This window comes from Grammomys surdaster, unplaced genomic scaffold (genome assembly GCF_004785775.1).
Source record: "Grammomys surdaster isolate TR1022 unplaced genomic scaffold, NIH_TR_1.0 126278, whole genome shotgun sequence".
In the NCBI taxonomy this organism is placed as follows: Eukaryota; Metazoa; Chordata; class Mammalia; order Rodentia; family Muridae; genus Grammomys; species Grammomys surdaster.
Window position 1 is genome coordinate 7190082 of NW_021621078.1, and position 233666 is coordinate 7423747.

Genomic DNA, 233666 nt, shown 5'->3' on the forward strand with positions numbered 1-233666 from the left:
CTCTCTCTCTCTCTCTCTCTCTCTCTCTCTCTCTCTCTCTCTCTCTCTCTCTCTCTCTCTCTCTCTCTTTCCAAGACAGGGTTTCTCTGCATAGCTCTGGATGTCCTGGAACTCACTCTGTAGACCAGGCTGGCCTCGAACTCAGAAATCCGCCTGCCTCTGCCTCCCAAGTGCTGGGATTAAAGGCATGCACCACCACCGCCCAGCTTCCCTTAGCTCTCAAATTGATGGGATACACTAGAAAGTAGCACATCCTGTTACCGAGCTGCTGCCTTCAGGACCTACAATACCAATGCCTACCAAAGACCTAAGTCATTACACAGGAGGTACTGCATGTATGTGTGCCTGTGTGTATGTGTGCCTGTGTGTATGTGTGCCTGTGTGTGTATGTGTGCCTGTGTGTGTGTGTGCCTGTGTGTGTATGTGTGCCTGTGTGTATGTGTGCCTGTGTGTATGTGTGCCTTCGTGTGTGTGTGCCTGTGTGTGTGTGTGCCTGTGTGTGCCTGTGTGTGTGCCTGTGGACCGTGTGTCTGTTGCCTGAGGAGGTGGAAAGAACATGAAGTCCTTCTGGAAGTACAGATTTCTGAGCTGTTAGGTGTGTGCTGGGAACTGAATCTGTGTCCTCTACAAGAGAAGCAAGTGACGTTAACCACTTAGCCACCTCTCCAACCCTGAATAACATTTTGAATATATTAAGCAATTTCTCTTGGGAGAATCTTTTTGTAAGATGTTTCTGTCCTTCCTCGCTTATCTACGGCATTTTCTGATTGGGTTAATGGAAAGCAGAAGAGCTAATTGCTAGGCAGGAGTGGTAGAAGAGACTTGTAGGGAGGGAGAGAGGAACTCTGGGAAGGACTCAGATGTGGGGGGGGATTCGCCCACCAGACATGGGAGAAGGAACGAAGTGTGAAGACTGAAGGAAAAGTAAAGAGACAGAGAGGCAGAACGTAGATTAGTATAAACAGGTTAATTGGCGCCTCAGAGAAAAACGTTATAAATGGTGTCCAACGTGAGGGCACATATATCCAAGCTTAGAGCCTGAGAAAAGTTCCGGATGGAAGGCGGTAGAAATCCAAACTTCGGCACTGGGCAAGCCAAGCAGCAAAGCAGTGGAAGCGCCTTGGCAAGGAGGGGGAACAGATATGGCTTCCTACTGACCCAGTCTCGCAGGCCGGAGGTGTGGCTCCTTTAAGATGCCCCGCTGAGCAGCAGGTGAGCGTCCAAAGCAGGGGTAGGTGGCAAAAACTGCGGAGACTGGAGATACTCGAATAGCCTCTGCAGCAGGGAACAAGCACTTCCTGGACAAGGGGCAGAGCCACAGCGTCTCTGGCAGGCTTGTAAATGCTCCCTTGTGAACGCCCCTTCCTGTCAGTCGAGGCAGTAGGGCTGGCCCTTTAAGGCTTGGCTCACATGGTCAGAGAATGGCTGCAGGCATGCAGAAAGTCAGGTCCAGACCAAGAAAACCTTTGAACAGGTACAGTATTCTTGAAAATGTGCGTAGGTGCTGAAGAAAGAAAAGAAACTGGGTATAGGCAATCGTAGAAAGGAGTAATTAGTTTAAAAATAAAAAGTCAAGTCTCTAAAGGAAGGAGAAGCAACAATAGAAATGTTTTGAAAGGTGCATAGATGATAGGCAAACTACATATACAGTCATAGAACTGCTGGGGTGAAGTATAAAAAGCGAAGTCTACAAAGGAAGAGAGAAAGAGAAACAAGTAAAAGTGTTCTATAAATGCATATAAAGTCTTCAAAGACAGGAGAGCAAAAGGGAAATAAAGATGTGTTATAAATGTATATAAAAGCAAAGTCTCTGAAGGAAGGAGTTAGATTAAAAAGAATATTTTCTGTGTTAAAAAATGGAAAACACGGGCTGGAAAGATAGCTCGTCGGTTAAGAGAACTGGCTACCCTTCTAGAGGTCCTGAGTTCAGCTCCTAGCACCCACATGGTGGCTCACAACCATCAACAGTGGAATCTGATGCCCTCTTCTGGTGTGTTTGAAGACAGCAGCAGTGTACTTAAATATATAAAATAAATTTTTAAAAACCGGAATACACAACGACAGAGGGCACTTGGATTCCACATAATTTTGTTTTGATTATAAGCATACAAATAATTGTATTCAGTAATGATCAGTTGTTTATAACCTCTCTAAGAAAAATCAGAATAAGGCAGACTTAGATAAGGGAAGAACTTAGTAATAGATTTCTAGATTAAAGGCCATAGAACAGAAATCATAGCCTTTAAATCAGAATAAGGGCTGGAGAGATGGCTCAGCAGCGGTTAAGAGCACTGACTGCTCTTCCAAAAGTCCTGAGTTCAATTCCCAGCAACCACATGGTGGCTCACAACCGTCTGTAATGGGATCTGACACCATCTTCTGGTGTATCTGAAGACACCTACAGTATATACATCTTTTAGAAAGTCAGATAAATCCGATCTAAAGTATATTGCGCCACCTCGTGACAAGATTGCAGAATGACAACCCATAGAGATGCAATATTCTGAATTAGGAGCAATGTCATCCAATAGCTTATGTTTCATTTTATAGTTTGAAAATTCAAAATATGTATATGTGTTAATACATCATACAATTGATTTCTATTCAAGATTTCAAGAGACTTTTGCTTTAAGCTCTAAAAAAGGATGATTCTGGGACTGCATTTTTTGGAGTTGGTGGCTACCTTGGAGATGCCTTTGCAGATTGAAGCTGATGATACCTGACATGTGTATCCATTAGAGTACAACAGTTTTTTAGACATTATGGCATAGGACATGTTACAGATATAGCTTACAATCCTACAGGTGAAACAACTGTAAAAAGATCTAACTACAGCTTGAAGGAGATGCTTACAGAACAGGATCGGGATACAAGCTCTTCTAGAGATAGATTAAATAATACTTTTTTTTTTTTTTAAGGTTTTTCAAGATAGGCTTCTCTGTGTAGCCCTGGCTGTCCTGGAACTCAATCTGTAGACCAGGCTGGCCTTGAACTCAGAAATCCACCTGCCTCTGCCTCCCAAGTGCTGGGATTAAAGGTATGTGCCACCACCGCCCGGCTAAATAATACTTTGTTGATTCAAAATTTATGTCAATGAGACGGGTAGCACAGCTGTTGGAAAACCACTGGATTTTAGAAAGGACTGCTGAGTTAAATTAGCCTATGTATGTGATAACCTCAGACTGGAAGTTAGGAAGTATGTTTCCTGAGGGAGTGCTAATGTCTTTGTTTCAAAAGAAAATGAAAAGCTGCAGATCGCTTCAAAATGAATAAAGATCAGATTAGACTGGGGAAGACCTCCGGAAAATCTTAACTGCAAACACGAAGAAACCCTATCGAAGAACAAAACAAGGGATGTGGATGCTGACCCCTCTGCATGGGGACAGCTCTGAGACTGCTGAGACATGATAGTCTGTACAGAGCCAGTAAATCTTGGCTACAGAGTCCTCAGGACTTATTACATCCTTCTATATGGCATGGATGGAGATTTATATTAAAGTGTGGTTTTACAGTACAAACTTACAAAGTTTGATGCCTTTCACCTGCTCAAAGAACAGAGAACCATCTTTAGCTGACTTGTGCATACAGAACATTCCATTAACATGTATTAATGCAGAAATGTATATTACCTTTAAAAGTTTGTGCTTTCAGGGCAAAAGAACCAGACACTAATGAAGCCCAGGTAATCCAGCCTCACATACTACCTCAATAGCTGTTTTCTCAAAAATCCACATCCAGGAAAACTTCAAAATGGCTAAGATGGTCCAGCCTCACACACTGTTCCAGCCAGACCTTCAGTTGAGCCCTGCATGTCTCCATCACACAGAGACTGGACAGCAAATGATACAGCTAGCTTTTCCAGGACTTGGGCATTATCCCAATTTTCATAGGGTTCCCAAAAGATGCCAGAGGCCCCAGACAGCAGTGAACAGGCTTACAAGAGTGATGCCCCTATTCCTAAGATGTGGGCCGGGTGGTGGCTTGGGGTTGCTGGTTGGTGGTGGATGCCATCATTTAGGGAGATTGGTTGTAAGTTAATGGTCTTGGTTAGGGAAGAAACCATGTAAAGGTCTCTTTCAGGGATCTCTTTCTTTTTCTTTCCTCTATCCTTTCTCTCCTATCCAGTGTTGGGGAGAGAGGGGATGAAAAGGAAAAGAGGAGCCAGGTGGTGGTGGTGCACACCTTTAATCCCAGCACTTGGGAGGCAGAGGCAGGTGGATTTCTGAGTTCGAGGCCATCCTGGTCTACAGAGCAAGTTCCACGACAGCCAGGGCTACACAGAGAAAGTCTGTCTCAAATAAATAAATAAATAAATAAATAAATAAATAAATAAATGAAAAAAGAAAAAGAGGAATGATGTAATGAAAGGGTAGATTACTGCATCTACTTTCAGACTGAAAAGTAACTACTAGTCTCAAGTAGTTTACATTGGTATGGATTTTTGTATGATAGAAAATTAAGGTTATTTTTGCTATAACATATTGTATATGTTTCCAGTTGTTTAAGGTATGTAACTATCTAAAAATGTAAAGCTCTAGTCCTTTTGAATGCTGCTACTACCAACTGTTTAGGATAATTAAGAAATGCGAGATAGTAGTCAGTCAATCAAACTTGTGGTCATGTTAGGTACTAGTTTAGTTTATTACAAAAATAAGCTTTTATTAAGCCTATTGTAGATGTTTTCAAAGTTAACTAGTAAAAAGCTAGAAACAAGCAATGTTTGCTTATTCAGATATACTTTAGATAGATGCTCTTCAAACACTTCAGATATCTACAGAATATGGCATTTAAGATGTTTTAGTAACATAAGGCTTTTCACCACAGTGAGACACATTAGCCCCTAGCAACACTCTTAAAGGATGGGCATCGAAAAACCTCCATTTGAAACTTTCTTCAAACATGACAGTTAGCCACCAAACAAAAAATTGCCCTTACCTCAACTGTTGACAGCATGCTGTCCAAACTGGACAAGCAGAACATGAAGTCAACTGCTGTACTCTGCCAAGACAGGGTAGGCTAGTCATTCACTATTCCTGTTTCACAGATAAATCTGTCAGGTATTCTGAGATTGTAGGCCAAAGATAGATGCTCCAGCATTACAGAGGAACCTTGGGTGACTGTCCTAGCAGCCAGCAATTTCTGTTATTCCTAGTTTTGGAAGCTGCTCACTCCACACTTCCTGTTTACTCAGGTAATATGTATCTTTCTCAGGTCTCTGAGGGACTGAAGAATATAATAAATATGGTCTCACATTAAGCTTAAGTTGTTTAGGATTTTTTTTTCTTTTTTTCTTTTTGGTTTTTCGAGACAGGGTTTCTCTGTGTAGCCTTGGCTGTCCTGGAACTCACTCTGTAGACCAGGCTGGCCTCGAACTCAGAAATCTGCCTGCCTCTGCCTCCCTAGTGCTGGGATTAAAGGCGTGTGCCACCACTGCCCGGCTTGTTTTGGATTTAAATGTAATTCTCACCTGATATTTTTAGTAATTGTTCTTATTGTATGTAGTTTATTGATGTTAGAGAAAGACCCTTTTATTGGACTAAAAGGAGATGTTGGTTAATCTTTCTGTAAGATGACTCTGTCCTTTCTTACCTAAGGCATTTTCTGATTGGTTTAATAAAGAGCTGAACAGCTAATAGCTAGGGGGTAAGGGACAGGCGGGACTTCCAGGGAGAGAAAGGAACTCTGGGAAGGAGTCAGATGCAGGGTCATTTGACAGCCAGACACAGGAATGAGTGCTGCAGGAATGAGTGCTGGGCTGAGGGAGAGGTGACAAGCCACATGGCAGAACGTAGACTAGTATGAATGGTTAATTAAGTCATAGGAGCTAGGAGGAAACAAGCCAGCCAAGGCCAAGCTTCGTAATTAATAACAGATCTTTGTCTATTCAGGAGCTGGCACTCCTAAGAGTCACGATATAAATTTCCATATAGTGTTTTAGAACAAAGCATGCTGGACGTAACACTGACGCTTTGAGGAATGGACTCAGCTTTGTTGAATGTGGCTAAAGCTACAATCTCAAAACAACTGTATGAGTGACCCAGCAGCGAGTGACAGGATCACCCTCCCTTCTGTGAAAGAACAACGCAGAGGGCTGGGAAGCACCCACCCTCTTAGAACAAACTATGAAGAACATTCTGTGTAACTACAAAGGACCATGTAAGTAGATGTGACTGAACCCAGTCATTGAACTTCCAGAAAACCAAGGATGCTAGAGGAAGCTGAAGCGCCCTTCTGTCTCTAGCACACCTGTGGTGGTTTGAATAGGAATGGCCCCATGTGTTTAAAAGCTCGGCCCATAGAGAGTAACACTATTAGGAGGTGTTGAAGCCGTGTTGGAGGAAGTCTGCCACTGTGGAGGCAGGCTTTGAGGTCTCACACTATCAAGGTAGCTGAAGTGGGGTATTCTTGTCTCCTGCAGCCTGCATACGGATCATGATGTAGAACTCTCAGCTCCTTCTCCAGCACCTGTCTGCCTTCATGCAACTATGCTAATAACAGACTAAACCTCTTAACTGTAAGGGAGCCCTAATGAAATGTTTTCCAAGAGACGCTGTGGTCATGGTGTTTCTTCACAATAATAGAAACCCTAAGACAACTCCATATGAGGAAAACACTCAACACTTTTGACGGTTTTGTGGTGCTGGGGGCTGAAGCCAAAGCCATGATCATTAGTGTTGGGCATCTACTCTTCCATTGCCAGCCCTCAGCAACACTGACTCCTGGGAACCAAGCACTATGATAGGCTATGAAAATGTAAGAAACTGAAAAATGACTCATGTTGTTGGAGTTGTTACAGTTGAGCTAAACACAGACATTGTATGTGAGCAGCACAGGACGCTGATGGCCCACACCTTTAGTCCCAGTGCTTGGGAGGAAGAGGCAGGTGGCTATCTTTGAGTTCGAAGCCAGCCTGGTCTACAGAGCAAGTTCCAGACATCCAGAGCTACACAGAGGAACTCCATCTTGTGGGGCTGGGAGTACCACTTGAAGGAGCACCATGAAGGTAAATAGGATTTGGGATTTGAGAACATCTCTGAGTCCAAGCTAAGGATGTGTGAGTGTGTGGACAGGGAGCTGGACCATGAGCAAAGCGGACAGACTGGCTGGAGGGAACGAGCGATCATCCTAGCCCACTCTCTTTACCGAGTGAGTGGTGGCAGAGCCTCTGTAGCTCCTACCCCATCAGGGCCTCTTCCACGCTTTTTCCAGGTACCCCGTCTCCACAGGAAGTTCCCTGAGCTAGACATGGCTGTATGAACACTGAGACTGTAAAGGAACCCAACATTCAACATAGTAAGACAAACATCTGACGGTTTATTTTATTGTCAAAAGCATACACCCTCCACCTTGCTGTTAACCTTGCATATGCCGAAGCTGGATCCCCCAGAGGTGTGAGCTTCCCTCAGCTCTACACTGATATATGTCTACATCTACGGCAGCAACTATGAGGTTGAGTTTGAGTCTACAGCAAAGTATCATATAGGCAATAATAAAATTTGTCTGTTAGGTATTTAGTAGACAGGGGTCTTGATAAGTTGCCCAAGCTGACCTTGAACTCCTGGGTTCAAGGAATTCCACAGCTTCAGAAGTACTGGAATAATGAGTACAGGCCACAGTACTTGAAACTTCACCTACAGCTCCCAATCCTAGTGCACACACACACACACACACACACACACACACACACACTCACTCTGGGGACACATAGCATGAACACACAGCAATGTACCATCTCTGCTGTTGTCCTTATCCTGTAACTTTCCCCGAGCATGTGCTACTTCTATTAGAAAGGAGAAATTAGGGCTGGAGAGATGGCTCAGAGGTTAAGAGCACTGACTGCTCTTCCAGAGCTCCTGAGTTCAATTCCCAGCAACCACATGGTGGCTCACAACCATCTGTAATGGAATCTGATGCCCTCTTCTGGTGTGTCTGAAGACGCGACAATGTACTCATATACATAAAATAAATATTTTTTTTTTAAAAAAAGGAGAAACTAATGGAACATCTACACCAGCATTCTCAGCATTCTAACAATTGGCTGTCAAATGTTTACAGCGTTCCCTGTCACACTGTTGTCTTACACTCACAGAGACCCACTTCCAGGCAAGTCTGGTGTCTGTTCACAATGTGCTTCCTTTATATTCCATATATATGATTTTCTTCATGTTCCCTCACAGTAGTGTCATACTCTTGAGATTCCACAGCATATCCACCATGTATGTAACAGTTTACGTGACTACTAACGGACAGTTGAGACACACACCTTCTATTCCTTAAAAACACAAAAACTCACTTTTGTGAAAAATATTCCAAGATTACTTTCTTCAAAGATCACCAAGCCAAACATTTGGCCATACTTTTATTTACTACATATACTATAAACATATACAATACATGCTACAAAAAAAATTTCTTAAAATTTAACTGTCAAGAAAGTGTATAGTGTTATAATACAATGGCACATGTTCATATTTTATTTCAAATTGGTTTGCTTATCACCCATCTCAAACCATTAATAGTGAAATGTTACTTGTGGAAAATTAAAGTTATCTATTTGCACTATTAATAAACAATTCCAACAAATTAATAAGAATTAACCATGTCAAATATTAGTATCCAAAAATGGGCTCTTACAGAAGTGATTATATAAAACATAGCAGCCAATTTCAGTTAACTTTGCTCTGTGACAATGTACATATGCATTTGACTAGGATTATAGCACTTGCTATTTTTGGAAGATATTTGTAAGAAGTCCTTTGATCTCTTGAGGTCCAGTAACTGCTACACCCAGCCAAATCCAACCAAACAGTTCACATAATGGCTCTGAACAACTAATCACTGAGGAGTTCTTAAGATTCATGTAGAGCTGCATATCCCATTACCACCACACATAATGAAGAAACAATACAAGCCAGCATCAAAGGCAAAGGCAAAAGAAAATATCAACATTCAAACCAGTTGTGACAATGATTTTCTACAAATGTTTTAAGATGCCATAATTTCAGGAACAGATTTTTTTTTAATTTATTTTTGGTTTTTGAAACAAGGTCTCACTTTGTAGCTCTGACTGTCCTAGAAGTAGCTCTGTTAGACCAGGCTGGTCTTGAATTCAGAGATCCACCTGCCTTTGTCTCCGAAGGGCTGGGACTAAAGGCATTCACCATCACACCTGGCTTAGGAAAACAGGATTTAATGTGCACATTTGGATTTTCAGAATCTATGCTAACTGAAAACTGAAACAAGTAGTGAGGTGGATTATGTCCTGTGCTACAAATCTGTCCATTCAGTATCACTGAGCACCTATTAGGAGCTTAGCACTGGGCCAACATCTCTAAAGTTGAATATTACTATTTTTATCAAGCTAGAGTGAGGTAAAGAATGTATTAAATTAGCATCAACGCATTAAGTCTGCTTGTGGTAATGTATGCAATCCTATGCCAACCAGTGTCCCTGGGCCATGTAACAAGCTTCTGCACCCTGCTCATTCTTTCATATGAAATTTTTACACACACGTGCTAAGCAAAGTGCTAGTCACTGCAATTACATGATTTGGTGTACGTTCAATGAATGCAAATTCATCATAGTAATCTATACAGGACAACTAAGAAGGAACATTATTTTTCTAAAATGAGGTTCAAAGCAAAGTGTAAGGTATTTCTATTGGTCACCTACACCAGAGACCAGCAAGTGCCTTTATTACCTCAAAGTCTCATGTTACAGTCTAAAGAAACCCTATAATTTGTGGCCACAGAGGCCTAGTCTCTGGAGCATCTGACCCCATATAAATCATTCTATACTTTAAAGGGCTTGTAAACTAAATCTGGACAAAGGAGAACCCAAATGAAGGCAATTTATAATGTAATATTTTTCAAGAACTATTTTGGCCATGTAAAATGATACATAAGTAATTTACAACTGGAACAATTTTCAAAGTACCAATCCTACCCCAGATGTGTAGAATTCTAACCTGCCTTTTATACAATTTGCACATGATGCATAGGGCAAAGTTTGGCCCTTGATACCTTCTATAGGATACAGTAAGTGATTGGTCCTTTCACTCCAAGTAGAATCTGAGAACTCTAAGCATCCCATTAGGAAACTAGCAATCAGAGAAAATGGCCCTGCCAGATCTGTCCCATCAGTAAGGAGAGTCTTAGCTGTGGTAGCAGTGTGAACCTATGATGCCCCCTTGGGAGAAGGCAGAGAGCTGAGAGTTTATCCACTGAGTGAATCCAATACTGGCTTAAAGCTATGCACTGAATAAAGTGCTCTGCACATCCTGCTTCTCATCTGGAATGAAGATATACACTATCCTAAGAATCAAGCCACTTATAGGTACAGGGGAGGAGAGTAACAAGGAAAGAATCCAGAAAAAAATCCAAGGAAGACAAATGCCTCTAGTAGTGTTCTCAGAATCCTCAGGATTTGAAATGTCAGAATGAGTCATACAATGGTCATGGTCCATAAACACAAATGCAATCCCACTGGGTAAGTGTCACACAGTGCATGATTACTTCATGGGAGGCGGGGTTGGGGGGGGGAACAGTCTGCTGCCATTTGACAGTATGGATTCAGAATGAAAACAGAACCTCTGAAGAAATCAGGGTCAGCAGTGTGTAGCATTCTTTTCCTGCCCATCAGCTTTCCACAGGTTGATCTGTTCTGCCCAAGAAAAAGGAGGCAATGTATTTACGTTTTCTCACACAGGCAGGGCCACTACCACCTAAAACTGCCAACTTAGAAGCTAACCACACAAGCCCTCTGGTTTCGTACCCTGAATATGGTAAATACAAGTGACAATGGAGTAATTCAGTCTTAAAAAAGATCACAGGTAACAGAATGCTTATAGAAACTAGACTGCTTTTGACACCTGTAAGAAACTGTATAGATGGCAATTGGGGGGAAAACAGACTGTTCCCATCTGTCAGCAAACTGTTGAACTATACTCAGCTGAAGTCCTCCTCGGGATTCTGTTGATCCAGCAGACGGACATGTGTGAATGGGAAGTGACCTCGTTTGCCATTACACTCCCCTTCCCACTGACCACTCACATTAATCTTCGTAACCTTTACCAGCTCACCGACCTGCAGGACGAGAATAAGGAGAGCACTTTATTTCCAGTTAAGAAAGCAAGGTGAAAATCTCCATTCTCTGTTAGGCATACCCTGCCCACGTGATTGCTCTAGGGCTGATGTTACAGAAATGGCTACTCACTACCTCCCCAGCCCCAGCCACCAGACTGGTTAACTTGTGGTTAATGCAGGCAAAAAGAAGGAGTGGTGTTAGCAATGAAGAAAGACACTAAGAATACAGAAAGTAAAAAGGACCCTAGAAGGTGTCACTCTGCAAACCTCAGAATGTCTAGATGAGCTAATGATGTCTTCTCTGCTCTAGCCTCAACAGCCCCGCCCACTCCACAACATCTGGCTTATGGGTTAAAGCCTAGCCCTCCTCGGCAGCTGTGGTGCATGCCTGGCCCTATCCTAGGGCAACTTTCTGTCACATATGCTGTGGCTGCCACTGCTTGCACAGGAGAAGGCAACTACAGCAAGCATGCTGCATTCGGACCAAGCATCTAAGAGAAGGTATAGGCCAGAACTTCAAATCCTCCCAGCTCCCCACAAATGTTACCTTTCATATCTAGCAGCTGACTTGCTGTTCCTTAACTGGCACATATTTATTACCCAATTGGAGACAAAGGAAAAAAAATCCACTAACTACTATAGCTATTCTCTTACTCTCTTATTCTCTTGCCTCTAGCTTCTATCCCCTCGCCCCTCCTCCCTTTCCTTCCCCCTCTCTCCATGTGGTCATGGCCGGTCTCTACTCCTCTGCCTCTCTGCTCTCCCCCCCCCCGCCATTTTCTCTCCCCACCTTTGCCCTCTGCCCTGAATAACACCCCCCTCATGGAACTACTATAGCTATTACTAGCCAACTATATCACTAGCCAACTATATCACTAGCCAACTATATCACTGCTTCCACTTATAAAATGTCCCTTGTGAAATCAAATATAAAGTTTTAACAAGATATACCTCTGTCCTGCCACAAACCTAAGACACGGTTGGTGTGACAAATGAATTCATTGAGGCAAAAGACTGAACAAAAATTCAAAACACCGGATTTCTGAGTTCAAGGCCAGCCTGGTCTATAGAGTGAGTTCCAGGATAGTCAGGGCTACACAGAAAAACCCTGTCTCGAAAAACCAAAATTAATAATAATAATAATAAATTCAAAACACAACAAAAGACCCTGAATAAAAAGCAAGATGACTGGAGGAGAAATGGCTCAGTGGTTAAGAGCACTGACTAGTCTTCTAGGGGTCTTGAGTTCAATTCCCAGCAGTCGCATAGTGGCTTACAACCATCTGTAATGGGATCTAATACCCTCTTCTGGTTTATCTCAAGACAGCTATAGTGTATTCACATATATTAAATAAATTAATTAATTTTAAAAAAAAGAGAGAAGTTACTCCAAGGGGCTGGAAAGATGGCTCAGTGGTTAAGAGCACTGACTGCTCTTCCAGAGATCCTGAGTTCAAATCCCAGCAACCACATGGTGGCTCACAACCATCTGTAATGGGATCCAATGCCCTCTTCTGGTGTGATAGCTACAGTGATAGCTACAGTGTACTCATAAATTTAAAAAACAAAAAACAAACAAACAAACAAAAAGCAAAGCAAGATGACCACTCCTTGCTTGTCTCTTGAGTTTTACACAGAACAGTTCATGTATTTTGAATGTATTTGGGTATTCTATAGCTCTTAATTTCTAATTCTCACAATAAATCTCCAGGATAACAATTTTGATTTTATAGAAAAAGTGGAGGATTAGGACAATTATGATATTCACACAGCTAATGATTTGAACTCAGAATTACCTGACACCAAAATTCACGGTGCCATTAGATGGGGAACTTTGAAGCTCAGCTGTAGGAGGCTTCAGGAACTCTCAAGAATCTCTCTAGTACGGGCAGTGGTGGCGCACGCCTTTAATCCTAGCACTTGGGAGGCAGAAGCAGGCGGATTTCTGAGTTTGAGGCTAACTTGGTCTACAGAGTGAGTTCCAGGACAGCCAGGGCTACACAGAGAAACCCTGTCTCAAAACAATAAAAAAAAAAAAAAGAACCTGCTTTTAAAAGAAAAAAAAAAAAGGAGAAAAAAATGAATCTTTCTAGTAGCCACTGGCCAATGCCAACTCATGTGAAGGTCCAGGGTCTCCTATAGAACCAGTCTGATCTCACTAACAGGCAGAATTCTCACTTACTGGTCTGTCTGTAATTTCCCCAAAGAAAAACTGGAACCACAAAGGACTGATGTGACTGTTTAGATAACAGGACAACAGAGCAGACCAGAGGGGAGTGATGGAAATAAGGGGTAAGATACAGAGGAGGAAAAGTCAGCAGCTCCAACTGCCAGTGCCATGAGGGCCAGGGCCATCTAGGCAAAGGCAGGAGGACTGCAGACTACCACCACATGCAGCCAAGCCTGTACCCTCCAGTGTACATCAGGGTGCAGCTCATCCTCACATCCAAGGCTGCCGACTCTGGCCACCACAGATTGTTATATATATAGTCCTCAAGGACCCAAGACATCAAAGTGAAAGTAACCTAAAGCTGGGGTGTAGCCCCATATGCCATGCACATAGCATATACACAGCCCTCGACAAAGGACACAGGCAGCACTCTCAAGAGCCGGAAATACTTGACACCTTGAATTTCGTGATTATCATACACATTCCATACCTGTAAAATGCACTGAACTGCATGTGTAAGTTTTGTATGTTAACAAATGAACTCTACACATCAGTAAAAAGGGGGAGGGCTGTCAGTTAAAATATTACTTAGCTCTTCCTAGGTCTTACATCACCCCACCTGTCATCAGGCCTTTTCTCCTTTAAAGAAAATGAGGGTTCCTGTAAGGCCAGAAGCTACTAGAATAGAATTGTGTACCATACAGCAAACCTTTGGACAAATCAAAGACACTTTTTCTCTCCCTTAATTCTTGTGTGTGTGTGGTTTTGTTTTACTTTATTTTGAGGCAGGGTCTCCTTACTATGTAGTCCTGGCTAGCCTCAATTTCTGCGTCTGCCACCGAAATACTGGGATGAAAGGTGTTTATTGCTAAACCTGGCCTTAGAGCCACATCTTTAAGATATAGATTCTCAAGGTAGTGCCATACACCTTTAATTTCAGCGAGTCAGTGGCAGGTAGATTTGAGTTTGAAGTCAGGCAGGTCTACAGAGCGAGTTCTAGAAAGGCCAGGGCTATAGAGAGAGAAACTCTTAATATATACATACATATATGGGGGGGGGCAGACAGACAGACAGATTCTCCTGGTTCTATGCTACAAAGGAGACTCAAGAAGACAGTATCTTAATCTTAAATATAAAATTTGCTTTTTTTTTTTTTTGGTTTTTCGAGACAGGGTTTCTCTGTATAGTCCTGGCTGTCCTGGAACTCACCCTGTAGACCAGGCTAGCCTCGAACTCAGAAATCCGCCTGCTTCTGCCTCCCAAGTGCTAGGATTAAAGGCGTGCGCCACCACCGCCCGGCTCTTAAAATTTGCCTTTTAAACACATAAGTTCTTAGTAGAGAGATCAAACCATCAGGAGCTAAAAGGAAAAGATGAAATGATTGTACTTTTTAAATGGACCTATGAGGACATGTAAGCAGTCAGCTGGGCTAATAAAAACCTCCTAAGGTGGCCTTCAACTACAGACTCTTCAAAAGACATTAAAATTAATAACCCTTTGTGCTTCATGGGGTCGTCCTCTTGAAATGTTCAAAGTACTTGGGGGCTTTTCAGGTCAAGGACAAAAGCCAAAGAGAATATTACTAACCTTGAAAGAGCAGAGAGCTGTCACTGAAGCCCCATGAGACAGGTTCCCAACAGTTTGGGGGAAAGGAGCATCAAGAACAGTTCTTGCTGTTTCAGAAAGCCAGAAGTATGCATGTCCTTCTTCCTGTTAGACATCAACTCACTAAAGCATGGTTTTAAAGGTCAAACACTTAGCACTTCCTTTATTCTAGCTTTCTGACAGTGATGTCAGCTGATTATACAGCTGAGGATGAACCGGCACACCTGTCAACACTGGGATTACACATGTGTAGCACCTTATCCCCTTTGTACTAGTTTATTTTTGTCTGTTTGAAACTGGCTACTATGTAGCCCTGGCTGGTTGGCCTGGAATTCACTACATAAGGCTGCCCTCCAACTCAGAGATCCTTCTGGCTCTGCTCCTCACAAGTGCTGGGATAAAGGCCTGTGCTATAAAGCCAGCAGAACAAAAATATCTGTCCTAGAAGTGCTAAAAAGTTTTTGTTTTACTTTCTTGAGGTTTGCCTCACTATTGATTCTCAGAGGGTCTGGTGCTTGCTTTATTGACCAGGTAAAATTTGCAAATTAGCCTCCTCTATCTGCCTACTGGGTGCTGGAATTATGGATATATGCCACAACATATAGTAAAAAGACAAGGCTTGGTTCTCTGTGTAGTCCTGGCTGTCCTGGAACTCACCCTGTAGACCAGGCTGGGCTTGAACTCAGAAATCCACCTGCCTCTGCCTCCCAAGTGTTGGGATTAAAGGCGTGCGCCACCACCGCCCAGCTTTTTCTTTCTTTTCTTTTTTTTTTCAGGCTGGTCTTAAACTCAAGATATTTTCCTGCCTCTGCCTCCCCACTCTGAAGTGAAGGGATTAAAGGCATGCACCATGCCTGCTCAAGTGTTACAATCTCAAATACCTTTGTATCTTTCCTTTGAATATAGAGATTACAACAGTTATAACACTATTCATTTCCATATTTTTTTTATTAATTATTAATTATTTTGGGGTTTTTGACACAGGGTTTCTCTGTATAGTCCTGGCTGTCCTAGAACTTGATTTGTAGACCACTCTGGCTTTGAATTCTTGCACATCAGCCTACCTGTGCCACCTGAGTGCTGGGATAAAGGCATGTACCACCATGCTCTGCTCAATTTATTTTTATGTGCATTGGTGTTTTGCCTGCATGTGTGTCTGTGTGAGGGTGTTGGACGCCCTGGAACTAGAGTTATAGACAGTTGTGAGCTGCCATGTGGGTGCTGGAAATTGAACCTTGGTCCAATGCTCTTAACTGCTGAGCCATCTCTCTGACCGTCATTTCAAATTTTAAATGAGTTTAAGTAGACAAAAAGAAATCAGTTGGAGTACATGGTACAACATTTTAAGATTCTTATGAATTTTAAGAATTCTGAATGTTGAGAGAAGAGTCCTTGAGGCCAGGCTGGGCTACAGTGAGATCCTATTTTCTACATTAACCATAAAAATAAATAAGAAAGAAAAAAAGACCTTGAAATCTACTATCAAGACTCTCAAGAACTCTTAGTTGAAGATGACATTTATCTAACTTCTAATCATCCTGCTTCTACCTCCCAAGTACTAGGATAACGGGTGTTCACCACCAGAAGCTTGAACATTTTTTTCCTGAGATAGGAAAAAAATTTTCCTTGCTATATAGTCCTGGCTGATCTGGTACTACTAGCTATGTAAACTGGCCTTGACCTCACAGTAATCCTCCTCGGTTTCACAAGCACTGACTTTATAGGTCAACTTAGCTTTCTTCTTTGTTTCTTCCTTCCTCTAGGGAAGAAAGGGTAAAGATGAAGAAGCTTGAAACAAGGTCTTGCTGTGTAACCTAGACTGGCTTCTGGTGTTGAAGCTTCCCTAGTGTTATAGGCTCCTTTTTTGTTTTTTGTTTTTTTTTTTGTTTTTGTTTTTCGAGACAGAGTTTCTCTGTATAGCCCTAGCTGTCCTGGAACTCACTCTGTAGACCAGGCTGGCCTTAAACTCAGAAATCCACCTGCCTCTGCCTCCCAAGTGCTGGGACTAAAGGCGTGTGCCACCACTGCCTGGTGGCTCCAACATTATTTTCCCATTGTTTGTTGTTCCATCTGGTCCTCATCCTCCCAAAAGATCCTGCAACATCCTCAGGAGTAAGCCTGAGCATGAAGCACCGAGCAATCTATAAAGGGGACTAAATAGGGTTATTGGCTCCCAGGAAACTAAGTCAACTGGTATGTTTTCTGGCTCTGTACAGCTGCCAAAGTCAACTGTGACCCTAGTGAAGACATTATCAAACCTAGAATGATCCAGGGACAAAATACCCAGCTATCCTCCCCAGGAAGTTTTAGCAATAATGAAAGCGAAACTGGAACCTAGATTGCATTAAATTCTGAAATTCACCAAGTAGGAGGCAATCAGGGAGCTATGTAAGCGCCTTTGTGGGCATATCCCCAGGTGACTGCTTTTCTAGGTTTTGTCCCTATTACTTAACAGGAAGGACAGCAACTATGTCAGCTTCCCTTCTGATCCAGATCTGCAGGACTCCAGTGAGCTCAGTGCAGAAAGTGCACACCTGCATAGGCACAGAAAGCCAGGGAAAAGGAACAAGTGACAGGAAACAATGGCCTAGTGTGTGTGTCTGGGAGCCCAGCGGTTCACAGCAGGTGTTTTCCTGTCCGTAGTTTTGGTGTATCTTTTAAAATAAGCTTGTCATATTTACCATTTGTACATATATGGATGTACACCATAGCACCAACATGTAGTAGAGTCTGGTTTCTTCCTACTATGGGTTTCCAGGATGGAACTCAGATCTCTAGGCTTTGATGGCAAGCATCCTTACCTGCATCATCTCATGATGCAGCAATATTTTTGAGACAGTGTTTCTCACTGAACCCAGAGGTACTGATTTTGCATGTCCAGTGAACTCCAGGAATTCTGTGTCTGCATTATCTGGTGCTGGAATTACAGGCACATGCTGTTGCTCCTCCCTTTCTATGTGGGTGCCAGGGATCCAAACTCAGATAAAGTCTTTGGGTGGCAAGACAACTGAGCCATTTCCCCAGGCCTATCCAAATATTTTTTTTAACATAACAAAGGAAAAAAATTTCAAAATTTGCCTGGAGATAAAGTTCAAGAAACTGTAGCATTCTACCCCCGGAATCAGCAAACTACTGCTTCTAAATCAAATCTAGTTTGCTGTTTTGCAAAGAGTTTACTTGTAACTATGTGTCTACGTGTCTGCTACAGAGGTTAGAGGACCACTTTGTGGAGTCAGTCTTCTCCATCCTGTTCTGCAGGGGTTTGAGGGCTACAGTCTCTACTCATAAGCACCCGCTCTGCCACTGTAACCAAAGGCAGTTATAAACAGGACAGCAAATGGACCCTGCCTGGTGTTCCAATAAAGCTACTAGTGAGCTAACAAGATGATAAGAGAACTTGTTTCAAAACCTTTAAGACTTGAGTTCAATTCCCAAAAGCCAAATAAATGTCAAAGGAGAGGTTAGTTTGGTGGTATACACCTTTAATCCTGGGAGGCTGAGGCTGAAAGACTGAGGCAAGTCTCAGATACAAGTGTAAAGTCCTGCTTCAAAAAGAAAAGGCTAGGGGCTGGAGAGATGGCTCAGTGGTTAAGAGCACTGGCTGCTCTTCCGGAGATCCTGAGTTCAATTCCCAGCAACCACAAGACGGCTCACAACCAACTATAATGGAATCTGAAGCCCTCTGATGTGTCTAAAGACAGCTACAGTGTACTCATATACATTAAAAACAAACAAAAAAACACAGCTGGGAGCCAGGCATGGTGATATATACCTTTAATCCCAAAACGTGGGCAGCAGAGATAGGTAGATCTCTTGGAATTTAAAACCAGGGCTATACAGTGAGACCCTGTCTCAAAAACAAACAAATCCCCCACTCTCTCAAAGAAAAGCTCGGGCTGGAGAGATGGCTCAGTGGTTAAGAGCACTGACTGCACTTCCAGAGGTCCTGAGTTCAAATCCCAGCAACCACATGGTGGCTCACAACCATCTGTAATGAGATCTGATGCCCTCTTCTGGTGTGTCTGAAGACAGCGACAGTGTATTCATATATAATAAATAAATAAATCTTAAAAAAAAAAAAAAAGCTCAACAAATGGAATTTCCAGGGGAAGGGGAGAGGGTAGTACAATGGTAGAGCACTTGTGTAAGTTCCACAAGAGACTTGAATTTTAATCCTTATACTGTGAAAATTTTCTTTTTCTAAAAATTAATACTTGAGACCTAAAGTCTTCAAAGTATGTCAGAAGCATAGCACAACTCACAGAGAAGTGCCAGTAAGTATTTTAAGATGCTGAGAGAAACACAGTGATACTTGATCTGTATTGAGTTAGTAGGCTTGAGGAAGTTCAGTTTTGACATTAGGTCACATTATAAATGCTTGAAAGATGTCATGTTTATAAAGTTGGGTTGTGGAAGTTTGTAATGATAAAATAAATCACTTGGGAGATGGAGGCTGGAGGATCAGGATCAAGACCATTTCCATAGAATGGGCTACATAAGATCTAGTCTGAAAAATACCACGGTCTGGACAGATGGCTCAATGGGTAAAGGCACTTGTCACCAACCCAATGAGTTTAGTCCCTGACACTCACATGGTAGGAGAGAACTGACTCCCACAGCTGTCCTCTAGACCTACACATATAAAGTCATTACATGTATGTGCTCCCAAAAATAAGTACATAATCTTTTAAATATATAATAAAATAGAAGCAAGGGTGGACATAGGATGTGAATATAAGCACAGTACAAAAATGCCATACAGACCTCGGTTATTTCATATGAGTCTATAACTCACAAATACAAATGAAAGTGAGAAATGAGAGTGCAATGTCGACATGACCTCAAGGTCTGAAAAATAGGAGATGTCTAACCGATGAACCCATCTCATTAGACAAGTATGACAGTTATTTAATGCTGAACTAAAAATATTTACTTTTAATTACATTTATTGTTTTTAAAAACAGCCATTAAGTTATTAGGATACAATACTTAAGACTGAATCCAAGCACAGTGACAGAAGTTTGTAATCTCAGCATTTGAGGGCTACATATACACCTCAGTGGTACATTCCCTGCTTAGATCCTAAATTAACAAGAAAACAAGAAAAAAGAACCTGAATTAAAAAACAAAACAAGAGCCAGGCAGTGGTGGCACATGCCTTTAATCCCAGCACTTGGGAGGCAGAGGCAGGTGGATTTCTGAGTTCGAGACGAGCCTGGTCTACAGAGTGAGTTTCAGGACAGCCAGGGCTACACAGAGAAACTCTGTTTCCAAAACAAAACAAAACAAAACAAAACAAACAAACAAGAAAAATATCAAAAAGGTATTTGAGAGCTAAGGAGGAAGATACTGTTCAAAGCCAGCTGATGGCAAGATCAGGCTATGATTTATTAAAATCTCATCTCAAAAGAGTGGATTTGTTATTTCCAAAGTTTTGGGGGGAAGGTGTGCGGGGAGGGGGGGGAAATAGGGATTAAAACTAGGTCCTGGTGCATACTATACAAGTGTTCTACCATTGAGCCCCAGACCCCACTCCCACCCAAGGACATTCTTTCCAGGGCTCCAAATAACAATGTTCAAAGTCCAGAAGAGGAGGGTGAGAAGAAAATGAAGCACCTGTCTCCATGACCAGAAGCCTATTGCTAGAGTTTCAGAAAAACACAAATCAGAGATATACCAAAGGCCTGTTCTTCATAATCTCAAATATCACAGGGATGAACAAGTCAAAAGGCAACCATCAATTTGGGCCCAATCAGAGATGCAGAGTTAGGCCAACAGTCACACTGCGATACACTCTTTATGTTTCTCATCTGTCCTATGAAAAGCAGGTTCACACTGACCATGGTGCCCTAAGGGGGCAATAGTAGTGAGGAATCTCTACAAGTCAAAGGCAGGCTTGGTCTATATAACAAACCACCGACCAGCCAGAGGCACACAGTAAAACCTTCCCTTCTAAAAGGTCTTCAATATGAAACTAGCCAAGTCTTATCTATTAGGCTAAATCAGAAAATGCAGACTACCAAATTAATACATTTGAAGAAAACACCATTGTTCTGGATACTCTACAGAACCATAAAATGAGCTTTAGTATCTACACTTAAAAGTTGAGATTTATCTAATAGAATGTTACCACATTCTATTTGGTAAATGCATGCCTCTACTCCCAGGACCAGTATGAGGCCAGCCTGGGCTATATACCAAGATTTTGTCTTAAAAAGCAGGGATGGCTAAGTATGGCAGCACACACATTTAATCCCCAAATTTGGAAGCAAAGACTTGTATTCTATTTCAGAGAGAGCAGGTTAACCATTTTAAAGCACTGATGCCTCTAACTACAGAGACATCCTTAAAAATAATCTCTCTTTGGGCTAGATGGCTCAGCAGCTACAAGTATGTGCTGCTCTTGCAGAAAGGACCCAGATTCAGTTCCCAGGACCCACAACCATCCGTAACGCCAGTTCTGACCTGATATATACAAACAGGTAAAACAGGTCAAATACAATACAGGTCAAATAAAGTAAGTAAGTCTTCAAAAAAAAAAAAAAAAAAAAAAAGCTGGCCAAGAAGTACAAAGCTCAAGTAGAATTGACACACGCAATCCTCTTGCCTGTGTGTGCAGTGACCTGTTCCAGGAATACTGTCTCACACTCCAGCCTGTTGTTAATAGGGTCTGCAGTCAATGTCAAGAGTCCACCCACAATGTACACAGCACAGTTAAGAGCATCATCCCTCACCCCACATCAGCCTGAAAACTTGCTTTCTTCATCTGCAAAGCAGTGTGAGTTAGATAACACAGTCCATTTCTCAAAGCCAAGACATGATACGAAGCTTCAGCAGGGTTTTGATACCTGTAATCCTAACACTGGAGGATGTCTGCAGGCGTATCAAGAATGTGAAGCCAGCCTGGGCTACACAGTGAGCTTCAGGCCATACTAGACTAGAATGAGTTCCCATATCAACAAACAAAGCAAAACACTTTAAACATACAATTTTTCGGGGGCTGGAGAGATGGCTCAGCGGTTAAGAGCACTGACTGCTCTTCCAGAGGTCCTGAGTTCAAATCCCAGCAACCACATGGTGGCTCACAACCATCCATAATGAGATTGGATGCCCTCTTCTGGTGTGTCCGAAGGCAGTGACAGTGTAACATTGTACTCATAAATAAAATAAATAAATAAATAAATCTTTAAAAAAAAAAAAAAAAAAAAAACATACAATTTTTCAAGCTGGATGTGGTGGCACATTCCTTTATACCCTGTACCTTCTCTGTGAGCTAAAGTCCTGCATAGTGAGTTCAGGACAGCCAAAGCTACATAGTTAGACCTTACCTTAAAAACTCTAAACAAACACATAAGTAATGCAGTTTTCAGTCAAACCTATGAAACTCAATTAACTCAACTAGACTAGAAATGAAAAGAAAAATTTCAGGATTGGTGAGATTGCTCAGTGGTTGAGAATACTATCTGCTCTCCCAGAGTTTTACCAGTCTGTAACTGCAGTTGTAGGGCATCCAATATCCTCTTCTGCCCACTGTGCACATGTGGCACATAGACATATATGCAGGCAAAACACCCATCACACAAAATAAAAATAAACTTAAAAAAAATTCAACTGCATTAGGATCAGAGTCTGGCTCATTGTATGGACTACCACTCTCACATCCAGGCACTTCCTTCCTCTACTGTAGGAGTCCAGCCCAAAGGACAAACAAGGGCCAAGTCACAGGAGCACTGTCTCCTCTCTGCCACTGTGTGCACATAACCTCAGGCTGTGGTTATGAGAACTGGCTACTACCTGTACCCAAGACAGTCTGTTGGGAGGCTCTGAAGAACACGGGAACAGGTAACCTCTGCATCAGCTTCTGTCCTAATGACTTACTCTAACACAGAGAGAGAGGAAAGAAAGAGAGTAAGAGGTAAGAAGACTGAGTGCTGAAGAGGAACAAAGGGACACCTGTAATGAATGCCAGGTCGTGACAAAGTGGGCTTCCACAGATGACTGAGGTAAAGATAATCCTTGTAAAGAACTGGCTTCTACTCTGTCAAACACAGTAAGCAACAAAGAGAAGTAAATCTATTTTTAATAACTCACCCTCTTAGTTATGGCTCGATTCACATCTGTACACTGTGTATGTGTGTGTGTGTCCTACACCAGGGACCATGGCCTGGTGAAGGCTAGCATTCAGCTTTTTCTGATTCTTGCCAAACATAATCAATAGTAAGGAATCTACTATCCACTAAAATAAAAACAGTTTTTGACTGAACATGGTGGCACACACCTTTAATCCCAGCACTCAGGAAGCAGAAGTAGGCAGATCTCTGAGTTTTAGGCCAGCTTGATCTACAAAGTGAATTCCAGGACAGCCAGAGCTACATAGAGACACCTAGTCTCAAAAAAAAAAAGAAAAAAAAAAAAGAAAAAAAAAAACAGAAAGAAAAGAAATACTATGGAAAAACCCCACTTAAGTATATTGCTACATCCCACTCATTACATTCTAATCTGGGTGAACCCATTTTGTTTTAGACAGTGACAAACACCAAGAAAGAAGTTAGGAAAATAGAGGAGAAAAATTAAAGTTAATTCCTATTCAGGTGGTTATTAGTCAAGGTTTAGTAGATAAATCAGAACATTCAGTTATACAGTTTTAAATTTACTCATTGCAAAATAGGTTTTCTCTAAAAAAGAGAAAACCCATATAAAATGCCAAAGTCAGTACTTTAATGGTTTGACATCTACAACATCACAAAGCTGGCGCTGTATCAGCATTCCTACAAAGCTGGAAGAGGTCTGAAAGGGAGACCCTGTAGCAGATCTCGTCTTTCTACATTTTGCACATTATGTACCTCCAAAGCCAAGGCTGTCTTGTCGTAGGCATTAGGGACTCGCTTCTGGATAACCCTGGCATAAATGGGCCCATTCTGGAGGTTAGGGAGCGGAGTGTTGACGCTGGGTTGGGCATAGGGCCCAGGCTCCGGCCCACCCAGTGGCTGTGGGTGGGAACCCTCCTGGTTACCTCCAATCAGAGCCGATACTGAGGCGGAGGCAGGTCTATACTTCTCCACGTAAGGGACAGGAATCATCCCCCTCTTTCCTTCGCTGTCCTCTGCATTCCACCACTGCTCTTCAGGCTTATCCCGGATTCTCAGGATGTCTCCTTTCTTAAAGGGAAGATCTTCTTCATCATTCCCATTAAAGTCAAAGAGGGCCCGCACATACTCTGCCTCCTCCTGCCTGAGAATCACTCCACTACCCTGCCTTGATCTGGAAACTGGTTCTATCAATGTTGTAGTGTCCAAATAGTGTATTTTGTAGAATTCCAGTAAAGCAGGCAATGAATCAAACTCTTGATCTCCTATTCGGAGCCTGGAGGGACTCACTCCTGGAAAAAACAGAGCAGAGTGTCATTTGAAGTAACTGACATTGAAAGACTTTATGCATCTCTTGTACATATTTAGTCATATCCGACCACAAAAAAAAGTACACTGAAAAAACAAAACTTTCTTCACAGTCCAAATGGGTACCCTTCAAAATTCAGCATCCTCGTCTTAGCACTCAACTGGCTCACAGCCACTTGTTACTCCAGTCCAAGGGAACCAATGCCCATTCCTCACCTCCTCTGACCCACATGATGCACAGACATCCATACAGACAAAACACCTTTACACAAAAAATAAAATGAGCACCCTCTAGAAAGCAAGATGCCCATCACCATGGGGAGGAGATATGAAAGGCCATGACAGACCAGGCCACTTTGCTTGCAAAGAGTGCAACACAGGCACTTCTTTACTCTTCTACACTGTGTACTACCCCAGAAATAAAGTAACCAGATACAACCCGATGGCCTCAGAAAACACAGCAAGCTCCCCAACCCCTACCCCCTGGTTATTGTCTGTTATTGTTACTGTCTGTGTAGCCTTGGCTGGTCTGGAACTCACTTTGTAGACCAGGCCCACACAGATCAGAGATCCACCTGTTGCTGCCTCTCAAGTACTGGGATTAAAGGCATGTGGGCCTGGCCTCAAGCTCTCCTTTTCTCTAGGTCCCTCCTGCTGCAGCAAGAGATAAGAAAAACCTGAAAGATACTCTAAGGACATAGATTACCACCACTAAAATGTACAACTCAGAAGATGCCATCAGATTCCATGATTTGAATTAGACGGCTTTGTGTGCTGTCATGTGGGTGCAAGGAACTGAACCCATGTCCTCTGCAGGAACAGCAAGCGCTCCTGCACAGTCATTTCCAAAAACCCAAAGATGTAATTACTGTTATGAATGTGTGTCTACGTGGGGGCATGTGCATGTGCATGCAGGTGCCCACAGAGTTCAGAGTTGCAGGATTATAAACCTAGGGTCACCACTGCTGGCTACATTTTTTTTTAAATTGTTATGTGTGCATGATGTATGCATGTAACTGGGGTCAACTTGGCAGAGTCAGCTCTTGCTTTCACATTTTATGTGAGCACCAGAGGTCAAACTCAAGTTGCCAGGCTTGTGGGGCAAGCACTTTGCCCACTGAACCAACCCATCAGCCCAATGGCTGTTTTGTTTTTATTTTTTAAAAATCTTATTTATATTGCTGTTCTGTCTCTATGTATGTCTGTGTGAGGATGCTGTATCCCCTAGCATTGGAAATTATAGTTGTGAACTGCCCTATGAGTACTGGGAATTGAACCTAGGTCCTTTGGAAGAACACCCAGAGCTCTTAACCATGGAGCCATCTCTCCAGCCCTGCAATGGCTGTTTTCTGAAAAGTGGTTTGTAGTGTAGCCAGAGAAGGCTTCAGTCTGATATTCCACTTTGGCCTCCCAGCTACTGGGATTTTTAGTGTACATCACAGTATTTGGGATAAGACTTTTAAAAAAAAGATTTATTTTTATGTATGGGTACACTATTGCTCTCTTCAGACACACCAGAATTGGGCATCAGACTCATTATAAATGGTTGTGAGCCACCAAGTGGTTGCTGGGAATTGAACTCAGGACCTCTGGAAGAGCAGTTAGTGCTCTTAACCACTGAGCCATCTCTCCAGCCCAGGGTGAGAATTCTAACACCAATGCCACCCAATACAGCTTTTCACAAAGAACTGTTCCTATTCCAGTCTGTCCCCACTAATCTAATTCATGATGTTCCAGATGAAGACAGCAACTGTGAAAGTCAGTGTGAGCTAAGTAATCTGGTCAGCACTGCCTGCTCAAGAAAGCTCCAAAGGCAATGTACAGACACACTGCAACGGCAAAGCATCTGCTGCTAAAAAATGGCCCTACATTATGGAGGGCCTTGCTAAGATTTAGCCATCCACAGACCAAGGTGCACTTGCCAAAATGGCTTCTACCTGTTGCCCAGCTGAACCTGTGGCTGACAAAGTGTGCATAAAGTGTCACTTTTCTTGTTGGGGAGCACACACTCCTGTTTTGTTGAGACAGCCTTACTATGTAGTCCAGGCTGGCCTTAAATTCACATGGAATCTTCTGCCTCGGTTTCCTGAGTACTGGATTAGAAACATGAGCTGTCTTCAGATTAACTTTTTTTTTTTTTACATTTTTTTAATTTTTATTTTATTTATTATATGTAAGTACACTGTAGCTGTCTTCAGACACCCCACAAGAGGGCATCAGATATCATTACAGATGGTTGTTAGCCACCATGTGGTTGCTGGGATTTGAACTCATGACCTCTGGAAGAGCAGTCAGTGCTCTTAACCACTGAGCCATCTCACCAGCCCCCAGATTAACTTTTAAAATACTGTTTTGAGACAGGGTCTATGTAGCCTTGACTGGCCTGAAACTTACTATGTGATCAGGGTAACTTCAATGTCATAGAGATCCAATTGTTCCTGCCACCCAGGTACTGGGACTGAAGGCATGTGCCAAGCCTACCCTATTTACTATATTTATTATTATTTATGTCTGTGGAGGTCAGAGGACACCTCACAGAAGTTGATTTTTCCCTTCTACCTCACTGAGGCAAAGTCTCTTATTTTTGCTGTGCCTCATGCCCCAGGCTATCTGGCTCCTGAGTCCCAGGAGCCTCTCTATCTCTACCTTAAGGTCACTTAAGCACACTAGGATTGCAGGCATGAGCTGTCACGTCTGGCTTTGTTACATGGGTTTCAGAGATTTAACTCAGGTCACCAGGCTTGCCTGGCAAGCTCTTACCCACTGAGCTACCTCACTGGCCCTACATATTATTAACTGTTTTCTGAAATTAAATGTATGTGGATCTGTGTTTCTGTTTGTGTTAATAAGAGGGCAATTTTAAGAAGTGGAGTCTCTTCTCCCACAGTGTAGGTCCCAGGGATCAAACTCAGGTCATCAGGCTTGGTGGCAAAAGCTTTTATTTACCTGCTGAGTCATCTATCAGCCCCACATATGATTGCTTTTTAAGACTATTTACGCCGGGCGGTAGTGGCGCACACCTTTAATCCCAGCACTTGGGAGGCAGAGGCAGGCGGATTTCTGAGTTTGAGAGTTCGAGGCTAGCCTGGTCTACAGAGTGAGTTCCAGGACAGCCAGGGCTACACAGAGAAACTCTGTCTCGAAAAACCAAAAAAAAAAAAAAAAAGAAAAAAAAAGACTATTTATTTACTTATTTATTATTTATTTGTGTGGGGAGGAGGTAGAGGTGTCAGTAATGGTATGCACTGTGTTTGTGAGTTAAATGAGAGGAGAGTGCACAGCATTTAGCCTAGTATGTGGCTTGTTATAACCACCTCAGCATAGATTCAAGAAAACAGAGGGACCGATAACTCAAAGCCTGGGGGTGCAGAGGTCCTGAGGCTGGGGCTCATTGTGAGTGAGAGGTCAAAAGTGGTCAGATCCCCTCCTGCTGGAATTACGGGTGGTCGTAAGCCCTCTGCTGTGGCTGCTGAGAACAGAACTCAGGTCCTCTAGAAGAGCAGGAAAGAATCTCATCTGCAGAGGCATGTCTCTGACCCCTACGTTGACTATTCTTAATCAACATAAATGTCTAACTTTGAAATTAGAAGTGGTAAAATGAAATTCTACACCCAGCTTTTAGCAACTTACAAAGAAAATGTGAACACTGTGGTGAGCAAGAAACAAAGCAGCATGTCTTAGACATCTTTCCACATGGCTTTTATTGCAATGGGAGATGTGTTCCTATAAAAACTAACAGCAGCAACAAAGCAAAACCAGTAACAGCAAACTGCCGAGATATAGCAAATCACAAGGAGATAGTTCTGACGAGGCATGAGCATTTCCAAAGTGCCTGTGCTCTAAGAAGGAAGGCAACTTCTCCCTACCACCCCCCCACACACACCCTCACCCACTGCTGGGATGTGCTTCTGAGAGGCAGGGAGGGCAGGGCCTGGAAGACCCAAACATACTACTAAGGCAAACACCTTTGAAAGGTGAGTACAACAAAAATTTTTATTTTTATTTATTTATTGATTTTTTTTGAGACCAATTTTCTTTTTTTTTCATTCATGCCAGTTTTATTTAACAGGTTGGAGAGGATGGTAGAAGGTAATAAAGGAATAATACCTTTCAGAATCTATGTATTAAAACTTGTTTCACTTACTGTAGTTTGTTACACTCTACTTGGTTGATGTCCCTACAGTCCTGCTCTGAGGTACAGGGAGGAGTGGATCTGGGGGAAGAGATTGAGGAGAGGGGAAATGCAGTCCAGATCTAATGTATGAGAGAATAAATAAAAAAAATAATAAACTAATATTTTTGAAAGCTGTTCCTTCATGTAATGCTACCACCCTGCCCTTTTCTCTGTGTAACACTGGCTGTCCTGGAACTCACTCTGTAGACCAAGCTAGCCTCGAACTCAGAAATCCATCTGCTTCCCTAGTGCTGGGATTAAAGGTGTGTGCCACCACCACCACCCAACATAACAAAAAAAATTTTTTGTTTTTGTTTTTGTTTTTTCAAGCCAGGGTTCCTCTTGTAGCCCTGGCTGTCCTGGAACTCATTCTGTAGACCAGGCTGGCCTCAAACTCAGAAATCCACCTACCTCTGCCTCCCAAGTGCTGGGATCAAAGGTATGCGCCACCACCGCCCGGCAACAAAAATTTTAAGACAGTTTCAAAAGCTGCTCTAGCACACAAGACAGACATGGACAGGAAAGACAGCTCAGCAGATAAGCATGCTTGATGCTGTTGCAGAGGATTGGGTTCCCAGCAACTGTAATTTTGGTTTCAGGAGACCCAACAGCCTCTTCTGGCCTCCAAGAGCACCAGGCACAAAAGTAGTGCATATACATACATATATAGGCAAAGCATATAAATATTTTGTTTGTTTGTTTGCTTTTGTTATTTCAAGACAGGGTTTTTTTTTTTGTGTAGGTCCAGCAGTCCTGGACTCACTCTGCAAAGCAGGCTGACCTTAAACACGGAGATCCTCCTGCCTCTGCCTCCCCAATGCTGGGATTAAAGGCATGGGTCACCACGCCTGGCAAAAATCATATGTTTTTTTAAACCAAAGGTAAGTTGTGTCTTGTTCCAGTGCTGCTAATGCTGCAAGGTATAAACCAGGCTCACTGGCCTTTCCTTTTGCCTTGGCAATTCCAACTATCAAAACACAAGCAAAGCAGCAAACAAAACCTCTGATACACTTTCCCTGTAAATCATTCTTAGTTGGTGCTAACATTACAATAAAGGAGGAATGCCTGGTCTGATGACTGTGGGCAGTCAGATATATGGGGCAGGAAAACCTCACTGATTCAAACTCCAGAAGGCACGGGAAAAGAATGTCCATAAGTCACAGATAAGACCAGATCTCACCACAGCTATGCATTTGGGTTCCTTTCCCCTCTCCTAACCACAAACAGCCAAAGGCAGGAAGCAGAAGGAAGGGAAAGGAAGGAGATACTTGGTCAGTCTAGAGGACAGAACTAACTACAAAATTCACAGCTGTCTGGAACTGGGAAAGTCTCACTTCCTCTACATCAAACCTGGGAGAGATTTTGAATGTGCAGCTTGAGTCCTGTGACTGAACCCAGGCCCTCACACATGCCAGGCAAGTTTCATTTTGAGACAGATTCTTATTAAACTGCCCAGACTAGCCTTGAATTTAACTCTGTAGCCTAGACAAGTGATCCTCAATGTGTGATCCTCCTGCCTTAGCCTATCAATGAGCTTGAATTATATATATGTTTATATCACTAGGCCCAGTTTGAATGTCCAGTTATGAATTAACATATCAAAAAATAAATATTAGCCAGGTGTGGTGGTAAATGCCTATAATTACAAAACTTAGGAAGCAGAAACAGAACAAACGTGCTTATTTCCTGGTCACCCTGGTCTACAAACTAAGTTCCAGACCAGCCAAAACTATATAATGAAACCAAAAACTAAATAATTAAGTAAAAGCATAAATAAATAAGTAGATAATTGGGATTAGTTTAAGTAGGTAGTAGGTACTTCTCTACTATTTGCAAAACCAATGACTTTTAAGCTGTTCAGGCCTCAGGCAACATCAGTTTTTACAGTATCATTCCCCAAAGAATTCATAACACCTGAGGGCCCTGTGCTAAAACAGGCCTGGTTACTTCTGGCAAAATCATCAGCACCGGCTGCTCACCATCACCTCTTCCAAAATCTCACCAGCACTTCCTCTGCCCCTCATTACCAATCCTTTCTTCCTCCTCCATTACCTACGGCATTTACAGAAGCTGCATAAATAGATAAATACCCACTACCTGTCCAATACAAAGGAGTAAAGGTTGTGCCCTTCCATCCAAGAAGGGATTCGAAGACTAAGGAAGCCTGGCTGGTAATGTGTGCCTATACACCCCAGTACAAGGATCTGAATTTACATTTCAGCATCCGCAATGAAAAGCCAAGTTTGGTGACATGCTCCCGTAAACTTAACACTGGGAGGCTAACACTGAAGGATCCCAGGGGGCTAATGGCCAGCCAGTCTAGTCATTTGATAAGATCCAGGTATGGTAACAGATCATTTCTCAGAAAAATAAATGGCAAGCAATAGAGGAAGGTGCCTAACCTAACCTCACCTCTAGCCTTCACATCCAGGGATACACAAATACATACACACTGCAGACCTAACTCCCAAAAAATTTTCAATTGACCCAAAAATCTTCAAACTATACTTTTTGCCAAAGATACTACAGTATCTCAGTAATCCTAGAAAGCACTGTAGTCTGACAAACTCAGAATTCTCTCCAGGAAATTTGCAATTCACGGGAGTGTAGTAAAGCCGTGGCAAGTCCTATAGTTAATAAACCTATTTGACCTTAACATGGGACTGTTTTATTTTCCAAAAAGCTTCTCAGTAACTACTAAAGAACTTCTCTGGAGAGCAGCTGGGAGATGGCTCAGCAGTTAAAAACACATGCTGCTTTTGCAGAGGACCTGGGTTCAGTTCTCAGCACTCACAAATAGTAGTACACAACCAATCCAATTCCAGAGAGTCTAATGCCCTCTTCTGGTCTCAATAGGCACTGCATGTACATTATACATTTATACACTTGTAGGCAAAATAACCATATACATAAAATTAAAGAAAATCTTTTTAAAAAGAAAAATCAAGAAAGAACTTCCCTGGAACCATTACATTAGAGGGATACCCTGCTCATCCATCTCCAAAATGAGGTAAGATGGTCATACCCAGGACCTCATGCATGTTAAGCCAACACTGTATCAGTAACCTACATCCCCAGCCCAAGGAAAGGTCGGAGGCTCCCTCACCCACCTACCACGCAACAGGCGGAAAACTTCAGTTGCCCAGTAATAGTAATGGAAACACTGTAGACCCAAGGTTCTCAACCTCAAGCCCTCTACCCCTTTCTACCTAGCATTACTCCCAAAGAGGTCATGTGTTTACCAACCATACTGTGCATGCCAGAGAACCTTTCACAGCTGAGATGTTTTCCATCTCACTGGAATTATCTTCTAATATCATTATAGTCTTAAGATTAAATTTATAATCCGGGCCTTTATGCAATATGCTTGCCACATTCAAGTGTCTTACATATCGCATATGAATCCATTTACTCATTACAATAGCCCACCCAATGAAGTATTGCTATTTTCTGACTTTCACAAATGAAGAAATTGTAGCAAAGAAAAGTTTAAAAACCAAAAGTTGCCCAAAGTTATACAAGTAAGAAGTAGCAGGTGGGGCTATAGAGATGGGTCAGCAGTCAGGAGCAGTGGCTGTAACTCCAGTACCAAGGATCCAACACCCTGACACAAACAAACATGCAGGCAAACCACCAATGCAAATAACAAAAATAATTTCCCACATCTTTAATCCTAGCACTCTGGAGGCAGAGACAGGTGGTTCTGTTTGAGGCCAGCCTGAGCTACATGAGTTCTAGGACACCCAGAACTATAGTGAGACCCTGTCTCTAAATTATATATGTGTATTCTCTCTTCTCCCCTCCCCCCCTCTCCTCCACTCCCTCCTCCTTTCCTTTCCTCCTTCCTTCTCTCCCCATTCAAGTTTGGGTTTTGGCCTCCAATTCTCTGCCCAGCCAGGGATGATCTTGCTTTGTCTCCACCTCCTAAATGCTGAGATTACAGGCCTGTGTCACTAAACCTAATCTGTGTGACCTGGGGATTGAAACCAGGGCCTTCATTCTTGCTAGAATGAAAATTCTATCTATTGATAGAAGCTGGGCAGACCGTCACTTTGTCATTCAATTAAGAGGATTCTATCATTCAAAGGTCTAGTCCTCTATTAGTTCAAGTAGAAGAAACAAGTGGATCAATTGTTCCAAGTCTTTCCAAGAGGCTCACTTTGAAACCCAACCTTACAGAACAGGACCAGTACACTCGAACAAACTTCCCCCCTATAGATCTGGGGCACAGTAAAGATGCCCCCAGGCTAACACAGCATAGGAGATCTGTGGGAGCTAAACATGATAGGTTCAAATAGGGTCATTGAGCTGGGCCTAACGGCTCATGCCTGTAATCCCAACAGGAAGGCAAAGGCAGAATGATCTTCACAAGTCAGAAATTAGCCTGGTCTACACAGTGAGTCTCATGTTAGGGCTACAAAAAAAATCCCCTATCACAAATAAAAAAGGTTACTGGGATAAGGTGACAATCCCTGGCCTATCTTACCCACATGCCTCTTACAGTGTGTGCGCACAAGTGTAATGAGTTCTAGGCCAGCCAGAACTATAGCTGTGCATGGATGATGTGGGCATGTGGAGGTCAGGACAACCCTCAGCCTCAGGTGTTTCTTCTCTTATACTACCCTGGGATCCAAGGATCAAACTCAGATTCTCAAGTTTGCAAGGCATGTGCTTTTACCTATTGAGCCATGCTGGTGGCTCTTATAGCACTTGGGAGGTAGAAGTAAAAGACTTTTTCTGAGTTCAATGCCAGCCTAGTTTATAGAGTTACAGGGCAGCTAGGGTTGCAGAGTGAGACCCTGTCTCAAAACGAAAGAATGGAGTTCCTATGTGCACTGCAGAGACCCCAGAGCAAACAAAGACTTTCAAACTATACAGACGGTCAGTCTCAGTCACACACTCAATGTTACAAGTTACTGGATTTCTAGTTCCTCTCCCCCCACCCCATGAAAATATCTTAATAAATGGAGATTGCAGTATTTCACTCATTGGATTGTTTTACTGATGGTGAATTATATAAGGCACACAACATATTTAGCAAAGCATCTAGCACACAATAACCAATCACTAAGTGTTAACTATTAAAATTATATATGCCTCTCTAAAACTCAAGTAACTCCTGTGTGGCTTCAAAAGAAAACCAGCTTAATGGGGAGAAGAACAGCGATTAAGTAACCATCATAAAGACAGCAAGTGAACTGATTGTCCTACAGAGAAAATGGGGAACATGACAGAACAAATTGCCACGAAGCCAATGAATGAACTTTCCACATCTATCCCACAAACTGGCAATCTTCTCCTCTCCGAGGCCAACCACCTATTTTGAAAAGGTGGAGCTACTGAGATATAAAACCACACTGCCCAGGTACAGAGAAATATCAAACTAACAAGCTGCCTGATGCTATTCCCACATTTTCTAAAAAACACACACAGAGAAAGCTGAGGACTGAATCCCTCACCCCCAACTACTGGAAATTAAACCTAGCCTGCCCAAATGCCAGGCAAATAAACTACCACTGAACTATATCCCCAGTCACACCCCACTAACGTAACTTTTTATTTGGAGGCAGAGTCTTGCTAAGTTTCGCAGGATGGCCTGGAACTTGTAAAATCTTCTTGCCTCAGCCTCCTAGGTGCTGGGATTAGAAGCATGAACTATGAAATCTGATGAGAATTGAATTTCAATGATAACATTTCATCTTACTACTGCCCTTACACAAAACAACAGAATATTTTACAGATAGTACAAAAATAGAATTTACTTTGTTTAGGGCAATTGTGTTGCATTAATATTCCTATCTGATTTTATATTATTAGACCAACAAGACATAAAGTTCTAAATTTGTTAACTAAAAAAGACCTCAATATTCAAAATTTCCCTTTATGTGCTAACACAAAGAACCACCTCCTCATTTCTGGCCAAAGGGAGTAAGTCTAAATTAGAGCTATCCTAAAAAGGCAGGTCTGCTACAAGGATAACCAGGGAGTCTCCATTCATGAGACTAGCTCAGCTCCTGGAGGAAAAAGTTTGCACTTCAAACATCTAGAAAGCAAGAAGCTGGTGCTGTTACACACAGAGACAACAGTAATCTCAGAATCACTGTGCATTTCACATACTTCAAGGACTAAGTGCATGAATTTCCTTAACACTGCCAAGACAACTGCAATAATGCAGCTAAGACAGTTATAACTCAGTGGTCCTTGACGAGGAAAACACGGTGGGATAATTATTCTTGGTGTATCTGCCAGCCAGGTCTGTTCTCATATCCTGGAGAGTTTGACCATAGCACCAACTTAGAAAGAAAAAACCCAGAAATTCCTGTCTGACACTGTTTAAGCCCAGAGAAAATGAAACTCCATTCACTTCCAAAGTTGTTCTAACTGGCTTATGCCTGGTTTATTTTCTAAAGAGGAAAAAAAAATCTTTCTCCACTAATCACTTTGAAACTAGAAACTCTAGTTGCAGCGGGCAGTCTTTTGGACACTTAAAACCTCTTGGACACAACTTGCCAGCTAGGCTTCAATTACGCTGGGCTGGTCACAGAAAGCTTTTTTCTATTACCAAGTCACTTAGTTCACCACCTTCCACAAGGGAAGAGCACGGTAAAAAGATTTTTGGAAAAATGCCCAAGAAAGGAAAAAGCTGACCGGCTTCCTGAGGGTGTCTCCATCTCTCCCAGCCAGCCAGTACGTGGTGACTTCCTACCGAAGGCCACCAGGGGAGTATGGCAAAACCCAGCTCTAGCACTGCAGGAAACGTTTCAAGCCTAAAAGCCACTTGTAGGATTAGCAGATCCATTCTGGGCACCTCTGCCAAATGATGTCCCCGTAACATTCCCATTAACTCTTTGTCCCCAAATTGCCTGGCCCTGCCCTGCCCTTGGGCCTGACCCTGGCGCCCAGCCCCACCCCGGGGCCGCAGCAGTTCCCCTTCCCCGGCTCCCAAGGCACACCCAGAGGCCTCGGTGAGCAGCTCCTCCTCCCCCACAATCCCGCCCGTCGGTGGAACCAGCCTGGTCAGAAGGCAGCTCCCCCGCCAGGTTCACTCCAGCCCTCTCTGCCCACGTCCCTCCTGCAGCAGACCAGGGTTCTAGGGCCCTCACCCCCGCCCGGGCCTCCCGCCCGTCTGTCCCTCACCCGGCGGAGGCTGAGCGGGCGACGGAGGCACTGGAGGGCGCGGGCCGCTGCTGTTGATGATGTAGTGGGAGACACGCGAGTTTTCGGAGACGCTGAGCACATAGTCCCCGGGGCTGGTGCTCGAGTCCCGCACCAGGAACACCCCGTGCCGCTGGCCCTGCAATAGCGCCACCGCCTCCTGCCGGCTCAAGCGGCCCCAGTACCAGCTACTCCGCTCCTCCGAGTCGAAGTTGCCCGCCATGGCCGCCTCCGCGCCTTCACGCTGGGCCGTCGCCGGCACGCGCGCCCCTCCAGCCCTGGCGCCCGCCGCCCAGCGGACCGGCTCCGGTGTCAGCCTCCCAGCAGCGCCCGAAATGGCGGCGGCGGCCGCGGGCCTTCCCCACCGGAAATGACGCGCTCTCTACCCGAGGGAGGCTGCCGGGAAGGGGACCGCCGCCCGCCATTGGGAGAAGGGAAACGGAGTCCTTGGGGCCCTCAGTGCGCATGCGGCCTCATGGGCGTCGCCGCCCGTCCAGACCCCAACAGCCGAGGGTGGGGAGGCGGAGTCCAGGTCTAAGGGGCGGAGCCTCAATCTGCAAACTGACTGATCCCGAGTTTGACAGATTGGTAGGGGCGGTCTTTCTCCCAGGACCTACAGGTACCAACTCCAATAAAAGGACTTAAGTAAAAAAGATGATGTGGCCCCAGGATGATAGTCGCCCTCAAAGCTCCCTGACAAGCTGGTCTTTCCCGGTGTTTCTTTCGGTTTCCCCGGAGGTCAGCTGAACTTGTTATCTAGGAGCAGCCATAGATTGCCTTGCAGGTGCAGTGCTGACCCAGACTGGCCTTGAGTCACAGAATTCACAGACCTGTGGGAGGGACCAGCAAACAATTAATGTCTGCTGTGATGGGAAAAAGGGACACAGGGAAATCAACTAAGTAGTCCTAGAGGGATCCAAGGGCTGGGTAAAGTGACTCATGACAGTAATCCTAACCCTTAGGAAGTTGAGACAGGAGGATCACTGTGAGTCTGAGGCCCTATATTATTAAAACCAAAACAAATAAGAAAAAGGGGTCCACAGATGAGATGGCGTAGATTGAATGGTTGGGTGTTGAATGGAAGTGAGGAAAGGTACTTATAGCAAAGAAAACAAAATACCTACCCAGGCCAAAAAAAAATGGAGTTCTCCCTGTTGAGGCTCCCATGTCAACCAACCAGATTCTTTTAAACTCTCAGTTGTAGCCAGAGGTATCTCCTACTTTCACTTCCTTCATGATCATCATCATCTCTCTCAAAAAAATTTTGTTTTTTTTTTTTTTTGGTGGGGGGGGGGGGTTGAGACAGGGTTTCTCTTTATAGGCCAGGCTGTCCTGGAACTCACTCTGTAGACCAGGCTGGCCTCGAACTCAGAAATCCGCCTGCCTCTGCCTCCCAAGTGCTGGGATTAAAGGCGTGCGCCACCACTGCCTAGCTACTACTACTCCTCTGTTTGTATATAGTGAGACCATGTCTCAAAACAAAACTAAAGGAGAGCTGGCTCAGGGGTTAAGAGCACTGACTGCTGTTCTAAAGGTCTTGTGTTCAATTCCCAGCAACCACATGGTGGCTCACAACCATTTGTAATGAGATCTGATGCCCTCTTCTGGTATATCTGAAGACAGCTCAAATAAATAAATAAAAATAAAAATCTTTTTTAAAAAATGTTTAAAAAAAAACAAAAAACCAAAACAAACAAAAAAAACCCCTAAAGTTATCCTTGGCCTAGTCAATAGCTCAGGCCTTCTAGAGCTTTCACCCATAGCCTGGACCGGCTCTGGGAGAGACAGCAGGGAAAAGGGCACCTTCCCTGTTATCTATCAGTGACTCACCTTGATCTAGCTTAGTCACCAGGAGCCAGCAGCAGGGGCCATTCACTGTAAATTCTGGCCCTTTGGGGAAAATGACTATCCTTTCTCCCTGTTCAGGACAGCTGAGCTTCAAGGCAAGACCTTACCCAGAAACTCTTTGGGAAACTCCAAACCCAGTTCCTAGGATAAGTGAAAAGGAAAGAGATTTGTTTGTTTGTTTAGACAAGGTCCCACTATGCAGCTCTGGATGGCTTAGATCTTGCTGTGTATGTCAGCCTGGCCTTAAACTGGCAGAGACCTGCCTGCCTTTGCCATTCCAGGAAGGAATATTTATTCATTTACTATCGTATAATCTTATGTATCTCAGGCTGGCCTCCAATTCACTACGTAGCTGTGGACAACCATGAGCTTCTGATCCTCCGACTTCCACTTGCAGAGTGCGGGGATTGCAGGTGTGCACCCCTATGCCAGGATCTTCTTTGTTTTACATATTCTTTTATATTTTTTTACATTTATTTACTTATGTTATTTGCTTGTGTGTGGCCTGGATGTGAAGGTCAGAGGACAGTTTGAGGGAATTGGTTCTTTCCTTCTGCCATGTAGGTACTGGAGTTCAAAACTCTGGACCTCAGGCTTGGCAACAAATTTCTTTACCTGCTGAACCATCTCACCAGCCTTCCCCCTCCTCGTTATTTATTTTACTTTTATTCTTATTTTTAGACGGAGGCTCACCTGTTTTGGCCTGGAATTCACTATATAGACCAGATTGGCTACCCTCAAAGTCATGGAGATCCACCTGCTTCTGCCTCTCAAGTAGAATTAATCGTCTTAAAGGTGTGTACCACCACACCTGGCCTTCATTCTTCTTTTTTTTTTTTTCGAGACAGGGTTTCTCTGTGTAGCTCTGGCTGTCCTGGAACTCACTCTGTAGACCAGGCTGGCCTCGAACTCAGAAATCTGCCTGCCTCTGCCTCCCAAGTGCTGGGATCAAAGGTGTGCGCCACCACCGCCCGGCTCATTCTTCTTTTAAAATACTCATTTCAGGGGCTGGAGAGATAGATGGTCCAACAGTTAAGAACAGTTGCTGCTCTTGTAGAGGAGCCAGATTTGATTCTAAGCACCCACACGACGACAACTCATAGCCATCTGTACCTCCATTTCCAGGGTGTTTAGCACCCTCCTCTAGACTCCCACAGGTACAAAGACATTCATGCAGGCAGAGCACAAATATATATTGCATAAAATTTAAAAATAAATTTCTAGACAGGGTTTCTCTGTGCAACCCTGGACCTCACTCTGTAAACCAAACTGGCCTCAAAATCAAAGATCTGCCTGCCTCTGCCTCCCCAGTGCTAGATTGAAGCATATTCCATCATCACCACCCTGTGGAATTAAATATTTTTAATTGACAAAAACAATTAAACTTTCTCCTAAACCAAGTGTGTCTGTACATCTCTGTATCCTTGGCACTCATAGAACAGATGCAGGAGAATCATAGCAAGTTTGAGGACAGTCTGGTCAACATAGTGAGTTCCAAGCTAGCCAGGCCTAACTAGTAAGATTCTGTCTGTAAAACAAACATTAAGCTGGGCGGTGGTGGCGCACGCCTTTAATCCCAGCACTTGGGAGGCAGAGATAGGCGGATTTCTGAGTTCGAGGCCAGCCTGGTCTACAGAGTGAGTTCCAGGACAGCCAGGGCTACACAGAGAAACTCTTGTCTTGAAAAACAAAAACAAAAACAAAACAAAAAAACCATTAAAAAAATTATTACTGGACTGCAGAGATGGCTTAGCATTTAAGAGCAGTTACTCTTACAGAAAATCTGTGTTTTCCATTCCCAACACCCACATAGCAGCTCACAACCATCCAACCATCAGGAACTACTACAGTTCCTGGTGATCCAATGTCCTCTTCTGACCTCTGCAGGCATCAAGCTTACATGTGGTATGCATACACACTTGATGACAAATGCTCAAACACCAGTTGGCGAGATGGCTCAGTGGTTAAGAGCACAGACGGACTGCTCTTCCAGAGGTCCTGAGTTCAATCACCAGCAACCACATGGTGGCTCACAACCATCTATAATGGGATCTGATGCCCTCTTCTGGTGTCTCTGAAGAGAGCAATGGTGTATTCATATAATAAATCTTTAAACAAAAACAAAAACGCTCAAACACATATATTAACTGAGTTGCAAAATAATCATTCAAACTCGATCAGTGGAGGAGACCTGGCTGCTCACATGTGACCTTCCTTGATCCAAAGAATCTGTAACTCCAACAAGGAGTTCTCCAGCAAGGAGAATTTAGCACTCTCACTTGACTGTCTTTCCTCCTGTTCTTTTGTTCCTAAGGAGCCAAAGGATTGCAGTTACAATGGTAGGTTTTGCTCCTTGATAAGCCTGACACATTCCCCACAAAGGAACCGACCTCCTCAGGAAGGACTCCTGGTGTGAGTTGGGACAGGGAATGGTCAGCCTGGAAGGGTGAGAAGGAGGCAGCTCATTGAGAGGCACAGGTGTTTGCAAAGGAGGAGAGAAACGGAATCCAAGAGCAAAGTGCACTCAAGCCTTAGAGTCTCTGCCAAAAGAAAGCCAGCCCTTTTTGTAGTGCCAGAGAAGCAAGAGGGAGACAGGACAGTCTGCTTACCTGTGTGTTCTGTGTTTCCTAAAGTCACCAGGGCTGCCTCATAAGCTACATAATGCCCAACTAGAAATGCTCTGCCAATTGCAGTGCTAATTAAAGGGGTTTGGGTAATAGAGAGCAAGTGGAACCAAGACAGGACAACAGATAGTTATGGCTAAAAATAAAGTATTAACTCTCAGGGTCAGGAGAAAATGTGTGTATACTTTCAAATTCAAGTTCTTACTGGGCGGGGCTGGAGAGATGACTCAGCGGTTAAAAGCACTGACTGCTCTTCCAGAGGTCCAGAGTTCAATTCCCAGCAACCACATGGTGGCTCACAGCCATCTGTAATGAGATCTAATGGTGTGCCAGCAACAGCGTACTCATGTAAATAAATAAATAAATACATAAATAAATCTTAAAAAAAATAAAGCACTCTAAAGTAAGCTGTGCATAGTGGCTTTAATCCCAGTACTCAGGAGACAGAGGCAAGTAGATCTTTGTAAGTTTGAGGCCAGCCTGGACTGTACATTGTGTTTCAGGACAGCCAGGGCTATGTAGAACTTCTGAACCAGGAAAAAGTTTGATGTCCCATCCACCAAGTTGGTCTTCATGTTTTACAATGATTTCTCTTTAATTACCTTCTCTCTCCTTTCTGTTTTTTGTCCCCGGGTCTGGGGATCAAACCCAGGGCTTTGTGCATGCTGGGTAGTTTTTTACATCCAAGTTACATCTCAAGACCACCCTTCTCTTTTTTCAGACGAGGTCTCACTATGTAGCCTGGGTTTGACCTTAAATTGGAGATCCTCTGCCTCATCTTCCTGCGTGCTGGGATTGCAGGTATGAGCTACCATACTCCACACTCCCCTTAAAAGTAAAAAAATAAACACGGGGGCAGAGAGATTACTCAGTGGTTAAGAGCACTTGTTGCTCAGACAACGGACCAAGGTTCGATTCCCAGCACCTACAAGATGGTTCACAACCATCCATAACTCCAGCTCCATGAGATCCAATTCCCTCTTAGGATCTCTGCAAGCACCAAGCACCTCCTTAGTACACAAATAAACATACTTGCAGCCAGGCAGTAGTGGCACACACCTTTAATTTCAGCACTTGGGGGGCAGAGGCAGGTGGATTTCTGAGTTCAAGGCCAGCCTGGTCTACAGAGTGAGTTCCAGGACAGCCAGGGCTACACAGAGAAACCCTGTCTCGAAAAACAAAAAAAAACAAACAAAAACAAAAACAAAAAAAAGATTTTTATTTTATGTGTATCAGTGTTTTGCCCGTCTGTATGTATATGCACCTGGTGCGTATTTTGTGTCTGTAGAGGGAGTTACAGAATATTGTGAGCCTTCACGCTGGTGCTTGTAACTACTGAACCATCCATCTTTCCAGACGTTATCTTTATAATTTTTAATTATGTGTATGTGTGTGTGAGTATGCATACATGTTCAATGTGTTAGATATCAAGGCGCTAGCATTACAGACTGCTGTGACAAGCTGTTGTGAGCTGTCTGATATGGGATGCTGGGAACTGAGATGGTGTCTGATCTCAACTGCTAAACAATCTCTCCTGCCCCACGGAACACTGTTTGTTTGTTTGTTTGTTTGTGAGACAAGTTCTCTCTACATACACCGAGCTTGGCTGTCCTGGAACTCATTATGTAGATCAGGCTGGCCTTAAATTCACAGAGATCCACCTGTCTCTGTTCCACAGTGCTGAGATTAAAGGCATGGGCCATAATGTCTGGCTTCCCATGGAGCACTCTTAAAAATCTATGACAGTAAGATTAGGAGACAGACACTAGATAATAGCTCTGGGAACACAAGAGGAGGCACTACGAGGGGCATGTAGGGGCTAGGAAGAGAGAGGGTTAGCCCTCCTGGAAAGGTCAGTCACTTACTCTCAGTGGTGACCTGGCTGTTCCCTGTTGAGGTCATTCGCTTTGCGGCAATGTCTTGGCACATTGCCTCTACCTTCTAGGAAAGTTACACAGGTGTCTTTTAGGGCTGGAAAAAGAAGGTGCTGTTGTCTTCTTGGGGTTGAGAGGAGAGGCAATCACACGCATGTCCTGTCCCACATGCGTTCTGTCCCACTCACCCTTCCTCACCAGGTTTCCTCCTACTGCACACAGCACAAGCCTCGGCGCTCTCACTCCCGACTCTCTTGGGACCACATTTGTCCAGATATCAGGGTCATTCCACCCTCCTTCCTCCTTTCCTTTCTCTTCTCATTTTGTCTACTGTTGTGTCCCCCCCCCAACACACACACTCCTGACACTGTCTTTTGATTTGTTTTTAAAAGACAGAATCTTCCTTTGCTACCCCAGTTGGCCCAGAACTTACAATGTAGGCCAGGCTGACTTTGAGGTTATAATAATCCTCCTGTCTCTACCTCCCATATTCTGAGATTATAAGCATGTGCCACCACGACTGGCCTAGGTTTAGAGTTTTATGAAGTGTGATTTTGCTGGTTATAGTCCAGGCTGTCCTTGAACTCACCATCTTCCTGCTTTTGCTTCTCAAGCTCAGGATTTACAATTCTATGTTACCAAGCTGGATACAGAGTTTCATTCTATGTTGCCTTCTCAGCAAGGCCTTCTCTGACCAGTTGATTGTAATTAAATCCCAGACTACACACCTGACATATATCCTCCACACTTCTCTGTTTTTTATAGATTTTCCTAAGACTTCCTCCTTATGACTTTAAAAAGAAATTTTGACAGGATCTCACTGTCTTGGAACTTGCTATATAAACCAGGCTTGCCTCTGCTTCCAGAGTTCTGAGTGGAATTACCATAGAGGGCCACCACACCTGGCCATGATTTGTTTGTGGTGTGTTTTCTTTCTTTCTCTCTCTCTCTCTCTCTCTCTCTCTCTCTCTCTCTCTCTCTCTCTCTCTCTCTCTCTCTCTCCTGTAAGTCCCATGAGAACAAGGATTTAGATCTTTGCTTTTTATATTTATTAATTATCAATTTACTTATTTATTGGTTTTTTGAGACAGAGTTTCTGTGTGTAGCCCTGGCTGTCTTGAAACTCACTCTCAAAGTCACAGAGATCCATTTGCCTTTACCGCCTGGCTACTTTTTATTTTATTTTCTTAGATTTATTTATATTTTATGTGTATGAATATTTTGCCTGCATGTATGTAGGTTTACCACATGTGTGTCTGGTGTCTGCGCAACTCTTAAGGATTCAGTTTCCCTAGATCTAAAATTACAGACTGTTGTGAACCACTGTGTGGATGCCGAGAATCCAACCTGGTTGTCTGCAAGAGTAACAAGTATCCATTTTTTAGTGTGGAGAGGTTGGAGACAGGGTTTCTCTGTGTAGCCCTGGCTATCCTGGAACTCACCATGCAGACCAGACTCACAGAGTGTTGGGATTAAAGGCAGGTGCCACCATGCCTGACTGTAACAAGTGTTCTTAAGCACTGAGTCAATCTGGAATCTTTCTTTTTTGCTTTCTTTTCCTTTTTTAGATTTTTGAGACAGAGTCTCTCCATGTAGCCCTGTTTGTCCTGGAACTCACTACATAGACCTGGCTAGCTTCAAACTCAGAGATCCTTCTGGCTCTACCTCCCAAGAGCTGGGATATAAGGTGTGCACCAACACACCCAGCTCCCCTGGATCTTTTCTACTGTTGCTGTCTCCCTACTGCCCAGGCAGCATCCAGGAATGAAGGGGTGAATGGGGTGTGGTGCAAGCTTCTGTCCGTAGTCAGAGTCAGCTTCCTAGGATCAGCAGATAGCTGCTGGCTGGCACTAGCTTTCCTCAGGATGAACACTGGTCACAAATCATTCTTTTAGCTCTCAAAATTTTAGCCAAGCTTGGTGGCTCACACTTGTAATCTCAGCACTTGGGAGGTGAATTCAAGACCAGTCTAAACTTGAAGTCAGCCTAGGCTACACCTCCCTCCCCACCACAACTGGGGGGGCGGGAGAGCAAGAAAATCCAACATGTATGATGGCACACATACCTGTAACCACAACCATAACACTTGGAAAATACAAAGTTTGAGGTCTGCTTGGACAGTAAGACATCATCTCAAATGAAAGAGATCAAAATCAGTCATTTTCATTAATCAGTTATATACAGGGCATCCCTCACACACCTTCCAATTTGCTACAGATATATAATTATCAGTCTCTTGGAGCCATGGTTACTATTGATAGAACTGATAGGTTATTTTGGTGCCTTCATTAAACTGGGCAGTAAGTACCTCTAACTGCTGAACCATCTCATTGGCCCCCACTGTGGTCTTTTTTTCTAGAGAAAAAGTATTGGGGAAGGTATTAAATGTATATCTGCTCTGCTCACAAGACGACATCAAGGTCTGACAGTCGTACGGTATGGGTACTACATTCTCTGAGAACTTCCACCCTATATGGCTCTAATGAACAGCTCTAAGCCTTTCTTTTTTGTTTTTGTTTGAGACAGGGTTTCTCTGTATAGCCCTGGTTGTCTTGGATCTCACTCTGTAGACCAGGCTGGCCTCAAACTCAGAAATCCACCTGCCTCTGCCTCCCAAGTGCTGGGATTAAAGGAGTGTGCCACCACAGCTCAGCAAAGCCTTTCTTTTTCTTGACTCTTGGTCCTGCATGTACATTTCATCAGCCATGATGAACCTCCTTCTTGTCATGCTTCTTAGTGGCTGGCTGCCTAGCTGTGACCAGGTGGCAGCTTGCAATATCCAACCTCTCCTTCTGCAGAGAGGAAACAGATTCTTTGAGGGGGTCACCTCTTCCTCACTTGTGGTCATTGCTCTTGGGTGTGTATCACACTTTCCTTCTGGTTGCAGGGCAGACATGGGACCTAGAGCTAGCCAATTATCATCTTCTTCTAACTAAGATGACTAGGGAGCGGAGCATCCCACTCACTCTAGTGAAACCATCTTCAAGACTTTCAAATCATTAGGGCAGAAACAGTTCCTTTCTGTCCCTGATAGAATAAAAGCCTGGAACTGCTGGCAGCTGTTGTTCTCACAAATGTGTCTGTGGCAGGGGTGGGGTGATTCCTTCAGTGGCACCAAGATTAAGCCTAGAACCAATCCTAGACGTGTTCCTAAGAATGTCTTTTGAGCACCTAGAAGTAGATCTCCCCATGACAATAAAATGACCGTTGTTGACAAGTGACTTTTTCTACCCAAGCCACTCTGGACTGGATTCGTTGTTCCCAGAACTGGAACCAAGCCTCTGAGCTACCACAAATACCAGCTTCTTCATGAGGTGCGGATTCCTCCTCACCAGAGTCTGCTTTGCATCAGTGTGGGCTCTTGGATTATATTTATATTGCCCATGCTAGGTCTCCTTGGTCCAGCGGTGCTGCCAGTCCAGATGTTTGCCCAAATCCAGAGCCCTGGGCCAGGCTAAGCAGCCTTTGGAGGACAGTATGTAGTACAACTATTGGCCCATTTATTTATTTATAATAGGGTCTCTCTATATATAGCCATGGAACTTGACTTGTAGACCAGGCTGGCCTAGAACTCAGAAATCCAATCCTCCTGTCCCTGCCTCCTAAGCAGTAAGGCTCTCAATACCACAACCAACTTGGTTTCTCTCTATTGCTCCTGAGTAGGTCTGTCTTTCTTCTGTAGTATCAAATCTCAGGCAACCTTCTAAGCCCCTTTTCCCCACTCACAGGGAGACTGTGTTGGCAAATACATATTGCTTTATTTAGTGTTTCTCTGGATTGCAGAAGTGTCAGCAGTGGGCTGAGAGCCCCAGAGAGCACAGAGGGAGCTGGGCAAACCCAAGGACCTCTGGGGTGGAGAGAAGCAGCAGAAAGAGGTGATGCCCCTGCAGTTCCTCCAAGGCCAGCAGCCCTGTCCCCATGCTCCCAGGTCACAGAGGCACCCAGGGCCAATAAAGACCCTACCATTCTTAAACTGGGTCGAAAGTATGTGTGTGTAAGGAGGGTGTCGTCCTAAGGCATAGACCCAGGCAGATGATTCCCTCCCACCTGGTGGCTCCCAAGAGTGGTTAGTGATTGCTGGTCAGAGAGCCAGGTGTATACGTAAGACACGACCCTTGCTTTCTGGGCCTCCCTGTCCCTGGGAAAGGCAGTGAGCTATGCTGAGGGCAGGCTTCACTTTAGGATTTGCTCCATTCTTCTCCATGTGCCTGTCTCCAGCTCTGTCATTCTCGGGGCCTGGACCAGGCAATTTCTCTGAAGTCTTCCAAACTCTTAAGACTTTTCCCCAAACTTTAGGGTGCCCTCAGACTGGGGTGAAAATATTAAAAAATCTTTTTTTTTTTTTAATGCTGGGGATTAAGCCCAGGGTCTCACACATGCTTAGCACCAGTTCTACCACTAGGCTATATACCCCAGCCCCTAAAAGGACATTCTTAAGGCAGGAATATGGGGTAGGCAAAGGTGGCCTCAGTCTCTTGGTAGAGGTCATAGTGGGCTGCAAAAGGTACAGGTGGATGGACAGACAGACAAGGTGCCAAAGGAATGAGGAGAGGCTTGGCCAGAGAAGAGGGCCTCACGGCACAGCCACTCAGTCTTTCAGCTACATCCCTGGCCCTGTTTGAGTCAGGGAAAACACATCCAGTGTGTTTAGGGTAGGAAAATGGCTTTTTTATAAAAATAGTCTCCTATAAAGCATCAAAAAAATCTCAGAGAAAACCTCAGTTAAAATTCCCTTCTCTTAGATATTTGGCATCAGCAGAGGGCTGGCCTGGCCTGCTCAGGGCTCTGCTTTTTTATTGCTGTGGCCCGGCCTGGCCCACTCCTGGGGTAGCTCCCTGGCTCCTGATCACCTCAAGAGAAAGCGAGCAGGAGACAGGAGTTTGCAGGTGGGCTTTGAGGACGTCCCTGGATCCCTGTCTGGAAGCTTGAGTCTTTGGTAACTGGGAGGAGAGGAGGGGACTAAGCAAAGCATCGGGAGTCAGGAGGGTCCACCGGTGCCTTAATCACCGAGAATTCAGCCGTGGGGCCACCTATGGGGAGAAGCCCAGGAGTGAGTGGAGGAGCTGCCGGGGCTTACAGCCTCAGGTTAGACAGTCCCCTAGTAGTCCTACGGGAGCCTTGGTCCTGAAGACTTTTCTGTTCCTATAGCAATACCTGCTTGCCAGAGTGGACCTCCCATCTGCACAGCACCTGTCCTTACAGTCCTCTCCGTACTTTCCCACTGCCCTCCTTGTTATGACCCTTTTATGGCCACCACAGGGGCTCTAGCAACTCCCCTCTCCGGCCTTCCTGGGCATGCAACAGGAAAAAGGGGACACATAGTCCAAAGACGGCTTGGTCCTTAGACCCAGGACAGCAGGTCCCACTCACCACAGCCAGGTGGCCATTCTTAGCCTTGGTAATGAGAAGCTCTGAGCCAGATGTGAAGTCAATGATGCCATCCCTGCCTGGACCCCCTGCAAACGTGATGCTGGAGGCAAGGAAGCACATGAAGACTTGTTCACAGAGATGGACCCTCCCTAGGGTGGTCCTGTCCCCATGTCCTCGAGTCACCCCCCCCCACCCCCACCCCGCATGCTTCACCTGCCCTGGTTGATATTGATATTGTTCACACGGTCAGCACTGAGGGCCGTCTTGGTTAGTGTCTCGATCACATGATCACTCTGTAGCACCACATCTCCCTGGGGAGCACAACGCACGGATGAGTCAAGCCTTGTTTAGGTCTAGAGGACCCCCTCTGCCTCCCAAGCCCTAAAGGGGTACCTTCTGCTTGTTGTCTTCACGCTGCACATGAAGCACAAAGAGGCTATCACTCAGGCTACTGACAGAGATTCCTGAGAGGGGAGAACAGAGGTCAGGGCATGGTGGTCAGAGCAGGCCTCCTTCCCACCCGTGCAGGCCTCTGCGCTGGCTAACCCGTTAGGTTGGCATAATCAATCCTCTGCTTGACTTTGGCATCCTCCACGATGACCACGGCACTGGGAGTGAGCAGCAGCTGCCGCGAGCGAGGCTTGTAGCCCTTCCGGTCGTATTTTACCACAGGCACTGCATACTAGAGACACAGAACAGTGTGAGGGGCAGGGTCGGGGTTAATGGGTTGCAGGGACAACTTCCTTGCCCACTGATAAGGCCATGACCCACTTTTTCTAGCTCTGGGGCAGAGAACTGTGTGTTGTTTTGGAGGCAGGGGTGGGAGGGTGGGATAGGTTAGAGTTGCAGCAGGTTCTTACCTGGATGGGTTCAGAGCCCAAGGCCTGAAGTACTCTGGGGCTGATCTCCTCTGTACCTGTAACCGAGATAGGGGAAAAGGAAGTCAGGTAAGGCCAGCAGGGGACAAGATGGTGCTGGAGGGCTCAAGGGCTGGAGAGTGGGGGCTCACCAAGCCGTGTGCTAATGAAGAGTCTGGGGACGCTCTGGGGGTAATTGTCCTTCTTGCCCTTGAAAATTTCACTAGCCACCGCCTTTTGCTGCAGCTGAAGAGACAAAAAGAATAGTGTCAAAGGACTTGGGACAACCTGGAGGTCAGTCCTAGCAGCTCCCTCATCAGCTCTCAAGTGCCCTGTCACCAAAACTCCCCGTCAGCTTCTCACTTCCTGGTCCATCGTTCCCACTAAACAAGGCAGAGAACTCTTCAGAGGAGTCATGACAGACCATCGAGTTCCAGGTCTGACTTTGGAAATGATTTCTACCAGGCCCCCAAGCCCCTCGAGATCCAGCTCCAGCTTAGGACCGTGTAGATGGCTGACTGCCTTGTCGGGTTACCTAAGGTCCTCCTTACCCAACACTATGTCAGTAAATACAAGGCTCATCAACGGCTGACACTAATCACCGAGTGTGAAGCTGGACCAATCAAGGCTCTGCAGCTTTTACCAACCAAAGCAAACTGGTCTACAACACGACTTCTATTTGCTTCCTCTGACTTACTGAAGCCTCTACTTCCTATATGAAATCCAATGAAGGCCTGGCCTTCTTGTGAGGCTACAGCGTTGATCAGGCAAAATGCCTGCCGCTCCCAGGGCCCCTATGGCCAAATACTTGCGGCCGCGTTCTCCACACCTGCTGCTTCCACTCAGGGCTGATACTCCGGCAGTATTTCCACACCATGTTCTTCATGCATAGCTCCCGTAGCAGCTCTGAGGCCTATGTGAAGGGCAGGGTCAGAACACCTTTCCAGCCTGCCCTTCCCACTAAAGACCCTCAACAGGCCCCTTAAGCCAGACAGTCCTGTGGAGTGTTTTCTCTCCAGGAAACTCATTTTCATAGCCCATCTCTACTTCCTCTCCCCTCTGAGCCTTCCCTGGCTGGCTCTCCTGTCACAGGATAAGAAGATTTCTGTGCTAAGTGCTTTGATATCCCTAATGCAGCAGGGAGGGCCCACAGACCTCTCTCAGGGCAGGTGGGGGCGTGGGCCAGGAGGTGTCCAGAACATTCCGGGGTAGTTGCCGCCTCAGGTTAAGCAAAAATGATGTGCGCACGTGGTCCAGGAAGAAGGCATTCTCAGGGCACCGGGGTGCATGGCGCAAAATGAAGCCACGGATGAGTCTAGGGGTGGAGGGGTGGGGTGAGAAACCTGACAGAACATCCCCATACTCACTTTGATCTGTAGCTCCTACCCACTGGCACCCCAGCACTCACCGACGAATGGTCTGGGCTGCCCACTTCCTCTTGGCTGCCTTCCTCCGGCCCAGTGTACCACGCCACCATGACTGCATACAGATGGCTGTGGATACCACAGATAGCTGACCTTTATCTTCTCACTGTGGTGGCCCATCCCACCGCTAGACCCTGCCCCTCCAAAAGACCCCTGCACCCGCAAACCTGATCGCTTCACCCGGAGAAATTTCTGCCGCCAATGAAAGCCCCTCCAGGCTGCCTGGATCTTGGTGGCTACGGTTGGGGGAGAAAATGAACTGTCAGAGCTTAGAGCCCTAGTTGAGGGCCTGGCATGGTCAGTGGTACGAGTCAGGAACACCCATGTAAAGGGCTGTGCAAGGCGAATCAATGAGAGACAGCAGGGGAGTGTGGGGATGGGTTTGGCATCTGTGTCCAGAGGCAACTGGGGTGGCTGGTGACTTTTGCTAGGGGTGACAAAAGGGGAAAGAGACCTGAGTGTGGCTGGGCAGGTTTCCTGGAGAGAAAGCCCAAAAGCAGCGGTTTCTATTCACCAGGAGCCCTGTGGGACAGCAAAGGTGAGTCTCTCTCACCTAGACTCTGCCGTCGGACTTCCAGGGAGTCCTCTGTGGCAAACAAGGTCTTGGGGAATCGGATGAAGATCTTAGTCCTGGGAGGACAGCAGTGATCAGCCTCTGGACGTCACCTCCTTCATCCTCCAGGCCCCAGAAACAGGCCCCACTTACCTGCCCATTTTGTATTCTTCTGGCTTGTAGCCAAGGTGTCTGACCAACACAGCCACCCCATCCTGGGGCCGTCCTGCCCATATGGGCCATGTCTCTGGGCACAGTGACTTGTACCTAGGAATGGAGGGGAATTTTCTGGGAGTCTACAGGTGCTCCCATGGACCAGTACATGGTACAGATCCCTGAGGGTCCCCATTTCAGAGATGGAGGACTTAAGTATTCCCATCTGCCTGTGGCAGAGATGGGATTCATATTCTGGTTGGCTCAGGTCCTGTCCTCTAAATAGCTACATAGCCACAACATCCTCTCTGAGCTCTGGTCACCACCATCTCTGATGGCAGCCTGCCAATGTACCCCTCCTGTGTCTCTTACCAGGGGCTTCAGGGAGAGTGGAGCTGTGTACATTACTTATATTGTCTTTTCCAAGACTAACATTAGACCTGTAGCATAAAAACATTTCTGGCCTGGGTCTCACAGCAGCTGAGGGTGTCTGCACCCTCATATCTAAACTAGAGCTATAAATGTCCCTCTTCCCAGGAGGGAACTCACCCTCCCAGTTCATCCATTCACTGGCAGGCTGACCACACCCACCTCTGCAGAAAAGCCTCATATTTTCGACGATAGGCAAAGCCGGCTCTGCGCACCCGCAGATTCTCCATCAGTCCCAGGTACTTCACCTGGTGTCGAATGAGCACCTCGTCAAAGCGACCTGAGGAGAAACAAAGTAACAAAGCGACCTGAAAGTAACAAGGTGGTTCTCAGGCTCTCCTTGAGAGGAAGTAACCCCATCCCAGAGGCGCAGTTCACAGCTCTTGGAAGACCTACCGGGCTGCTTGGCATCGTTTGGCTTGATGCACCGGATATAGGCAGGCTCTTTAGACCTCAGGATCTCCACTAGCTGCAGGAGGCTCATCTTGAACTGGGTGGCCACCTGATGAGCCAAAGGAATATAGGAGGTTGTCTGGGGCTGAGCCGAGGCCACTGAAACCTGCATGTCCCCTCCGTCCCCTGCTTCCTCCCATCACCCTTGCCTCATAACAGAAGGGGCTGGAGTTCACCCTACTTCCTTTCAGCCAGTTAGAGACCTCAGCTTAGAAATCCAGCTCTTGGGCTGGAGAGATGGCTCAGCGGTTAAGAGCACTGACTGCTCTTCCAGAGGTCCTGAGTTCAATTCTCAGCAAACACATGGTGGCTCACAACCATCTGTAATGGGATCTGAGGCCCTCTTCTGAAGATAGCTACAGTGTACTCATATGCATAGGATAAATAAATCTTAGAAAGAAAGAAAGAAAGAAAGAAAGAAAGAAAGAAAGAAAGAAAGAAAGAGAAATCCAGCTCCCCTCCTCAGGTCCTGGTGACATCACACCTCATCTTCTTCCCCCCACTTCTTTTTCCTGGTGCAGAGGAAGAAAGTCAGGGCCTCGTGCTCATTAGGAGAACATCTCATCTCTGAGAAACCTCCAATCTCCTCCTTATTTTCGAATCAACTGATCAGTCTAAGGAAAAGTGCACTGGGGAAGATCTTCTGGAAACGACCCTACATTGAGATTTTGAGTGTCAGTAGGAGATAGCAGGAGAGAAAGAAAGGCAGGCTAGGCAGATGAATGGCTAAGCAAAGGCTTGACACACAGGGAGCTACAACCCTGCAAAGATTTAAGGCAGGCACAGGCAGTGTATCAGAGCAGGGTTACACTGGAGAGACTAGATTTTATCTTTAGGAAAACAGAGAGCCCATTCGGAGTTTAGAGTGAGGGAGTGGCAGTGAGATACATCTGTTAGATTATTTCTATAGCATTTATGTGGAAGATGGATTGGGAGGGGCTGGAGTGGGCCAGGAAACCTGGGAAGAGGTTGGCTGGCTCATAGGTGCAATAACAGGGACTGACTTGGAGCAGTGGTTACAGGGACAAAGGAGTTAAGAAGTACTCAGGCATAGAAACAGGCATCACCCAGAGTTTGAATGAGAGTGGGAAAAGTCATCGGACTGCAGGACTGGGTAGAAAGTGATCCCTGTCCTGAGTCAGGAAGAGAAGAACATGGCTGGGGGGTGGAGGGAGGCGATGTCACTGGATATGGAAATCAAGGCATGCTACAGAGTATGGGAGGGGAAGGTGTGGAGGTGTCCTGAGTGGGGAGACACTGGCTGGGAAGAGGAAGAGGCTCAGGCAGGAGGTGGGGAGGACAGGGTCAGTAGAGCAGAAGCAAGGTCTTGGGTGGGTACCACAATGTCTCTCTAATCCATCTGGAAGTACTCTGGTCTTCTCTCCTTCCTGACCTGAAGCTATCGGGCACCACTGGCCAGATGTGCCTTCTCTAGCCTCTCCTCCACTGTGCTGTTCAGTCCAGCTGTCTAGCTTGGCTTGGCCTCTGTGTGTATGTGCTGACCTCCTGCTGCCTACAGCACCCCCTACAGGTCCACTCGATAAGCACGCACTCATCCTCTTACCTCAAATGCTGCCTCTGCCTTGGAGCCTTCCCAGACCTCTCCGCCCCCCTCAGGCAGTTTGCTTCCTCTTAGTGGTTCCCAAGGCACCCATGCATGGACCCCCTCCAGGGCAGGGACTTTTCCAGCACTTTCATTCAGCTTCTGGTCCTAACCACAGCCGGCTGGGAGGACACCTATTTGTTTCTGATTCCTCAGAGCTGAGAGCTGTCTGCTGCCTAAGCGGATCCACACAAGCACCCACACAGACAGGGGTGCCATGGGTACCCCTCTAGAGAGAAGCAGGGAGGCACACACTGGTCTACATTTGGGGAAAGGTGGCTCATGGATAAAAACAGTTCCTGACAAGCCTGCCTAAGGCTTATGGGCTGGAAAGAGAACTGACTCCAATAAACTGTCTTCTGACCTTGATGCACACCCCGGCACATGTACGCACACACATACATACTCAAATAAATAAATGTAATAAATTGGAAAAAAGGGGGCTGGGGAGTTGGCTCAGTGGTTAAGAGCACTGACTGCTCTTCCAAACGTCCTCAATTCAATTCCCAGCAACCACATGGTGGCTCACAACCACCTGTAATGGGATCTGATGTCCTCTTCTGTCTGATGCTCTTCTGTCATGGAGGCATGCACGCAAACAGAGCACTCATATACATTAGTAAATAAATAAATACATTGGAAAAAAGAACTAGGTAAAGATGGCCCTGAGAGCAGCTTCCCACAGACATCGATGGCAGCGCACACAGGTATTAACACACTCATAGGTGCAGTGCCATGTAAGCTCTGTTCTGTACCAGTTATACACACCCGCCTCCAATGTCATAGCCTCCATACCGTCTCTGGCCGCTTCTTGTCACTTAGTTCATTCTTGTCAAAGCACTGGGCCATGATGGGGTTCGTTGAGCTGCACATGGTCTGTGAGGCAGAAGAGGGATCAGGAGATGCATACAGAGCTGTGGTACTCAACCCACCCCAGTTCGTCTGTCTCCCTCACCTCCTTCAGGTTCCTGAAGAGAAGGTCGTTGTTTTTATCCAGAAACCCTGGAAGGGGAGAACAGATGGAAGGTGAGGGAATGTCCCCTCCCTCCCCTACAGGACCCAGCATCAGGATCCTTACCAGTCACGCTGTAGGTCACCTCTCCAGCATAATGCAGAAGGCGGAACTCCCCTCGGTCTAGGGATTTCCTGGTCTTCTGGTCAGCAAGCTTGTGCCTGAGGGGCGACAAGAACAGGAAACTACAGATTTCTGACCTGGGGCATGCCCATGGTGGTTGAAGAGGCTTCAAGAGTCATCCAGGAAGGAGCCAGTAGGCCCTTGGGCTATCCCACAGATTTGCACACTGAGTGGCAGACTGTGCATGCCTGCTGCAGGGGTTCACAGAGGCTCAGAACAGTAGACAAACTTGCCTAGCAATGCACAACTTTGGGAGCCACGAGTAGGAACTTGAGCTCAGGCCTGCCAAGCACCACAGGCATAGGGCCCGCCTTTCATGGCCAGTGCTCAGCTGTTTAGAGGGTGGTAAAGCTGCCCTCTCCATTTTCAGAATGGAAACTGTCCCAAGAGATCACTTACACTGTAAACACACTTGTACCCTTTAGCCCACCTCTTACTTTTAAGAACCACTCTGAGCCTGTAACCAGAAATACGAGCAAAGATGCACGGCACAAAGGTGAGTTTGGTAGCCTTGTTCTTCCAGCAGAAACCCTGGAGGGTTGGCTGCGAGGGAGCTCACTGGGAGGATGCCTGCCTAGCATGTGAAGTCCTACACTCCATATTCAATACCGCAAACAGAAAAAAAAAAAAAAATCAAAACCCTGGAGAGGCTCCTTGGGAGCCCTCAAGGCAGGCAAGCTCTGAGGTCCCCAAGGGTTGTAGTGTTTCAAAGAAATATTTTGAAGAAATTCTTCTGCTTGATGATACGGGAAAAAAAAAACCCATAAGATTATCCTGAGCTTTATACACAGTAAATTCTTGACTTTGGAAAAAAAAATGTATAGGAAAGGCAGGAAGGAAATGCCTGGAATTGTTACCAAGAATGACCGCTGGGTAACAGGGTCACAAGAAGCTTTGCACGCATTCCTCTCTCTAATGAGCAGTATTATTTTTATAATCAAAAGTGAATTTTATTGTTTGGTATGACTGCACATGCCTTCAACCCTGGCACTCAGGCAGAGGACCTTAGGATCAGGAGTTCAAGGCCATCCTTTTCTACATAGTGAGTTCAAGGCTAGCCCAGGCAACATGAGACCCTGTCTCAAAAAACCAAAACCACCCAGGCATGGTTTCAAACACCTTTAATCCCAGCACTTGGGAAACAGAGGCAGGTGGATCTCTGAGTTCAAGGCCAGCTAGACTACAAACCAAGTTCTAGGACAGCCAGGCTATACAGAGAAACTCTTTCTCAAAAAAATTAAAAATTAAATTAAAAAAAAAAAACATGGGGGGAGAAAGAGAAGAAGACAGGGAGAGGGACAAGACACAAATATCAGATATGATAACGCAGGCCTTTAGGTTCAGGATTCCAAAGACAGAAGCCGGTGATCTCTAAGTTCCAGGTCACCTAGGGCTACGGTGATATCTTGTCTTAAAACAAACAATATGCCTCCCCCTCAAAAAAATATTTTTTCTCCAATGTTCTGTCTGCTTCCTTCTTTCTTTTTTTTTCTTTTGGATGGGAGCTCACAAAACGGCAGCTCACCGCCCTCCCTCCCCCGCCTTCACTTCTTGAGTGTATAAACCATCTAGCATAACCAGAACCAGTTTTGTTTCATGCTTGGTTTTCTGTATTGATAAGCAAACAGTCCTCAAGGCTTTTGAGTCCAAAAGCCCTGGGACATTGTCCCAAGTTCTATAATCTAAATATATTATATTATTATTACCATATGAGTGGATTTTTCTGAGTGTTGGTTAGATGAAGCACAAGAAAGGAGCCTTGGTACTGTAGGCTAGGAGATGAGGTGCATGCACCCAGTCCGTGTGCTAAGCTTCCCCATTTTAGGTTAATCCTTTTTGGTTTTTTTGTTTTCTTGAATTTGATCTATAGCTAAGATGGCTATAAACTACTGGTCCTACAGCCTCAGCCTTCTAAGGGTAGGAAATCCCTTGCACAAAAAGCAATTCACAGATAAGGAAGCTTAAAAACAAACAAACAAACAAACAAACAACAAGTTTCATTCTGAAAAAAAGACTGAGGAGGAAGGGCCAACAGTGGCTTTCTATAACTCTCACCATCACCACTTTCTCTGGTGACTAACTTGTGGCTGGTGGTTTGTTTGGTTTTGGGTGCTGGGGATCTAAAACGAGTGCTGTGCATGCTGGGCAAGCCTTCTGCCACTACCACACAGCTAAGCCTTCAACCATGGCGTTACTAATGTGGCGGGACCCCCCACCGCCCACAACCTCAGCAGCCCACTCACGTCAGGAAGTGAGGGTGGTGCTTGACAGTGTCCTCCAGCTTCTCCAGGAAGGTCAGGTCTGTGGCCTCCCCAGGGCGTAGACACTCTTCATCCTGCAGGGCAGCACACAAGGTGAGGGATTCACTGGAAAGCGGGTGGTGGGTATAGGGGCCACCATGTGGGAAGCCACAGGCACAGGAGAAGGGGGTAGAGTTTAGGGAGTGCTGACAGGGAGCCTGCAGACTGGGCCAGCACCTCAGCCTACCCTACACAACCCCACACTCTGACCCCGTGGACACAAGTAAGGAAGGAGGCTTCCCAACTGTCTCCAGCATGAAGCTTCAAGAGCAGAGGACACACACCAAGATGGAGATGATGCCCTTGAACTTCTCCTCCACCAGGTCACAGATGATCTTGTTGTTGAAGTACTGGACAGGTTCCCACTACACAGAATGAGAAGGGCATCCATTAGAGGGTTCTGAATCTTCTCCCGGGAGCCCCAGTGCCTTGCTTCCCATAACACGCAGGGCACCCCAGGCACACACGTACCGCGATGCCCTCAGCCTCGTATTCCTCCTGCTCGGACTTGAGAGTCAGCTCAATGAAGAGCTGCTGCAGCTTCTCGTTGCAGTAGTTGATGCAAAACTGCTCGAAGCTGAGGGACAGTGGGAGAACCCATAGTAGTAAGGATGGGGGTGTTGGGGACAGGACAGGACAATCAGGGCAAAGAGATGCAAAGCAGGGTCACAGCCGGGGGTGGAGAGGAGGCAGGGGTCAGAGGAGAAGGGCAGAAGACATCAGCTGGCAGACTGGCAGGGGTAAAAGCACAGGACTGACCTGTTATGCTGAAACACTTCGAAGCCATAAATGTCCAGGAGCCCAAGAACTGTGGTGCTTCGCCAGCTGGGGCTCTCAGCGTCCTAGGGCCAGCCAGTCAGCAAAGAGCATGGGTCCCCAGGGTCTGCCCCAACTCCCTGCCACAGGCCTCCCTGACCACCCGCCCTGTCTTCTCTGGAAATAGCATGGACTGAACGCTTACCTTAGAGGCCAGTGACCTATTGATCTTTCTGACCAGCCAGGTGAAAGTACGGCTATATACAGCCTTGGCAAGAGCGTCCCTTGCGTATGCGGCCTGTTCAAGGTTCAGTGGGCTCAGGAGCTGCCACAGAGGAAAATAGAGAAGATGAACGCCACAGACATCCTTCCGTCCAACCTTCCCTCCGACTCAGGCATCAGACAGGACACGTTCTCACCACCCTGCCTCCCAAGCTTCATTAAGCAGAAGAGTTGTGGTACTTTTTGGGACAGTAGGGGTAAGCTGGTGTAACAGCCCCATTCTCGGAGGTGGGAGCCTTGGCCAGCTCACTGTACCTCTCTGGGCCATATGCCTTATGCCCCTCTAGCACACTGAGGGCCCCAGTAGACAAGCAGAGTGGAACAATAAGCTGGGGCTCCCTAGGACTGCGCACACCTCTTGTTCTAGCGGCCAGTCTGAGTCTCACCTCTTCCCCCTTGGCGATGATCTTCCTGTGGATCAGGGCTTCCCTAAGAGTTGTACCTTCCACACCAAGGAGCTGTCAAGGGTGGGGTGGACATAGTGAGGGGCTGGGTCCTCTCACCTCAGCGCCCGCTCCTTTGCCCTCGGCCCGCCACACTCACCCTGGTCAGATACTTGAGCTGGTTCTCAGTAGTAACCTGGGCATTGCTGTCCTCATCAGCAGCAAAGTGGATGTTGCCCAGATGCAGGACGCTGGCCACGATACTTAGCAAGTCCTGAGATGGCAGCAGGGGGCACGCCGTGGTTATGGGGTGGGGCAGGTCAGAGCAACTGGGAGATGCTCAAATAGGGAAGGGGATGGTTGGTAAGACCCTCAGGAGCAGAAGGGGGCTCGAGGAGAAAAGGGGTCCAAAAGAAGTGAGTACATTTGGGGTATGAGGGGAGGAGGGTTCACAGAGAGTCCTAACCTCCACTTCATCCTCAGTGAAGTCAATGACCGACAGCGCCTTCCTCACAACCTTCCAGTCACTCTTGTCGTTGATGGAGGAGACCTTGGCACACTGGCCCTGGAGAAAGAGCACAGCTGGGCTGCTGCCCCTGGCACTGTGCCCCCTGGGTGGCATCAACCCTGCTCACACCAACCACTCACCTTCACCAGGTACAAGTAGCTCTGGGGGTTCCTTTCCAAGCCCAGACGCCGAAGCGTCTCCTCCTCACCCCCCTCCAGTAGCTGGTAAAAGACGTGGAAGTTCCGTTCTCCATGATTCTGGTGTACCACTCGGGACTTCTCCAGGAGGTAACTGAGAATGTGGCCTCCCACAGGAGCGCCCTGTGGGTAGAGTGGAGACCAGGGACGGTCAGCGGGACCAGGGGAAAGAAGCTGCCTTCCTTTCTCCCCTGTAGTAAACCTGGGCTCTAATTCTCACTTTGCCACTGGCTAAGTGGGCTCAGGCAGCCGCTCTGCTCTCACCTTGTTAATCTAAGAAATAGAGACATAGCTCAGTGGTTGAGAGAGCTGCCCTCACCTCAGTGAGTACACACACGTGGTACACACGCACACTGAAAAAACAGAAGAGGGCGATTCAGCTCCAGTCACTTCTGGAGCCAGGCAGTGCGGATTTAACAAGCCTGATGGCGCACTCCAGCTCTTTCCTCTCCCACACTAACTCCGGCTCATGGCCTCTCATCTTGGTCGGTAGCAACTCTGTCCTGCACGTTATTCAAAAGGGAAGTTTGTAATCCTTGGAAGCCTCCCCCCCACCCCCCACTTACTACTGCCTGAATCCAAACAAACAGCCAATTCTGCTGCTTTAACCTTGAAAACACCCAGAACCCAACCTCTGCTCATCACCTCTGTGTCTACCCTGACCTGAGAGGCTGCCATCTGTCAGCTACATTACATCAGCCTCCTAACCGGTTCCCCTGCTTGGCTGGGTTCCTCTGTCATCTACTCCAACAAAGGCCAGAATGACCTTTTCAGTAGGAAAGTTACATCACGACACGACTGTTCAAAACCCTCTGATAATTCCTTTTCACTTGGCTAAAAAAACAAAACAAAAAAAAAAAAAACCTCTTGCTGGGCTCTGAGGATAGCTCCCAGTGTAGCTGGCGTTCTTAACATGACTTAAGGTCCTTGGTTTAATTTCCACACCAAGGTAAAAAACAACAACAACAAAAATCTTCGCAAAGGCCTAAAAGGCCCTTGGTGTATCTGGCTTCCCGCTCCTGTTTTCCTGGCACCTTGCTTTCTCCTCCAGCTTCTGGCTTGACTGTAGTCTTTAAACACACCAAGGGCTCGGCCTCTGCAAGGCCTCAGTCCTCATATCTGCCTGGCCTCCTTCCCCCAGGCATCTGCTACGCCTGCTCCCCAGTCCACCAAGCCATTACTGAAATGCCATCTCCCAGTGAGACCTTCCCTAGTTGCTTCGCAGACACAGCCGTGGTGATATGCTCCCGTAATCTCAGCTACTCAAGAAGAAGAGGCAGGACAGTCAGGAGTTTAAAGGCAATCTGAACTACAAACTGAGACTATCTCATTAAAAAAGAAGTCATTACCTTATTTTATTTTCTGCTAAAGCCTGCATTAGTATGCTTCTGTAATAATTCACCTATCACTCCAGGAGGCAAGATCTGTTTGATTTCACTGCTCCAAGGGCAGCACCAGAAGAGTGCCTGGCACATAGTAGGCACTCAACAAATATTGAACCTACTGAATGGCTAACCTATCCCCTCCTTATCTTCAATATACCCACAGGTACCTTGAAGTCAAACTGCACATCCATGTACTTCCCAAACCGGCTGGAGTTATCGTTGCGGAGAGTCTTGGCATTCCCAAAGGCCTAGGAGGGGATAAGAATGTGAGGGAAGCCTGGCATTTTCTTGTCCAACCCTCTCCTCAGATGCTGCTGTCCCCTCACCTCCAGCACGGGGTTGCTCTGTAATAGCCTGTCTCGCACTGCGCCACCCCGTTCAGGGGCTGGGCAGGTCTCTGCATAGAACTGGAGCAGTCTCTTGGTGGCCTCCGTCTTGCCTGCCCCACTCTCTCCAGAAATCATCACTGCCTGGTCCCGACGCTCCGTACGAAGTGCCCGGTATACAGTGTCAGCCACTGCAAACCTGGGGCAGAGGTTTGTCAGGGAGTTCCCAGGGTGGGAGAAACCCACCCATACCTGATGGGACCACTCTTGTAAAATGTGGGGGTTATAACCTGGAAGACGTAGAAGGGGATGGACAGGTGGGAGTCCTCACAGAGTACACCCACCCAGTTGAGGATCACTCCACGTGGGGTGCCAGCCAGGTGGAAGCTGGGCACTTGTATGAGGCGGGGAGTCCTCACAGGTGGGCCATGTTAAGATAGTTAAAGGACTACTTCATGAGTGAGCACTGAGCTCAGGAGCTGAGGGTCCTGGTTGGTGAACAGAATTCAGACTCAACTTATGAGAACTGAGGTGACCCTAGGGTGAATCATTATGGAATTCCTCACAGTAGCGTCCAGTGAGTCAGTCAGCCAGGGGTCAGGGAATCATTTCAGAGTGGGGTTTGGATGGGGTCATCTTGCATAGGGTGGGTAGGCTAGGTCACTCCTGGAAAGACAAGGGAATCACTTACAGATGAGGTGGCACTTCATAGAAACTGACGCCACGGTAGCGTTCCATATGCTGCCGGCTGTAGATCTGTAGGTCTCTGTAGGGGTTGACAGAGACCAGGACAGGGCCGATGTAGGTCTAGGGGGGACAGAGGAGAAGGGTCAGAGGCTTTTCCTGAAGGTTCCTGATGCTAACTTCCCCTAGGTCTGTGGGCCCAGCGTTGCTCATGGTTCTCACATAAATGAGGTTCTCTCGGAATCGCCGCCGGAGGTTCTCAATGAAGGCAGCCTCACTGGTGAAGTTCTCCAGCAGAACAAAGTCTTGCACCCCAACCCGGTCTCGGGCAGTCAAGGCGCTCTCCATGGTCACTCGGACCCCGTCACTGCCCAGGGCCTGTGGGGAACCAGCCACAAGACACTGTCAGAGTCTGCAGGTTACAGCCTTGTCTCCTACCCCACCTGCAGGATGCAGAAGGCAGGAGCACTTGGACACAGGCTACAGAACATGTTCGGGACATATGGCTGGGTCATAGGATGCTGGAATGCAGAAGAGAGATCACATGGGACACATGGACGTGCACACAGCCCACAGGAGTACCAGGGGCCCAGGGGACACTGAACAAGTGCATGGAATCCAGGGAGGCATAGTTTTGAGTGGAGAAAGGTGGGTCATGAGAAGGAGCTCCTAGGAAGGCAGAAAGAATGCCATGTTGACCTTGGACAAATCTCCTCCTTTCTGAGGACTGCTTCCTCTTCAGAGAAGAGGAATGAGTTAGCTCAGGTGACCTCAAATCCCTCAGCTACGTGTTACAGGTGCTTTGGAGGACAAATGGTTCAGAGTGAATTCTGCAGACAGGGAGGGGCGATTTCTCCTCCTCTCATCCACCCCAAATTCCCAGAAGTAGAAGTTGTTTAGGGATCAGGCAAGAGCTCACATCCCAGGAGAGTGTTTCCCCATGGGCCACCACCTCAGCTGGACTTGCTGCCCACCCCACAAGGGGTGGCCTGCCTCCCTCAACTGGAGCCACTCCCTCCACTCCAGCTGCTAGGCTCCCCCCTCACAATTCCTCCAAGGTTGAGAAGCTTCTGGAGGTGGAGGGTTCTCCCAGGGGAAACCCAGCTGCCACCCGAGGGTGGGGCAGGTACAGACTTAGCTAGACCCTCAAGCTGTGTCCAAAGCAGAGCTTTCCTTTCAAAGAGGACCTGCAGGATCTAGAAAATGTTAGGGGATCAAGGAAGAGGAAGATATTGGGAGCCGCTGTAAATTCCAGGGAGGTCACCAAGTCTCCCCTGACCCTGGTTGCTGACCCTAGTTGCCCAGGAGTTCTCTGCTTCTCCGTCACCCCTAAGAGCCTGGGGCCTATCTCCCTCAGACCTGCCCACCGCTGACCCACCCAGCCCAAAGCTGCTGCCAAATACCGCCGCAGCCACCGCCCCCTGGTCCTCAGGTGGGAGGGGTCTGGCCCTGGGTTCGAGCGTTCTGCAGCCCTCTCCGCCTCGGCCTCCTGTCCTAGCAACTTTCAGGGACATCTTCCACCGAAATTCCCGGGCCGCGCCTGCTTCAAGGCTGGCCCAGGAGCGCCGCAGGCCACCGAGAGATACCCCGGACCCCCAACCTGCCCGCGCCCATGCTCACCGACGCTCGGTAGCGCATCCTGCCGAACCCGGCGCCCCGCTCCACTGCCCGTGCTCTTGGTCGGTGCTCGGCCGCGGCGTCACCGAGGGAGGGGCCAGCCCGCCCCCCGCACCGCCCCTTGCAGGCCCCTTGGCTCAGGGGGCTCGGAGTCCCGACCCCTGGGTCCCTCTGCAGCCGGCCTGGCCGGGCTGGGTGGGAGGGGGGCTAGGGACCAAAGAGGGGGCGCGCGAGGGGCGGGGCCTCCTGCGTGCCGCGGGCTCCGCCTGAGTCAGGTTTTCCAGGAGGAACGTCGTTAGTTCCAGGGTGGGGCCCGGAACCCGCGCGGCAGCCGCGTCTACACAGCTCCGGAACTCACTTCCGGGCTCGTGTCTATAACGCGGGGCCGGACACCCCGTGCGAGACGAGGGCTGAAGACCGTGGGTCACCGGCGAAGCAGGATTTCCCTCCCCACCCCCAACCTCGAGTCCCGGGAAAGTTAAAAATAGAACGAAATGTCCAAATACGGCCGGCGCCCCGGGACAGGCGGAGCCTCTGTACGGGACACTGTCCACCCCCATACACACTCCCGAAGGACTGGCTCCATTCTTTAAATCCCTAGAAAAGAAGTTGTTTGAGACAAGGTCTCATTACGGAGCTCAATCTGGCCTGGAACTCAAGATCCTCCTGCCTCAGCCTCCTGAGTGCTGAGATTACAAACCTGTGACAAGGGTGCCCGGGGAGAAAAATCTCTTGAAAGATCTCTTCCCCAGCAAAGAAACAAGTCCTAGGGTCAGAATTGGCAGCAGAGTTCCCATTTTTTGCCCAGCATGGCCCCTAAAGAAGTCTGTTTCCCGAGTGGGCAGCACCCTTCCGACTTTCCTACATGTGCAACCAATAACCTGACTTTCCAGCCTGAACATCCTCCGGACTCAGTGCCCTGCCCCATGGGCTCCTCTCCTCTCTCCCTTCCTTTCTGGTCCCTCTGGATCCTCGCTTTTCCCTGAACCCAGGCCATCTGCTGTCTTCCCTATCCAGGTCCCAGCAGCAGCACCCTCGCTGGTTCTCTGACGACAAACCTTTTTAGGCCCGAGAAGAGTGTGTGAGAGGAGCGGAGTGGACTCTGGTTCAGTTGCCACCACTTGTGGCATGTGGATCTAAGGCAAAACAAAACAAACAAAAAACAACCTGGCCTTTTCTTACTAGTAGGATGACCATGAGCAAGTGCCTTTAAAATGAGGCTAATACTTGCCAGAAATGAAGCACCGACCAAGCCCTCAACACCACTACCCTCTTCCTCTTTCTTGAAGCCACACTCATTACACACACACACACACACACACACACACGCTTCAGGACTTGGGGGAGAGTCCACTCTTCTTGTCTAGTGGGGAAAGTGCTCACCCCTATATCTGACACTTGCAAAGGGTTCTCAAGTGCCTTATCTTTCTAGTCCTCACCCTTTGTAAAGAACCTGAAGCATATACCGAGGGTGTAGACTTGGTCTAGGGAAGAAAGGGGGAGTTAGGACCCAAAGCACCAAAGCGCTCCACCCCTTGGACCCGGACTCTCTGGGGAGGAGGTGAGCCTGCGACAGGTGCTGCCTGCAGCCTCGAGGGGGAAGGATGGTTCATTACTTCGTGAACAACAGCCTGAGCCACAACCCGGAGGTGGGGGTGGCGTGAGGCGCCAGCTGGGGAATGAAACCCTTTGGAGCGGGCCTGGGGAATGGGTGCTGCAGGTGGAAGATGGGTGAAAGACAGGGCAAGGGGAGTGCCCTCTACGATGCCCCCCAGGTTTAAAAGCATAGAGAGGATACGACCTTCAGCCCACCCCAGAGCATTAGATCTGGGGCGGGAGAGCTTGGAGTCCCCAGCAGTAGCTGGGCTCGCTTCCCTCCCCCTGCCGCGGCCTCATTGAGCTCCCGCTCTGGCCAGTGGAGTCTGGGTGGGAGGAGCGCGTTGGAAGGGGAGGGGCTTCGAGGCCGCAGTACCCGCCCCGCCCCGCCCCACCGCGTCAAGAGGCTGGAATGAGGGGAATCCGCATGTGGAGGGGTCCGGCGGACTTCACCCATCCCGAGCGGCGCAGCCGCATTCCTAGGATGCCCGCTGGCGCCCCCGCAGCCACCGCCCCGCATCGGAAGGAGGGCGTGTCGCTGCCGCCCTGCGGGCCTGAGGCCAGACACAGTCCGGGCAACTACTCCAAGCCTGCACCACCTCTCTGGTCAGGGGCGTGAGTCCAGAGAGGGGAAGTAAAGTAGGGAACCAAGGGTGTGAGGGACACCGCCATGCCAGGCGCTTCCTGCGTTCTTAGCTTATGTCACTCCTGTCAGTGCAGGACGCACACCATGAGTTCTGTTGTTATTCTATTTCAGAAGGGGGAACTGAGAGTAGGTAGGTGAGACGATTTCTAAACTTGTATGAGAAATGGGACTGGAACCCAGGACCCCTAATACTACTAAGGTAGTGCTGCCCTGATCTCTCCCAATAGTTAACAGGACTGCATTGACAGTTTTCCTCAGTGACCTAGGACAGGAATCTTGACTACTGATGTTTACGGGTGGCAACTGGGAAACACCTGATGGCCCTGGGCTTAAGGTTGGCTTCAGACTGGAGTGAGTAGTGACCCAAGACTTAATTCCTAAAAGCACCTCTGGGGCTTCTCCTACCTGGGCAGATAATGTGTGCTGGAACTATGGGGAAGGGGGCTGACAGCAGAACTGGTTCATCCAGTGGCCCTTACCCAGTGTTTTTGAGCCTGACCTCTGGTGGAGTGAAGGGCCAGAGGAACTGCTCTGACTTTCACTGAGGCAAACAGAGAAAGCACAACTGCAGCCTGCCTGGTAGGTCAGTGCAGGCCCAAAGCAGACAGACACTCTTGTTTTGTCTCATTGTGTAACCCAGGCTGACCTGGGACTCAGCAGCCTCTTGCCTCAGCTTCCCTAGTGCTGAGATTACAAAAGTACGCTATCATGCTTGGCTTAATTTAGATTATCAAATCCATTTTAGGTCTGGGCCCAGGCTGCCCCATCAGAGACTGTTAGAGGCTTCAGAGACTCTCTCTCTCTGTGTGTGTGTGTGTTACTCACAGTGCCTAATTAAGGACTCTGGCTCCAGAACTATGGATCTTTGATCTGCCAGAATTCTTTACCCGAGAGTCCAGCAAAAATAGATAAAGCACTTTGCCCCTAAATGAGTTTTCACATTCACTGTCCTTCCCCGGAGAGGGGGCAGCATCTCTAGCTGGTAATCATGACCTGGCTGGCATTCAAGGCTGGTCCTCTTGCCCTTACACCAACCAGATCACCAATCACCATCTGCTAAAACCTCATTCCTGCTTCTCCATCCTGCTCCTCTTCTGGACCAAAGTTACAGTCTTCTTCTGTCCTCCTGTCTGCCATTTACAAATGCAAATCTCACAGTTACCATCTCAAGTTAATGGAGAAGAGGCTTAGAAAGCACAGCTCCCCCGTGCAAAGCTCGCCCTTCATACTCACTGCTTCTGTCGAGCACCAGAGAATGGACTCAGTTTACTGCACTGCTTCTCTATTAATCTGTAACTGAACAGGTAATCCTTTCCAGTCCCTTCTTTCTTCACGACCACACAAAGCCAGGAGGTGCTGGTGTACCCCTCCTGACAACCACGAGAGACTACATGTTCTGTGGCTTTGCACCTGCAGCTTCCTTAGCCCAGCTCTCTCGGCCTACCCACCTCACTTAGTCATCCCCGAAGAATCAACTCAGGAACCACCTTCGCCATAGCTCCTTCTTAATTTTCCCTAATACACAGCCTCCTCCTTACTAAATTAATACTAGTTGTCTGCTTCCTTGTCAGACTGCCGGGAGACTGCTCTGATCTGCAAGCACTCAGCTAGGCACTCAATAACCCATTGGTGGGCGCTTACATGAATGAATGAATCTCAGAGGCCGGGAGTATGAGCAAGAGCCTGGCTTATGCTGTAATTGAATAAAACTGTAGTCCAGTCATTCATTCTCCCATTCATCTCTGAGCCTGGCACCCGCCGAATTTTCACAAACGGCTCGCAGGGATCACCAGAGCGCCAGGGCTCCGGGGGCGAAGGACGGGAAGGGGCGGGGCTCGACCTGTTTCTCCGGAACCCAGAGCTGGGAGGGCCTGCGGGAGTGGCCCGGAGGGAGCACAGAGTGCGGGGCTCCCGCGCCCGCCCCCAAGAGACTGAGTCCCAGTGCCTCCCGGTCCTGAGACCCTTGCACTACTCGAGCTGAGCGAATCCTGTCCCAGCAATACCCAGCTAGAGAGAGCAGGACCACAGCTCTGGCAGCTAGCTGAAGACGCACAAACGCCTACCCCTCCAGCCATCTGGGACTCTGTGGGTTCGTCCCATCCCTGTGTACCCACCGGCTTGGTTCTTCGGGTGATCGGGCGGGGGCTGGGCTGGACGGCGTGGCCACCTCCGGAGTCCGCAGCCCGGGTACGCTCTCCCCGCCCAGGGCCCGCTAGGGGCCGGGCCGCCGCCTATCGTCATCCCCCGCAAGGCCCAGGCTCTGGCGCGCGCGCGCCCTTGGGCCCCGCCCCGTGCTGGTGGCCCTCCCCAGGGCCCAGGCCAGCGCCCGCCAAGGCTTGGTGCTGCACTTCTCTATTAACTCGCAGGACAAGACGCGTCACAGTTATACTCGGGCGCGCGCACACGCACACATTCCTCCAGTAGAAGACCCAACTCACGCTGTAGTACTTGGTGGGTGGGAACACCAGATGCGATTCTCGGTCTTTAAGTAAACCAGACCCTCACCTCACCATACTGCCTTTAGTGGCTAGGCCAGTCCTCTCCCATTTCTAATTTTCTCTCTTCTTTCACCCACCTTTTCGTTCCATACTGCGAGCAATCCCAGTTTTGCGTGCCCGGCGGGTAAAGGGAAGGAATTTATTGTACTGTACGTCCACAACTTTTACACGTACTAGTCTTTTGGTGTCAGAGCACTGTCATCTTGCTATGTCCAGTTTTCCAGCTAAGTCCATTTAGGTTGAGGAAGCTGGCAAAGGAGTTAAAATCCAAACCTCCGATTTTTAGGAATCCTTTCTAGTAGCTCACAATCCCTTACCCCTTCTTTCCACGTACTTCTTGTCTTAATGGTTTCTGCCTCCATCGAAGATCAGAAGCTCCTCAATGCTCATGTCTTTCCAGTGGGGTGTACAGAAGGGGTCGCCCAGCCCAGGAGAGACCCTACCACCACCATTCCTACCAGCCCACAGTATCATCATAGCTTACGAGTTTGCATGGCCTGTGTGGATGGACCACACGGATGATCTCTCCCGTTGGTATCAGTTCTACTTGTAGAGCCATTCCGCTGTGTGGAGAGCCGGCCTGCAGAACTCAAAAACTGCTCAGCAGCCCACTGGCTCTGGCGGCTCCACTGTCTCACGCTGGGAAGGCCAGTTGGTTCTGTTTCAACTCCAGCCCCTGGGGATGTGGCTGGTCCAGCTTCTCAGGACACAGCTGGAGCAGTCCAGGTCTGATTGGGAGGTCTCTTGGCCAGAGGGTTGGGGCAGGAAGAGGAGGGGCTGAAGGATGGAGGAAATGCCTGTTGTCTCAGGTAACCAGAGGAGCTGATGCATCCACCCATGAGGGACCCTGGGCTCCAGGTCAAAGGTTAGGAGACAATCCCCCACCCCCTTTCCAGCAACTCCCTGGCAGGGCCTCTCAAGCTGCCCCCTCTCAGCTCAATTAGCCAAATAATCATCCCCTAACCAGAGGCACATCTTTCCACAAACCAAGAGGATCCTTTATGCAGCGGTGACCCTCTTGAGGATCCTGAAATTTGGCTGCCTCTAAAGGTAGTGGACCTTATACCTTTTTTTAAAAAGTGTTTGACTATGTATTTTGTCCCTGCTAGTCTTGAACTTCTGGACTCAAGTGATCCTCCTCCTGCATCATCCTCGTGCTGGTAGAATAGGTATGTGTTGACCACTTGACTACGTCATTTTTTTTTTTTTTTTGAGGCTAAGGCTGGGCATGTGGGCATGCTGGGCTGTTTGGAACAGCAGGAGGCCTCCACCCTACCCACTTTCAGAGCCTCAAGGTAAGTTCCTGGGTCCCCTGGGTATGTACCCCCTGTTTATTTTCAACTGCACCTCCCCTTGCCCCCACCCAGTGTTCCTGTTTTTCTGTCTTTATTGTTGCTAAATCACAGCTGACATTTTCCTGGCCTGGAACTGAGGTCTGGGTCTCCAGTCATTCCTTATAGGAAATGAGAACGAACAGGGAAGTCAGGGGGAAACAGACTTTTCCAGAAGGAGAAGCTGGCATGGGCGGGGCAGAGGCACCCTGGGCCTGCCCTGACACTGATGGCTGGGCACCGTCCCTTTTCTCCCTCAGCTTCCTCCGCCCAGGAAAGGCCTAGAAAGCTTCCTTCCTCTGGGAAGCACATCTATCCAGGGCAGGCTCATCCTAGTGGCCACACAATGGCTCTTATCAGTCTCGGAGCCAGGCACGGAGACCCAGCACACACCAAGTCTCGCATATTTCCTGTTTCCACCCAACGGGTCAGGGGTGGGCCCAGAACAGCCATATCCTGACTGGGGCCTAAGAGGGAGAGCAATCCCCTTCCTTTTTCCGCCTCTCAATCACAGCTGAACTCACCCTTCCCAGTTCAGGAGGGATCCTGCACCAGAACACCAGCCACAGTGGTGTTTCTAAGGGTGTAGGAAGGGTAGAAGTGAGTTTGTGGAGAAGTACCGGGGGCCCTGGCCCCTAGAGCCAGCCCCAGGGCTTCATGAATCAGAATAGCAATGCTGGTAGTGTTTTTGGGTCTTAGCAATAGCTCTCTTAGTGACTTGTCAACAGGTATCATTTGCATTTTCTAGATAACTGAGACCCCTGTGGCTAAGGTAGGATAGGATGGGTCACAGATGCAAGCCCAGTCTCCAGGCCCCATTCCTATATTCTGATCCTTATGCCCATCAAAGGAGTCACACAGGAACATAAAAGCCATATTTATAATTATCTTCCAATATAACAACACACAGAGAACAGACAGCCACAGCCCACTAGAAGCCTGGGGAGTTATTCTTAACACCCGGTGGCTCCCAGGATAGAATACAGAGCCTGGAGCAATTGGAATGACTCTTGGGTCACAGGATGGATGTGAGAATTACAGGGCAAGACTCCCTGAGGTGTCTTCTCCTGGGAGAAGAGGCATTGAGTCACTGTTGGCAGAGGGTAATTGTCAGGAATAAGGACAGGCAGCTTCTTCCTGCCACTAGGTCCTTCAGAATGTCTTGAACCTAGCTTCTCGCTGCTTCCCATTTCTAGGTCCCAGCAGGGCCCAGAGGGAGGAGCAGTGCTTTGCCAATGAAGATGAGCTTGATCTGAAGACCACCCTAGAGGACAGTGGCTATGGCTCCTCCACAACCTGTCAACTCTCTGTAAAGGGCAGGTGGGGACATGGAGCTGCGCTCACCCGCAGAAGCTAACCTTAGGCCCTAGAACCTCCTGATCAGAGTCCACTTTCCACAGTAGAGATGGGCATTACTATCTCCTTTTATCATAGTGCTTCCGCTCAAAGCAGGATCTCAGAGCCTTTGCTCATCCCTGTGGGGACAAACGGTGAAATGCCAAGACTTTTGGAACCCAGTGCTGTTCATGCCACCCAATTGACAGGGCCTGTACAAATGTGAACATCCCTCCTCCCAGGGCAGCCCGAGGCCGGGGATGGTGTGATAGGAATGCAGGCCTGAGCCAGATAGGGCATGTGCCTGGCATGACTGCTTGGATGTGAGAGGGAGTGTTTATGAAAGGGAGAAAAAAGAAATAGCATGCAAGCTAGTGGAAGCAAGCAAGTCTATATGCAGTGGACTGTCTCCAAGTCTTCACCATTGACACACTACTCTGTTTCAATCACATCTCTGTAACAAAAAGCTGTATTAAAGGGCCAGTTCATCTGGCCTGGAGCGAGCAGAGGAATCTGGCTGAGCTCCCCTGGGAGGTGGGGAGCTGGAGGATACTCAGCTGCCTCCTCAGGGGCTGGGCCAGACTGCTGGCAGTGCTGTGCCAGAGCTGGCTTCCAGCTCTAGCCTCCGCCCTGGATTCATTCACTCCCATCTGGGCTCAGATCTGTGGTTCAGGCTCACACAGTGTGTCCTCTCTCAAAAAGAAGCGAAACGGGATCTGCAGGGGTAAAACAGGTAGCAGAAGAGGTGAACAAAGTTCTTATCTACTTACCTAATGCCCCACTCACACCCAACAGATAGAGCTCTACAGGCATAGCATGCCTCCCAGACCCTTCAAAGTAACCTTCCCCTTCTCCCAACAGCAGCCCCTTACCTTGAAGGGTTGACTTATACCCACTACAGAGTGCAGGTTGTTACTATAGTAACAGAGAAGAAACTGATCCTCAGAGTCAGGGATAGCACTGATGTTGATATACACCTGGGGCAACAGGAATGGGGTCAGTTCCTGGGCCCAGGGCCCTCCCCAGGATAGTGGTAAATTATCCAAACACTTTCTTCCTTCCAGAAGACAAGAATGTTTAGGCAATTCTGCATGTCGGAGATGTACCTGGTTTGGGTTGTTACCACAGGAGACTTGGTTGTCGCCGACCCAGACATAGGATACATAGTCATTAATGTGGCGCATCCCCACCTGTGAGTGGGATCAGGCAGGCAGTCAGTGGTTGAGGAGGGTATGAGAGCTACAGAAAAATCCTAAGGAGAAGATGGTCTCACTGCCAGGGCTGGTCTTAACACTAAGTCTTCTCTTTCCTGACGGGCCCTAAATTGGACAGGGTCCCTGGGGTGAACAAGGGTAAGTTCTTCAGTTTTCCCTGATCAGCTCCTGTGAGCCCCAGTGATGGACAAACCAGGGGTGATGGACTCCCTGCCTTGCCTGCCGAATCACCTTGTATAGTCCGATCCAATCCCAGGGGCTGCTGACGAACTCTGGGGTGGAGGTGTAGCTGATCAGCATGTCGTTCTCTGTGGTCCACAGGTACTCAGGCATCATGGTGATCGGTGGGGCAGACATCAGTGGGCTCAGCTGCACACAGGGGTGGGTGGTAGGCTGGAATCCTTAAGGCAACTGTTCCTTACTGTGTTCTGCTAGCATGGTAGGGGCAACAGGGACACCCAGAGCAGTGGGCATAGAACTTTGCTAGGCTACTCTAGCTGACCCTAGCTGGCCAATAGGAAAGGGAAAGGGCCAAAGGCTTGTCATGGGGAAAGCTTGTCCTGCCAGGGGAATGGGGTCTAGAACCAGGTAAACAGCACAGAGTCGAGAACTGAGGGTGTGCATGCATATGGGAAAAGGGATTTGGTTTAAAAAAGAGGTCTGGGGACTGGAGAGATGGTTAAGAGTACTAGCTGCTCTTCCAGAGGTCCTGAGTTCAATTCCCAGCAACTACATGGTGGCTCCCAACCATCTGTAATGAGATCTGATGCCCTCTTCTGGTGTGTCTGAAGACAGCTACGGTGCACTCACAAACATAAAGTAAATAAATACATCTTTAAAAAAGAAAAAGAGAAAGAAAGAAAGAAAGAAAGAAAGGACGAACAAACTGATGGTCACTCTCTTCCGAAGTTTCTGCCTCAAAGGCCCCAATTCAGTTTGGTGGAGAAAAGCTCTGGTGAGAACAGCTGTACAACTGTGGAAGGGCCAGCACTGGAGCTGAGAGGAGAGGCACTTTAGTGTGGCCAACAGTGCAGTTATTAGGTGGTAAGCTATAAAGGATGGGCAGAGTTCCCTCTGCAACTCGATCTAGATACAATTAGGACAAATAAAAGGAGTTCTACTTCACACAGGAGGTAATAAGTATGATGGAACTCATTAACCTCCAGGGAGAAGACCAGGAGGAAACAGAAGCCTATTCACAAAGGACCTCCACACAGGAAGAGCCATCAACAGCTCCTCAGAAGCACTGGGATACCTGACCTGGGAGGAAAGACAATCATGTCCTCCTACAGGTGTCCCCTGGAGACTGCCTGACTTTACAACCAGCCCAGAGGGCTTCGTAGTGTGGCCAGCACAGCTATCCCTCTGCCAGGTTTTGGGAAGCCCAGAAGTTCACCTCCAAGTGGAAAGTGCCAGTGACAGGCTTATGGTCACTGATGCTGTATGTCATGTGACTGATGTAGTTCTTCAGCGTCAGCAAGAAGCAGGACGTTTGTAGACTGGAGGCCAGGGGGCTGGCTTGGGACGGCTGCCGCTTCAACCTCCACATGATGCGGTCAGTCCACGCAGGCTTACGTTTTTTCTCACTTAGGGTAGGGAAAAGAATGGGAAGAAAAGGAGTTGGCACGAGAGCAGGAATGTGCCCCCATGTGTCTACTTCAGGGTCTACCAGCACATGAAGACTTCTGCATACTGGCAGGTGAGTGTATCCAACAGAAGCAGCAGGAATCAACCACAGACCCTCTGCTAAGCCCATGTTTATGAACTAAGCTGTGATTTAAGAATATTACAGCTGGTAGTGGTGGCGCACACCAGTAGGATTTGCTGAAGGAGGCAGAGGCAGAAGGATCATGAGTTCAAGGCCAGCCTGGGCTACACATTTTGCCAGGCGGTGGTGGCGCACACCTTTAATCCCAGCACTTGGGAGGCAGAGGCAGGCGGATTTCTGAGTTCGAGGCCAGCCTGGTCTACAGAGTGACTTCCAGGACAGCCTGGGCTATACAGAGAAACCCTGTCTCGAAAAACCAAAAAAAAAAAAAAAAAAAAAAGAATTTTACATTCAGGGCCTTTTTTAAAAAAAAAAAAAAAACAGTAAAGAACCTAGGTTGGGTTTTGAAGATGTAGACTCAGACTTGAATTTGGGGAAAGCTTGCCACAGGCCTGTGGTTAGTAGGGTTACCACTCACCCTTTACAGGAGGGAGACTGAGCCTTAGCATGGGGGTAATTTCCCAAAGCCACAGAGTTACTAAGTGTGCAGCCAGGACTCAAGGCCAAGCCAGCAGCATGACCGCAGAGCATGTGCGCTTAACCATCACACTGACCCTCTTAGGCTCCGGCTTCCTTGGCTTCCTCGGCTGCAAAATGGAGATGAGAACGGTTGTTATCTTGCAGGGTTGCTAAGACAACCAGATGAGCTGAACTGCCTCTAGGTCTGGGACAGGCCTCTGCCTGAAACAAGCTGCCTGTAGAGAACTCGGTCAGTGTGGTTAGACAGGGTTGCCTGCAGTCCAGCCTGGCCTCAAACTCTCCGTATACAGGAGGATGACTGAACTTGTCGTCCGGCTGCCTGCCTTCATCAGTGTACAGGTGTGTGCTACCATGCTCAGTTAGTGTGCTGGCAATCCACCAGGCAAGCACTCTACTGCTTGTGCTATACCCAACTCTCACTGATTATTTGTTCTCGAGTCATCAGAAAGAGCTTGCCATGTAAGCAAGAGGGTCTGAATGAAAACCCTTGTAAAATTCAAAACTAAGCAAGCACAGTGCTAAGGAGGGTGGAAGCAGGCAGACCCCCGGGGGAGGCCAGATCACGGGCCAGCCAGCATAACTGGTGAGCTCCAGATTAGAAAGTGATCCTGTTTCAAAAAGTGAGGTGGGAGCCAGGGGTGGTAGTGCATGCCTTTACTCCTAGCACCGAGGAGGCAGAGGCCAGCCTGGTCTACACAGAGAGTCCTAAGACAACCAGGGCTATGTATGAAAACCTACCTCCACCCGACCTCTCCAAAAAAAGAGATGAGAAGTAAAGGCTTTTGCCACCAAGCTTGACAACCCAAGCTCAACATCCAGAAGGCGAAAGTGAGAACCAGTTCTCAGAAGCCATTCTTTGATTACAAATGTGCCATTGCAAATGCATCCCCACACACACCAAAAATGTAAAACATGTTTAAATTTTTTTTTTTTTTTGGTTTTTCGAGACAGGGTTTCTCTGTGTAGCCCTGGCTGTCCTGGAACTCACTCTGTAGACCAGGCTGGCCTCGAACTCAGAAATCTGCCTGCCTCTGCCTCCCAAGTGCTGGGATTAAAGGTATGTGCCACCACTGCCCGGCTAAATTTTTTTAAAAAAGGAAAAACAATCAAAGACACTAGACACTAACATCTGGCCTATACACATTCATATTCATTCATTCAGATTCTCTTCCCCGTTCCAAAAAGAAAAAAAAAAAAAGTCAGGCATGGTGGCTCATGCCTATAATCCCAGCACTTAGCTGGCTAAGGCAGAAGGATCACTTTGACTTTGAGGTCAACCTGGGCTCTACAGAGTTCCAGCCAGTGACTACAGAGTGAGTTCCTATCTCAAGGAGGGAGGGGGCACTGGCACTTTATAGCTCAGCAGTAAAGAGCACTGGCTGCTCTTTCAGAGGACCTGGGTTCAATTCCCAGCAATCATGGATGTTAACAAGTATCTGTAACTCCAATTCTAGGGGATCTGATTCCCTCTTTTGATGTCTGTGGACAGTAGGCATGCATGTGGTGCACAGACTCAGGCAGGCAAAACACATAAAATGAAAAAATTAATAAATTAAAATTGTAAAAAGCTGTGGAAGATGACATTGATGCTGGCCTCTGGTATCCACAGACACATGCACAGGCAATGGATGGGCAAGTGTGTCTACATACATGTAAACATACATACATGTACACACATGCACAAACCCCAAACAAAAAAGTAAACAACAACAACAAATAAACCCAAAATAGAAAAAAAAATGATTTCTAGTTAGATATGGTGGTACACACCTTTAATCTCAGCACTACAGAGGCAAAGGCAGGTGGATCTCTGTGAGTTCAAAACTAACCTGGTCTAGAGAGCAAGTTCTAAGACAGCCAGGACTATACAGAGGAACCCTGTCTCAAACAACCCAACAACAACAACAAAACAACCAACAAAAACAGTGTCCAGCCGGGCAGTGGTGGCGCACGCTTTTAATCCCAGCACTTGGGAGGCAGAGGAGGGGGGATTTCTGAGTTCGAGGCCGGCCTGGTCTACAGAGTGAGTTCCAGGACAGCCAGGGCTACACAGAGAAACCGTCTTGGGGCGGGGGTGGGGGGGAAACAGCGTCCAGTCATAATGTAGTATTCTATGTCCAATCATTCTGACAGTTCCATCTCCCACTTCTTCAGTCCTATTTGACTAGAGCCTTCCAGTGCACTGTCGGTGTTTAAGCAGCAGCCCACCTTTCACTAATGAGGATGACACCATGGCAAACCCAGACTCTAGAAGCAAGAGGCTAGCTGGAGGAAGGTTCTGGTCTGGTAATGCCAGAGCTGTGCCCTCAGGCAAATGACCTCACCTCTCTACAGCTCAGTTTCTTGAACTTTCAGATGGGGTGATAACAGCACTTATTTCACTTCAAAGGGGCTGAGGTGTTGAGGAGTGGCTAAAAAGTGGAAACTCTGGCTAAACCACCTTCTGCTTGTCAGCTCCCAAAGTGTTTCCAGATGTTTACCTTTCTGGGGTTTTTGTTGTTTGTTCAGAGACAGGGTCTTACTCTGTGGCCCTTGCACAACTGGGAACTCATTATGTAGACCACGATGGCCTGGAACTCATAGATCCACCTGCCTCTGCCTCCCCAGTGTTGGCATTACTAGGACACTGCCTAGTCACTGTGTCCTTGGTCATCATGAGCACGACATGTCCAGGAAGGCTTACAATTTGACAAGAGCTGCATAAATGTACTTCTTCAAAGCCCAGGCTCTCCCCAATTCTCTGAGATGGTTAAGAACCCAGACCTTCTGTCAGGTTAGTGTCTGTCTCCTTCTTCCTCAGTACTTCTCAGCCAGCCCTTCTTCATATCTTTTCTATAGCATCTGCATTGTTCATCTTTTCCAACAAGGCTTACCATATGTCAACTAAGAATGACTAACAAGCAGGGTCTGTAGGTGGGTATGGAAGTGCACCTTTAATCCTGGCAGAGGCAGGTAAATCTCTGTGAGTTCAGGGCCAGACTGGTCTAATATAGCAAGTTACAGGCCAGCAGGAGCTATACAGTGAGCCTCTCATCTCAAAACAGAACAAAAACAAAAACCAAGCAAACCAAAGGGAGTCAAGGAGACTCTTCTTGCAGCGCTGGATGGAACCCTAGGATATGTGGTAGGTGACTATCATTGGGCTATACCTCCAGTTCCTTGACTTGGTTGTTTGGCAAACAAGACAGAAACAAAATGCAAATTAAATATGTTCAAATATTATTGTATCTATTCTTCAAGTTCTACATTTCCTGTAATTTAAAAGTGGATCCCTGGGGTACTATGCACTGTGACACCTGTCTTATTGACTGCTCCAAGCTTTCCAATGGTGCTGTCTTTCATCTTTTAAAACAGATTTATTCATTTTTATTTTATGTATATGGGTGTCGCCTGCATGTAAGTTTATGTACCATGTGCACACAGGGCCCAAAGAAGCCAAGGACGTCAGATCCTCTCTAACTGGAGTGACAGATGGTCATGCGCTGCTGTGTGGGTGCTGGGAACCGAACCTGGGTCCCCTGCAGATGGAACAAGTGCTGTAACCCTCTGAGCAGTCTCTCCAGCCCCATGGTCCTGTCTTACAAGCCACATTTTTTCTAAAGCTGAGACAGGCTACTGTTGTGGGGGAAGCTGGGTGGCCCATGGCTTGTGCTTTCAGTGCTTCCCTCTGCCCCTCACCTCTGTGAACCTGCTAGCTCCCTTCAGAGCAGCCAGAGCTGTCTATAGTATACATCAGCCTCACAAAGGTCATCTGGGTGAATGCTCTCAATATAACTGTTTCTCAAGTGAATGAACACTCCTTCACTTTCAGAAAACTAAAGCCAAAATCTCTGCAAGATTCTCTAGATTCTAAAACAAACAAAAACCAGACCAAACCAAACCAAACCAAACCAACCAATCAACCAACCAACTAACCAACCAATTAAAACCCCACAGAGAGCCAATCTGGTGAGCCTAGAGGAGCTGTAGCACATGATCCTCTGAGCTCAGTGTCTGTGTATGAGAGAACTTTTCACTTCAGTTCCCTATGGACAGCTTTTAAGTGCCTCACTGACCTCTGGAGCATGGTTAACTGGTCAGGCACTTAATGTGTCTGTGACACAAGTCTTGATTGGCTTTGATCCTAATATCCTCTGCTCGATCTGCCCAGTCTGCATCCATAATGGTTACTGTAACAACACCAGGTGCAATCCCTGACTCTAACAGGATTTCCCGCCCTGCCCTCAGCCCCTTCACCCTCCCCTGTAATGGAGCTGACCTAGGTTCTCATTACATCTTGGCTCAGGGACACTGCATGGCTAATGAAAGCTGCATTCTGAGCTCTACACACAAATCATCTACAGTCACTTTGTATAACTAGACATAAATCACCTACAGTCACTTAGGACAGCTACACAGGCTAGGGTCTTGTTCCCCCAAGTACTACTCATCAGTGCTGCTGAAGGACTAGAAAGCCTGCCCTTCCTGTCTCCCAACATTGCTGCCTCCTTCAGTGTGCACTCCTAAGGTGTACAGCTGAAGCAGGAGACTTGCCTGTGTGGGACTCTGGGTTCAAACCCTGCAAAAACAAACAAGCAACAAACCTCTCCTTGACAAGTCTAATTGACACCTCCCTCCTGTTTCTGGCTGTCAGTGTCCTTTGGCACTTCACTGAGTTCTGGAAAGGTACTGGCTAACTCCCTGTCATTGGTGGATCCCTTTGCTAGTCTGGCTTGAATACTGTTCTTGGGCTCCCAATTAAAACACAGCTAGTCACTGTGCTTGTACCTGGGATGAACATAAACTAGATCCACGTTCTGTGCTCTGGGTATCAAGAGACCAACTGTGGCTCACTACAGGTTTATTTTATTTTGCAGTATTAGGTATCCAACCTAATACCTTACACATAATGGCTCTACCAGCGAAGTACATAGATCTCCTAGTTTTTGAGACAGGCAACAAGCCAGGAAGTAAGAAGCTTTGTGATTCAGGAAGAATCTTAATCCCAGTTCAACTGCAGAGCTATGTTTTCAGTGGCTCTAGAGCCCAAACACAGAGGGATGTCTAGGCAGGAATAGTGGATGGCATGATTGAAATACTCCTGTTTATGGCCAGAGTATAGATTCTCAGCACTCATTTTAAAGTATATGCCTGTAAGCCCAGGGATGGGTGGGGGGAGACAGCTGAATCCCTGCAACTCATTAGTCAGCAAGACGATGGCCAGACAAATGGTGACTGCCAGATTCAGTGAGAGACCCTACCAAAAAAAAAGAAAGAAAGAAAGAAAGAAAGAAAGAAAGAAAGAAAGAAGGAAAGAAAGAGAAGAGAAAAGAAAGAAAGAAAGCCTGGTGTGGTGGCACACACACCTTTAATCCCAGCACTCAGGAGGCAGAGACAGGCAGATCTGAGTTCCAGACCAGCCTGGTCTACTGGATGAGTTCCAGGACAGCCAGGGCTACACACAGAGTCCCTCTCTTGGAAAAACAAAACAAAACAAAACAAAACAAAACAGGGTTTCTCTGTATAGCCCTTGGAACTCTGTAGTCCAGGCTGGCCTCAAACTCAAGTGATTTGTCTGCTTCTGCCTCCTGAGTGCTTGGATTAAAGGCATGGGATACCACTGGATGGCTAGCCCTCTTTTTAAATACAGAGTTAGTAACAGCACTGTCTGCCTACGGAATGTATGTGCAGAATTAAATGGTGCAAACCTTTCTGCACAATGCCTGGCACATGGTAAGAGCTCAGTGTCAGTCATAATGAGCTAGTATATAACAATAAAGATCTCCATCTTCCTTAGTGGTGTTTTGTTTGTCTTGATGATCTCCTTTTGCTCCTGCTGGAAAGACTGGCTATGAATATTTGTGTGTGAGTGGAGGCAGGCTCTGCTGAAGCAACCCAGGGCTTTATACATGCTAGGCAGGCATTATCCCAGAGCGGCAGACCTTGCACTATGCTTAGATGAAGTGCTATGGATGAAAAGCACTGCCATGTCCAGAGACACATATCTGAGCCCAGCTCACCCATAAGCTAAGCTCCCTGGGGCCCTGCACTTACCACCTATGAGCCTATCTACCCTGTCAGGCCTCATCAACTCCAGCCCAGACCTAGCTGCTGGCCAGGACTTAGAGTCTACTGGTAGTCTCTATCCTATGCCCAAAGGGAATTGCATCCTACTTGCTTAGGGTTGAACCAGGGCCTTGCATGTGCTAGTCAACCAAGTTACACCTTCAGTGCACACTGAGGTCTAGAGGTTAGGCCCGCCAAGGCTCCAGACAGTTATTGAGGCCTCCAAGATTCCATGTTACTGCTCAAGTTCACTGAACGGCTGTAGAGAGCAGCGTCTCCCTGCAGCTACAGTCACGTCAGCCAGCCAGAGCTCGTTCTCTTACCTAGTTTCCAGTATACTCTGTTTTCAGGCTGCTCTCCGTCTCCAGAGTGCGTTGCCTTTGCTTGTGTAGCCTTCCCTAGCCATGGGCTCATCCCTGTCTTTCTCCACATTCCTGGAACGGTGTACCCTCTCCCCATCTCATTAGTAAGGACATTTAGGCTTTGTCAAACCATTTCCACACACGAAATGTTATATACTAGCTCTAGACTACATAGCTATCTTTTGCCCTGGCTTGCTGTGGAGATACCTATTTCCCCTTTTACATGGGTCTAGGTCACCATGCTGGTGTCTCCCCACCTAATAATATTAGCTAAGCTCCCTAAACTTGTTGGGAACTTGCTGTCAGAGTTGTTCTTGCTCTCCAGTTAAGCCTCAGGTTTTGTAGTCACCTGGCCCTTTCTCAGCTTGTAGTTCTTCAGTAAGACTACCACCCCACCTGAAGAGATCAATTCAAATAATAACCACAAATATCATCCATGCTTGCTGGGTACCTGGTCCTGGGCTAAGCATCTGTAAGATTTCAGCCAACTCTGAGTTGTGGATACTGATCACCCCCTTTTTGTGAAGACCAGCAGCAGAGCTAGCCCACCTTACAGTGTGAGGGCCGTCTGTGTGCAGCCGCTGTACTGTTCTCCGGGAACTTCATTTTTTCCTTTCTTTCTTTCCTTTGGGTGGATGTTGCTTTTTTTTAAAACAAAACAAAACAAAACAAAACAAAACAAAACAAAAAAACAGGGTCTCATGTAGCCCTGGTTGGCTTTGAACTTGCTGTGTAGTGAAGGGTGGCTTAGCCTGCACCTCTCCAGCGCAAGGATTCCAGCTGTGGAAAACCACATGTAGTTTCCCAGTATTTCTTACTTCCTCACACAGTAGTTGACTCACTCTGAGTTTAGGGCAGGGGAACTTTGTAACTATCTTAGGTAACCTTTTGGTACCCCTGTATGAGGTCTAGAATGTCTTGAGAAGTAGCAGCAAGGATTCCCAGAATGCTTTGGTGCCTTCCCTCCTAAGTCAGGGCTGCCCCTGCCCTTTCCTATACCTTCTCTTTCAATAACCTTTTCCCCTATACTCCATTCTTGCTGATATCAACCTTCCCTCCCGCTCTCAGATCAGTTTGGGAAGCTCCCACAGCCAATGCCTAAGAAAGGGCCAGCAGGTTCCACTCCAGAGAGGTGATGGCTGGATCCTCTACATTTCTACTCTGTGGCATGCCCTAACCTCCACCCTGCTACTAGGGCTGGCTGGTATAGTAAGACTTCCAGAGCCTCCTAGGCACCGATGTCCTCCTCACCTGGTGTCATAGTTGTTGGAGTGCTTGTCAAACTTGTAGGTGGGTGGGAAGAGCAGTGGGCCTTCCTGGAACTCCCGGAGCAGCTGGTCATGTTTCTTGGCAATGAAGAGCTGTAGATACAAACATAGTCCCCATCTCCTCAGTCCTGACTCAGTAGGTCAGCCCACCCTCTTTACTGACATTGCTCCAGCAGTCCCCACATCTTCTGAAATTGGGACTGTATAGGACCAGGGGAACCACTTGCCTGCCATTTTCTCTGCTATCTTTCCTCTGTAGAGAAGAGGGTTTAAGTTCCCACTGTCTGAAGGTTATTAGGAAGCTTGTGTCAGAGGACACAGGAAAGCCAAAGCCCTCAAAGGGGTGGCATATTCTCCTCCAAGAGGTAAGCAGACTTGGGACAGGAGAGGCAACAGGGATACAAGTATGCTGATGTGTGTGATTATGCCAGGGCAGGCCAAAGCTCATCTGGATCCCCCTCCCTGCCTTTTTTTAGGAGGATGCTAGGATTTCACACTATAGCTTAGACTTGGCTGAAACTAATGTAGCCGAGGTGGCATCAAAATCGAAACAATATTCCTGCCTCAGTCTCCCGAGTGCAAAGACCACAGTTGTGACCAGGTATGCACAGCCTGGCTCCCTGTTCTTGACTGTGCAAATAGTTTCTCTAGGTGAAGATCAGCACTAACAATATGGATGCCCCATCTCCTCATGCAAAACCTGGCTAGATGCTTCTTCCCACCCGTGGACAAAGGGTCCAGAGATCCCAGACACTCTGTGCACTGTTGCTCTCTGAACATTTCACAGACTTCCATAATAGATTCAGGTTACACACACACACACACACACACACTCTCTCTCTCTCTCTCTCTCTCTCTCTCTCTCTCTCTCTCTCTCTCTCTCTCTTTCTCACATACTTTCTCTCTGTCTCTCCCCCTCTCCCCCTCTCTCTCTCTCTTTCATACCCCAGACCTCTGCTCACTTAATACCTGATCTTTCTCCCACAGCTCTCTGTAGTACTTCCTTGTTATACACTCCTGAACAAAGAGCAACCCAAAGTCCTCAATTCGAAAGTTCATGTCTCCAAACCACAGAATGAGGCTTCAGGAAAAAAAAAGGAGGGTAGCCTGAGGGTTTGTGATGAGGTCATTGAAGAGGCACAGGCCTGTTGAGCACAAGAGCTGCTGAGGAGGAAAAAGCTGGGGAGGGGGGGAATGTGAGAAGCTAGACTCTAGGACTCTAGGAGAACAGCAGATGAAGGCCAGGGCACGCTTAGGTCCAATAGGATAGTCCTTGGCTTCAATGCTATTGTTAAAGAACTTTCTCAGATGAGCACGTGGCAAATATAGGAAAAGCTTTAGCCTTCTGCTCCCAAGCTGGCCACCAGGACAAGCTAATAAACAGCCCTGGGGTGAACTCAGGAACCACAAGGGTCTTGACCTGGGATGTTTACAATTGTCCAGGGTTTCTAGGAAGGACAGAGAGGCCAGAGGAAGGTAGACATGAGGTAGGCAAAGCTGGGTGGTATAGCAGATGGGACATCAGGAAAGGGGCTGGGAGATGGAGCACTACTGACTGGCAGGGGAGTAGACTCAGTCAGTGTTAGCCTGGGCTGGCATGGGGGAGGGCAGGGATGACAGTTTGTAGCTTCAGGCTCACTCATGGTCCAGGATGTTGGGGACATCACATCCCTCAAAAGTCAGACTCTCCAAGATTCGGTCAAAGTGCTCCAGACGCTGGTCATTGTTGTACATGTGGGGAGGCAGGTGGCAGTTGACGATGCTGACATAGTAACCATAGAGCCTCAGGCAGACGTTGACTCCCCCTTTGTTCCCCTGGTAGGAAAGGTGGGAAGAAGGGTGGGGAGAGACTCTGGATTGTATACACACCCCCTTTTCCCCATTCTGGGTCTGAGGAGAGGCAGGCTTACCTCCCCCAGGATCTCAGCCATAGACACACAGCTTCCCTGCTAATTCTTCCATGCACAAAGCTCAATACCCAAATCTAGGATCTCAGGAATATCCAGGCCCTGCTGAGATGGCAGGGTATGGGGTGCGTTATGGGGGTGGGTGTGCAGGGTCCTAGGCTACACAGAATATGCAGACTCAGTTAACTTCCTCTGTTTTGCTTAGCCCGTTGTTATCACAAGTCTCAGACGAGAGCTCCGTCCTTACCCAGTACCCGTAGAGGCCAGTAGGGGTGGATTTTGTAGAGATGATCTGGATGTAGGGCAAATGTTGATACTTGGCAAAGACCAGTAAGAGAAGCCCCTGCATACGGACTTGAGAGATCTGCATGGGGTGGGGGGCAAAGGTCATTTATTAAACTTCCAAGGCCAATTGCATCCCTGCTAAGCCCAGCTAGGGACTTTTAAGAGTCTAGAACCACATGCAGAGCCCTGTCCAAAAGTCTATGGAGCCTAGTTTGAGTCTAAATTTCAGCCTTTTCCTTTTTTACTCTGAATTACAAACAGTGCATTCTGAGGCTGCAGCTTCAGTTTCTGCTTATGGTCCTGGGATGGAGGAAAGGGAGAGGCTTCAGGGTAGCTCCCCACTAGAAAGGCGCCCCTCTCCCAGCCAGCCTACGGCCATGGAGCTGCTCCTCTCACTCACGCTGCCCTAAGAGCCCTGTAGACTTCCACATCTTTTAGCGTCCCTTCTCATCAATGAAGCAGGAACACTGTGACAGATAGACTGTGAAGGTTTTATTTTTTGGTTCAGTGTATATCTGTGTGCAGGTGAGCATTGTGGAGGTTACTGGGTGTCCTGTTCTATCAACTTCCACCTTATTCCTTTGGAACAGGGTCCCTCCCTGACTCTGGAGCTGCTGACCAGCAAGCCTCGTGATCCTCCTCTCTCTACCCCTCCATAGTGCTTTTAATGTGGGTGCTGGGATCTGAACTCCTGGAAAGGCTATTGCAATAAGTGTCCTAACCCACTGAGCCATCTCTCCACCCTACTCGTCCTTTTGATACAGGGTCTTGCTAGGTGTCCCAGGTAGGTTTTTTTCGAGACAGGGTTTCTCTGTGTAGTTCTGGCTGTCCTGGAACTCACTCGGTAGACCAGGCTGGCCTCGAACTCAGAAATCCACCTGCCTCTGCCTCCCAAGTGCTGGGATTAAAGGCGTGCGCCACCACCGCCCAGCCCAGGTAGATCTTTAACTGCCAATCCCCCTGCCTCAGCCTCTTGAGTGCTGGAAATAAAGGTATGTGCTCCCATATCCACTTTGGCTTAGGGACTTTTCAACATAAGCAAGAACAAGAGATAGTTTTAGGTGTTGCTCTGAACCTTAAGTTGACTGATAGCAACTCAAATACAAGAATTCATTAACTCTACACTTACTGCACTTATTCCTAATGCTGAGGACCAATTTCAGAGCTCTATGCATGCTGGATAAGAATCTGAACACTTTCCTACACATGTTCTAGCCCAGTGAAAATGATGTGTGTGTTATAACTAGAAAGTTAGACATGGTGGCATACGCCTGTAATCCCAGCACTCAGGAGGTAGAGGCAGGAGGATAAGGAGTTTAAGGCCTTAAAAACAGGAAGACACGGGGCTGGTGAGATGGCTCAGTGGTTAAGAGCACTGACTGCTCTTCCAGAGGTCATGAGTTCAAATCCCAGCAACCACATGGTGGCTAACAACCATCTGTAATGATATCTGATGCCCTCTTGTGGGGTGTCTGAAGACAGCTACAGTGTACTTACATATAATAAATAAATAAAAATTTAAAAAAAAAAAAAAAACAGGAAGACACAGCTGCTAAAACTAACTAACTTCAGTCTCTGTGGCTGAATGCTCATGAAGGCAATACACATGGCATGGAAGTAAGTCCTGAGGACACAGGCTGGGGACACCCACGGAACGGCTTCAGCTTCCCCCGCTGCCAGGGATCACTGGTCCTAGCTTGCTGATGCTGGGTTGAGATTCCAGGAGGCAGGGGAACTAGGAAGACTGTTTTGGAGTTGCCAAAATGCTTACTACTAGTGGATGCAGAAGTGTGGTGGGAAAAGGCCCTCCTAATGACCCTCTTTCTCAGGGCTGGACTGCCACCACTCCAGTAGCTGTTTCCGGAGCATGAGGTGCAAAGGCCAAGAAGGAAATCTCCGGGCGGGGAGCTGTACTGGTGCCTTCCAGGAATTATGAAACCTGATCCCCCTAGTCAAAAAGCAGCCCCAGCACTGTGAAAGAGTCAAAATAGGGAGATCCCCAAAATCAGTACTGAACAAGGGAGGTACTGGAGCCTGAGTCCTCTGGGGTTGCTACACATGTATCTACTAGTCTACTCTCTACCCTAAGTCTTCTTAATTTTTGTTTTGTTTTTGTAACATGACTTGAAGCTATGTAGGCCTAGCATAAGTACTCTACTATTGATCTATAGTTTTCTATTTTTCCCATTCACAACTATCTATGACAACAGAAACCTGGGCAGGGCTATATTATGAGAGACCAAATCCTAGGGTCAGGACAGAAACCAAGATACAGATAAGATTCAGGAGTAGAGTTACATTTAATCCTAACTAACACTGACAAAGCAGGTTTGGGCTTTGGCATAGAGACCAGTCCACTTGGTGAGAGAGCAGCAGGAAGCAGGGGGAAGAGGACAGGGATTATGAGACTGGGAGAATGGGTGGGGTTGTGAGGAAAAGTTAGAGCCTTGCAGGGAAAGTTCCAATGCGAAGAAACTAAACTGAAGGCACTATAAGGACTGGCAGGAGGTCACTAGACGTTGGAGCACCAAAAGGGTCCTGTGAACTCTCAACAGCTGGTAAATCCCACAAGGAACTGGCTATAAACAGGCTCTCCCATCCATTCTGGCTAAGGGAAGGAGAGATAGACGCTTTGTGTATCTAGACCTTCGGCTCTAAACTTTAGGATGCCACAGGAGTGGAATGGGTTTTGCCCCTGACACAAGTTGAGCTACGCTGGCAGGGTGGCTCCATTCCACCTGACCAATCCCTTGCCAATTGATCAAGGAACAAGGAGTCATGAAGTCTTGGGAAGGAATGAGTTTTGAGACAGGTGGTTCTTCCCTCCATGAAGAAATAGCTCCACATCTTCTAGAAGAGGCTTCCCAGTTTGTTCTGGGGCTGACATTGCCTAGCCTTAGGAGAACTAAGCCTTGCATTTCTCCTTCTCAGAGCTGCACAGCTCTTGCTTCAGTATCCCTGGACAAACTAGGTAACTGCATTAGCACTGAAGAATAAAACCCATCCTAGAAAAGGAACAAGAATTCTGGTATTTCCAAGAAGCTGTGAACTAGGTACTCTGATTAGGAGTTGGTTCATTCATTGTGGGTACAGGGCAGAAATAAAACCCAAGGACCTAAAACCTTCCTGTCATTCTCCTATGGTCTAAAGAGTCCCTGAAGTATACTGGTCCCTCAGACGAAGAACCACTTTGCACTACACCTGTCTTCCTCTCTCCCAACTTCTGAGCCCATCAGAACTTGATATTCATGTTCCCTGTTATATCAGCAGGTTAGCTTTGGAATTACCTGTCAGTCTTAACATACACTAGCATAGCAATAAAATATGATAGTTTAGAACACAAGTCAGAGGTTTGAAAGATCTAGATTCAGATCTCGAAGTTATCTGTAAAGTATTTCTGTCTAAGAGTTAAGATTGTAAAATAGCACACACCAAGAGCTTATTTACAATGCTTAACACTAAGTGAGCACTCAGTAAATTGTATGTAGCAAGTACTACACTCAAGAGATTTCATGCTGGGCAGTCTAGATGGGAGGGTAGGACATGAGGAGTAAGCACTGAGGTATTAATAAGCCCTAATGCATTTCCACTAGGAATTCTCCCAGAGTGATAAATATCTAGGTGTGAAACTAACCCCTGGACTCAGAGCTCAGACCTAGGTACACTGGGACAGCATGAGGCAGGCAGGAGTTCCAGGGAGCCAAGTGTAGTGTGAGGTTTAAACCTTTTGATGAATGGGAAAGAACATGAAAAGCCGAGTGGAGGAAAAAGGAACACATCAGACAAACAATTAGCTGAAGGGGAGAAAGGGAAACATATCAGACAAGCAATCAGAGTCAGCACAGGGAGGTCACACACTTCTTACGCTGCCCATAAACTTAGCTTACCTTGACGAAGTTCAGTGGGGAAAGCATATCCATGAAGAAACTGCTCCATGGGTCTTCAAAAGCAGTGTCAGAAAGAAGGCTTATGATTCCAGAATTCATCTCCTGCAAACTGACCATTCCAAGCCAGAGGCTCACCCCTGGCCTGGAGGATATCACCTCTCCCACAGATATCATCAGACTTTCAGGCCTGGGTTCTGAAGTCAAAAGGTCTCCCTTCCCTACCTGTGTGGCTGCTGATCTCCAATCCATGGCCATTGCTAACTCAGGACAAGAAGCACAAGATAGGACCCAATGAGGATAAAACCTCCTCACCTTCCGACTCCAAAATGAGTGAGGACACATTACATCAGTCCTCTACAGGGGTAGGGGGTGAAGGGGCCCTTCAGACACCTACCCAATGATATATATGTCCAGATTCAGGTCTTGGTTGTTCAGTTGAAGTAGGTCACTGAGGTCCTCGGCGGGGGCTGCAGAGGCCACATTCCATGTTACAACATGTATGCTGTGGAAAGGAGGTTAAGTCACGGAGAATGAAGGCCAAGATTTTTCCAGATAATGGGCAGAGACCTAGGCATGTTCAAGGCTCGCACTGCAATAACCATAAGAACTGTGTCAGCATGTTTGTTTGTTGTTTTTGAGGCTGTGTCTCCCTATTCGGCCCTGGCTGGCCTCAAACTCCTTATATAGATCAGCCTTCTTCTGCCTCCTAAATTCTGAGACTAAAGTTGTGCAGCACGATGCCCAGCTTGTTTCTGCATCTTGTGGTAGGAGAAGAGGAAAAGGAGTAGTGGACTACACAGCTTTCACCTTCCCTTTTATGCCCCGAAAGCAGGAATCTCTTCCCTTGAACTGGCTCTTCTAGGCAAGTCTACAGTTGCCCATATCTGGCACAGAGCTGCCAAAGGGAGCACAAAAGCCGTTGGCCAGAAGGAAGGAATGATGAGTTTGACAGACAGAAACCTATTAGTCCACTAGCCCCTCCAGCTACATACACCTCACTCATCCTCTATGGCTCAGTCAGCAACTTTGTACCCCAACTCCTCAACCTATGGGCTCCCAAGAGCACCAAGAAGGAATTAGAGGTTGACTGTACATGACCACATGCTTCAGAGCTATGAGAACAGAAAGAACAAAGCTGACAGCATATTCCCTTCCTCACTCCTACCTTGCAGAACCTTGGAGCACAACAAATTCTGTCAAGGCCTTCATGGAGCCTAGGTACACGTTTCTGAGTAACAGGTTACTTAGTATCTGTCTCAAGAGTCTACTCTATTGGGAAAAGTCATCAGTTGGAGTATAACATTCCAGTCGTTTCTCTCTACAAGTCTCAATATCAGGAGAAATAATTAGCAGCTCTTAAACACAATGGCATTCATCAGAAGTTCAGAAAAGCAAAGACTTATAGAGGCCTTGAGTGAGGGTGTTGCTATAGCAACACTCCAAGAAGCCTAGACTGTCTCCAGGACAGAACAAGCTAGAGCTCAGATTGGACAGAGATGAAACCTTTGAGTTCCAAGAATACTGAGGAACTGTAGTACAAGATCCTTAAAATCCACCCAGAAAGGGGAGGGCAGGCTGCTCTAAAACTTCTCCACCACATCCTGTTCATAGAGGTACATATTCTTAAAGCATGGCTTGTAAACAAAATAAAAAAAAATTCTTGGCTAGCTTAAAGCAGCTCCCTGCCTCTCCCTATGAATATAAACAAAATAATTCAAAAACTGCCTTCTCAAACCCTCTGAGAGACTGTTATTTTGTCTGTTTACAGTCTCCCCCTGCTGTCCAGCAGAGGATTAAGGCAGGTAACCCTTTTACTCAATGGCTCCTTGTATCCCCAGGAACTCACTCTAAGTGGATAAAGAATAAAACTCGGGATTTGTCATCCCAATTCTCAGTTTTGATGATTAGTAACAAATCCATGCACCGTGATTTATGCTCAATTGGACGATTAGCCGTGTTCCTCGTGATTAAAGAGCAAGCATGAGACCAGGCTTCACCTCACTAAAGGATCTTATCTAAATCTGATTTCAGACTTCTAGAGATCACAGCCGGATCAAGAAGATCCCATGATGTACTGCTGAAAAATAGGAACAAAACTTCTAATCTACAGCTGAAGGGGAGAATGTTGGTCCTTAGCGGTCTGTGTGCTCCAAAAACCAAGTGGACACTTGCTTGGGGAGCATCTGCAGTGACCAACTAGGCAGTCCAAGTTTAGAGCGTGCATCAGTCCTAACCTAGCCCATTCAATACTGACTTGACAAAATTTGGGTATCTAAACTAGGGCAGCCTTGATCCCACTGTGGTTTTGAAACCTAGCGCCACAAATCAGACTGGGCTGAAGACAGCTAACCGCCAGGAACCGACCGGTCTGCACCTGCGTCCTCACCTGAGTGCAAAGCTTTTCGGTGCGCTCGGCCTCCTTGGACTCACAGCCGACATTATTCCCTCCCGGTGACCTGGTAGGTTCCTGTCTCCGCGCTGCAGCTAGTACGAGCCGGAACAGCCCCTGGTCTCCGGTCTCAGCAGCACTGCTCCCTTCAGATTGTTTTTCTTCCGGATTCTGACTGCGCTTCGGCTTCCGTAGGAGGTGGATCCAGAGTGTCTAGGGGTTTGGGGTGCGGTTGGGGAACAGGGGCGGGAGCCTACAGCAGAGCGACCCGCCCAGAGGCGGAGCAGAGACAGGCTCAGAGAGGCGGGTCCTACGTGTCGTCCACCCCCGACGCCACACCGCCCGCACCGACGTGCGAGTGGGCGGCGGCGCGGCCGCCCTGGCCCCGCACTCCCAGCTTGCTTTGCGCGAGGGCGCGGGCGTGAGGAGCGTAGAGGGCGGAAGTTGCCGTGGCTCGTGAAATCGGTCTGGTTCGCTATCGTCCCGCAGCGTACGGTCTTCGCTGCCGCCTACCCACCCTCAGAAACCGGGAGGGGACCGGACGGGGAAGCTCACTGTGGTCTGTTCGGCCTCCCTCCCCCACACTACAAGTAATTTCTCATGTTCCTTGGCGCCCTCATAGGGGTCACAGAGCACTTCCATTCTTTTAAGTGACTTGGTGGTCGTCATTTGAGGGTTTTTGTTTTTTTTTTTTGAGACAGTCTTGCTATTAAGTCCTGGGACTTGTTATACAGACCAAGCAGATTCTCCCACCTCAGCCAAGATTACACTACCACGCCCAACTCAAAACTAGTTTTGCTGAATACAAAGCAAAACAATTTAGGATTCCAGAGAGCCACCAGTGAATGAAAAACAAGTCGTTGCTATTTGGTGTATATTCGTGATGATTATTTTCTTTGCCAGACACTTCGATTTATTATTTCCTTTAGATCGTTGGGTCTTAATTTTTGAGGGCGGAGGGATAGTGCATGGGATTGTTTTTATAGTTATGACTTCCCCAGGGAAATGGAATTTTAACAACATGAAATTCACACGCTTGAAAGCTAAATTAGTGCCGGGCAGTGGTGGCGCACGCCTGTAATCCCAGCACTTGGGAGGCAGAGGCAGTCGGATTTCTGAGTTCGAGGCCAGCCTGGTCTACAGAGTGAGTTCCAGGCCAGGGCTATACAGAGAAACCCTGTCTCGAAAAACCAAAAAAAGAAAAAAAAAAAGAAAAGAAAGGAAAATTGAAAGAGCGAGAGGGCTCAGAGGTTAAAAGACACAGACAACTGACCTTGGGATGGGGTTGGTTCCCATCACCCACATGGTGGCTCATAACCATTCTAATTCCAGTTGTAAGGGATCTGGGGCCCTTTCCCCTCTCTGGGCACTAAGCATGGCAGTGGCACACATTAATCTTACCCATTTGCAGTGAAATTAACAAACCTGGTCTAATATTTTCTTTAGGCCAAGCTGGCCTCAAACACAAAAAGATCCACCTGCCTTGCAAGTGCTGGGATGAAAACCCTGTGGCACTATGCTTTTAAACAAGATTTTTATTTTAGTTGTATGTGTGTTTGTGTGCATGTGTGTGGTGTCTGTGGGGACTTGAAGCATCAGATTCCCCTGGAGCTGGAGTTCTAGGCAGTTGTAAGCTGTGATGTAGGTACTAGGAATTGAACTCAGGTCCTCTAAGAGAACAGTTCATAACTGCTGAGCCATCTCTCTTGCCCCCAAAGTGTAATTTTTTTCTTCTTTATTTCTAAAGCCCAGGCATACTTTCCCCAATGCTTTGCGTTTTTTCATTCTTTATACCCAACCTTGTCACCATGTGCCTGCTCGAAAGGGAGAGCTCTCTTCTAGGCAGTTGCCAAGATTTACAGCTTGCTTGCCCTGCTGTTTTTCTCCATGACTTGAAAAATTAAGAAAAAAAAATTAAGAATAATAAATAAATGTATTGCTTAGTAGAGTAAAAGAGAGACAAAAGCAAAAATAAATGGCTATTGAGATATGCACTGCTGCATAAGAAAACTGAATTGACAAGGGACTATTTTTTTTTTTTTTTTTTTTTTGGTTTTTGAGACAGGGTTTCTCTGTGTATCCCTGGCTGTCCTGGAACTCACTCTGTAGACCAGGCTGGCCTCGACCTCAGAAATCCACCTGCCTCTGCCTCTGAAGTGCTGGGATTAAAGGCGTGTGCCACCACCGCCTGGCTGACAAAGGACTATTTTAATGTGACTTTTTTTTTCATGCCTGTTAGGTAAATACTACCACTGAGCTATACTATACCCCCAGCCCGAATCCATACTGTAAGTGACTTTTTGGGACAAGGAATACTTTATTTACATAAAATGTCAGAAACACCACTGTATCTTTTTATAATCCTTTCCTGTAAATAAACTGGGGAGACATCAGTAGGAGCTTTAAGGACATCTAAGTTGAAAAATGGACATAGGAACACCACCAATAAGCTAGACTCCAAAAAACTCTGTCTAGGATTTTATTAGACTGCTTTTTTCCCCAATATACCTGTATTGGAAGATTGAGACAAAAAGGCACAAACTCACATTAAATAAACAGGTAATCTAATCAGTTCTATAAAGTGTAGTCTGTAAAAGAAGTAGCACTAAGAACCAACCCAAGAAAGTCAGAGGTCCAGCAGGGACTGTGAAAGGAGAATGTGGAAGGACACAAACATGCCCACAACACTGGCCCTGACCTGTCCCTCCCCAGCATCCCGAGAAGGCTGGGGCCCAACAGGCCTTGTGCAGAGACACTGCTGCTCCCACTGGGAGTAAAGCAGACCCTGGAAATGTGGGCACAGCAGTCAGTCTGAAGAGGCATGACACACGGGGTCATCACCAGACGTGAGCCTTTCATCACCAGCCCTGAGTGCTGGTCACTCTTGGGGATGGGTAAAGGACAGGGATATTTAAAAGCCAACACTTGCCCAGCAGCAACACCACCCATGGGGATGAAACAGACAGGGACAGCCCTCCTTTTGTGTTTATGTGGGCAGGAGCCCTAACTCCCAGGCTAGTCTCAGGAAATTCTCGTTCTGGTCATTTGGATACTTTCAAATGTGGGCAAGAGCAGGGGCGCAAGGCAGGTAAGAGCAGGCCGGGACTGAGGGCAATGTGACTGATATGTATGGATCTCCTCAAGTGCTGAAGGAGACAAACATCTTTTTACCCCCACACCACATAAACTATCTGCATAGAATATCAATTCCGCTCAAGATAACTCAGATCTGGACTTCAACCTAGTTACCGAAGAAGGAAAATCTTTAAGCACAAATATGATTTGACAGGTAATACAGAGCTTATATGAGTACATTTATGTTTTTCTCCATTAGGAATGCCTCTTCTCCAACTTTCTCAAGCTAATAGCAGCTGATATGCTAATCACCAACCAAGATGCCCCAAGTGCATTCCTAAAGACTCCACAAGGTGAGGGGACTAATGCAGAGGAAGGTTTCCATAACAAGACATCTCCTGGTCTCAAAGGAACCTCAAGGATGGTCAGAGACAATCATGCTGAGGGGCCCAAATCTGTCCAGCCTTACTCCAGGAGGGCTACAGGGACGCATCCAGTCAGGATGTCATAGGTGCAGTCCCTGAGACACTGCCTTATTGCGCTTAGAACTAGAGTAAGGCAAACACTGACAAAAAACAAGAACAATCCATCCTATTCCTCACTCCCCTAGCAGAGTTTGGTCTCTAACAGGTACCCTGGGTATCATAGGCTTGGATCACTACACACTGGGCTGGCTGACTGAACAAGGCTTGGGAAATGTCAGGTGACACAACTATATCATACTCTACCACCAGAAAGGCCTACTCAGTTTCAGCCAATCTAGAAAAACTAGGAAGTGCTCTGCAGCTTCTTCCCCTGGAGCCCGGGCTTCACCAGCCTACTGTGGTTAAGTGTTCTAGGCTACAGTCACTGCTTGCCTTTGATTGTCCAGGATAGAACCCAGTATGGGGCAGGATGAGCTGAGTTCTTGATCTGCAAATTCCTGTCCAGTGATTAGAAACAGGAAGGTACATGTGTTGCTATGGATAAAAGCTTTCTGCATGCTTGTTTTATGCAGCATGAAAAGACCAGGACTCTTGCATCCTGACCAGCCTCAAAGAGGACGGGGTCTAAGAAAGCAGAGAGTATTATTGCTGAGTGGCAGCACCAGCCCAAAAGGGAAGAGGAGCACGGACATACAGCGCTCCTTGGGGGTCTGATCGGTGTCTACAGGCCACACTGGATTGTTCTCCAGCTGGGCAGTGGTGGGTTCTTGTAGGCTCTGCAAAGAGATCCAGACAGAGTGGACAACAGGAGGGCTGAGAAGCCAAGATTTCTAAGAATATTAACCAGAGATGCAATGACTCGAGTAGGGCTTATTTATTATTTGCTAAATTTTCTGAGACTGGCTGGGCCTTGGGTGCCTTCTTGGTGCTTAGAGCACGCGAACAAGAGGTTACTAGGAGCAGAGGTCAGGGTTCTGAAGCCACATTCCTATCGTGAGGAGCTGGGGGTAGGTGTCTCTGTATTTTTAACTCCTCCTCTCTCCCCAAGTGAATATTCAACATTGCCAAAGATTTGCCCAGGAAGCAAAATAGCTCAGTTTATCCCAAGGCTGAAATAAGTGAGCTTAAATAATCACATCACAAAAGGCAGCTCATTTGAAAGACTGAGAACGTCACTTGGAAATAAAGGGGGAGGCCATACAGAAATGGGTCAGAGCACAATGGAGAGAGGGTGAGCTGTAAATACAGCAGCGTACACCATATATCTTAGAGGATCAGGCTCCCGCACACACAGGCTTTATAATACCAGACGGTCTATTTGTTCACAATGTTAAAGGGCATCTAGAAATAGCTATAGTAAGGGATTGAAAGTTGCCTGAAGAATGAGCACAGAAAGGCTGTGTCCGAAGACGGCCTGCCTCGCAGGAGGGTGGAGCTGCTGGGCCTTCCTGTTGACCACTGTCTTGCAAAACTAGAAAAGAAATAGAAATTATTAAGGAAGCAACAAGGAAAAACAGAAGCACACAGTAAATCATGACAAATGGAGAAATTCCAGGAGGAAGGGTGCCAATTGGTGGGGTCCTTGGAGAGAGGGTAACAAGGTTCTGGCACTAACTACAAAACTGGCATCTGTTCAATCGTCCCCTTCCACCTCCCAGAGCTGTTTAACGTGGGTTGGGCTGGGGATAGAGTGCTTGCCCAGCTAGCACGGACACAGCCCTGGGCTTGACCCAGCACTGGAAGAAAAAGAACCATGGGAAAGCCAGAGAACAAAAAGGTCCTAGGTTTCCTTAGCCTCTTGGTGCTAGAAGTGCTCTTTGAGCAAATAATTTCCTCACAGTGTAATTGGGGACAGAGTCAGGTGTCTCATTCTGTGCTGCAGAATGAGTCTTCAAGGAAACAGGTACACTTTGTATATTGTATACAAGTACATATTTAAGAAGAGCCAGCTTTGGGCTCTAACAGAAGGACAGGCCTTGGGGAAGAATGACAGGTAAAACAAGGGACACCCCATCCCTATGACCTGGGTAAAAAGTCATCCAGCTCCTGAACTAAACAACAGCCACAATTCCTTTCTGTGGAAACCCAGAAGTCCCCTCGTTAGCACGGCAGTGACTGCCACTCCTAGAGTGCAGGGTGAGGAATGAAGATGTTCTCACTCCACAGGGCCCAAGCCCAGTGAGGATAACTGGGTACGTACAGTGCAGAAGGGGTGGTAGCGCTAGTCATCTGCCGTCATTCCTTTCACGGGGTCCTTTTGTCTCATCTGCAACAGAAAAAGCAGAAGGAAATTGAGAGGTTTGGTTGCTGATGAACTCCACCATGAATGCACTTGTCTTCTCCATCCTGCCAACAGGGCAGAATATTTGTGTGTGCGCACCAAGCAAAACTAATAAGTTTGAATAAATAATATCCCACACCATACCATTTATAATCTCTCACAGGTCCTACCATCCACTACAACTTAAAATTTATCAATGCTAAACCCAAGCCTATTTTCTCTCTGTTTTTATTTACTTTTGTTTTAATTTCTACTTCATTTATTTATTTTCAAAGTTCAAGGACAATTTTATTGGAGTTTAAGAGAAAAGTACAGCCTGGATGAACTTAAGATCCTAGCAGGCCAGGTAGAGATGAAAATAAAAAAACCACAACTTTTAAGTTAGGCACAACATAAAAATAGACTGCTTATTTTTATTATTTTTAGAATAAATTTTATTTTATATGTATGAATGTTTTGCTTGCTTGTATGTTTATACACAATGTGTGTACTTGGTAACCATAGAGCCAGAAGAAATATTGTTACAGATGGTCCTGAGCTTCTGTGATGGGAATCGAACCTGGGTCCTAAACCCCTGAGCTACCTCCATGGTTTCTGAACTGCTTATTAAGACAGGAAAATACACTGTCGAGAGTGGAAGTGGGCTAATGGGCTGAGGATTTGGCCTCAGAGCCTGTACTTTGTGTGTAAGTGGGGGTGGGGAGTGGAGCATGTACATGTCCTAGTATACACGTTGAGGTCAGAGGGTAACTTTCAGGAGTGAGTTTTTTTCCTTTCATTTCTATTTGGATTCTAGGGATTGACCTCAGTCACCAGCCCCCCTATCTCTGTTTCTATTTCTGGCTTAGTTAAAGAGTATTTATTGCTCTTGGCAAAGGACCTAGGTTCAACTCCCAACAACCACATGGCAACTTAAAACTCTGTATGCTTGTGGTGCACACACATACATGCAGGTAAAACTCTCAAGAGACATAAAATTATTGTCAATCTAAAAAAAACCCTTTTTTTAAAAAAAGATACAACTTCCTATCAAAGAATGTGGCTACTTCCCTTCCTGTCAAGGGACAAGGGCCGCTACTGAAATAATTCACTGTTTCATTGTTTTAAGCTTATAGTAAAATGTCCTAAGAATGTTTATTTCCTGTCTCTTGAGTCCTATATGATATGAAGGGGTTTGTTTTGTTCTGTTTTGTTTTTTGAGACAGGCTGTCACTGTGTAACCCTGGCAGATCTAGAAGTCCCTATGTAAAACCCCTGATGGTGCACGCCTACAATCCTTACACCATAGGGGATCTGAAGCCTGGAGACCCTGCTGTGTGTGTGTGGGGGGGGGCTTACATGACTGGAGACTTGGGTCTTTTCAAACTTGCGATGATTCTCATGACCCTGTCTCCCAGCTCAGTTTTTCTATTATTTTCCTTCATTTTCCCAAATGTCAGGGTTGCAGGCATGTCCTTCAGTGTTTGACAATTAAATATCACATAGTCCTGAGAAATTATATTGTACTTAAAAAACAAAGCTATGACTATATTTTATATCAGAGTGTATGTTCTCTTTTGTCTGTCCCAGCAACTGAACTCAGTACAGAATGGCTTCTCCTATTGGCCTAACCCTCGAAACACAAGTCCACCATAACTCAAAACTATGAACTCCAGATATAGTATCTGTTAAATACTTCATTATAGAGAGACTTGTGTAATCTGGGTAGCCTGTCCAGACTTCAAAACCTAAACTAAACTCTAATAGAGATCTAGCAGTCAGAAAGTCTTCCATTTTCAGAGGTGAGAAATAACTTTCTCACCGGTGCCGTACCCATGCTGTGCCCATGCCGTGCCCATGCCGTGCCCGTGCTCACGGAGATCATCTACCAGCGGCCTCCCAGCGGCATGAGCCGGGGATCAGGCAGCTCTCAGCTAACCACACAGGGCCAGCTGCAAAAGGAACAGGTGGGAGGGGCCAGACCCCCAAAGTAAGAAAATACTACAGGATCTTCTTCCTTTTGTTTGTTTGTCTGTCTGTCTGTCTGTCTGTCTGTCTGTCTGTCTGACAGGGTCTCTCTGTATACCCCTGGCTGTTTTGATCCTTGATTTGTAGACCAGATTGGCCCTGAACTCAGAGATCAGTCTGCCTCCGCCTTCTGAGTGCTGGGGTTAAAGGTGTGTGCCACCATGCCTGGCTGATACTACAGAATCTTAATCAGAAAAACAAAATAAAAATCTTTTGGGTTAGGAATGTATCTTGGCCGGGGATGCACACAGCCCTGGATTTGGTCCTCATCAGTGCAGAGAGTGTAATTCTAGCACTTTACTCAGAAGGCAAAGGCTTGAAAACTCAAAGTGATCTTTGGCTACAGAGTTTAAGGTTAGACTGGACTACAGACTTTGTCTTTTTTTAAAACAGAAAAAAACTAAAATGTTTTTTAAAAGCTTTGTATGTATGGTATTTAAAAACTCAGTCTTGTGCCTGCTAGACACTTAAGTGCTTTACCACCAAGCCATATCTCAGCCCAATGACTATATTTTTAGACAAGAGAGAAAAACAAGCAAGGGCTCGAATTAGCACATGAAGGCCTGCACAGTTGCTAGAGGTTAAAACATACTCCACAATGACATGGATTTGGTTCTTGCTCTTCCATTAAAAGTTTTTTTTTTTTTTTGGATTCAGAATATATATTTTTTAATTTCTTTTTTTTTTCTGAACATGAAATGCTTTTTAATAGCATGTTTTACAAGGGGAGGGGGTAAGAGGGGCCAGGTGGTGGAAAAGTACAGAATCTTCTTGGCCTGTGCCTTGAAACATGTCATGGTCTATACGGTACATTGCCTTGAATTATGATCTACCTGCTGTTCTTCAGAAGATATGGTATACTGCTTGAGTTATGGTCTCCCTGCTACCATTAAAAGTTTTAAAATTCTAATTACACTCACCCCTGGTGGGCAGGGAGCATCTGCCTAAGCTACTGGCACAACCCTTTACATACTGGAGGGTAATTTCAAGCAGGAATGGGCACATATCAAAAGCAAAGCCCTATGTCTAAGGACTACCAAGTCTGGACCATGAGGAAGGCAGATCCCTAAGATATCCCCAGAACTACAGTACTGCTTTATTTATGTATCTACTTATTTATCTATTTATTTATTGGTGCTGTGCTTGAACGAAGAACCTTTCTCACCCATGCTAACAGCTCCAGAGAACAGAAGGAACTGTAAATGCTTCCACGAAACCCAATTACTTTACACTGGCCACTGCTGGGCCGAGGGTGACTGAGAGTTCCTGTCAAACCCCGATCACAATTCTCCTATGTTCCATCTGCTAACTTTTGCAGGGAGCAGGGGAGGATCAGGACTAGTATGACCGGAAGATTCAAGCCTCTTTCTCACACAGACAGAAACAGCAATGTGACTTAGGCCTACAACTTCCTGAGGATTCTTCCTAAAGAATCAGGGGCTGAGCTCCAAATCCTGCCATTTGCCTGTTATAGGTGGCTGAATGAATAACCAAAACATCCACCTTCAGCAGGAACTAACTTGCACACCACTTACCAGTGAGTCAGCCCAGGAAGAATGTCATCCCAGAAGGTAGAAACAGTTCCCTGGGAGGCTCTGGAAGGAAGAAGGGCTCTGCGCCCAGGTTCTGCCCTAGCCTAGCACTGAAGTACAAACATTTGTGTGGTGTGCACCATGGTACTTGAGGTAGGGCCCCAAGAGAGCCCTGCTGGAGAGCACGTCCTCTGCTGGACATTCAGGCATGCCTTAAAAAGATAAAGAGCTTCCTATCTTAGGAAGGCAGAAGGACCCCCATAGGCATGTAGAACAGAGTGACACTAGTGATCAAGAGCTGTGGCCCTAAGGCAGACAGCACTGGGCTCTTACAATGACTGTCACCTGCAGGCTGCAATGCAACCATGCTGAGCCTTGTCTGTCTCAGCTGAGGATGCCTCTCTGTGAGACAGCATACGAAAAAGAGCAAAGAGGGGGCCTGGTGGTGTTCACTGAGCATCCCCTAAATGGGTCTCTGGGGAAAGACTTTATTTATTCCTTATTAAGTAAAACAAGCGTGCTGGGTCTTCAGGCTCTCTCCTCCTGGGATCAATGACAAGCTCAAAACCAAAATACCTAAACAAAAATAAAACAAAAACCAAAAAAGATCCTCTCACCTGCAAAAATAGCTTGAGACAACCACACAGAGCAGCAGGCTTGTGCATGTGCTGCGGCTGTCCTCTCTAGGTAATGTGGGTGGTATTGGTAGATCAGCTGAACATGCCTGGCCCCATGGTCACCTCAAGTTCCAAAGCCTAGCACCATCCCCCACCCTGACTGAAGAGTCACTGCAGCGGGTGTATTACTCACTTGGCATCAGGTACAGACTACCATATTTGTCTCTGTGCCTGTGCCAAGACCTCAGGCACACTGTATTCCCAAGCACAGACTGTTCTCCTTATAGTTCCCATACTGCCTGGCAGTAACCTTATCCATAACAGAGCCAGGCTTGTTCTTAGAACAACAGACTGATGGTGCCCTTAGATGTGTCCGAGTCCCAGTCACCTTGACAGTCACACACCTTGAGTCCCCCGGCACCCGGCTCACCTCGTCCAGCTGTCTCTTCGTCTCTTCTTCCATCCTCCGAATGTCATCCATAGTCAGATCAACCCACTTATCGAGCCAACAGAACAGCTGCCTGTGAAAGTTTGTAAACAGACGCTTCTCTTGCTGTAAGGAGGAGGGAAGCACGTCAGAGAGTGGAGAGGGCAAGCCCCTCTGTATTCCTCCCTAGTATCCACAGTTTACTGGGGTGGAGGGAGGAGTAATATCTGGCAGCCTCATCTGGATCAGATCCAGGTCAGTGACCATTGCCTTCCTGTTTCTGGCAGTTAAGTGTTCCAGTAAGGATGGCCATCCACCTTACAGGTGAGCCCTTTGTCCCAAATACTACCAAGACAGGCTGCTCATGGGATCAGGACAAGCAAGGCCCCTAACAACTGCCTCATTTTCTACAGTCTCTAGTGCCTAATGCCGGGTCATGACTAGCCAACAGCTATAAAATGTGGCCCAGAAGTGTGTGAGAATTAAGAGGCTTAAGTCTGTCCCTTCTGTGACCCGGGACACTGGGGAGTGTGGCTCACAGTGCCTCTTGCCTTCTGGCTTGAAAAGGGAAACATGTTTTATAAGTTCAAGCACAGCAAAGCCTTTCTGTTTGTCTTCTTTCACCTGCATTTCTTTCCTGTCAAATGTGCTGCCCTGCTGGGCGGTGGTGGTGCACGCCTTTAATCCCAGCACTTGGGAGGCAGAGGCAGGTGGATTTCTGAGTTTGAGGCCAGCCTGGTCTACAGAGTGAGTTCCAGGACAGCCAGGACTACAGAGAGAAACCCTGTCTCAAAAACAAACAAACAAACAAACAAACAAAAACAAAAACAAAACACCCCAAAACCAAAAACCAACCAAACGAACAAAAAAATGTGCTCCCAATAGAGAGACAACATTAAAATGTAGAACACCATGTACAAGGGAGGGGCTAACAAAGCGAACCCACGACTCCAATGCTAGCAACCGAGGAGCAGGTCAGTTACTGCTTCCACTGGTCTCAGAACACAGACACATGGAAAGGCCTCAGCCTGCACACTTACCTTATGTATAAAGTTTTCCACTTTGTTCTGCAAGCCCCACCACTTGAACTTGACAGTAACCAGTTTGTATGCACACATATATGGGCAGTCTTTCTGATTGACAAGTTCTTGCTGCAGTAGAAAAATACCCAGAAGCAGGTTGGTAACTAAAAGAAAGACCTCAGGTGGTCCGAATCCCACTCATACCCTCCGCCAAGAGGAGAGGCCCACCCACAATATGCCTGGCCCCCTGGTGGTAAGGGTGTGAATTGTACCTTCCAATTCGGGCCCAGTGGTCCTCGTCCTGTTTTGATAGATTTAAATTTTGCTGGGTCTTCCTCTGCCTTGTAATCCTGAGAATAGTGGGGAAAAGGGTTGGAAGAGAGAAAGGGAGGAGAAAAGGGAGGTGAGGACTAAGAAATGGCAAAGTTTTCACAAGAGGGCATTTCATACTGGTTCTTTCTTGTTTGTGTGCTGTTAAACAGGGTCTTTCTATGTAACCTTGGCTGGCCTGTACCAGCTCACTATGTAGACCAAGCTGCCTATGCTACCATGCCCAGCTATAGTAGTTCTTGAAGTTGCTGGTGTGGAGTATGGGAAAATGTTATAGACAAGATGAAAACTGCCTGCTGGATAGGATCTTGTTTTGTTTCCCAAGACATACAGATGTGGTGTATATAGACCTGACCATTTTGGAACTCATTTTGTAGACCAGGCTGGCCTCAAACTCTGCCTGCCTCTGCCTCCTGCATACTGCGGATTAAAGGTATGCATCACCCCTACACTGGCTGTGTTAAATAGTTTCATGTTAACTTGACACAAGCTAAAAATCATTGGAGAGGAGAGAACCTCAATTAAGAAAATGTTTCCAGGGTTAGAGAGATGGCTTAGTGGTTAAGAGTACTGAATACTTTTCCAGAGGTCCTGAGTTCAATTCCCAGCAACCACATGGTGGCTCAAAACCACCTGAAATGGATCTGATGCCCTCTTCTGGTGTGTCTGAAGACAGTGACAGTGTATTCATACACACACACACACACACACACACACAAATAAATAAGCCTATACGGCAATTTCTTAATTAGTGATTGGTAGGGAAGGGCCCAGTGCATTGTGGGTGGTGTTATCCCTAGACTGGTGGTCCTGGGTTCTATAAGAAAGCAGGCTGAGCAAACCAACCAGCATTCTCCATAGCCTCTGTATCCTTCCTGCCTCCATATTCCTGCTCTGCTTCCTTTGATGATGAACTGTGATGTGGAAGCATAAACAAAATAAACCCTTTCCTCTGCTTTGGTGATGGTATTTCATCACAGCAAAAGAAACCCTAAGACAAGTTGGGTACCAGGATAGTGGGATATTGTTGTGAGAGACCTGACCATGTGTTTTGGGAAGGGACTAGAAAAGCCACTGAAGGTTGAGATTTCAGTAGGCTGTTCTGCAAGAGCTTGGAGGATAAAAATGTTTAAGCCAAGGCAGAAAATAGAGACCTGGCTTGTGAATTTCAGAGAGAAGTTTAAAGACTCTATTGGGCCATTTGTTATTTTTAATTAAGATGCTATGAGAAGGTCAGCTGGGGCTGAAGAATCAGCTGTGATTAACAAAAGACCAGAACCACTGAAGTGAAACTTTGCTTTACTTGGATATAACTGATGTTGGGAGGCTGTAGCTGAGGAATTAGCACTGATTAAGAAGAGACCAGTATCAGTGAGGTGAGATCTTCTGGAAGTGTTTCATAAGAGTCAGTACACAGAAGCTACGTTCCAGACATGGACAAGGTCATTCTTTGTACTGACAATCAAACTTGGTAGTGTAAGAATCACCTAGGTGGTAATGGTTCTGAAGGCATGAAGGGGAGAGTAGCTGAGGCTTGACACTGAGAGGCCAGGACAGGCTGGCTATTCGTGAAGGTGCAGCCTCAGTGGCAGCTGTATGCAAAGGACTGATGGGGTCATTAAGAAAGCGGAGGCTCTGCAACATGAAGACAGCCTAGGAGAGGCTGCTGGTCAAAGTGTAGCCCAGTCGCAGTAGAGACTCCAGCAATCTGGAGATGCCAGTATCATGGGATGACCACCAGCAGCAGGAGCAGCAGCAGGACCAGCAGCAGCAGGAGCAGCAGTGGAGTGGAGTCAACCAGAGCCTAAGGGTACACGCTGTGTGTGCCGGAGAGTGCGGAGATGGAGAAATGGCCCAAGCCCTTTGGAGGAGCCCAGGTCCTAAGTGGACCCCAGACATTGGACACTGTGGATACAGTTGGGAGTTTGATTTTGCTTTGATCTAATGGTAACTGTGCCCTGGTTCTTTCCTTTTGAAGTAAGAAAGTATTTAATTAAATTAATTTTGATTTTTACAGAAACCCAAGTTGAGAGATTTCAACTTTAAAAAGAGATTTTGGATTTTTAAAGAGACTGAATATTTTAAAGGGACATTTTAATGTGTTTAAATTTGTATACTGTGCAACTTTTTTTTTTTTTTTTTTTTTGGTTTTTCGAGACAGGGTTTCTCTGTATAGCCCTGGCTGTCCTGGAACTCACTCTGTAGACCAGGCTGGCCTCGAACTCAGAAATCCGCCTGCCTCTGCCTCCCAAGTGCTGGGATTAAAGGCGTGCGCCACCAACGCCCGGCTACTGTGCAACTTTTAAAGTCATTTATGTTTCTAATGTGAAGTCTTGAGGATGAATACAAAAGGAAAGGTTGTAGCTTAGTGGTAAAGTGTTTGTGTATTAAGATGACAAGGGGTCACTAGTGCAGGACAGTTTTATATTAGCTTGATACAAGCTAAAGTCATCTAAGAGGAGAGAACCTCAATTAAAAGAAATGCCTCCATAAGATTGGGCTGTAGGTGATCCTGTAGGACATTTTCTTAATTAGTGACTGGTGGGAGAAGGCCTAGCTCACTGTGGGTGGTGCCATTTCTGGGAGGGTAGTCCTGGGTTCCATAAGAAAGCAGACTGAGCAAGCCACAGGAGCAAGGCAGTGAGCAGCACCCTCCATGGCCTCCAGGTTCCTGCCCTGTGTGAGTCCTTCCTGTCTTCCTTCAGTCATGGAATATGATGTGGAAGTGTAAGTCAGATAAACCCTTTTCTCCTTGCATGATCATTTCGATAGTGACCCTACGATAAACTGTTTGCACTTCCCTCAGAGGAGGGACTGTGCGATTTTCTCTGCCAGGCTTTGTTTGGAATTTTGTGAGTATCACAGTGTCAGCAGACTTTGAACTTGCCTCAGACTTCTAAGTACTGGGATTAGCAGCATGAGCCCCCATATCTTGTGATTTTTCTTTTTACACATGTCAGGTAGCTGGGCACAACTACCTGAAACATGTCTGTATTCCCAGCACCTGGGATGTGGGGACAGGAGGACCAGAAGTTGAAGGGCAGCCATGACGACAAAGAAAATTCAAGGCAAGTCTGGACTACACAAGATAATGTTTCAAATAAAAAATCGAATAAGTGCCAGGCGGTGGTGGTGCACGCCTTTAATCCCAGCATTTGCGAGGCAGAAGCAGGCGGATTTCTGAGTTCGAGGCCAGCCTGGTCTATAGAGTGAGCTCCAGGACAGCCAGGACTACATAGAGAAACCCTGTTTCCAAACCCCCCCACAAAGAAAAAATCGAATAAGTAAATCTCTTCAGATGACTTTAATACATAGCCAGAACTGAGAATAACTGGTCATCATTCTGAAAATTTCCTAGCTTAAGCTCCTGGTTTAAACAGAATCAGCATCGAAGCTGACACTCCTTTAAGAAGCCCACACCTCCACTCAGGCATACATGACTTTCTTCTCAAGTGCTTTTCTCTTAGTCCCTGTAGTTAAAATCTATATTAAAACCTCTTTTAATAAACTCTGTTTCATAAAACAAAAATTTTTAAAAATAGTCTTGAGCTGGAGTGGCAGGTGAAGGTGCTTGCTGGTCAAGCCTGGTGGTCTCGGCTCATCCTGGGAACCCACTAAGAAAGGAAAGCTCTGACTTCACAAGCTGCCTGACTTCCACACTCCTGCTGTGGTGGTGTGTGGATGCCAGTATTCCATAACACATACAATAATTGAGCAATAAGGAAATAAATGACAAATTTAAAAAATAAAAATAATAATTACTGAAAGTGTTCAATGTTAATAACCTCTTAGGTATTACTGGGCAGGCATCATCTATCTACCTACCTATCTAGCTTGGATTTATTTTTGCTGTTTTGTTCTTTCAAGACAGGGTTTCTCTGTGAAGCCCTGGCTATTCTGCAGCTCACTGGGTAGAGCAGGCTGGCCTCACCCTCAGAGATCCACCTGCCTCTGCCTCCCGAGTGCTGGGACTAACGGCCTGCGCCAGCACACCTGGCCTACATTATTATTTTCTATCCATCCCACCACTCCTACAGCAGAGGTGAAGAGCTACTCAAAGACCCATAGTGCTTGCTACTCTTCTGCTTGTGAAATATATTCACAAATTCAGTTTGAGAAACTCACCTGGCTGTATATTTATGATGTATTCACTTTGCTATGTATATTATATTCAATAAAAAGGGTTGTTTGGTTTTTTGAAAAGTCTTACTTTAACCCCAAGCTGGCCTTGAACATAATCATTTCGTTTCATATCTGTGGATGACGGAATTCCAAATGTGTACCACCACACTGAGTGTGCATCTCTTTGGGAATGCACCAATAAAAATATCTCAGTCATAGCTGGAGAAACGGCTCAGTGAATAGAAGTTTTTGCCAAGCAAGCCTGATAACCTGAGTCTAATCCCTAGAACCCACGGTGGAGAAAGAGAATCAACTCAAATCGCTCTCCTCTGACTTCACATGTGTGCATCATACAAATAATAATAGTAATAATAGTAATAATAATAAAATAATTCAAAGCCAGTGGGACAGCTCAGCAGTTAAAGGCCATGCCACATGAGCCTGGGGACCTGAATTCGAGTCCACAGTGGGGGAGGGAAGAAGTGGCTCCATCCAGTTGTCATCTGACGGCCCCATCATGGTGTGTGTGCACGCCAAGAGTGTATGCAAGTGTGTGCAGCATGAGTGTGCAGGTCAGGAGACAACATGGAGTCACTACTCTCCTTCACCACATGGGTAAAAGGATCAAACTCAGGTTGTCAGGCTTGGTGGCATGTGCTTTAATCACTGAGCCCATCTTGCTGACCCAAGAAAATTGAAAAAAAAAAACAAACTAAACCACATAACTATACTATGAGTTTTACCTACATGCATGTATGTGTGCCATGTGCACCCAGGCCCTCCGCAAGAGCACTAGGTGTATATAACCCCTTAGTCATCTCTTCAGCCCCACAGACCAGGGAACTCTTAACATTTACTTTAGAAATAGCCATGTCAGAAAACTCAGTGAGACAAACTTAGTGAGTCTCTTAGTGAGAGAAACTTTAGTGAGTCTTAAAAAATAAAACTGTTAGCTGGAGCTGGACAGTGGTGGTGCATGCCTTTAATCCCAAGACTCAGGAAGCAGAGGGAAGTGGATCTGTATGAGCTTGGGGCCAGCCTGATCTACAGAGTGAGTTCCAGGACAGCCAGGGCTCCACAGTAAAACTGTCTCAAAGAACTAAAAATAAATGAATACATACATACACACACACACACACACACACACACACACACTCACACACACACACACACACACACACATATATACATACATACATGCATATAAATGTTACCAGGTATGGTGGTGCACAACTTTAATCTTAACACTTGGGAGGAAGAGGCAAGTTGATCTCTGTGTGCCAAGACAACAGTGAGATACTGTCTCAAAAAAGGTGGGGGGAAGGGGGAATGCTGGGCATGTAGTTCAAAGGCAGAGTAGGTCTCTGGCATATAGGAGGCCCCAGGCTTAACTGCTAGTACCATTAAAACAGTAACAATAAGACAGGTGATACACACCACAAAGGACTTCTTTTGAGCCGAGCTGGGTAATGCTCCCAGTCTCCAACATTTACAAGTCACTTCTGCACCCCACATCTTTTAAGGAGTTCCTACCTTGCTAAGTACTTGGCTTCGATCAGCGATGTCTATATATATAGCTTCCACATGTTTCCATGCCTCAGGCTCCAGTTTATGCACCTGTAATAAAATGGGAGACTACTTGTTACATGTGTGCAGTTTTGCTAATGACAAGTGTCCTTTACCAGAAAAGGAGATTGGTGGGATATTCCTACTAGTAAAGAATTATACAATAGTTATACATCCACAATCTGAAACTCCCTGAGTGAGCTGCCATGATACCACAAGGGGAAAATTCCATACCTGGTCTCATATGATGGGTTACAGTTTAACATAGGCAGGCTAAAAATGCCATCCATGTAAAAAAATGCCTTCAAGCTGTGTATAGAAAGTACATAAGCCGGGCAGTGGTGGCGCACCCCTTTAGTCCCAGCACTAGGGAGGCAGAGGCAGGCAGATTTCTGAGTTCAAGGCCAGCCTGGTCTACAGAGTGAAATCCAGGACAGCCAGGGCTACACAGAGAAACCCTGTCTCAAAAAACCAAAAAACCAAAAAAAAAAAAAAAAAGTACATAAAACATGAATTTCTTGTTTGTATTTGGGTTCTTTCCTCAATATATTTTGTGATTTGCACACATTCCTATGCAAATATTCCTATTCCAACATTTCTAATGTCTGAAATATTTCTGGCCCCAAGAATTTCAGCCAAAGACTACTTCACAGTTGGGGTACAGTTATTCAAAGGTGCTGGAGATTGGACAGAAACAGGATCTGTCCTTAGACTAAGTTAACTTCAGCAGGCATTGCCTAGCACCTGCCCCCCCCACTGAGGACTAATTACCTGTGGACCTGCTGCCTTTCTACACAGTCAGTGTACAAAACGCTAGGCTGAGTAAAACCTCCTCTGGCTCATCTCTCAAGCCTGACTCTGACTCCAGGTACAGAAGATATGGTCTGTGTGTAGATTTTCCTTTAATGTCAACAGTAGTGTGTGTGTATAGACACACACACACATGCGCACGCGCACAGAGTTCATATCTTGCTCTTTTCAGGTTTATTTAATTTTTATGTATGTGTGTCTGCAATGTGAGTGTGTATGGAAGCCATCAGAGGCCAGAAGGTGTTTGATCCCTTCACTGAGATATAGGTGCTTGTAAGGCACCCAGTGTGGGTACACGGAACTGAACTCAGGTCCTGTAGAAGAGTGGAAGAGCTCTTAACTGCTGAGCCCCATATCTTGTCTTTCCTTTCTTCTTCTCAGACAAGGTCTCATTGTGAGCCCTGGGAAGCCTGGAACTCATTATGTAGACCAGGTTAGCCTCAAGTGTTCTGCCTGGGGCCTGGGTATTTGCCACCATGCCCAGCTCTATCTTTTATAATTTCTTCTTCAAATTTTTGGACATATTCGCCAACCTCTTTTTTTTTTTTTTTTTTTTTTTGGTTTTTTTTCGAGACAGGGTTTCTCTGTATAGCCCGGGCTGTCCTGGAACTCACTCTGTAGACCAGGCTGGCCTCGAACTCAGAAATCCGCCTGCCTCTGCCTCCCGAGTGCTGGGATTAAAGGCGTGCGCCACCACCGCCCGGCTCGCCAACCTCTTTAACCACCCTTCACACCCTACTTTGAGATTATTTCTTCTTTCCTTAGTCAGTTCAGATTGTACTGCCCAATTAATCTTGGAGGTGGGACCTGCCCTAGTGTATGGTCAACCTACCAGGGGTTACATCTTTAAAGAAAATGGACTCTCGATAGCTCTTTTTGGCTATCAACTTGACTACATCTGGAATTAACTAAAACCCAAATGGCTGGGTACACATGTGTGGGATATGTCTTAAATTACATCATTTGAAGTGGGAAGATCCACCTTGAATGTGGGCCTTATTATGGTGGCAGCCTACCTATCAGTGGACTGAACAACCACTGGATTCTTGGACTCTGTATTGTGACGGCCATTGTTGGACTAGCTGGATCACTGCCTGTAAGCCACTCTAACAAATCTCTTCCCCCTCCTCTCTAGATTCATTATATTAGTTCTGTTCCTCTAGAGAACCCTGACAAACATGCTCTCCTTCTTTCAGTAGCAATCAAATGTCAATCGCTCTTCAGTTAGTGGAGGGATGTTTTTGTTTGGTTTTCAAGACATGAGACCAGGCAGCCCTCAAATTCAGAGATTGGATTGCTTCTGCTTCCTGTGTGCTGGAATTAGAGGTGTGCAGCATCAAGTCTGGCTGGAGCTTTCATCGGTGTGTGCATACTATCAAGCTGATGTGGGTTCTGATGGGCATCTCCCCTGATGGGTCTGGCAAGCACTGACATGGCCAACTGAGCGCTTTCGGCTCTAACGATCCTTCTGCAAGATCGCTGAGCCTCGGTGGGATGTGATGCAAAGGTCCCAGTCAGGGCTGAGCACCTCAGTCTTATTCTCCTCCATACAGAGACTAGTTGTGAGCCTGTGTGAATGGCAGCTGTGACAGGAGAAGCGTCTCTGAGAGAGCCGAAAGATGCTGACCTGTGGGTATAGCAGTAAGTTGTAGGACTCATTTCCTACCATGTTCATTTAGCAGAGTAATAGAACTAGGTTGTCCCAGGGCCTGTGGCCTGTGCAGCCACCGATCTAGCCCTTTAATATCCTGCTTTTACACTGAACAATGCATGAAGGATTGTTTCTATCAGCTCCCTCTGTTTTGTTTGGAAAGTGTCTCCTTCTGTAGCCCCGGCTGCCCTGGAACTCATGATCTGGATCACACTAGCTCCAAACTCACAGAGATCCACTTGCCCCTGTCTTTCTTCAGAGTATAGAACTGATTAACGGTGTGCATCACCACACCAGCTCCTCAGCTTGGTTTTTTTTTTTTTTTTTTTTTTTTTTGGTTTTTCGCAACAGGGTTTCTCTGTGTAGTTCTGGCTGTCCTGGAACTCACTCTGTAGACCAGGCTGGCCTCGAACTCAGAAATCCACCTGTCTCTGCCTCCCAAATGCTGGGATTAAAGGTGTGCGCCACCACCGCCCGGCCTCCCTCAGCTTTTTAATGGCTGCATAGTATGCCACTGTTTGATTGCACAATTTGTCAGTGTCCCACTGACTGGGTCTATGTTGTTGGGAATTGTGCTGCATCTCCTTGTATGTGTTGTTTCACACATGAAAGAACAGTCTTGAACATGCATAGGTATGGTTAAGGGAACATGAGCATATTTTTAATTTGGAGAATTACTGCAACTATAATGTTTTAAAGACATCATTTTTGAGTATCCAAAACTACATTTTAGACCAATCCCTGCTCTACAAGAAAGCCTAGCAAAAAATCTTAGAGATAACATTTTGCAAATCAACGACAGGAAACTACATTGTAGGACAGACTAGGGAAGCCTTCCTAGCCAGGCAGAAGAGAAGCAGAGAGGACCCTGTGCAGGGAGGTAGAGGCTATAGGTAGAGCCCAGAGAGAACTGCCAAGGGCCTAGAGCCCTGGGCTCTTGTGAGGTGATACTTACATTCTCCTGGGTGCCAAGATCTGGCTTGTGCCAGGTTTCAATTTTAATCAGAAAGTCTTCTTTCATGTACTCATTCTAGAAGAGGGAAAACATAGCTCAGTAACTGACGAGGTCAGAACTGGAGAGTTACCACCTCCCATTACTGGGGATCATAAAGTCCTGGAGTTATGAGACTCCAGCCGGCTTGATAATAACAGCTGCCCCGCCTGCGTGGCCACAGTGCTAGGCCTGCTTCATGCATACACCCACCCTTAGTTTAACAGAGGAAGAAAAGCCAAGTTCAAAAAATTTAGGTGACTTGGCCAGCACCACAGAGGCATCTCACAGCTAGGCCAAACCTCACATTTGTCGGAGTTTAGAATTTAATATTTAACCAGTTTTCCATACTATCCTATGCACAGGATGCAAATGTAATCAACAGCCCACAAAGTCTCCCGGCTGAGGAAAGGTGGTAAAGTCTTTGAGCTGCCCTTTCCCTGCAATCAATCTGCTGCTGAGGCTTCCCACTAATTCTGTCTCCCTCCCTTGGTGCGTTTGAAAAATTATAGTACCTGTTTAAAAACTGTAGTAAAAAGAGCTACGCAAAGGAGGAAGAGGGTCCATGGCTGCCTCAGCAGCATCAGTTCTGCGGAAGGGACAAGCATTGAGGGGTTATGCTGAAGAGCAAGGGCTTGTGGGGCAGGGGGCGACTCCAGAGGAGGAGGCTTGTTGCCAACGGTCAGTGCTCACTGAGGTCAACAGATGCCCAAATGGGAGAGAGATGTTACATTCAGGCTGGCTGAACTGAAACTTCTGTATAGTCCTGGGTAGGCATGGCCCGAGGAAACAAAGGAGAACCTCAAACCATTCTGTACCTCTGAGACCCAGATCTTACCTGGGAAAGCCACTAGTCAATACAGCTTGAAGCCAACAAGTAAGAACCTCATTAGGACTGAAACACTTGAGCCTCAACAGCCCCAACACCCCAGGGGAACAAGAAAAGAGTCAGAACGTCGAGTGCAGGTTCACTTTTATTTCTCCTTTTCTGATAAATCATCTGTAACTCCAATCTTTGTACCTCCACCCCTGCCAAAAATACTTACTGTAATAACTGCTCCAAGGCAAGGACATGGAAAAAAGAAAGAGAGGAGATTAATACATATATAAACGGACTATGAAGAGCAAAAACTCCCCACTCCCCCATGGCTTCCTCCTCAGGAGAGCCAACTCCCCTTTCCTCAAGTTCACTCCAAATCTTCAGGCACCACATCTGGGAGGAATTAAAATGGCGACCATATGGGCCTCTTAGGATTCTCTGAACAAGGGAAAGGATGGTCTCTTATCAGCTGAGGCCCTGAGGCCCAATCAATCTCCCTTGAGAGAACTACTGGGTGAGGAAGCGGGGCATCCCCTCAGGGGCACTGGTCAGGGTCCTCTGAGCCAGGCTGTCTTTCTGATGGAGACAGTCTTCCTCGCACTGTAACCAAACCTGGCATGCTCTACACGGCTGCCACCGTAATGGGATCCCTCGGAAAGCACAGGTCAATTATTCATCAGAGAAAATGACTGCAGCTTCCATGTCACTGGGGAGGAGCCCAGCTCTCCTCCTGACGACAGCTCAGTTCATTCTGTACCCTTCCCTTGTGCTATCCCCATTTCTGATAATGCATACTGCCGTGTTTGGAGCATATGGACAGCCAAACTCCATCACTCCAAAATCCAAATAAAACCAACAAAAAAAAAGAAAGCTAACCCTACTCCTGCTACAGCAATGGGAAGCTGCTGGTGACATAAGTGCACAAACAGGCAAAACGATTGCCAGTCCTTTTTCCCCAAGCCCAGCTGAAGACACCGGGAGCAGCAGACTGGGATTAAACAGGCAACTCCCTTATTAGTATTTGAGAACGCCACGTTGGCACAGGAGAAATGACGGGTAAAATATCCATCCAAAGATGCCAGGCTGGCAGAGACCCTGCCACGCTGTCATGGAGACAGCAGCTTCAGGAAGGCCTGGCCGTTAAGCTCCTCCAGCCAGCCACCATCCTCGGACCCCATGTCCTCTAAGACACTGTCTCCTAGTGTGGCCACTATAGGACACAAGATCTGCTCCCTCCTCTGCGCTGCCGTCTGCATCTTCACACTGTTAACTCTGTTTGCCTTCAATCCCCACGGTGGGAGATTCCCAAGGAAACAAATGTCCCATCGGTAAACAGGAGTATCTGACCTATTATTTTGTATTTCACTATAACTTCAGAGTTTGACATTTGAGGTTTTACATGTTAGTATGTGAGCTACTGAGAAACAGATCCACTGAATTCTAAAAACACTGGGTCTCTGAACCCATGAGGGTGAGGACCCTGCTCTTGGCCTTCAGTGTTGACTCTGGTGACTAACTTCCTTTAAATTTTCTCCAACCCTCCACTCCCTTCCAAACATCTCTGTATCCATAGCAACCACACAGGGCTTTCCTAACAAGACTAATAATGTACTTTATCTTAGAAAGAGATTTTGATGGGCTGGTGAGATGGCTCAGCAGTTAAGAGCACTTGACTGGTCTTCCAAAGGTCATGAGTTCAAATCCCAGCAACCACATGGTGGCTCACAACCATCTGTAATGAGATCTGATGCCCTCTTCTGGTGTGTCTGAAGACAGCTACAGTGTATTTACATAAAAATAAATAAATTTAAAAAAGAATAAAATAAAGAGAATCCATTATCTTTAAAAAAAAAAAAAAAAAAAGAAAGAGATTTTGAGACGGGGTCTTGCTACATACCCCAGGCTAGCCTTGAAATTGTGATCCTCCTGCCTCAGCTTCCTAAATGCTACGTTATAAGCATTTACCACCATGTCCAGTCTCTTATAGTAGGTTAAAACCCTGACTTAGTGGTACTGTCCCAGCTGAGGATTAAGGTTTGAGGGAGGAGACAAGGAGCCAGATATTTCTCCTCTTCCCATTTTCATTTATCAGCCTGCCCTGTCAGCTTCAGGAGAGAAGAGACAGAAATAAAGTAAGAGAACAGAAAAACTCCATGATGAACAGAGCTTCCAAAATCTGTTCAGCTGCTCCCAGAATAAAGCGGGAGCCTTCCAAAGGCAGGAGTGGGAGACTCCACACACCTTACCCACCTCTCCTCAGCCTTAGATGGACTTAGGTCACACTGAAATGCTACCAGCACTGGTGACCTCTGTCCATCGACCTCCAGGAAGGGTCAGCAAGAAGCCTTCCTCATCTGTGCGTTCTCTCTTATGTACAAGAGGAGGTAAAGGGTGAGGAGGCCCAGGATCCAACATGGTCCTCTGTAGGAGTAGATTCCACTCGGAAGTTGGCAGCGACTAAGAAGGTAGCCTTCCCTCCCCCACCCACTGTCACCTCCTCTTTATGAAGGATTCATAAATTTTCTTTTCTTTTTTTTTTGTCAAGACCAAAAAAAAAAAAAAAAAAAAAAGAACTGATGTGTGAACTAACATTTACTGTATAGAAAACTGCAATGCCAACTGCAGCACATCCTCCGAAGAGTTACACAGCAGGCAGTGGCATCCCTCAGTTGGCATGAGTGGTGCATCCAGAAAGCCATGCTAAGCTTGCCTCAAGCTGACTAAGGTTCTTACAGCTCATGTTCAACATGACTCTTGGGCATGGAGGAATGCCACCTTTGTCCCTAAACCAGACACACCCTGCCACACTCCGCAGTCTCTTTTCCTCCTTTATTTGCAGTGCTAGAGAGCAAACCCAGGGCCTTGGGCTAGGTAAGTGCTTTATCACTCAACTACAGGGGAGGAATGGGGGGTGGGTGGGTTGGGAGGGGTTGTGGTTTAGACAGGGTCTTTCTACATAGACCAGGCTGGTCTTAAACACAACAGAAATCCAGCTGCCTGCTTCTCAGGATCTAGGACTGCAGGAGTGTGCCACCACACTGGGCTCTTGCACATGGCTTTTCAAAATATGAAAACAAGCTCAGAATGGCACTGCAGGTCTATGATATTAGCACTTAAAAGGTTAGCCAGGAGGATCGGGAGTTCAGGCCCAGTTCTAAGTCATAAGGCCAGCCTGGGCTACAGACACACACACAGCAGTTAACAGCTTCCTGTCCAGTGTATAGGGAGTAGTAAAATTTGCATTTTCAGTTACAGCAATAAAACTCTCCATAGCCTAGGTCCCATCATTGTGTATCTCCTGATACACGGTCCTTGAACCTGTATAGGGCCATGGAAGACTAGGGAGAGCAATGACTTCGGTCATTCCCAAAGTCCACAAGATAAGGACACACTTGGGTCACATAAGGATCACATGCCTATCAAATACAATCTAGGGAATGAACAGAAAACATCCAGTGGCTAGGTACAGGTGAGCAGAGGCAGGCGGGACTAGACTGTGCCAACAAATGAAGGCTAGCAGGAATGAAGGCTCGCAGGAAGAGTGAACACCGACCTTGGAGGCGGGTTCAGTGGCCATCTAGGGCTTCCTCACAGTGAATCACTACCAGCACAGTCCTAAGAGATGTATTCCGAAGCTAGGGACCGTGGCTCTCACCTATAGCCTCACAAGAGGGTTGCTACAAGTTTAAGGCCAACTGGGGCTATACAGGGACTTCTAGGCTGCTGGGTTACAGGCTGAGACCCTTCCTGTGAAGGAAGGAGAGAGAGGGAGACAGGGGCCTGTTTCTAGATAGTCCCTCAGACCTCAGAATCTTGAAAAGCTGAGTTCTGCTCCTCAGAAAGAATCCCAGAATATGTTGTAAAAGAGAAAGTACATCGACAGAGGCTCCAATCTGTTTTCCTTTCTGAAACGCCAGACCAATGATGATTCAACCCCGATTATAGACCTCTGAAGAGTGACAACCCAACTGCAGGATCTACCCACGCACAGGACACTTTGGGAACTTCTGAGCCTTTTGTCAGTGAAGAATGGGCTCACTTCCTCTTTTCCTCCACAACCTTGGCAATTTTCTTCCTAACGTTCCCATGCCCAGGCCTGGTTCTTTTTCAGGCCGGGCATCACTCCACAGGTACTTTCTTTCCTATGAGCCTACCTTCTCCAGAGTACCTGGGTATTAACTACTTTTTAAGCCAAACATAAATACATCACATAAAAATCAGAAATTTAAGTATCTAATAAGGGGGTGGTTTTAAAAAGTGACCCAATGGGCAGTGGTGGTGCACGCCTTTAATCCCAGCACTTGGGAGGCAGAGGCAGGCGGATTTCTGAGTTCGAGGCCAGCCTGGTCTACAGAGTGAGTTTCAGGACAGTCAGGGCTACACAGAGAAACCCTGTCTCGAAAAACCAAAAGAAAAGGAAGTGACCCAGAATAGTTACCCCACAGAACATCTGTGGATGTTCAAGTTCTTTATATAAAATATCTGTATATTACCAATGCATATCCTCTTAGATACTGTACATCTCTGAATTATAATACCTAACAATATAAACGGTTATACTCTATTGTTCAGACTTGTTTTGTTTTGAAGTTGAATTTTTATTTTTATCTTTTTAAGACAGGGTCTCATTATGTAGCCCTAGCTAGGCTTGAACTCCCTATGTAAACCAGGGTAGCTTCAAACATACAAAGATCCACCTGCCTTCCTCTTACAAGTGCTGGGATTAAACATATATACCACCAAGTCCAGTGGTCTCCCACATATTTTTGATCTGAGTTTATAAAGTCCATGGATGCGGAGCCCACAGATACTGTTGGCCAGCTATACATTCACATGGCGGGGTCTTATGCTGCTGCTGTAGATATGAAGAAGCAACAGGGGTGATGGAGAGAGGGCCCGATGGCTAGGAGCGTTCACTGCTCTGCTACTGCAGAGGAGCAAGATTGGGTCCCAACATCCACCAAGCAGTTCATAGCCTTTTGTGACTCCAGTTTAGGGGATGCGATGCCTCCCTTAGCCTCTGTCGGCACCAGAAGTACACAGGCTACAAATACACACATGGAGGCAAAGCAATATGCACATTAAAAAATCTAAAATAGTTTTTCAAAAATAACAATTCCAGTCAGCAAGTGGAACTTTCTTTGCCATCAAGCCTGATGGCTTAAGTTTGTCCCCCTGGATCTGCAGAGTGAAAGGAAGGAACGGGCTTACAAAATTGTCCATTAACTTCCACATATACACTATCACATGTGTGTGTGCTCCTGTGTGTAAGAGAGATAGATTAAACAGAACTTTAAAAAATTTAGAGAGAAATGTAATTTAAAAAATGTAATTAGTAGTCAGCTACATGAGACCCTATCAAAAAAATAGTAATTATCTAAAAATTGTGTGTCTGGAGATTTTATATGTATATATTAACTATAAACTCATATAACATAAAAAAAAAAGAAAAGCTAGAAAAACCCCTGCAGTGTTAGTAGTGATTATCCAGAGATGAAAGAATCATGAGTAATTTTTTCCCCGTTTTTATTTATTTTCCAAAATACATGCAGTAAGCATTACTTTTGTAATCATTAAAAATAATCAAAATTGTCAAACTCACCCCCAGTAAGAGAAGCTGTTCTGTGCTGCCTCTGGCTCTGACTGTCAGCGTGGCTAAGCTGTATGGATAACACTGACATGCCCCACGCCTGAAGGAGCCCCCTCCTCCTTCCTCTGGCTTACTCTGAAAAGGTACAGTGGACACAAAGCCCTGACCCCTCCCTCCAGCCTCACTGCCCACTTGTGCCCACCTTGGGCAGCCCCACACTCACCGGTTCTGCAGTAAGGGTAGGCATTCCAAGCTTTCTCATGTATATTCAGGGCGCCTTCTGGGGCCAGCATTCGAACAAACGTGGGTACTTTGCTGTGGTGAAAAGAGCTGATGAGCGAACAAAGGAGCAGGAGCAAGGAAAGAAGAGCCGCAGAGCAGCCTCCTGCCCACAGCTCCTGCTCCCAGGGTCACAAGCTGACAAGCAACTTTCCATGAGATATGCAGGCAACTGCCAGAGCCTGACACCTCAGCTTGACTGGCTACACATAACACATATCATCAAAACCTGCCCTGCCACTCACCATGAGCAAGACAGCTCATGAGATCCTGGGCTAGCCACTGCCAGTCCACATTCGCATTATAGTCTGCCAGAGCCCAGTGGGCACAAGGCAAGCAGCATAGCCGATGTTCCACTACACTTGGGATCGCAGGTCTACAGCCAGTGCGACCAGCTGACTGATTCAGAAGGTGGGTTCCAAGGGCCAGGCAGATGGTTCAGTCAGTAAAGTAGTTCTCTTAGTTTGGAGCCACAGTACCCACATAAAAAGCTAGGTGTAACAGTGCAGGTAACCTCAGTGTTTGGGGGTGGGAACAGAGACAGGATTTCTCAAGATCAGTGGCCAGCCACTTAGTTCAGTTAGAGATCCTGGCTCAAAAAATAAGTTTCGGCTGGGAGTGGAGGCACACTCCTTTAATCACAGCACTCAGGAGGCAGAGGCAGGAGGATCTCTGTGAGTTTGAGGCCAACTTGGTCTACACAGTGAGTTTGAGGCCAGCCAGGGCTATATCTTTTTCTCTTCTCTGCCACAGAGTTTCATGTATCCCCACACTGGTCTTAAGCTTCTGAGCCTTCTGCCTCTACTTCTCAATGTTAGGATTATGGGCATATACCACCACACTTGGTTATGTGATCAAACCCAGGGACTTGAACGTGCCAGGCAAACATTCTGTCAACTAAGTTACATATACAGCCCTTCTTTAAATACAAACAAACAAAAAGTCTCACTCACTCCATAGCCCAAGTAGGCAGGTTGGTTTTTGTCAACATGACACAAAACTAGACATATCTGGGAAAGAGGAATCTCGATTAACAAAATACTTCCATAAAATTGGCCTGCAGGGCATTTTTCTTGATTGATAGTTGATGTGGGAGGGCCCAGTTCAAAGTGGGTGGTACCACCCCAGGTCAGATGGTCTTGGATGGTATAAGAAAGCAGTTTGAGCAAGCCATGGGAGGCAAGCCAGTAAACCTCATTCTTCCATGGCCTCTGCTTCAGCTGCTTCCTCCTGGTACTTGCCTGGTACTCTCTTGATTGATGACAGATTATAATCTATGAAGTGAAACAAGCCCTTTCCTTTCCTCCCCAAATTGCTTTTGGTGGTAGTGTTTAGTACAGAAATACAAAACAAATCGCACCTAGGACTTAGGCTACCCTTGAACACAATATTTAGCCAAGGCTGGCCTCAAACTTAGATGTTATTGTCTTAACCTTCAAAGTGCTGGAATTACAGGTGTGTACAATCATACCTGGATAACATTTTCTTCTACTCATTTTTTTCCATTGGTTTTAAAGATTTATTATTTTTATGTATATGAGTACTTTGCCTATATGTACTTCTGTGCTCCATGTGTACCTGCCCAGGCCATAAGAGGGCTTCTGATCCCCTACGACTAGTTACAGATGGTTGTGAGTCACCACTTGGGTACTAGGAACCGAACCCAAGTCCTCTCCAAGAGCAGCCAGTATTCTTAGCCACTGAACCATCTCCTTAGCCCTTCTATTCAGTTTTCATTTCATGTTACAGAATGATATGGATAGTTAGTCAGCTCGAGTGTAGGTGTGTGTGTGTGTGTGTGTGTACTCACATGCATGCGAGGTACTGCTGGGATCAGAGTCTCATACATGACAGTCTTTGCTTACCTGAGCACTGAGCTACATCACAGTCCATCTTGCTTAGCTTTTAGATGGTAGCTTACATTATCTTCCATAGGCTCTAGCCTACTGAAGCCCCTTTAGTGCCTCAGGTCTAGGAAAGAGCTAATCCCCAGCAAACTACCCCTGCGCCCCCAGAGCAAGCCTGAGAGTCTTCATACACTGAGACACATTCATCCTGGTGATGCTTCTGTGTGCCAGGCACAGGATACCCAGGAACCAAAGGGTCCAGAGACAGACAACTAATGACAGTCCTGAAGGAATATGTTCTATTAGGGTGATCACAGGGCTCTCAGAGGAGGAGCACAGCAGAAACACAATTGGGGAGGCTCATGACTTAAGGCAAACTCCTCAGGGCAGTCAGAGCTACATGAACATGGGCAGTGGGTATGCAGGATACCATGAAACAGGCTGGAAGTAGGGCAGAAAAGGCTGGGAGAGTGAGGTTAGTACAGGGTAAGGCTGGGAGAGAGCGTGGTTAGTGCAAGGTACCAGGCAGAACACAGGGACGGAGTCACAAAAGAGCCTGTAAATTAAGTGAGGCAGTCGTACTTCATCCCAAGGACAAAGGGAAGCTTCACAGTTTACAGCTTTCAAGAAGACTGCACAGAGCCTACAACAAAGTGCTTATCATACAGAGAAATGGAAGACAAGAGAAGAGCGGGACGCTGCTGCAGCAATCCAGAGCAGGGAATGAAAGACACTGCGGACTGTGGGAGCCATCATTCCCTCCTTCCCAGAAAGGCTTTTGTCCTCATGAGGACCACCAGGACCATACCCCCTTTCAGTGTGTTCTGGAGTTAACAGTGGTAGCAACTCGGTGTCTACACTTTCTTGCATAGAAGAGGCAGGGAAGGGTGCACACTCCTCACACACATACACGTTCTCTCCGCCACTCGGTTCACTGAGTCCAGTGAGCAGACGGTGAGCTGCTCTTTGTCCTGCCAGGCCTGCGAGCCCGTAAAGCAGCAACTACAGGAAACCCAGGATTTCAACATATGAAAATGAATCTGATTCACTTCCACTCAGTGACTAGGAATCAAAATGCAGATTCTTTTTTCTTTTTCTTTTTGGTTTTCTGAGGGTTTCTCTGTCCTGGAACTCACTCTGTAGACCAGGTTGGCCTCAAACTCAGAGATAAGCCTGCCTTTGCCTCCCAAGTTCTGGGATCAAAGCTGTGCGCCATCTCCACCCATCAAGTACTTCCTTTTTTTAAAAAAAAAAAAAATCTGACTTTTAATTATATGTATGCATAGGTGCAGGTGCCTATGGTGGCCAGAAGACACTGACTTATTTGGAGCAGTCTGGTTGACTTCGATTCAAGCTGGTAAATGCTTACTGCTGGTTTGAGGGTCCTTCGGGCCAGTTCATGGTTCACTGTAAAATCATTTTGACTTTGGATTCAGAAAATGTGTCTGGTTTATTATAAGTTCTAGTACACAAATGATTTCCAAAGCTATTTGAAAATATTGGACAAAAAAAATCCTTTTACTAATTTTAAAAAGGGGGTTGGCTAGAGAGGTGGCTCAGAAGTTAAGAGCAATTGCTGCTTTTCCAGAAGCCCCAAATTCAAGAGCACACACAGGCGCACGCGCACACACACGCACACACACACACACAAATTGATATAACTTTTAAACATCTGATTCTACAAAATCTGGATTTAAATACTGACCTAACAACTACACTTTTTACTACATTTACTACACTTATAGCTGTAAGTGTATCCAAAGATGGTCTGCATCTGGAAATTACTAGCAAATGCATCTCAAGAAAGGACTGCTGAAATAGCTTAGAGCATGTGTACAACACATGAGCACACATGTTTTTTCTTTTTCTCCCCTCCCCCCCTTTTTGTTGTTGTCTGATTGGTTTTTTGAGACAGAGGTTTTCTATTTGGCCCTGGCTGTCCTGAAACTTGCTCTGTAGACCTGGCTGGCCTTGAACTCACAAAGGTCCACTTGCCTTTGCCTCCCCAGTGCTGGGATCAAAGGCAGAGCATGTTACATTCTTAATTACTTTACTTGTTCATTGAGAAGTTTTTTGATTGTTTTGTGGGGTTTTGTTTGTTTCTTTGCTTGCTTTTAAGATTTTTTTCCGAGAGAGGGTTTCTCTGTGTGGCCCTAGCTGTCCTGGAACTCACTCTGTAGACCAGGCTGGCCTTGAACTCAGAAATTCACCTGCCTCTGCCTCCCAAGTGCTGGGATTAAAGGTGTACACCACCACTGCCCAGCTTGAGATGTTTTGTAGCTTAGACTGACTTGGAATTTGTTACATAGTCTGAACCGGCTTCAAACTTACCATCCTCCTGCCCCAACTTCCTAAGTGTTAAGACTTTGGGCAAGCATCACCATACCGGGTCTTTATACATAACTTTGAAAGAATAAGGCAGGAAGGCAGGGGAGGGAGTCCAAGGGCCTGACCATAAGCCTAGCCTAAGTGAGGCTCTGAATTGAATCCTCAGCAAACCACCAGGCAGGAAGTGCTGTGAAAGGCAGTTATGAAGGGACCTAACTATAGAGGAAGACCAGTATATATAGATGTATGGTCAACACAAGAATAAAGGAAATGGGTGTGTGCTTAGACTCACACTCCACACACTCCTACACTCGGTACAATGAAGAGCCCCAACACACCAATAGCTCAAACAGCAAACAGCTTCTATGGACAGGGAGCACGGTAGGGTAAGTGGAGCTACTTTATTTTTTACTAACAACAACAAAATAATCCTTGAATAAACAAAGAAATACCACCCACACCCAACTGACAAGTGGAGTGACACAGGCTGTCAGCCTATAACCTGGAGACACTCCCAGTTATCCAGTGCCACCACTTCCAAAGCAGGCCACATTGCTGCCGGCCACCAGTCACATACCTCTGTAAGTGGTAGATCTTGTGTGTGTATTGGCCTTTCTCGCCATCGTCCTTCTCGTAGGGCTCGTTCACCAGGACCTCCACACCTTCCCCACCACCAGTTTCATTTTTACTGGCTTCAGCCACAGAATACAGCTGCCCCACTTGATACTACAGAACCAAAGAGACAAGCATTATTTACAACAGTTACACTTGGCCCAACTGCAACGATCTCTACCTGTGGACGTACAGTAGATTTTGTCAAAAACCTTCCCAAAGCAATAAAGAACTCTGCTCTGTGGCATCTCCTACTTATTTTTATTTACTTTCTTTCTTTCACTTTTTCCCCCAGTACTAAGGATTGAACCCAGGGCCTTAAGTTAAGCATGCTAGGCTGCTAGGTAAATGCTCAACCACTAAGCTAGATTCTTAGCCCCCCTTCTCCCCCTGCATCAAATTCCCAAATAGCTGGAATTGCAGGCTCTTTTTAATATCAGAAATACTTAATTTTATCCTCCCATTTTTATAAAGCCATGAGTTTAAAAAGAGCAGAGACTATACTTAATCTCACAGTATCATCCAGAAAGCATTACATAGTCCAGGATCTCTTCTGGCCTGGACCCAGCTCTAGTATCAGACCCCAAAACAGGATCTCAGTTACTAAAAATCTACCTCACAGACCCTAAGGCTAAGCATGGCATACTTGGAGCGGCAGCACTCGGAACACTGGGGTAGGAGGATCGCCATGAGTATGAGGCCAGCTTAAGCTACAATGAGCTCTAGGGTATCTTTGGCTACAGCCTGAGATCCTGTGTTTAAAAAAACAAAACAAGCCAGACAGTAGTGGTGCAGACCTTTAATCCCACCACTCAGGAGGCAGAAGCAGATGGATCTCTTAGTTTGAGACCAGCCTGGTCTACAGAGCAAGTTCCAGGACAGCCAGAGCTACACAGAGAAATCCTGGGGTGGGACGGGGGACAAACAAACAAACAAACCCTACAAGCAACAACAAACATGTAAAAGACCCAAAACCAAAAATTCAACTTTCTGTCAAAGAAAGCTATCCAGTGCTGTGTATCCCACAACTGCAGGCAAAACATTGGTTCAGCCCACTTGCAGTCTCTCCTGTATGGCTTCTCCTTACCCTGCAGGGACCTCAAGACTCTCCAGATCCTTCCCATTCCTGGTGGGCTGAAGCCATATTCCTGCTCCCTGCCTTACGATCCCTTCACCAGACTGTGCTGGCTGCATGCCCCTCTGCCTTGGCAGGTGCTGGATGGCAAAAGCCTGGTTTTCCTTTATTCGGGTCACATGCCACCCTATCAAGTCACTGGCCTCCTCTGACCCTTTCAGGACAGCTTGGTGTAGAACTGATGACTTAAAGACAATGTCCAGGACTAGCCCTGATCCCACCCCCATTTCTAAGAGAAGTTATCTGGAAAAGAAAAACATGCCAAAGAATCTGAGCATGGTGGCCTATAATCTTGGCACTCAGGAGGCAGAGCAGATGGATCTCTGGGAGTTCAAGGCCAGTCTGGTCAACATAACAATTTCTAGGACAGTCAGGGTTCATGTTTCAAAAACAATACAAAAGGCAAGAAAAAGAACAGTGACAGAACAGGAAATTATATCTATTCCAAAATGCATTTTCCTCATGGCACCCAGAACCAAGAAGGCCGAGGAAAAGACAGACAAGATCTCAATTACCAAACCTGCTGGGGTGGACATAAAGCTTCCCTGGCCTTCTACACCCTCCTTTGAATTCCTAATACCCCCAAGGGTAAGACTAGGGGTGTTCCCTCTGAGATTGAAATCACCTAGCTGTATCTCTGGCATCTGCTCCAAGGCATAGTGCTGTCACAACATGCAGAGCTGTCACACCTGGAAGCCTTCTCCATCTCAGCCCCCTACATACTCCAAGAAAACTTCCGGGAGACATGTAAAGGGTAAAGCAGTGGACTGGTACAGCTCTCTGCTTACCACAAAGCCTAAAGCCCAAATTTCCAAAGCAAAAGTCCAGTACAGAATGCCAAAGAAAGATAAGTGATCAAGGCTCAGTTAATCTCAAAGAGAAACATTTGAGAGGGTAAGACAAGTTACCTCGATCTTGTTAATTTTGAGCAATACCCGTACTTCTGTGGTGCCTCACGGATGCCCACACTGCCCCTTGTGCCCTTCCAGCCCAACACCTGCTAAGGCACACTTGAAACCCATATCAAATGGGTCAGGGTTTGGCTGACCTAGGGCTTCCTCCACATGAAGCAGCAGGACCTCTGCTTTGGAAGAGTCATAAGGACATTGAACAACTGACTCAGCAAATCCTAAAGGGCAAGCTAAGGAGAGGGCCTGTGGGCCAGACTAGCTGTGGCTTGCTATTAGTACTCTTTGGAGAGGGGCCCTGGGGCCAGGAAAGACCATGGTCCTCAGGGATTCCCTTCCAAGGCAGGAGATCAGAGGGCGGGCTCTAAGAGGATCAGTCTACCGTGCTGGCCTCTTCCCCTTTAATCTCTCTTGATATTCTGATCCCTTAATCCCAATCAGACAAGTGAGGCAGTTTTGTTAATCCAAAGAGGTAAAGAAGACAGATCTGCACAAAGTCCAAGTGAGGGATACTTCATGTCAGAGGGCTTTGGAACAGCCATTCTGCATTCTGGGAATGCTGCCAGATTCAAGATTGGGTCGCGGTTAAGGTGGGGGTCAGACCACAAAATCAGATAGAGCCCCAAAGAGACCTGGGTTCCAGCCTCCATAGGCTGAGAACAATGTTACCTTGCCCTTGAGAGATGTCTCCTTGTCTAGTCCCCATAGACTAAGTCACTCAGTGACACAAAGCAGAGACTCTACCACTTGGATAACTGAGTAGGAACCTGGGGTGATGAAATGTACAGCAGAAACACTGAATGACATACAAGAAGAAAATGCGATACAGTTGGGCACCAATGGCCCACACAGATGGCTGTAATCCCAGCACACAGGAGGCTAAGCCAAGAGGACTGCCATGAATTAGTTTAAGGCCACTGTGGGCCACATACTGAGTATCAGGCTAGCCAAGGATATACAGTAAGACTCTGTCTCAAAAACAAGAAAAAAACCAGTGCTCTGTTGACCCACCCATACAGCCCTGTCAGGTCAGGTGGCATTGGAGGAAGGATGCCCTGAGCCTGCCCTCTCCACAGGAGGTAGGCCAGGAACCACTGGTGGACACACCCATGTCAAACAGCCAGGGCTTTCTTGCTCTGCTGCAGGATGCCTGGAAACCCAAGGTAGTGTTACACTAAAGACTCTGGCCAAAAAGCTAATTCTGCCCCAAAATATCGATTCAGGCATCAGGATGATTATAGACCCGTGGCCTTCTCCTTTCCTTTCTCCTCTCCAAATCAGAAGCTCCTAGGGAGCCAAGTCCTGGTCTCCAATCCAGGACCTGAATCTACCAGTCACATGACCCTGGCCTGCTCTCGTGGGAGCCACTGGTGAGTCAGAAAGGGGTAATTGGCAGAGACTCTAGAAGGGGGCTGCTCTTTACTTTATTCTTCACTCCCCACATTCTAGAATTTTCTGATTATCCGGAACTATCTGCTACCGATGGAGCGACGTCCCCCAAGCAGCCCTGCTGCTTTCCTGTCAGTGCTGTCTTGCTGAGTCCAGGCCGGCTGAGCAACACCACAGACAGCTGAATCTGAACCAGCGCACGCTTCCCAGGCTCCTGCTGGTCCTAGCCTCTGACTGCACTGCCCGGCTCACCACTTCCTCCATGCTGCAAAACCACCACAAGCTAAAACTGCCAGCTGTGATGTCCTCAAGGTGGGCATTTCTCTTTTCTTCCAACCGTGGGCGCACCCACCATGAGAGGCCAGGACAGCACAGACCATCCTGGGCCCCCCATTCCGCAGCACTCTTACAGTCTCAGAGTGGTCGATCACAGACTCATCTGATCCACTATAGCTGAAATCCTACATAAAGACAATCTCACATCCCCGAGGGACTCTTTTCCCCTTTCTTTTCTTTTTGTTTTTCTTTTTTGCTTGTTTGTTTGTTTCTTATTTGCTTGTTTTTGTTTTTCTAGATAGGGTTTCTCTGTATAGCCCTGGCTGTCCTGGAACTCACTCTGTAGACCAGGCTGGCTTCGAACTCAGAAATCTGCCTACCTCTGCCTCCCAAGTGCTGGGATCAAAGGTGTGCACCACCACTGCTCAGCTTGTTTTTCTTTTTTTTCTTTTTTTCTTGCCCTGGCTGTCCTGGAACTCACTCTGTAGACCAGGCTGGCCTCGAATTCAGAAATCCACCTGCCTCTGCCTCCCAAGTGTTGGGATTAAAGGTGTGTGCCACCACTGCCCGGTTTAGCTTGTTTTTCAAGACAAGGTTTCTTTGTGTAAACCAGGCTGGCCTTGAACTCACAGAGACCCCGCCTGCCTCTGCCTCTAGGGCAGGGGGTCTAAAGGTGTGCGCCACCACCACCACCACCACGCCAAGCTTCTTTATCGTTTCTTTTGAGACAGGTTACTCCTCTGACGGCCTGGCTGTCCAGACTCATTTTGTAGCTCAGCTTTGATAGTCCTGCCTCAGACCCCCAAGTGTCAGGATTAAGTCCCAAGAGTCTTTTTTTTAAATTAATTCTATTATAAAATCTCACAAAAATATTGTAAGATATTTTATTACATATCTTACTGTATGCCCGAGCTGTCCTCAGACTCTTTGATTTACTATTCTGGCGCCACTGGTACCTGATGTCTCTTGGATCTTTACTTCTGACTACTCAGACCACGTTCCAGCTCACATCTGCCCCTCCCAGCTCTCCACAGCTCTCACCAAGTACACAGTCCCCCAATACAGACAAGTATCTCAGAGACCAATGCAGGCACATCATTCTTGGGGGTGACTTGTCTCATCTAAAGAATGCTCCTGCCAGGCAGTGGTGGCACATGCCTTTAATCCCGGCACTTGGGAGGCAGAGGCAGGCAGATTTCTGAGTTCGAGGCCAGCCTGGTCTACAGAGTGAGTTCCAGGACAGCCAGGGCTATACAGAGAAACCCTGTCTCGAAAAACAACAACAACAGCAAAAAGAATGCTCCCACAGGGCTGGAGAGATGCTTCAGTGGTTAAGTGTCCTTGCTGACCTTTAGAGGCACTTACAGTGGGTAACTCACAACTACCTGTGACTCTAACTCCTGGGCTTTCATCTGACCTCTGTAGGTACCCCACACATATAGCATACAGATACAAAAAGAGGAGAGGCAGAAGCAGGCAGATCTCTTAAGTTTGAGGCCAGCCAGGGCTATACAGAGAAACCTGGGGAATGGGAGAGAGGGAGGTTCTGGGCTCTGCTGGCCTGTTTTCATTTCTCAGAGAGCCAGCTTCCCCTGTGTAGCACAGGATTCCCACTGGTCCTACAAGATAAAGAAATGGAACCACAACTGGGGGTTCAGGCTGGTCTTTATTTTGCTGGAAGCTGGGGTGGAGCTGTGGATTCAGAGCAAAGTCATGAATAAGCTTAGCCAGGAAGGGAAAATAGAGGAAGTTCAGAAAAAAGGGTGGGACAAGGGCAGTTCTGTGGCCGTTTTCTCTATCCAAGAGACAGCTCTGAGTCAGCACGGCCTATGAACCTTCTTGTGGCAACCACTGCTGCCAGCTCCACACGCTAGGCTGTCAGACCTAGGAACCATAAAAGGATGGAAGGCAAGGCAAGCCAGTTTGTCAGCCCCTGTCCTCCGTAAAAGGAGGGCTCTGTGCCTTGGTCTTTCCAGCAGCCATCTAGCATGGCTGGGGACTCAGAGATTTCTGGCCTTGCTGGTTTGCTTCATAGCTAGAAAGTGTCACTAACCAGAGAGCACTGTCCCCAGCCTGATCATGGAGACCCCACATATGCACGCACGCACGCACAGCAGCCCATCAGTAACATGCCCCTAGACAGTGCAGTCATCCAGTAGGGGAATAGCTGCTTTAGTCTGCCCAAAGCTATCAGCAAGTCAACAGCTTGAAACTGATTGTACCCAGGTATCCAGATTCAGCAGAGAGTAGCACAGGAATACTTGAACCAAATCTTGGCTATCTCTGTATTAGAACAAAAACTGAAAGCAACACAAAAGTATGGCCACTCCCAGCCTAACTAAGCTGATGTCCACATGTACTCACGAACAAGTATGGGTGAGATGAGAAAAAAAAGGGACTTACCTCATCTACAGACACAGGCAGGATGACCCGACTACAAGAGAGGAAAAAGAGAGTATCAGCTCCAGGCTCTGAAGCATCACCTCAGCACAGCTGCCCACAGATGTCTTGTCACATCTGACCCTTTACTCACTGACAAAAACCCAGCAGGCTAGGGTCCCCCATGGCCTTCTGGAATCCCATTTAGAACCCTGTGATTCAGCGCAAACCTCAATTCCCATCACCTACTTCGCAGGCCACTCAGTCACATCTTTCTCTCCCCTTACCTTCAAACATCTCTTCCCTGGTAAGACCTGCTAATGTGTCTAGCAACACAGAGAAGCTAACAGAAACGGCTCATCACGATAAAGATTAAGATCTGAAGAATATAGCCCTGAGGATATGCATCAGTGAGCCCAACTTCCCAGCACCAGCCCTCATGGTCAAAGGCTATGAAGGGGCCTAGTCCTCAGAGGCTTAAGCGTCACAACCCCTGCTCTCCAAAGAATGTTACAGTACAGGCTCCCTCATGCAGCAATACAAGATGACATCCAGACCCACCCTCCAGGAGCTATCCAAAAGCACTCCAACCCCTCACTTTCTCTCTACCTCCATTCTGACCACCTCCAAATTGTTGGAGGTGCTGATGGAGAAACTGTGGCCAGCAAAGTCCTCAAGAGGGTCACAGAACTCCAGAGAAATGAGTGGGCTAGAGGCACGTCTCCAAGTGGCTTGCTTTCACAGCGGACCCGTGAGTGACCCCCAGTGCAGTGCTTTTGAGGTCATAGAACTGAAAAGAAAGGCCTTGACTGGACTCAAAAGCTAAGCCACTCAGCACAGAGGAGGCAGGGGCAGGTAGTCTGTCAGTTTGAGGTCAGCCTGGTCTATGTAGCAAGTTCCAGGCAAACCAGAGTTACCATGTTTCTTTAAAAACAAAAATCAAAAAACAAAAAAGTGGAGACAGGCAGTGGGGCATGACTTTAATCCCAGCACTCAGGAGGCAGAGGCAAGCAGATCTCTGAGTTTGAGGCCAGCCTGATCTACAGAGTGAGTTCCCTAGGTCAGCCAGGGCTACACAGAGAGACCCTGTTTCAAAGAAATGAAATAAAATAAAATAAAATAAAATAAATAAATAAGCAAGAGGCAAAGCTGAGATCCCCAGTTCTCAGAGCCTTGCTGGAACCCGCTGGGCCCCCTGAACCTTGTATGCTTGCTTAGGGAAGCATGAACATATCATCTTCCTATGCAGAGGTTCAAGAATGTCTTCTTGCTCCAGGCTGCATAACAGCTTGCTATTCCCTAGTCCCACAAAGTTCTCCCAGGCAGCAAGAAAACACACAAACACACAGTGAGGCCTGAGGAAAACTTCAGAGTAAAAGCCAGGCATCAAGCAGAAAAAGCAGCAGGAAAATAAATAAACAAACAAACAAACAAACAAACAAAATGGGTTCCAAGTCTGTACTGCCTGCTAATTTCCTTCCTCCAGAAAGACTCGAATAATATAAATCCTCCCATTAGAAGAAAGCAACTGTGCATAGAAGTACTTCCAACTTAGAGGGCAGAATTTCTGCACCCTCAGAAGAAACTTCCTAGAAAACAATACGCCTTTTATCTTCAAGAACACAGCAAAAATCACATCAAAGAATTTGCAGAACTCAAATCGGGGAAAATCCTGTTAGAGGAAGTGTCAGAAAAAGCAACAGAGACAACAACCTTGAGGTCCAAGCCGCCCCTCAGAACAGACTAGTTACAGTCCAGCGCCTTCAAGGATGCTCTGAGCCTGGTTCCATCTGCACACCCAGACATTTCTCCCTTGCTCTCTCGTAACAAAACCACCTCAGCAGCTACAGGGGACAATTTAAAAAGATAGGGCCATGGAGGCCCAGCTGAGCCGAGACTGGAGCCATGCTCACCATGGCATGACCTTCACTTGTGTCGGTCTTGGAGCTGCAGGGCTCCAAGCACAGCCAAGTATCCTGATGCCCCCTCCTGCCCAGTTTCTTATCCTGTCCCCTACCCATGGCTGCACACACAGGGACCCATCACACAGAAATACAGATCATCGGCACCCTTGGCCCCTTCCCTGGCAGGCTTCAAGTGGGGAGAACAAAGAATGGGAAAGGAACGCCTGCCTCCCAAACTCACTTGCCTCTTCAAAAGGCCCTTCTTTCCCCAGCTTGACCTTTACAAAACTACACATTACTACAGACTGTGGGATTCTTGTGGGATTTTATTTTTTAATCTGTAAAGTGAGAAGAGCTTGGACACTATGGATTAAAATGCAAAGTGCACCATGTTCTCCTTGGAGAACACTGGCACCCAAGTGTTCTTGCTTTTCACCACATAAAGCTCTGAGCTCTGGCTGGATTAACATCAGACTGGGTATTAAGAGAGGCGATGGAGCCTCCAAATTAATGTTCTCAAGAGTCAAGGTAGGATGACACCTGGCTCTCTTTTGTCATTCAAACTACACTATGTCTTCAATATCTTAAACACTTCCATGGAGAAAACCCTGTGGGGAGAGACAAAGTGCCTTCACTGAGAGACAGAGTCCTCTGCACACTTACTTGGTCACTAAGGCTTTCCCAAGTTTCTCTTTACTTTGACATCTCCCATTTCTTCTGCAGCTTAGGACCCAATGTTGCCCTCTTGCCCTCACCGCTAGGGAAGCTTAGGGGCACCATAAACTCTATACACATCCAATTTCTCCTGGAGAGCAGAAAGCCCTGGGATGTTCACTTGGAACCATGATCCTCAGGACTCAGGAGTGGGTCATACTGTCTGGAAGACAGCAATCCAAAGAGCCCTGTCAGCCAAGCCCTTGGGTTTCAGGAGCAAACATCAATCTCTCTGCAAGCCGTGTCCATCTCCGTATCAACAGCTGCACACGCCCCAAAACATTTGTGGGACTTCCTCAATTCCTCCAAACAATGTCCTTATCTCTTTGCACCAACACCTAGCATCCTGTAGGATTGGATATCCCTTCTTGGACCTCAAGCCTCCATTAGCAGGCACATTCATTCTTAAATTATCTTCCTGGATGGTCCTGGGCTCTGCTAACTTCCTGCCCTTCTCTATCACCCACACTCCTTCACACCACTTCAGAACCTGCCCTGTATTTTCTAGACTCTTCATTCAAGGGTTGCCAAGTCCTAAGCAGGCATGCTGAGCTTCTTGCAAAAGCCTCCTCGGGTACCATGCCACTCCAGCCCTGTTATCTAGTCCCCTATGCTTCTCCCATCTCATCACCCAAGCGTGGCTTTGAAGTCCTTTTTTTCTGCAACCAATTATTACAATCCCTCTTCCTCTGCTGCCTCAGGCAGCCACTGTCCATGCCCCAGGTTCCGCCTCAACACTCCTCCCCACCACCTCAACTCCATTCCAAGAGCTATCTTATCTGATCTTCCCTGCCCCTTGGTACACCTCAGTCTCAAACCCCTCCCCACCGTCAGCCAACTCACCGGCGCTGCCTGCCCTTGTCCCACTGCTCCTTGGTCCCTTACACAACTCCTCAGTCCTTCAGGCAGTTCTGCCTGCCCCTTCATCTCTCGGCGCCCACCATAGGGCCACACCACATCCAGCACTCTCCATTCCCCGGGCCCCTCCTCATGCCTCCTCTGGCTCTCCCTATCCCCTTGACCCCTCCTCAGGCCCTGACCGCCCCGCACCGGTTCTCGGCCTCCTCTCTGGCCTATTCGATCCCACCTCAGGTGCTGTCTGTCACCCTCTGGCCCCTCCGGCTCCACCTCAGGCCCCGTCCAGCCCCCACTGTCCTCTCCGCCCCTGCTAGGCGGCCCAACAGCCCCATCCGGTGTTCTCCATCCCCCGGCAGGCGATCTGCCTTCGCGGCCGTCATCCCGACCCTCCCTTCCGCCTCGCTTCCGCACAGCCGACCCGACACTCACTACTCCTTGAGCAGCACCATGTCGCTTCGCGGCTCGGCGGCTGCCAGCTGCCAGCCCGGCCTCCCGCCCGCTTCCCGGTGGCCGCTCTCCCGGTGGCCCGGCCCGGCCCCGCTGCCTGTGCGCCTTCGTCGTGGTCTGCTCTGTCCCCGCTGCTCTCGCTGCGGTCGCCGCGCGGGCTTCTGCCGCCCTGCCCTGGCCTCGCCACCTCCCGCGCCTCTGCCGACGCCGCCCGGAGCTCCGGTTCCGCAGCGCCACGCGGGGGCGGGGCGTCTCTGCGGCAACCAAAGCGTCAGACGCAGCAGTGCGCGTTGACCTCACGCGGGGCGGGACCTTCCCGGGTCCGCCCCTCCATCCTTAAATGGGCCGTGGCTCCGGATCCAAGTCGGCGTCTGGGCCCAAGTCTGGTTTGGTAGTCAGGAAGTAAAGAGACATGTTTGGTATGAATGCTCTTCTGCATCAGGAGCTGCTTTGCCTATATGCTTGGACTTCGATGGTGGGTGTACTGAGAGCCAAGGGTGTCAAAAATAAAATGAGGGAGTTGGAGATTTAATTCAACCAGGAAGCACTTGACTAATTTGGATTCACCAAGAAACCAAAACCAAACAAGTGTGTATATACTTTCTCTAAATACTTGACTTCACAACTCCACCAGAAAGATATTGTTGCCGGGCGGTGGTGGCACACGCCTTTAATCCCAGCACTTGGGAGGCAGAGACAGGCGGATTTCTGAGTTTGAGGCCAGCCTGGTCTACAGAGTGAGTTCCTGTCTCGAAAAACCAAAAAAAACAAAAAAACAAAAAAGATATTGTTACTGTCCTCGTTTACAGGCAAGAAGGTTGCAGAAGTTAGATTTGCTCATCACAGTTTTTTCATGATGTAGCTGAGATTTGATTTTTTTTTCTTTTCTTTTATTTTATTTATTTATTTTTTTTTTTGAGAGGATCTCATTATGTAGCTCTGGTTTTCCTGGAACTTGTGCTGTAGACCAGGTTGGCTTCGAACTCTCAAAGATCCACTTGCCTCTGGCTCATGAGTGCTGGGTATAGTTGAGATTCTAACTTAAAATCTCATTGTCTCCTCATCCATCCAATAAACATTGGCTGTGGGTCTGCTGTGTACCAGACCCTGTGCTGTCCTGGATAGAGAAAACAAGACTGGCACTATCTTGCCCTTAGGGAGATGGTGAGCAAATGGAGGGGAGGCAGGTGATAGCTGAGGATAGCAGGCAATTGGAAGGAAAGGGGCTGCCAGTGCTGATGGTACAGGCCTGTGATCCTAGCTGTCCAGGAGCTGAGGCAGGAGGATGCGAAATTTAAAGCCTGCCTGAAAAGCTTAATAAGTCACTGTCTCATAAAAGGTGAGGAGAGGGCTGGGATACAGCTCCTAGAGTACTTGCCTCATATGCAGGAGGCCCTAGGTTCAATCCCAGACCCACAGAAAAAGAAGAAAAAGGAACCTTGGCAGCAGGCTGGGCTGGGCTGGGCTGGGCTGGGCTGGGCTGGGCAGGGCTGGGCTGGGCCGGGCCGGGCTGGGGGGGCTGGGGTGAAAGCTGTGTTTGATGGGATCACACTGGAAGGCACCTGGTGTATGTGAGGAGTCCTTTGAGGGAAGGCATCCCACAGATCTGCAAGATGCTGGAGAGGAACACGCACAGCAGAGAGGACACAGATAATAAAGGCTGTATGTAGTCAGGAACAGGCTGCAGTCAGGGACTTGTCCTAGTGTGGTTTTCTGTTGCTGTGATAAAGACCATGACCAAAGGTAATTTGGGGGAAAAGGGTTTATTGTGACTTTGAGATTAGAGTCCATTAACAAGGGAAAACAGGGCAGGTACGTAAAGGCAGGAACTGAAGCAGAGGCTATGGAGGAGTACTGCTGAACTGGCTTGCTCAGCCTGCTTCCTTGTAAAACCCAGGACATCCTGGCCATGCATTGTACCTGCCAGGGTGAGCTGAGCCCTCCCACAGCAATCATTAATCTAGAAAATGCCCCCACAGGCTTGCCTACAGGCAAATCTGATGATAACGGTTTGTTTGTTTGTTTGTTTGTTTGTTTGCTTGTTTGTTTTGTTTTGTTTTCTCAACTGAGAGGCTCTTAAAGCTGAAGAAACAACTGAGGAGCATCTGACAAGCAGAAGTAACTGGAGCACTGAGTCTGGAGGTTGAAGAGCTGGGAAGGGATAGGTTCCTGGTGGCTGCCGATAATGTGGGCTGCAGGCCAGGGGAGGGCATTCGAGGGTTTCTAGAGTGGTTTGAGATGCAGGGGATGGTTTCTCCCAGAATGTTGAGGGCAGGGAGGGAAGAAGAGAGGGCTGGATGGGGCCAATCCTAGGCAGAGACACTAGTGAGGAGACAATGGCAAAAATACAGGGAGCATTTAGGATAGGGGAAAAAAAAAACAAAAGAAAACAAGACTTGTTGACCAATTAGCCAAGAGGGCAACAGAGTGAGAGCAAGGGAGGAATGAGAAAAGCAGTCTTGGGGGCCTGAGTTAACAGCACTCTGGCACAGGAAGGGGCTGGCAACCCTGTGGTACTTATTCACCAAGAACAGGAACCTGAAGGCTATCTGGATACAATGTGAGAGAACTACCTGAGATAGTGGCTCAGAAAGGACCATACTGTCTGTCACCCAGCTGTGACCAGTGATCAGGGCTGCTCTAAGTGGTGTATCTGTTGGCCACTCATTCATCAAACTCTAGGAGAGCAAGGAGAACTACAAAAACCCAAGGCAAAGACTGAAAGACAGGCAAGCTCAAAGAAGTGGCTTGGCCACGGGTACCCTGGCCCTCCAGCACAGGGCTTCCTCTCCTCCATGGTATCAATGGATGGTTCTCTAGAAAATGCTGGCTCTCTCCAGGAAGTAACCAGATCCCGCCCTCCTGGGAACTTGCAGGCTAGTTTGGGAGACTACATTTATTTATTCACTCAATAAATATTGACTGAGCACCTGGCCCTGTCCTGGGTCCTTTTCTAGACAATTAAAGCACAAGGGATGACCAAGCAAACAAGCTCCCTCCCTTGCTGAATGGAGGAAAACTCAATATAAACTTACAGAAGTGGCTTTTGGCCAGGCAGTGGTGGCGCACGCCTGTAATCCCAGCACTTGGGAGGCAGAGGCAGGCGGATTTCTGAGTTCGAGGCCAGCCTAGTCTACCTAGTGAGTTCCAGGACAGCCAGGGCTACACAGAGAAACGCTGTCTCAAAAACAAAAAAACAAAAAACAGAAGTGGCTTTTGAAGAGACCAGTGTGATTCAGAAGTTGAACTGGGTGAATGACCCCGGGGGCAACATTAACAGTGGTATTTGGACAAAGGAATTGCTAGTTAGTGGATGAAGGCAAAAGCAAGAGATGGGAGGGCTGTGCTGGACACTGGGGGAACTAAAAACACAAAACATCAAGGCTAGAGATGTAGTTCCCCTAGCAAAATGCTTGCCCAGGACTTAGCAGAATGCTTGCTCAGCACTTGCGAAGTCCTGAGTTCAACTCCCAGTACCACATAAATCAGGCCTGATAGCTCATGCCTGTAATCCCAAAACTTCTGAGATAGAGGCAGGAAGGGCTGGAGAGATGGCTTAGCTCTGTTAAGAGTCCATGTCACTCTTTCAGAAGACTAGAGCACCCATGTCATGCAGCCAGCAACCACCCGTAACTACAGCCTCATGGGGGATCTGACGCCTCTGGCCTGCTGCTGCTGCTGCTGCTCCTGCACTTACATGCAAAAAGCCACACACAGAAACAGACACATGCATGTAATTTTAAAATAATTTTAAAAATCTTAAAAAAAACATAAAAGCCACATGTGGGACACACAGCTTTGGTCATGTCACTCAGGAGACAGGCAGAGACAGGCAAATTGCTATGAGACAGAGCCCAGCCTGTTCAACATAGAAAGTCCTAGGACAACCAGGGCTAAATAGAAAAAAATCTGTCTTCAATAAACAACAAACACACAAATACCACACACACACACAACCCCTTTCACACGCACAACCATCAGAAAGTGTTAGGGTCAGCTCTCCCACTACTGGCACTCACAGGTTATCAACTTAGTCTGTGACAGAGGTAACCATGGATGACAGGAGAATCAGTGCTGGTTAAGATTCAAGGAAGTAGCCAGACAGTGGTGGCTGGTGTACGCCTTTAAGCTCAGCCCTTGGGAGGCAGAGGCAGGCAGATCTTTGAGTTCAAGTCCAGCCTGGTCTACAGAGTGAGTTCCAGGACAGCCAGGACTATACAGAGAACTCTGTCTCAAAAAGAAAAGAAAAAAGAAAGAAAGAAAGAAAAAAAAGATTCCAGTCGGTATGAAAGCAATCTGAGGTGAAGATTAGGAAGACCTCTGCAGAGGAAAAGCATGGGAGCCTCGGGTGCAGGGTAGGCCTTGCCTCTGAAGTGGGGGGCCTGCGGCCAGAGCAGCACATACTGGTTATAGTGAGTTGACAATGGGGTGGCCTTCAGACAGGGCTGAGCTTGGGACTCTGAGTGCCAGTTGAGAGGCTCCTTCTGATAAGGGACCAATTAAGGGGCCTTAAGGAAGTCCTAACTTACAGCCCAGATTCAGCTCCGTAGGCTTGCCACTCCTGCCTGTCTCTTCCCTTTCTCCAAGCATTTCAAAGTCCCCAAGGCAGGGATTGAACTCAGGCTGTCAGGCTTAGCAGCAAGCCACTAGACCATAGAGTCATCTTACCAGGTTTTGTTTTTCCCTTCCTCCTTCTTTTCCTTCCTTCCTTCCTTTCTTTTTTCTGGTTCATTTTCTCTCTCTCTCTCTCTCTCTCTCTCTCTCTCTCTCTCTCTCTCTCTGTCTTTCTCTCTCTCTCTCTCTTCTCTCTCTTCTCTCTCTAGTTTTTCAAGACAGAGTTTCTCTGTCTAGCCCTGGCTGTCCTAAAACACTCTGTAGACCAGGCTGGCCTTGAACTCAGAGAGATCTGCCTGCCTCTGCCTCCTGACTGCTGGGATTAGAAACTAGGTTTCTTACATGTAAACTCTCCATGTTGTTACACCTCTAAGCCTTTTTATTTATTAACACTTGTTTTTTTAAGACAGGATCTTACTACATGACCCTGGGTGGCCTGGAACTCTCTATGTAGAGTAGGCTGACCCTTGAACTCAGGAATCCACCTGCTTCTGCCTCCCAAGTGCTAGGATAAAAGGTATGCACCTTAGAGCTGAAGAGCTAGCTCAACAGTTAAGAGCACTTGCTACTCTTGCAGAGGACCTGGGTTCAGTTCCTAGCACCTACATAGTGGCTCACAACTACCTACAACTCCAGATCCAGAAAAGCTGATGTCTTCTTTTGTCCTCCATGAGTACCTGGCACTCACAACTGTACACATACATACATGCAGGCATTCAAACACAGACAGAACATTAAAAGAAATACAAAAAAATTAAGGTATGTGCCACATCTAGCCCTGAAACAGAGTTTCCTTGTGTAGTCCTGGCTATTCTGGAATTTGGTCTGTAGACCAGGCTAGCCTCAGACTCCTAGAGATCTACCTGCCTCTCCTCCAGAGTAATGGGATTAAAGGCTTGTGCCACCACCATTGCCCAGCATGACAGATTCTCACTATCTAGTCCAGGTTTGCCTTGAACTAGTTTTGAGGCCTGGACTTGTGATCCTCCTGCCTTGGAAGGAGGGATTATAGGCATGAATAGCCACATCAGGCTCCAATCTTACTTTCTTTATATTATCTCTTCTGCAGATATTCCAATTTCACCTTCTAAATTTGTAGTGTTATTTTTTAGAGAAATTCAGTAAATAAAGTCCTTGTGGTTGTTTGTGTCATATATTTTGAGTCCTATTGTTTTGTCTGTTCTTTTTAGCCAAACCTCAAATTTACTATGTAGCTAAGGATGACCTTGATTGTCTTTTTTTTTTTTTAATATTTATTTATTTATTTTATGTATATGAGTACACTGTAGTTGTCTTCAGACACACAAGAAGAGTGCATCGGATCCCATTACAGATGGTTGTGAGCCACCATGTGGTTGCTGGGAATTGAACTCAGGACCTCTTGAAGAGCACTCAGTGCTCTTAATACCTGAGCCATCTCTCCAGTCCCTGATCTTGATTTTTTTTTTTTTTTTTTTTTTTTTGGTTTTTCTGAGACAGGGTTTCTCTGTGTAGTCCTGGCTGTCCTGGAGCTCACACTGTAGACCAGGCTGGCCTCGAACTCAGAAATCCACCTGCCTCTGCCTCCCAAGTGCTGGGATTAAAGGCGTGCGCCACCGCCCGACTGACCTTGATTTTTCTAATCCTGATAGTTGCACCTCCTAAGGACTAAGATTACAGGACAGCCAGGAGCTACCACACTTGATCTATGTAGTGATGGAGACTGAACCAGGGCTTTATGCATAGAGGGCAAGTGCTCTATCAACCGAGCCACATTCCCAGACCCTGAACTTTGTTTCCTAGATTACTTTTAGCCTAGCAAGTTTGGTTCACACAGACATAGGCCTTCAGATGCAAGATCCACAGTCTGTAACTGTGCTGTAATGTCTATAGCTTCCCCCCAACAGACATCCAAGGTGCCTGGCGACTCAGAGTCCCAACCCTAACACTTTCCTACCTGACACTGGGCAAGTTAACCTCTTCATTTATAAGATGAGGACAACGATACGTGCCTGCCTAATGGACTTGCAGGGACTCCTTAGAGGAATCCGTGTACCTAAACCAATGTTTGCAGCATGTGCTATGAGTCCATGTTATTTTTAATGATCTTATTACTTTCTGGGTATGGGTGTTTTCCTTGCATGTGTGTCTATGTACCACTGTGCTTCTAGTATAAAGTAGGTCAGAGAAGAGTATCAGATCCCCCAGAAATGGAGTCATAGATAGTTGTGAGCTGCCATGTGGATGCTGGGAATTGAACTCTGGTCCTCTATAAAATAAACAGACAGTGCTCTTAACCACTGAGCCATCTCTCCAACCCAGAGCACTGGCTGCTTTTCTAGAGAACTTGAGTTCAGTTTCCAGAATCCACACCAGGTAAGTCATAACCGTTTGTAGCTTTAGGGAGTCTGATACCTCTAGCTTCTGAGAGCAACTGCACTCATGTGCACATATCTATGTACACACACACACACACAATTACAATGATGAAACTTATTTTTAATTTTTTTATTTATCTTGTGTATATATGCATTTCTGAGTATATGTAACATACCACATGTGTACAGGTTCTTGAGGAGGTCAGAAAAGGGTTTGGATCCCTTAGGGCAGGAGTAATAGGTGGTTGTAAGCCACCTGATGTGGGGCACTGGGAACTGAACCTGAGTCTTCAAATGCAGCAAGTGCTCTTAACCACCCTGAGTCACCTCTCCCACCACCACTAGGCCCTTTTTTGTTTTTTGTTTTTGCTTGTGGTTGAGACAGGGTTTCTCTGTGTAGTCCTGGCGGTCCTAGAACTCTCTCCATCTCTCCAGCAACCCCCCCACCTCCCTCCTCACTGAATGTCTTTGTTACAGGATTCTGGGGAGCATACCTTCAGCCTCCCATTCTTTTATTTTCTCTTTGCAACTGTATTCTTTGGGCATGTCTCCCTCCCTCCACCCCTTACCCCTTCATCTCTGTATGTCTCTGGATCTCCTGGCTCAGCCCCTGCAGTCTCCCCTGGCTGGCTGGACAGACCTTGTTACTACCTCAGCTACAGCCACACCTGTAACCAATCTCTTCATATCTCTGAGAGACTGAGTTTCACTGTTTCCATCTTCTGCACTGCCTCTGCCTAGTGGGCCAGGGTGTACTAGACAACTAGTCTGTTTCCCAGACTCTTCTCTCTCTGGCTTTAAGACAGGGCTCCCCACTGTAGCCCAAACTGGCCTCTAACTCATGATCCTCCAACCTGCTCCTCCTGCCTCAGCAGCTGGGATCACAGGCAGGCTCCAACCAGCACACCTGGCTGTCTTTTTAAATTTCATCCCAGCAGTGTTTACTGGGCAGCTATTTCACTCCAGCGCAGTCTGACTCCCCGAGGTATCATGGTGATCAAGCCAGAGCTTGTGCCAGCTCTCCTTCTGAGGGTAGACAGACACTGGACAAAGAGCAGCCCAGGCTGCAGGTGGAACTCAGTGCTGAGGCTCTTAGCCTGCTAGAGGCCCTGAGTTCTGTCCCCAGTACTACAAAAAGAAACAAATGGCCCATTACCGTTACCCACGATTCTGGCTGCCCGACTGGACACAGGAGTCAGCAGACTTGAGGGCAAGCTGCTGAGTGTACATGACAATTTTGTCACTAAATAAGACTTTGTGCACCTCAGGAATTAGATTCAAGTGTTGAACCCATTTGCTGTCTCTGAATAGCATTCCTTATGAACCAGGCTGGGGTAGAAATAAATAGAAGCAATTAAAACACAAGGCAAACACACAAAAACCCAATTAAGCTGGGGGCAATGTCTGATGGACTTAGTAGGGTGGCTGGAGGCCCTGGTGTCCTGTGAGGCAGGGGACCCTTCACCTCCCAGGCTCCTCTCACACTGGCCTATCCAGGGTTAAGACACATAAAGCAGCTGTTGAGCTAACATTTGAAAAGAGTGATATTTTACATAAAACTCAGGATTCCGAGTTTCTCAGGGGGGAAAAATATCAGATCTAGCCCCATGGGGCACATTCCACCTGACAGGAAATTGGCTGTTTCTGTAAGTGTGGGCTGCAGTCCCCAAGTCTTGGTTTGCCCTTGAGGTGGAGGTCATACCAGAGAAAAAGACTTCTGCCCATCCAAAAAAAAAAAACGTTGCCATCTACAGTGGGGCAACAAAAAGATGGAAACAGTGACAACAAAACATGGGGGCGCAGAGGCAGCCACCTTCCAAGCTTGCAGGCCTCGTCTCCCACTCTAGCATCTCTGCCTGATATCCCTCTGACTGTCCCCTCTCTCCTGAGCTTCAGGTCCCTCCACCCCAGCAGCAGTGAGAACCAGGGACAGGGAGTCTGAGTAAGAGTGGTGTGATCCAGGAAGAAAGAGACATGGAAGCCACAGAGGAGTCCTTAGTCATTCTCAGCATACATTTATTAAGTGCTTACTGTGTGCCAAGGAGTAGGCTAGGGGCTAGGAACAGTAAAAATGACAGGGAAGAGCCAAGGTCAACTGCTGAGTTATCAGTGACACTATGTGACTCTGGTGAACAGAAGGACACACCCTTAGGCCTCACTCTAAGGCTTAGTCTGGTCTTTAATATGACCTGCATTCTGACCTGCCAAGACGCTCCTAGTTAACAGAAAGGGACACCATGTGCCTTTCCTTTGCCTCCCGATGTTACAGCACACAGGCACACCTATACATCTCTCTCAACACACACACACACACACACACCTGGTCAAGCAGTCATTCAAAAAGGTGGTATAGAAATGCCACCCCAGGGCTGGGACTTTTGACACCAAGACTCTTTGGCCAAGCCTCTTACCAAAATGTGAAAGACAAAATAGAAAAGTAGGCAAGGGGCAAACTTAAGGCTTCTCTGTAAGACAAGTTCTGAAGAGACTGAGGTCAGTACCATCTTTATCTGGTCACCAGTCTGACATGGTCAGTCCCCTTGTGTCAGTGTCCTGTCGTAAGAGGGAGGGGGTGCCTGGTTCCCTGTACTGTCTGCCTTTCTCCAGGGTCCTGGTGGTTAAGTTTCTGCTGTGTGCTACTGCTGTTCGTGCAACTTACTTACAGGTCCCCTTAGCCACACTGTGAGACCACAGATGTTTCCGTTTCGTGTGAGAAAATGACACTCAAGCTTTCCCTGAGAATGAGGGGTGGCTGCTAACCCATGTGCCTCCCTCAGAGAACAGTCAAGGTTAGGAAGTGACCTGTGGCCGGGCGGTGGTGGCGCACGCCTGTAATCCCAGCACTTGGGAGGCAGAGGCAGGCAGATTTCTGAGTTCGAGGCTAGCCTGGTCTACAGAGTGAGTTCCAGGACAGCCAGGGCTACACAGAGAAACCCTGTCTCGAAAAACCAAACCAAACCAAACCAAACCAAAAAAAAAAAAAAAAAAAAAAAAAAAGGAAGTGACCTGTAGTCCTGTCTTGGATCTATCTGTGTAAGAATGACTCAGTGTAGGGGCCAAGGGGCACAGATGGTGGGTGTGCTGGCAGAGCCATGATACCTTCCTCACAGAGGACACACACGGACTCTCAACTCAGGAGGCTCTGTCCACACTCTAGGGCTCAGGGCGAGTTAGAGTATGGTGATTCAGTCACCTTGACCCTCAATCCAGGGAAGGGCTACAGCCCGAGGATAAGTCCTCCTATAACCCTTGGATGCTCTTGTCCACACAGCATTGTCCATACACTTAGGTTGTGCCCTAATAACTTCACGGATAAGGCACCCTCACTGCCCCAAAGCCCACAACAACCTTACTGCCCTTCCTAGGGAACAGTGTTGAGGCTGTAACAGTCCCTGTAGCCTGGCTCTGTGGAGACAATTGCTGAGCTCTGAGCAGGGGAGAGCTGAGGTTAAAGGTGTGTGCCAGCATCACTGGCTGGCTATGTACAAGTTTTGATCAGAACTTCTGGATGTCGTTGCTGGGGACAGAACACAGGAGGTGGCCCCAAGGGCCTGTACTTTGGCTTTCACGAAGGTTGGAGCCAGTTGTAAATAAGCCCCAGCAAAGAGTCATGAGGGCAAAGGCCCCGGGGAATCCATCCTTGATGAATGCCCAGACCACAAAGGAGGGCCTTCAAGTGAGACTGTCCTCGCCCAGTGAAAACACAATATTGGTGTCACCTTCTGTTCCACCGATGCCTCGCTGCCTGTGTCTAGCCTGTACTTCTGTGCCTATCTTGGGGCAACTCCTCTTGAGGTTGAAGGGATCAGGGAATTATTCTTCCAAGGACACATCTGCCTCCAGGGCTCAAATGACCCTTGTGCAAATAGCTTGTCTCAAACCTGAGAAAGTGCTGGCTCCAAGATAAGGAAGCCATCCTGAGCTTGCACCCTTTGTGTTCTTTCCTTCCAATGGGAGATTCTGGCCAAGAGGGTCTTGGCTGCTTTGTTGACTGAGACCCACAGGAGAGTACTCTGGGACTGTTTCTCCAAGCATCTACTACACTCTAGGTTACCACCGTGATTCAAAGACACTAAGAAAACATGGCTGCCAAGTCAGGGCCGAATGGCTCTTGACTAGGGAAAACTCATCTGGCGTGTTCTCTGCTACTGGTGGACATCTCTCATCTTCCAGTAGTACTGTTGGCTCTTTTCCAGGCCACATCTAGTTCCTCAATCCTAGGATATTCCCTTACCACATCACAATCAAAAGTGTGGCCCCCTCAGTGTTGCTAGGGACTGCACAGGCAGTGTCTGATGTGTTCCTAGCAGGAAGGGGCTTTGTCAGTCAGCATGCCCTCGAGCTACTGAACTCCTCACTGGGGCATCTCAACCTCTGGGCAACACCAGAATCAAACCAAGAACAGGTGAGACCAGCAGTCTGCCATCTGTTTTTGTTGTTGTTTTTTTTTTTTTTTTTTTAAGAAGATGAGTCTCTTGGATTCCAGGTTGGCTTCGAACTCACTATGTGACCAAGGATGACTTGAACTTTTGATCCCGATGTCACCACCTCCCAAGTGCTCAAATAACAGGCATGCACCACCATGCCCAGTTTTATTCGGGGCTGTGTATCAAACCCAGGGCTTTGGGTAAGCTAGGCAAACATGCTACCAACTGAGCTACATCCGGACCTAGGCCTAAAGCCAATCAACATTTCAGGCAAGTGGCCACCGTGTCACACATGCAGCAAGAGCATGGTTCCTATGATTTGTCACCACTCAGCAGCACGCCATAACCTTGTGTGTGAAGCAAGTTTGCAGTTCAGGCTGAGACATGCCACCCTTTGCCTCCTAGTGTTGGCATTACAGGACTGTGCCACATTTCCACAGCTCTACTATTCAGACAGCAATGCCTAAAACTTACAATTCTTCTCCACATCCTTGCAAACACATTTAAAAAAAAAAAAAAAAAAGACAAGGTCTTGTTGAATAGTCCTAGCCACCCTGGAACTTGCAATGTAGAGGAGGCTGGGCTTGAACTCACAGAGGACCTCCTGACACCACACCCGGTGCTACACCCAGCTCCAATGTTCATGAACATGGGGAAAGTGCTGTAGGTCCCTGCTGTGAATCGATAGGTCTGACTTGAACTCAGCATAGCTGACATTTGACTAGACATTTTCACAGACCAGCATTCTGAGAGATGCTTTGGAAACCACAGTTCTTTTGGGGAACAGAATCTAGGGTCCTAGCCATGTCAAGAGTGAGCTCTACCGCTGAGCCACGAGAGACCTCAGAGACGGGCCTCTACTAGCTCCCTGTTGTGGTGGTGATGTGTTTAATGTTTGAACAGACTGGAGCCAAGACTTGGCAGTCCACTATCACTACAGAACCTGCACTCAGGCTGAGGGCGTCTCTTCTGTCTCTATACTCAGCCCACTGGGTGCTATTTAGCCTACGACTCTCCTGGAGTCACCATATAACCACCCTTGGGGTAACAAGGTGACAGCAAACAGTGGAGATGAAGTCTCTGGATTGGCCTGTCTAGTCAGAACAGACAGCAATGAGGACAGCCCACATTTCTCCACAGTCCCATTTCCCTGGAGTACGGGGTAGTCAGGGCTTTTCTTTGCCCATGCCCCTCCCCGGACATGTCACTCAGGTGGTAAGCACCCAGGTGCAGCTGGGTTTGTCACTAGCAGGACATCTATAGGCTCTGACTATATAGTGCTAGAACTCTCCAAGTAGACCAGACTGGCCTCGAACTCTTGGCCTGCTTCAGCTTTCCAAGTGCTGGGATTAACATGTGTGCCACTATGTCTGGCTTCTTTTTTTTTTTTCCTCCTCCTGGAAAAACCTCTTGCCCTGTCTCTCAAATATAAAACAGGCACATACAGTAATCAACTGATATGCGAGGAGGGGCATCCATTACCAACAGGAAAATGGATTTATTGCTTCATAAAAAGAATCATGATAAAACTTAAGAGAAAACTATAAACTTAAAAACCAATGCACCCCTCTTGGCACCCCAGGAGGTCTCAGACAGGGTTTGTAGGGGTTGTCAAGGTAAGGTGGGTTAGTGAGCCAGGCAGGCCAGCTCCCACGTGAACAGCTCCAGTGCCCTGATGGAGTCTGCCAGCAGGGGGCACTGTGATCACACGGCCACGCACAGGTCCCCATCATAAAGCAAGGCTGACTCCCATTTTGAGTCTGCTGTAGGACTGGCTGGCTTCTAGTCTGGTCCACTCTGATAAAAGCAGCCCCCAGGGCTAGCCTTCTACCATAAATACACACGCAGACACACGTACCACACAAACACACACCCCTCAGTTACTCACTAATCCTCTTTCCTACTTAGGCTTGGCTCTTCATGTCTACCAGTCACCACCTTATTTCCACCCCAGAAAAACAGCTGTGTGTGGGTGGAAGGGTGCCCTTGTGGTGTCCCCTTAGTTCCCTTCAGGTTGTAGACTGGAACAAAGCGTGCCAGCAGAGATAGACTTCTCCGGCTCCTGAGGAAGAAGCCTTGCCCATGGCTCTTGAGGCTTTCTGTAAATATTCTGCCCTCCACTCCTTCCCCAGCCTGAGACGGGGACCTTCTCCACAGGCCTTCAAGGAAAAGAGGGGCCAGGGACCAGCCACAGGGGGCGGGTGGGGATCTTGGGATTACAAAGGGGTTAGCACCAACAACAGGAAGCGGGTCCTTCCTTCCTCAGGCAGCCAGACTGGCCAGGGGAGGTAAGGGGCCGAGCTAGGGGAGTGCAGACAGTGTAAGCCTTTGTCCTCAGGTGGGTGTGGTTGGTGGGCATGCAGCTCAGGGACAGGTAGTGTGGGTAGAGGATAGCAGGCCCCTCTGCTTTGGCAAGAGGCAGAATCCAGACCAGTGAGAGAGGGAAACAAAATGCTTGCTGGAGAGGTCCCCTTGGCTCCAGGTACAAGCCCCACGGAGATCCAAGACTCCAGAGCCCCTGGGGTGACAGCTAGGCCAGGGCAGCCCGGCTTCTGGCAGTAGGGAGGTTCATTTGTCCCGGCCCTCTCCTGTCCCTCCACACCAGCACTCCATGGCAGGGCCAGAGTTTTTTGAGGAAGTATGGACTCCAGTGTGGTGAAGGGCAGGATCCAGGGAGTGCATGGGATCCTGGGGCGGGGAGGTGACTGCAGTCAGTCACTGAAGCACAGGCAGGAGACCACAACTCTGAGGCGGTGGGCGGGCACTACACGAAGGCCTCCCGGTTGGATGAGCCATTGATCTTAAGGAACAGCTTGCTGTCTTCCCTCTTCTGTTGAAGCTGCCTCTCCAGCTGGCGCCGGTAGCAAATCAGGTAAAGTGGCAGGCAGAAGCCCAGCATGCTCATGGCGAGCAGACCCACGTTCACCTGGGACGGTGAGGAGCGGGCTGTGAGAGGGAGCTACGTTCATGCAAGGCAGCACCCTCCCGCTCACGCAGGTCTGGGGGGGGGGAGGGAGGGGGTCACATAGAAAAGACTCAAAACTAAAGAGGTTCACGAGGTCCTGGCTGTCAATCCACATCCCAGCATCTAAATTCCCCAGTGCTCCATGTGCCACTCAGCAGCCGCCAGGGATATAGGCTGGGGCTGGGACAACCCATGACACCTGGATGAGAATGCTGGTCTTTGGATAGAACGCCTGGGATTCACCCCAGAATCAAATCCAGAGAAGCCACTATTCTCCTCCTACCTGGCCACCATCCACAAGGGACCCCTGACTGGGTACTGTCCAACATTCCCTTACTACCTGTTGTCCTTGGGCCCCACATCCCAGGAGCAGAACGGAGAGACACCCTGACCCTTCTTACCCACAGAGGGTCTCCTCCAAGAGGACCCATCATGGCCAGAAACAGCGGCTGCTGCAGGAGAGCAAAGAGTGCACTGACCAGGGACTGCAGTCCTGTGAGGCTACCAAACTGTGTGGAGGGGTACCTGTTGGGGCAATGAGACCCATCACAGCCAGCACCGGTCACAGGCTTCCCAAGTCCCTCACTGGCCTGCCTCAGGTATGCTGCTAACCAGGGCTGCACCATTGGTGCCTGTAGGGAGAGGCAGTATCAGCCTCAGGAGGGTTGGGTGCAGGCCCCTGAGGCTCCATACTCAAATGTGCCCTCACCCTGTGGGTGTGGGGCTGAGCGGGGTGGAAAGCATGGTGCCAGCAGTCTGCGGCTTGGGAAACATTCCCGGGGAGCAGGTTGGAGGCTGAGCCTGGCTCTGCTGTACCCCCCTCCAGGAGTATTGCACAATCACGGAAACTCGGCATCACAGCTCTTGCCCGACTCCCTCATACCCTGCCAGGGCAGCCGCAACTTCCTCCAGGCCTTGGGGTGGGTGGGGGGAGCAAGGCAGGGGACAGGCAGACCTGGAATGACCCTGTCGGATGTTGCTTAAAGAAGGAAGGAGTTCTGGGCTTAATCTCAGGGAACACCAGGCTCTGCCCCAGAGGTACAAGGGAGCCCTGAACAAGGAGCTATATTCATGGTCACAGATGGTGGATGATGGGACTTGAGTTTCAATTTGTGGGCCAAGCCCTGAGCAAAAGAGGGAGGAACAGCTGTGTAGCTTCTTGGAAAAGATGTAGGTTTCCCTGTAGTTGGGGTCCAAGGAGGTTGTGGCCAGCAAATGGCCCTCTGAGGTCCCGGGTGAGGACAGCCCAGGACTTTCTGGGACCAGTTACTCATGTCACTGGCCCTGTGGAGAACTATTTACACTTAAGTATTTAGCTTCAGGCATCCAGAACCCAACCCTGTCCCAGTGAGCAGCCAGAGACAGTGCCAGGACTTGGCTGAACAGCAATGCCTGGGGCTCGAAGGCACTGACCCTAGCTGAGAGGCTGACTTCGTGTGAAATGCCAAGGCTTGTGGGCACCCAGCTGTCTGCCTACTGACTCACCTGCTGTCAGGTGTGGATGATGGCCTTTTCTGACACAGACAGCAGAAACCCTAGTTCATGTCCCCTGATACAACATGACACATGCCAGCAGGGCAAGATAGGCTAGTTCCAGGGTCTCACTGCCATCAGCAGTCCCCTCGGGTTAGGGCCACCATACCACCCAGAGCTTCCAGGACTTACACAGCAGCATATAGGCCCCCTACGGCAGAGTGGATGAATCCTCGCACAATTGTGTGCAGGACGAAGGAGAAGATCTGAGGGAGGGAAGCAGGGAGAGCAGACCATGAGCATGACCCTCAGGACCTCTGTCCTTGCCCTCTGGCTCTGGAGACTCGGGCACAGGGACGGCAGCCACCTGGAGTTGGATGTTACCAGCTCTCTAGTGCAGAACACCCTTTTGTTTTCTTTTGTTCTGGTTGGTTTGTTTTTTTTTGAGACAAGACCTCACTGTGTATTCCTGGCTGCCCTAGAACTCTATGTAGACAAGGCTGGCCTTGAACTCACAAAGATCTGCTTGCCTCTGCCTCCACAGTACTGGGGTTAAAGTTATGTGCCACTATGCCTGACCTTTGATAAAACATTTTGTATCATTTTTTTTAAAGAATTATTTATTTTATGTATATGAGTACACTATTGCTCTCTTCAGACACACCAGAAGAAGGCATCAGATCCCATTACAGGTGTTGTGAGCCACCATGTGGTTGCTGGGAATTGAACTCAGGACCTCTGGAAGAGCAGTCAGTGCTCTTAACCGCTGAGCCATCTCTCCAGCCCAACATTTTGTATCATTAAAAAGAACAATTTAGTAGTCACAGCCTGATAACCACAGGCCTGTATAAATACATATATTTTAATTTTAGTTATGTGTGTCAGTGCACCATGTGTGTAACTTGTGCCAGAGTCCAGAAAATTCCTTGAAACTAGAGTTACAGACAGTTCTGAGTCACCATGTGGGCGTTGGGTGTTGGGAACTGAACTCAGGTCCTTGCACAAGAGCAGCCACTGAACCATCTTTCTAGGTCCTCATTTTTATAATTACAATAATGTAAATTGAAACTAGAGAGATAACCCAGTCGTTGAGAACACTGCCTGCTCTTCCAGAGGATCTCATTCAGTTCCTAACACCAACATGGATGGCAGCTGACTACTATCTGCAACTAGGGAATCTGATGCCTCCTTCTGGCCTTTGTAGACAATTTCCCACACTTGGGACACAGAGTTACACATGGAGGTAAAATGCCCATATGCACAAAAGAGGTATTTTAAGGTCTTTTTTTTTTTTTTTTTTTGAGACAGGGTTTTTCTGTCCTGGCTTTCCTGGAACTCACTATGTGAACCTCTGTGGCCTTGAAATCACAGAGATCCTCCTGCCTCTGTCTCCTGAGTGCTGAGATAAGCTTCTCAAAGACTTATTTATTTAAATATTTAATGTATATGAGTACACTGTAGCTATCTTCAGACACACCAGAAGATGGCATCAGATCCCATTACAGATGGTTGTGAACCACCATGTGGTTGCTGGGAATTGAACTCAGGACCTCGGGAAGAGCAGTCAGTGCTCTTAACCTCTGAGCCATCTCTCTGGCTCCGGGATAAGCTTTTCTCTTTAAAGAATTCCATTCATTTATTTCACATATACAAGTGTGCTGTGCAGAGGTCCTGGAGGGGCCGGGGCTACTCCTCACAGGTCGGGCAGTAGCTTGAAAAGCTACGCAGATGTGGATTTACACAGGCTGTCTCTTCCTTCAAATGCATTGCTGCCTTTTCAAAACTGGCCCTCAGTGAAAACTGAGTTACACAAAGAGCAGGTGGCTGTCTTCCACTGAGCATCTCCCCGCCGTTAGACAATATGGTCAAGATAAGTGTCTGTGAGGATTTCCCCACCTGGAACTGACGCAAGTCTCCCAGGGCTTACTCTGGTCTGTACACCCAGTACCAGCACGTATGTGTGACAGTGCCTGTGGGTGTGCACACCTGTGTGTTCAATATAGCTCAACACCTGGCACCTTGTAAACAAAGAGCCTCCAGAGCTGGTGTGAGACGATGATGCACTTGGGCTACGCCCAGTGAAAGCAATGCTATCGGGCATCCCTTCACCTTGTAAACCTGGGACCCGGGCCCAGACAGACTGCTAGAACGTTTTCACCCACCAAAGGGTGGGGCCAGGTGCAAAGTCTACTTGGCTTACAAACTTGAACAAGTCAGGTTTCAGAAAACTCAGAAATCTAGTGTGGGGGCAAAGTATGGTGGTGCGTTCTTATTTTAATCCTAGCACTTGAAGGGCTAAGCCGGGAGGATCCAGTCTGAGGCCAGCCTGGGCTACACAGAAACTCTGTTTCAAAAGACAAAAGAAATCCTGTATAAAGGAATTAAACCTTTGAACCCTGACACCAAGCCAGGCCCAGTCATTGTCTGTTCTCTCCAGGATCCCAGTCACGTGGACACTGCTGTCTCTGCTGGGATTACAAACGTGCACCACTACACTCTGTCTTGGCCAAAACCTCTTCAGATGTAAGATTTCAACTGTCTGAGGAAATGCAAAACCATACAGTTCCAGGAAACAGACCATGGTGGTACCCACGGCATGCAAGGTGTCCGAGGATGGAGAAGAACAAGGAGCCTTCTTGGAGAAGAGTCCTGTGAAAGAAAGCTGGTGCTCACAGCTCACAGGCCTCAAACTCAGAGCTGGGGCGTGGCGGAGGCTAAGCAGACCCCCAGCAAATACTGGCAGATGGCCAAACTGAATGAACGAAGACTGAATGCACATTTTAGCCTCTAAAAACCCCTCATTTGTGTCCCATTCCCAACGTAGTCTTCCCTCTCCCCAAACGTACCTGTAGAGGCAGATTAGGAATGAGGCAGGTCACCCCGAAACCCACAAGCAGCACGTTAGTGAAGGCGAAGGCCCGCATGGCGTTAGTGACTTTCTGAATCTGCCTGTCTCGCTTCTGCTTCTTCTCACCTCTGTAGGGAAAGGGCACACAGGACTTAGGGTGGCGTTGGGGGTGGCTCCCTGGGGGAAGGTGGGCCATCCCCAAAAAGTCAGGCCTCAGGGATCCCAGTATGTGGACTGATGCCAGGCCAGACAACCACACCTTAGCCCAGCAGTGGGGACACTCTCTGGGCTGCTGTCTCAGCTGAGTGGAGGCTGATTAGAATGGAAGCTCTCACAGCTGAGAAGACAGCTTCACCACCTCCATCCCCACCCCCACTCCACCCCACATCCCCCACACCCCCTGCTTAGTGAGCTCTGCTGATGGCAGGGAGGGGGAGGAGCAGAGAGTGGCCCTTCGAGGAGGACCAGCAAAGCCCCAGTGCACCGGTATCGTGCAGGAAGCTGGTTAATAAACCAGATGATAAGCCAAATAAGGGAGTGCATTGGTTTCGCCTCGCGGGGCAGGATAGGGTGAAGGGAACCAAATACACAGCAGATGGAACCAGGATGGCAAATAGCCTTTTGGCTCTAGGGCCTAACCTAGATAACAGAGAGTCTCTGTAATTATTTCCTTGTGGATTAACTATTACTGATTCCAGCCACACCACCCACACTGAAACCTCATGGATGATCACAAGAATGAGCAGCAATTGTGCAAAGGAGGGCAGCAATTCCCAGGCCTACCACTTTAACTATACCACCTCTGAAAGAAGACTCAAACTCCTAGCCCTGTCCCCTCATCTGTAAAGTGGGTACAATGCTAGCACATGTTGCATCATGGCACTGAAGCTGAGCTGAGATACTGTGTTAAATGCTTGGCATTGGGCCTGGCACAGTAGGTAACAGCCTGTCACGTGACAGGGGTTGTCGACAACAGCATTTAACTCATCCTCGGATCTCAGAGCCCGGCCCTTCCGTAAAGCAGGGCTCCAGAGTCTTGTTTAATCTTCATAGTCAGCACATCGTTAGCACATTCGGTTAGAGTAGTCTACAACTCAAGTGAGTGGAATGAACCCCAGTGGCCAGTGGCTCTAAGTTAGGCCCCTTGTATGGCTCGTGCCAACAATGTGAGTGCCAGCCTGTGGTCCTGGGTTTCCTCTCCTTTCATCTACCTCAGCATCTCCCAAACAGCATCATATCAGAAAATGTCCACAGAGGTGGGAACAATGGGTGTTGAGCTTGCAAGGGTCCGCTCCTGTCCACCAGGCCCTGCCTAATATCTGTCTCAGCTGTCTTTCTCTGGGGGCTGCAAATGGGCTGTGGCCTACGTACTGAGCGCTGTCTTTCTCCTCAGGCTCTTCAGAAGTATCTTCACACTCTTTCAGCCTCCAGTCCATGATGTAGCCGATGACAGGAGCTGTCAGCAGGCAGAGCAGCTGGAGTGCTCCAAAGATGGAGGTATAGAGGGCAACTGGGGAAGAAAACGCACGTCACGGGAGCTCCAGGCACACGGCCCTGGGGAGCAGCTTGAGCGGACTCTATGGGTCCTCAGAGGTCTGCTTGGAGCCTCTTGATCACTGTGGGTTGCAGGGAACCTTAACTGCTCAAATCAAAGCTAGAACAAAGGCCAATTTTCTGCTCTAAGCCTCTGTTGCGTTCCCCAAAACAGCTATTAAAATCCAGCATGTCATAATGACCCACTCTCCAAAGTTTCAGGAAGTCACTCTGACTTGGAAACCACAAAATACCAATGCCCATAACCGGGGCTTTATATGTGACTGACCATCTTTTTATGCCCCCAGGAAGGCACTGTTCCCAGAGACTCAGATGTCAGGGCTTCTATCTTCAAAGAGATTTAAAATTATAGAGGTGGGGACAAAAACCAGTTGACCCCTGAGTGTCCTACCCTTATCCCACCAGTTTAGTCAAGAGGGATGTTTGATATTTGAGGCAAGAAGCCTCTGGGTTGAACAGAGAATGCTGAGGAGTGTTGTAATGTTTCCTGACAAAGCCCTGGCTTACCAGTTGCCATCACTTCGAGAGCGCAAAGGTGGAAAAGCAGAAAGGAGAGGGGTTAGTGGCAGAAGGTACAAATGAGTCAGGAAATGGGCTAGCTCACAACACATACCCCACTTCCCGAGAGACCCTCTTCCCTCAATGAAGGCCTTGCCCACTCCAGCTCCGGGGTTGGATGTGAAAGAGCTAATAATTCTCCTGGCTGCTGGCTACTCATCATGAGCATGCTGGTGTGTCAGGCCCTGCTCTGGCACCATGATGAGGAAGCAGCCTGCTGAAGGCAGCAGGCCTGGCAGAACCAGAGTTCTAGCATGTGGCCCTGTGGGAGAGCTGCTCTGTCACTGTCACCTCCAGCTGCACTCAGAGAGAAGAAAGGTCAGAGGCTCCGTGCCAGGCACACAGTCATCTGACACCACAAGTCTCCCTAGACAGCCAGGCTTCTTCCTTCAGCTCCCTGACCCCAGGGCAGCCCTTCTGAGCAGAGCCAGGCCTGTGGGTGCGGGACCCTGGCGTCTAGGGGAACTTAGTGCCTGTCTTCTCTACTCCAGACTTCTTCTCCTGAGCCCCTCTATTTCTTGAAGCTGACAGGATTTTTTATTTGTTTTGTTTTTGTTTTTCTAGATAAGATTTTATTGTGTAGCCAAACTGGACTCATAATCTTCCTGCCTCAGTCTGCCTAGTACCTGAGATTGTGGGAGTGTATTAGAATTTTCATCTTTTTTTTTTTTTTTTCTGTTTTGTCTTTTTTAAGACAAGGTTTCTCTGTGTAGCCATGGCTGTTCTAGATAGAACTTGCTCTGTAGACCAGGCTGGTCTTGAACTCACAGAGATTCACCTGCCTCTGCCTTCTGAGTGCTGGGATTAAATCCACAGGGGACAAAGAGAACCAACTCCTGACCACTGTGCTCTGACTTCCACATGAGCAACAAGCATTTTTACCTGTTGAACTGGTCCCAGTGAAAGATTTTTATTTAAGTGAAATATCAGAAGATTAATTCCAGTCCCTGGTTGAGACAGGAAGATTACCTACTATCTGAAGCCAACCTGGTCTACTAAGCAAGTTCCACGTCAGCCTAGCCTACCACATCTCAAATGAAATGTGGAAAAGAAAACAAAACAAAACAAAACATAAAAATATTCTACTAGGTAGGGTGGCCCACACTTGTAGTCATAGCTCCAGGAGACTGAAGCAGGAAGGTGCCTGGAGAGGCAAAGCAAAGCAGCAAGCAAGGCCCATCCAAATATACTCCCCCCAGCCCACGCAGCCCTCCAGTGTGCTCTGCCACCTCGGATGACTTTGAACACCTCGTCTTTCAGCTTCCACCTCTAGAGTGCTGCGATTACAGTCATCACTGTGCCCACTTACGTGGTGCAGGTGTCACGACCGCTGAGAAAGCACTCTACCACCTGAGCCACATTCCTGCTCAAGATCCCATAGCTTTAAAAAAAAAAAATGTCCCAGGGATATAAAGTTAGAAAATTATAGCCGGACAGTGGTGGCGTACACCTTTGATCCCTCCAGCTCTCGAGAGGCAGAGGCAGGCAGATCTGTGGGTTGGAGGCTAGCCTGGTCTACAGACAGCCAGGGCTACACAGAGAAATACAGTCTCAAAACAAACAAATAAACAAACAAGTTAGGAAATTATCACTGGATTAAACACAGTCTTTTCCTCCCATAAGGACCCTGAGGCCATCACTGTCCCCATGGCGACGTTTTTGCTCATTACATTCAGGTTCTTTCTACTTTTTCTCCCCACCGAGAAGCCATTAGGTGCCTGGAGCTTTTCCCTCTGTGAAAGCAGGCCTTCCTGTCCCTTCAGAAAAACTGGTATTTGGCTCCTTGCAAGGACTGCGTTATCTTTCCCTCAGTAAAAACAAGTTAGCCAACAAAAGAAAGTGGCAGGCTGGGCAGGCTGGTGAGACTGCCGACAGAGAGGATTTGCCGAGTGTTTGTCCTGCTTGCTCAGGATGACTAAAGCTGAGTCAGCCAGGCCCCGGGGAAGTACTGGCTTTCTCTGCGAAGCAAAGCCCCTTGTCAGCTCAAGACCTGCTGCTGTTTTCCTGTGGGTTATCAGTTCTGCTTCCCAGAGTGAACAAGCCTCAACTGGAGTACTTTGTTCCTGGAAGCCTCTGTTTTCCCAGGTTCCCAGGGCGGGACAGCGATCATAGAGTGGGCCCCCACTGACCCTGAGTCCTCAGTCGGGACAAAGGTCCTCCTTCAGCTCCCAAGTCATCCAAATGCCAAGCCAGTCCCTTCAGATCGGGGATGTGATGGGCGTGGGGCTGGGCTGCTGTCTTCTGCTTTGGGCAGTGTTCTCAGTACAGACGGCCCTCAACCCTCCCCATTGGCACTGAAAGCATTCACCCCACACCCTATACACACAGCGCTATTTCAGTCCTCTCCCTTCTTAGCTGGGAAAACCCTGATGGGGACATAAAAGAACAGTCAACATGACAGCCCCGACAAGCTAGCAGGGCCTCAGAGGACTTCACAGCCCTCCTGATCTAGGTCACATAGTACAGTCAGCTGGAGGGGCTGGAGGGATGCATCAGTGAAGGCCCAGGGGACACTCACCTGTCTGCTGGTCCCCGCTGACCAGGAACTCAAGGATGCTGTTCATGGCCCCCATGTAGAAGATGAGCCGCAGCTGTGTGACACACATGGTAACCAGGCTGAGCAGCAGGATGGGGCTGAACACACTGTGCATGAATGAGGGGGCCGCTGTGGGAAGAAGGCATGGGGCTGAGGGCCAGGAAACATGGCCCACCCAGCACCCTGCTGGTCTATGGCCTTGACACTCATCAGCAGACTCCCTAAGCTCTGTGGAACTCAGTGTGAATCAGGTACCTCTCCCCCTTTAGGACAGAGTGAGTATGCAGTGAGAGGATACACACAGAGCCTCAGCCAATGATTCCCAATCAAGGGGCCATGGGGAGAGTCGTGTTCTGGGTACCTGCAGCATCAGGCTGGCACTTCACCTCCAGGTCGACTGTGGATAGACACAGCTTGTGGCCCTCCTGCAGGGCGGCTTGCTCCTTGGCAGTCCGCATGGAGCTGCCCACGCTCAGGCGGCGCCCCACTGTGGTCACCTGCTTGTAGAACTGCTTCCCTGTGATCTTGTGGTCAAAGCCTAGCCAGCTGAACTTGATCTTCACCCTAGCAGCCACAGGAAGGGTGCTTGTTGGTTGCTGCCTGGGACCCTGGCTGGTGTGAGGGTAGGGCAGTGAGCATGACTAACTTACGAGTAGTCCATGTCCTCTGGTCCTGGGAAGGGCTCTAGTGGCCAGTTGAAGAAACAGTTGAAGAAAACCAGGCCAGAGCAGCCAGCCCAGACTACTAGGATGACAATGAAGGAGACACCGGCGTCATAGATGAGCTGTCAGGAGAGGGGGCAGTATTATCAATGGGAAGCCAGAATGGGCGATGGGCAGGAGAAAGTTGAGAGCTATCACCGTGCTGGGCCGTATAGAAAGGCACAACCCTGTAAGCTGAGCAGTGTGGCTACTTGAAACCCCATGTTCTGATAATCCCAACCTGTCTGAAGCTAGAATCCAATTTGAAACAAATGTCAGCATCTTAAAAGGTGACTGAGTTATCGCTGTCATGTCTGTCTTGCTGGGTCACAGTGAACAGTGCTGGCTAAGATTTTTCTGCTTCTTCTGAGAGTTTTTCCCCTCTGCTTTGAGACAGGTTCTCATGTAGCCCTGGCTGGCCTCAAACTCGTGATCCTCCTGCCTCCACATTCAGAGTGTTGGGATCACAAGCGGTCTAGCCATTCTGCTTGACTGTCAGTCTAGTTCCCCAAGGACAGGAACCTGCCATCCACTGATGTTTCTCTAGCCTCTAAGTATACACATGGCAGGCACTCCAGACACAGAGGAGACCGATGGACACAGGTCCTTTGGCTCCTCTGGGAAACAGGTGTTGATGCTACACTGAGCGAGGGCTTCGGCCAGGATTAGTGACGATCCAGGCAGAGGACCAAACATTTTAGCACCAATTGACACTATTTCTTTTTTTCCTCTTCCCTACTTTCTTTTCTTAAGTACCAGAAATTAAACTTGGGGTCTCCCGTGTGCTTGTCAACTGTCTACCAGTGAACTTTACTCATGGCCCTTAAAAACCAATGAGATGAGTAGAGACGAACTTGCCCAGGTTGCCCTTGACCTGTCCACCCTCTCCTGCCTCAGCTTCCTTAGTAGTTTTGATTACAGGCCCGTGCCCCTAGGCCTGTCTTGATCATCCCCGTTTCTTCCCAGACCCAACATGAGGGTCCTCTAGAGCACTTTAGCATGTCATGTATCTGCCCAGCTCCCTAAGCAGAGGCCAGCACTTCTGTTTCCTCCACCATCCAGGAACAGGAAGAAGTTCACAGGGTGGCTGGACAGATTCCTACCAGCCAGCACACGGACCCCCATGTTCCCAGCCTACACCTGAGCCCCCTCCTCTCATCACCACAGCACCTCATACCCCTGAAGTGGGCTTCACCTTGATGCCAGCACGGGAGGAGAGAAGAGCCCTTGATGATAATCTGACAGAGCAACAGAAAAGGGGAGGGACCCTAGCCTAGGAGATTCTGAGCCCAGGCTTCTTCCTGGTGCCATGTGACTTCCACAGGCTCAGAATTCTGCCTGGGAGGGAAACAGCTGAACCAACTTGGCGGACAGCAGAGCTCTGGCTAATGGGCAGCAACAGCCCCACATCAACAGGCTGGAGGTTCCCGGAGGCAAGCTCGCCTACTTTCCCTTCCCCAGGCAGTCGGTGGTCACACACCACAGAACAACGCTCAAGCTCCCCTCTTCCAGGGCCCAGTGGTTTTCTTTTCTTGCTCCTGTAGTGCCAGGTGCATCCTGCCTAGGTGGGAGGGGTCACCCTAGGGTTTCACAATGACATCTCTCTTCAGAGAGACTGCAGTGGCCTAGGCGGAGGCCTCTGCCCAGATGCTAGGAAAAAGCTTGAGCTGGGAGGTGAAGAGACAAGGGCTGGCCACACCCTCACCTTGATTCCTGGGAAGGTAACTGCTGAGGAAGCGTAGGATCCAATCATCAAGGCAATAAATGTGGACCGAAGGTCACCGAACATATTGGGCAGCTGAGGGGATGGATGGAAGAAAGGCAGGCTTAGGTCACAGGTACATCTCACCTTTTGACTTTGTGACGCAACACTGTCATCTGCAAAATTCATACCAGAGAACTACGCAATTGAGCTTACAAGAATGCCAGGAAGGTTCTAGGTAAGTTTATGACTTTGTGTTGGGCTGCATTCATAGCTGTCCTGGGCCAAGTTCGACTCGCCTAAGGGAGAAGGGAAGTGAGCAGCTAGCAATGGCCAGGCCTCACGTCTCAGCCACTCTCCCTCTGTGGAATTCACAGCACAGCAGTCTAGGCAATTGTCATCAATTAATGGCAAGCTTTCTTTCCCTTCCTGGACCGAGATGGAGAAAAGACATGACTGCACACTGCCCCACCACTCCTGACACAGGCCAGGGCCCTTACCATACAGAGTTGCTGTTTTTGAAGGAGGTGTCACAGAGCCTTAAGTCCCCTCAAAGGGAGAAAGCCCGTTAAAAATAAGAATCTATTTGGGGAAATGAGTGTCATTTTATAAATAAAAATATCAGCGTCCCAGAAAGACCAGATGTCAGCAAAAGCTGCTTTTGGTTTTGAGAGTATGTTTCTGGAAGGTGCCAATCACAGTCCTAACATGACAGGTGGCTTCCCAATTCCTGCCTGAGTTTGAGTGTAAGTAGAGGGTTTGTTCCAACCCAAGACTACCCTGGGAGTCACCTAGCACCTCTAGAAAACCAAAATTAGGAAGGCTCTGGCTGTTTTTAACACGACCACTCTGAGTACAGGTGCAAAGCAAGACAGGGTCCATCTGAAATGATTTCAAGGATTCTGCAGAAACAGTCCTGCTAAGACACCACAATCTGGGCTAGAGCCACAGCTCAGGAGTTACAAGCTTTTATTGCTCTTGCAGAGGACCTGGGTTTGGTTCTCAGGACTGACAGGGTAGCTCACAGTCATCCTTAACTCCAACACCTCCTGGCCTCTGTGTATGGCACACACCAATTACATACATTTACACAGAGACAAAACACTCATGGGAATAAAACAACTTAAAAAACGTGAGGCATGGTGGGGGCACATCTTTAATCCCATCACAAAGGAGGCAGAGGCAGGTAGATTTCTGGGTTTGAGGCCAGGCTGGACTACAGAGTGAGTTCCAAGACAGCCAGGGCTACACAGAGAAGCCCATGGATGGATTCCAACACACCAGAGCAAGGCATGTCCTGCCCACAAACAGCCATAACTCTTCTCCCAGCTCAGGAGCCTGTACCATGTCATCAAAAGTGCTACTGGCGCTGGGGACATTCTCTTGAGAGTTGTGTCCACCTATCTCACTAAATTCATCCAGTGTGAGTGAGACTAAGTGCTGCTCCTTTTCTTGTTGTCTGGGGTCCTTTTTGTTTAATTATCGTGACTGTAGCCTGAGCATACCCAGAAGCGTGGCACTCAGGCAGAAAGAGAGGACTTAAAACCTAGGCCACTGGAGGCATAGCAAGACCCTATCAAGACTAGAGAGGGCCACTGCAAGCCCATTCCTTGCTACCAAATGGGGTTAAGCTGTGACACTATGCCTGTCTCTCATTATTTTTGCCTGGTTTTGCTCTTGACTAACTAAATAAACAATGGACATAGATCAAAAAAAATTTTTTTTTAACTGTCTATGCTCCAAGATAGGCAGAGGCAGGAGGATCACTCCAAGTATGAGGTCAGCTTGGTCTGCATAGTAAATTTCAGGCCAACTTGGCTACATAGCAAGATCCAGCCTCAAAAAAAAAAAAAAAAAAAAAAAAAGGAAGAGGCAGGGTTTAGCAGTACACACTTTTTTTTTTGTTTGTTTTTCGAGACAGGGTTTCTCTGTGTAGCCCTGGCTGTCCTGGAACCCACTCTGTAGACCAGGCTGGCCTCGAACTCAGAAATCCGCCTGTCTCTGCCTCCCAAGAGCTGGGATTAAAGGCGTGCGCCACCACCGCCCAGCATTTTTTTTTTTTTTTTTTTTTTGGCAGTGCACACTTTTAATTCTAGCACTTGGGAGGCAAAGGCAAGTGGATCTCTGTGAGTTAAAGGCCAGCCTGGTCTACACAACAATTTCCAAGACAGCCAGGGTCACAGAGTGAGACCCTGCCTCAGTAAATTACAGGCAGTCAGTCAGACAGACAGAGTGAGTGAGTGATGGCTCCTAGGTAAAGGCACTTTTGCTGCCAAGGCTCACAACCTGAGCTCAACCCCTGGGTCCTACATGAGGGAAGGAGAGAACCAACTCTCACAAGCTGTCCTCTGACCTCCACAGGTCCATGTGCATGCACACACATAGACTGACTAGGGTGGCCGCTCTAAGTCAGACAGTAGCAAGTGTTGGTAAGAACCAGAAGAAACTGGCATAAGCTTCCAGGAGAAATTCAAAGTTACAGCCACTTTGGAAGCAGAGCTGGTTTTTCAGACAGTTAAAACAAAATAACCACATGACCAGGACATTCCACTCCTAGGTACATTCATTCCTAAGAGAAATAAGAGGTGGCTGCACATGAAGGTTTAGGACAGCATTCTTCATTGTAGCAAAAAATGGGAACAACCTAACGGCCATCAAGATGAACAGATAAATAAAAGGTATATACATAGTTACAAAAAGGAGAGCTTGCATGCTACAACAGGTGTGGACCTGGGAGACAGTAAACTAAGAGAGAACAGAGCCAGCACGGACTGCACACCTGGAGTGTACCACTCTTTCCAGCACCCACTAACAACCGCCTGCAACTCCAGCTCCAGGGGATCTGATACCCTCTTCTGGACCCCACGGGCACTGCATGCATGTGCTGTACATACTTACATGCAGGCAAAAAACATTTACACACAAAATGAGTAATGTTTTCTTTAAAAGCACATGTTATATGCACCCATTGCATGAAAGGCTCCAAACAGACAAACCCAAAAAGACAAAGAGTAGATCTGTGACAGGCAAAAGCCAGGTATGAAAGGGGGGACTGCCAGGGGGGACAGGATTTCTGTTGGGGTGATGCAGGTAACTGAAGTGACCACACACCTCTAAATACACTAAAGCTCACTGAGTGTGCACCCTTCAGGTGAAATGGATGGTATGTGAATTCTAGGTCAGTAATGCTTTTCAGAATATTAGTAAGAGGCAGGATTGTTTTGGGGGCACCACAGGACTAAAAGGGAACATTAACAAATCTATAAGTCTTATGGTACGAGGCCAGGACCAGCTAAGTTTCCTCCCAAATTCTTAGCACACAAATGGTTTTTTGTCATCATTTTAGACTTAGAAGGGTGGGAAGGGGACACGTGATGGGGAGACAGAAAACGCGACATGGTCTGATGTGTATGAACACGCCCAGGTGGGCATGAAAGGTAGCTGTGCTTGCTGTACACCTGCATGGAAGGAATGCTGTCATTCAAGGACACACTCAGTTCCCAAATGCACGTAGTCAGGCAGCAAGGCATACTTGTATAAAGGCATCCACCCCAGGGAGAATCAAAAGATGATACCTGCCTATGTGGAAAAGGGAAACAGACCTGCAGAGGATTCTAGTCCGGTCAGGACAAGTGAAGAAAGGAAGAGATCAGAGGGGTCAGAAGAGCAGCTAAGGCCAAGCGCCTGTATCTTCAGGCAGGGTCAAGGGGGTGGGGGAGGGGGGCACTGAGCATGAACTCATTCTGACATGGCTATCATGTCCTTAGGGAAAATTCTCCACATTAGAATCAGCCCTGCGCAGAACCTCTTCAAAGGGGCTAGGAAACACCCAGAAAAGCAGACCCTCCCTGTGTTGGTTGACCCTTTTTTTTCTCCTTTATCTCAAGCCTGCCTTAAGCCTTACCCAGGACAGAGGCCGGTGTAACAGGGTTTGAGGTGGATGGTGCGACCCTGCTCTGATCTCCTTAGACTAGACGTAGGTGAACCTGTTCAAGATGAAACCATTTGCCCTGGGCGGGATCAATGGCAGCAGTTGAATTATCCCCTCTGGTCAACCTGCCTGGAGCATTCCTTTTCTGATTTCTTTTGAGACAAGGTCTTCTATGATCTTTCAATCTTGCTACCCCCACCCCCACCCCCACCCCTCACCACCCCACACACATTTCCCCCACCCCAGTCTCCCAAAATGCTAGTATTACTGGCATGGGCCACCACACCCAGCATCCTACCTGGAAGAGTGTTACCAAACCAAGAAAACTCGTGTTATTTTGGCCAGTGTGCCACTCCCAGGGCAGCACAGAGTACCTCAGGGCAAACCACATGAGACGGCTTCCCGCCAACATCTATGTCTTGTATTTTAAATTATGAATATTTTTCCTAGTTAGAAAAGGAATGCATATCTATTACAAAACATTTGGAACAAAAAGATAGCTTGTGGGAGTTGGTTCTCTCCTTCTACCATGTAGATCCTAGGGATTGAACTTGGGTCCATCACGCCTGGCAGCAAGCACCTTTATCCACCAAACCATCTCACCAGCCCAATGTACTGCTTTATAAACTTTTCCTTTTTTAAAAAAAGTAGTTGCACTATGCTGCCAACGCTGGTCTTGAACTCCTGGGCACAAGTAATTTTCCTGCCTTAGTCTTTCAAACAGCTGAGACTACAGGATTGCAGCACTGTATCCAACTAACCTTTTTTTCTTTTCTTTTTTTTTTTCTCTTTCTTCAAGATGGGGTTTCTCTGTATAGCAGTCCCTAGCCTCGAACTCATGTAGCTCCGCCTGCCTCTGCCTCCCCAGTGCTGGGACTAAAGGCATGTGCTACCACACCCAACTTCTTCATTTCCTGTTCTGTTAGTACTTCATTTTATTCTATGTATGGGTGTTCTGCCTACAAATATGTCTACGGTCCACTTGCGTGGAGGTACCCAAGGAGGGCAGAAGGTGTTGGATACCCTGAAAATGGAGTTACAGACGGTTATCAGCTTCGATGTGGGTGCTGGGGATCAAACTCAGGTCCTCAAGAGGAGCAGCCAGTCGTTTTAACCACTGAGCCATCACCCCAGCCCTTCCACACTGTTTTTTGTTTATTTTTAAGATAGGGTCCCATGTAGCCCAGGTTAGCTTTAAACTTGCTATTTGGGTCTGGAAAGATGATTCTCTGCCACTACCTCCTAAGAACTAGGATTACAGGCATGTGTCCTAACTTTTCTCTTCTAACCTGATATATTATTATAAAGTGTTTTCTAAATGATTTACTCTTCCTTTCAGACACAATTTGAAATGACTGCCTAGTATTTGCATACCTAGATGGTCTATAATTTAGGAAGCCATGTCTCTGGTTTTAGACCCTAAGTCCTTTTATTCATTTATTATTCATAAAAAGATTTCAGTCGTGGGCTATGGGGGTGCAGTACTGGAAGTATAACGCAAGGCCATGCGCGCAGGTCAGGCAAGTGCTCTGCCACAGAGCTACACATCCAGCCTGCCTTTTCCTTTTCCTTTCAACAGGGTCTCACTGATTTGTCTGAGCTGGCCTTGAACTCACTCTGCAGCCTAGGAAGGCTTTTAACTTACAATCTTTCAACCCCAAGCTCCCAAGTCACTAAGATTACAGGCCCTGCATTGCCAGGCCCAACTAATTTGCTTTAGAAAACAAGGTCTCACAATATTAGCTGTGATGGCCTTGAACTCAAGGTCTTCCTGCCTCAGCCTCCTAAGTAGCTAGATTGCGAGCATCAACTACCACACTCAGCTCAATGACTAGTCTTAAGGATGAAGGTAAGTGTAGGTTCCTTTCATCTCAAGGAGAATTCCCTCAGCAAAGGAAGAATCGTTAAGGAAAAAGGAATGCACTTTCTAGGGATTTACCATACTCCGATAAACTGCCTTACAGAAGAGATGTGCCGACTGATACCCCATCAATAGTGCTTGTGCCTTTATCACTAACCACTCCACCAACACTCTTGCTTCAAAGCGCACTTGCCTGGCATGTGCCAGAGCCCACATCCAACCCGGAGTACCATGCATCAAAGCACATTTAGCTGCATAGATGGATAAAGTTAATTACTGAATTAATTCTATTCATTCATTCTAGAATTAGAATATCTATCTAGAATTAAATAACCTAGATGGTGAAGGGTAGAAAAAAAAAGACAAATTATGCCTTCTACAAAGTTCATTTTATATACTAAAGACAGTTGTGGTCTGAGAGGGTCATCTCAGTGCTAGAGTCCTCGCCTAGTGTGTGAGGTCCTACCTAGGTTTAATCTGTAGCACTGAAAGGGGGTTTTTGAGGAAGGAAGGACCGGAGGAAAGTCGGAGGAGCACAGTAACATATGCATATGAGCACGTCCTAATGAAACCTACTTGTATACTAACTAAAAATTAGTAAAAGTAAAGCAAAAATAAAAGTCAGGCGTTCCGTATGACCACATATAAATATGTTTTTCTTTGTCATCAAATTTCCTCTTAATGTATAATTTTGTTTTTGAGACAGGGATTCTGTGTAGCCCTGGGTGTCCTGAAACTTGCTCTGTAGACCAGGCTGGTCTCAAATTCAGTGATCCCCCTGCCTCTCCCTCTCAAGTGCTGGGACTAAAGGCGTGCGCCACCACCACCCTGCTCTTAATTTTTTATTTTTTATAAATAGGTGATCGAGCTGGGTATAGTGACACATTTCTGTAATCCTGGCACTTAGGAAATGACAGGAGGAGGAGAAGCATGAGGCCAGTCTGAGTTAAATAAATTTAACTGTTTAAAAACTGTGGGAAAGAGAGAGGGCAAGATAGTCCAAGCATGTCTGGGGCTACTAAGGGCTTATACTGGATAAAACTGCTCAGCAAGGAGCCTGAGGCTGACCTTGACTAATGAAATACAAAGCACAAACATCCCGACAACAGTCAGAGGGCTCAGGAGAGGGGAAGGCTTAGAGAGCCAGTGTTTCCCTGTGGTATTGGTTACCTTGTACCTAAGTGGTAACACTAATTGTGTTCTCTCCTTCTGGCTGGGTACTCTTTCCCAAGCAGACCCGCCTGCCTGCCTGCCCGCCCCCTGCCTGCCAGAGATTTCCCTCACTGGCAGGCTCAGGAGCAGTGTGGTCAGATTTCCTTCCCAGTAAAGAGCATGTATACTAATAGCAACTATTTTTAGTACCTGCTTTCTATATCTTTAAAACCCTGAATATAATTGTCTAAATGTTCCTTGTCCGTGCTCATTCACTGCTTACAAAACTTTCAGAGTCTAAACCAGGCATGGTCGTACACACCTGTAATCCTAGTCCTCCCGAGGTGCAGGTGGAAGCATCAGAAATTCATGATCATCCCTGCTAGCTCGAGTTACACAAAACATTTAAGGGTCAAAAGACTCCCTCAAACTGGTCAAGGTCAACCTTAGGATTGCTAGACGAAGGCCTGGTACGACACTTCTGTTTGGATCTCAAGTCACTTCTCCTCCAATATTGTCTGTCCCCTTCTGTGCTCTTTATTAAGCATCTGCCTGACTCAGATCGCTGGGGATTCTCATATCCCTTCAGATGCTCCTCTTAGGCCTACCAGCCTCTGCTCAATCCTGCCTTCAGCTGACACCTGTGATCCAGGACCATTCCGCCCAGGGATGTGTGCTTGTGTATGGACTTGCCCTGTGTCTGTCTTCCCAGTCTGGGTCCCCTCTCTCGCTAGTCTTGTCTCTCCTTGCGTATTCTGTCTGTCTTCCTTCCCTGACTAGTCCTGTCAGACATAATGGTGTGGAGATGGTGGTGATGTAGTTAGTGCTGAGTGTTAAGCTGACTGCCTTAGTGAGGCCTCGAGGGCCTGCTGGAGGGGAAAACAAGCTCTGCTGCCAAATAGGAAGCTAGAGCCATGCTGCACAACAGGTGCCGGGGGAACGCTCTGCTCGGCAGGGGCTGCCTCCTGGCTCCCAGGCACACTCACCGGTAGAGTGACTTAAACCTCTCTCCCAGCTCCTGGTTTCTTCTCGAAGGCACTTTGCTGTCTCCATTCTGGTAAGCAAAACTTGTCCTCTGTGTCTGAGCTCCTGGGCCTCATAGTAGGCCTTCCCTCACCCTGATGACTCACTCTCCCTCAGTCCCTCAGCTGTACCATAAACAGGCCCAGCTGTGTCACATTCCCAGAGGGGAAAACAGCAGCTGCAGGCAGTCCCTCCCCTGGTGTTCAGGCCACTGGACAAGAATCCCCAAAGGCCATGGTCAAAAACAGTTTAGACAATCTTCCTTAGGGACCTGAAGATGTTCAAAGATGTGTGCGTCTTTTCACGGGAACCCCCAGGAGAGGCTATGGGATGAATGACAGTCCTTTTTCATATCTAAGGCCTCCTAAATTCATTCACCCTGAGGACACTCCCTGACTATCTAATGAAGTCACAGAGCCAAGCAGTGGGTGGGGGCTAACATTCTAGGTCTGTGGACTTTTCAAAGAGATGAGCTTTGTCCTCAGCTGGCTAGTATATACACCCTGAGTTCAGTAAAGTCTGTATAGGCCAGGATCCAGTCTATCTATCTTGTCCAGACTATCTACCCAGGAACTAGTCTGGACAAGTGGACTCAGTAAAGCTGGGCCATTCCCTAACTGAAGCAAGCAGGCACCCCTCAGCACACATCACGGGTCCTTGCGGTCACCTTTCCGCTTCACTGGTACAGGGGTGGGGAGGGAAAACTGCCTTCTCCCAGCCGCCTCCCATTCCACCTGCCAAGCCCAGATCCCCGGCGATACCCCCACCGATTCCTGTCAATCCCTGCACACCTCATGCAGAGCAAATTCATCAGGTAGAACCCCTCTGAAAAAAATGGCCAATTTTCCCCAGGCCAATGGCCATCTACTGACTGTTTTGGCTTCCCAAAATATGGATGGAAATCAGAGGCTAAGTGGGCTCTGGTACCAGGAGAGTCCTACCTGCCTGGGACCTAGGCTCTTCAGGTAAGGAAGCAAAAACTCTGCCTGGCTGTAGAATGGGGCTGAGCAGGAAGGTTGCTGGACTCACACCCACTCACGGGGGGGGGGGGGGGGGGTTTATATGCTTCCCCACCGGCCCCTTGGGTCCTAAGGATATGTATGCACTCATGCCAATCTAATCCTCCTGGAGTCATTTATTCCTCAGGTTTAAAGTCAAACTCAATGAATAAAATGGGAGACGCCCACAGAGAGATTTTTTTCCCCCTTGAACATTTTGTAACCACTCTTCTGTAAGTGTTTCAGACCAGAACTCCCCATCCTGCACTGACAGGGGTCAGGGTAATGAAGTGGAAAAGATATGTTCACAATTTTGGCTGCATCTGCTCTCATCTCTAAGCAACCCAGGCCCTGGATTGTGGGGTGGCGGCCCAAAGACGCCACCTCAGCCACTGGCCGATGTTTGTGCTTCAGCTGATGGAGCGAACTAAAGGGCTGTACAAACTAGACATTGAGCAAACAGACCAGAGTGTGCTGACCAGATGTCCAGGGGAGGCCAAGGCTCCACACTACGGGGTGTGTGCTTGCACCAGTGGATTGGCGTGCTCCTCCCTCGGGGATGCCCAGACCCAGTGCTGCAAGAGACCTGAGCTAACCATCCATGACTGTTGGGTAGCCTCAGAACCTCCACACTGGAGAAAAGGACTAGAGTGTGGAGGACAGAGTATGGACTCCCAAGGCGGGGTGGGGGAGGAAGCTATGGGGACACCTCCTTCTGGACTGTGAGGAAACGGTATCTTGCCAAGTTGGGGCCCCTTCTCCACCAATGAGTTTAACAGCCCACAGTCCATGTCAGACAAAGCCCTCAGGCCTGAGAAAGTCCCCAAATGAGGGTTTCCCTGACAACACATTCCCCCACATTCCCAGGTTATCAAGGAGCCATTCTCTGTTTAAAAGTCCTTGTAGATTTGATTTAGGGAGTTCTAAAGGCAACCTTGAAAACTCTTTTGTCCCCAAAATGAAAACGCGGACAGAAGACACAAACAGAAAGTGCCATTGTACTGCCCGCACTGTGTCTCTGGGAGCTGGTCCTGACAGTTCTGCTTTTTAAAGGCCTGGGCTGTGTCAGAACCAGATTCAGCTCTGCTCAGCAGAAAGCATCACCAGTCCAGGGACATTGCCTAACAGCCCCAGTCTGTCCTTGATGACCCATTTCCTATTCCCTCTCAGGGTTTATTCTCATGAGCTATCAGGTCCCGTGAAAAGGTTCACGGGACAAGGGAATGTCCAAGGAGATCCTCCAGCTGGGGGAAGGGGTGTAAAAAGTGCTTACAGAGCTAATCTGTACAACCTGGGGGCAGGAGTGTCTGCGGGGTGCTAAGGCTCTGTCCTCAGGTGGAGAACAGTGTAGTGTCTTGGGGCCTCTAGACACAAAGTTGGCAAATGTTTTTCCATGAAGGGCCAGATGGTAAACATTTCTGTCTTTGTGGGCCATATGGTCTCTGTCATGACAGCCCAAGAGCCCCTGTGGCATGAAAGCATCCACAGACAACACGTGAGCAAACCGGCATGAGGGGGTTCAAGCAAAACCTTGTTTATAAAAATTAGACAGATGTTTGGAGTTGGCCTGGGGTAGCAGCTCACCGACCCCCACCCCCAAATCCAGGTCCAAGATAAAGACGTCAGAGGACAAACCCTATACCGCCCTTACAAGGATGGACCCCTCCTACCAAATGCTTTCTGCAGTGCCCACTCACCTACTAGCCTTGGGATCTACGTGCATAGTTTTCCTGGAGCATATTCATGGACCATATAGACATCTAAAAGCCCCAGGTAAACCCTTTACTCCTACAGAGAGATTATTTGTAGTTCAAAGAGTGTTTTACAAAGTATGAAGAAGAAAAAAACAATACAAAGAAAAATGAGATAAATGATACAAAGAAGCAATTCACTGAAAAGACACACTGACAGTGGCCAGGGACAGGGAACATATCTGTAATCTTAGCACTTGAGAGGCAAAAGCAGGAGAATCAGGAGTGAGGGCCAGCCTGGGCAACATGGTAAGTTCAAAAGCAACCAGGGCTACAAGACACTCTCTTAAAGATAAATATCAATATAACAGAGGTAAGACAATGTCTTATTAGTAAAGAAAAAGTTTATGATGTATCATTTTCATGATGTCAATTTGGCTAATCTTTAAAGGATAAAACATTTAAACACCCCTTTAACCTCAGCGCATAGGAAGCAGGAACAGACTCTGTGAGTTTGGGGCTAGCTTGGTCCACACAGCAAATGCCAGGCCAGCTATGGCTATATTAGTGAGACTCTCAAAACACAAAAAATAAATAAGATGAAAAAGGATCTGCAAGATGGCTCAGTGTATAAAAAGGTATTTGATAAGAAAGTTCCTTCTCCAGAGCCCACATTGTTGAAGAAACCAACTCAGAAAGCCATGCTCAGACCACCACATGAGCCTCAACAAACATGCACAACGAACAAATCAGACAAATAATTGTAAAAAGCTATGTTAAAGATGAATGACGTTGTCTTGGAGGGGTCATGAAGAAGGCCTGTCAGACATATTTCTGGGACTGTAACTGCAGATAGTGGACTCCATTCAACAAGTCTGCTTGAAAGCATATTTTAAAATTTAAAACATGCTAATCTTGGGGCCCAGACATTCTACTTCCTGGAACTTATTTTACAGAAATCTATGTACAGATCGTTCATTTCAACAGTGTTCACACAGGGAAGCACTGGAGACCAACCCGAATGTCCGTGAGGAGAACTAGCTGTGTGAAATATAGTGTCTCTCTACCACAGGGTAGCACTGACCAAACAACAGCGTGGTCTAAAGATAAGGAACATAGAGGTCTAGGTGCCAGCAGGGAAATGGGAGGTACATTGAATAAATAAAGCAAGCTGACAGAGCTGAAGCCAGGACAGTGACAGGGATGTGTACAGACTAAACAATACTGACAGATAGATTCTAAAATGCATGATGGTAGACACATAGGTTTTTTTGTCTTTTTGTTTTTGGAGACAGGGTTTCTTTGTGTAGCATTGGCTGTCCTTCCTGGAAGTCACTCTGTAGACCAGGCTGGCCTCAAACTTAGAGATCCACCTTCTCTGCCTCCCAAGTGCTGGGATTAAAGGAGTGCGCCACCACTGCCTGGGAAGGATTTCTTTTTTTTTTTTTTTTTTTTTAAAGATTTATTTATTTTATTGTGAGTACACTGTAGCTGTCTTCAGACACACCAGAAGAGGGCATCAGATCACATTACGGATGGTTGTGAGCCACCATGTGGTTGCTGGGAATTGAACTCAGGACCTCTGGAAGAGCAATCAGTGCTCTTAACCACTGAGCCATCTCTCCAGCCCCTGGGAAGGATTTCTTAAACAGAACTCGCAACAGTGTTTTTAATCTATCTGCCTTTTGCTCTTACTGTCTGAGATGGTCTTATAGAGCCCAGGGTAGCCTTGAACTTCCTATGTAACTGAAGATGGATGCTGTTACTGTTTGAGAAGAGGTAACTGAGGATGACCTTGAACTCCTGATCTGACGCTCCTTCTAGTCACAGGGATGACAAGAGCACCCTACTGTTTAGCTATCCTTTCTATCATTTCAGGGGAACAGGGACAAGGCCTCATTCTGTAGCCCAAGCTGGCCTCAAAGTCACAGCAACTGCCTTGCTTGGCCTCCCAAGTGCTGGGATTACAGGCATGTACCACCATACCCAGCTCTTCTCTTTTTATAGATGTAGTGCTGGGGTTGGTACCCTGAGTCATGTGCATGCCAGGCGAGCGCTCTGCTGCCGAGCCACACCCCAGCCCGTATTTATCCCATGCTTCATGCTGAGTAAGCACAGGTCTGCATATTGGTGCTTAAGCTCCCGCAGTCCCAGGACCATCTCACTTCTATCCCTGAAATTCAGATCTGCCCTAACAGATGCCCAGCGTTTCTAAAACAACAACAAGGGCGGATGCCAGGTCTATATTTTTCATCTTGATAAAAAGGGCTGGTGGTTGTCGTGTTGTCCAAGAACAAACAGGCCTGTGCAGGACTCTTGTTTCACATTTACACAACACAGTGGAATCTGTGTACTTGTCGCAGTATGAACATATTTCTCACTCTTTAAACATTTGTTTTCTTCAGGGATTATGAGAGGGGAGAACATATCTATTTTTATTTTAAATGCATCAGATTTAAAACAAACAAACAAACAAACAAACAAATAAAAGGCCCCAATAGATACAAGGCAAACCTACCTGGCACCAGCAGAGGTAAGGCCACTGAGGCCTCAGATTTCTGTGGGTCACTCACCCTCAGACACTCACACCCAGGGTACACCACTCAGGCTGCCTATGCTGGGCCTTTTTCACTGAGCAGAGACTGTAGTGAACTTTCCCTGTCCATGGACATAGGCCCACACAACTAATCCTCCCTGCAGGAGCAAAGCTTAGGAAAAGGGAACAGAACATGTGGGCCTGTCAGCAAGTCACAAAAAAGCCTGCACCTCCCTGGGATCCTTTATCAAAGGCCCAGGAAGGTCCCAGGGATTTCTCAACAGCGTGACTCCAGACTTAAGCGTAATGGGAAATCAGGCCCAGACTGCACTGCAAACAGTACCAGCAGCTGGTGTACCCCCAGACCTTCACAGGTAAACTGAGTAGGGGGATGTCCCTGCTGACAGAAGCCCCTGAGTGATACTCCTGCCTGGCTGGGCAAGTCTGCAGTCTTCTCTCTGACAAAGATGTTTCTATAACTTCTTTAACTTCTTTCAGCTCCCCCTCCAAACCTCCTCCTGCTTAAAAAGAAGCCCATTTTGTGGCATCCTGGAGGTCCTGTGAAGACCATGCTCAAAGTTCTTTTTTTTAATATATTTATTGTTTTAGATTATGTTATTTTATATGAGTACACTGTAGCTGTCTTCAGACACACCAGAAAGGGGCATCAGATCTCTTTCCAGATGGCTATGAGCCACCATGTGGTTGCTGGGAATTGAACTCAGGACCTCTGGAAGAGCAGTCAGTGCTCTTAACCACTGAGCCATCTCTCCAGCCCATGCTCAAAGTTCTAAGAAATAGTTCTTAGACATCTGTGCCCTAGTCAAGAAGAATGTGACAATGTTGCCACTCAGTTCTAGGCATAGGCAAAGGTTGGGAAGGGTAGTTCTTGAATAGATTTGTCTACAAATGGCATTGTTAGCTGAAGTTCCTGGAGAGCCTCAGGACAGCAGCCATGGAAGATATTGTCTTCTCTGGACACACGGTTAATAACTCGCACCCTCCATGCCAAAGGCAAGGCCAGAGGCAGTTGCAAGTCACCCAGGGAGGTGCAGCTGCCCACTTGAGAACCTGTGGGACTGGCTTTGCTGTCAGGCCACCGCACCCCACAGCCCCTACACTGCTTGAGACATCCAAGTATATATGAGAATGTAAGGAAAGGACCTGGAAACCAACAAATAAGCCCCAAATTCAGTTTACTCAGCTGAAAACGTCCCTTAACAAACCAATACTTACTGTTAACGAAGTGAACGTCATGCACATCCCCCCAAAGCCGTTCAGAGCCAAGGCAATAAAGATGAGCACAGAGAGCGCTGTGGACAGACACAAAGGCATGAGTAGGGGAACCCAGCAGCACAGAGCTCCCTGCTGAGAAGCCTACAGATGAGCTAAAAATAAGGGACAGGCCACTGAGGGTTAGCGACACCTGGAGAGAGTTCTCTTTCTCACCCTCATCCTCTATCTACCCCGTGGAGCCTGAGTTCTAGAAAAGACACCCACTCTCCTTTCTGTTAACCTAGCAGCAATCAAACGACCACAAAAAGCTCCTCACAGACACTAAAACCCCAGATTCCTGAAAACCAGTAGAGGAGACTGGTGAAGACATTCAGGGAAATTCAGGCCCTAGTTTGGTGTTCTAAAAGCCCTTCGACTCGTCTGGGGATGGGGTCCAGAAGGGAGATGTTCCTAAGCTGTTTGTCAAGGATTGGCCGAAGCTGCCTTGAGGGCTCAGCTCAGCTGGGTGTGATGTATCATGCCTGTAATCCCAGCCCTCAGGCCGAGCAAGGACAATTGCAGGTTTGAGACTATCTTGGGCTACCTCAGTGCAAGTGTCCAAGTGCTGGGAACGGTTTGCTCCGTGATAGAGTGCTTGCCTGGAATTTGGAAGCCCTGGGTTCAACCCCCAGTACTGAAGAAAAAAAAAAAAAAGAGGAGGAAGGAGAGATAGCTCAGTCTACCATGCCTGTACCATGGAAGGCCATGTCCTGTGTCTGGCCTGGTCCAGGACGGGATTTGTGGCTTGGAGATGAGACAGGATCGTCGCACCCTGGGAGCACCTCTCACATTTTTGCTTGGGACGATTATTCTCTTACTAGCCATGCATCTGAAGGAGCTAAGCCCTAGACAACAGATCACCTGAAAGCTGCCACAGTCGCCCATGAAATAAGTGATGACGAGGGCCAACACGAATCCCTTCTGGCTTGAACGGGCGACACCAAGCCTAATATAGCATCCAAGAGCAGGTGGGCCAGTGAGCTCCTGTGGATGGTGGATCTTCCCTCAAGTTTCTAACAAAAAGGGAGAAAAGGTGTACTCACAGTCTGGGTTACTTGCTCCATATGCAATCAGCAAGCAGGAGACAGCAAAGCAGGCACTAAAACCAAACAGACAGTGTGCTATTTACACTATGTTATCAACTGCTACTGTTATATAGTTATGAGGGGTATTTATTATGTGTTACTTCAGAATGTTTTACAACCATTACTTAACAATTCTAGAGAGACTTGGGAGAGACGCCTCATGAGATACAAAGACAACCCAGGAGGATGCTGACCTTAGGACTTGCTCTCCGTGCTAAGATGTGAACTTGGCTCTTCTGTATGCTACACAAGTGCTCTACTACTGAGCTGCATCCTCAGCCTCATCTTACAACTGTTAACATTTCGTTCATTTTGCTAGGCTGTAGTGGTGCTCAGGAGGCAGTTCAAGGCCATCCTGGGCTACAAAGGGAGTTCCAGGACAGCCAGGGCTACTCAGAACCCTGCTAGCAAAACCACAAAAATAAAACAAAAAAAATTCATTCATTTTAATTAATTGATTAGCTTTACTTATGCTTTTTGCAGTGCTGGGGGTAGAACTCAGGGTCATGCACCTTAGGCAAGCACTCTGAGTCACAACCGCAGCCTTTATATTTAAAGCCCATACTATTAAGAATGGCGTATGTGGACTATAATTCATGTGTACACATAATTCACACTAGCCCAGCACACATTAGGTAGAATTTAATGTGCAGCAACTGTTCTCCTCTTCCTCCTCCTCCTCCATACACACACACACACACACACACACACACAGACTCACACACACACACACAGAACACACACAGACACACACACACACAGACACACACCAGATACACACACACCAGACACACACACAAACATACACAAACACACACACACAAGCATGCACACACAGGCACACCAGACACCACAGGAGGAAGAAGAATGACACATGATTAATACTTTAAATTTGCATATATGTTTAAAACTATTTTTTTTTTCTGGACAAAATGTAAGGCCAGAAGTCTTTGAAAACCTATGCTTTTTCTATATTTTACTTAGTGTGTGTAGGTACACACACGTGTTGGTGTGTGCATCCCACAGTACGAGCATAGTGGTCAGAGGGCAACTTGCAGGAGTCAGTTCTCTAGCATCTACCAAGTAGGTTCCAAAAGTCATCAGGGTTGGTGGCAAGTGTCTTTTCCTGATGAGCCATCTTTGATGGCCCCAAAAACTAATGTTAAAGACAAGTTCAGGTCCTGTGTTTTGCATGTAGAAGACAGCAGTCACGGTATCTACTAATTCTGTGCCAGATACTGTAGTAACCCTGTCCAAGGTGGGTATTTAGGGAGCCCCACGGTACACCTATCCTGATCCAGCCCTCGAGGGACCCATACTGACCTGCCTAGCAGCCTGAGCTTCCTTGGACCATACTTGTCCATGATGATGCCCAGGGGCAGGGTGATGGCACTGAGCAGGAAGGAGCCCACGGTGAATGCCAAATTCAGAATCTCATCCTGGGCCTTGCAGCTGAGCCAGCCATTCACCAGGCTCACCTCCTCATGCTCTGGCTCTGCGGTGCCCCCGATCGTGCCATTAGTGACATTCTCTGTGTGTATAAAGATAGAGAACATGGTAGGCTTCCCCAGAGACTGAAGAGACAGACTCACCTTCAGGATTTTACACGGAGAAAGCCAAAGCTTGCTCTGAGTGCCTTCAGGCTCTGGCAACTGACAAGACATGGCTTATTCACCCAGACCCCCTGCAGCCATAATGCAGACGTTTTCAATATTTGTAGAAACAAGAGACCAGTCAAAGAATTCAATAAAGAAGCCATTCCTCAGAAAACACAGTCCTGTCTACACTTTCAAAGGCTTCACCCATCCCTTGACACAGCATTAGTCCCAGATTAGGATTCCCACTCTAGTTTGAGGGAAGATGCCTATTATCTAAGCGCTTTACAGCTGGATACAGTCGGATCAGGGGTCCAAAGTCATCCACAGAGGAGGAGTCTGAGAGCAGTCTAGGCTACATGAGACCCCGTGTCAAAAGGGAGAATGGGCGGAGGAACAAGATGGCTTAGCAGATAATGGTGCCCGCCACCAAGCCTGATTACCTGAATTGGATCCTCAGGACCCTCATGTTAGAAGGTGAGGACTGATTCCTGTGGTATGCATGCCTACACATATATACTACATAAATGTAATAAAGCAGGGTTGAAGCTGCAGATGCTGGCACAGGCCTTTAATGTCAGCACTCAGGAGGCAGAGGCAGGCAGATTTCTGTGTTCGAGGCCAGCCTGGTCTACAGAGTGAGTTCCAGGACAGCCAGGGCTACACAGAAAAACCCTGTCTCGAAAAAAGAAAGAAAGAAAGAAAGAAAGAAAGAAAGAAAGAAAGGAAGGAAGGAAGGAAGGAAGGAAGGAAGGAAGGAAGAAAGGAAGGGAGGGAAGGAAGTAAAGAAAGAAATCCAAGGTAGATGGCTCCAAAGGAACACCACCCAAGGCTGTTTATGTACATGCGTGCACATACATACATGCCGTGGGCATAAGCATACTCATGCACATAACAAGGCCACCTGGGCTCCATAGTGAGATCTTGTCTCAAAAAAATGTGATTTCTGCCAGGTGGCGGAGGTGCATGCCTTTAATCCCAGCACTTGGGATGGATCTCCAAGAGTCCAAGACCAGTGTGATTTCCATTCTATCCTATACCCTACACTCAATAACAGTAGCTCAGGGTCTAGCATTGGCTGTGGAGCCGCAGGCTGTCTCAAACACTCTCAGTAGTTCTGTCCACAGAAACACATAAGCCAGTATAAAGGACTTAGATAGACAAAGTGCTGGACACTTCCAGAATGCCAGGTTCTTCCTCAGCCGGGCAAACTTACTGAGCCCGTGGTTTCCAATTGCAGCATACACCCACCATATGTCATTTCCCACCACCATATACTGTAAGTCTAACCAAAGGGTTGGAGTCTGGTCCTGTTTTTGAGGGAATGGGAATTGAACTCAGGTCCAAATGTATATAAAGCAAGCTATCTTCTACTTAGATACACTCCCTGCCTGAGTTTTTGTTTTGTTAATGGCAAGTTATTTTCTTTGATTCACTGACAGGTGACTCTTACTGCTCTTACTGGACACCCCCTCCCATGATGACACCCATTGCCTGTTGTGTCAGCCATACCTTGCACACATAAGTGCCCCCACCACCACCAAAGTTCAGCCAGGGTCAAAACAAGGAGAAGTCCTACACTGGCAGGAGGGAGGGTGGGAGACCGCTTCTTAAGTGATGCTGACTAATCCTGCAGAAGCAAGCTTACTGATTAGCTTTGAGGCTCCACCAAAGAGCCAAAGAAACTCTTCCTCACACTGCCTGCCTCCCTGCCTCCCAGATGCAGCCTTCTGGCTGCCAAGGCAGCTCAGCTGAGGTCTACAAAGCCTGCTTGGGGCCTCTCAGACCCACTCAAGGTAACTGAAAAAGAAAGCACTTGGGGTGACTAACTGCATGTGCCTATCTTCTCTGAGCCACGCTAGGGGCCTGCAGAGACCACGATGGTCGTCCTGTCTCTGGATTCTAACTTCCCTTCCCCTGCTTCCTGTTGTATATCCTTAGAAATGTGACTTGATCATGCTCTGCTGGTTTCCCTATCTGTGAACTAGACACAATGTGATGATAGGATATACCTCCAGAGCTTTGGGGAGGGTCATGAGAAAAAGCAGATAGCATTCTAGAGCTCCCAACAGGCATACAGAGCATGTGGTGAATAACAAATGTGTGCTTTTGCTAATGTCAGCCTTACTGGGGCTCAGATGGGGGTGGTTTAATAGCATGGCAGCTTCTCAACAGTAGCAAGGAGCACAGCCCTGCAGGATCAGCATGTGATCGTATGGGTGTGTGTTTAGTTGCATCCTGGGCTGAGTCTGACCCTAGGAATTGTCTTCTGGCTACTGCGTAGTGTTCTCTCAGTGGGCCTGGCCACCTTAGCTGTTTACCGACTGAGTGGAAACAACCAACCAGATCCCAGTGGCCAAAAGGATCAAGATGGGGATGGAAATAGGACATCCAGAACCAAGCTCAAGACAGAGGGATTTGGGGAGATCAGAGCCTCGGGCTAACAGCCTGAACCCTCACACAAACAAAACTTTTCAGGCCAAACTCCTGCCCCTGCCACCACCACTCCCCTTTCCAAGACATCCTCCATACTGACAGCCAAAACACATGGCAAACAGGGTTCTCCGAGCCCATTGGTCCCATGTGTTGCTGTGGCTGGCAGGTGTGAGGAAGCTCCTGGAAGGGGAGAGGCTGGTTTCAGGTGTCAGCCCTGCCAGTGGGACAGGAAGTGGACCTGCAATAGGAGGACAGGGCTTCCACCCAGCCATGAGCACTCCTCAGCTTCATGCAGGTATGGGGCACCCAGCACCGCTGAGACACAGTGGGCAGGTGGAGGGGGGCACACTGTCTGCTGAGAGACCTGACTGTGGCCATCAAGGGTCTGCAGTCAGTTACTTCAAGTGTCATTAGCTCCTTGATGACACAGAACATGTGAGGAAGGAGGGGTCTTGGAAAGGGGTAGCACAAGGCCGGTACAGCCTACTGAGAGGTGCTCTCCCATAGAGTCTCCCAGAGTCCATCCATGACTTTTCTTTGTTTTTCTAAACAGGGTTTCTCTGTGTAGCCCTGGTTGGCCTAGAAATTGCTCTGTAGACCAGACTGGCCTCAAACTCAGGGATCTGCCTTCTGAGTACCGAGATCAATGGCCTGCATGACGGTATCCGGCTTCCATCGACTCTTGATGGACAGAAGATAAAATCCCAAGGCACTGACTAGCATGTGGCTCAGAGGTACAGTACCAGGTCCTGGGTTCAGTTCTTAGCATTGCAGTGTAATAAAAATAAAACACTAAGAGCTGGAGAGATGGCTCCGTAGTTAGAGCACTTGTTGCTCTTGGAGAGGACTTAGGTTCAGTTCCCAGCACCTACACGGTGGCTCACAACCACTGAAATCCAGAGGATCCAGTGCTTTCTTCTGACCTCCAATGGCACTAGGCACAAATGTGCTGCACAAAAATACATTCAGGCAAAACATTTGTACACATAAAATAAATCTTTAAAAAAATTTTTTTTAATCCTAAAATGGGCCAGTGATGTCAGTCAGCAGATTAAGGCACTTGTCACCTGGCCGACAACTTGAGTTTGATCCCCTGGACCCCATGGTGGAAGCAAAGAACCAACTCCTCCAAGATATTCACTGACTACCACCACATGCATATTGTGGTTCATGCTCTTTCTCTCTCTCTCTCTCTCTCTCTCTCTCTCTCACACACACACACACACACACACACAACTGAATGGAATTTAAAAGATTAAATCCCAAGCCATTTGCAGGCTCCTGACACGGCAGAAGTAAGCACAACTGAAGTTATGTGATGATCTGTTCAGTCTGGGACTAGACACAGGGCTGCCGACGAGCAGGTGTCTAGCCTTTCATTTATGCTGAGAGTCACTATGCTTAGGAGCAGGTACCAATACTTCAAGTCACCAGTATCTGTTCTTAAATCTCTGCCAACAGGGCCACCAGGCCTCGGCTCACTTGCCTTCAGAAGGTGATATCTAGCAGCAAATGACCTGGGAGTTAGGGGACTAGTTAGGGTCTCTTTTCTCTGGGGAGTTTGAGTGTCTCTTACATAGGGAGGAAGCTGAGCCTTCTGGGAGCCTAGACTTCTGTTAGCAATAAATAGCTCACACAAACCACCTCGGTCCCAATAGGTGCCCACCCCTACCCAGGCCCCTACTGTCTTCTCTCCTCCTACTTGGCCACAGAAAGCCAGGAGAGGGACCAACACTAGGAAGTATGAAGCTCCAAGGTGTCCCCTGCCCAGTCTAGAGTGCAGCCAGCGCCAACCCAGTTCAGGCCAGCCTGTTTAGGTCTCCCCCGCACCTGTTTATTAAACAGGTGCCTCCACCAAGAAATGGTTGGAGCAGCCGTGGGCTAGCCCCGCCAGGGAGGGCAAACAAGACAGGCAAGAAGCTAGCTAGTGCGCCACTGCGCTGAGGACTAGGCCGGCAGAGCCAGGAAAGAACAATGCCCTGTACTGTTGGCCCCTCACAAACAAAATCTCAACAGAGAAGGCAGAGGAGGCTTGAGGGTTCTGTAACCCCACTCAGGGCTCCCCTTGACTTCTCTAGGGTCAGAGAGAGCCCTCCTCTCACCCCAGACAAACAAAGAGAGTGGAGAACTCCAGAATACCTCCCTGATAGTACGAAGGAAACAAAGTGCACAGATGGAGAGACCCCCCGCCTCCAAGTTCCTTAGCAGCCCTTTCTCTGGCTGGTGGCTGAGTCCCTCCCTTCCACGGTGCTGACCCCTGGCCAGCCCTCCTGAGGGTACCTGCCCCAGCATCCCCTGCCTCTCTTCCATCCTTAGTCTATCCGGCAACAGGAAGCAGCATGTCAGCCCAGCAGGGGAGATGTGGGTGAGAGGTCGTCTAAGCCACAGAGCCAGCGGAGGCAGGACTCATAGAGTACCACTGGGCCGGCTCTTGTGGAGGTCCCAGTCTCCTGCAGGCAGCCTGTGGGGACTGGCCATTGTGTTCTGTAGGAGGCATTCCTCAAGCCACTAAGTGTTTTCTCAGTCTGACCCCCATATTCCACACCAAGGCACATGGCATTTCAGAGCAGGTGTGCATCTTGTGGACGGTCTTGTGGAGCCTGGCTCGAACGGACACTGTCAGAGCCAGAGACTCTGTGCTGTCCTTGTCCTCCTGGGTGAGAGGCAGTCTGGAGAACAAAGGTGGGAAAAGGCTGGGCCACACCAGAGGCTCTTCCTATCACCTAGTGAGAATGGGGCTGTCCCTCCGCTCTCTCACAAAGGCATGGAAAGCCAACCCAATCAGACAGGACCTTCATGAGACACTAAGACAAAATAGGCCGACAGATGTCAGGGAGGGAAACCAGGTCATGAGAGGGCGAGGGTAGTGGTAATAGCCAAGGGTATGATTTATGAAACGTTTTAGAGGCTGTGGGAACATGCTTTTAGTCCCGACTATTTCTTTTGGTCTTTTTCTGAATTCAAAATAAACTAGGGGTGAGCTAAATAAAGGTGTAACTCAGTGGTAAGACCGGCATGTTTGAAGCCCTGCGTTTGATCCCTAGCACTGAAAAAAATAAATAAAAACCAAACAGGGTGGAAGAAGTTAAAACAAGTGCAGGGAGGTGGTTCACAACTGTAATCACCACATTCCGAGTTCTGGAGGCTGAGGCAGTTCCAGGCCAGCCTGGTCTACACAGTGAGTCCTCCAGAGGTGAGAGGTTTGCTTCTTGCTGTCGGGGTGAGAGGTCCTACCAGGTACTGACTGTGAGGCCCAGGAACACAGAACCAAGGCCAGAGAATAAAGTGCTCTCTATGCAAACGTTCAGCACTAACATCTGATCACCAGAACCCATGGAAAAGCTCTGAGCTCTGGGCTCAATAAGAGACCCTGCCTCAATAAATAAAAGTGCCCATGGAGCAGGCGACGGTGGTGCACGCCTTTAACCCCAGCACTCAGAGGCAGAGGCAGGCAGATCTCTGTGAGTTCGAAGCCAGCCCAAGTCTAGTCTACAGAGCAAGTTCCAGGATAGCCAAGAACACACAGAGAAACCCTGTGGAGGGTGGAGGGGGGACTGGAGAGTGCCGAAGAAGAATCCTGGCACCGACTTGCATGTGCACACATGTATCCATAGGTGTGAGAACATTCACATGTACACACATGGGGGGCCCACCTTCCTGTTCAGAGCATGGCTGAAGTCTAGCAGGGGCCCCAGAGCTCATTCCACCCACATTCACACCCAGCGTGTAGCAAGCCCTTAGCCACTCACAAGAGCCTCTGAGAGGTTCCCTGGACTCGGGCAGTCCTCTGCCTCCCCGGCTTCTTTCCAGCCTAGAGAATAAAATCCAGTTTTCCTTGCCTCCCAGCCCTCTACCCACTCAGTCATTAGCTCCCTTCTGTCCTTCCTGCCTTCCCCTCTGAGGTGTAGGTATACCCTACTCTGGCACTCCCCATTCATTACCCTCTAGGCTTGTGCCTTAAGTGTAGGGAAGATCCCCACTGCTGGTCTTAATCCCACTCTCCACTCCCCCACCCTACCCCCAGGCTCAAGGAGGCAGAAGCAGGTGGATCAACACACTGAATTCTAGGCCAGCCAGAGTTATAGGATGAAACTCTGTCTCAAAAACAGCAACCCCCAAATCCACCAAAGAACAACAACAACAAAAACCAAGGGAAGAGATCATGTCAGGTGAATGGCTATGGTGGTCATCAAGAGGCAAGGGACTTAGCTTGGGAAGATCCCACTCTTCCCAGACCAGACATTCAATTGTCCACACCAGGAGGACAAGAGAGATCTCTAGTTGCCATTACACAGAACTCATGAAATGCCCAGGCCCCTTCCATGAGACAGAAAAGGCAGAGCAAGCTGCTGGGCCACAGGGAGGGAAGGGATTCCTTTTCTCCTTCCACATCACCAAACTAGAACCCAACAATGAGTCTGTAGCCAGATCCTGGCTAGAGTCCTAAACCTTTCAACAGGTTCAGGCAAATTTCCTTTGGGGAACAAATTCATGCCATCAATCTTAACGACAACAAAAAGCTGAGACATTTGTCTCTCAATCAGCTGTACGCAGGTCAGCTCTTTAAAGGCCTAAAGCGATCAACTCAGCCATCCACCAGGGCTGACAATGTTGGTGCACACTACAAACCTTGAGCCTAGCTTTACCAGACACTCCCAGACAAGGAAGCACAGAGGTTTCTGGCCCCAAAAGTCAACAGGTTCCCGGGACTCCACAAAGCAAGGAGGCTGGAGAGATAAGCTATGTGGAATCAGCAGGCTTTCCCGCTGAGGATGCTAAGTCAGCACGTTTGCCAGATAATCAGAAAAACCAAAATCAGACCCAGGAGCAAAGGCATGGGATAAGAAGTTGATGTTCAACCCACGATCCTGACCCTTCCCCTTCACTCTGGTTTGCAGGAGTGCAGAAGTCTCTTGAGGGCTTAAATACCAACTCAGCTCTCTGCTGGTACAACCCCTGGGCTCCCCTCACCCAAAGGAAGAAGACAGGGTTTCCCCAGGAAAGCAGTTTCCAGCCCCAGGGTGCCCATATCATCCGAGAAAATGTGTAAAAGTGGACAATCTGATGTCACCAGAGCCATGAGTCAGAAAAGAAGAAGAAGAAGAAGGGGAAGAAGAAGAAAGAAGGGAAGAAAGAAAAAGAAAAAATCTGACCTCAGGAAACTAAAAGTTTTGCCTGGGGCTGATGATTCTTTTTTTCTTTCTGTTTTTTAAGTCCCCAGTGTACCCTGTAACAAAGGGAGAAGAAAGGGCCAACACTCCCACCTGTTCCTTTCAGAGGGGCCTTTAATCTCCTGACATCCCTGAAGCAAAACAGAAAGCTTGGTCAGGGAACAAGGTCTGACTCTCTGTCTCTCAAGATTTCTTGCTGATGTGGGGAAAGACCTGCCAAGAACCCTTAGGCTATTAGGAAATATTTTTGAGTGCTAAAGGCTAAAGGTTGGTTATAAACTATAGGCTTTCTGCCCTCTCTCAGGTGGCCTTTGGATCCCTCCCTTTCTCCCGCCTTTACCGTCTCCTGCTAAGCTGCTACACTGCACCCTAAGGATCCTCTGAGCAGATCAGAGAAGGGAAGTGAAGACTGACTGACTCAGGTCCAGGCAGTGGGAGTGGGTCCAAAGTTTTCCCTTCTTGCTAAGAATGAGAGGTTGAGTGAGGTAGTACAGGCTTGTCAGCTCATCACACAGGAGAATGAAATGAAATGATTACAAATTAAAGGCTAGCCTGGGCTACATAGCAAGATCCTGTGTCAAGAACAAAAGACCAAACAAACTTACAAACAAAAAAAATCTTTAGAGCCTAGCAATAATGGCACAAGCCTTTGATCCCAGGACTCAGGAGGCAGAGACAGGTCCTTGAGTTTGAGGCAAGCCTGGTCTACAGAGCAAGTTCCAGGACAGACAGGGCTACACAGAGAAACCCTATTTTGAAAATAAAATAAAATAAATGGCAAGCCCACTTCTTAGAGATAATACTCAGGTGTTGAACTACTTGCCACCAAGTCTGTCAACCAGAGTTTGACCTCATGAATTCACATAGTGGAAAAAGAGTGTCAACAACCAAAAGTTGTCCTCTGTCTTCCACAGTTCTGCCCCTCCCCCCATAAATGAATAAATAAGTGTAAAAAATTTAAAGTAAAAAACAAACTAATGGGACTCTAGAAATTAAAAGGAGGCACACTAGTCAAGCCTACAGAGTCAAGCCTGGGCCAGCTCCATCCAACGAGACTGAGGTGTGGGGTGGGGCACAGAGGAGAGACAAAGACAAGCAGCAGTTCTTACCAACCAAGGACGCCCAAGAAGGGGAGAGGATGGCAGCTGACTCGGCCCTACTGATGACCCCACAGCCACCAGGGTGGGAAGACAGGAGTGGAAGAAGGAAGGTCGGGGGTAACGTGGGCCAGCCTCAGCCTGCCTTCGCTCCTTACTGAAGCGAGGGAGCATCCTTTGACCACTGCCTCCCTCCCTCTTCCTCCCTACTATGTTTTGAAAGCCAGTGAGATGTTCTCACAGTTCAGGAGAGGAAATGGCCTTTGGAGAATCATAAAGCAGCAAAAATAGACGAGAAATTATATCTTGGCAAGCCTTTAAGGAGACTCCATAATGGCCTGACTTAAAAACATGTAGGTCTAGAAGAACCTTCCTTCGGGTGGAGGCGAAGCCACTTCCTCTCTCTTGCTGCACCCCAGCCTATGAGAGTTCCTCTTTCTCACACATATTTACTGCAAGGCAAGCAATGCTGCAGGCCCTGGAAGATCAGGAGGCCAGCAACGTTCCTGACTGGACGCAGGGGTCTATTAGTTGGCAGCTTGGGCAAGCTTGTCCCAGCCTCAGTTTCTCCATCCACAAACAGGGACGATGATAATGATATGCGCCCAGAGAGCTGGATGAGGATCAAATGGGCTTTTTGGCACTCAGAGGCGCTGTGCAGCAAACAGGCATAGCTGGCTTACATCTTCACCACCAACTGCCTTCTCCCAAAGACCCACTCCAGGAACCTGCCCCTGACCCGAGACGCCCATCTCACCTGGCTTTGTACATAGGTAGGAGTAAAAGCCCTCCGACTTGAGCATGATGAGCAGCGAGCCCCAGCCCAGGAGGACTGCCGAGAAGAGGAGGTTTTCCAACACAGCGGTGCAGGCCATCCACCAGCGGCGCCGATGGGCAGTGGCCAGGGTGGGCGCCATGGTGCGATGTGGCGGTGGCCGGGCTCCGGCTCTGCAGACACCTGCGCGCAGACCTCAGCGTCAGCGGTGGCTCTACCCAACCCGTGTGGCCGCTGGCGCACAGCGACCAGCCTGTCAGTCCCCGGCAACCCAGGCTATAGGTGCACACCGCAAAAGAAGAGAACCCTAGCCCTGTCAGGGACCTGGGCCACCCCGAACCCGCAGCTGCCTGGTACCGCTACCTTAGGACACAGTGGAGTCCTGCTGGCCAAGAGAAAAGGCTTCTCCCTTAGTTCACTCGGAGGTAAACTGAGGCATGGCAGCTGGAAAAGGACTAATGTATGCTCAAGGACGTGGAGCTGGTTCTGATCCCAAGCAAGACTGAACAGCTACTTTGGGGGCCGGAAAGGGAGGCAGTTCGCGGTAAGGTCACCTGAGTAGAGGCACACCTGAGAGCTGCCACTCCCAGGGACCCTGACAGGCTCCCTCCCGCCCGTACTCGAGACCCTTCCTTAGAGCTTGTTCCTTCAACCACAAAATCAGCACAGGGAGCCCCGGAACGGCCCGCCCACGGCGCATTCATTGGCGGGACCGCACAGGAACTGCCGCGCCATTGGTTAGTGTGTAGGTCGCTAGGCGCTACCGCCACGCGAACCCCGCATGGGAGAAGCGAAGCCGGTTCAAACCGGCGGCGCGAGCCAACCGCGCGACCCCCGTGCCGGGCTGTTACCCCGGCAATTAGCCCGTTTCCATAGAAGCAGATCTTGTCCCTCTGTCCTCCTCGTTCTTTTCGTTACGTCTCCCTCCCAATGTCGTCCCTCTGACAAGCACGCACCTTCCCGCTAACCCCTGCCTGTGAGCAGCTTCAGGTTCTCGCACCCTCGTCTGAGGCCGGGATCCTGAGAGTCCAGCTCACCCGGCTCCTTCCAGTGTGTGTCGGGCCCGCCCGGCGCCTTTTCTGTCCCCTTTATTTCCAGCCCTTTTATTCCTATCCTAAGATGAAAAACACTGCTGCCTGTTGATTGGCTGAGTGGGGCTGGAAACAGGCGTTGGCCAATCAGCAGCTACCCGCCCGCCCCCCGGCGAGCAGAAGCCGGTTCCGGCCGGACTTGGAGACAAACAAGAGGAATGGGGGGGTTGGGGGGCGGCTTGGGCAGGCCCAGCTCTACCCAGTTAAACTGGAGTGCCCCTCGACCCGGTGACCCCGCGGGCATCGCCCCACGCCCTTCTCGTTGCCCTCTTCCTTGTCAAGTTCCTGGGTCAGCGTTTCACGGAGTCTTGGTCCACAGCGAGCTACCGTACGGTTCGGCCCGCAGTATAAAACACCGTTCTCGCCCGGAGAGAATCAGAGCCGGATGCCCCAGCTCCGCAGGCCATTGCCGCCCCTTTGTGCTGTGTTTCTCGGCCTGCTCCTTGGGCTTTGTGTCCGGGTTCCTCGCTGCCTAGCCCCCGTTGTCCTATCCAGGCGCTGTCTACGGGTATCAGAACACCCCGACCCAGGTCCTGGCATCATTACTGCATCCCTGCTAGATCTCCTGACTCACCGGATCCTTGCCCTCAGGTGCCTCCTGCCTGGAGTTTAATCGGTGTCCTTTAAGGATCTGTAGTCAGGATTTCGGACCGAGACGCCCCTGGTCCTCCATTCAGACGTCACCATCCCCATCCCATGCCCTCTTTTCTTGGTCCCTTCTGAGACTGGTCAGTGTTCACCGGTCACCTTTGCATGCCCTGCCAGCTCTCCTTTCCCAAACGACTCTTTCATGTGGCTGCCACAATCTCTCTTCCACCTTTCATGCTGTGAGCAATCCCGAGCATCTAGTCTAAGTGTGGCTTTGGAAACAGCGATAGATCGCTAGGGGTCTAAAGAGCTCCGTCCTTTCTTTCTCCTGTCATCAGTGGAGCTGCGCTGCTCTGAGGTCCTGCCTGGACGGAGGATGGAGCCTCAGCTCGAAAGATTTAGCTGTCTGGCTGAGTCTCCCTGACGAAAGGCACTAGCTACCCTTGGAAAACACTCCGTATCCCTCAGATTCACACTGCAAGGGCTGGCTTGCTTTAGCTTTGAGGGAGTCCCCAGCAGCCTGGCTCAGCTTCCCTCAGCTCCAGTGCGCCCCCTGGTGCCCAGAACCTTCGCTAGTGTCCTGCCAATGCATGTTCTACCAGCCTTAGTCTAGACTTGCTGGTGGATTTGGGGCCTGATGACCTACTGTGCAGAATCTCATAAGCTCCAAATTGGACCTACCACCTACCAATAGATTTAAGCCCTTCAATCCTTTCCCTAAGCAATTTGCTTGAGGACTATCTCCAGACATATATCTAAAATGTCTCCCCCCCCCCTTTAAAATTGTGGTCCCTTTCTCTCTCAGATGTATGTGTGTCTTGGGAAGAGTTGAGACAGGATCTCACTATGTAGTTCTGGCTGTCCTAGAACTCACTATGTAGACCAGGCTGGCCTCTGCCTCCTAGTGCTAGGGGGTTCAAAGGCACCCTACTGAGCTAATAACATCTAATGATGTTAGACACTGTGAACTTAACACTTAACAGAATAGCTAGGTTATCTACTATGAGTCTTCCCTTTCCCCGTGACCCCACTGCACCAGTATAACCTGGTGTCCTGTTTATCTTATCTGCCCATTTCTGTCCCTGGGACACAACTACTCATCCAGCAATCTCTGCATCACATATCTACTCTGCAGTGAATTGTGGGAAATATAAACCTGACCTTGATAAGCCTGACCTATTGCTAGATCCTGTAGAAACTCTCTACCTTGTTCTTGGAGATAAAGTTCAAGTTCCCCAACCGACTGGACCAGGCTGCTTCCCGCGGCCTTTTCCTCCTCCTGGCCTGGATGCTCCACTCCTATGGAATCCTGTGGTCCTGGCTTTGTGCTGCTCTCACTAGTTGTCCTTTCTTGGGCAGTGCCTTCTCTGGGAAGCCTTCTCTAGCCACTCTCATTTTTGCCTTTTGCTTTCTTTTTCTGCTGACTATAATGCCTTATAATATGCACCCCCATTTTCCACTAGCTCTGAATTCCTTGGGGGCAGACATGTCTTAGTCCTAGGTGCCCAATATGAGGTGTAGAAGGAAAACATGAGCAAGTGAAAAGTACCAGGTTCAAGGACAGAAGATCACAGGGTGCTGGAAGGATGGCCGGAGGATCAGTGATGACTGCCTTTTATCGATAGCTAAACTCATACTAGACACTTTTACCCTGTGTGCCTCTTCACTACTACAGCTTCCCTGAATATAGCCATTATCCTTACATTCCAGATGAAAAACTGAGGAGTTACGTGGCTTTTTCAAATGAAACAAGAAGTCACTGTTGAGATGAAACTACAACTACTTCTTCTCTGCCTCTTCTTCCATCTTCCTAGTTTTTAAAAAAAGATTTATGTACATGAATACACTGTCACTGTCTTCAGACACCAGAAGAAGGCATTGGATCCCATTACGGATGGTTGTAAGGGATACTATGTTATTGCTGGGAATTGAACTCAGGACCTCTAGAAGAGCAGCCAGTGCTCTTAATCTCTGAGCTATCTCTCCAGCCCTTATTCTTATTCTTTTATATTTATTTTTATTCTTATTCTTCTTTTTAAATTGAGAGTGCCCAGGAATTTTGGCAAATCTTAAAGAAATAAGTCAGGAGGAACAGGAGTTCAAGGACAGCCTTGATACATGAAAACAACACAAGGCTCAATAGGCCATCAGAAGGGGGGCCAGGAGAATTGTAAGAGGCACACAGACATGTACGTGTATACCGCACACAAAAAGTAAATTGAGGAGAGCATATCCTTAACATATAAAAGGCACTTAAAATCAGCAGAACAAGGATGAATTCCGCCCCATTTGAAATTGTGAGTCCAAGCCAGGCGTGATGGCACATATTTAATCTCAGCACCAGGGAGGTAGAGGCAGGTACATTTCTTTAAGTTCAAGGCCAGCCTAATCTATATAGAGTTTCTGGCCTATACCGACCAGGGTTATCCAGTGAGATCCTGATCTTTAGTTGGTTAATTTTGTTTTGTTTTCAAGGCAGGGTTTCTCTATGTAGCCCTGGCTGTCCTGGAACTCACTCTTTAGAAAAAGCTGGCCTCCAACTCAGAGATTGTCTCTGCTTTCCAAGTGCTGGGATTAAAGGTGTATTCCACTACCACTCAGCTGAGACCCTGGTGTGTGTTTGTTTGTTTTGGTTTTTCAAGACAGGGTTTCTCTGTGTAGCCCTGGCTGTCCTGGAACTCATTCTGTAGACCAGGCTGGGCTCGAACTCAGAAATCTACCTGCCTCTGCCTCCCAAGTGCTGGGATTAAAGGCATGCGCCACCACTGCCTGGCAGTTTGTTTGTTTTTTTTTTAAAGAAAGATTGTAAGACATGTCTGGTGGCTCACACCCATAATCCCAGCACTCAAGAACAGAACAGGCAGATGCCTTGTTGTGTTCCAGGGCTGCTAAGATCCAGGTCAGCCTAGGCAACAGAACAAGACTGTTTCAAAAACAAAAAAAAAAATTAATATAATCAGATAATATGTAGAAAAATGCAACCACTTCAAAGGTCTGAAAAGAGCCTCTACCTTAGAATGAACACAGTAAGAAGATAGCTTTTTAAAAAGTTTACAAGTGTTTTGACTAAATGTGTATAATATGCACCACAGCCTGCATTATTCACAAACACCAGAAGAGGGCATTAGGTGACCTGGAACTAGAGTTACCTGGCAGAGTTGCCAAGATGGGAAGCAAACTTGGTCCTTCTCAAAAACAGCAAATGGTCTTTTCTAGTTAGATTGGTTGGCTGGTTGTTTTTTTTCAAGACAGGGTTTCTCTGTGTAGCCATGGCTGTCCTGGAACTTGCTCTATAGAACAAGCTGGCCTCAAACTTAAGAGATCTGCCTGCTTCTGCCTCCCAAGTGCTGGGATTAAAGGTATGTACTACCACAGCCTGACATTAGAGAAAAAAAATTAAGGAAAAAAAAATGTAAAGAGAAGATGGGATGAGTGGTGTGGTAAACAGACGAGCAGATGCCGAGTAGGCGTGAGAACCTGAGCCTGGTCTTCAGCACTGAAGGAGAGAGCAATGGATGCCAGGAACTGTACTGTACTCCCCACCCTGTTAGTGACTTTACACACTCACATACCAAGTTCTTAAATCTTTAAATGTATTTCATATGTATGTGTGCTTTGCATACATGAGTGTTCTGTAAGGAACTTTATTCCTGATGTCCTCAAGAGGCCAGGATTTCGGAACTAAACCCAGCCCCTCTGGAGGAGCAGTCAGTGTTCTTGTCCACCGAGAAGCAGTCAGTGCTCTCACCCTCCAAGCCATCTCTCCAGATCCGCCTAGCAAATACTACTGAATAACATATCTAGTCACTTACAGTGTAGAAAACAACTGTAAGAAATATCTTGTTCAGCTGAGCTAATGTGTAGCCCAGTTGGTAGCATGCTTGTCTAACCATGCATGAAGCCCTATAAAAAAACGGACAACTCAAGTTGTACAGGCCAGCACTTGGGAAGTAGAAACAAGAGGATCATAAATGCAAAGGCATTCTCAGCCATGGAGCAAATCTGAGACCAGCTCAGGCTGTAAGAGAGACCCTGTCTCAAAAAAGGGATGGCTAGTGAAATGATTCAGTGGTTAGAAGCACTTGGGTCACAGGCCCCAGTTCCATCCCCAGACTCATGAGGTGACAGGAAGGAACCACCGAGAATTGGCCACTGACCTCCACATGCAGGTCGTGGTACATGCCCTCCTCCCAAATAAATAAATTTTCTAAAAGAAATATTTGTTTAATCAATCTTTATCGTCAAATATTTAGGTTGTTTTCCATTTCAGAAAGAAAAAATGTTTTGAAGCGACAGAAAGAATAGTCTTGGAACAGAATCCAGGACGATGGAGGAAAAGCCCTGTAGCTGTCTCCTCCTTTCTCTGACCCTGTTACACAGGGTCTCTGCTCAGGCCTTCCAGTCCCACCTGGGGACACCACCAGGGGCAGACCCACAGCCAGCTGGCCTCTAACCCTCGCCTCTTCCAGGGCAGAGTTTCTGTTTAGTCTGTCACAGCTTTGGCATCATTTCCCGGCACAAAGCCCAATCTGGTCCACGGCAGCTTCAGCATCCCGCTCTCCCTGCATCCCGGTCCACAGTCTTCCCACTCACCAAACTCAAGGTCCTCAGTGTTGCGGCTGCACAGACATGGGCGCAACATTCGCATACAGGGGCTCCTCCTGTTCCCTCTCTTCTGCCTGTTCCGGGGAACTGCTTCCGGCGACTGGATCCTGGACTGTCCCTAAGCTCTCAACACCATCTCCCAGACCTCTGGATGCTTCCTCTGGCCTAACTGCGGTGGACTCCATGGCCCCGGAGAGCACGGCACCTGGAGCTGAGCCAGAGCTCGGGGACAGCCCAGAGCTGGTCTGGTTTCGACCTAGAGATCGGCGCAAAGGCTTAGGGATGGCACTCTTTACCTTGGGTGCTGCCTGATCTTTCTGGTAGTTTCCCAAACGACGAAAGACAGACCAGACAGGGCCCTCAGGTTTCTGGGGTGTCCCTGCCAGCATATAGATAGTGGCGACAGACCCCGAACTCTCCTGGATGCCTCCATCGGTGGTTTCCACACACTCGGCCACTGTTCGGCTATCAGGTGGAAGTTGGCCGTCACTAATGCCAGCATCTCCAGAGCTTGTGGCTGTAGGAGCATCCTCCTCTGTGTTTGCTTGCTCTGGGCCTGTAGACTCCTCACCCTCCTGCCCTTCAGGACGTGGCTGAGCACCTCTGGAGAGTCTCTTGGGTTTTCGGATGGGGCTGGAGAGATCCCCAGAGCTTCGGCCATTCTGTGGTGCAAATTTAGTGCCTTCAGCAAAGGAGACAGATGGCCTCTTGGCCCGAGCTAGGCTGGACGTGCGTGGGATGGGGAATGGTGTGGAGGCATCCTCAGGGGGAGGGAAGGGGCCTCCAGGAAGGCTGGCTGCTAGTGATTCTTCTTGGGCCATAGGGACTGTCTCTGGCAGGGGAGAAAACAGAAGAGCTTCAGCTGGGTACACTGCTCTAATCCATCCTGGGGCACAAAATTTTCCCAGAGGCCTCGAGATGTGGCAGGGAAGAGTGAGGCAGGGAGAGGCTGGTGTAGTAGACACCTCTCCTTCACCCTTTACTCTCTACTCCTCCTTGCTTTGAACCACTGCACACTGCATTTTATCCAAAAAAAATCACTGCTGCCTAATTTTCACTTGGCCAATTCCTACTGATTCGGCTAGACTGGACACAGCTACTACTAACAGGCACACTCCTTAACCACAGTTACCCCAGCCATGGGTAGCTTCAGAGTCCCTCCTTTTTGTTTGTATGCCCCAACTAAACCATGACAGTTGTGGCCATCCTCTGAGCCAAACAACTGCCATGTTGGAGTGTTCACCTGTGCACTTGGAAAAAGATTATCCCAGCTGGGTTTGCTGAGTGTTTATACCCACTCATGGAGGGTTGGGTTAAGAGACACTTACCTGAGTCTCCAGTCCCCCCTATCACCTGTCGTTTCCAACTCTATCTTAATTGCATGAGATCTCTGGGGAGGGGCTAGAATATATAAACTGCAGAATATCAGGAGAGGCGGGTTCCATCATGTGGCTGGGTAAGCCCACATCCCTATGGGTAAAGGCTTTCTAGATATGGCCTATTATAGGGAGGAGCACCTGTGCCCTGTAAATGACCCTTCACCTAAGCTCTATATGAAAACCTTACCGGGCGGTGGTGGCGCACGCCTTTAATCCCAGCACTTGGGAGGCAGAGGCAGAGGCAGAGGCAGACGCAGGTGGATTTCTGAGTTTGAGAGTTAGAGGCTAGCCTGGTCTATAGAGTGAGTTCCAGGACAGCCAGGGCTACACAGAGAAACCCTGTCTTGAAAAAAACCAAAAAAAAAAAAAAAAAAAAAAAAAAAAAAACCAAAAACCTAATAAACTCACTGGTTCCCAGAATGCGCTTTGGTGGCATCGTGTCTTGGTTTGTTGTTGGGACCTTTGTTTTAGAAGGGGTAGAGGTTGCTTATGTCTCCCCCAGGAAGGAATTTTATGATGACCCATTCTGTCCTCTATTGTCAGGTGACATATCTTTTTATCTATCTATCTATCTATCTATCTATCTATCTATCTATCTATCGACAGGGCTTCTTTACATACTTCTGGCTCTCCTGGAGCTCACTATGTAGACCAATCTGGCCTTGAACTCAAACTCACAAAGATCCACCTGCCTCTGCCTCTCAAATGCCGGGATAAAAGGCAGGTGCCACCGTACCCAGCATGACATCATCCTTTTTACTGTTTGCTACAAGCTTGGTGAGGACAGGATGCTCCTTTGTTCTGAACTTGTTCTCAGAGCCAGAAACAGCAAGTGGTGGAAAACAAACACAGACAGACATCTGCCAAAGGAACACGGAAGGTGCCACAGTGGTGAGCAAGGCTTCCTGGGCTGAGCAGCTGTCGGGGCTACCTTCTCGAGGTGGCACGAAGTAGGTGTGAGCTTCGTCCTCTTCTCCAGAGTCGGGATCAGAAGAGAAGGAGTCGTCAGAGGCCCAGCCGGCAGAGGGTGGCTCAATGAAGCTGTGGTTGAAGGGAACCTCCGGATCGTGATGAGAAACTGCAGGGGTTCCAGGTCAGGGGCCTCATGGGAAGCCTTGTCCCACCTTAGCCCTAGACTCCAGACCCTGACTCCCAGTACCCACTTACCTGTCACCCAGGGTAGCTTGTAGTTACTGAGGGAGCCACAGGGCAGTGCCGAGCCCAGGCTGGTGAGGGCCCCCCACACCTGCTGCTTCATTCTGAAAAAGGCAGCTCCATTTCTCTCAGGCCTGAGAGGGTGGCAAAGAGAGGGTGATCAGTGGACAAGACCTCAGGAAACCCACGTCAGACTGGCAGGATGTGTCAGGTGACTACATCCACTTTGATGGCCCTGCACATGGATAACAGAATACAATCCTAACCATGGAGTTCAAAATCTAAGTCACAGGAGGCAACAGAGCTCCAGAGCACTGAACCTGTAGGCCGCGCTCCCTTTGGCAAACTTCTATCTCCAAAAATATTTGCATTATGATTCATAGCAGTAGCAAAATTACAGTTGTGAAATGGCAATGAAAAACATTTTATGGTGTGTGTGCGGGGTGTGTCACCACAACGGGAGGAACTATATCGAAGGGTCACACAGCATTAGGAAGGTTGAGAACCACTGCTCTAGAAGCCAGGCAGGTCTGAGTAACCATATCGGCTCTGATTTCACTTTTCTTGGCCTCAGTTGTAAATCTGACAGAAGGTTTGGCACGGCCCAAAACCAAGTACTAATACTAATACCTGCAATGGTTTCTCAAAAATGTAGCTCTTAGGACTATCATCCTAGCTGAAACCCACTCTTGCTGCCCACTCTACTGCATCTCCAAACTGAAGGGACAGTTTGTCAGAGTTCTCTGACAGCCTTTGGACAAGTCCTCATCTTCTTCTGGAGGGTAGAGGGTGAGCATCTTCCTTGCCCCCAGGCTGTATGATCATCATGAATACCCACAACACAGAGGACAGAATCAAGGATCGGGGCCTAGTGTGGTGGCACATTCCCAGACTCCTAGCACTCGAATGGCTGAGGCATGAAGATATCCACTTCATGACAGCCTGAGCTACATGGTGAAGTATTTTATCAAAAAGCAAGCAAACAGACAAGGCTGAGGGTGAGCTTGGTAGTAGAGCACTTGCTTAGCATAAGCAAACCCTGGGTCTCATTCCTAGCATGATGGAGGAGAAAGAACACCAGACAGAGAGTCCAAAAAGCCAGACAGGGCCTCTGTATGAGCCCAGAGCAGCTGAGACCCCATGAGCCTCAGGATCTTTGTAGATTGAAGAAATGAACCCTCCATCACCACATTCCCTGTTCCAGACTTCCATGATGTGGTATGTCCAAGGACCAAGAGATGTGAAGATGAACACATTCTTCTGGGCCTCACCAGTCCTTCCTCCATAATCTATCCCTCAGACTGTGCTCTCTTCAAAACCACAGCTTGGACTTCTCTCTTGATGGTTTGAAATCTGGTCTCTTCCCTTCTCTGCTGAACTGTGTGGATTCACCTCTGTCCCAGCCCTTGCAGCGCTGTCACGAGCTCAGCGTTCTGCTGCAGGTGTGACTCTGAGTCCCCTGCCACCCAGTACCCCTGCTCATGTTCATGTGACTCAGACACTTCCTTGTCAAAAGTCAAGCTTCAGTCTATGTCACTACCTGAAGAGTGACAAGTTCAGCTCTTCCCCATCCCAAAGAAACCTGCATAGTGGCTAGTGTTTACCTGTCCTTGGGGTCCAGTCGGGTGGCTGAGCAGCAGTAGGCACAGCAGATGATGCCCATGAGGAGCAGCAGCAGAGGGACCAGGATGCCCACAATGAGGGCGTTTTTACCATGACGGCCTAGGAACATGGCAGATGGGCGCACATTCAGGACCTTTGAGGATCCCATCTTGAAGTGTGCCCAATCCTTCCCTGCCACTGAGACTCCTGCAGCCATGGAAATGACCAAATGTTCCTTCATGCTCCCTTCACTTACCCAGCTGGCAGGCCCCAGACACGGGGTGGCAGAGCCCTTCTGGGCATTGGCAGGGGATAGAGCAGTTGTTTCCGTGGAAGCCAGATGGGCAGGAACTATTGCAGCTAGGGGGTACATATAGGAAAGACAGCTAAAGGCACTGCAGAGGGGAAGGTATAGTAGATTTCTGGATACTGTCCCCAGGTCCTGCCAGAAGACCCTTCTGACTTCTAAGTCACATCCTAAGTGGCCCTGTAGTGTTGAGAGTGCTTCACTGTAGAGACTTTGAGTGACAGCCCTTATCCTTCAGCCTTGTGGGAGGACCAAGAAGCCTTGCATCAAGACCAGCCCTTCCCCTAACTCCTGGACCACCATCCCTTTCTTTGTAAAACAGGTCTCCTCCACATGACCCTATGTGTTGTTCTCTAGATAGACATCTGCCTGGAGTCGCTGACTGCTTGATCCTGAAGAACTAGAAGAGCACCAGTGGGATCCGGGTCCCACCCCTAAGCAAATCCTCATCTGAATGAGGCGCCAATTCCTTTTTGCCTCCTGATATTTTCCTTTCCCTTTAAAAATTATTTTTAGAGGGCTGGAGAGATGGTTCAGTGGTTAAGAGTGCTGACTGCTCTTCCAGAGGTCCTGAGTTCAATTCCCAGCAACCACATGGTGGCTCACAACCATCTGTAATGGGGGTCTGGTGCCCTCTTCTGGTGTGTCTGAAGACAGCAATGGTGTACTCACATACATTAAATAAATAAATCATTAAAAAATATTTTTACTTTTCTTTCCTTTTAAAAAGTTTCATTTATTTTTTAGTCCTCTTAGATTATTAACCTCTGGGTTTCCTCTGAAGATGCCATCCTGCACAGGAGAACTAACATCTTCATTATAGGGTCAAGAGAGGGTTTCTGAGAAGTGGAGAGGCTTAGTGAGGGAAATCTAAGAAACATTACACAGAGGTCTGACCTCATCTCCCATAATCCCATGTCCCCAAGGCCTAGTGCTTACCTGGTCCCCCAGTAGCCAGCACTGCAGACACATTCCCCAGTCACTGCATCACAAGTCCCCTGAACACAGGCGGGGCAGGTAGAGCTGCAGCCCTTCCCAAAGGTACCAAGGGGACAAGGGTTCTCACACCTGAGGTTACATGAGGGAAGCAAGACTCAGAACTGGGAGGGCAGGAAGGTCCTACAACCTCTCCCATCATCCTGGACATGGGTTCCCAAAAGGGCCGTTCCCCTGAAGCAAAGCTCAAGTATACATGGCCTTGAAGCTGGAGCCAAACCCAAGTGGGTGACAAACTGCAGGTCCCTGAGGGAGAAGGAAAAGACTAGGGAGGAGGCAGCTATATGTACACCCTTCCCAGACCCCCCTCAGATCCTCCTCTTCCCCTCAGCCAGGCCAGGAGGCAGTCCCTGAGCTGTGTGAATGTGAACTTTGTGTAAGTGCCAGTCCTCCCAGAAAGAACAGTTGAGAGGAGGGGTTGAGGAGAAAAATATGTTCAGAGCAAGGTAGCACCTCCCTTACCTGTGCCCTAGCCAACCAGGGTCGCAGCGCTGGCAGTGCCCAGTTTCTGCTTGACAGGGCTCTCCAAGCCAGCAGCGGGGGCACTGCCCAGTGCACCTCTCACCAAAGGTGCCTGGAGGACATGGCTGCTTGCACTGAGTCCCGTTCCAGCCTGGCTTGCAGGACTCACAGTTGCCGGTGACTGGAGAGCACGTGGCATTCGGCTCACAGTGGCCACAGCTGGCAAGAGAAAGGGATCATGGGAGCACTGAGAGCCATACCTTCCACCCTGTGAACTGCACACATTGTCAGGACTCAGGGCACTGGGGAAATCTGGGTCCCAGATGGATCACTCAGGCTGAAGCCTCAGTTTCTCTGTGTTGTACACTGGAAAGGTTGAGCAGAAGATCTATCTCTGAGGGATCACAGGTCTCTACCTCACTCCTGACTCCCTGTTCTGTGACTCATCCTTCCCTGGGTTTACAAAGGATGCTGGGAGCCACCAGCTCAGCCAGAGCAGCCAAGTTACTTCCCACCCCTCACTTCCCTCCCACTCAGCCCCCTTCTCCCTCCACCCCCTTTCTCTGTTCTGGTTCCCATACTATACCATCTCTGAGGTTAGGACTGAGCGGCTGGGGGCAGACAAGTGTCATAAGAAACCACTTAGGAGGCTGTTGAGAGGAGAGTCACCTGAACACAGGAGTTTGAGACTAGCCTGGGTAACATACAGAGACCCTTTCCTTTTTTATTTATTTTTTAAGGGTATATTAATTTAACTATAACAAAAAAGTCTACAGACTCATTCTTCCTGAACACACACATGGTACAGCTTTCATTTTTTTTTCTTTTTTTCTTTTTTTTTTTTTAAAGATTTATTTATTTATTATATATGAATACACTGTAGCTGTCTTCAGACACACCAGAAGAGGGCATCAGATCTCATTACAGATGGTTGTGAGCCACCATGTGGTTGCTGGGATTTGAACTCAGGACCTCTGGAAGTGCAGTCAATGCTCTTAACCACTGAGCCATCTCTCCAGCCCCATTTTTTTTTTTCTTTTTGGTTTTTTCGAGACAGGGTTTCTCTGAGTAGCCCTGGCTGTCTTGGAACTCACTCTGTAGACCAGGCTAGCCTCGAACTCTCGAACTCAGAAATCCGCCTGCCTCTGCCTCCCAAGTGCTGGGATTAAAGGCGTGCCCCACCACGGTACAGCTTTCAAAGCCACTAAAAACCCTTTCTTTTTCTTTCTTTCTTTCTTTCTTTCTTTTTTTTTTCTTGCATGTTTGTGCAACACTCCAGTGCCTGGTGACCAAGGAAACCAGAAGAGGGCTTCAGCTCTCCTGAAACTGGTGTTCCAGATGATTTCAAGGCATCATGCGTGTGCTGAGAATCAAACCCTGGTTCTCTGTGCGAGCAGCCAGTGAGTGCTCTTCGCTGCTGAGCCGTCTTTCCAGCCATCCAAGATTCTGTCTTTGTAAAAAATAATGCCGGCCATTATGACACAGGCCTTAAATTCCAGCACCAGAAAAAATCGTGTAGCAGGGCCGAGGCAGAAGCAGGCAGATCTCTGAGTTTGAAGTCAACCTGGGGTATATAGTGAGATCTTGTCCCAAAAAGAAATACTAGAGAGATGGCTCAATAGTTAGGAACACTTGTTGTCCTAGTAGAGCAACAGCAGTTCTCAGCCTGTGAGTCATAACCCCTCTCAGGGCATTGAAAGACCCTTTCACAAGGGTCACATGTCAGACGTCCTGCATACCGGATATTTACATCACAATTCATAATGGCAGCAAAATTACAGCTATGAAATAGAAGTGAGGATAATTTTATGGTTGGGGAGTCACCACATCACGAGCACCTGTATTAAAGGGTGGAAGCTTTAATAGGTTGAGAACCACTGTTAGTACAGGGTTCAGTTTCCAGCACCCACATGATGACTCAAGGCTGTATATAACTCCAACTCTAGGGGATCTGGTGTCCTCCTCGGGACTCTGCAGGCATTTAGTGCACAGGCATTCATACTGGAAAAACACCCACATGTGTAAAATAAAAATAAGGATTTAAAAAAAAATTAAAAAAATAAATAAATGAAAATTTAAAGAAAATAGAAATTATTTCATCATGATAGTTTCAGGATTAACTCATCTTAAATTTCCAGTGATGCTAACAGAACTTGATTGTTCTCTGCTGACACTTGATCATCTGGGATCCATTATCAGGGAAAAAGAGTGATCATAAAATCAGTTTAGCTGAGCTGGGTGTGGTGGCCCATGTTCACAACTCCAGCGCTCCAGGGGCAGAGGTAGAAAGACCTCTGCAAAGTGAACAGTGGCCTGAGATACACAAAAAGAACTTGTCTTAAAAAAAAAAAAAACAAAAACAAACAAAACAACAGGGCTGGAGAGATGGCTCAGAGTTAAGAGCACTGACTGCTCTTTCAGAGGTCATGAGTTCAATTCCCAACAACAGCATGGTGGCTCACAACCATCTATAATGAGATCTGGTGCCCTCTTCTGGCCTGCAGTTGCCTGGCAAGCAGGCAGAACACTAAACATAACAAATAAATAAATAAATAAATAAATAAATAAATAAATCTTTAAAAAAATCAGTTTGTCTGATTCTGACTAGCATTGGAGGCGTGTGTGTGTGTGTGTGTGTGTGTGTGTGTGTCTGTGTGGCATTTATTACAAGCTGGGAGTTGCAGTTTGGACCTGAAATCCTAGTGCTTAGGAAGCAGAGGAGGGACGATTGCCTGGGTTATAGAGTGAGTCCCAGGCCTGTCTGGGCTACAGAGTGAGACCCTGTCTCAAAAATATCAAAGAAAAGAGGTGGGGAGGAGCTGACTGCTGCGGTCCGTGGGCTTGGGGGTAGAGTCAGGAGGATCAGGCGTTTGAGGTCAGTCTAAGCCACAAGAGACAAGAGATTGGAACCTACACCAAAACAAACCAAACCAAAGACAGGAAGGAAGCAAGCAAGAAAGCAAAGAAAAAGACTGCATTACATTCTTATTCGTTTTTAGGAAAGGCTGAGTTTGTGTTGTATGCTTACATTTTGACTCAGGTTGTTTCAAATACTTACTATGAATTATGGGATATAATGTCTTACTCTACATTTGCTCCCTGATCTTTCTGTGGTAGAAACCAAACCTTGAACTTAGTGCATGCCAGGCCAGCTGTCTCTACTACTGATCTGTATCCCCAGACCCATGCCTTGTTCTACATAGAGCTTGTTGCAGCTTCGAGGGAGGGGGATCATTGATAGTGTCTTCATGTGGCCCAGGCTAGCCTCAGACTTACTGTGTTGCCAAAGATGATATCAAAGTGATCCTCCTGCCTCCAGCCTGTATTGTTACTACTGATCCCACAGATGGCCTTGCCACCTCAGTATGTGGCACAGGCTGACATCTAATGCATGATCCTATGCTTCTTCTGCCTTCCACGTGCTGACATCGGAGGCCTATCCAGCCCCAACAGGCTGGACAGCAGTTTTTCTTTTTTTGAGTCTCACTTATGTAATGCTGGCTGACTTGGACTTGCTATGTAAACCAGGCTAGGAACTTGTAATCTCACAGGGAATCCTCTTGCTTCAGCTTCCTGAGTGCTGGGATTACAGGGGAGCTATATATAAATACATATACACACACATACATGTACATTTTTTTTTTGAGACAGAGTTTCACTATGTAGTTCTGGATGTCCTAGAACTACACAAATTAGCTGGCCTCAAATACACAGAGATTTACCAGCTTCTATTCACCAGAGCTGGGATTAAAGGCATATACTATTATGCTCAGAAAAAAAAAATGTGTGTGTGTGTGTGTGTGTGTTTGTGGGGATATGTACACATGAGTGCAGTTACTCATCAGCAGAGGGGAACAGATATGGGTCCCGAGAACAACCGAGAACACTTAGGCCCTCTGAAAGAGCAGCACAATGAAGTCTTAACTACTGTGCTCTCTCTCCAGCTGGTGGTTTGTACTTTTTAGCATTGATGGGCTGAGAGAAGAAGGCATAAATAGACCCAGATGCATGGATGTGGGTTTTTTTTTTCTTTCATCCTTGTTTTTAGAGATTGCCTGAGATAACCCCCTCTGTATACCTGTCCTATTTCTTGCCCAGCCCTTACCCTGTTGTTGACTTACCTTTCTTTGCACTGTGCCCCATAGTGGCCAGGGCTGCAAGGCAGCTCACAGCGTACTCCATGGAAGCCAGGAGGGCAGGAGCAGTGGCCGGAAGTAACGCTGCATTGGCCTCGTACACACTGGCACTTACGATTACACTCCGGACCCCACCAGCCCTGCTGGCAGATGCAGCGGCCGGTGTCCTGCACGCAGGGCGAGGTGTTGCACTTGCAGTTGAAGCTGCAGCGGTGGCCCCACAAGCCCGTCGGGCATATGCAGGCTCCAGTGGCCTGGTCACAGCGCGCCGCTGGGTTGCACTGACACGGGCGACGACACGTGGGTGCCCACCAGCCGGGGTCGCAGTGGCACAAGCCCGTCTTTGGATCACACTGTCCGTGGGAGCCGCAGTTGCAGGGGAACTCACAGAGCTTGCCCCAGTAGTTGGGCTGGCACTGGCACACACCCGTGGCTGGTTCACACTGGCCACGTGGATGGCAGGGGCAGGTCTCACGACAGTCGTGGCCCCAGTACTGGCCTGGACAGCCTGTTAGGTTAGGAATGGGAGATAACCGGGTTCAGGGCTGGGCACAGGTCCTTTCCCTGACCCTTCCTCAAGGAAGAAGACACAGGCTTGCCCTTCAAGAGGCAAGGACAGACCCTGAGAACATCTGGCAGTCTCTTCTCCTGGGACTCAGCTCATTTCCGGCCCCAGATTCAGACGACAAAACCCTTAGTCCTGGCTTAGCTTCCATTTCCCATTCCAGTACACAGATCCTGAGTTTGACAGTGATGTACCCAGGCTCCCAGGTGGATGGGATGTCATTCATGTCCCTTCCTTCTCTCTGCTAAGGTGTCTCCCTGTCCTTGGCCATCACTGGCATCTGAATGTTAGGTAGAAGATGCCTACCAGTGTAGCAGGAAAGTACATATGTCCCCTACCAACCCAAGGATGCTTGCTGCCTGCCACTCACCCCTTGAGAGCCTAGTTCCAGGTACCTTCTACCCGTCATTCAAGCATGAGGTACGGAAAGTGGAGAATCACAGGCCCACGCCCTTGGCATCTCTTTATTTGTCTTTACTGAGAAGTTAAAAGTGAAGGTTCCGTATAAGCAGGGTTTTTCTGGCTGTGGGTTAAAACCCAGGGCCGTTTCCAGGATCACTTCTCATTTCCGAGCCCACTTTCTAAGTGAAGCTTAGGTAATCCTGACCTTACCATTCTATATTCACATCTCTACTTGCCTTGCCTACTTCCTGCCCCTTACCCAGTTGTCACCCAGGCGTTAAAACTCACGAGAGCTGCACTGGGCTCCGAAGAATCCAGGTTTACATCGACAGAGACCCGGCTTCACGCATACCTCATCCTTCCTGCAGGCATCAGACCCCTCACAGATGGCTGAAAAATACCCCGTCCCCGGGATTGAAAGGACTGGGGGACAAACAAATAAAGGACACCCCTGGCCCTTTCACCCACTCCTGGGGTTCCGCTCCCTTCAAAGCCATCCTTTGTGCTGGAGAGCAGTAATATGTCACAGGGTGGACATTGCTTCCAGGGCTCAGGAGGGGAGATAAAGTAGAAAGATTGTCATTGGGTCACATCCTTTCTTTTCCTTGGATAGGGGACTGTCTTGGCTACTCACGGATGGTGCATTCTTGATCTTTCTGCCTCCAGCCGGGACAGCACTGGAGCTCAGAGGGGCTGTGGGGTAGAAATGAGGCAGAGCCCATTGGGTGGGTCACTGACTCTGACTGAGATGTGGGAGTCTTCCCCAGCTCCACTTAGGAAGTCTAGCCCAGTGTCACAGGCCGTGAGTCTCAGTACCATGTCCCCAACCCTTCTTTTTCCCTTCCCTGACCTCCCCACCATCTGCATGACCATCTATCACCTGCCAGGCTGCCTCTCAAAGTCCCCTTCTTGAGGCCCAAACCCTCCTACCCACCTCTTTATTTTCCAAAATGACTCAACACTAGTCAGCCACCATATCAACCAGACTCCCACAAGACCCACCTGCTGCCTACACAGACGTGCTGACCAGTTGGGTCTAGCGTGGATCCCTGGGTCCCCCGAGTCCAGAGCAGCAGTGAGAACACCAACCCTAGTCCCATGGCGGCCAGCATAGTAGGAGGGCCTGGTTTCATCTGGTCCCCACAGCTCCCAACCCCCTCCCTGCTTCCTCCCAAGGCTTTTCCTGAGGAAGCCAGGATAGAGGGCGGGCTGCTACGAGGCACCTCCCTGAGAGGGCAGGCAGCTTAGCACATAGAAGCGAAAGGGAAAATAGGGCTGACTGAAAATAGTGAAAACTGAGTGGATTCAGCCAGGAGGAGGCCAGAAGATTGAAGCCACGGGTTCCCTAAACATTGGAGACAGGCAAAGGAATGGGGTGGGGGTAGGAGCCACACCCCCCAAATAAGGAGATGTTTCTTATCCTCAGTGAGGAGCCGAGGAGATCTTCTAATGAAACATCGCCATGCCTCTGTTCCTGCCACAGCTGGGAGGTAACATGGACCACCGACAGACAGACCAAGAACATTTTTAGGGTTACTATGGGTATTTATTGCACTGGTCACCTGCACAAGCCCCAGGGAGGCAGGCTGGCAGCCCTTTGTCTCACAATGGGAAAAAGCAGAGTTCAGAGATACCTTTACCTCTGACTCTGAAGTGTGGTACAGAGATGTCAAGAAGGGGAGACAGGCTAAAGTTCCATCATGCCTACCACAGGCTAGGTGGGGGAGGGCATGTGGGGCGGAGCTTCATCCTCATTTGAGGTCACACATCCATGCAGTTAGCTGGAACCCAGAGTTAAGCTTCCTGAATAACTGAAGCCCTCAGACCAAGATGTTCATTGAAAGCAGAGAACTAGTCAGGAATTGGGGGCTGGAAGGCTGTCCACAGGTTGCAGGTGGGGTTGCTGTGGAGCCTCTTCTCCTTCCTGCAGCCTGCTAGGAGCTGTGTCGCTGGTCTCAGCTTCAGGGGCCTCAGTTTCACCCCGATACCATAAGCCAAAGCTGGAAGGAGAGCCAAGAGAGGAACATTGAGCCAGGGAGGCAGAGATGTCAAGGATGTAGGCTGAGGGTCGAGATAGGTGAAAAGGGGGTTTTGGAGGAAAGAGGACAGCATAGGTCTCAGAGAAATGAAGGCACATGGGACAGAGAAACAGGAGGTAAGACAGATCTTAGAACAGCATGAAAGGTAGTGGAGCAGAGAGGAAGGGTGGAGAAGAGCCAGGCAGGCCCCTCCTCCACCCTCCTCTCCTCCCCTCCTCCAACATACAAATTCTGGATTCTGGACCCAGGAACTAGGGGAACATCTTCCTTGTTGTTGGAGAGCAGGAGCCAGGAGCCATCGTCATCATCACTAGGATAAAGAAATGCAAGGGCTGTATATCAGGGCCTAAGGGATACTATGAGTCCAGCTCACGTGGCACCTCCTGAAGGACTTTCAGGAACATCACGGGAGGACGAAGTGACTACAAGGTCTCAGAGCTGGAGAGGGGACACTGAGGGGATCAAGGACACTTTACAGCCTGGCAGATAACAGCCCTTCACAAGGCTGCACAGCTTCCTTTAATAAAGAGATCCAGCCAAGGAAGGAAACCTGAGTCTGGGGAAGTAGCATCAACAGTTTCTTCAGCAGGACGCACAGCAGCCAGAGCAAGTGGGAGCAGTGGGTTAAAGAGGATAGGATGGCAGCTGGACAGGCTTAGTGAGGGGCAGGGCATGGCTAAGTTGCATCATTGGGCATAGCAGAACTGCAGCAGGCTAAGGGGTTTGTTCGGTGGGCATGGAGGCAGGATCTTACCTGCTCTCTGCTTCTTCTGGTGTCCCCAACATCTTGGCCTTGATCTTCCTCCTCTGTTTCTTGACTGCCACCTTCATGGCTTCAAGCAGAAGCCCAGGGACCCGGTGATCTGTGAGCAGCTCTCTAGAGAAGAGGAAAGGGAAGAGAGTGGGAACGCCAACAGGAGGTGTCAATCAAATACCTGACCTCTGCTCACTGTTTCCCCTGGAAACATGCGGAAGTGCTATACTGTCAATACCTCTGAACTGAGCTTATATGGCCCCTCCTAAGGAGAAGGCTTGCTGCTTCAGCTTGGTGACCCTGGTGCTGCCCTGTTTGAATGAGTTTCCAGAAGGGCAAGGACTATGGAAATGACTTCTTACAGGTGTCTGAGCAGGACACTGGCAATTGTCACTGCTGATCTATAAATGATCCAAAAAAAAAAAAAAAGGTGGAGTGACCAGGAACAGGCATCCTGGCTTCTGGTCCCTCACCGCTGGAAATACGCCAACTCCTCCTTGAGCAAGAACACGTTGGCTTTGAGCTCATTCCGCTCCTGAAGGATCTGCTCAACCTCTTCCCTGCTGAATCCACACTGGACAGCCTCTGGAGGGCTCCCTGGCTGCTTCTGAGTATCCACCTGTGTGAGGTCAGGAATGGTCGGAGAGCAATCTCTCTTGGTTTTCTCCTAAGTCCCAGCGCTCACAATAATATTAGGGGAAGTGTCTACTAGGAAAACTTAGAGGACAAGGTTGCTGCTACATAGGTGGCCAACAACTGCTGTTGCTGCCTTCCAACTTCCTAGGTACCTTCTAAACTTCATGGCACACCCACGCAGGGGAAACCTAGGCTGGGTCACCAACTGCTGAATGCTGTGAGGTCTGGGATGTATTTTGACTCCGCTCCGGCTCTCACCGGGTCATCTGGGGTTGCCGCAACCGGCTCCAAGCTCTGTTCTTTAGCCAGCTGTTGGGAGTTATCCTGAGCTATCTGGTGGCGCTCCCTCTCCCGGTCCTGCGCCGCCCTCAATTGGGTCTGCACTGCAGCCAGCTTGTGCCGCAGCTCAGAGTTGATCAGCAGGAGGCGCTGCAGCTGTTCCTGCAGCTGAGGGTGGAGCGAGAGAGCTAGAGGGCGGGGCTCCGAGGCCCGCAGCGGCCCCGCCCCACTTCCCGCTCCCGTCTGGCCCCGCCCTCACCGCCTCGGTCTCTTGGCTTCGGCGCAGCAGATCTCGGTTGTGTGCCCGAAGCTCATCTCGCTGTTTATCTGTCACCTCCTTGAGTTGTCGGAGCAGCGCGCGCTCCTCTGAGGAAGGAGTGTTTTAGCACCACTGGTCTGTGGGGTACGCAGGCCTCGGCTGCCCCCAGCTCGCTCTGCTCGGATGGGACCCTCACTCACCCTGCGGCCCGGAGCCTAGCTCCCGGCGGAGGCGCTGGTTCTCCTCGCGCAGCCGCCGCAGTTCCACTTCGGCCTGCTGTGCGGATACCTGCAGCTGGGGGGAGCCGGGGGTCTCAGGGCTAGGCCTGCCGGCTCCCAGGGGTAAAAGGAGGCGCCGGTGACTCACCGAGTCCGGAGCCGGCCCCACAGCGGCCTTTTCCAAGAGCTCCAGCGCCCGCACTACTAGCGGCACCAGCCCAGCCGCCGCGTCGGGTCCGAAACGGCGTGCCAGTTCCTGTAGCTCAGTGCCCAGAGCCCCCGCTAGATGGTACACGAGCTCGGCTGCTGACCCCGCGCCCACTGAAGAGGCCTGGCTGGGTAGCCCGGGCGCTGCCCTCCTGGGCTCCATTTTTTTCCTCTCTTAAGGTCAAAAGCCATCCACACCCTCAGCAGGGGCAGAAAAAAGCTTAACAGTTCCGGCCCAGGAAGTTTAGGGCTATAAGGGGCGGGGTAGAAGCAACAAGGGAGGAACAAATAGGGGAAAAGGCCCTGGGGTGGGAGAGTGCGCTGGACTCCTTGAGCCCTACAAGGTCACTGGATACAGGTCGGCCAACTTCAGGCAGGTATCCAAGATTTGAGGACTAGGGCTGTAAGTGGTCACTTGAGGCAAGTCCTTCCCATAGCGCCTGATCCAGGCTCCACCCCTGGATTTGGCTGCCAAGCACTCCAGAGAGGTGAAAGACTGAAGGTCAGCAAACAGCCGCTACTGGACGGCAGGGACAGCCACTTAAGTATGTTACCCCACCAGGAACCACACAAAGTTTACAAATGAACTAGGCTGGGCACTACAGCTACAGAAGGACCACATAGTCCTAGAAGTGATGTTGAAAATAGGTAGTTTCCAAGTACTTTTACAGAGAAACCAGCAAATATGCTGAGGTAATAAACCAGCCCCAACTCAGCTCCCGGAGTCTAGGGTATATGGAGCCTCAAAGCCTCATGGAGAGGAACTCAAGGCCCTGAGGGCAGGGCCCAGTACATTGCTGTGAACTGCCAAAGCTAGTCCCCAATCCTCAAACATCTACACCCAGAATTTGACCTCATAATAGCAAGAGAACAAAAGCGCTCCTATTTATAAAATTTATTACATTTGTTCAGGATTACAATTTCTCAACAACACGAGCACAAACCACAAGGGGCAGGCTGCTGAATGTCAGCAGCGCGGGGAGGGCGTTTAAGAGGCTCCAGGCTTCGGGACTCTGAAGCAGAAGGAAGAGCTAGGCATAGAGGTCCTCTCTGTCTGCAGAGTAGACCTCACCCTCCTGTAGGAGGGCAAAGTTGAGGAAGTGGGAAGGCCTGTGGACTTCATGGTAGAATTCCTTGGGGTTTGCCAGCTGCAGCTCGTATTTCATGTTGGGATCATGTCGAACACCTTATGGGAGAGGGAAACATCAGATGTTAATAAGGGTCTGCCTGCCTCACCCAGCCTGGAGCCCTGGGCCATTTCCAAGGCAGCCAGACTTCAAGAGCCAAGCATGCTGGTCACCTGTCTCAACCCCCACACTTCCTCGGCTGCTGTCACACACAGCCACGTACCCATAAAGTTGTAGTTCCAGGAAGACTGGGCAGGGACCATAAAGAAGCCGAGGAATCGGTCTGACAGGAGCATCTGAACCCTCTCATAGTGCGAAGGTAAGTAGCCTTTGGGGTTGTTGCCTTTGTCTGTGTTCTGCCGTCCCCACTCATACCCACTGGGGGTCAGCTTGTAGGCTGTCAGTGTGCAGGAGCCTGGTGTGAAGCTGGGGAGGTTGTTGGGGGGAGAGGGACAGGCTAAGCACTCAAGCCACCAATCCAGGTCCTGGCCTGCAATGCCTGCCCTATAATACTTCCACCCAAGGAGGCCCACACCAACCTGCAGGTGATGATAATAGTCTTCTCCCCATCCCAAGATGGGTTGTCAGCCATGATTTTGGCATGAGTGGTGACATCTTGGGGTGACAGCTGGGGGGATTCATTGGGCTGAGTGTGGATCCAACCTAAGGGTTCCATCTCCTGTAGGCAAAGAACAATAAAGAGATGATCAACTCATCTGTAGACAAATGTCACCCACTGGGGTAACATGACAGTAAGTGCAATCCCAGGCTCTACCAACAAACCTTGAGGTACTCATGCTGGGGCAGCTGGCTGGGCAGGTGCACAGTCTGGTGAGTGCCCCACTGTGGCACCATCACAATACAACGGATCTCCTTCACCTGAGGGTTATCTGGAGGGCTCACCCCATACAGGTATCCTGCAATCTAGAGATCAGAAATTATTCTTAGTACCATCCCAGAACGCTAGAAGTTTTTAAAATTTTATTGTTGGGTCTGGAGAGATGGCACACTGGTTAAGAGTATTGGTTGCTCTTCCAGAGGATCTGCCACACGGTGGCTTACAACTGTCTGTAACTCTAATTTTAGGGGACCAGACACCGTCTTTTGCCCTCTACAGCTACTGCATGCATATGGTATAAAGACATACATACAGACAAAACACCTACATACAAAAAATGTTTTTAATGTATTATCATTCTATATGTGTATATAACATATGTGTATATTCTATATGTGTGGCACTGAGTGTGTGTGAAGGTCAGAGGAAAATTCTATGGAACAGGTTCTCTCCTTTCACCTTTACAGGGGTTCTGGAGCATCCGCCTCAGGTTGTCAGGCTTCTGTGAGAAGTGCTTTACCCACTGAGCCATCTCAGCAGCCTCAGGTTTTTTTCTTCTCAACACAAGAAACTGAACCCAAGTATGCATAGGTAATGCATGCCAGGTAAGCATTCTGCCACTGAGCTTTCTCTATATCTGTAGCCTTTTTCTTTCCTCACTCTTACTCTCTCTCTCTCTCTGAAACAGGGTCTCACTAAGTAGCTCTGGCAATTCACACAGTACTCTGTTACAAAAGGAGCTTTTCTTTTTCTTTTTTTTTTTTAAAAAAAAAAAAGGATTTATTTATTTTATGTATGAGTACACTGTAGCTGTCTTCAGACACACCAGAAGAGGGCATCAGATCCCATTACAGATGGTTGTGAGCCACCATGTGGTTCTTGAGAATTGAACTCAGGACCTCTGGAAGAGCAGTCAGTGCTCTTAACCACTGAACCATCTCTCCAGTCCCCTCTTTCTTTTTTACTTTATTATTATCATTATACACACCTGTGGGTGAATGTATGCCATGGTGTGCATGTGGAGGTTGGTGGACAATGCTGAGAGCTGGGATTTGGGGATTTAATTCAGGTTGTCAGCTTTGTGCAGCACACTTTTTCTGCTCAGCTATCTGTTGTCCAAGTTTTAACACTTTTAAAACATGTATGTGCATGTGTGTACACGTGTATCACACTGGGTATGTGGAGGTCACAGGACAGTTTGCAGGAGTCAGTTCTCTCTTTCTACTGTGTAGATTCTGGAGCTCAAACTGTGGTTAGCAGAACTATCAAGAGCATTTTAGGCACAGACTAAGTGGGCTCACACTGTGGTCCAAGCACCTTTACCTACAGGGCCATTTCACCAGCCTGTCATTTTCATGCAAGTTTCTGTGTATTGTTTTGAGAAAGTTTCTTTGGTACCTGCTGACTAGAACTCAGCATGCCACAGAAGCTGGCTTTGAACTCCTGACCATCCCACCTCTACTTCTAGAGAAGCTGGGTTACAGGTCTGTGTCACCACATCCAGCTAAGATACAGTGTTTCAGTTTGTAGTTACAGTTTGCCTTGAAACTCACAGCAATCCTCTCATGTCAGCTGTCCAAGTACTGAGATTAAGGTGTGTACCACCATGCCCAGCTGTGTTTAATGTTGTGTTTAAAGGTTTTCCCAACACTGAGCCATCAGTATTTTCTTCTAATACTCTAGTATTTTACACTGATATTTTACTGTTTAGATTTTACTTTTGTGAGTGGTGTGAAGAAAGGTTCCTGTCCTTCCCTATCTCAGTATCATAAAGCGTGCAGTCATACAAGACTTGATTCAGTATGTCAACTAAATACATATCTGACCCTCAGCCATAAATTCTACTCCAATAATATTTCCTCTTAATTGCCCTAGCTTTATGAAATGTTTTTTTTTTTTTTTTTTTAAAGATTTATTTATTTATTATATATGAGTACACTGTAGTTGTCTTCAGACACACCAGAAGAGGGCATCAGATCTCATTACAGATGGTTGTGAGCCACCATGTGGTTGCTGGGATTTGAACTCAGGACCTCTGGAAGTGCAGTCAGTGCTCTTAACCGCTGAGCCATCTCTCCAGCCCCCATGAAATGTTTTGATACCTCTTTGATTATACTTTTTTCAAGTTATTCATTCATCCATGAATTTTGAAATAAGCACCTCAAAGTTTCTGAACTATCAAGTGAATTTTAGGCACAGACCAAGTGGGCTCACACTGTGGTTCAGGTGTGTGCCATAGCTACTCACTTGGGCACGAAGATCAGATATGCAGATGAACTTCTTAAGCACATTTTTGGGAAGAATGTACGTATAACCAGTCTCCTTGATGTCATCAGATGAAACATAAATGTGATTGGTCCGTAGATGCAGGTTGGCAGCAGAGATGGCCCTAAAGGACAGACAGAATGTCAGCATCTCAGCACAAGCACACTTAGCAACACCCACAGGCTTGCCACCCCACCTCGGTGCCCTCCACAGTACCTGACTCTCCATTCAGTCTTTGATGAGAAGGTCTGGGTCTCATAGTTGCTGGTGGTTGAGGTGATAATCTCGTCGCCATGCTTGTTGACAGTTCGAGTCTGTGTAGCGGTGAGCTGGGACTGTTCCTTGGTCTGCTTCTCAATCTCAGCTATCTGCTGCCGCTGCTGCGATGGTGCCGAGATCTCCATTCCCAGGATGATGTCTCGAATTTCTGATTGTGTCAGTGATGCCACATTCACACTGTGGGGATACTGAGAGTTAAACAGGGCCCCTTCCCACTAGTAGTCACTTTTGTCTTGTTGGTAAAGTAGACTTGGGTAGACAGGGTATACTCGGCTAAGATAATCCTCAAGTAACATTTCTTTTTAATTTTTAAATGGATTTACTCTGGAGGAGGGGGACATATCACAGTGCAAGTGTAGAAGTCAAAGGACAATTTATAGAAGGCTTCTCCTCCACCTTGTGGGTTCTAGGGATTGAACTCAGGTTCTTGGGAGCAAGCACTTTTATCCCTGGACCATCCTTAATTGGCACTTCTAAGAAAGCATGAAATGGAGATGTTGTGGCACTGTGAACACTCCCTGCCTCCAAGCGGCACAACAATAAAGCACTTTCAGCTACTTTACAAAAATGCCCCAACACAGGACAACTCTCAAAAATGGAAACTCCAAATTGGGTGTAGTGAGACATACTGATAATCCAGCAGTTACAAGGTTAAGGCAAGACGGTTGTTGGACAAGAGAAGTGAAGACAGCAGGAACAAAAGACAGTGAATCTGTTCAAAATGGCTTCAATGACTTCACCGAGAACTGTGTTTCCTTCTAAGTATCCAAGATGTTATTTTTCTTTTGAGACATGACCTTAGCCCAGATTAACCTCTAACTCACGTAGTTGAAGATAACTTAGAATTCCTGAACCTCTTGCCTCTACCTACCAAGTGCTGGGATTAGAGGCACGCATTAAACAGAGGTAAAATATCTGAGGAACTTACAAGCCTAAATGTGTCCAAACTCCAGAACCTATGTCCTGAGCCAGCCTTTCCCTTGCTGCACTGTGACACCTGGCCCCTACTCACTTGTTTTTCTTGCCATAGTCAGCCAGGATCAGATCCTTGAGCTGCACCTCCACCTTGATCCACTCCTCGTCAGTCAGCGTGGGCCAGATGTGGTGGGGCTCCGTAACGGTGGTCTTGTCTGGCTTCAGGATCACCTTTGCTCTGTCGTTGTTCACATGCAGAGCACGCAGAATCAGAATGAGACGGGAGAAAGCCTGGGAAGAGACATGCAAAGCCTGACTGTCAGCTTCGGAGGATCTCCCCTCCTATACCCTATCTCCACAGGAAAGCTAGCACTATCCCCAATTTCTTAAGGTACCAACCCCACAGCAAGACTTCTTGCTCTTTGTATACGTAGGTCAAGAATTTAAAAATGACCTCATCAGTGGCTTCTGGAGAACCCGAGGCACACAGCATCTTCTCCTGACTCCACATTCAACCTAGAGACCCTCTTCCTAAGGTATCAAATTACCGTGTAGGATGAGATAGTCTTGAGCCAGTCATCATAGAGGTTGAAGAGAACCATCTGGGGCTCTGTGGCTTTAAGGATGAGATCCCCAAACTTCTCCACCTTGAGACAAGCCTGGAAGGGCAGCTGGAGCTCCGATCCTTTGATCACAATATTGGGGAAGTCCAGTAAGTGGACCTAAAACAAAGTCCGAAGTCAGAGACACAGCCCAGAGAGCTTGAGCATACCTTCTTCTCCTGTGTCCACCTCTCACCTCCAGAGGATCCAGCATGCCCTTCCGAGTGACAATGATCTGTTTAGGCTGTTCTTCCACAGGCAGAGATCGGATCAGGGCAGCCACTTCCTCAGCAGTCTTCCACTTGGCTAACTAATAATCAAGAAAAGAACGCAACAAACTGAGTCTACCTTCCTCAATTATCTAGAAAAAAAATCTTGAAATAAACTGTTTCTATTAATGACGAACATGGGTGCTAAACTTAGTAATCAGAAAAAGGTGCCTACATGTTTAATGATGAATTATAGTTCAGAAACAGTGAACTAAGACAGGCATCCGAGCTACTGGCTCTGGTTAAGATCATGCTCTCACAGAGGCTGTGAGGATATGGTTCCCAACATCCACACTAGGCAGCTTACAACTGCCTGTAACTCTAGCTCCAGATCTGATGACCCTGGCTTCTGTAGGTGCCCTCCCTCACATACAATTATAATAAAATATTATTTATTTTTTAGAGACATGATCTCATTATGCAGTCCTGGCTGGCTTAGAACTCAATATGTAGAAGAGGCTGGCTTCAAACTTGCAAAGATATACCTACCTCTGCCTTCCAACTACTAGGATTAAAAGGCATGTACCACCATGCCCAGATTAATAACAGAATTTTAAAAATAATCTAAATAAAAGTTAAGACAACTAAAAGCTGCATACAGAAATGAGTCTTCTTGGGTAGGACTGTACTGGGCACAGTGAAAACAAGAGCTCTTCTAGAGACAGAAATATGGACAAAGCTCTGGACGTGAGATGGGCGCTGGGATCTGGGGCAATTACAAGAGGATTTTAATCCTTACTGGAAGTACAGAAATGAGAAATGTGGCTGGGCAGGGACGAAACATCTAGGAAGCTAAAGGGTGTGCATTCCCTTTAAAAGATGATGTTTAGTTGTTCTTTCAAGACAGAAAAGAAGTGAGAGGCTTAGAATGCAGAAAGCCCAGATCAGAGGTAATGAAGGCCCTCACATGCTTGGACCTCCTACATGGGAACACTTCCCTGGAGGCTGAGGAACGGATTCACTGAGTCAAGTACTTGTGGCCAGAGTTTGGATTCCCAGCACCCATTTACCATCAGCCACAGGTAGAGGGGCAGGGGGTGGGGTGGGGAGGGGGGTGGTCATTTGTAATTCTAGCTCTCAAAGCAAAGTAAGCTTTTTTGACTGTATGCAGCCCTGGCTGGCCTCAAACCTATGGCAATCCTCTTCCCTCTGCCCCTTGAGTAGCGTCTCTCAATAGAGAAATAGGTATTTTTTTTAATAATGTCCCTTTGCCCTCTACCAAGAATGAGACAGCGAGGTTCTATGGCCTCACTAACAATTAAACTGCTTACCTGACCCAAACGCTTCTGTCCAGCCCATACAGACGTGTGGATTATCTTGAGGAAGAGCTGTCCTGTGCGTGGATTGAAGATGAAGATGGCCCCATTGATGGGTTTGGTTGTCAAGTTCCCCTCGAAGGTCTAAAGAACAATTACATTGATTAGCATGGCCTAGACATAATCACCCTGACTTGACTTCAATGTGTGTACACATACTTGTGCCTTACTCTCACAGGCACTTGAAGCCTGCATGCTCACAGTGCATCCAAGTCTCACCTTGTGGATAGTTACTCTATAGACATTGGTGTCATCCACAAACCAGATAATCTGGTTAGAGAAGAGTTCACCATAGTTCTGAGAGGACAGGTAAGGTTCAGTGGGCTCAGATGAATACAGCTGCAATCCTTTGCGTATCCGTTCACGTAACACATACAAGGCAGGGTTTGCCTTCATGATCTTGGCCATGGCCTGCTGTATGAGAGGCTTGCTGCCAGGGAACCAGTTTCCATAGGCACTGCGAGGATGAAGGGAATCACAAGAACTTAAGCACAGGCAGAAAGTACAACAAAGGGACAAAGACAGTTGGGCAGGCTTATGTAGTAATCTGCTAACACACAGATATGGAGAGAAGAGTCAGTCAGTGACCCAGAAAACAAAAACCTCATCTTAGCCATGCAAACTAAAACTGGTGTAAAGACTCATGTGTAGGGTATGGTAGCTCACACCTTTAGTACCAGCACTTGGGAGGTGGAAGCAGGTGGATCTCTGAGTTTGAGGCCAAGCTGGTCTATATAGTGAGTTCTAGGCCAGCTAAGGCTATATAGTGAGACTCTACTTTAAATAAATGAAACAAAAATGGAAAACCCATGCTGCTGAGCCCTGACTCACCTGTGTAGATTATAGGCCAGGTCAATGGCAATGAGCACACCTGTGGGCGAAGGGTAGATACTCATGTTGTCTGTGGTGTAATCCAGGAATTTGGCCCGGGCATAGCGCTCAATATCATGGGAATCATAGTCCCCCCATCGCAACTGGATGTCAATCCAATACTTCTGTGTGGTGGTGCTGTCCATCACATCCCTAAGGGTGGGGGAAAAGTTCAAGTTTTCAGAAAACCACAGCATAACTAATGTCTCAGAGTCACAAGAACTCCCAACACTGCACCTAAATCTCAAAATCATTCCCTCCCTCATTGTAGATCAGCAAGACCCTTAGCCATGCAGTAGTGGTGCTTGACTTTAATCCCAGCACTTGTGAGGCAGAGTCAGGAGGATTTCTGAGTTCAAGGCCAACCTGGTCTATAGGGCAAGTTCCAGGACAGGCAGGGCTACATGGAGAAACCATGTCTCAAACAAAAACAAACAACAAATAAACAGATCATCAAGACCCCCAGGAAATGGGCAGGTCTGACTGCTGATGGGTTACAGGGGTTAACACTGCCTCCAAGTTTAAAAGAACATCAGCAAAAAGCTGGGAATGGTGCCCAGTCTTATACAGCAAGCATTTGGAGGGGCCGGAGCAATAGGATTATAAGGTTAAAGCCAGAATAACAAAACAAAAGAGGCAGGGCTAATCCCCTAAGTAACATGCCTATCACAGTAACACCAAGGTTCCTCATACCTAAAGCTGGGTCACAAAATACTTACTTGGAATCTGCCAGCAGCGAGGGCCGGGAGACATTCCACTTATAGGAAGCAAAGAGTAGTATATCTGCACAAGAAGAGTTCATCTTATAGGATTTTCGGGGATGGATTGTCTCCTTTTGTACTGTCTCAATTTCCAGTGCATCCAATTCCTGGTCAAAAACCTGGAAGTAAAGATGAGAAGGTTTACCTCATTACAGAAATCCACTTACACCGAGAGCCGAGAGAATTTAGATGAAGCAATAGGAGTCTAATCCTTGCATGTCCAAGATAAATTTCTCGTTCTCAAAAGTGCGTGCTTTTAATCCAAGCCCTTGGGAGGCAGATAGGTAGCTGTCTATGAGTTCAAGGCCAGCCTAAGGAGCTCGTAGGCCAAGGCCACATAGACTTTGTCTCAAAATATAGAAAACAGTGAGCTGATGTGACTGTGATGTCACCCCTCAACTGCAACCCACCTGACACAAGTCCATCACAATGCTCTCATGGATCTTCTGCCACAAGTGAGCTCGGAATATCTGGATGAGAGAGATCTTCAGCGTGGGGATCTTGCCATGCATGAAGATTCCTGTCAAGTCCAGCTGCACCTGGAAGCCTACGTATACCTGACAGGAAAGATAGACGGCTTTAGAGACCCGAGATCACAGGAGGACAGTTCTTAGGACAAAGATGAAGGCAAAAGACTTATCTCCCCTACTGAAGAATCACACTCACATTGGCTCGATTGATTGTTGGGGACCACCAGAGGGTGAATCTACGATTAGGAATCTGGTTTAATCCTGATCGCTGAGCATTGGTCAGCTTCTTCCACTTCATGGATTCCTCAAAGCCACTGGCTTTCTCCCTGATGAGCAGAGGAACCAAATGAGATGCTGCCCGTCCACCTCCCGGAGGTGCCTAACCCTCACTAGGGTAACTAAGAAGCAGCAGGCCAATACAGCACAGAACTGAGGAGCTCAGGTAGTTGTGACAGGTCCCTGTAAAGGGGCAGAGTCCTTACCAGAATAGACCTTCCCAGGTGGGGAAGTAAGTGCCCTTGAAGAGAGTGTGCTCCAGAATGCCCTCCACACCACCCAGTGCCTGAATCATGTCTGTGCGGTAGTTGTTGAGGTTCCAGAGCTTGCCATCATGCCGCTGATGTGTCCACCAAAAGGGGTTCTGCTTCAAAACCTAGACAGTAAGGGAAGTACAGTAAGGGAAGTGTCTGGGTGTCTACCACTCTAAATGACAGGGATGCCAAAAGCTATCCTGATTGGGAGAAACTTGCTCTACTCTCCACTCCATATACCTGGTACTGCTTGAAGTCAGTTCGGACACGCCAGCCTTTATCATAAGCCAGTGTGTGCCGGTCTTTCTGGAAGAGAGTATTGATCCGGGGAATACCTCGATCCCACGAATCTTCTAAATCTTCCAAAGTCAAGCGTCTGCCAGAAAAAAAAGAGTCAACATCCTTTCTCACAAAGAGAAGCATTCAACAATCTTTGGCCAAGGATAAACAGAATCAGTCTTAACTCCTAAAAACACACTCTGCCCATGGCCCCACATAAGATTCAAAGTCTTGTGACATAACCCCCAGCTCTGTGATCGGCACACCCTCTGCATGCCCACCTGTTCTGAGCAATAGCCTCTTGTCTCTTGAGTGCATACTCAGCCCAGACCCGTTGGGAATCAATGAACTCGCTCTCCCATGGCTGTATGTAGCGGTACAAGTTGGGAATCAGTTGGTCTTCTTCATGACTCATTCCTGAACGGAAGTGTGTGATGCCCACATCTGTCTGCTTGGACCACCTGTTTTGGAAAATTGAGACAAAAGATAAAAGTAAAATCAAACTTAACCAAACACCCATTTCCCTCAGAGTTGAAACAAAGAACCTAACACTGAAGGTCAATCACACCATACCTGAGGTCGGACTGGGGGATAAGCACATGGCCCATCGAGAGCATGCCAAGCCCACCCAGCTCCTTAGGGGTATAGAAGACAACAGGGGGGAACCGACTTGGCATCTTGGAGTTCAGTCCAATCTTGATACGTGTCTGGATCTTGTTTTCACACTTCACCAGTAAGTCTAGGAGTTCCTGTGTATTCACCACAGCCTCTCGAAAATATGTCATAAGGCCGATGAGAGCGGTATTCCACTTATTCACAATCTAAAGCCAGTGGAAAGGAGTAAAGTCCACATGAGCAGTACAGGCCTTGCAGTTACTAGTTCATTACTTACAGATCTACTTTAACAATCTTAAAATTATTAGTAATTACAGAAAAAAACAAAACTACTTCACACCCACTAGGATAGACACAATCAAGAGAGAGATGACTGGGTCACTCTAATGGCTCAGTGGGTAAAACTGTCCCAAGCCTAAAGACTCGAGTTTAATCCCCAGAATCCACATAGTGAAGGAAAAAACCTAATTCTACAAGTTTCTTCTCTAACCTTCACAAGCACTCTGTGGTCTACACACACACAAATAAATGTAATACAAAATATTTTTTAGTGCTGGAAGTGGTGGTGCAGGTCTTTAATGTCTGTGCATTTCAGGCTAGCCAGTGATACATAAGACCCTGTACAGTGATCTTAAATACAATATTCCTTTCAGAATAACAGAAACTTGGGGGGATGATCAGATCAAAGAAGGAAAACAGCATTGCTAACTTCAGGAAGGGGCCCTTACAAAGCAAAGCAGAGCTGTCAGACTACCAAAGTAGGTGCATTGCTCTATTTTCCTGGAACTCATGAAGGTCTGTGTATGTAAGTTAGGACCACGAGTGAAGAGAAGGTCACACTCACACTTGACCTAAATGTGCCACACATAACCTAAAGCAGAAGGTGATCCGGGTGGGAGTGACAGCATGACTCTAACAAAACTGGAAGGAAAGGAAAACTGAGGACAGTGAAGTGCACAGCAGTGAAGGACATCTACAGTTTCAGCTATTTGGGAGACTGAGGTCAATGGGTCACTTGAGCCCAAGCTAGGAGCGCAAGACCAGTCTGGGCAACACAGGAAAGCTTTGATCTCAAATAATACGGGTCAGTGGTAGAACAGTTGCCTAGCACTGAGTTCAGTCCCCGGCATAGCAAAAATAAACAACTGAAAAGAGAAAACGGTTCGACGGACTTAAGGGTTCTTGCTGCCAAACCAGAAGGACCTACCTTACTTTAACCCTGGGACCCTGCATGGTAGGAGAAAACTGACTCCTGCAAGCTGTCCTCTGATGTCCACACAATGGTTGTGGCATGTGTGTACTTGTGAGCAACAAGACACAATATAAATAAAAAGGAGGAACAAAAGGAGCTTTAAGGTCAATCCATCTCCAGCCTCCTGGAGATTTTCCTTTTATTAGCCAGGATGGAGCCAGGGAGGTATTTGGGGGTTTTCTGGTGTGGCTGTATATGATGCATACACCTGTCAGTATAAGTCTGTATACATACATATGTGTGGGAACGTGTGTATGTCGAGGCCTGACATTAGTGTCAGGTGGCTTATGCCTGTAATCCCAGTACTTTGGAGGCTGAGTCAGAAAGATCAAGAGTTCTGTGTCAGCCTGGATTATATACAAAGCTTGTCTTAAGCAAACAAATGAACAAAACAAACAAAAAGAAGAAAAAGTAAACAAGTTCAAATTCAACACTATGCTCTTATCACAATCTCTGATCTAATTAATAAAAGTCCTTTACAAAATATGGCTTTCTGGGCTACTATATGCATTATTTAGTTTCACAAGAGCCCTCTGAGGTAGGTTACACTCACTTCATAGACAATGAGTGGAGGGTAGAGCAGCTCCCAAGGTCTTGTTTGGTTTGGTTTGGTTTTTTCGAGACAGGGTTTCTCTGTGTAGTCCTGGCTGTCCTGGAACTTACTCTGTAGACCAGGCTGGCCTTGAACTCAGAAATCCACCTGCCTCTGCCTCCCAAGTGCTGGGATTACAGGCGTGCGCCACCACTGCCCGGCTCCCAAGGTCTTAACTAGTAACAGACCCAGCAATCCAAACTGACTAAAGATCATCTATTTCCAACCATGATTGTGAAGCACCTCCCTCAACTCAACTCTCATCACTCCTCCATAAGGCTCTGAGCAGGACTGAGACAGGAGGACTGCTGGAGCTCGCAGGCTTCTAGAGCTGCAGGCTCCAGAAGAAACCCTTCAGAAGGAATAGGAAAGGTAGGAAAAGGGTGATGGAGCACATCCACACCCACCTACCTACCCTGTCTCTCTCTCTCTATCACAGACAGACAGACAGACAGACACACACACACACACACACACACACTTTTTTAACGGTGGGGGCAGCAGGAAGGGGGATTAAAGAGGGTAAGGGGAGGTTAATATGGTTATAATGCATTGTATACAATTATACAAAAAACAAAACAAAACAAAAAAAAGTGAATAAAAGTAAAAACTCCCAAAACAAAATAAAAGACCCTGTCCTGATGTGCAGCTCCCTCTATAAAAGGGAGATTCTAACACATCTACTCCAGTTCTGGCAAACCCACTGTCTCCACTCACCTCTAATCAAGTTTCATCCAGACCATCTGGCTTCCATCCCAACACTGAAATAACACTGAACTAGGTCACCAACGACATCCTGACTGCCAATCCCACTCAGTCTTATCTACCAAACTGTTCTCAGGCAATTGGGGCTGTTACACACCTGCTCAGTTCTGGGCCTTAGTCCTGTCAGTGTACCTCAGAGCTTCCCTTCACCCTCATCTGTCTCTGCTCCCCTCTCTCCACTCACCCACACAGTCTCACTCATCCTTGAGCTTTCAACCTTTACATCAGAAACAAAAAACTGCCTGGTGGTTGGTGGTGACACACGCGTGCAATCCTAGCACTTGGTTGGCAGAGGCAGGTGGAGCTGAGAGTTTGAGGGCAGCCTGGTCTACAGAGCAAGTTCATGGACAGCCAGGGCTGCATGAAGAGAAACCATGTCTTGGGGGAAAAAAATTATAAAATTAAAGAAGAGAATGCCTTATATTTTTGTATTTACTGAAAATTCTTTTCCCAGGGATCTAAAAATATCCAGCTCCACAGTTTACTGCAGTAAACCATACTGCTCATGGCTACACAGCACCATGCTAATCAAGTCCATCCCCACGCCTCTGCTAAAGCTCAACAGCTTCACCTTGTTTCTTGTAGAAGCCTTTCTTCTTCCACACTCAGACAGGACCAGAACTCACGCACTCTAACATTCTCAGCTTCCCAGACGATGCAATGGCTCCGTAAACATCACACACCAGTGCTTCTTTGACCATGTACCTTTCTCTCAAAGGGAAAGGAAGGGCTCTACTTTGTAGCTAGCATCTAGTACGTGCAAAACACCTACAGCACAGAAGTTACCAAACACGTGATCAACCTAGAAGGACAAGCTAATTCCTCAGAGCCACATTTTAAAAATTACATCATGGGAGATCTGGCCTTGCAAGACCCTAAATATATACAACTAACAAATCCCCAGCTTCCCTCAGCTGTTAAGTGGGCCCCAGAAAACAACTTAAGGAAAAATATAAAGACCCTACATTTTAATGGTATGCTATGCTACTCCCTAAAATATAAGCTATTTGACTTAAGATAATGAGCCTAAGGAAACATGCAAAATAGATACTTCTGTTCGAATTATAGACTCCACTTTTGCTTTGATTTAAAAATCATCAAAATAGATGCAGCCTGTTAAAATCCCGCAGGGAATCCTCAGAAATAAATCCCAATAGGTCTAAAACTCTAAGATGCCATCCCAAAGTAATACATGGAGACTAGAATACTAGGCAAAGTTGAGAAAGCGGGAACTCAAACCAGGGAGGAGCTGAAGGTATGTCAAGACACAGAGGCTGGCAGGAAAACTAAGGCCCTACATACCTTGGTGAAAGTGGTGGAGCCAGAGGCCATCAGAATCTGCCGCACACGGTTATGGAAGCGTTGCATTGACTCATCATCCACACGCAGGAAACACTGAGCTGTCCGCTCCTTGGTAACCTAAACCACAAAGTCAGTGTTAACTTGTCTCAGAGCCTTCCAGAAGGCCTGGTGAAATGGCTCAGAGCAGGCAAAGGTGCTTGTTACCAAGCATTAGTTCTTTACTTCAGTCCCCAGAACCCACATAGTAGAACAGACTATGTCCTCTGACCTCCACACAAATGCCATGACATAAATGAAAGTGAAAAGCCAGACATGGTAGTGTATGCATTTAATCTCAGTACTCAGGAAGCAGCAGAGGTGGGGGTGGATCTTGGAGAATTCAAGGCTAAGCTGGCTAGCCAGAGCTACACAGTGAGACCCTGTCTCAATCAAACAATCAATCAATAAATAATAAATAAGGCATGTGCTATCATGCCTTATTTATTAATCCTTACACTTCTTGGGAGTTAGAGACAGAGGCAGGCTGATCTCTGAGACGATCAGGGCCAGTCTTGTCTACAAAGTGAACTCCAGGCCAGCCAGTGTTACAGAGAAATACTGTTTAAACAAGCAAGGATTAACTGTGACTAAACTCAACCCACTGGAATGATAATGAAAAGCTATGACTGTTCTTCACCCCATCGACTCCAGAGTTACAGGGGTGGTAATGTCCTTCCTATACTCTACCTCATTCTGTAGGTTCCAGACCCCGTCCTTGTGGGTGAACTCTTCATAGCTGGTACGGCACTTAGGCAGGATGCGGCACTCAAAGCCACACATGTTGAAAAGCAGGTTGGGGTTGTCTTTACTGTATACAGACACAAAGCTATTCTCCCACTGTACTGTAGTCACCGATCGTGGCAGCCGGTTTTTGATGTCCCAGAATACTGCCCGACCCCTATTGACAGAGAACATAGAGGAGCTTCAGTCTGTTGAAGACACTTGCATTCAAAGACCAGGTAGATGATACCCCAACAGACCTGTATTTCTCCTACCAAAGACACAACCTCCTCAGTCTTAATTGATTTTTGGGCCCTAGGACTAACATCCTTGTAATTCCCACAAACCCAACTGAGACTCACAAGTTGACATCATGCTTCATGAGACGCATGCGGGCATCTCGGGGCCAGCATTTCTTGTTATTGTAGCCAACAATGTTTTCATTGTTGGGGTCTGGATGTTCTGTCAGGTAACGCTGGATCAGATCCCGAGCCTCATCTGCTGTGAACCTACATTAAGACAAGGTACATGGTTGAAGTCCAAATATACTAAGACCCTTTGAGTACTCCAATTTCACAGTGGGGACCCTAGGCCTATGCCCCACTAGGCTTCATTTCACTTTTTTTTTTTTTTTTTTTTTGGTTTTTCGAGACAGGGTTTCTCTGTATAGCTCTGGCTGTCCTGGAACTCACTCTGTAGACCAGGCTGGCCTCGAACTCTCGAACTCAGAAATCCGCCTGCCTCTGCATCCCAAGTGCTGGGATTAAAGGCGTGCACCACCACTGCCCGTTCATTTCACTTTATAGCCCAAAAGCAATTAGGCTACAAGAGCCTGCTCAGAGAAAGAACCTGGCTCCCTGCCCTGATGGCTAAAGGAGCCATGTGTCATTACCTGAAGAAAATATGGATGCGATCAATGTATCTACAGAAGAGTCGGATTGGGTGTGCAGCCTCAGTGGCTATGTCCTGAAAGCTGAGAAAGTCATTTGGCATCTGAGGCGGCCCAGCCATCTCACTGGCCCGGTGCAATCCCAGGACAAGCAAGTCCATCACTAAGCCATAGTACTGGACAATGAATGAGGCAAACTGCAGGCCTCTGATGATTCCGTATGAGTTTGTATGGTTCATGTCCTAGAAAGGAAAAAAGAGAACCACAACTCTTAGCTGGCTCTTCCGGCTGGCAGTGCCCCAGGCACTTCAGGGTCCAATCTCCTCCATTCTCCCTCAGCAAATCCTAACTCAATGGGTCAGACAAGCCCTTAAGACATTTCTTTGCTCCTTGCTCCAGGACAGACCTTATAGTTGATGACTACATTGTTCTTGGCGGTCATGTAATCAGCTATGTTGTGGTCCACAATGAGTCGCAGCAGCCTGTTAAGCAGGGTCAGATCAATCTTCTCATACATCTTCTCAAACCGAGACTCCAGCATGACGTTGCACTCGCCCTCACTCGTCTCCCACACATCCTGCAGGTTATTGATGCCTAGAAAAGCAAAATGACGGGGCTATGGGACATTACAATCTTTTCAGGACTAGTAACCTCAGCAGCTCTCAGCACATTCCAAAACCCTCTACCATCCATCCACCCATCCATCCACCCATCCATCCATCCATCCACCCATCCATCCACCCATCCATCCATCCACCCATCCACCCATCCATCCATCCACCCATCCATCCATCCATCCATCCATCCATCCATCCATCCATCCATCCATCCATCTCAGTTGCTATAAATGTCAGCTTTCTCAACATAAGTAGTATTCACTTTCTTTTTCTTTTTGTTTATTAGACAGGGTTCCTCTCTGTGTAGTCCTGACTGTCCTGGAACTCGCTCTGTAGACCAAGCTGACCTCAAACTCAGAGATCCTCCTGCCTCTGCCTCCTGAGTGCTGGGATTAAAGGCTTGCACTACCACTTGGCTTGCACTATTCACTCTTATCATGTAATAAAATGGACCATGAAGCCTAGGCCTGAGTTTTTATACAGAACTCAATTCATCTCCTTTCCCTGTGGAGGGTAACTCCAACAAAGTTTTACCTTGGCACCACTTGTAAACAAGCAGTGGAGGTGGTTCTGTGTCAGCGGGCTTGATCCAGGGTGGGAAAAGACGGCGTTTATCTGCCTCATACCACAGGTACTGGTCCAGGTAAGCATCAGTTATCTTCTCCAGTGGCTCCACATCATACACTGGCACAAGGTGGCTATAGAGATCCATAAACTCAATGCCCACCTGTGGGAGGAGGGACCAGGCTCACATCAGCTCATGTGAGCCAAGCTGCCACCCACTAGATGCCACAAATAAATAGCACAGAGCAAAAGAAAGTTTAGGAAGCATTTCACTCACTTCCTTAAAGGCTCTCTGTGTGAGGAGGTGACGCTTGATGCGGGACAAAGCCTCATGAGGGTTGTCATAGGCTTGTTCAATCAGACCCAGCTCCTCCCTCTGAGACTGGTTTAACCTAGACTTCACACTGACAAAGCAAAATGAAAGGTGAATGAGATGTTAAACCAGAAGGGAATATACCTTTCTTTGTACTCTGACTATGACGTCGTTCTCTCTGTCGCCCTCCCAACAGGAACCCTCCCGTCACTCCTTACCTATAAGCTTCCTTGAGACGCTCCAGAGCCAAGATGAGCAGCTTGGTATCATGCTTGTAGGAGAGTGGAGGGAACGGGATGGGGGAGAATCGACGGCTTTCCAACCAGTGCACAGTGGTGGTATACACTGCCACTGCCTCCTCTGCTGTGATGTAAGGCCCATCCTGGAAGGCAAACAGCAAGTTAGTTTAGTCTCCCACTACTGTTCAAACCAGGACAAAGCCTGATCCTCACCGTGCAGCCCACCTTACCACCCAGCCCACACCCAGTCTAGCTGGCCCAACCTTCAGGTAATTGTGTTGCCGCTCCTGTTCTGCCTTCAGATACAGACGAGTGAGGCGGCCCAGGTTCTTTTTGCAAACAGTCTTGTCTACAGTAGCCCCACGACGGATCCGTTCACGGTTGTAGTGGGCAGTATTGGTCCACCAATCAGCCTTGGCCTTAACATACCGAAGAATCATATTCTCTATAGGTGTTGGCAGTCCTGGGACCTACAGGTACAAACACAATGAAAAAGTACTAAAAACCATGCATAGTGCTTCACACCCACACCTCAGCAAAGGTGGAGGCAGACTGATTGGTCTCTCTGAGACCAGCCTGGCCTGCACAGACTTACAGGTCAGCCAGGACAACACAGTGAGACTGTCTCAAGAAGGAGGGGTACTAGAAGGCAGACAGCCCTCTGAGGGTGTGGTAATCCTAACCTCAGAAGGATGAATGGTTCTGCCTCCTCGGAGGTAGAGGAAAGCCTACCTTCCAAGGAATGTTGGCCTTCCAGCAGCGCCAGGCTTCACTGAGGTGCTGCAGAATTGTTCGGGCCTTGTTCTGTTTGATGCCTTCAGGCATCATGTCCAGAATATCGTGCATCACAGCTGCCCTAAGCTCGAGGTCAAAATGGGACTCTACTCGTTGCTTTGTTACTGTCTTTGCCACCCCCTTTGAGTGACGGCCTAGAAGTGAAGGGACAGCCCAGAGAGTAAATCGATAACACAGTAACAAGTGTCCATATGATCTACACATGCAAAAAGACAAGCCACTCCAGATAGTCACAGACATTCAAACACACCATAGCTCAAAATCCTAGAGAGCAGCCCAAGAACCAAGAACCAGCGGTAAAGAAAGCCACTTACCTTCAAACTGTCGGGCCAGAAGGTTGCCCAGCCATCGCTCTAGCAGAGGGGTGATTCCACGCATAAAGAACAGCCAGACCCGCCAGCCAGCAGCCCAGAAACCACAGCCAGGGCCTTTCCCTACAGGACCCTACAGTCAAGCAGACATCAGGAACATAAATGAACGATTCCTTTAGGAAAATGATTAGAAAGAAAACTGGGCAGAGGTAGGAGGAAGAACATGTGTCAGGCTGCTATGAGACAGAGTAAATGCTGTCTGAGTCCTCACAGTCTAGAATAGGGACACATATGAGAACCTCTCGGCAGAAAGTGAGGCTCCTGCATGGATTCAGTGGTAGGTTTGAGGGTAAGTGCTGAGATTCACTGAGTATAGTGATGACATAGTCCAGAGATTCTCTACAAGGAGGTCCTGGGAAAGAAAGAGCTCTAACTGCAAAGAAAAAGCAAGGGTGTGTAAAGGCCGGTGGTGAGGGCAGGGTCTCACCGTGTTGAAGCGGTAGTAGATGAGATGTTTCAGGTCCTTGCACATGCGGATCTGCCGCATCAGCTTATACTTGTACCGATACATGCCTGTCAACTGTCCCACGTGGGCAAATATATACTGCAGTCCATCTGCCAGCTGCAATAAAATCACCCATCAGACTTAGAGCCAGAGCCAGCTCCAAGGCCAGCACAGGCTTCACCCTGTCTCTCCATCCAGGCAGGGGTCCAGGCAACATGGCCTCACCTGGAAGGCATCTACATTGCCCAAACGATACTGCACATGACTGTCCACAACCAGCTTAGTCAATCGCAGTACTTCCCGACACAGATGGAAAGCATTCCCAAAACGAGATTTCTTTCTTTCCTAGAAAGGCCAAACCACAAAGAACATTGGTAATAGTGGCCACAGAAGGAGGGATGCCACCATGCCATCCACACCTAAGCCACCCCTAAGCCCAGCAGAGCTGCTAGATCCCAGACAGGCACCTTGGTGGTAAGCGTCTTGACAGGCTTCAGGTTGAAGTTGTAGTCCAAGTGCAGGTAGTTGAGGTTCTTACGGTGAATGAGAAGGTTGAGCATGTTGTAGCCCTGGCGGCAAACCTGCAGCCCTACCTCCACCCAGTCCAGCTTGGTGGACTGAAAGAATTTGGTAGCTTTGAAAGAGCGGAACAGATACCTGGGTAAAAATAAAGAAGAGAGTTAAAGTGACATACTGACATTTTTAGAACACAAGGTGTGGCAGAGGCCTCTAGCACCTTACCTCTTCTTCTGGGCTTTGGGAGGCCGATGCTTGAGGGCATTCAGCACATAATACTTAAGCAGCTTCTGATAGGAGACTCGAACCTTCACAGGCTGCCCAGCAGGACAGTGCTCCCGATACCTGGTTAAATAAGCCCATCAGAGCCTGGCCCTCCTCCCCTTCCAGACACCCTGGGAAGGAGGCACAGCCGTCCAGACAGTCTTCTCTCCTGCACTGTACATCTACTGCCCCTTAGGGAAAAACCTCACCAGTTCTTGACAAGGGGTATGTCCAGGGCCCGGCGGGTACGACCAGAGCGTAAGTTGAAGGGCCGTGGTGCCCAGAGCAGGGCAATGCCGTTGGCAGTATTGTCTGTATAGAGAGGTGTATCCTTCAGAAAGGGCTCTACAAACTCTGGAAGTTCAAACTCCTCATCATCATCAGGCAGCGGTTCTTGGCTCTGAAAAAGAAATCGAGGGTTCACTTCCCACTCACTAAGTGCAGAACTAACATGAGCAGAAAACTGTCAGGACCAAGCAGAGGCTACACATGCCACAAAAACAGAAGCCTGACAAGAGATGCCAAAGAGCTAGACAAAGGAGCCAAGGGAGTAGAGAAGAGAGCTAAGCAGGAAATCAACTCACCCACTTACCACTAAAAGCCTCCCAAAGGAGCTACAGCACCATACCATAGGAAGAACCCACTGCAATCAGTTCCTGACCAAAACTCCTAAGCTCCAGGAAGGAAGCCTGAAACCCCAGTATATAGAGGGAGGCCAAGACAAAGGGACTGAATGAGTAAGACCAACCTGAAACTACATAGTAAATTTAGGCTAACCTACACCGTATGTCCAAAAAGGAAAAAGTGGGGCACAGGCTGCTGAGTGGCAGAAAACTTGCCTAGCATGCATAAGACTCCAAGCTCAGTCTTCACGGCTCTCATCCCCACCCTCCTCCAAAGTGAGCGATTTCCTCACGGCTCTCATCCCCACCCTCCTCCAAAGCGTGTGATTTCCTCTTACCTTGACTGAGTGTCTGTGGGAGATTGGATTGATCAGAGGATCAAAGTAGAAAGCTGGCAAATCAGGATCCTCAGTCTTGATGAACACAACGTTAGGAGTGTGGTACCTATAACAAAGGAAGAGTCAGCCAACGATCCTGTGCTCTGGCCTTCTCCATTCTAACGGCTCTGTTCCAAGCGTCTTACCAGGTCAGGTGGACGTGGTGTGGAAGGTTGTTATACAGGTAAGGAAAAGCAATTTTGTACTCGGTACGAATAGGCTGACGGATAATGATCTTATTAATATCATTGAATTCATTCCAGTCTTCATCCCTACAACAGAAAGTCAAGTGAGTAGTCTAGTTCATTGTTAGACAGAATCTTAAGATTAAATATTAAAATTTAACACACACGGTGCCTAAAATTGATATTCTCCCTCCCAACTTACTGCAGGTTGATGTCTCGAACAAGAGGTTCAAATTTGGGTCCCCCAGGAATGGCCATGTTGAGTGCCTTAGAGGTAAAGAAGGCCTTCAGATCAAAGAGATAGAAGTAGTTGTCATCTACAAGGTCAGTCAGAAGCTGATTGGCCAGTCGGTAGAGAGTGGACATCATAGGCAATGTGAACTGCCAGCGCTGGTAGGTGGAACCATTAACGTACCTAGGGAAAAGATGGAGGGCTCATATTAAGTATGCATCGAGCCAAGCCGCTTACCTACTCCCGTCCCCCAGCTCCTGTTTCCAGAACTCTCACAGAAATTAGTTCCACTCACTTCCTACTGTCTCTCAATGGCTGGTGGTCATAGAACCAGTCCAACACAGGGGCATCCTCTTCAGGGTCCAGCTCTAGCTGAATGGCTTCCAGTGGCTCAACATCTAAGATATTGTCAGCATAATCCAGGGGTGGTTCCTCATCATCAAAAGGGGGGAAACGCATCCTCTTGAAATGCCTCCTGTCTCTTTTTTCTCTACGCATCATGATCCACATTGACCTAAAGGCAAGAGCAGCATGTCCCCTGATCTCAGGGGCCAACACCCCCACCCCACGACAACCCACCAGCCCCCAACTGTGCCCCACCATACTGCAGCCCTTCTCACCCCCACTGCGAGATGTAAACCGGCTCAATAACCCAAGGAATCTCGTTGACAAAGGAAATGGCCCCAGTGATGTGGTACAGCACAGGCACATCCCGGATCTGCTCCCACGGCATGGGCATGTTCTCCAGGAGCTTGAGAACCGCGTGAGGCATGTACTTGAGCGCTCTGAGGTGTGAGAAGGAGAGATAATTAGAAACAACTAAGTGTTCTGTTACTTGTCCCCTGCTGACAAGCCATAAAGTTGTCACATGCTCCACACAAAATGCTGCCTTATACTCCAAAGCCCCAAAGTCGGACTCAGGTCCCACATGACTACGAGTCCCGCCTCCTCATCTCTCCCTGCATCTAACATCACTCTCCCTTTAAATGTCTTAGTTCCACAATAGTGAGACTCGGTCTGTATACATCAACACCCGTCCCTTTGAAAGCAACTTCCTTCTGCCCTTCCTGTAAATTCCAATACAGTCACTGTCCTACGCAGTAACCATTTGTCTCTCGTCCATCATGCCACTAAAACTTAAAACTCCTAAAAGAAAAGGACCAATACCGTCTATTCACCGAGGACCAAAAACAAGTTTCAATAATAACAGTAATAATAATGTTTGTTGTTTGAGACAGGGCCTCACCGTATAGCCCTGGCTGGCCTGAAACTCACAGTGTAGAACAGAAGATGCACCTATTGCTGCCTCCCGTGCCCAGAGACTAAATGCCTGTGCCACCACATCTGGCTCTGGTTGTTGTTTTTAATGGAGCATCTCACTAAGCAGTTCAAGCTGGCTTCATGCCAGCAGTTACCCCTGCTTCCTCAGCTCAAGTGCTGAGGTTACACATGCAAATACTACCTTGGCTGGTTAAGAGTTATTTTTTTCTTTTGTTTTGTTTTTTAGGACAGGGTTTCTCTGTACCGCCTTATCTGTTATAGAACTCACTCTGCAGACCAGGCTGTCCTCAAACTCAAAGTAATCTGACTCCCAAGTGCTGGGATTAAAGGCATGAAATTATTTTGAAATAAAACTTCCAAGGCTTTCCCACACCAATTAATTAACAGGCCAAATTTTTGTATCCAAATGGAATGTTAAGAATCTCTGCAGCTTAAAGTTCAAGAATTAACAGTAAAAGAGAGACTCCAGAAATTAAACATTCTAAACCCCCAAATGCTAGTGACCAAAAAGGCATCCAGAGTGTCTAGTGTCTTAATTTGAGCTTCAAACAGTTCAACAGTACCAGACATTTTACAATGACACCAGCAGGGCAAAGCAGAACAATCAATGGCATAGGCGATCTGGAAACTATCACGGAAGCCCAGTGGTCCTTGCCTTACTTTTACAATCATCCCATGTACAGTCTAGAGCCATGTTCCATGCTGGACATGGTGGCACCTGCCTTTTATCCCAGCTCTTTGGAGGCAGAGGCATAGGGATCCCTGTAGGTTCAAGGGCAGCTTGGTTTACAGAGCAAATCCAGGGCAGAAAGGCTCACAAAGGGCCTTTCTCAGTTAAAAAGTCATGTTCCAAAGGATAGTCCCTCTATATCCAACACTGTCAATGAAGGGGGCAGAAAAAGGAAAGAAGCCAAACTCCATATGAAATTATCCTGGGATGTTACTTACCCCAAATAGACCCTTTTGTCATGACGGAACTTCCTGTTGGTCATGTCTCCATGGTCTCGAATGATCTTCCTGACATGTTCTGGGGGCATGTCCTCCTTCTGAGCATCCACAAACCCAAATTTCCGCTTCTCTGCATAGCGTTTGGCTTGCAATTGCTGCCATTTTCGAGCTATAAATAAAAGCACCTCAGTTTAAAGGGCTGCACAAATTTACCCTAATTATCCCTAACTCTTGCCCCTGGGGTAACCCTCGGCATGCTGTGAAGAAGAGAAACACTCACTGCCAAGCATTCTGCCATTTTACTACCCCAAGCCACCTGACATTTTTGCTATAGATGTTTAGGGGAGGGTTGCTGTCTAATTCCTTCATAGTAATGCAAAGCCTATAAAGGAACAGGTTTTATCACCATTGATGCATTACACACACACACACGCACAGCTCCTGCAAATAATAGGCACTTCCAAACTTTCAATGATCTAAATTTTTAAAAGTGTTAAAAATACTGCTAATAAGTACATTCCTGATGACCTGCCTATAGAGGGAAGAAATGAAACCCGCCTACACGTTCGGGCCCGCGCGCGCCGTTCCCGTTCCCCTCTCACCTTTCTCCTGCAGCTTCTCCTCTGACATGTAATCCGGCAGCGGGGCTAGAGGACCGGGCACCGGGTTACCCGGCCCTCGGTAAGGAAACACTCCGGCCATGCCGGGAGAATCTGGGATGGAGAGGCAGGCCAAAACTAATCAGCTAGGCCCGTGCCCACAAGGGGCAGATGGAACACGTCCGGAGGCCCCTGGTCTGCACTCTAGCCTGGCTGAGCGTTCACGACCCGGGCCTGGCGCAGCTCCTCAGGCTGCTTGGCCCCCTCGACTGTCTTGCAACTCAGCCTCAGGCGCCCACCACCCACCTATTGCCCCTCACTCAAGTAGCGGCGGGGCTCGCAGAGCAATGGCGGAAAGACGACGTCCGCTCCGCGTTCCCAACTCCAGGAAGTGCGCAACCGGGTTCAGAAGCTCACCCAATGGACGCCGAGATCTTCTGATTGATTAGCGACAACCCCAATTGACGTTGCAGTCTGCGCCGGGAGGCGGGTCTAAAAGCGGATTTTGCCGCAAGGGGTGTGGTCGGGGTAGGCTCACATCCCTGCTTCTGCCAGTCGGTTTAGGAGTCCTCTCTAATAGAACTGACTATTGGCATTTCTCCTCAAAAGTCAAAGCCATAACAATTTTAATGCTTGCCTACGTTGCACATTTCCCTTATATTTATTCTCATGAATTCAGAGCTGATATGTAGTACTAGCTCCTACTCAATGAATCCTTTGTTCTTTTATTCCTTCATTACATTATTGTTAAGAGTGCTCACTATGTACCAAAGAGTCAAATGACTCTTGGAACGTCCAAGCCAGAAGCAAGGCTGAAAAAATGTATGATGACCTGGGGTGGGAATATACCTGAGAGTGCCTGCCTAATGCACAGGAGGCCTTTGGGTCATTCCATTTCTGGCAATGCATAGACCTGTAGGATCTCGGGTGTTGAAGGCAGAATGACCATAAATTCAAAAAGGTCTGGCCCTGGTAGATGACTGAACGATTAACAGCACTGGCTGTTCTTCCAGAGAACCTGGTTTGATTCCCAGCACTCATATGGTGCCTCATAACTGCCTGTAATTCTGATTCTAGGGGATCTGATATCTTCTTCTGCTGTCTGTAGATACAGAACACACATGGTGCACATATATACATGGAACCCAAAAACCCATATACATAGAAACAATTTTTTCAAAAAGAAATTCAAATTCTTCCTCAGCTTTGTAGAGTTTAAGATCAGACTTTGCTACATGAGACCTCAAAACCAAAACAAAACATACCAAAGAATCATTTTTAAAAATTAATTAATTTTTAAAATATGTATTAATGTTTTGCCTTCATGTATGTCTGTACACCACAAACATGCCTGGTACCCAGGATGATTAAAAGAAGACATTAGATCCCCTGGAATGGAGATAGGTCTGATCTACCACTTGGGTGCTGGGAACCTGGGTCCCCTGCAAAAGCAGTAAATCTTTTTAACCCCTAAGCTATCTCTCCCAACGCCTAAAGATTCTTGTAAGGCTTGTAATGCAGCGTGATGCGCACTGGCAAGCAGAGCTAACTTGACTTCAGGGCGAGGGTTTTTGAGTTTAACGCTTGCTTATTATTAGTAAGGTACTAGATTTAATGCCTGGCACTGCAAACAGTGAAATAAACTAAAGAATAAAAATAAAACCCCCCGCCAGCCATGATGGTAATCCCAGAACTCGGGAGGCAGAGGCAGGTGATCTCTGTGATTTTTGAGGCCAGCCTAGTCTATATAGCAAGTTCCAGTACAGCCAAGGATACATAGAGAGACTGTATGAAAACTAAAATAAAATAACAGTTCTTCCTTGAGAGATGGTAGAAGATAACCTAGACAAATTGAAAATGTCTCCAGGAGACTTCATTGGTAATGACTTTCTCCTCTGGTTTCTCTTTCCTCTATCTGGCAATGATCACTCTAACGCCTGCTATAGACAAAAACTGCTCAGTGTAAATTGTACTCTATAAAAGGTCTTAGAAGGAAGCTTAGCAAAAAAAGATAGGACAAGGACTGAGGATGTAGCTGGCAATAGAGCATTTCCAGGTATTGCAAGCAGGGTCAGTGTTATAGCCTGATTAAGAAAGGTGGATGAGAAGGATTTGACTTGAGCCAAAGATCAGAAACAAAGTAATTCCAGGAGGCCAGAATGGCTACAATAGAACTCTTGTGTTTAATTTTCTCTCCAAGGTGTTAAGAATTGATCCCAGGACTTGACCCAAGGTCTCTCTCCCAAGAGAATTTTCCAACGCTGGGGAGGCTGAGGCAGGAAGGTGGCATCTGGGCTACATAGCACAACCCTGTTAAAAGAGGAGAGGAGAGGGGAGAGCGAAGTAGAAGATGGTAAGAAGAAATGGCAAAGGGAGGGAGGAAAGGAAGGAAATAAATTTAGGACAAGAAGCTAACATTACTCCTGAGAGCTGGGATTAAAGGTATGGGCCACCTCCACCCAGCAAAAGTGTTAAACTTTCCAAAATAAGTCAAGAGTGTAGAGAAATTTGTCATATTGTTTTCATTATCATCTCTATTATTGTTGTTGTTATCCTTATCATTATTATCACTACCATTTTTTAGAATGTAGAGAAACTCATTGTTTTCATTATTTTTATTATTGTTATCTTTTTTTTTTGGGGGGGGGGAAAGGGTTTCTCTGTGTAACATGCCTCACTGTCCGGGAACTCACTCTGTAGAACAGCCTGTCCCCTAATTCACAAAGACCTGCCTGCCTCTGCCTCCCAAGTCCGGAGGTTAACGGCATGCACCACCACCCCGGTAAAATTATGTTTTTATTGCCTTGACAAGAAATGTTCTCTCTCTCTCTCTCTCTCTCTCTCTCTCTCTCTCTCTCTCTCTC

At 47.7% G+C, this 233666-nt stretch overlaps 8 protein-coding genes across 13 annotated transcripts; all 8 read right to left on the reverse strand.

Annotated features, from left to right (window-relative positions):
- Positions 1 to 8319: 8319 nt before the first annotated feature.
- On the reverse strand, positions 8320 to 35839 carry Crk (CRK proto-oncogene, adaptor protein). 2 transcript variants are annotated; one of them, XM_028759307.1, is made up of 3 exons: positions 35566 to 35839; positions 23703 to 24238; positions 8320 to 11084 (listed from the first exon to the last, which is right to left on the reverse strand). In XM_028759307.1, the coding sequence occupies exons 1-3, from the start codon at positions 35804 to 35806 to the stop codon at positions 10947 to 10949; spliced, it is 915 nt and encodes a 304-aa protein (XP_028615140.1). In that variant the 5' UTR covers positions 35807 to 35839; the 3' UTR covers positions 8320 to 10946. The 2 variants fall into 2 exon arrangements, with proteins under 2 accessions (XP_028615140.1, XP_028615141.1); XM_028759308.1 differs by having other exon boundaries at positions 10967 to 11084; positions 23873 to 24238; positions 35566 to 35821.
- Positions 35840 to 45667: 9828 nt separating this feature from the next.
- Myo1c (myosin IC) lies at positions 45668 to 67726 on the reverse strand. 4 transcript variants are annotated; one of them, XM_028759148.1, is made up of 33 exons: positions 65820 to 65838; positions 63403 to 63480; positions 60950 to 61105; positions 60735 to 60850; positions 60044 to 60242; positions 59885 to 59965; positions 58276 to 58455; positions 58094 to 58192; positions 57788 to 57901; positions 57631 to 57702; positions 57168 to 57287; positions 56966 to 57048; positions 56678 to 56783; positions 56491 to 56571; positions 56150 to 56241; positions 53850 to 53944; positions 53727 to 53773; positions 53567 to 53647; positions 51112 to 51217; positions 50878 to 50995; positions 50287 to 50400; positions 50134 to 50210; positions 49748 to 49816; positions 49565 to 49649; positions 49312 to 49471; positions 48986 to 49069; positions 48309 to 48402; positions 48160 to 48215; positions 47846 to 47981; positions 47693 to 47763; positions 47513 to 47610; positions 47300 to 47399; positions 45668 to 46959 (listed from the first exon to the last, which is right to left on the reverse strand). In XM_028759148.1, the coding sequence occupies exons 2-33, from the start codon at positions 63472 to 63474 to the stop codon at positions 46933 to 46935; spliced, it is 3189 nt and encodes a 1062-aa protein (XP_028614981.1). In that variant the 5' UTR covers positions 63475 to 63480; positions 65820 to 65838; the 3' UTR covers positions 45668 to 46932. The 4 variants fall into 4 exon arrangements, with proteins under 4 accessions (XP_028614981.1, XP_028614980.1, XP_028614984.1 ...); XM_028759147.1 differs by lacking the exons at positions 63403 to 63480; positions 65820 to 65838 and adding an exon at positions 67569 to 67726; XM_028759151.1 differs by lacking the exons at positions 63403 to 63480; positions 65820 to 65838 and adding an exon at positions 66701 to 66795.
- Positions 67727 to 69281: 1555 nt separating this feature from the next.
- On the reverse strand, positions 69282 to 89533 carry Inpp5k (inositol polyphosphate-5-phosphatase K). Its single transcript, XM_028759244.1, has 12 exons — positions 89353 to 89533; positions 87361 to 87468; positions 86967 to 87075; positions 83042 to 83158; positions 82527 to 82702; positions 81857 to 81968; positions 80871 to 80980; positions 72361 to 72550; positions 71196 to 71333; positions 70857 to 70940; positions 70623 to 70727; positions 69282 to 70466 (listed from the first exon to the last, which is right to left on the reverse strand). Exons 1-12 carry the CDS (start codon positions 89403 to 89405, stop codon positions 70407 to 70409), a joined length of 1362 nt encoding a protein of 453 aa, XP_028615077.1. The 5' UTR covers positions 89406 to 89533; the 3' UTR covers positions 69282 to 70406.
- A 2287-nt stretch (positions 89534 to 91820) lies between these two features.
- Positions 91821 to 131947, reverse strand: Pitpna (phosphatidylinositol transfer protein alpha). The gene is made up of 12 exons (XM_028759234.1): positions 131680 to 131947; positions 127799 to 127829; positions 121653 to 121801; positions 116845 to 116936; positions 111258 to 111265; positions 110176 to 110250; positions 106727 to 106810; positions 101014 to 101091; positions 100760 to 100870; positions 99723 to 99845; positions 95056 to 95121; positions 91821 to 94326 (listed from the first exon to the last, which is right to left on the reverse strand). Exons 1-11 carry the CDS (start codon positions 131697 to 131699, stop codon positions 95077 to 95079), a joined length of 816 nt encoding a protein of 271 aa, XP_028615067.1. The 5' UTR covers positions 131700 to 131947; the 3' UTR covers positions 91821 to 94326; positions 95056 to 95076.
- A 12626-nt stretch (positions 131948 to 144573) lies between these two features.
- Positions 144574 to 185125, reverse strand: Slc43a2 (solute carrier family 43 member 2). Of its 2 annotated transcripts, none has more exons than XM_028759247.1 (14): positions 185015 to 185125; positions 184041 to 184241; positions 174308 to 174515; positions 172943 to 172998; positions 171861 to 171937; positions 157436 to 157528; positions 155680 to 155813; positions 155391 to 155593; positions 155012 to 155158; positions 151753 to 151891; positions 150380 to 150509; positions 147726 to 147799; positions 146462 to 146585; positions 144574 to 146021 (listed from the first exon to the last, which is right to left on the reverse strand). In XM_028759247.1, exons 2-14 carry the CDS (start codon positions 184198 to 184200, stop codon positions 145860 to 145862), a joined length of 1707 nt encoding a protein of 568 aa, XP_028615080.1. In that variant the 5' UTR covers positions 184201 to 184241; positions 185015 to 185125; the 3' UTR covers positions 144574 to 145859. The 2 variants fall into 2 exon arrangements, with proteins under 2 accessions (XP_028615080.1, XP_028615079.1); XM_028759246.1 differs by lacking the exon at positions 185015 to 185125 and adding an exon at positions 184422 to 184679.
- A 4831-nt stretch (positions 185126 to 189956) lies between these two features.
- Scarf1 (scavenger receptor class F member 1) lies at positions 189957 to 202756 on the reverse strand. The gene is made up of 11 exons (XM_028759204.1): positions 202349 to 202756; positions 201981 to 202039; positions 201635 to 201736; positions 200365 to 200887; positions 196244 to 196462; positions 195725 to 195853; positions 194735 to 194838; positions 194481 to 194598; positions 192889 to 193010; positions 192653 to 192799; positions 189957 to 191174 (listed from the first exon to the last, which is right to left on the reverse strand). The coding sequence occupies exons 1-11, from the start codon at positions 202477 to 202479 to the stop codon at positions 190345 to 190347; spliced, it is 2484 nt and encodes an 827-aa protein (XP_028615037.1). The 5' UTR covers positions 202480 to 202756; the 3' UTR covers positions 189957 to 190344.
- Positions 202757 to 202870: 114 nt separating this feature from the next.
- On the reverse strand, positions 202871 to 206001 carry Rilp (Rab interacting lysosomal protein). The gene is made up of 8 exons (XM_028759205.1): positions 205680 to 206001; positions 205514 to 205607; positions 205314 to 205420; positions 205034 to 205222; positions 204613 to 204758; positions 204140 to 204262; positions 203612 to 203695; positions 202871 to 203346 (listed from the first exon to the last, which is right to left on the reverse strand). Exons 1-8 carry the CDS (start codon positions 205899 to 205901, stop codon positions 203202 to 203204), a joined length of 1110 nt encoding a protein of 369 aa, XP_028615038.1. The 5' UTR covers positions 205902 to 206001; the 3' UTR covers positions 202871 to 203201.
- A 617-nt stretch (positions 206002 to 206618) lies between these two features.
- Prpf8 (pre-mRNA processing factor 8) lies at positions 206619 to 231221 on the reverse strand. The gene is made up of 42 exons (XM_028759186.1): positions 230806 to 231221; positions 230204 to 230372; positions 228595 to 228759; positions 228270 to 228488; positions 227945 to 228157; positions 227704 to 227829; positions 227519 to 227624; positions 226767 to 226957; positions 226519 to 226638; positions 226245 to 226434; positions 226003 to 226122; positions 225760 to 225894; positions 225276 to 225405; positions 224899 to 225095; positions 224430 to 224636; positions 224146 to 224309; positions 223892 to 224018; positions 223585 to 223777; positions 222840 to 223027; positions 222437 to 222675; positions 221907 to 222053; positions 221512 to 221722; positions 220786 to 220902; positions 216833 to 217080; positions 216541 to 216720; positions 216221 to 216356; positions 215933 to 216102; positions 215647 to 215776; positions 215391 to 215537; positions 214939 to 215099; positions 214181 to 214372; positions 213569 to 213806; positions 213305 to 213433; positions 211961 to 212074; positions 211711 to 211884; positions 211260 to 211453; positions 210185 to 210424; positions 209951 to 210092; positions 207649 to 207789; positions 207405 to 207544; positions 207089 to 207291; positions 206619 to 206924 (listed from the first exon to the last, which is right to left on the reverse strand). The coding sequence occupies exons 1-42, from the start codon at positions 230903 to 230905 to the stop codon at positions 206770 to 206772; spliced, it is 7008 nt and encodes a 2335-aa protein (XP_028615019.1). The 5' UTR covers positions 230906 to 231221; the 3' UTR covers positions 206619 to 206769.
- Between the last annotated feature and the right edge of the window lie 2445 nt (positions 231222 to 233666).

Bases quoted from the DNA above. Each gene is read 5' to 3' on its own strand.
- Rilp (XM_028759205.1), bottom strand. From the start codon at position 205,901: ATGGAGCCCAGGAGGGCAGCGCCCGGGCTACCCAGCCAGGCCTCTTCA. The intron at 205,608-205,679 runs GTGAGTCACCGG...GGCTCCCCCCAG, and splicing joins TGGGGCCGGCTCCGGACTCG to CTGCAGGTATCCGCACAGCA. The intron at 204,263-204,612 runs GTGAGGGACCAG...CCTCTTCTCTAG, and splicing joins GAGTTGGCGTATTTCCAGCG to AGAGCTGCTCACAGATCACC.
- Crk (XM_028759307.1), bottom strand. From the start codon at position 35,806: ATGGCGGGCAACTTCGACTCGGAGGAGCGGAGTAGCTGGTACTGGGGC. The intron at 24,239-35,565 runs GTGAGGGACAGA...TGTTTTTTCCAG, and splicing joins GCCCGCTCAGCCTCCGCCGG to GAGTGAGTCCCTCCAGGCTC. The intron at 11,085-23,702 runs GTACATAATGTG...CTCGTCCTGCAG, and splicing joins AGACAGCCTTGGCTTTGGAG to GTCGGTGAGCTGGTAAAGGT.
- Pitpna (XM_028759234.1), bottom strand. From the start codon at position 131,699: ATGGTGCTGCTCAAGGAGTA. The intron at 101,092-106,726 runs GTAGGAACTCCT...CACTATTCTCAG, and splicing joins GAAGCCAAGTACTTAGCAAG to GATTACAAGGCAGAGGAAGA. The intron at 95,122-99,722 runs GTGAGCCGGGTG...TTTCTGTTGCAG, and splicing joins CGAAGAGACAGCTGGACGAG to ATGAGACAAAAGGACCCCGT.
- Myo1c (XM_028759147.1), bottom strand. From the start codon at position 67,643: ATGGCTCTACAAGTAGAACTGATACCAACGGGAGAGATCATCCGTGTG. The intron at 59,966-60,043 runs GTGAGGGGACAG...ATCCCCTCCTAG, and splicing joins AGAGCAACCCCGTGCTGGAG to GCCTTTGGGAATGCCAAGAC. The intron at 49,472-49,564 runs GTGAGTGCTGGG...CTCCACCCCTAG, and splicing joins GCAGCCCAGACCATTCGTCG to ACTCATCCGTGGCTTCATTT.
- Scarf1 (XM_028759204.1), bottom strand. From the start codon at position 202,479: ATGAAACCAGGCCCTCCTACTATGCTGGCCGCCATGGGACTAGGGTTG. The intron at 200,888-201,634 runs GTGAGTTTTAAC...CTAACCTAACAG, and splicing joins CGGAGCCCAGTGCAGCTCTC to GCTGTCCAGGCCAGTACTGG. The intron at 192,800-192,888 runs GTAAGTGGGTAC...GAACCCCTGCAG, and splicing joins CAAGCTACCCTGGGTGACAG to TTTCTCATCACGATCCGGAG.
- Inpp5k (XM_028759244.1), bottom strand. From the start codon at position 89,405: ATGTCGGCTGTGAGTCCAAGGAGGCCGAGCGCACCGAAAAGCTTTGCA. The intron at 82,703-83,041 runs GTAAGGACGGAG...CTTTCCTACCAG, and splicing joins CTGGCCTCTACGGGTACTGG to GGGAACAAAGGGGGAGTCAA. The intron at 70,467-70,622 runs GTAAGGGGCTGC...TTACCCCTGCAG, and splicing joins GTATAAGTCAACCCTTCAAG to ATCCCGTTTCGCTTCTTTTT.
- Slc43a2 (XM_028759247.1), bottom strand. From the start codon at position 184,200: ATGGCGCCCACCCTGGCCACTGCCCATCGGCGCCGCTGGTGGATGGCC. The intron at 174,516-184,040 runs GTGAGATGGGCG...TTATACACACAG, and splicing joins CTACCTATGTACAAAGCCAG to AGAATGTCACTAATGGCACG. The intron at 150,510-151,752 runs GTACGTAGGCCA...CTTTCCCTACAG, and splicing joins GAGGAGAAAGACAGCGCTCA to AGGTGAGAAGAAGCAGAAGC.
- Prpf8 (XM_028759186.1), bottom strand. From the start codon at position 230,905: ATGGCCGGAGTGTTTCCTTACCGAGGGCCGGGTAACCCGGTGCCCGGT. The intron at 220,903-221,511 runs GTAGAGTATAGG...TTTGTGGTTTAG, and splicing joins TCTGGAACCTACAGAATGAG to GTTACCAAGGAGCGGACAGC. The intron at 207,545-207,648 runs GTTTGTTGGTAG...CTTTGCCTACAG, and splicing joins CCCAGCATGAGTACCTCAAG to GAGATGGAACCCTTAGGTTG.